This window comes from Bos taurus, chromosome 16 (assembly GCF_002263795.3).
Source record: "Bos taurus isolate L1 Dominette 01449 registration number 42190680 breed Hereford chromosome 16, ARS-UCD2.0, whole genome shotgun sequence".
Classification (NCBI taxonomy): domain Eukaryota; kingdom Metazoa; phylum Chordata; class Mammalia; order Artiodactyla; family Bovidae; genus Bos; species Bos taurus.
This window is the reverse complement of record NC_037343.1, coordinates 42717054-42960846: the sequence shown is the minus strand read 5'-3', so window position 1 is coordinate 42960846 and position 243793 is coordinate 42717054. Positions and strand designations below refer to the sequence as shown.

Genomic DNA, 243793 nt, shown 5'->3' with positions numbered 1-243793 from the left:
TGCAGGAAGGAGGAAGGAGCCGAGGGAGGAGGCAGAGGGAGGACCCTGCCAAGCGCCTGCCCAGTAGCCCTGGCTGCTTGGGGAGAGGGCTGGCCAGGGTGGGGGCCTGGGAGCCCCTGGAGCCATGCTGGAGGCCTGAGGCGTCTAGGCCAGGTAGCTTCTGAGCCTCCATGGGGCCTTCGGGCAGGGCTGGGCCCAAGTCCCCCACTGTCTGTTCCCAGCCACCTGGGAGCACTTGGCCCCATCCCAGAGGTGAAACTAGGCTGCCCTCTTCCCTCCCAGAGTTGAAGGGTGACAGACACCCTCCTCCCCTCCCTTGGCACAGGGAGCCCGGGCCTCCATGGAGGCTGTGCCGCGCTGCATAGCTGGGTCACTGCCAGCCGCTTGGGGCTGATTTCAAAAATAAAAGATAACTTGATAGATTTTTTTTTCCAGTTTTTATTGAGTGAAAATGTCAAACCTTGCATCAGTCATGCAAAAAAAAAATCAAATAAATAAAACACATATATTAAATTTCTAATAGCACTAAATTCAAGTGGAAAAATATTCAGTTCTTAATAACCAGGTGCCGAGGAGACCAGATTCAAGTAATCAGAGCACACGCTGTTCAGTTCGGTTTTCACGTTCTGCATTTTCGTCTCAAAACCTCTCTATATATCTCTATATATCTATATATGTATATACATATAGATATATACACACACATATGTGCATACATATTATTTTATATTTATATATATACACATACATAGTTATAAAACATTAAAAAGAGCATTGGTGGATCAAGCATTGTTTTCCCCACAGAAAGAAAATAAAACAAAAATTACACATTAAAATTCAAAATGAGCTAGCAATGGCTTATAGTCCTAGTGTGCAATATGAAGGTTACAAAAGGCTAGACTTCGCACTGTCGGCATCTTCTTTTTCTTTTTTTTTTTTGATTTTGCTACATTGAAAAAAATTTTATTTTCCTTTACAAAACTCCTTCCACAGACTCCACGGTTCTGTGGTCGGGCACAAAGTCTGGGCGAATGCTCAGCAGCAGCACATGGTGCCCACAGAATTCAGGAGGCTCTGGTAGGGGCTGTTCTAGAAAACCACTTGTTTCCTGTTGAATCAGGTACATCCGTCTCACCAGTCCCTCCCGCGTTCTCTCCAGTTCAGATGGTCCTGGCTTTCTGGCTGTGGGCAGCCAGGAGGACAAAAAAAAAAAATTGGGAAGAAAAGGAAAAAAAAAAAAAGCAAACGACTGCCCTGTCCGCCTCCAACAGCTGGGTCAGGCTTCCCCTGGAGACCCAGGGGTAGGAGGCTATGGTGACAGCCCCTCCCCAAGGCTGGACCTAGAGCTCTCCCTGTGGCCATGTCACAGGGTCCAACTAAGATGGGGCACGCGGCCTGACCTGGAGAGAAGGTGAACAGGAGAGGCCTTGGGCAGCGTGCCCTCAGTCCCTGTCGCCATCAGAGCCATCGGCTGGGTGTGTGCCTGGCAGGTGGGGGCCAGCTCTGGGGTAGGTGACCTCATCGTTGAAGGGGGCGGTGATGGGGGACAGGGGTGTATTTTGCAAAGGGAACCAAATCTGGGTGGGTTGAACCAGCAAAGAAGTATCCCAAACAAAATAATAAAACAAACTGGAAAAAAAAAAAAAAGCCCTATAAAGCCACACGCATAACCAATAGAGAAAAACTCAAATGTTAAATTAACTACAAACTTGTATCAACAGTAATAGTCCTTTTTTCTTGTCTCTACAAAATTCAAGTTAAAAGTTGGAATCACGCAGCTCCCATCAGTGCTAGTGTAAAGACAGACAGCCTCAACCTGGTTAAGGCCTCTAACTAAACGCTAAACAAAACCCCACGTGAGCAATTGCACTCGGGTCTCCAACCTCAGGGCTGGTCCGGAGGCGGTCTGTGCTCTGGGCGCCCGCCTGCTTTTTTTATTTTGTTCTGTGTAGAATAATAAACCTTTACAGGAAAAATACTGTACAACTTCCTCGAATTTTTTTCCATGTTGACTATTAAAGCCCCAAACAGTCGCATCCTTCCTGTTTTTACCACCTGGGTGGCGGAGACCCCCTGAGGGCCCAGCATCCCAGCACCGGCTGGCAGGCAGCGGGTAGGCCGAGGTGCCCCCTTCCCAGGCCCCAGCCCTCGGGGCTGACACCCGGCCAGGCCCCGCGCTGGGGGCCGAGTGCCCCAGAGCCCTCAGCTTGGCCAGTTCCAGGAGGTTCCCTCCGCGGTCCCTGTAGTGTCACCCCCCGGCCGCCTCCTGCCCCGCCCTCCCCCGGGGCCAGGAGGGAGGGTCTTAGCTGCACGAATGGGAGGCCCTGCAGATGCTACAGGTGCCCGCCCGCCTCCGGGGGTATGGGGCGGGGGTCACGGTGACCCCTGGCGCCCGTCCCAGCCCTGAGCAATGAGGAATCCCAGCGGCGCAGCGTGGGGTTGGGGGTGGGGGGCGGCAGGGTCAGCGCCCGCCTCACCCTGCGGGGCCCCTGTCCCACCCCGGACAAGAGCACCTTCTGTTTCCCTGAAGAAGATCCCCGGACCGCGGCGGAGGAGGGTCCCGCCCGGGCAGCTTCTGTCCTGCCGGCCGCCGAGCTGCCGCGAGGGCGGGCGGGCGCGGGGACGGCCCCGAAGCACCAGAGGAAGGCCCCCTCCCCCCGCCTCTGTCCTGAGACGGACTCGGGGTCCGGAAGCACCGGCGGGGCGCACGGGCCCACCCGGGCCGGAGCGCCTCCCGACGCCGGGACGCGGCCGACACCTAGCTCTGGACAAGGGAAGCTTTACAGATAAATACCGTTTCTTACAAAATTAATAATAATAATAACAATAGAATAAAGCGGCAAGATCCCGAGGGCGCCGCGCGCGCCCGGCCCCCCCGACGCGCCACCCGCCGGGCGGCTACGGGGAGGCTACGGGGAGGCGGCGGCGGGCGCGGGCCCGGGGGGCGCGGGGGCGCCGAGGGCCGCCAGCTCCGGGCTCCGCGACCCCGGCCCCGCCGCCACAGCCGGCGCCTCGGGCAGCGACTCCTCCGAGTCGGTGCGCAGGTCCTCGTCGTCCTCGTCGTCGTCCTCGTCGTCGTCCTCGTCGTCGTCCTCCTCCTCGTCGTCGTCGTCATCGTCCGCCTCCTCGTTCAGCTCCAGCTCCTCCTCGTCGTCCTCCTGCGACGACTCGCCGGCCGCTGGGCCGGGCGCGGCGGGACCGACGCGGGGCCCCGGGGCGTCGGGCGGGCCGGGGTCGTCGCTCGGCCCCAGCGCCGGGCCGGGCAAGAAGAGCAGGGTGGCGGCGGCGGGCTCGGCGCCGGGCGGGGGCGCGCCGTCCAGGCCGGCGACGGCGGCGGCGGCGGGGCCGGGCGCGAGGCCCTCGGGGCCGGGGGAGGCGGCGGGCGGCTCGCCGCGCTCCTGCTTCTCGTGCTTGCGCTTGTGCGAGTCCATCTGCGACATGCCCACGACCGTGTGGCGGCAGCCGGGGTAGGTGCAGTGGAAGTGCGAGCACTTGAGCTTGTACTTGCAGTCGGGCACGGCGCAGTCGGCGCTCGAGCTGAACTGGCAGAAGCCCGCCGCGCTGATCACGTCCTGCTTGCCATGGTGCTTGCGGTGCGCCGTGACCTTGGTGCTGTCGGTGCAGCGAAAGCGGCAGCGCAGGCAGTGGAAGTGCGTGCTGCTCCCTGAGAAGGGGCAGTCGGCGAAATGGCAGCTGAGTGAGGCCTTGAAGCGCTTGAAGTCGTCCAGCACCAGGTTGTCCACGCGGTCGTGGTGCTGCGCGTGCTTGTACATGTGCGTGCGCCCGCAGAACTTGTAGCCGCAGTTCTCGCGCGTGCAGTGGTAGTGGGTGACCTTGAGCGAGAACTGGCAGGCCGCGTCCTTGCAGTCCTCGTAGAGGTCGAAGCGCCTGAAGCCCTCGAGCATCATGCCCTCGTCCAGCATCTTGCGTGAGGAAGCAGTCTTGCGCCGCTTGCCAAATGGAGACATGTCCTCAATGATCCAGAAGCGCTTTTTGGCCCCCGAGGCTGTCGGCATGGAGATGGTGTTCCCTGGGGAGGGGGGCTTGATCAGCGCGGGCACCATTCCCAGGATCACACTCACTCGTGGCCCCTGATCCTGGCTCGCTGGCCAGGGGGCTGCACTCGATGACAACCCCTCGGTTCCCCGTGGCTCCCGGGCCTCTCCCGTGACCCGCCCCCCAGGATAGCCGGTGGAGCCCCAGGCTTCCCCCTTAGTCATCCCTGTCTGCAGGCTGATCGCACAGGCGTCCACCCTCGTGGGTGGCAGAGCATGCAGCTCTGGGGGATGTGGTGGCTGCTTCCTGGCCCGTTTGGGTGGGAAGTGAGGACACGTCCTGGCGCTAATTGAAGCTGAAGGGGGAATCTAGGTCGGCAGTGTAATTACCCAAGTTGGACCGGGGCCAGACGCCATCATGTGCCTGCCTCTAATGAGGGACAGGCCGGCTCCTTCTCCCTCCTGCTAACCAGTTTCCCGGGCTGCCCGCCTGTCTGCGCCTGGGACCAGCCTGTTTGCCACAGGGATGCCGAGTGCCTTGGAACTGTTTGCAGCAGTAACTCCCTGCCTCGTGTGCAACCTTCTCCTTGGTACCAGAAGGTTTTTAATGTCTTGGGCTGGGAGAGGGCAGGTATGCTGAGCAGCCAGGACTGGAGCACAGGCTTGGCCGGCAGATGGGCCACACTTGTGCTCTCCCACCTGGTCCCAACTGCCTCGCTGGGCTCAGGATGCCCCGTTGCCACCCACAACTGCACTGTTCGGTCATGCATCCGAGACCACTTTCTGCACAGGCAGCTGGGGAAAGGGTGGCTGTCCCAGTCACTCCCTGCTCCACACCCCAGGCCTGGCCCCCCCACAGTGGGCAGGGTAGGCACCGTCCAAGCTCCCCCAACGCGTTGACCCACCCAGCCCTCTCTGAACCTGTCTAGAACACCCACCCCAGGCACCAGGCTTCAGTACCACCCATCTTGGGAATAGACCCAATCCTCCCCCATCCCAGCCCCTCAGCAGGTGGAGAGAAACAAGGACTGTGATGGACTGGGGTACCCAGCATGAGGCAAGGGAGGGTCTGGGGCCTGGGGATCCAGGTGGGTGAGGAGTAGCTGCTTTGGATTTGAAATCACTGGTTATGCCAGCAACAGAACAGGGGCTTAACTCCATGAGGGGGAACCCTCTGCCGTGCTCTTTGTCAACCCCCTGGGGAAGAACAAATGGAAGAGGCAGAGCTGGGGTGGTGCAGCAAAGGGCAGGGGCGGGCAGGTCCCGTGCCTGCCGGGCAGTAGGTACAGGGTGAGGCTGGGAGTCACCTCTGCTATGAAGCACTGCCCGGGGCTCAGGCCTCATCCTGTGTGGCTCCAGGGATGGGGGTTCAGCCTGGTGTCAGGACCCTCCAAACCTGGGTGGGTCCCAGACATCAGGAGCTTTCCAAGAACATCTCTGTTCCTGCCTCGTCCTGGGTCCTGGGTGAATGCCCCAGAGCGCGGGAGACAGGCTCTGCTTTGCTGCAGGGTTGGGGGGGAGTGGGGTGGGCACGGCCATCTCAGGGTTCTGGCCAGTAGCTGAGATGGGGTGAGCCCCAGGGAGCCCTGGTGGTGATGTTCTGGCCTGCCGAGCAGGAACCAAGAGAAGGTGTCCTCGGGACAGGGGCCGGGCTGTCTGGTCTCGGGCGGGGTTGGGGAGAGGTGGGGCTAGGCTGTGAGGAGAGCAGGATGGCCCTGTCCTTGGCCTGGCAGGCCACAGACAAGGGCCAGATCCTGGACCATGGCCTTGGGGCTCGGCCAGGGTGATAAGACAGTGGTGGAGAAGGTGTGTGTGAGTTACCTGCGGCATCCTGAACTAGGGGGGCGTCACTTTTTACTGGAGATGGAGTGGCAGTGACAGGCGGGAAGCTGGGCGGGCTGCTGATGGGGTGGGCCAGGCCCCGGGTGGCTCCGAGAGTGGCACTGAGCAGAGAGTATGAGAGACAGGGTGGAGAAAAGAGGCATGGGAGGGAGGGGAGGGGCGCCCGGAGCACGGCCGGAGAGAAGGATGGGGTCATTGGGGGCTGCGGAGCCCCGCAGGCAGCCTCGTCACCGGCAGCAGCAGGAAGAGGAAGAGGAGGAGGAGGAGGAGCCGGGCAGCCTGGAGAGGGTGGAGAAAAGCAGAAAAAAAAAAAAAAAAAAGAAAACCAAAACAAAGAACAAACAAACAAAAGAACCAAAATGAGAAACCCAATGGCAGAAGCAAGTATGATATGAAAATACGTGGACAGATGAGCAGACAGATGCCACGAAGAAGAGAGGGGAGGGGGTGGCAGAGGAGAGAGACTAGGAGGGCGTGGCAGTGCAGGGGGGTGTCATGGTGGGCTGGGGAGGGCCCATGGGGAGGACCCCACTCTGGGGCCCAGGAACTGTGCTTGGGACCATGGCAGAGAGGCCAGAAGAGGGGCCAGGGCTGGGTGGGGCCCACCTGCCCCTCTGGCTATAGCTCTCAGCTCAAACCCGGGTCCTCTCCTGGAAATGGAAGCCGAGGGCAGAGTACGGGGGAGGTGGGCAGGACGGCAGAAGGTGGGGACCCATGTCCCACAGACCAGCCGGCCCGGCCACACACTGGCCTGTCCTCCTTTGAGGCCACTTGGCCATGATGCTCCAGTCCTGAGCCAGACCTGGCAGGAGGAGGGCCCGTCCCAGGCCGGGCGCCTCCCAGACCCTCGCGGCCCTGTCCTGGCCGCCTGCTCACCTGCCGCGGTGCTCTCGTTGCCCACAGGGGTGCTGGAGCAGCTTCGGTCCATGGTGGAGGACTCGGAGGACATGGCGCCTGGGCTGCAACCAGTATAATCCATGTACTCGTCTGTCTCGGTGTCCATCAGGCTTGGGGGGCCCTGAAAAGAAGCAGGGGGCCCCTGAGCAAGCTGGGCTGGAGGCGGTGCTGCCCACAAGGAGCATGTGGTCATTTCCGGCGGCTGCCAGAGTGGGACACGGATGATGCCCTCTGGCCCCCAGGCGGGGGAGGGGCGGCTCACCTGGGAGGAGGGTGCGCGATCGAAGTTCTTCCCCAGCATCCTCCGCATGTGCTTCCGGGCATGGGAGGTCATCTGGTGCTTGAGGAGGAAGGAGAACTGGCAGCCCTCCCGGATGCAGTGGAAGTGGCTGTTCACCTGGTTGTACTTGCAGCCTGTGGACACAGCCCCACTCGGCTGTGAGCTTTCCCTGCGGGCCAGCTGGCACTCATGGTACCCGCTGCATGGCGGGCACTGTTCTGGGCACGGGCACACATGCTAGGAAGATGGCGTATGGGGAAAGGGCACTTGCCCGTGATGGCGCTCCCCTAAGGAACCTCCCACCCCCCACTCCCAGAAAGTCCTCGGCCACCTGGATGTCCAGAGCCTGGGTCTCCCCGCCAGTCTAGCATGGACTTGCGGGACGATGGCAGGCTGGCCCCCTCCCCTGTGCCGCACATTGAGAGGTCCATGGGCTCCAGGGCAGGGGACCCTAGTGACCTGTCCACTTGATCAGCTGCCTCCCAGCATGCCATCTGTCCCCAGCTCTCCTTTGGGGACCCCAGGTGCTGCCCCCCACCCCCTGACCTTGTAGAGATGGCTGCAGGCCGGCTGGCCCTCTGCCCTGCCCCCACCCACCTCGGTTTTGTTCTGGGCTGACAAACACAGCGGCCAGACTGAAATGGTATCAGCAGAGGGCAGGTGAAGGCCTGCCCGTTGCCATGGCACCTGAGCTGGCCAGGTGTCTTATATCATCCCCCAGCTTTGTTTTGGCTCCAGCTACCACCCAAAACACCCCAACTGAGTCAATAACGGCAACTACAGAATCCCCGACACCTGTAAGCCGAACCCAGGACCAGCATGGGTCACCAAGTGTTGATATCTGTTGCTGTGATAACCAGCCCTCTCTCAGGCTCTGAATTATTTTTGAATGAATACCTGAAGGAAAGGTTTGTTTCCTTTCATTTCTGGCAGTTGACTTTGAATCTCTCAGCCTTCCCCTAGGTAATGGCCCACTGGCTGCAGGCAGTAGCCCCAATCTGTACCCACTGGACCCTGTGGCCGTGGCCACCTGAGTCACCTGGGCACAGGTGTCCGCACCCAGCCTGCCTGGCTCCCACCTGCTTTCCAGTGTCCGGTCTCCTCCTGGGCAGATTACTGCCCCATGTCTGCACGTGACACGTGGCTCCATCCTGAGGCAAGAGTGTGGACTCTGCATGGAGCCCGCTCCCCACAGCATCCTGGGGCTGGGGCCAGCGAGCTCCTCAGGGAGGCCTTGTTCTGGGGTTGGGGGCAGCTTCCTGGCCAACAGCCCAGCTCTCAGCAGTGAAGTTAACTCTGAAGCACCTGTCCCTGAGCTCAAGGTCACTTCTTGCCCCGTGGCCACCTCCTTCCAGGTCACCCCAGGTTACAAATGCCCTGGCCTGAACTGACCAAGTACCTGCTTGTCCCACCAGATCCCCAGCACCAAGCCTGGTGCCAGTCACAGTAGACAAAAAAGACCTCAGCTGCCACGTCTACCCCCCACCCCCTGCACCTCTTGCAACAGCAAAGAGCCTGGCCCATGGCTGCTCTTCAATAAACCTCTGTTGAGAGACTTCCCTGATGGTCCAGTGGTTATGAATCCACCTGCCAATGCAGGGAATGGGTTTCAACCTCTGGTCAGGAGACTAAGATCCCACGTGCCACAGAGCAAATAAGCCTGAGAGCCGCAACTACTGAGGCTGAACACCTAGAGCCTGTGTTCTGCAACAAAACAAGCGCATTGCCAAGCCCATGTGCCATAATGAGGGTGGTCCCTTGCTCGATGCAACTAGAGAAAGACCTCGCACAGCAAGAAGACCCAGCACAGTCAAATAAAAAAATAAAAATAATAAAAAAAATAAAATGTCTGCTGAGTGAGTGAATGAACAAATGAACATCATACAGCCCATTATGGATAAAAACCTAATAGTTAAAACCATGGAAAGACATCCCAGGGCAGAGAATGTCAGGAATTTTTAAAACTTACCTGCAAGGCCCTCTTGAAAAAGAAAAGAAACCAAGTCTGGAGACCAGAGATGAGGCTCCAGGCCATTGCCCTGGGGGTGACTGGAGTGTTCTGGGTCACCCTCACCCCTCTTTCCAGGCTTTTGGGGTTTTGACTGTTTTCCCAGTTTGACAATGCCTGGTCTGTGACATTTTAAAAAAAAACCCATGGAGCCTGATGTGTGGCAACAAGAAGTGGCACCCGGGCCTCTGGGGCCAGAGCCACAGCCCTGCCCACCGCAGCAGTTTCCTGCCCCCAGCCCTGGCCTGCGGTACCTAGCCTGCCGCACTCCTCGCGCTTGGTGAAGTACTTGAACCCATTGGCTGCCCGCCGCTCGGCTTTCTCATGCTTCTTTATGTGCCACGGCAGCTTGGTGGTGATGTTGGTCACAAAGTAGCAGCCGGTTCGGAGACAGTGGTAGTGCCCACGCATCCGGAACTCGCAGTGCTGCAGGGAGGGACAGGAAAGTCAGGACCAGGCAGGCAATGGCCATAAGCCCCACCTGCCCCAGGCCTCTGGGCTATGGCTGGCCTTTTGCATTTGTGTGTCCTTCCGCATTTAGAATCAGCAAACACAACTGTGTAAAGATCATTCACGTTTTAAAAAGCCATAAGTCCCTTCTGTCATTTGACTAAGGCATCCTATCTGGTGTCATACCAATCTCTCTAAACCCACACCCAGAGCAGACATCACTAATCTATCCCAGCACTCTTCTCTGTGTGCCCAGACCTGGGCAGACATCATTAATCTATCCCAGCACTCTTCTCTGCGTGCCCAGACCCAGGCAGACATCACTCATCTACCCTGGTACACCTCTTTGTCCGGATCTAGGTTCAGACTCCTCCTCAAGGCACTGTCAGGTGGCCCCTACAAATCTTGGAGGTAGGCCTTTATAATGAATCTGATCTGCCCTTCCTGTCTGGAGCACAGACAGTTCAATATCTGTCCAATGTTTTAAAATTCCAGGCCTCTAGAGAAAAGGAGCGTAGCCATTCCAGGATGGGCAGAATGATGCCAAGTGCCCAGTGGCTGTTCATCATAGAGTCATCACTGAGGGTTAGGATAAAATGACAGACCTCACCAAATGAGCACCAAGCTGAACTGCTGCCCAGGGGTCTCCAGGGACCTGGGGCAGACAGTGTCCTTTCCAGAGTCTGGAGGAAGCCAATTAAAAAGGGTGTGAGAAACAGAGTCTCTGCCAGGAGGAGCTGATCCATGGCCCTGTGCCTCCCTGCTCCCGCCCCAGGCCCCACCCTGCCCGTCCACCTTGCTGACCTGGTTGGGACAGAGGCACTGCAGGGAGTAGTAAGCAAACTGGTCTCGCACGTTCACCAGGTTGTTGTTGGGGTTGATGTGGTCCAGGCAGTGGGACTCGGCCTTGCCAGAGGTTTTGCAGACGTACTTGCAGTTCCCAAAGAGACAGTGGAAGTGGAACTTGTTGGCATACTTGCAGTCCGTTGCGAGGCAAGGATCGCTGGAATGAAACCACGGCCCAGGTCATTGGCATTCCCAGTGCCCTCCTCGCCGATGTCCTGACACTGGCTCACGCTGGGGTTCTTCTCCCCAGTCTCCCGTGGTGCCCTCAAGAGGAATGGCCCCAGGACTGCCCTCCTGCTCAACAGGGCCATTTGGCCAGAGGAGACTACAAATCCCAGCATGCAACCTTGCCCTCTTTTTAGAGCTCTGCTGGAGCATGAGGGATTGCGGTATGCAGGCTGCCCAGAGCACTGCATGCTGGGACACGTAGTTTCCACGGCCACACCTCAGGCTTATAGATAAGGATGGCTGCAATCATTTCTTGGATACGAAAATGAGAGATGGTGCTGCCAGCCTGGCGGGATGCCAGCGCAAGCCTGGCTGACGTGGCGCGAGCGCTGCCCTGGCTGTGGCTGACTGACAGCATGCAGATGGGTGGGCAGCCCTACCAGGACGCTTTGCTACCGCGGGGCCTCAGCCAGTGGGAACCTGTGCCTGGTGTCAGGTCCTGGTTCCAGGGTCAGCTTGGAGCTCGGGGCTGCCCACCCACGCAGAGAACGCAAGCCAGCTCAGTGGTGGGGCGGGGTGCCCCGTGAGCCCTGCCCTGCCTGTCCTGAGCGGCAGCCCCCCGCCCCAGACCCCTGCTTCCCAGGCTTCTGGCAGTAGTGGAGGGTACTGTGCTCTGGCTTCTACCCTTCCTGGCCTGGCTGACAACACGGCTGCCCTCTACATTCACATCAGGCCTGGGTGGAAACTCTGACCAAGGCCAGGATGCTAAGAGGGCTGGGGAGGTGAACAGAGGAAGGGAAGGTGGGGAAGGGTCAGAGCGGAGGGCAGGTGCCCTTCTGTGCCGTGGGCCCAGCCCCAAGTGCTCAGACAGGGAGGACAGCTGCCACTCAGGCGGTGTGTGTTCACATCCAATTTATTACTTTTATTGAGAACAGGAAGCCACACGCATCATGATACAGAGTCACCGTTCTCGCCGCAAGGAGCCACCCCATCCATTGAGGAAGGTCCCTTCCACCCCCTGAGAGCTCAGGCTATTGTGCAGGTGGGCGGGAGCCCAGAGGAGGGTCTAGCCCCTTTGCCCCTGCCCCCTGTGACTTGGCTTGCCCTGCAGAGATTCAGTTGTGGGCGGGAACCACAGAGACCAACAGGGAGGCCCAGAGGGAGACGTAGCCCTCGTTGCTGGGTGAGGCCCACCCCTCCCAGCCCACCCTGGCTGGTCCTCACAGCATTGCCACCGGTCTCTCCAGAACCGTGGCCACTACCTCCACCATCACCCCCCACCCCGGCCGCTTGCTCCAGGAACAGGCAGTGAGGTCTGAGCAGCAGCAGCAGCAGCTTTGGCTAGAAGGACATGACCTGGTGACCGGGTCCCAGAGATGCTGGGGACAGCCGGGGCTCCTGCAAGACGAGGAGCAGTGCCTCCTCAGTGGCCCTGGCTAGCACCTACTCCCAAGACACCCGGGGGAGACAGGACTCCCGGTTCATCGAGGGACTCACTTCTCCTGGAACTGGAGGAATCCGGGTTTGACCTGGGGCTTGGCGTTCTCTAGAGAAGTCGTTGCCAAGGGCGAAGTGGGCAGGTGAGGCACTGATGCTGGAATCTGAGGCATCTGGGGTATGGTGGAAGCCAGCTGCTTCCAGGCGAGCAGGGTGGGGGTGGAGGGCACGGCGGCCAGGCTGGGAGTGGGCCCCTCGAGAGAGGAAGCCGTGGCTGTGGTGACGGGTGGCGCTGGAGGGGACGCGGGGGCCAAGGAGGGTTTGGTCTCAGCAGCCGAGGCCGGGAAGGCAGCCTCTGGGTTTCCTTTCACTGCTCCTCCCTCCGTCCGGAAGTGGAAGCTGTGAGAGGCAGAAAAGGGTGTCTCAGGTGGGGGTGGAGAGCGCCCTTCCCCATGCACCTGCCTGCCTGCCTGAGGGCAATCCCATCTCAAGACTAGGGGGCCGGTGCCCCACCTTGTCTTCAGTGCCAGGTGCTGCCAGGAGGGAAGGACTGAAAGCAAACGGCTCTTGGGCTCCTGGTTCTGTCCTAATGACACCTCCTGGTGACCTTCTAGATGCGCTGTCCCTAGCTCCTCCCTACTAGGGACACAGCAAGTCCCGGCTCAGGAAACCCACCCTTCAAGAACCTGCTCTGAGATTTAAAGATGGGTCTCAGGCCAAGAGCTGGAGCTGCCTAAGCACTGAGAAGAGCCTGACCTGCGGCTTAAAGAGCAGTGAAGATCTGTTTTAAATGTTTACAAGTTCTGGGTTCAATTACAGCAGACGGTTGGGCTTGCTGCTTTTCAGCTCAATGAACTTTACAAATTAATTTCTTTTATTTTTAGGTCAAAGAGAATCTACAAATGCAGTATTGTGGCTTGGAAAGGCCTTCACCTGGCGTCCCTGCTGTGGTCAGAGTTGGGTCTGCAGGAGGGCTGAGGGCTACATGGGGGTGGGTCTGGGGGCGGAAGGGGCTCCTGCTCCAGGTGGGGCCTGGGTGGGCTGAGGGGGTCTCATTGGGGGCTGAGCTAGTGGGAAGATGGGAAAGTCTGCCTTTGGCCAGGCAGCACCGCCTGAGAAGCCAGCTCAGCTTCTGAGGTCTCAGGGGTCCTGCTTGGAAGGCGGTTAGAGGCCTGTGCAGCCCCGAGCCCTGAGCCAGGCTGGGATGAACAGGGCTTGGTTTACACGGGTCCCCGACCCCCACTCACTTGGCGTGCTTGATGGCCCCGTCCAGGGTGCTGAAAAGCGCGCCGCACTCCTCCACCACGCAGTGGAAGTGGGCCTTGTGGAGGAAGTCACACTGGGCGTTGCAGAAGTCCTTGGTGCCAAACCTGGCAGAGGAGCCAGCCGCTTAGAGGAGACCCCGGGGCTCTGGGCAGGCCAGGGTGGGTGGTGGGGCTGGCCCCTGGCCCCTGGCCCCCGGGACTGGTGGGCTTGGCCCTCCCCTCTCCCTTGCTCACCCAGAGCCCCTCACCTGCGAAGGTACACCTTCCAGGGCTCTGACAGCTTCTCCTGAACCATCGCCTTCACAGCCTTGCCCAGGAATGGGGGGGACTCCCCAGCGGGGCCTCCCTCTGTGTCCGTCTTGACGTTCAACAGGCTGCCGAGGTTGGGGCTGCCCTGAGACATCTGCCAGGAGGACAGGCCCAAGCTTCAGGCTGGGGACCTCAGGACACTTGGCCCGACTGCCCTAGGACGAGCAGCAGCTCTAGGCTGCTTGGATCTCCCCAAACTGACCAGAGCATCACGGTGCTGGCAGCTGGGAGGAGAGGAGGCCCGACCCCACGCAGCTTTGGCTGCACAGGAGCCCACAATGAATGGATGCCGCCGCAGGCAGCCTGCTGCGCCTCCTCAGCCCCACAGAGCTGCCAGGGCTCCGCCACACAAACCCCGTGCTGCTAGGAGCCATCACTCAATCTGTGGCCGAGACTCAGGGCACACACTCCAGCCCAGCTTTCCCCAGACTTCGCGGCTCCCTGGTTATTTTCCTGCCAGGTTTTCAAAAGAAGTGCAGGAGGAGGAGGGATGCGGGGGAACCCCCACGAATTCCTTGAGAACAAGAGAAGGCACACAAAGGAGGAGCCGAGAAGGAGGGAGGGAGGCTCACGGGGTGAGAGCAAGACAGGCAGACTGCCGCTGGGAGCGGAGGGGGGCGGGGAGCCCGTGGAAAAGCTCGACCCACACGGGCGGGGTGCAGGGCTCCGACAGGAAGGAACAAGGGGGTGCAGGGAGCAGTGACCCCAGGATGGAAAAAGGGGGCAAGAGAGCAACCAGGGGAGGGGGAAAGGTGGAAGGCTTGGGCGCCCTGGAGCCAAGGCCAACAGGAGCCCAAGGGCCCAGTGGGACTCCCACCCAGTGAGGTCCGGCCCAGACCTAGCTCCCTCCTCGGCAGTCACTTGTGTACAGTAACCAAATTAATCTTGCCGTAGTCAAATTTATCATGTGAAGGGGGGAAAATATATTTGAGATGATGTATAATTTACAAAGACCCTGCATTATTTAAAATAAATATTCTGGAGCGACCTCTGCAGAAGGCGTCCAAGACCATTATTCAACCCGAAAAGTGGAAATTGATGCTTTGCTCCCACTTTAATCCCCCCCCCCACCTTTTTAAACAAACAAAAAATATATAAAATAAATAAAATTAATAACTAAGAGCAAAAGAAGTTAGAGGGCTCTGGAAAAGCTTTAGGAACCCTCCATCTGAAGGGAAAAAAAAAGGGTGTCAGAGGCTGGAATATATTTCTTCAGCCAGTTCATTAAATTAATTTGTAAGCAGTGGCTCTGAAATTATATCCGATGAAAAATGGCCTCAAAATTTAAATGGTACAAACTCATCTTATTAGAGGCAAAACATTAAAAAACAAACACATCCCCCCCACCCCCCAGCATAGCTTTAATTTCTCTGGGTGGGGGAATGGGAGGCGTGTGATGGATGGTTCTTACCTTATTCATAAGCGAGGATAAAAGAGATGAATTTGCCGGGACTGCGTGGCCATTTGATTCATTACTGGAACACACAAACCAAGGGGCTTTAGCTCAGACGTTCGTGGGACCGAGCCCGGAGAGTCACCCCTCCCAGTCGGCCCATGGGGCACTGGCCCCGCCCAGCTACATTTCCCGGGGCAGGTGGGTGACCCCTGGTCAGGAGAGGTGGGCCCCTGGCCCCAAGGGGTCTGGCTCTGAGGGTGCTGTCCCCAGAGCCTCCTGCAGGGGGCAGAGCTGGGAGGCCTGGGCCTCCCCTCACCTGGGCTCCTTCAGAGTCAGGTCTAAACTGCGGTCCTGGGAGGCCTCGTGGGGACCTGGGGCGCCAGCACTCTCACCGGGCTCCTGCTTCACCGGGGCTGGGGGGAACCTGGCAGGGGTGGCCTGCTGCCCGTTTCCTACAGGGGAGGGGAGGGAAGACGGTGTTAGAGGGACCGAGGGCTTCATAGGGGCACCAACCGGAACCCCCCAAGGGGAAGACGGCGGGCCGGGTGGGCTGAGGCCCTCGGGGAGCCTTGACTGCTGGTCAGTGGTTCTCCCCACTGACAAGATCGCTTGTGACGCTTCCCCCTGTGTGGCAATTCTTCAAGTGATAATTATTGCAAAATTATGTCAAAGTTGTCCTGGCTCAGGGCCTCCTGGAGGAGAAGGGCGGTAGGCTGGGGAGGGGGCTGGGACGGGGGTGGGGGCCCTTCATTTTCTCCACCGACTGTCACAGTCAATTTGTGGGGCTGCCGCTTAGGCTTTTATTAAAGACTCTGTTAATGCTGAGGGAAAGTGGCAGATCTAGACTGGGAGCTGCGCCCCCTCCGCGGGTCCCGTCCCCACTGTTGCCGGGGCGACGGCCCTGCCTTCCACTGAGCATGCCCAGGAGGGGCATCTGCTGTGTCAGGGCTATGGAAGCTGACAGCCAATCAGAGCGGTTCAAACTATGTGACCTCGCCCGTCAAGCTGTCCAGGGCAGGGATATGAGGCCCACCCTTGCCAGGCAGGGCTGGATGGGGTGGGTGGGGGGAGCGGGCGGGGTGTGGGCATGGGTGCAAAGGCTGGAGCTGGGTGGGCAGAAGACTCAGGAGGCCAAGCAGAACAGGGCCAAATAAGTTGCTGACAGGAACATGTCCACGGAGCCTTTCCCCACAATCCCCAGTGACTGAAATATTAATCTGCCCCAAGGCGCTGCAGCTGACAGAGAGCTGCTTCACAGACAGCAAGTGTCATTTTATTAAAAAATAAAGGAAAATGGCCCCCTCCCCTTCACTTGACCTTTCTTTTCGGGGAAGGAGCTTTTTCTTAAGAAAAGAAAGTACTTGACAGCCTGGCCACCAAGCCCTGTGTGGCCCCAGCCTGCAGGCACCTGACCAGAGGTGCACGGCCCTGGGCAGTCTGGCCTGACCCTCCCGACACGTGGAGTAGAAGGTGGGTGTCGGCTGACAGGAGTATCCCAGTGGGAAGACGCTCTAGTTTTCAGAACTCAGAGTCCACATTCCAGGAGCTGCCCAAAGCCACTAGCGCAGGGTCCCCAGGGAAACAGGGCTCTGACCCTCCAGCCAGCTCAAGCTCGGGGGGACCACAGGGACTCTCAGTCTTGGTGAGTCTCGAGACATTTTCAGGAGCCAGACTACTGAGGGCCAACTTGGCCACCTCCCAGGGGGTGTATTTGGGATCAGTATATCCCCCCACTATTCCATCAGCTCTACAAGGCAAGGACTTTGTTGTCTTCCCCACCATGTCCCCAGCCCCCAGCCTGGCTCCTGGCTCTGCAACAAGCTGCCCTCAGTGAGCAAAAGTGGTTGATGAATGGATGAATGAAGTGAGCCCGGTCCCAGACAAAAGCAGAACTCTTCTTAAAGATCTTACTAATGCTAATTACCTGGATGGGGGGAAACAGATAAAGAGGAGCAAGGGAAACAAAAAAGCCAAAAAAAAAAAAAAAAAAATTCAGAGGGGAAAAAAAGTAGAACAATTTTTTAAGGAGCAGAAAATTTGAGAGAAAGGGGAATCACTTTCCATGATGGGCCAGATGAAAGACAGAGACATGATCCTGGCAACTCCAACACAGCAGCCACTGACCGGATGTGGCTCAACTGAAAGAAACCCCAATCCAGGTCTTGGTCCCACTAGCCAATTTCAAGCACGCAACAGCCACGTGACAAGGGGCTACCATATTGAACAGTGCAGAATGGAACACCCCCACTATCACAGAACGTGCGACTGTTACAGTGCTGATGGAGAGCGAGAGCCTGGGCAAGGCATCCTTGGTCTCAAGGGGCTGTCCAGGCCGGAATCCCCTGAGCATCCCTGCAGTGCGGCCACCCTAGCCCTGGGCTGAAGTCGTGTCCCCTCCCATCATCTGGAGGAGGTCCCAGGGAAGCCTGGGGCTCAGGGACGGCTCCCACTGGGGCTGGACTTGTGACATGGCAGGGTAGGGGGAGCTTGCAGAGGCCCCGGGGATGCACAGGTACCCTGTGAGGCCGGGATTACTGCCCCTACTTCACAGATGAAAAGACAGAAACAGGAGTTGCCTGGGATGGGCAGGTCAGAGAAAGGGGCCCCAAAAAGGAAATAAAGAGGATGGAGGCAGAGACCAGGAAAGAGGGGTGCAGGGGACTTGGGGCCAGGGATAGAAAGGCCCCCTTGCCAAACACCCCTACTCTGCTCTGCGCGGGGGTCAGTGAGCTCCTGGGGTTGGAGAGGAGTGGGCTTCCCAGGCAGGGCCCAGCCTGCTCACCTGGGTCAAAGGGGGCAGAGGGCTTGAGGGCGGCTGCGGCCAGCCTGGCCATCATGGGCGAGATGAGGCCTTTGCTGGCTGAGATCCTCTCCATGATGGAGGCAGGGGGCACGGGGACTGAGGCAGCCCCCGCCGCCGCCGAGTCACCAGCTCCCGAGGCTGCCAGGGCGGGCGTGTCAGGGGTTGCTGAGCCTGCTGTCCCGGACGACATGGCACCCATGAGGCCGGGGGCACCCACTGGCAGGGAGGCGCTGCCCCGGCCAGGAAGGATGGGGAAGTAGGGTGCGGCGCTGGCCAGGCCAGAGTTGGAGAGGGCCAGCGCCAGGGGGATGGAGCTGGGCAGGCCCTGGGCCAGCAGCCCCGAGATCTTGCTGTTGGGAGGCTTGGTGGCGCTGGGCACGGCCTCGGAGGCGGCAGTGGCCGTGGCCAGGGAGGCGGAGGACTGCTGGCTAGTGGGGGAGGCGCTCAGGCTGGAGTTCTTGCTGCTCAGGGCCGAGAAGTCGACCAGGTCGTCGTTGCTGGACTCCTCGTGCTCCGTGTCCTTGGTGCCCAGCAGCGAGGGTGGCAGCCCCAGCACGCCGGAGCTGGAGGCGCGTATGTGCCTGCGCTCGTGCTTGCGCTTGTGCGAGGTCATCTGGCTGGTGGAGGTGAAGGTGAAGCCGCAGCCGGCGCGGATGCAGTGGAAGTGGTTGGTGGCCTTGCTGTACACGCAGCCCTCATACTTGCACTCCTCGTACTTGTAGAACTTCTTGAAGCCGTCCTTGGCGTAGGCGTCGTCCTTGATGTGGTAGCTTTTGTGCTTCTCGATGTCACACTTGTTCTTGAAGGTGAACGTGCAGCCGGGGCGCCTGGGGGTAAGGGGGGGCACATAGGGAGGCTGTCATGGGGCCTCGCAAGGTCAGGAGGACTCCCTGCCCTGCTCCCACGGTGGCCCCGGGAGGGATGGGCCTCGGGGTGGAAGACCAGGCTGGACACTCAGGCGGGGCCTCTGAGCAGCCCTTGGCTCCTGTTCCTACTGCCCTGAGGAGGCGGGGCTCCGAGCCACCCAGGGACCTGGGGCCCTGCCTTCCGGCCCTCCCCAGGCCAGGAGCCTCCCCAGCCGCCTCCGCTCACCTGCAGTGGAAGTGCGTGGTCTTCTGCCCGTAGAACTGGCAGTCGGCCGTGCCGCAGTCCTCGGTGGCACGGAAGCGCTGGAAGCCGTCGTTGATGAGCTGGGTGTTCTTCTTATGGAAGTTCTCATGGGTCATCACGTCTGACGTGCTCGTGTACACCTTGTTACAGCCCACCTGCAGGGGCCAGATCGGCAGTCAGGGGGGCCAGGCACCCGGTGAGCTCAGGGAGGCTGTTCCTCCAGGTGCAGTTGACCCCAGTGGGGGAGCTTCAGCACCCATCAACATCCAACTGGTGGGATTGCAGTTAATGAAGGATGACCCATCAGGCCCCCCAGGGCCTGGTCTGTGCTGAGTACAGTCTGTCTTCAGAGAGCCTGGGACACCTCCCCACACAGGCGTGGGAGTCCTGTGCTGCAGGAGGTAGCTTTTGGGTCCCCAATCTGTGGCTCTACCTCTGAAGCCCCCTGAGTGAGCAGGGCTGGACCCAGGGGCCTGGCAGTCACCTTTAGCCCAGGGACTTGCTTGGCGGACAGTTCCTGGCACCGGGCCCTCCCTACCCCACCCGAGCTGGGCCAAGGCAGGCAGCGTTGCCATATTGAGTAAAAACCAGTGGAATCCGAACACTCTTGAGGGCTGGGCCGTGCCAGTGTCTGCACCATCTCAGAGCCCGGAGAGCAAGCCCCCCTCTCCTCCTGGCCCAGGTTGTTTCACAGAGGCCATAACAACCCCCTGACAAATATCGGGGGAGGTGCGGCGGCTGCTATTTGCAACCCAAAGTCGCTCCCCCTGGACCTGACACCTTGAAAAAGCCCAGACTCTGCGTGGCATTAAAACAAAGAATTAAACAAAAACCTCCTCAGGAACCATTTGCAATGCTGCTCTTGGTGTTAAAGCCTGAAAAATGTCGGTCTGTATAAACAGCTCGCTGAATTGCACCCACACCAAGTATGGCCATGGGGAAGGCCCCACCCGGGCCCACCGGGCACTGCCCGAGCCTGAGCCCCAGAGACCCTCTCTGACAGAAAGGAGAAGGGGAGGCGCCCCGCCCTGGGCAGGCCAGCCTCCGGGGCAGGGTGGGGGCGAGGGTGGGGGCGGGGCACCTGCATGCAGTGGTAGTGGGTGCTCTTCCCGTTGAGGTGGCAGCCATGGTAGTAGACGCTGCAGTCGTCCAGCGGGCTGAAGCGCATGAAGCCGTGCTGCAGGGAGTTGTCCCGCTTCTTGTGCATGTTGTAGTGCCGGATCACGTCCTGCTTGCTCGTGAACCTCTGCCGGGAGAGGGCCTGGTGGGTGGGAGGCCGCGCCTGGCCCCAGGGCCCTCCTGTTCTCCTTACAAAGAACTCTATTTGGGTCGAGGCAGCCCAGACCGCCCCAAGGCCAGCACCCTGGACTTGGGAGGGAATAATTTAGAAGGTTCCAGAACCACAGATCCTTCCCTGACCTTCTCCATGTCTCTCCATCATCAGGCCCGGAAGCAGAGAAGATGAATCCGAGCCAGGCCTTTCAGCCAAGGCCTCTGACAGGTGACAACTCATTTTGTCTAGTATCACCAATGGGCCCTGCCAGGCTGGGCTCCCTGGTGAGACAGACCACCTGCATTCCCCTCTCATTTGCTTGCTCTGCACTCACCAGAGGATGAGCTTTGAACATAAGGGACAGTCTACCTGAACTTCAACATAATCATCTGTAAAATGGGGCAGTAGTACCAGCCTCATGAGGACACTGGAAAGAGCTGACTAGACAAGGTATGCAGGCTGTCTGAGAAGTCCTTGGTGCGTGGTGGACTCAGTGCATTGGAGCAAGAATAATTATTACTGGGGAGGCAGAGGGCTCCAGACCCCATCAGACACCTGTGGGCAGCAATCTGGGAATGTGGACAGGCTGGGAGTTTTTCTGGCCTCTCTTCCTGCCCAAGTCAAGTTCAGGTGGCCCAAGCAGAACCCAGCAGTCCTGTCCTACTTCCAGGAGGCTCCTCCGCTGCTGTGCCAGCCTGCAGGAGCACGGCCAGTGCCCACGGGACATACCTGGTAGTTGCACTCGGGGTCGAGGCAGTGGTAGTGCTCGCGGTACTGGTAGGCGCAGTGGATGTGGCCACAGTGCTGACTGCCTGAGAACCTGCAGGGAAGAGGGGGTGGGCTCAGGCCTCTCTGGATGCCAGCTCCAGGGTCCTCAGCCTCTGTGGCTGAGAAGAGTCTGTGTCTGTGCTCCAGAGGACTGCTTCTGGGGTGTGGGGGCCTTGGGTAGAGATCTGGAGGGGCAGAGGTAGCCCCTGTGTCCGTGAAGCAGAGGCTGAGAAGGCCAAGGAGAGTGAGGGGGCCGCTGGGAATCCCAGACCCACTGAGCTGCAGAATGAGCCTTATCTGCCCCAAGAGGGAATGCCGGGCCGGGTTGGGGGGCACAGAGGCCTGGTGCCAATGTTGCATGGAGGAAGCGGGGCCAAGGCAGAGGCCAGAGCAGGGTCAGGGGAAGAAGCCTAGGATGGGATGGGATGAGGTGGGGAAGGCATGAGCCCCAAGGCAGCCCAGCCGCTGTTTCTGCAGGTGCTGCCCTCCCACTCCCCACCCAGCGCCGGGTCAGGTGCTGGGGACCCCAGTCGGGCCAGCTCACGGCCCTGTGACTGAGAAGTGTTAAAGGGCTCTCTCTGTCCTGGGTTTTCTCGACACTTGAAACAGTCCAGAGTGATGAATTTTTAAAGCCCAGCATCTGTTTGGCTTCCCGTGGTAGGGAGCATGTTCTCCGGCCAACTCCCCAGCTTGGAGCCCCTACTAGCTGCCTGGCCACCACTGCCTGTGGTCCAGAGCGCCCTGGGCCATCTCCGGGGTCCAAGACTGCCAGAGTGGGGGATCCTGCAGCCTGAATGATGACCACCTGGGGAGAACACACCATGACAACTGTGGACACGGTGGTGGGCTCAGCCTGCCTGCCCCACCATGGAGCGAGTGAGGGGAAGCCTATGTAACGGGGAGAACCACTTGCGAATAAAGATTTAAGCTGAAGCTGCCAAAAGAGCCATCTGCTGAGGCACTAATAATAATGATAATAATAATAATAAAGAGAGCACAGCAAAGCTGAAAAGACAAGGAGGGACAGGAGGGAGACACAGAGAGGGACGGAGATTAGCAGAAAGACGGCTGCCGGGGCCTGGCCCGGCCAGGTGCTGCCCCAGCCAGGTGCTGCTCCGCCAGGTACTGCCCGCCGGGGGCCTGAGCTGGGGAATCTGATGAGGTGAAGTTTCTTCACCTGCCAAGCCCGCTGCCTTAAGGAGGTAAAGGGGCAGGCCTGCAGTCAGGTGGTGAGGGTCAAGGTCTAGCCTGGGGTTGGGGGGGGGTCGTTGCACACTGAGGCCACCTGCCCACACCCCTTCTTATCCCCTTACTGTTCCACAGTGGCTTGCATTGCCCTCCCTGCACCCCACCCCCACCAAGGCTCTGGATTAGCTGTGGAGGGGGGCCCTGTGCTCACCTGTGGCCGGGCCCTGCTAGCGGGCCCTTTCAGGTACCCGAGTCCTGCCTGGGGTACAAGCTACTTAAGGGTCTGTGGTCTGGACCCCATGAAGGGGGCGGGGGCTCTGAGATGGGGCAGAGGGCAGTCCCTGGAGGGAATCTGGAAGCAGGAGTGTGTGGGGGTAAGGAGGCAGCAGGCAGCTGATACTAGCGGTCAGATGGGCATGCGGTCCCACGGTCCCCAGCATTCCTACCCCGCCCACCTCTCCAGGGCAGTCTCCTCCCGAGGGGCCTACCTGGCAATATATTTCTGGTAAATGTTTACATCTTCAGTGACAGCTGGTTTATCTGTGGGCAATCCGTTCCTGGTGAGAGACACACAGGGCACAGCTGATGAGTGGACGAGGCGGCCTCCTGCCCCAGGCGTGTCTGGGGGCAGCTCCCTGCCGTGGGGTCCTGACCCTCATCTCCCTTGCTCTGTAGCATCCTGGGCACTTGAGGTGGGATGGGAAAAGTCCTTTGGCAGAAAACTAGCACAGCTGGGTTCAGTTGGCCCACCTTCGGCAAGGACTAGGCTGTCTCAAGCTGGCAGGGCTGGAGGGCTCCACCCTGAACATGGGTCTGACCTAGAGTCCAACCCTCAGGAGGCCTGGGAAGCTGGGGCCAAGCCCCTCTTGCACACAGCGGGGTCAGGACACTGCTGGCTGAAGAGGGGTACCAGGGACCACTGGGGAAGACCCCGGGGGAAAGGGCAAGAGCAGCACCAAGCAAGTGTGGCTGAGGGGTCGGAAAAGCCCCCCGACACCCCCTGTGCCGAGGGCGGCTCTCTAGACCAGCTCTCAGGTTTCTGGCCCTCCCCCAAGAGGGATGGCTGTGGGGAAAGGTATTCTCAGCCCCACACATGGATCCATCCGTCATTTTGCCACTGCCGAGGGCTTCACGTGGGGTCCGCCTGCCCCAGCCTCCTACCACCTCCTGCTGCCAGTCACACAGCCCAGGCTCTGAATCCAGGAGCCAAGGCCACCAGCTTGGAGCCCAGAACCCCCAACCCAGCGTAGGGTTTTCCCAGCCAACCGTAAGCCCGCAGCTGACCCTCGTGGTGGCAGGCAGAGAAAGCCTGCTGTGGGCAGATGGGGTTACAGTACTCTGTGGCAGGTGTGTCAGCAGGGGAGCAAGTGCACAGAAGCACAGGCAGGCCTTGGAGATGATGTAGGCTCGCTTCCAGACCACCATGATCAAGTGACGGTCACAATGAAGCGAGTCACGTGAACTTTTTTGGTTTCCCAGAGTACAGAAAAGGTATGCTTATGCCATACTGTAGTCCATTAATTGTGCAATAGTATCATGTCTGGAAAAACCATGCACATGTCTTAATTAAAAAAGGCTTTACTGCTAAAAAACGCTAACCATCAGCTGACAACGCAGGGTTGCCACAAACCTTCAGTGCACAAGAACACGCGACATCTTCAAAGCGCAAACAAGGTTTGCCTGTATGTGGTGTGTGAGGGTGTGTGCACACAGCAAGATGTATAGTGTGTGTGTCTGTGAACTGGGTGTGAGTGATTATGCAGGCTGTGTGTGTGTGTAAGTACGTGTGAGAATCTGGGTGCACAGTGGATGTGCGTAAGATGCGGGTACATGTGTCCACAAGTGTGAGCTTCAGAGGCAGAAAGTGGGTCTCTGGGTCACCCAGTGCTGGACTCAGGGCTGGCAGTGAGGGTGGCGCACGCCTTACTTGACAGTGGAGACGGTCCCCGTGGTGATGGAGTCTGTTTTGGAGAAGGTTGACTTCAGGTACTCGGGAGTGTTGAAAGGCAGGGAGGCAGATGGCTCAGGGCCTGGCCCAGGGGCACTGGGAGCGGTGGGCACGCTGGCGAGGGGTGCGGGAGCCAGGCTGGGGGTGGGCGGAACCTTGGCGGGGCCAGGCTTCTGGATGGCCCGGACGTCGTACTTGGAGGGGCGCCCCACCTTGCCCGTCTTGAAGGCGATGGCCCCACCCATGTCGGGGCTGCCCTCCCCGGGTTTGAAGAGGTGCAGGTACTTGACGTTCTCCAGGTCGTACTTGGACGGCTTCTTGTAGGCGCTCCCGTTTTGGGGCCGCAGGTTCTCGCCCGTCTTCAGTTTCTGGATGAAAAAGTCGTACTTGGAGGCGCGGGCCACCAGGCCCTGCATGGGGACGCTGCTGTGCGAGGGCAGGGGCAGGATGGTGGCCTTGGTCTCCAGGTGCGTGGTGCTACTGGGAAGCCGCAGGCCGGGCAGGGGGCCCAGCGCCTCCTTGCCTGCCCGCCCCTCAGCCGTGGTGCCGTGGGCCGGCCAGGACAGCTGCTCGCCAGCCTTGAGCTTGCGGATGTACTCCTCGTACTTGGAGAACCGCGCCCGCTTGCTGAGGGCGTCCTCGGAGGCGGGCAGCGCGGAGGAGGTGGCCGCCTCGGGGGTGGAGCCCGCATGCAGCTTCTCAAAGCTGATCTTCCTGGCCAGCTCGTCCCTCGTGTTCTGGTCGTCGTAACCAAACATGCCAAGGAACTCAGTCATTGTGGAGGCCGCGTAGTCCCGCAGTGAAGAGGCCTCTCCTATGGGAGAGGAGAGGGGCTGTCACCTCTGGGAGGGAGCAGGGTAGCCAAGGGACAGGCCACCCCCAGAGAGGGAGAGGGCCGGCCTGGGGAGGGGCGGAGCAGGACATGATCTATGGACATTTGGCTCACTTGTTAGGTTTTACGACTCTTAAATTAATTTGTTTAAAAAAAAAGTAATTAATACTGGGGTAAAATAAAACGAGTTCATCAATGCCAGGAAAATCAATTTCCTAAATGTTCTGGCCGATGGCTTTTCAGTACATTAAACAAAGTTTCATAAATGTCTCCGCTCTCTCGCCTTGGCCTAATATGAAAGAGAAGTCATTTTACTGGAAGTAAGGCCAGATCTCAACCTGCCTCTGGGGTGGGGGTGGGAATGGGGGCTGGGGACAGGTAGGGTTGTGAGCCAGTGGCTGGGCAGTCAGGAGGACCCTTGGGGACCAGTCGGGGTGGGCCTGGCAGAGTTGGCCTGGCAGACCTTCACTCCCCCCAGAAATGGACACACAGACCCCTGATCCTCGGGAGGAGGACGAGGGGCTTGCCCGAAGCCTTCTCAGAACCTGTCCTCTTGGCCCCTCCCAGACCCCCAAGTTGCTAACGGCCCCAGACAACAAGGCCAAGGGGGCAGAGAGCCTGCTGATGTGAGGCTCAGACTCCCTCAAGGCCCCACCCGAGCCAAGACTTATGACATGGGGAGGCCTACAAACCTCCCTGCCACCCTCTGGTCACTCGTGTTCACGCACAAGGGTGGGCCACCCCGAGGAGAGTCAGGGCCGGAGACACAGCAGCTGACGGTCCGCATCTCTCACTCCAGTGTCCATGGCAGGGCACACGGGGAGTCCCCCGCAGCCACCTCCCCGTGGGGCCGTGCATGCACACACACTCTCACAAGCTCATGTCCTAGTGATCGTCCGAGACACACATACAAGTGTATCCAGACCACCTCAAACTCCACATCCAGCTTCCCAAGACTGTCCCATTTGGCCTGGGGCTGTTCCCTGGAGACGAACCCCCTTCCACACACAATGTGCCACCACTGCAAGCCTGTGGGACGCCCCCACCCCCAGGACGTGTCTTCCTGCGCACTCACTAACACCGACCACCAGCTATACGCCACCCCGAGTCAGGGGTGGGGACACGCAGGTGGGTGAGACTCGTCGGGCCCCAGAGGACATGTGTTCTCTCTACTCCTGTCTGAGCCTGCACACTCGGGCACAGAGCTCCAGGCTGGGAGGTCCTAACAGCCCAGCCAGGGAAAGGTGTGGCCAGCCCCCAGCAGCGGGCTCTTCTCCCACCCCCAACCCCACCCGGAGGTGGTCTGAGAGCCGGTCTGGGCTCCAGCACAAGAGAAAACCTAGCAGCATGTAGACAGAGCCTCTGCGCTCCTGGGAGGAGGGGAGGAGGGCAGTTCTGTGGGGTCTGGGGCCCTCCGGGTGAGGACAGAACAGTCATGGACAGCACCCGGCCCCCAAGGTGGGGAGAGTGACTCAGGGAACCAACAGATGGCTGTCCCCCTGGGCTGGCTGGCTGGTGGGCTGCCGTCCTGACCTCAAGCCACTTGGGGTGGGGGACCCAGCCTGGGAGGGGTGGGCTCTGGATGCTAGATTCAGTGGCTCAGGGACCAGGGAAAGGGGCTAAAAATAGCTGGAGGCAGCTGAGCCCTCGCTATATATGGCAGAGAATCAGAAGGCTTTGAAGGGCAGACGGCTTAGAGCAGGGAGGGGGCCAGGCAGGGGTCCCGGGGGCAGCCCAGAGGCCTGCAGTCCCAAGGCCACTGTGGGCAGCTTGGGCTCTGGCTGCCCAGCTCCAGGGCCCAGGCTGAGGAGCCTGCCTGGCATCATGCTGCCATCCCGCTGCTATCCCAAACCCGAGGGGGTGAGGCCTGGAGCCATGAGGCCACCGGCAGTTTCCAGCCCTGCCTCCTGATGTGCTGGCTCGCCACTCCCCCGGGAGGAACTGGGGCGCTGAAGGGACAGTGGCCCTGGTCCCTGTCCCTCCCCACTCCTCAGGCCCAGCACAGTCACCTTGTGTCTGGGAACGGCAAGGGCTTTTCCTATCAGAGGAAACTGAAGGTCACACTTTTCCTCATTGATCTTGCAATGTTTGTTAATTACTCTGTCACTGATGTGGCGAAGGATAATTAAACAGCTCTGTTTATATCTTATATGCATAATTATGTGGCTGCGCAGGGCTCCCCGCGCAGGGAGGAGATGCGCCCCTTGCTGCAGGGGAAGGGGAGGCTCGGGATGCTAGGCGCCCGCTGCAAGGAGGCTGGGGAGCTGAGGAGAGCCCGGGCCCCAAGCTCCAGCCCTGGCCGTGCCCCCTCCCACCCAGAACTGAGGTCCTTCCTCTGCAGAGCAGAAGGAGCTCAGGGCTGCTCTGCATCTAAGGACACGTGGACCCCAGAAGAGCAAGGCCTTAGCCATCTCGTGGGAGAGAGGTCAGCCAGGGGACCGTGTCCAGGGCAGGTGGGTGCAATGGGATCTGCTGGCTGGCTGTCCCTCTCCACATATCCAGGTACTACGCCCCCCAACAGGCTCCTTCCCAAGCAGGTACTTGTGGTGAGCCATCTACCCACACACTATCCATCCATCCATCCATCCATCCATCTGCCTGTCCACCCATTCATTTGTCTTCCTGAAGACCCACTGTGTGTTCAGCAGCTCATCGCAACCCTGCTCACACATGTGGAAAGCTGCTTTCTCAGGCCCTTCCCTTCTCACCCCTGCCACACCACCCCCCGCCCCAACCCCTGCCCGACTCCTCTCCCCCATGCCAGCCGTGACCTCGGCCCCAGCCCCCACCTCCTCAGGAGTCCTCCATGGGCCCTAAAGAGGGGTCACTACTTGGAGCAAGAGTAAGGGAAGAGGGCGTGCTCTGTAGACACACCACCCCTCCTCCTCGTGGGGTTCTGTCCCATCCAGGGCTTAGATACCCACCTGAAGCCTGCTTGGCACTGGGGCCACCGTCATCCTTGGAGGCTGCCCCGTCTGAGTTCTTCTCCTCCAGGACGCTGCTGTCCTTGGGGGGCTCTTCGCCGTGGTCCTCCTCGTCGCTGCAGCCCTGGGGCTGGACCATGTAGACGCCCTCGGGCGGCAGCTCCAGGCCCTCCCGGGCGATCCGCCCCAGCACAGGCGCAGGTGCCGGCTCCTCGCTGTACTCCCCGTTGACCCACTTCTCAATCACCGCCCGCCTCTTGTCTTCTTCGCTGCGGGGGGCCCGGGCCACCCCAGACTCGGGGCCACTGCGCTCTTTGTCCCGGGGCTGCAGCGGGCTGCCCTCAGTGTGGGCACCGGCCTCCCCACCCTTCTCCACCTCCACCTGGCGGCTCAGCTTGGCGCAGATGGCGTTGAGCTTCAGGCCGCCTTTGCGCTTGGCCGCCATCGCGGGCTTTCCTGCGGGCGGGTCGGTGCACCGGGTGCCTTCAGCTGTGGGAATGGAAGAGAGGGGTCAGAGGCACCGCCACCCACCTCAACAGCCCCACATCCCCCAAGCCAGAGGTCTCCCCAGTCACATTCCACCCCACTGCCCTGACACCAGGCATGTCTGTCCCCTCACTAGACTGTGGGTTCTATTCTCAGAGCCTGGCATGGACTCCGTGGTTCAGAAATATCTTGTAAATGAACGAACGAATGGACGAATGACTTCACGCACAGGAACAGTCTTCTTCTCAGCCCTGGCTTCTGGAAACACTTCCTCCCCGTGTCTGGCCCTGGGAGCCAGGCCAGCTGTGCCTCAGGATGTCACTCTGCCTCCATCAACTCCTGCAGCCCTGGGGGGCTTGGCTAGCCCCAGGCAACCCACTTTCCAGATCTGAGAAGCGGGAATAGATTGGGATTCCTCAGATCCCCAGTGGAATGCCCAGAGGCTGCCATTCTAGTGCCTCATCCCTGAGCATGACAGTGCGATGCAAACGGCCTGGAACTGTAAGTAGGCTGCCCGGGCACTGGCCACCTCCCTCTCGGCCACTGAGCAGGGTGCCCAGGGTCTTGGGAGGGGAATGGCAAGACCACCCCCATACAGCTGGAACCTGCCACAAATGCCAACCAAAGCTGACACACCTACACCGGTTTATTTGTATATCGGTCCATCTGTCTGTCCACCCATCCATTCAGCGAGCTCCTACATGGCAGCGCCAGGGGTGGGGCGGTGGCCACGGCAGACACAGTCGTGGCTCACACTCCCTTTCTGCACAGGGGGCCCCATCGAAGCCTCTAGATGGCAGGGCTCCCAGGGGGTGGGCATGGCCTCATCTCCACACAGCTCAAAAGGTTAAGCCAAGGGAGGAACTCTGCTCCCAGGCCCACAGTCAGAAGGGGCTTCACTATAACGGATCAAGAGCCTAAACACACACGCCGGGAACCCACTGAGAGGCTGACTCGGACAGAGATGGGCACACTTGGGCCAGGACCTCATCTGTAGGCAGACTTGGCTTGTGCACACAGATGGTGGCCCCCCGATACAGACAATGCCTGGCAGCCCCAGGTCCTTGTCTTGAAGCCAGCTGCCCAGTTCTCCCAGTCCTGTGGCCCTGGCTCTTCCGGGCCCCACCCTCACCCTAGCCGGATGCCCACTCTACCCATGTTTGTCCACATCTCGAAGTCTGCACTGCCCACACCCAAGTCTCCAAGCACCATCATGGGCTCTTTCTCAAGGCTCATTGACAGGGCCCTTCATCACACCATCCCACCTGACCTCCAGGCCAGCCACCAGGCTCTGTGACACCAGGCTTCCTCAGGCAGATCTATGGGGGGCAGGCTGCACCTGGGCCCCTCTGCCCCCGGCCCTGGTAGAGAAGGAGGGTGGGAGTGGGGGAGCCTGCTCTATTTTTACCAGGAGGTAAGCAGCCAAGTGTGTATGGCAGACAGCAAATGAATCTATAAATATTTATCCCAAGGAAGAGGGAAGCAGAAGCTCCCAGGGCTGCACTTGCTGCTGGTGACACCCCGTCCCTGGGCCCCCACCCATCCTGGAGCCTCCTGGCACTTGGGCCCACCCAGCCCTGCCCACCCTTTCCTGATGCCGGCCGTGTGCCTGGCTCAGTCCCTTGCGGGCCCCTACCAGATGTGCTGCAGCTGTGTGCCGGGGGGCCCCCCCAGCCTGCAGGCCCCGTGGCTCCGCCCACGCCCCCGACACCTGCCCTCCAGCTGCTGCTCTGCCCCGCCCACCTGCCTTCCAGATGCTGCCCTCCCTCTGCCTCCCGCTGCTCCCAGGGGTGGAGGTGGGGAAGGCATGTCAGCCTAGGGTGCAGGGCAGGAGGCAAAAGCAGGCCTTCCTTGTAAGTGCACACGCGTGAGAGTCTGGGGCTGTGAGTAGAGGGGTGTGTGTGTGTGTATAAGAGCTGAGGTTCAAGTTGCCTGCCCGCCTGCCTTCCGGCCCACCCCGTGGGGCCTTCTCCTCTACCCCTCCTTCAGGACCCTGGGACCTGCAGACTACCCCCCTCGTGGTCTGACCCCAGGCTCCTGTCCATGTAAACATTCCCCTGACTTTCTTCCCTAAAATATAAACGCCGTGGCCGGGCCTCAATGGGAGGAAGCCATCCGTCCCCGGCCCTGTCACTGCCCCTTTCATCTCCTTCCCGCCACCAGCCTGCCCGCTGCTCTATTTACACTGGAAACTTCCTCTGGGAACAATACTGCCCAGGAGGCCGGCTTGGGCTGGAGGGTGGGAAGGCACGGGGACTCCCGTACCGCTAACCTGAGACCCGGCTCCAGAGAGGAGGCGAGGGGCAGGGCGGCTGCAGTGGGCCCAGCTGGGCCCCGGGGAAAGGAGCAGGCCGGTCTCTGCCTGTGGGCTGCCAGCCCAGGGCGTCTCCCAGCCTGCAACCTCTGGCCCCAGGGACGCTGGATGGGCCAGGGTGAGCCCTGGGAGGCAGCACTGCACCATGGTGTGCCCTGGCCTCTGGGGCAGACAGTTGTGAGTTCAGGGCCTGGCTCTGCCCCTCGCTAAGCTCTGGGTTCTGAGCGAGCTTTCCCCACCATGAAAGGATTGCAGGACTAAGGTGACAGGGTGCCTGTCTGTGCCAAGCACAGGTCCTGACAGTCAAGCATCTGGGAAAAGGCAGCTGAGCTCTGGGAGGGGACAAACAGGCAAGTGTGGTGCCACCTCTGGGCACGAGATCCCTAGCTAGACCAGGAAACCACACCTGGGCCAGAAGAGGTTGCTGGTGGGGGCACAGGAGAGGCTGGAGGCCCAGGCTGTGGGCAACAAATGACCTCTCCCTGGCTCCCAGAAAGTCTCTAAGCCTCCCCTCCAGGGGCTCCAAACTCAACAAGCCCCCTGCAGGCAGCTCTGTCTCCAAGCTGGGGGGTCTTGCTCAGGGTGGAGAAAGGGAGGGGCAAGAACTGGCCTGTCTTCACACCTGTAGGCGCTAGTTCATGGTGTCTCACCATGACCCCGTGAGGCAGGTACTGCTGTCGTCCCATTTGACAGAGGAGGAAGCTGACCCTGGAGCCGTGCAGACACTCCAGAGCCCGAGCGCCTGAAGGCCAGGGTGCAGCAAGGTGCGGGGCTGCCACCATGTCCCCGTGGCGGCTCCGGAGACTCCAGGAAGTCCCAGGCCACCCCGAGAGGGCTCCTCTCCACTCCTGCCCATCTCCTCCTCACCCCCCTCCCGGTTCCCATAACACGGAGCCCCCTAAAGTGTTAACTGTGATGGGTAAAATGGTGCAGCAGATTGCTACAATAAATAATTTACTGATATTTATAAATATGCAAATCAGCCAGCTTCAGAAATCGAATGAAGGGAGGGCCTCGGGAGAAGGGCCCGTTATGGCAGGAACCGCATCACTCCCTCCACAGGCTGGGGAAGGCCAGGGCTACTGCCAGCTCTGGGGGAGGGAGGGGGCTCCTCTAGCTGCACCTGGGCCCCTCATCCCTGATCCCTGGGGACTAAGCGGGTGGCTGGATTGGTTCCACCTCCTCTCCTGGTCAGGGCCAGGTCCTTCCTAGCCCTGGGTAGCCTGGGCTCAAGGGGACCGGAGACTCCAGGGCCTGATGCCCACGACTGGGTCTCAGAGTCAGCCTGGGGCGGTGGGGTGGGGGCTAGTCCCCAGGGGCTGGCAGGGCTGGCAGCCCCTCCCCACCGGTGAGTAATGTGTTTTGGGGCCGGGCGGACTGTCAGCTACCAGGCTCCGGGTGCTTTATGGGCTCTGCCTGGTGGCTCTGAACTCCCTGGTAGGAAATAAAGTTCTCCCTGCGCGTCCCTTCTAAACATTTCACTCAGTGGAAACGGTGTTTAAGAAAAATGAGGACATATTTCTTCCTAAGGATGCAGTGTCCCCTTTGGGCGGCCTAATGCCCGCTGTATATCAAGAAGTGGCGAGGCAGGGGCCAGGTGCCCGTCCCCTCTGGTGGGGGTGGTCCAGGGGGCCGGCCTGTCTGCTGCCAGGTGGCTCGGGGGCCACGGGCACCACTAGGCCACTCTGGTGGCCGCCCTGGCCCGCACAGCATAGAGCAATATGGTAGCTGGCACCCTGAGCACCTCCCCTGCGCTGGGGACAGCACTGGGTAACCACTCAGAGCCTCAGTGACACACCCACCCCCATCCCAGCACAGCCATCATCCTGACCATTTCCAGATGAAAAAGCAGAGCCCAGTGAGGCTGTCAACTGTCGTAGTCATCCAGCATCCGTGTGAGAGCTGGACTCAGACGTCTCACCATCTGAGACCCTAGGTGTACCTCCCACAGCCTCCCAACCAGGGTGGCAGCAATTTCGGAGCCTCCCTGCCACCCGTAATGACTTGCACTTGATGGGCCACCAGCCCCAGGGCTGGGGTGCCGGGGGCTGAATTCCGAGGACACGACAAGAGCAAGCGGACTGCCCTGGTTCCTGCCAGGATGGACGGTTCAATTTAGACCAGGGGGCAGATGCTTGCTCAAGTCATTACAAGTGTGATCACTGTGGTGAAAAGTCTCGGTCCCACAGGAGTGGTGAGTCTAGGAAGCAAGGAAGGGTTCCCAGAGACACCTGTCCTGGCTCTGCTCCCCCACGAGCTCCCTTGGGGCCCCACCATCCCCCTGCCTCCCTCTTCCCCCTACCACGCAGCCCAACTCTATCTTAACAGTTCCAGCCCCGTCTCCCCAGACACGACCTGTGCCCTAGGAGAACAGGGGTGTCCTTCCTTCCCTCTTGGGCCCAATCCTGTGCCTCACTTGGCAGAGAGGAGCAGCCACTGCTCCTCGAGGCCCTCAGCTGGGCCCCCTGGTCCCCAACAGCTCCAGGTGGGCAACTGGGGGGGCCCAGCTGCTGGGCCCTACGTGTGCCCCTTGGTTTATTTATTTATTATGATTTTTTAGTCCAGTTAAAAGGTTTACTATCCAGACGCGTCTAAGTGGCCTCACTTAGCGTAAGTAACTCTATAAATCAGGGAAACTGTTAGCATCCACCGCACAGGCTGGCCATCAATCTCCCCCAGGTCACAGCCAAACAGGAAGGGGAGAAAAAAAAAAAAAAGAGTTACCACCCAGGGGAGATTTAAAACACACACACACAGCGCACACGCAGACTGTGCGCGCGCACACACATTCAGGCGTCTCGGTATTTGTACAATCACATTATAGTCACATGTGTACACACACAGCGGCCCGGAGACTGGCTGTGCCGCGTGCGTCACGACATGGATGCACGAACGTGGCTACTGCAGCCCGAGGGGGACACACGTGAGGAAGGGGTGAGCCCCCAGGGCTGCGCTCTCAGTGCCTGCGCCGCCCTGCCCAGGCAGGCGGCTCTGGAGGGCGGTGGGACCAGGAGGGGCTTCAGCTGGGTGCTTTCCCCTTCTGTGGCCTCTGCCTCTGCCAAACCCCAAGGGGCCAAGCTTTTCCCTTTTGTGTGCGGGAGGCAGGGAGGTGGTGCCCAAGGACGGGGCAGGGAGGTTGTCAGCCCCAGGCCACTGACAGGCCCTCGTCCCCTGTACCCAAGGCTGGGCACACCCCAGATGCAGCACGTGACTCAAGGAGGGCAGCACCATCCGGACGATCGACCAGCTTCGATGCAGAGCCCAGGACGATGCCCGGCAAGGCGAGCTTTCTGCAGCAGCCTCAGGAATGCCTCACCTCACTTGAGATGTGGCTGGATGCACAGAGCTTGGACACAGGCTCCCTCCCTGTCCCCAGAGAAGAGGCCCCAGACCTAGAAGGCCCCCACCAGGAACGGGGGTGGGGAGGCTGCTCCTGGCATTCTCTGAGGGTCCCCAAGGCCAGGCCGGGCAGTCCGAGGGTGGAAGACCCGCCCAGGCCCACCGCCTCTCCCACCTCGCCCAGAGGCCTCCCCGGCTCACCCGCCCGCCTGCCCGCTGCATCTCCCCATGAACTCTATTTCTCTTTCCTCTCTGAAAACAACTGAGCTGTAAATACTGTTTAACCTTCTCCCCCCCTCCCCCCCACCCCCTCCCCTCCGCACTATAAAAACACAAATATGCCATAACTCAGCCGGCCCGGCCGCCCAGCCTCCAACATGCCCTGCGCCCGGGCCTCTCAGGAAGGTCATTACAAACGACTTTCCGATTCACTGCTCCTGAAATAATTTTGTGTATTAAAACCTGAATCTGCACTTTCTGGGGCCGAAAGCCTCGCTTAATTATGGCGGGTGTCCTTGGGACGGACAGTGATCCTTCACTCGCCAGCCCGCGCTCCAGCCCTCCGCCCGCCAGCCCGCCCCCCTCCCGGGGCCCAATCTGTTTTCAAAGTGTGTCTGTCCTTTATTAAATTGTTTTCTTTTCCACATTATCAGTTGCCATGGAGACCTCATCTCTCGGATTATTTGAATTTCATTATATCTATTGATTTGGGAGCATTTCATCTTTTTTATTGTTTTTCTGTCAATTTTCAAAACGAATAACCATCTAATTTGCGTCAGTGCTGATTATGTTTGTCCCTCAATAGAGGTCGGCAGCTGCGCTGGGGAAACAAATCAATGAAAAACCATCATAAAACTCCCCACTCCAGTCTCCAGGATGTGTGGGTGACATTCCACGCCTGCGAGACACACACTCATCAGCTCCAAGTTCGGCTACGGTGGCGGCTGCTCCTCTCCACGTCCGCCTCCTCTGGCCTTAATATTTAATTCTGCGATTTGGGGCATTATTAGTGGTGTTTTTATTAGTGCGTGTGCATGTGAGTGTGCTGTTGCGTTAATTTGTGGGTGAGGCAGGGAAACCCCGGAGGAGGGCAGGGTGGATGGTGCTGGGGGTGCGGTGGGAAGTGGAAAAAAGGGGGGACGCCCAGAGGAGAGGATGGGCCCCAGGACCACCGGGAGGATCATGATGAGGGCTTGGAAAAGGGGGGATGCAGAAGTGGGACTGAGCCAAGGGGAGGAGAGGAGGGAATTCAAATTGCTTACTTTGTTGGTTTTTTTTAAATAATTTATGCAATTTTAAGCATTTATGTATAAATTTTTTAATAAGCCACCCTGGAGCAGGATGGCCATTAACATCCCAACGTCCTTCTGTCCAATGGGCTGGCGGAGAGGATCAATTTCTGAGAGTACTTTCCCTTTTTTATGACATGATAAAATGCTTTTAAAGCAACTTACACAAATATGGAAATTTTTTTTTTCTTTTTTTCCCCGTCCCCTCTCCCTTCCCCTAACAGCCTTCTTATCCACCGGGGATGGGGGGGTGTGCGCACACGCACACTCGCCACTCGCGCTCACGCTCTTGCTCCTGCTGGGGGAGGGGGCGGGGGGCTGGCCGGGAGAGAGCCCCAGTTCTAACTGGAACTGGCCGCCTGTCCTTCTAACAAGGGCATAAACTTTCATTACCCATGCACGCAGTCAAAGACAATTTAGGGAAACGCGCTGCTCGGAAAAGGAAAACCTCAGCGATTCGTGGCCCACACTGCCGTTGCCATCTGGGGGGCTGCTGCCACCTCCAGCCCCCAGTGAGAGGGCGCCAGAGCCCTGAACCTCGGGCCCTGCCCGGCAGGAGGCGGGGAGGGGCCCCAGAGGGTCACAGCCACAGAGGGAGAGGAGGGACCAGACAGAGCCCTGGGAACACCCAGCCTGGGGAGGGGCTGGGCCCCGTGGTCATGCTCCCCCCACACCCCTTCGCTAACCTCAGTCAGGCATGAGCCCGTGAGGGTAAGCACAGGACTCCAGGGCTGTCCCAGAGTGGATGCTCAGCTCTGTGGATGAACAGACAGAGGGACCAAATGAAAATGAAGCAGGAAATTGTCCAGATCACAGGGGTCCACGCTGGAGACTCACGGTGCCTGGGAAAGGCTCCCTCTCCAGGTGTCACCTCCTGCAGAAGTGGGTCTGGGGCAGGAATGCTTCTGCGTGTAAAGGATCAGGGCTACCAGAGGAAGAAGGGGTGTCCTGGCCACTACCACCCTGACCCTACACTTGAACCCCTAACTCCCTGAGATGGAGCCAAACCTTGTGAGGAAGAGGGCAAGTGGCTTAAGACTTAAGGACGATCCTTATTTCCATGTCCCCATTGCCTTCCAGACCCTCATCCTGAGGGCTGGGGCAGGTGGAGGGCCTGAAGGGTGCCCAGTCCCAAGACTGAGAGGGATGACCCTGGTTCCCAGGGAGGATTGGGACTGCGTTCACCCTGCTGAGCCACACCTGGGCAGCTGGACTTTCAGTTCAGTTTCAGTTCAGTCGCTCACTTGTGTCTGAATCTTTGCAACCCCATGAATCGCAGCACGCCAGGCCTCCCTGTCCATCACCAACTCCCGGAGTTCACTCAAACTCACGTTCATTGAGTCAGTGATGCCATCCAGCCATCTCATCCTCTGTTGTCCCCTTTTCCTCCTGCCCCCAATCCCTCCCAGCATCAGAGCCTTTTCCAATGAGTCAACTTTTCGCATGAGGTGGCCAAAGTACTGGAGTACTTTGTCACCTCCTGCAGAAGTGGGTGACATCTTTAGCATCATTCCTTCCAAAGAACACCCAGGGCTGATCTCCTTTAGAATGGACTGGTTGGATTGATCTCCTTGCAGTCCAACGGACTCTCAAGAGTCTTCTCCAACACCACAGTTCAAAAGCATCAATTCTTTGGTGCTCAGCTTTCTTCACAGTCCAACTCTCACATCCATACATGACTACTGGAAAAACCATAGCCTTGACTAGACAGACCTTTGTTGGCAAAGTAATGTCTCTGCTTTTCAATATTCTATCTAGGTTGGTCATAACTTTTCTTCCTGGCCTTTAGAAGCTTCCAAATAAGATAAACTGACATTAGAAACTTGGTGTGTATGCTATATCACTACAGTCGTGTCTGACTCTTTGCGACCTCGTGGACTGTGCCCTGCCAGTTTCTCTGTCCATGGGATTCTCCAGGCAAGAATACTGGAGTGGGTTGCTATGCCCTCCTCCAAGGGATCTTCTAGACCCAGGGATCAAACCTGTGTCTCTTATGTCTCCTGAATTGGCAGGTGGGTTCTTTCCCATTAGCATCACCTGGGAAGTCCTAGAAACTTGGACCGCCTCTTAAAAACGTGTCACTTGAAGCAAGTTACATCTCTGCCCTGGACATCCGTGTCCTCACCTGAGATGCCGGATTGTTGAAAAAAGAGGATGTAAGGTGACATGTCTGGCACAGTGCTGTGCAGCAGGGTGCCTGCCACTGTACTGGATGGTGACTGTGGACAGGGTCCCCGCCTTGGGAGCAGGAAGGGCTGTTGCGGTCAGCGCAGAGTCCAGCCCTGCACGGCCCAGCCTTTGCCCAGAGATCTGGGAGGCCTCTTCCTGCCTCCCCCTGCACCCCAAGCTCAACTTTCTCCTGGGACACTTCCACCCTGGAGCCCCCGAGCATCTCTCCTGACGCATCCCATTCCCTGGTGAGCCTGACCATGGGCAGCCCAGGAAGGGCCCCACGGTATCCTCGACCTTCAGCGGCAGCCACATGGGAGCACCCCTGGGGTAGCCTGTGGTCAGGCTACCCCAGCCCTCTCGGGATGCGAGTGGAGCAGGGCTGCGCCCACCCTCCTCCTCACTGGTGCTCAGCCCACCCTCTACCCCCCAACTGTCATTAAAATAACAAGTTTCTGTTACAATCTAAACATTCCCACATCACATAAAGGGTTATATTACACCCGAGTCACTCCCGGGCCCGTGTTTGCACAGAAAAGCTCACGGCAGGTCCCCCCTCCTGACGAAGTGACTTATTAAAGTTTAAACAGTAATTAACAGAACAATAAAAATAAAGGGATGTTTGGGGAGTCATAGCGCACACAGGGTTTTTGGCAGTGCCAGCAGTTTTTCAGTGCCCTGCGCTGGCAGCAAAATGCGACTGTGAAGCCAGGGGGGACAGAGGGCTGGGCCAGGGTTGGGCCGGGGAGACTCCGGGCCTGGAGGATGAGAAACTGAGGCTGGACGGGAGGGAGGGGATGAGAAGGCTGCTGGGAAGCCCTTCTGGAATCCGTGGGGCCACCAGCCCCGCCAGGATCCTGGGTGGCAGGCTGGGCGTGGGGGGAGCAGGAGCAGCAGTCTGATAGCCACAGTAAGTCCACCGAGCTAGGCTGCAGAGGCTCTGTGATGCCAGGGCCCAGTTTGGCCCTGGGCCTTGCTGGGAGTCCAGTGCCCTGGTCACATCCAGCCAACGCCAGCATGGACCTGACCGGGGGAGGGGGGTTATCGGGTACCCTGGTCCTGTGGGCATCACCAGACCCTGCAGCTATTCATTCCTGGGGCTGGACCCTGACCACTCTGGCTTCTCTCCCAGTCAGGCAGGGATTTTTCCCTGTTCCTGTGCTTGGGGCACTGTAGTGCTGAGAACTGTCCCAAAGCCCCTGGCCTCTACTAAGCATGAGTAAAGACTCAGGGGGAGCCTTCCTCTCCACCCTCTGGGAGGTGGAGACCAGCTGGCCCACCATCGCTGGGTCCTGCCTGAAGGGAGGAAGCACCTGGCTGGCTAGGCCAAAGTGGGCCCCACTGGTAGGCCCTTGATTTGCAAAGGTCCTCAGGGAGCCAGCCCTGGGGGGCTGGCCTAAGGCCAGACCACTCATCTTTCGCCTCTCCTGGTCTACCTCCACAAATTCTACCTAGATACTTAGACACCTGGGCTGGGGGCAGACAGAGATCCTGAGGGATGGGGGAAGGGGACAGCAGAGAACCAGAGAGGAGGGCCTCCACCTGGACGAGGCCAGTGAGCTCGGTACTGTTTTCTCAATGACTTGGGAGCTGGGGAAGGAGGGACTGCAGGAATGGTAAGTGGCCACAGTGCACACGTGTTATCCCACGCTGACCAGGCGATGGGTACCAAAGTACTACTGGGCAGGCCCTGGACACACCGGCCCCCAGGCTGCCCTCTCACTTCTTCCCGACTCCCCAGGCCCTGGCCGTCACAGGCTGTGTTGCCGGGTGCTCTCGCAGGCTGTCCTCTTTTAACCCAGAGCTCACAGCCAGTCTTGCTGCCCTCGCCAGCCCTTCTTGTCCAAGGAGAGCCTCTCTGCAGTCACTGTTCTCACCATAGAACGTTAGTTCTCCAAAGTGTTTTTCAGTATGACATCCCCAACTCAGGTTCTCCCCACGAGAGCAGAGCAAACAGTCAGTGTGGGGCCACCATGAGGACCATGACAGCAGTCTCCACCCTTCTCTTGGCCTTCTCCATCTCCCTTGGGTCTCCGTGAGCCAACCTGCCCTCCCACCTGCCTGGGGACCCCAGTTCTGCCATAGCCTCCCTCCACCCTGGTGCCCACCATGGACAGCCTGCACGAACGTCAAGCCCGGAATGCAGCCTCTGGCCCCAGGCAAGCAGCCCCACCAGGTCCTGGCACCAGCTCCCCTGCTGGTTCCTCCACATCATAGCTGCAGGGGCTGACAGGAGCGGCTGCAAGCCGTGCATGGAGGCGAGACGCTGGGCTGAGTTGAGAGGTTCTCTCCAGCCTCATGTCTCCTGGGACCAGGTTCCCAGGCTGCTGGCGTGCATAGAGGGCAGGAACTCGCCCAGGCTGGGCCTTCATGGTGCCTGGCCATGCTGCTGCCTCCCTGCAAGGCCCCTGCAGATCCAGCTGGCCAGGGAGGATAGGGCCCCAAGGCTCTCAGTGCTGCCCAGGATCTGGGCACAAACTGTGCCCCAAAGACATGGAGAAGAGCCAGCAGCTTTCCCGCTCCCTCTTTCCCAGGCACAGTTCTTTGGGGCTCCACCCCTTGCCCCAAGATGAAGGACTCTTGGTGAGGGGAGAGTGACACTTCCCAAGTGCGCAGCTGCTCTGCTCAGGAGCCAGGCTGCAAAGAATGACAGGGGCTCCAACGCCCTGGCCAGAGGAGGCCGACTGAGTTACCCAGCGTCAGGGGCAGGGAGGGCGTGCTGGGGGTTAGGAGGAGGACTGGCAGAAGGCAGGGCCCCAAGGACGGCAGGTGGGGACAGAGAACTTCTAACCGCTGTGCTCTAAGGCGGGCAAACTGGGGACAGGTTGCTCATTCTAATCCACTGTTTCTAGAATCCCCAGCTTCTCCCCGGCCCGCCACAGCCCAGCAAGGACCCCTGGCTGGACAAGGTGCTCCCAAGTGTGGCAGCTCTCGGGGCAGAGGCTGTCCTAAATGTGTACAGAACTTTAGAACCAGAAGGACTTTGAGGCCCAAGATGGCTGAGAGACTTGTCGAAAGCCCAGGTCACTCACTTGTCGGGACCAAACAAATCCAGAAACCCAATTTCTCACCTAGGCCCTCTCATGACAAATGATCACACTGCTCATTTGTGTTTAAAAGTTGAATTTCCTGCAGCCTTGAAGACAAGTCCCCCCGCCCCCCCAGGGCCCATCAGCCCCGAACTACACAAGGGTTCCCTGCTGGAGAGGCTTTAAGCCCCTCACTCACTCCCCTGGGCAAGGACCCTGGATGGCTCTAAAGCAGCCCCCCTAGGGTGCAGGGCCGCAAGTCAGGCTCCTCAACTCACTCAGGGAAGCACAAATGGTGTCTGGCTCTGTGACCTGGCTTACCACAGGAAATGGGCAGGACACCTGGATGGGTGACAACGTGTTGCAGGAAGGGACTTCCTCTTTCAAGAATTGGGACGACCCCCCCACCCCCGCCACCCGCCAGAACTTGTGAGCTGTGCTATGAAAGGGAATCAGGGCAAGCACCATTCTGGGAGGAGAGGAGAGACCTGGCAGAGACAGGTCCGGGGCAGGTAAGCACAGCCTCCGGGAGCCCCCGGGAAGAAGGTGGGGATGGTAGCAGGTGGCAGAGGGGTGCTGCGGATGATGTGCTGCCCCCACCCTCCCTATAGCCCATCTCCACAATCCCCCAGCTGAGGCCAATGACGACGACATGAGGGGACTAATTTAGGAGTATTTTTAAAACTGTGGCCCTGGTGGAGGGGTTTAGCAGTTGTCAGCCATCTGGAGTAAGGAATTACTGTCACCTTCCTGATCCTATAGTCCCTAAACCCAAAGCTGGTTACAGCTCAAGGGGGGAGGCAGCAGGTGGGTGGGGGCTGGGGCCTGTCCCAGGGAGATGCCCACAGGCTAGAAGCACCTTCTCTGCCCTCGGAGGGGGCCTGGGGCCGGGGGAGGGGGCTGGAGAGCCCAGTGTCCTCTGCGCCCACTCGAGCTCCCCCGCCCGCTCACGCACGCTCACTCCCTGGGCCATGCCGGCTCGCGCAGGGGCCGTCAGGTAAATTAGATCTGAAAGCTGACAATTTCTGACCATATTTCCTTGATTATTTCAAACAAATGCACAGCAGCCGCTGTAAGGAGATTAAAGTGACATAAACGTCCCGAGTGGGAGGGGGGAGGGCAGAGGATTCAGGTCACCCCCATCCGTCCCCCGCCTGACAGACGCTATATCGCTATCCAATCCAATAAAAAATCCCCCCCTTTTGCTTTAATTAATTTTACAGCTAGCTTGCTTAATTACTTTCAATCAAAATCCTCCTGCCATCGCAAAATTAGAGATGGTTGAGCTCCATTAGCCTAAATTCTTCATTTCCATATAGAAAAGAGGCTGTCTGCATAGCCAGCCTGGGCACCCGGCAGGACAGACGCCCGTCTGCCCGCCCGCTGCTAGCCAGCCCACTCCTGGCTTCCGCTCCATGGCTATCTCTAGTCCATGTATTTCCCCTCATTATCTTCTGTCCTTGCTCCTTGGGCTGAAAGGTGAGGTCCCAGATGGGGTACCTTCCCCACTGGCCCCCACTCTTCCCCTGACTCGTGTGGGGACCGTAGAGCTGGGCTGGACTGCCAGCGTCAGCTGCCCCTGGCAAAAGGAGGGCCAATCCTGGGGTCCCTGATAAGGGGCACCCGCTGCTCCCAAACCCATGGGAAGACCCAGGGCCCTCTGCCTCATCCATCTTCATGAAGCAGACCTCCCAGCCAGGCAGGACCACTTCCAGCCTTGGACTTGGCCCCTAGTCAGTAAAAACCACCAGAACCCATGTTACCCGGGGTCACCTCTCTGCTGACTCCTGGCTGGAGTCCTTGCTCACTATCAGAGCAACCCCAGGGCTAGCTGTCTCCATGGTGCTAACAGGCACTATAGCAGCTCCCATGTTCTCCAGGGGGCCCCATGAAGGCCCCTGCTCACCCTCCCATATCCCTGGTTTCCAGCCTGTGACAGCTGCTTGGGCTCCTCCACCCCCGGCCTGGGGCAGGTGGGTGGCAGGTCTGGGCTCCATCCACGTCCTGTGCTTGCACCAGCTCCCTTCTCCTCCCCTCCTCCTGCCTCCTCCTCACAGCCCCCAACCTCAACTCCAGAAGCTCCACTTCAGGTTTTCCAGGCTACAGCCCTGAGTGTCACCACAGGGTCCAGCCCAACCTGGGCTCCAGCTGATTAAGGATCTGCAACAGGATGTAAGGATTACAATAAAACCTGGCTCCGGATCTACAGGGGCCCGAGGGCCAAGTTTTGGCCCTTGGACTCCCCTCACCTCCCCTTTCGACATACCCCCTCCCTCTTAGCTGCCAAGGGCCAAGAAAGCCTGGGCCTCTGGGTCCTCCATGGGGTCCTGGTTGGACTGTCGATGACTGTCATGGGTAGCATGTGGGACTCAGGCCAAGTCTGGTGGGAAGGCAGGACTGGGAGGGGCTGGGGAGGGGACTGATGGCTGAAACCTGCCCTGGACCCTCCACAGGGACAGGAAGCCAATCTGGTTCTCCCCCTCAGAGAACCCACAGGAAGGTGGGGTGTCCTGGGTCTGACTTCTGGAAGCTCTTAGTGAGGCTCTTCCGGGAGCAGGCTTCACGGCTACCCTATTGCTCCGGCTGAAGGACTCTGGGGTTGGGCAAGGTAGTGGAACCTGGATCTTGGCAGCCTGCCTGCCCAGACACCAGGGACCCACGGTCAGTCTGCAGGCTCCTCTTGGATCTTGTGTTAAGGGTTAACCCAAGTCCTCCCCTTCCTGGGTCAGCTGAGCTTCTCAAATACATTCCTAAGTACCTATGGGCACGGTCCCCCGTTGGCCCTAGGGATCTAGGGAGAATGGTTTCAGGTATCAGGGAGCTCAGATTCTCATGGGGAAGACCCACTAGCACCAAAGCATTCCCCACACCATGGAAAGCACAGAGGGGAGGCCAGCTGTGAGTTCCAGGAAGGTGTCCAGGCCCAGATCGTGCCTGGGAGGCCAGCAGGTGCAGAAGGTGGGGGACCAGGGTGTGGCCCCGCGGGGCTCCTGCCCCTCCAGACGCTCTGCCCTCCACACAGGTCGGCATCCTGTCTCCTGGTCCCCTCCTCTGCGAGCTGTCAGCAGGGTGGGTGAGGGAGCCGCAAAGGGCACGAGGAGCCCCGGCCTCAGGGGCATCTCTGGACTTCCTGATCACTCTCCCTCCCCTTGGGGGCAGAGCTGAGGTGCAGCTAACAGAGCAGCATTCTGGCTCTGCTCCTGAGGCACCAGACCTGGCACAGTTGGTAGAAGGGTGGTTGGAAGAGCAAGTTCTGGGCCAGATGCCCAGAGTTTGAAGGGGCTCAGCCCCAGTGGGGCGGTGAGGTTCCCACCCGTCCCGCCAGCCAGCACCCTTCTCCTCCCCTCTGCGTGCCTCCTCACAGCCCCCAACCTCAACTCCAGAAGCTTGTGGAGCAGGAGCACCTGGCTCTCACCCCACTCACTCCTTCAACTGAGGAAACACTCCTGTATCTCAGGCTGGCTACCCCTCCTCCTGGGCTTCCCTGGTGGCTTAGCTGGTAAAGAATCTGTCTGCAATGCAGGAGACCCAGGTTTAATCCCTGGGTTGGGAAGATGGGTCAGGAAGATCCCCTGGAGAAGGGGATGGCAACCCATTCCAGTATTCTTGCCTGGAGAACTCCATGGACAGAGGAGACTGGCGGGCTACAGTCCATGGGGTCACAAAAAGTCAGACACAACTGAGCGACCAACACTTTCACCCCTCCTCCTACACACTCCTTAGGGGGTCTTGGCTGAAATTTTACTTCTTCCGGGAAGCCCTCCAAACTGCAGGGCCCCCCCTCCTCTGCCCTCTCTTTGCATGCTGCTGTTAGCTAGCACTTCTGTAATAACTTGGTTAATGACCCCTCTGTCTTGCTAGACTGCAAGATCTGCAGGACGGGACCACTGTTTTAGCACAGCGCCTGACCCAATAAATATTTACTGAACGGATACAGAAAACTAAGTGCTTCTCAAGTTCATCATGGGAAGAGCTGGGATTGGGGTGTGTGTGGCCTGACTTCTGTCCCAAGCCCCTGTGGAGCTCCAGGGTCTTTCCTATCTGTGAGGCTGGGACTAGGTGGGACTGAGGCTGAAACCCCTTCTCCTTGGTCTCTGGCCCTCTGGAGCCTCAGGATCACCTCCAAATGCCCTTCCCAGGGCTCTGCCTGGAGAACAAAGAGGCCCCAGTTGTTCCCACATTGCTCTGGGAGAGGAGCAACTGCTGCCGGCCAGGCCCTGGCTGAATAAATCCAGCAACTGTTTGCAGGATACTGCGATTCGAGATTCTCTCCCACTACTCCTGTCTCTGTCCCAAAAAGGAGAAAGGGAAATTGAAAAAAAAAAAAAAATGGGGAAAGATCCCATCCCAAGCCCTATGACCTCCCTAGCCCCAGCTATCCAGTCTGTCTGAAAATGTTATTAACACGCAGAGGGCACGGGGACAGCCACCTGCCATTGTAGACAACTGGGACAGCCGCAGCAAAGGGTGAGGCTGTGAGATCAGGACCCAAAAAAAGGAGGTGAGGGAGGGAAGGATTGGGGGGGGGGGCGGTGGGACACGGGGCAACAGGAAAGATCAAAGAAAACTGACTCTGGAGAACACTGAATGCCCAGCTCAGCAGTCACAGGAAAGGGCCCTGAGGATGAGCGGAGGGAAAGGGCAGAGACCCGCAGAGACACCTAGAACCAGAGGGCCCAGGAAGGCCCTGGGACACCAGGCTGAATGGGGAGGCAGGAGGTTTACGTGGGGGCAGAGGGTACAGTGGCAGGGGTTGGGGGGGAGGTGGCGAAGGAGGAAACGAGAAGTTGACTGGGGAAGAGGGAGAGAGGTCTATTAAAAACCTCTCAGTGCATAACACAAAATGTCAGGGTTTATAGCTTCATTCTTGGCATTGCCGGGACTGAGAACCCTGCACAGAAATGTCACCGCTTGTCATGTTTAATCACCTGCTGTTTGTTAACACCTTCCCTGCAAGGAGCCTGTCTCAATCTGCCCCTGGGCCCCCAAGGGACCCGGAAACAGAAAACATCCCCATCTCCTTCTTGGCCCTGCCCCCAGGGCCTCAAGGGAGGAGCTCCATCAGCTATCCAGCTGAAGGTCTCCCCAGGAGCCCCAAAGTGACCCTTCCGAACAGGTGGGCCAGGGAAAGGGACCCATGTGGTCTGAGCAAGGGGCCAGGACCTCTGGCCATGGACTAGGTGTTCTGAGTGGCTGGAGCCAGGGTGCTCCCAGGCTGACTCCTTTCTCCTGCTCTCGAGGGCTGCCTGTCCATTCTGTCTGACCGACTTCTGTCCCTACCTCCTGACCCCGGGTGGAAGAGAAGAGAAATAAGAGAGGGCCCACTCAGATCCCTGCAGCCTGGAATTCACCAATCTGTCTCCTTGAACAGCAACTGCCACATAACATCTAACATTCAAAGCCACCATCCTTCCAGTTACAATCCCGGATCACACCATCTGTGGCTCTGGCTTGGCTCTCTCTGAGCATGCTTTGCTGGGTTGTTTAGACTAGGAATTCTCAGTCCTACTGCCCCGTAATTCCTTCCCCTGGGGGTGGGAGGGCAGAGTCGGCCACTCGAGCAACACAAGTCTTCCTAAGAACACCTGGCTGCTCTCTACCCCTGAAAGCATGGTGTGGTTAACACCAGGCAAGGGGCTGGGTCCTCTCTCAGACGACACCTACACAAACAACCCAGTCCCCAGATGAGAGCCCCCACGCAGGGGCAACTGTCTGCAGAGCAGCAAGTCAATCTTGTACAGTTCCCAAGGTGGCCCCGTTACTTCCAGAAGAGATGAGGGCCAGTGATGAGCTGAGCGGCAAGGGTTTCCCATTCTTCCAGCAAAATCCACACTTACACAGAAACATATCTGACAAACGTGCAGCCACACAACTGCCTCCCAGGAGAACGCCCGTTCATTTAGATTTTCTTTCTGAAGAGCTCTTCGACCCATCCGTTCATTTCCAACAGAAACAAGTCAGAATATTTTCAACTCCCCTTCAATCCTTCCCAGCAAATAGGTGGCAGCACCCCTTTCTCAGGAGATTGGCAGTAATGAAAGCTTTTAGAGGAGGCTTCCTACAAAAAGTTCAAAATGCATTTGCATCAACAATTGCATTTTATCTTGCAAAATGGCAGGCCCAGGGATGTGTCCATGGGTTACGGTGAGGATGTAGGTGGGGCCCGGAGGTGTTGGGGATGTAGGCCAGGCAGCAGAGTTACCATCCTGGCCCTGGAGGGCTGAAAGAGGACTGTACTCCATGCTGCCATTGGAACTGTCCCTAGGGAAGCCCCCTTCTTCAAGGGCAGCCCTACTCTGGGTCTGTCTCCCTTTGAAAGTGTTAGTCGCTCAGTTGTGTCCAACTCTTTGCGACCCCATGGACTGAGGCTGCCAGGCTCCTCTGCCCATGGAATACTCCAGGTAAGAATACTGGAGTGGGTAGCCATTCCCTTCTCCAGGGGATCTTCCCAACCCAGGGATCGAATCCAGGTCTCCTGCACTGTAGGAAAATTCTTTACCATCTGAGCCACCAGGGAAGACCCCATCTCTTTGCACTTGGAAACAAATCCCTAAGTGTCTCTGGGCCTCCTGTTGCCCCACTGGTGAAATGGGACAACTCCCTGTGTCTCTCTCCAAGGGAGCTGAGAAGAAGTGGATAGTCGGTGTGGTGTTAGAGTTTGTCGGAAGGAGGCATTGAGGAGGCTGAGCGGGTTTCCACTGCCGTGATTCTGCATGTTGCACCCCGTCCTCTCCAGGGAGGAGGGGGCTCACTGTTAAAAGGGGAGGGCGGGTTAGGGGCTCAGCTGCAAGACCCTTCCCATGCCCAGGAGAGGTTTTCAGGTGGTGCCCTCTTGTGCCAGGGGAGGTGTGTGTGCACACCCACTCGAGTCCACAGGCACGTGGCTGAACACAGCCCATGGACCCGGAGCAGGGCAAGTTTAGGTGGAGCCAGTTGTAAATAGGAGACACAGGAGACACGGTTCAATCCCTGGGTCTGAAAGATCTCCTGGAGGAGGAAATGGCAACCTACTCCAGTATTCTTGTCTGGGAAATCCCATGGACAGAGGAGCCTGATGGGCTCCAGTCCATGGGGTCGAAAAGAGTCAGACATGACTGAGCACACCCGCACACACAGTTGTAAGTAACCCGGCCTGGACGGAGACTATTCCACAGGTGCTTGGGCTCCCCAGGACCCTGAGGGAGGGGCCATGTCACTCAGCCCATCTTCCTGCCTCCAGGCCCCAGGGGCTTCACAGGACATGGGTTTTTCCAGTCCTGGGCCAACCAGGGCGGGTGGTCACCACATGGCTGACTATGTGGAGTGACAGCTAGGAACCTCTCCAAAGCCCCGCCTTCTTGGGTGTCAAGGCAAGCACCCCACCTCCTGGGTACACTGCCTGTGGGAGGTAGGACTTGAGCCCCTTCCACTTCAGGGATTTGAAAAGCTGGTTCCCATCGTTGAGGTGGACTCTGAACACACATGGAATGTGTCCCCCACCAACTCAATAGGTCAGGGTGGAGCCCCAGATGAGTCAGGAGCAGGTCTGGCCTGAGGTTCAGGGGAGCCCCAGGGTCCAGAGCTGTTTTGTCCAAGCCACTTGGATTTATCAGATGAGCACGGCCTCCCAGCCAGACCCCCTGGTATAATCCTTTCATTAATTTACTATTCAATGGAAAATTACTCCTTACCCAGGAATATAAGTTTTCATCTTATTTTAAGTTCGATTCTTAAAGCAATTACCCAGGCATCTGGCAATGACTTCACCGCTGCGGCCGGGCCCTGGAGGGGAGAAGCGCGGCCCTGAAGCTGCACAGACTCCTGGCTCCCGGCCCTGGAGGGGAGTTCAAGGAGGACTGGGAGCCCCCAAACAACTGGCCTGGGTCCTGGGAGGGAAGTGGGGGGTACACCACCGTGTCTGATATTTGCTATGTGTGGAAACGCTCCTCTCCAGCACCACCTGCCCCATGAACCCACTGGTGACAGTTGTTGAAAAGCCTCAGCAGCTGGTGCCGCGGGAGCATTTTCTATTTTTAATTGTTTGATCGGAATATTAACTCATCTCTGCCCGTTCCCAAGACACACTTCCCAGCCAGAGGGTTTCCCCCATTCCCCAGACCTTTTTCTCTCTCCCTCTCCAGTTGGAAATCTACTTTGAAAGTAATAACTGGAAGCACAGACCTCTGTGAGTTTGCAAAGGATCAGCGCACGAGAGAGAGAAAGAAATAAGGTCCTCACTAGCCAGCGTGCCCCGAGCAGACCTCAGAGCCAGACCAGGCAGAGCAGGTGGCTCAGCACCCACAGGCACCGCTGTTCCCCCCTCCCCCTTCCTGGCCAGCCTCTCCCTCTCCCCTCCGGTCAGTCCCACTGACCCAGTCTGCTCACTCGTCAACCTCAAGTGGGGCGGGACGCTCAGGAGCCTCCCAGGGCGGAGGCCCCGGGAGGGAGGCACGTGGCCCTGGGCTCAGTGGCTGACTTTCCTTTCAGCTGCCATTTCCGAGAGGGAGGGAGGGGGAGAGGGCAGCCTCTCCGTGGAGCCACCGGAGAACCTGCCAGCCAGGCCTCCAGGGAGAAACACAAGGGCTCCAGGCCCAGCCCCGACGGGAGGGTCACCTGGCTCAGCCACTGCCCGAGCTGCTGGGGACAAACTGGACCCCGGGGGGCCCCCTCACCCGTCCTCGGAAGGCACCCCCCAACCCAGCAGCGGGGCCACTTGGCCTCCTCGCCCTACCTGCCCTTGGCCCCCCTGCCGGGCTCGTCCCTCTCAAGGTCGCAGGGCTGTCCACACCAGGAATATTTACTCACCAGACTGGCCCTGTTAGCAGCACTCACCACAAATATGCTTTCTGATAAAGTTGGCAGAAAAAAAAGTTCTAGAGCTGGAAACAATGTCAGAAATCATCCCCTACCCCCACACAGGGAGGGTGAGGTGGGGCCTGCGAGCAGGTCACACAACCAGCTCCTGGGGGAGGCTTCTGTTGCGCTCTCTCACTTTTCTCCTTCCTGTTTTACTTCCCAACATAGAGCCTGTTGCCAGGGGACCAAGGGCTGGGGATGGTTCTACAGGAGCACCGGGTCTTGGCCCCGAAAGAGCACGGCCTGGAGGCAGGGGTGTGGGCAGCAGCCCTCTGTTTACCCCGCCAGGAGCTCTCTTGGGGGCCTCTGGGGGACGAGGCCAGACGGCCTCTCACCTCTGCTTCTCCCTGGGCCGTCTCACCTCGCTGAGCTCCTGCCCACCCGCCCGCCCGCCCTCAGTGCACATGGGCTTTAATGTTTTTATTACCTGTTTGACTCGCTGCCTTATTGCTTCTCCCCTTAATGGGGCCGTAACCGTGGAAACGAGGAATAAACGGCCACCAGAAAATGAGATGATTAAACAGGTCACCCTGGCAAAACAAACTCAGCCAAGGAACCTCTGGGGGGTGGGGAGGGTAGGCTTCTCCTCCCCCACCCACGGCTGAAAGGCTTGGACCAGACTGGGGATTAACGTCCCTGTCCCTGAACTGGGGCAGATACAGGGGGCGCCCCCTGCTGGACGGTGTGGCACCTGGCCTGTCCTTTCCTCAGGCTCCCCTATCTCCCAGGCAGCCCTCCTGGCTGGCCTTGGGCCCTGCGCTCTTGGGCTGAAGGGGTGGCAAGGAGGAAGGCATGGGCCTAGAGGCGATGAAGATCATCACCAAGGAGGCGATGCACTGCCTGATGACACAAAGCTCTAGAATTCTCTCCCTGCTGACTTCCTGGATGCCTCTGACTTTCTCACTGGGCTGGAGTTTCCCATCTAGTGCACCTCCAGCTCTCATGCCGCATCGTCCCCCACCCTCCCTGGGGTCCCTGAGTTCCTGGAGAAAGCTCTAGAAGAAAAAGCCAACATAGGCCAGAGTTCCACTTGGGAAGGTCTCCTCTAAGAACCCCTGGTCTTTGGAGCCACGCCATGTGTCTGTGCCTCCCCTGGGCCAACCTGCTCCCACAAAACCTCAGGGTGGAAGGCAACACGAAAGGGCCTTCTTGACAATAAGGAGGACTCCTTAACCCCTCAGCACTGGCCAGAAAAGCCCCCAGGAGGGACTCCGTGGGAAGCTAAGAACAGATCCCAGAGCCAGAGCAGAAGCAGCCGAAACCACCAAGCCAGGGGCAGAGGGGCTTGGTATACGCCACCCCTGCTCTCTGGCCTTGCTCCAGGCACTGCGTACACCCAGCTGGAGGGGTCCTGGGCCTGGGGGGCAGGACCTAGAGAAGACGGACATGCCACAGTGAGGTTTCTGCTGGGGGAGACAGAGACAGGCAAAGGAGGAGGCAGAGGAGAGTTCCGGACCCTCCACTGGCTACTGCCCCTGGGCCCCTCCAGGGCAGCAGACTGTGGGTGTGTGACCTCCCCACCCCAAACCACGGTCATGGCTAGCAGCTAATGGGGCCCCTGACAACCACTTGCTGCCTGTCTTCATCCTCATGCCCACTTTCCCCCTCATGTCATCCCTCATCCCAGCCCCACTCCTTCCTGTAAACCAGGCCTAGAAAGCTCTGGAGGAGCCAAAGCTCAGGTCCCAAGGCAATCAGCCAAGTGTTTCCTGCCTGCCTCCTGCTGCCCCCGCTCAGAACCTGGAGAGGCACATTAATCAACCCATTCCACCAGCACTAACGGTGGGAAGGCACGGGGCCGGCCCTGGACCACGCGCTGGAGGAGACGTGGATGCCGGGCTAACTCTAATGGTCACCATTATGAGCAGCAGCAGCAGCAGAAGGCAGGGCTCCTGGCCTTGGCCTCCTGGGGGAGGGTACAGTAGTCTGAGTGCTGCCCTGACACACCAATGTCATGGGTATAACCAGATCCTCAGAGCAGCAGGCCCCTGGCCAAGCTCTGATCTCTTATCTCCTTCCAGGGCCAACTGGGTGTGAGGCTGCAAAGGGGGAGGGGCAAGAAGGTAGGCAGGAGGGCCTGGCTTTAGGGAGCTGGGTCGCCTGGGCCAAAAAGGGCAGAAAACTATGGTTGCATAATGGGAAGCAAGAGTTCTGCTCTTCAGGTTGGGGGAGGGGAGAGGTAGAGGAGAGTGAAGAGCACGAGGCAAGAGAGGCAAGGGACTGGCGGAAGTCTGGAAGGCGTGGGTGACGCAGGAAACATCGTCTGCCCATCTCCATCTGTCCAAATACCTCCCATCCTTTATCAAGTTCAAAGGCCACTCCTTCACAAAACTCCCTGGGCTCTCCTCTCGGGCGCTCCTCTGCCTGGTGGGACAGGTAAACACATCCGTCTCCCTCCACCAGGCAGACCCCAGAAAGCTGGGAAGGACCAGGTGGCCTTCATTGCTGCAGCTCCTACAGTGGGTGCTCCCCAGTGCTTACCAAGAACTGCAGGCCCCACAACCTGCCTGGGGTTTCCTCCCCTTCTGGGGGTCACCAGTATGTCCTCGTGAGTCGGGGTTATGAGGATGCTACACTGTGGTCAGACAGCCAGAGGGGTGAGCGCTGGACCACCAAGCTGCCCCCTGTCCCAACTCATCCCCAAGAAGCGGCCCCTTCCCCCTCCACTCCCTGGGGCCACCAGCCCTCCTCCACTGCCATCTCCTCCCCCGAACCCTGGCCCAGCTACCCCGGAACAGCTGCTGCCTGCCGTGGGGACCCACAGGCTGTAATTACTACAGAGCAACTTCCTTCCCCCCGAAGATGAGGAGGAGGAGAAGGACAAGGAGGAGCAGGAGGAGGTGTGGCAGCACCAGGTGGTCAAGGTTTGAAAACCAGTGCGGGGAGGGCAGTGTAAAGGACACGCCTTGGGGGCTGGCGTTGGGGGTGGGGAGCAGGGTGTGTGTGTGTGTGTGTGTGTGTGTGTGTGTAAAAAAGTGGCCGGACTATATTCTAAGAATGCTGGGCCAGGGAGAGGAGGCTGCCCGAGCCGGGGTGGGTGCATCACTAACCTGCCAGGTCTAGGAAGAGGAGTCCAGGCTCAGAGCCTCTGGAGCCCCACCCCATCCCCTGCCCAGGGACTCGAGCCAGGGGCAGCAGCTTTAATGAGGAGATGCTGCTGCGTGACTCAGCCCTCCAAAGGTGCCTCCATTTATTTTATTTTTCCATCATAAAAAAACCCAAGCTGCAACTCAGCCAGATTCCCCGGCCATGGGGGATGGGGGAAGACCGGCCCAGAGAGGACTGACTAACTAGCCCCAGTGCCCTCCTTAGAGGGGAGACTTATGGGTTCGTCTGGGTTGATCCCAAAGGGAAAAAGGGCCTGGGATGGGGTCCCCCAAGGGCTCTTTCAGACCTGCCCTCACTGCCTCTGTCTCCTGTTGGAGGAGAATGGCTACGCCAGGCTTTTGATCCAGAGTAATGCTCTGATATCACATAACTAGTGCTGGGGTTGGTTCAAGGGGCCACTTCGCAACCCACAGCTGCCTCTCTCAAATGCTTTCTTACGAAGAGCAGGTCCACTCAACCCCTCCCCAGGGTGTCCCACTGAACCCTCTCGGGAAAATTAGTTTGGGAGTCAGAGAACCAGAGACCTTAAAGGTCATCTGATGCTTGCGTCCCTCCAAATGTCACAGCCAGCCTCTGCTTGAATGGTACCAGGAAACCCTCAACTTCCGAGGCGGCCCAGTCTGTGCTTGGCTCTGACTGCTCCTTCCTGCCAAGATGGCACCGAAGCACCTACCCCTTGCAGCAGACTGGCAAAACCGGTGCTCAACCTGACAGTTGGTAGGGACCGGCCCCAACTTAGACTGGTCGAGTGGGTGTATCTGGCCAAGTAAAGGCTCGAGGAAGGAAAACAGAGGACAACCTGCTCTGCCCCAAGCCCAGCATGGAATCTCTTCCTTCAGAAACACCACAAAAACCTTCCCAGTCCCCAGTGTACACTGGGGTGAAAGTGTAACCACAGCCAGCAAGGTTCCTAGAAGCCTCTACTCCTGGCAAGGCCCTGGCCTTCAACCAGTGGCTTACAACAGTCCTGAGAGTCTAGGGGTGGTCTGACACTCAGACCCAGCAGGGGCTGGGCTGGGGAAGCTGAAGTCTTTGTTCTCTGGGGTTAGAAGTCTGCAGCCTTTCCTCTCCTTCCTTGAGACTGTGAATCCTCGAAGCACATGACCACTACGCTATTCCACTCCAAGAACTAGGCTACTAAGCCAATCTGTCTTAGCCTCCCTTGACCCCATCACTCCTGGCCTCATCCACAACTGAGCCCATGGCCAGGATACAACGCGGGGGGTTTGTATGCCATGAAAGGGGGTCTGGGTCTAGAGTCCCAGCTGAGCTGATCCCAGGGAAAAAGAAGCAGGCCTGGTTCAGTGAGCACCACTGATCCCTCCCCTGACTCACCTTGACGACACAGCGGCAGCCACAGGGCTCAGTGTGCAGTGCTGGCCCTCGTGGTTCCCGCTGGGGTCCCTGGTCATCTCTTTGAACTTGCTCTCTTGCCCATTTTGCCCTTTACCTGGCAGAGTCCACCTTGGGTCCTCTGATGGACAGCTCCAGTCCTGGAGAGCCCCTCCCCATCTTCTCAGGATCTCCCTAGGGAGCTGGGGGGCACTTACAACTAGATCCTCAAGAATCAAGGGCATAAGTTCCTTCTTAAAGCTTAACCGCTGTTTCAAAATCATTTTCACCCTGGCCTCCAGGTTTTCTCAGGGCCTGGGAATCAGCCTAGTGGGGCCTAATCCTGGGGAGCCTCCCAAGTGCAGCCTGGATTCACCTGTGTCTGAAAGCTTCCTTCTTCCTCCCCTCCCCCTCCTGGCTCCCTCCCCCAGGGAAATCACTCTAAAAGGGCCTAATGGAACTATGTCCTCCTCTCTTCCTCTCTCTCCTCCCTCCCTCCCTTTCTTTTTCTTTCCTTTTTTTTTTTTTATTAGCATTTGTGGAATTTATTCCCAAACTCTCCTAATCTTCCGTACACAACCATTTGATTTGCATAACCCAACCCCCTCTCATAAAAACTGGCTGCTAGTTTAATTAAAAAATGTAAATTTGCTGTCATCTCGGGGCCTGGTGAATTAGGACGACATCGGCATTTTTTATTGCTAAAGACGTCCAGATTGATCCAGCCCTTGGCTGAACTATGGTGGAAGAAAAGGGGTCCACATGGTCCCCGAGGGCCTTGAAGTCCTGCTTGAGGTAGCCCCCGGGTGAAGTCATGGTTCTCCCACCACTGAGTTACTTATGGCTGGAGTGCTTCCCTAGACCTGTCCGAGGCTGGAGATGATGTTAACCCACAATCCGATGTTTACTGGATCCCTGGTGCCAGCAACCCTTTGGGGCCTGTGTTTCCAGCCTTGTACAGTGCTAGCTGCCCGTGATGGCCTCAAAGAAGAGAGCCCCTCACTACACCAGAAACGAGGCACCTGGCCTTGGCTGTGAGCAGAAGTACATTCAAGAAGTCGACAAAAGATGAGATGGTGTGAGCCCAGAGACAGGCTCAGAGGGGATCTCAGAGTTCCCACCTGCTTCCCTTTTTTTGTGAAGAGGGGAAAAAGTGCTTTTCTTCTGAAGTCCTGAGATTAAGTGAAACTTCCAAGTTCAAAGAAAAGGCTGAGATGGTATCACCAGATGACTCCTCCAGGAAACAGTCAGAACTTTGACACCCTGGACCTCCCCTCACTGAGTGGCCAGAGCCCAGGCCTGGGTCCTGCTGAGAGTGCCCTGCTCCAGCTATGGGAGGAACCAGCTGACCTCAGGGGCCCTTCTAACTTCCAGGAAAAGTTCCCAGAGTCTGTCCCTAGAGTGCAGGGACAAGTAAGTGCGACAAGAGATTCTGCCACCCACAAGCCCAGCAGGCCCTCTCTCCAGCTGGGGATACCCTATGGAAGGGCTTTGGAGCATGCCCCAAGAGCAGGCTGATGTAGTGCGGGAGGATGGACGCCAGCTCCAGCTGCCATCGGGGTTGGAAGGAGGAAGATGAAGAGGGCCCAACTTTCAGCTAAGTAATGCCTGAGTCCCCTGTGCCCACCCACAAGCACAGGATCATTTGCCCCGAGTAGCGGGCAGTGCATTATCACCACTGGTCCATCTATAAGGTCTGCTTCTCAGCTGGGATGGGTGGGGGCCCCCTGTTTCTAAAGAAAAGAGGTGGGGCCTGAGAGGGAGTTGATGGGACACTTGATTAGAGGTGGGGGCGGGCTGCTTCTCCCTGGGAGGGAAGGGCAGGGAGGGGCAGGGTGGCAGCCCTGGCCTCAGACACCTTAACCACTTTGCCCAGCAGGGGGTGTCACACCCTTCCTGGGCACGGAGGTCGTGTGGACCTCCACATGGGATTCACCAAGATCACACCTGGCGGAACACAGTCTTAATACTCCCTCCCCCACAAACACATCTCCCTCCTTCCCAACGCTGGCCACCAGGTCCTGTCACTGGGCCCCCCAGTCCTGCCTCCTGCCCTCTCTGCCCACTCCCTTTTGACTTCAAAAGGTCAAATGTTGTCCCAAGGGGCAATGCCATGGACTTGGGCCATTATAAACAACAACTCAGACCCAAACCACCTTCCATAAATGAAACAGAAGGGTTCAGAGATCAATCTCCAGGAATTATCAACCTGTTTAGCACAGATTTAAAAACATTTAGGAAGAAGACAGTGTCTAGGATGAGGGTCCTGGTCAAAATTCCATTTCAATACAGAGGGCTAATGCGAAGTCTTGAGGAATTTAAAGTAAACCATCATTCTAGACTCAGATGGGAAAAGAAGTGTTGATACAATTAAATTAAAACCAATAAAACACCAAAATCTCAGGATAAACTCTACTCCAGGCCAGCACTATGCTATCTGAACCCTAAACTAGGTGCCATGCTAGGCACCCCAAAACCCAGACGTCCAAATTGAGTAGTTGGTCTGGTCTACCCTCTCCCAGGGTGGGGGCTAAGGGGGATGGGAGCAAGTCCTGGGCCCCTCACTTTGAACTGATAACAGCCGCCTCATCCCACGGGTTCTCAGGTGAAAAACACTCATTAGCCATAATAAGCAGCTTGTTCATCCGACAAGGCCTTGTCCCAAATAAATTAAATTCCTTTACCTTGAGACAGTCGCCCCGAAACCAGACTAACCACCTTTCCCAACAGGACGCTGCTTTCAAAAACTAAACCAACCCCCCCCCCCACTAAAAAAATAAAAACACACACCCCACAGCCAGACGCATAGAGATCTTTCCTGGGGAAAAAAAGGTACAGAAAAAACACGCAGCCATTCAAAAAACACGGAGAACAAAAAAGAAAAAAGAAAAAAACAAAAACCCCACAAAAAACCCCTAAATCCTCTTTCTGGGTGCCCCCCAGCTCCCGCTCCTCTCTGTTCTTTCATAATGACGAGCATCAAATTAGTCACAGTCACTAAGCAAGTAACAAATAATAACAATAATATCATCAGAAGCCTCGCAATCCAGAAACCAGGGCGAGAAGCGCAGCCGGCACCAGACCCTCTCCAGGCCAGCCCCCACCCCCTGCTCAGCTGCTACCTCATTGGGCTAAAAATAATAACTTCCGTAAAAGAACCGAAAGAAAAGTGAAAGAGCCACCCCCTGGTTCCCACCGGCCGGTACCTGTACCAAGATCCATTCTCCTCTCTTTGGTCCCAAACTCTGCGAGGATCGCCAAAAAAAGAAGAGGAAAGAAAAGAAATCTGTTTAGTCTCTCGCAGTGCCCCCCACTTCCCACCCCAGCCTCCCCCCTCGGCTCCCCGCACCCTCCCCCCATCGAGGGGCGGTCAAGTCCCCAGGACGAGGGGAGCGATGAGAACGGGGACCCGGAGGCAGAGCGAAAGTTTCTCCCTCCCGCCCCGCTGGCTCTCGCGCTCCGGCATTGCACACTCAAAGCAGCTCCTCGCCGCTCTCGACTTTATTAAACTAAAAGAGAAACTATTTATAGACACGGCTCGGGTCCGGGGTCCCGGCCGGCCTGCGAAACCGAGGGGCGCCCCCGCCCGCGCCCCGGCCCGGCTAGGCACCCGCCGCCCCCGCCCCGCCCAGCCGCGCCGCGCCGCGCCGCGCCCCCAGCCCAGCGCCCGGGTCGGAGCCCCGCGGCGGCGCCCCCTGCCCTCCCCCGCCCCACTCGCGTACTCACCATAGTCAGAGAGTCGAAAGCCGAATTCACTTAAATAATCAACTTTCATAATACTTAATTAATGCCTAATTGCAACTGATTACTCCCCGAATAACAAGTTGTTTTAAAGCCCTGATGTCATTGCTCCTGACGGTAACACTCAGGGTAACAGTTTGGCAGAAGGGAGCGGGCGGGCGGGAGCGGCCGGGGGCGCTGCCAGGCGCCGAGGTGATTGGCAGGGCGGCCGCGGCACCGCCTCCTCCAGACCGGGCCCGCGCCGCCCCGGCAGGTGAAAGAGCAGAGCTCGGCGCGCCCGCGCCCGCGCGCCCGCGCGCGCCCGCCCGCCGGGATGCTGGAGTGAATGGGCTCGCGCTCGCCCGCCCCGCGCCCGCTCCCTCACGCGCGCCTCCGTCTGGTCCCCTCTCCCGCTCCCCGCGCGCTCTGCTCACACGCGCGCCCCCGCCCGGCGCCCGCTCGCGAGCGCGCGCGCGCGCGACTTCATCGCACCGGCCCGGGCGGCCAGCCTTATTGGCTCAGCGATTGCCCAAACCTTAGACTTCGGAGGGAGGAGGGAGGCGGGGACTCGGCGGCCGGGGACGGGCGGGAGCAGGGAGGCGGGCGGGGGCTCGGCGGTCCGAGAGGAGCCGGCGGCCCGCTCTCGCGCCCCCGCGCCAACTCTGGCCGGACTCCGGCGGGCGCGCGCTCGCAAGCTCCCCTCTGCGCTCCGGCCCCGCGAGCGCGACTCGATGGCGGCCGCGCGCGGACTCACTCCCCGGCGCCAGCCGGCCAAGGGCTCGTGGCGCGCGCGGCCGAGCAAACTTTTGGGCGCGGGTGGGCGCAGGTGTGAGCGCCGCGGGGTCGCGCCTACTGAGCCTTACTCCACGGCTCCCCCCTCGCGCGCCCCTCGGGTTTCGGGTGCGGGGGTACCAGGGGCTTTCTTTCCTCCCCCATCCCTGTTGTTGGTGGTGTTTTTTAGTTGTGAGGAGAAAAGACTCGGGGGCGGCGGGCATGGGTGTCCCGCGGAACACGCGCGGCGGCTCGCGGTGTTTCGCACACCGTGGCCCCCCGCAGGCTTCACGAGTGCAGGGACCCCCGGGGTTCCGCCACTTCGGTTTGGCCTTGCCTTTAAATGCACCCTGGCACCCCACCCCACCCCGATCCCTGGTCTACCCAGGTCCCCTCCGCGTCTCTACTTTCGGGACCTTCCTACTCCTCTTGCCGCCCGGAAGTTCAGCCCCCAGCCCCGCAGCCGGGGCAGCATCTCTTCTCTCACCCCACCTTGGCTATGAGTCCTAGGAGCGCCCCCACCACGGATCCGCGCTGTCACTTGGATTTCCAACCCGCCCTCTTGCCTCCGCCACACCCCATCAGGGCCCGGCAGACAGGGCCCAGACAACCCTCCGCCGAGTCCTGCCGCCTGCCCCCTCGGACATCGCCACATTTCCTAACTGCCAGTTCATCGCTGGACCAGGCAACTTGTTCTCTCCTTTCCCTCTTTTCACCCTCTGAGAAAGTACTTTGGTGGGTCCTTCTGTTCCCAGAAGTCCCCGCTGTAGCCAGATATGTTGAGATTCCTTCAAATTTAGTCACCTAGATTACCCACGGGGGTGGGGGTTGGGGGGTGGGGGGGGCGCGGTTGCCGAGGAAGGAAGCAGGCAGGTGAGCAGGAAGCTGGCGGTTTTGCAGGTGAAACACCTGGACTTCACTGTCCCCAGCTCTCCCTCGGGCCCTCCTGCACCCAGCCTGCTGCCTTCTTTCCCAATCCTGTTTCAGGGGAGGCCACACTTCAATGAGGGGCTCAGAACCCAGGCTTTCTGCTCTCTGTTCTTTGGGCAAAGTTCAGCAAAATGGCGCTGGATTATTTTTGCAATATTTCTATTTTGCAAAGGGAGAGGCCCAGGGAGGCCTTGGGGCAAAGAAGTCAGGGAGTTTAACAATCTACTGTTTCTCCCACTTTTCCCTTATTTTTGTTCCTCTTTTTTTTTTTTTTTTTTTAATTGCGCTTTAGTGGCCTCACAGTCCTCAAGTGGCCAAAAGGCCTCACCTTTACCCTTCAGGTCTGCCCCATCATTACGGAGGATGAATAGCTGGAGAGGCCCAAGAACTCTAAGTGTACCCCAGCCCTAAAATCTTGAATAAGTGATCCGAGCTCCTTAAACAAACCAAGCCCAGTGTTTCCTAGATGTTGCTGGCACAGGGCAATCAAGCAGTGAGGCCACGAGCTTCTGCTCCCCACACAGGATCTCAGAGAGGGCACTGCGGCTTCCAGAACTGCTCTGGGGTACACACATGCTTCTGGGTACTCTCACCCCTGACTCCCCAAAGCAAGGCTTACAGCTTTGGGTTGTAACAGCAGGCAGTACAACCCAAATCCCAATCTGAGTGTCTGCTTCCCGATGTGGGCAACTGGGATGTAGACAGAAGCCTGAAGACATAGGGGTGAAAGGGGAATTTCTGGGTGCATTTGAAATATGCACCTATGGGGAGCTCCCTGCATATATACCCACATGGCCTATGGGCTGCCTATGAATGTCCTTCTGGGCTTCTGAGGATGGTGATCAGGGCCTGGAAGGCCTGCCTCCCAGCTACCCACCACAGGGCCCACAGGATTGGCTGCACAATAACTTGGTACCTCTGGTGGACCAAGGCTGGAAAGGAATGGCTGAAGGGTAGAACCGAGAGAGCTGGAAGGAAGGGGGAGCAGGCAAGGTGGGCTAGAGGGGCCCCCTCAAGCACAGCCAGTAGTAGAGGGAAGCAGGAATGGCCCAGAGACCCTCAGCTCTGCCAAGATGATGGCCACCATCAGCCACTGCTGGCATAAGAAGCGCTGCCCAAGAGTGAGGGGCCTTCCTTCCTGAGACACACAGAAAATGAGGCCATCCTGGCATGTTATGATCTGAGACCTGAGAAGGCTGAGGCTTTGAGGTCATGGATGTGAGTCACAGGCCATGTCACGGCGGGGTCCCCCGATCTCTTTCCCTTTATGTGAAGGCGAGAGGCCCAAGACTCTGGCACCTCTGAGCCTGTGGCCCATTTTGCCTTGAGAACCCTGATGTGGTAACACTCCTGTAACCCTGAGGCCAGGCCACAGTTTCTGTGCCCAGGGCCCCGGGGATGGAAAGCCCAAAGCCACAGCTCCTCCTGGTCTCAAGGCCCTGGGCCGGGAGCCACCAGCTCCTCCTCATGTTCCCCACCCCTGAGGGAAAATGAGGAGCCCTACACAGCCATGCTACCCATCAGGCCCCTCGCAGGGGTCTCAGGAAACCTGTCAGCTCTTCCCGGGCAGGTTCCCTCGACGGCTCCCAGTGCCCTCGCATCCCCGGTTTGCCCACTCGTTTTCTCTCCCTCCCGGGCCCAGGGCCTTCTCACTCAGCAACCTGTTTACACACCAGGTATCTCATGCTTTATCTGCTCTCACTTTGAATTCGTAACTTTCACATAAACTTGAACAAAGCTCCTTTTGTTCCTGCACCCCACCCCAGGATCCCAATAAACTGGTTCCCTCTGAGGCGACTGGGCCAGGGCACTGGAGCCTTGGCCAGACAACTGTGTGTGCCTGTGAGCCAGCATGTTCGCACCTGCGAGGGAGCCCGTGTGCCCGCGTGTGAGTGCCCTCCCCGGGCGGACAGCGGAAGAGTGTCAGAAAGCCCTAAGTCAGCAAAGTGTGGACGGGACGGATGGTGGGGACGGAGGGAAGAGCCCCGTCGCCTGGCACAGGGGACGGGGCTAGCCTGAGGCTGGGTGAGAGAGGTCCTGGGCCCTGGATGGTTTTGGTGTCCGGGTTGAGGGAAGACGGGATGAAGAGGAAACAAAGGGCAGGGAGGCCTAGCAGAGCCAGGGGCTGAGGCCGGGCTCAAGCTAAATGTAAGGCAGATACAAGGAACGCATTATGGCGGTTTAGGGGCTGGCAGAGCCGCCGCACGCTCGGCCCCGTAATCCTGTTAGCCAGCAATCTCCATTCCGAAAGAGCTTCATTTCTTTGTGAATATTTGTAAACTAGATATCTAATGGAAAATTATAGGAAAATTATAGTGAAATTCATGACGGAGAAATCCGATTATCCCTAATTCAATTATGCCATCTTAGCCCACACAGCACATTTCCCATTTTTTTCCCATAAATACCGATGCCAGGGGTCCCGGTAATCAAATAAAATTGAAAATCATCTTCCCATTAAATTCAATTAGCCGCAATTTCTAAAGCCTATCAGAGATTTTAATTACTAAATTATAAAATTCTCCAATGCTAAATTGAAACCAAAAAAATTGCACATCCTTATATTTCAGAGAAAAAAAAAAGGGGGCCAGCAAAATCCCTGGAAGATGCCCTCCTCTCTGTGCCCAGCTCCAGAGCAGGTTCCCTACCTGGAGGGACCGCACGCACTGATGCCTGCTTGCCCGGTTGGGGACGAAGCTAGGGCGGCAAGGGAGAGGGCCCTGTCAGGGAAGGGGCTGAGGCACACTGATTCAGCAAAGGGGCAAAGCACACCTCCACCCCCGAGCATCAGGGCCGGGGCAGGCCCTGGAGAGGACCCGCCTCCTCACTCGCTGTCCTGGCTTCTCAGATGCCCTCAACTTTGTCCCCTACCGAGAACGAGGTCTATAAGTGCCACCTCCTTGGCCCACGGACATGGCTTGGGCCCAGGTCACAGCTTGGCCTCAGGGCTCTGCATGGTTCTGGGGCAGCAGACCAGAGGCAGCCAGCTTCTGACCCAGGTGCCGGCTCTCCAGGCACCAGGCCGGGTCCCCAAATGGCCTGGGCTGGGTCAGAGGTGAGAGGAGGACGGGGCCTGATGCCCAGGGTGGCCAGACATCATGGGATGGTCCTGTGGCCCCCAGCCTTCTCCAGAGCATTCCCAGGAGCCATGGCCCTGGCAGTGTACCAGCCTTCTGGGAGAAGAGCCGGGGATGGACGTGGCCCAAATCTGGCCTCTCCCTGCACTTCCAGCTCATTCCCTGTTCTTCCCCTCTTCTGGGAAGCCAACCGGCTTAACTGGACAGAAGGACTACCCTTGCCCCACGGGAAAGCTCACTCTTTCACCCCCATTTCCTTTTAGGGAAGTGCTGGCCGTAACCCCAATAGTAGGCCCTCCTCTCTCACCCCCCGCCATCCCAGGCCACTTACCCCACTCTCTAAGGCTGCTCCTGGAGTCAGAAGAGCCTGGGGAGGTGGCACCGGTGGTAGCATAAAGTGATCATAGATCTCCAACCCAAGGTGGGTGGCTGGGTGGGCAGCTGCTGGGCCCGGCAGTTTCAGGGGAGGGCAGTAGCCGAGTTGCTGGCAGCCCAGCTCCCGGGAGCAGGGAGCAGGTTTAATTTGCCAGGCAGTCAGGAGTGCCAGCAGGGGAGGCACCCGCAAACAAAACAAAAACAAAAAAGTTAATTATCTTTGGCTTTTTCTTAATAAATATCCAAACTGGCCCGGCCGGATCTTCCGCTTTGGAGGGAGAGGGAAGAAGAAAGAAAAAAAACCCTAAACCAAATTCAACAGACTCATTCTCTCCCTTCCCCTTTGTCTCTCATCCTTGTATGTATCTCTTATCAGAACAGTAACAGTTTCACATTAATTTCCTAATTTCTCAAGTGCAAAAGTATGGTCACAGAAGGTTGTTTTGTTTTGTTTTAGGGTGGGAAAGTGGGTGTGTGGAGAAGAAAGAGGCAGGTGGGAGGGGAAAAAGGGAAAGAGAAACCAGGGAGAAGTAAAAGAGAATGAGAAAGAGACAGAAGGAGAGAAGAAAAGACAGAGAAAGTACGATGCAGAGAGCTGAGTTTGCTACCTCGCCCCCGGGGGCACGGCCCAGCCTGTGGCCCCAACCTGGTCAGGGACCTGTTCTGGAATGTAGTGTTGGCATTTTATTTCAGTTACAATTATCAGCTACAGGAGATAATGGGTATTCTTCATTTTAAAGCTCCAAACCACCCAGGTCTCACTGGCCACTTTGGCTCCCTTGTTGCTGTCAGTCCCTGTGCCAACCCCTCCCCTCCAGGAGCTTGGCTGAGGGAGAAGGGGGCGGAGGTTGGCTGTCCTTCTAGGGGGTGTGAATTTTTCTACGTGGAATTGCAAGTGTACCTGGGGAGAGAAATGCGTGTTGCCGCCTGGGCTTACGTGTTTGGATGGTGCTCATACACGCCTGAGCCCATGCTGTTAGAAACATCTGGTAGGGCACCTGCATGTGCTGGGGCGGCCAGGACATCAGGCAGTCCCTCATGGAATACAGGCACCAGAGTTCCACTACTTGGGTTCAAATCCCAGTTCCATCTCTCACCAGCTGTGTAACCTCACTCAAATCACTGACCCTCTCTGAGCCTCCATTTTCTCAGCATCAAAGTGAATAATAATTAGTGATTGCCTAGGGCTGAGGGTCGGGGAGAATGGAGAGTGACTGCTAATGAGCACCGGCTTTTTTTTTTCTGGGGTGATGGAAATAGTCTAAAATTAGATCCTGGTGATGGTGGCACAACCTTGTGGATATACTAAAACCACTGAACTGTGCACTTGGCATGTGAATTACACCTCAATAAAGCGATTATAAAAAGTGGGGACAAAAAGGGGGAATGCTAATAGCACTTACGGCATTGAGTTGTCATAAGGGCATATCCAGCACACAGCCTGGCACAGAGGACGTGCTCAATAAGGACCGGTGATTAGTCAATTCGTGTGGATCGGGGGAGGATGAGTTGGCGTCCTGGGCCTGGGCTGGTCTCCATAAGCGCGTACTGCTGGGGCTTGCAAATGTCTACCTGGGGCCCGGGGGCCCCGCCAGCAGGTTGTCAAGCCTCTGAGCTGCACCCCCACCCACCCCTGCTCAATACTTGGTTGGGGTTCCTGGGCGTCTGCTCCCTGGCAGGCATGGGAGAGTGTGCGGCCCTCCTCCTGCCTCCCCACCCGGGTCCCTGGAGAGGAGGCTACCCACCGCAGCGGGCAGACTCTGAGCTCACTCTCCCCGTCTCACAGAGCACTCATATTTTCCATGTGCAGCAGACCGTGAATTCACCTTCATACTAGTTACAGGGTTATTTAGCCTCTCCTGACACTGACAATCACCAAACTTTAATTCGCTGCTTGGCTTCTCCCTGCCGTGCCCTCTGCCCACCCCCCAAATCCCTGGGAGAGGATGGGAAGAACCTAGTCCAGCCTCCTCTAGCAAAGCCTGCCCTTTGGAGTGATGGAGCAATGGGAGGTTGGGGGCGGGGATGGTGAGAAGGGGAAGATGATGGACAGAGGGCGGAGGGAGAGAGCAGTACCACCAGGGCTAAGGGGAGTTTGCATCCTACTCCTCGGGCCTGACACTAATATATTCAACCTCATGTCCATCCTGTTATGAATGAAGACTCAGCTGACCGGGCTTCGGGTCTGAGGGCTGGCAGCCCTGGCCAGGACCAACGGGGCCAGAACTCACTGAGATCCCAGAACCAGGTGGCTGGCACGGGCTGTCCTCTGCCTGATGCTGGATGAGCAGGTGCCCATCTGAGAACCCACCAGAGGGAGCCCATTCTTACCAACCTGAGAAGCCAGCTCTCATTTCTCCGGCCTCTCCCAGTGCCAGTCTCCTGCCCGGCCAAGTCCCCCGGCCCTGCAAAGGCTTCTCCCTGGTTTGGAGCCCTGTTGCCTCTTTCACGTCTGTGTTCCTTTGATGAAGGCAGGTGCATGGGTGCATGCTGAGTTGCTCAGTCATGTCCGACTCTTTGTGGACTGTACCCCACCAGGATCCTCTGTCCATGGGATTTTCCAGGCAAGAATACTGGAGCCGGTTGCCATGCCCTCCTCCAGGGGATCTTCTAGACCCAGGGATCAAACCTGCGTCTCTTACATCTCCTGCATTGGCAGGCAGGTTCTTTACCCCTAGTGCCACCTGGCAAGCAGTTCTGCTCAAAGCTGCTGACAAACATCAGATGGGAAACAGAGACTGAGACATCGCCCACCAAGGATCCAGATCATACAATCCTGGGACCATGGAGAAGACAGGGCCCCGCTGTGTCCACAAGTCCACTTCTTCACCCACTGGGAGAGGCCACTGCTACCTGGAGCACCCAGGCCAGCCCCAGCACTGTCTGTCTCTCCTCCCTTGCCTTTAGCAGATCCCCTTCTTTGTGTCTCCCCTGTGCTACCATGCCTTTCCAGGAGTGGGCCTGACTTCCAGAAGTTCCAAAGAGGCCTCTGCTTAGCTCAGGGGCCAGGCAAGCCCAGAAACCTCAGACTCTTCCTCTTAGCTCCCCTTGATCTCCTGGAGTGGTCACCGTCACCTTCCCCCAAACCTCCCAGGCAATCGAGGTTTCCTCTGAGGACCATTTGGTGGAATCATCATATGCACGCACACTCAGTCATGTAGTCATGCCTGGCTCTTTGCAACCCCGTTAACTATAGCCCTTCCAGTCTCCTCTGTCCATGGATTGTCCAGGCAAGAATATTGGAGTGGGGTGCCATTTCCTCCTCCAGGGGATCTTCCTGACCCAGGAATCAAACCCATGTCTCTTGCACTGGCAGGCAGATTCTTTAACACCAAGCCACCAGGGAAGCCCAGGAACTCTCTTATTTGCCAAATCCAAGCTGGCTCCATCAGTCATTCATTAGGCAGAGAGTCTAGAAGCAGCGAGGACTCACCAGAAAAAGACCCGGACTGGGGGGCTTGGAAGAGCAGAGGTGGGGCAAGGGCAGAGCCACAAGAGGAGAGGCAGGGAAATCTATCAGTGGGTCCCAGCTCTGCCTGCTGCTTCCTAGCCCCCTTCTGCTGCCCCACCCTTGCTGGCAGGGGAAGTGGCCATGGTGGCCTGGGCAAGAGAGATGTCAACGGGAGCGATGGCAGAGATGGGAGAAGGGGCTTGTTGACTACAAACTGTCCATTATGGCTCAGATTATAAGCATATTGCGCAGGGCTCTCTGCACGCTGCCGAGGAAATCCAATACGCTGAAAGGTTAATGCAATCAATTAGGGTGACAAGGAAGTAAAGTAAAGCCTTCGGAGTAGATGAAAAGGAGAGAGAGGGAGAAAGAGAGAGCGCCATGGAGTTGGGGGTGGCAGCACGGGTGGTGGGGAGGTGAGGAGGAAGAGAAACTAATGGGATATAGAGAGAAGGCTTGGAGGGGAACACAAGCCTACAAAAGGCCGGGAGCCCTCAACGACAGGACGGAAAGAGAGAGGGCAGCAAGAGCAGCAGGAAAGGGCAGTTCGTGATCTGTGCGGGGACCCAGTTCCAGCTCAGACCTCTGACAGCTGCACAGCTTCAATTTCCTCCCCTCTCCCTCTCCCTGCCAACCTTTCCTCTGGAGCTTGGAGCCCGGATCCCAGATTAGCTCAGTAGTGATGTGCAGCCTTGGTCCCTGCCCCTGGACAGAGCAAGTGCCCACATAACATCCAGGGCCTGCTCCCTAGAACTGCAGCCTGGTTCCCACCTTTCCCAGAATGAAGCCCAACTCAGCCTCCTTTGCCCTCAGCAGCCCCCAGGATCACAGCTTTCCCCCTGTATCCTAGCTCTTGTTTGCAACAAGCCTGAAGACCAGAGAGCATGGCAATCCCTTTCACAGATGAAAAAACTTGTGCTCTAGAGGTGATGCAATTTCCCAGGGCCCTGCAGCAGACAGGCAGGACGTGGGACTGACCTGAGAACTCAGGGATGCCCAGTCCACCCCCTGGAGAGGGACATCTTGCACAGCACTCGCTCAAGTGAGGAGCCTCAGCTTCTCCAAGATGAGGGACTCAGAGGTCCTGGGGCAGGAGAGGGGCTCTGCATGGAACCTGCTGAGGGCTGACTGCTGCCTCCTAAATGCCCAGGGGAAGACCCCCACTCTGGCAGGTATAAAGGAACAAAGGAGGGAGGGAACAAAGGAGGTAGGTGTTGCTTACCTGTCAGACACCTTCAGTCCCATCCACTCACATGCTTGAGATGGTTAGAAAGCATACTGACTCAATGGACATGAATCTGAGCAAACTCCAGGAGACAGTGAAGGACAGGGGAGCCTGGTGGCCTATAGTCCTTGGGGTCTCAAAGAGTTGGACATGACCAAGCAACTGAACCGCAACAACTACCTGTCCGAATAACACTGCAAACGAGATATTCTGCTTACCTTGCAGAAGAGGAAACTGGACCTGAGAACTTCTAGAGGCTACAGGATGGAGATACAAGGCTCCTGGGATGCTGAGAGCAAGAGCTCTGAGGAAACTGTCACGGAGAAGACAATCGGGACTTCTCGGGAGGTGGGACTCAAGAGGAGATGAGGTCCTACAAAGACGAGAGAGAGAAAGGGGGGCCCCAAAGGGACCAGGACTGCAAGCAGTCCCATAAGCTCAGGGATGGGGCTCCCTGACAACTGCCCAGGCGCCTCAGAGCAAGACATGAGCACAGAGCAGGACAGCAGTTGCACAACCCTGTGAATGTAATTAATGCTAGGGAACAGCACACTTAAAAATGGTTACAATGGTAAACTTCATGGTATGTCTATTTGACTAATTGAAAAAAGAGAGAGAGCAGCAGACAGGAGCCAGAAACTCCAGAGTGAGAGATAATAAACTTTTCCTGTAAAGGGCCACAAAGTAAATACTGTAAAATTTTCAGGCCAAACATGCTTTGCTGTAGCTACTCAGCTCTGCCATCTTAGAGTGAAAGCAGCCATAACTGATACACAAATAAGTGGGTGTGGCTATGTTCCAATAAAACTTTATTTACAAAAACAGGCAGGGGGCCAAAGTTAACCCTCTGGCCATATTTTGCCAAGCCATGCTCCAGAGAATGGAAGCACCTGGGGCTGACTTTCAGGACAGAAATAGCCAATCTGAACCTTGCCAAGAAGTACAAAGAAAGGTTGGGCGGAGGGCAAGTCAGGGTCTCCTTACCCGAAGAGGGTGGAGGAAAAGAAGAAAACTAGGGCTGGCATGGGAAACAGATATTCAGAAACCAGTCCTTCCCAGCTCCTAGCATCCCAAAAGCCCTCCACTGTGCTTCAGATGGCATGAAGGGGCAGAGAGTTGCAGCTCTCAACATTCCAGGAGACCTGATGCCAAGAGAGAGGTGTTGGGCTATGGCTAAGAGAGGATGGGAGTGGGCAGCCGCAAGGTTGGGCTGGCCAGAAGGGATGCCAGGGGAGAGAAAGACGAGGAGAGAGGCCCAGGGAGCAGAGCTGTAACCAGGGTGGTGCTGGCGGCAAAGGGAGGAATCCACGGGCCCCAGCGAGAGCGCAGGGCGCGGGCCGGGCCTGCCCTACACCGGCCGCCTCTGATCACGTTTTCAGGGCCACTGCCCGCCGGCACAGACAATGCTGGGGGAGCCTTTGAAGTCCGAAAGGGATGCCGCGGTGGGAGCCGCGCGAATCTCTTCCCTCCCCCCATCCTCCCGGGGGAGGGGGCCAGCAGGACAAAACCCGGAGCCGGTCACAGCCGGGTCCCCAAAACGCGTGAGACAAAGGGAAAACAAACAGGTTTGGAGCCAGGCGCACGGTGCTGTGTCTGTCCCCCGCCCCGCCGCGCACGGATGATGGATGGCTGCAGCCAGCTAGCTCGCCCGCCGGGCAGGCCCCGCTATTTACATAACACTGGCGTTCCACCGGTCACCTCTGACACGGCACTGCCTGGGGCCGAGGCCCAGTGGCCCCCGAGGTTCCTCCAGCCACTGGAAGACTGGGACAGTCTGTGAAGGCCCAGCCAGGCCAGGGGAAGGAAGGACAGCAGCCTGCTCTGGGCTCAGAGTCTGGGGCCTCTTCCCTGCCAGCGTCCCATGGAGGGAGGAGGAGGCCAGGGGGTGGGGCGGCAGCTCCCAGGAGAGGCAGGACTGGACTTCTAGGGCTTTCAAGTCCGTGTGGTTCCCAAGCACAAGCTGCAAGCAGAGCCTCCAGGGAGAGAGGCAGCAGCCAGAGGGGGTGGCAGCACTATGGAGAGCTGTGCATGGTCCTGCCAGGCACCTGACACCTTAGCCTGATGTTGCCTTGAACAGATTTCATGCCCACAGTCAGTGATCCACAGGTCCCCAGCCCATTTCCAGCCTATCAATCTGAGACACTTCTACCAGGGTTATCTTTTCCTGCCAGGTTCAAATGGAGAGTGTGCCTCCGATTCCTTATCTCCATCTTCCAGACCCACCCTGGGTGCTCAGCAGGACTGGGCCCAGCTCAGACCATATACCAGGTGCATGGTCTCCAGCAGGGGGAAGGACGCAAGGATCCAGAAGGGCTCAGGCCTTACCTTGTCGTGGGTCCTAGAGGCTCCTCTCTTGCGGTGGGGTTGTCACTTCATCCTGAGGAAGGACAGAGAAGAAAGAGCCTCTTAGCCTTTCAAGGCAGGACCCATACAATTCCCCAGAGTGTGTCACCACCACCCCCAGGGCCAAGGGACTGATGCTCCAGGTTGGTCAAGGGTGTCAAAAATTCAGATACCTGGAGTGGGCACTGATTTTGGACCACTGAAGTACATGCCAAACCAAAATTTGAAAAAATTCAGAAAGCAGCAGAGGCTGATCACAGTGGAAAATATGGTCCTCGGGGCTTCCCTAACCAAAGATAGAGAAGTCAAGCTGCACTGGACGCACGTCTGTGGAAGCAGAGATGCGTGCGTAAGGGTTGGGTGCTCCCCTGGAGCTCCAGCGGCTGAGCAAGTGGGCCTGGGGAGAGTAACAGGACTCAGCAGTACTCATTCCTTCACTCTCTTCCCCTGGCCCCGGAAAATAAAAACGACAGATGCCAAGCTGTTCACTACAGCAGGTGGGTGACAGAGGGGCCAGGGCGGACCAGGGGCCAGGGGATCAAGGAGCCTCAGCTCCCAGAGATAGGCTGCAAACAGCACCTTCCACCCTGCGGTCCCACTGATAAGTCCCAACCCATGCTAGGGGCCCACGCAGGGAGAGGGAAGATGGTCCAACAGGATAGGTGGTCTTTAGCCAACACGCAACTCAGCCCAGTTTGCCAGGCCCAGTCCCTCCTGCCCAGAGTGTGAATTTGGGGAGCCAGGTTCAAATGGGACCGACTCCTCGTGTGGACAGAAAACCCAAGGAGCTTTTTGCCCACTGACCTGTGCCCACCTGCCCACCTGCCCTTGCCTGAGCCAGGCCCTGCATCCCCACCCCCACTCCCAGCCCCCACTCCCATCCCCATGGCCTTCAGGACTCCACCCACACTGTTTTTCTGTTTACTAGTTGTTGTTTTTTTTCTCCCCACTCCCTTACTTGTGGCTTATCAATGATGTAAGAGGAATAACACCAATTTCCTTAGTCTGTGTAATCCCCAAATCAGATTGGGGGGATTGCGAGAGGTGAGGTGACCTTGTACCCGGCTCTCGGAATGCCACCCAGTCCCGCCGCCCGCCCTCGAGTTCCCAGGACATATTTAGATAGATAATGCTAATTGTACTTGACTCGTCCTCCTAAGGAGGGCTGGGTCCTCAGCCAGCTTTCGCTGCCTTTGCTGGGCTGCCTGGGCGGAGGATGTCCACTGGGGCGGAGCCTACCCTGCTGGACACAGGGCTTTCTGGTGGGCTGTGAGCAGTTGGGGCGGCGGTGGGGGGTGTTGCTCACAGACTGCGGAAGCCCTTCTGACCAAGATGGTGAGAAGCTAGGATTTTGCATAGAGCTGGGCTGACGGAGATAGGGGGCAGCAGAGAGGAAAGGGGAGCCCTGCTGAGATGGAAGACAGGGCAGAGGTCGGCAGAGTGGAAAAAAGAAGCAGTCGGAGAGGAGAGCTGGATGAAGTGGAGGCCAAGCGGGACTGGGCCGCAGGGCAAAGGATGGAGACCTTGAGCCTCTGCTGAGAAGCAACGGGCGGGCTTGGCTGTCAGAGCTCACATCCCAGCCAGCCAGCCAGGGACCTGGCGGGGCGTCGTTGTTGTCTGGTCCATCCCACACCCGACTGCTTGAGATCTCTCAAGGAACCCCGGCCAGCCTCCCTTGAACCCCCAAAGCCCCCCAACTCCACAACTCCAGTATCTCCCTTCTACCACCTTTTTCTCCCCTCCCATCCTCCCCGGCAACTGTGCATTTATTAATTCATGAGGCACTAATTAGTTCTTTGTTTAATTTTGTGTTAAACAGACTGACCGGAATGATAACGACTTGCAGCGCAGTGTTGCCGTCCCCAACCACCCCTGTTTTCTGACAACAAGGGAGCGCGGGAGACCGGAGCGCTGAACCCAAATCCCTCAGCAGTTGCACTTCATTAAGTCAAAATGTGACAAGAAGCTTAGAGAGCAACTCACAGATCTGATCACACAGAACAATCGGGGAGGAAACTTTCCAGGAGTTGGTTGGGGGTGGCGGAGAGATGGGGAGGGGCCGAGACGCTTACCATGCGGGGACCACGACGAGAACTGGGGTCCTGTCCCTCCCCTGCCCCTGGGGCAAGGGCCTGGCTGACTGGAGCATGGAGGCTGTCTCTGGGTGGGATCTGGGACACTCGGTGGATCCTGGAACCCCGGAGGAGGGGACCTGAGAAGTTCAACTTTATCTCTCTGTCCTGCCTGGGCATCTTCTCCTGTCTCTCTCTGCCTCTCACTGCTGCTGAAGTTTGGTTCTGGCTTGTGTGAGTGAGTGACTGGGCACACCCTGGGCTTGGTGGAGAATCAGAAAGCTGCTATAGTTAAGGCAGGATTCTGCAAGGCCGGGGGGAGGTACAGAGTAGGAAAACACAGTGGAAGAGGAGCCCCCACACTTAGGAAGGTTGAATAAGTGCAACCCTTCTAAGCTAAGCAAGAGGAGTACCATGCTCAGGGATGCTGGCCACTTTCTCTGCCCGCTATTCATTCACCCATCCACCTATCCATCCACCCATCCACGCATCCATGCATTCATCTAATGTTTAAGTATTCTGACCAGAAAACTGAGGATCAAGAGGTTGAGCTCTGTGCAGAGGTAGGTACAGGGCAAATCAGAAACAGAACCGGATCTGTTTGGTTTCTGGGCTGCGGTAGCTGACTGTAGACCAGCAGCTGAGCTAACAATGACAACAAGCCTTGTTACCTGCTCCCTCCTGTCCATGTGAAAGAGCAAGATCTTGGCCCAGACCCATCAAGCTTCTAACCCCATAAAGCTACAGGGAAGGATCAGAATGAAGCCCTGTCCCCATCTAAAGACAGGGCCCCTGCCGTCCTTTTACCTGACCTTAATCTCAGAAGATGTGGACGATGCCTAACATGAATGAGAATATGGAAGGGGACATGAGGAGGAGAAAGAGAACAAAAGCCCACAGAGAAAGATGACAAAAGTGAGCCTGGATTGTATGCGAGGATCCTCTTGCCTTCTTCCCATTGGCCCCCGCGCCAGACCAGGTGTGGCCTCTCTCATCCGCTGAGAGCCCGCCTGGCCAGCCCGCAGGCCCAGGCAGAGTCTGGAGGTCAGCCTCGCCCTTGCCCTCCCCTGACCAGTTGGGAAGTGCAGTGGTCTCTCGCCCAAGCCTGGCAGCCCTGAGCTGGCTTCTGTTAATTTGCTGTCAGGCTGCCTAAGCAAACCAATTAAAACTAATCATTAATTATAAAAGAGAGCAAGAAGAGTAGAAGAGAGGGGAGAGGGTAAAAGAGTGAGGTGGGAAGGAGGCGAGGGCAAGCGGGGTGGACAGACAAGGCTCAGAGTGCCTGCAGGAGCTCGCCGCGGGACTGCCGGCCTGGGAGACGGAAGGGACCAGAGGCCCAGGCTGCGCTGGAGCAGAGGGAGGGCAGGCAGGGAGTCAGAGATGGTGGGGAGGGGGCTGCCACAGGCCAGGGGTGGAAGGGAAGGCTGGAGAGCAGGGGGGCAGGGAGGGAAGGGTGAAGAAGCTGCAGTGACCAGCGTACCAGGACCCGAAGAGGCCTCATTCGCCTGCAGTCAGTCCCCTCTGGCTGGAGCCGCCGACCCTCTGGGACTTGGCTTCGGAGCATCTCACCCCCAGTTCCCTGGCTTCATATTTATGAGGCTCAGCTGATTACGCAGCACAGGGCCAGGCTCCCGGCCCTGCCGCCCCTACCTGCTCCCCAGCCCTCTCAGGCCACAAGGGGCGGCCCGGGGCAGCTGTCGGCCCATCTACCCGCCCCCCCATCTACCCGCCCCCCCAAATCCCCATGCTGCCTCCTGCCCCCTCCCCCACCCGCACACAGCCCCCTCCCCGGCCAGGCCCTTTCACAGGGCTGAGGCCATGTCAGCGGCAGCTTGAGGAGGGGGGCAGCGCAGACAACAAGGGGCAGTGTCATGGAAACGGGCACTTTCCCCAAGAAATATTCTGTTTGGCCTCCTTCCTGCATTGAGGAGCTGTCAGGAGCCTGAGTGAGAGCCACACCACCCCGGGACCAGGCGTGACAAAACCTATTTTCTGCCTCAAATTTGATTGATTAAAAAACTTTTTAGGAAAACCATGTTAAAAGAGTGAAAAAGAGAGAGAGGGAGAAGGAGAAAGAGAGAATGAGAGGGAGAGCGAGGAACCAGGGGGAAGGAGAGAAAGCGGATGGCAAAGCTGCTGGGCGCAGGCCATGGGCAGGGCCTGAGCAGTTGCCCGGCCATGACGCCTGGGCAGGCATGTCAGCGGGATGGCCGCCACATAACCAGGCAGAGCGGAAAGGTCAAAGGAAGCCCCAAGCTTTTACACAGTGGTTAGCAGGACGCTGGGGGGGCCGAGGGCCCGCACAGTCCAGCAGGTGCCGGACCCAGATGAGGCGGTGGCTGGGGCCCCGCACTCCAAGGCTGGCCCGAGGCAGGTGGGGGTCAGCGCCAGGCCTCTGGATTGGCTCTGGAGGAGAGTGGGGTTTGCAAACAGCCTGGGCTGGGATTTGGCCAGAATCCTGAAAACTCTGCACTGAGTCAAGAGGAAGGGTCTAGGAGTCTGGAGCTGGGAAGGGATTTTCCCACCTTGTTCTCGAGAAAATCCTGGCTCAGTAGGTACCCAGCTGACCCACCCGTCCTGCAGGGGCTGACGCCTCTGCAGCTTCAGCACCCCTCCCCTGCCCTCTGGGTCGCATGCCTTCCCTGCCCAGGCCCCTGGCTCCTTGGCTTGATGCTGCCCTCTGTGGTCCTCCCAGCAGGCTCACCCTCCCTCTTCCTGTCTCAGAAGCCAAGACAGGCCCCGCCACAGGCTTGGACTGTGAGGGGAGGCCGTGCCTTTCTCCCTAGGGCTGCAGGAAAAGGGCCAGCCTCCCTGCTCCTCCCGAGCCCTCAGAGGCCCCGCCTGATCACTCCAGGCAGAGGTGGCTCAGATCTTCCTGGCATCCATGCTCTCCCCAAGAAGAGCGGCCCAGGTGAGTGGCTGGGCTTTTGCCCTGTCTGAGGGCCTCGAAGGTCAAGGTGAAGAATGGATCTGGCAAAGCTGTCAGCAAGAAGCCAGGCGCTGGGAGGGGCGCTCAGCAGTGTCCAATGTGGTCTATGTAGCTCAGGGCTCGCTGTGGGCGAGGCGGTGCCTTCTTGGACAGACGGTGCATTCTACCAGACAGATGCACAGACGGACAACACCTGCTCTGGGCCCTGCCCAGCCCTCCTCTAGGGCATTGACTTAGATCTCTTCCCGTCCCTACTTCACAATGATGATCAGATATTCACTGAGTATGTCCTGTGCTCATGACACTGTGCTCAGGAAGGTAAAATACACTGCTTCCGTGAGCAACAGCAGAGTAGGTAAGACCCGATTCTGAGTCCTGATTCTGTTACCCTCCGTGGTGTCTGCTGGGGCAGGCAGACTGCTTAAGCTCTCATGGCCTCAGCTTCTTCAACCAAAGAGGCAGAGGGTATGAACCCCCACCTCAAACACAGTTCATTCAGTAATATTTCTTGAGCACCTACCGTATGTTGAGTACTCCCCTAGACCTGGAGAACACTGGTAACCAAAGACAGTCCTCATAGAGCTCCCGTTCTATGGTTCTTTCTGTGAAATAACACACTGCACCATGGTCTGGCACATAGTACATGCTCAACAAATATTACCTGTTATTAGCTTTCAGAAGTCCTGCCTTTAAGAAGCAGGGGAAAGGTCTAGGAATTTCACTCCTAGGTATGTACTTGAAAGAATGGAAAACAGGGACTCAAACAAAAACTGGTACGCCAATGGTCATAGAGGATCCATTCACAATAGCCAAAAGGTGAACACAACACAGATGTCCATCAGCAGATGAGTGGATAAGCAACATGGGGTGACCCACACAATGGAATATTATTCAGCCATGAAAAGGAATGCAGTTCTCATACAGGCCATTACAAAGAATGAACCTTGAAAACATTATGCTAAGTGAAAGAAGGCAGACACAGAACACCGCACACTATATGGTTCCTTTTACATGAAATATTCAGAATAGGCAAATCCATAGAGACAGAAAACAGATTAGTGGTTGTCAGGGGCAGAGGGAAGAGGGAAACAGGGAGGGACTTCTAACGAGTGTAGAGTTTCTGTTTGGGGTGATGAAAACCTTCTGGAACCAGATATTGGTCATGGTTCCACAACACTGTAGATGATGGAATGCCACTGAATTGTACAGTTTAAAAGGGTTACAACAGTAAATTTTACACTATGTGCATTTTACCACAACACAGAGAAATGCTATAGCTGAGGAAGGAGGAGGAGGAAGAGACGAAGGAGGGACTTCCCTGGCGGTCCAATGGTTAGGACCCTGCACTTCCACTGCAGGGGGCACAGGTTCTATCCTTGGTTAGGGAACTAACGTTCCCTACGCCGTGTGGTGTGGCTAAAAGAAAAACTAAATACATTTTTTAAAAAAAGAAAAGAGGGAGCTCCATCTAGGAGAAGAAGGCTATTCCCGCGTGGTGGCTCGGCACGGATATTAGACAAGCCAAGCGAGGGGGCGGAAGGTGAATTAGCCTTCTTTCAGATAGGTCCCCTCTCCCTCTTGTCCTCAAGGACATCGTGCACTCCTGCCCCAGGTGTTCCTAGGCCTCACATGTGCGCTGATGGAATAAATAACATGAGAAGGTTAGGGTGGCTCCAGAGATTGGAGAACATGTCACTCAAGAGCCTACGGTCCAGTCTCTCTAGCACTGCCAACCGTTTGCACACACGTGGTCCGGCTCCTCTCACATGTGGATCTCAGCGCACACAGCCCACTCCACCCATCTCTCTGCCAGGCTCCCCAGATAACACTTGCTGCTGCCCAGCATCTTAGCGCAATACGCTGCCCTCCACATTGGGGGAAAAAGGGTCTGAGTCAACGGCTTCCCCACTGCTCAGGACTCCAAGGCTCCCCGAGGACCAGGAGTTCCACCTTGCAGGAAAAGCCAAGGATAACCAGGGAGCCAGGCCCTCGGGACAGTCTCTCTCGCCCCCACCAGCCCTCAGCCCACCCTCCTGGCTGCTCCCGAATGCGTGTGCACACAGAAACCCCTGTCTTGGCCCGGGAACTGTCAGGAGATCAACAAACAAAAGCTGCTTCTTGACAGGGAGTCATTTATATTTTAGCTTCGTTCCATTATCCTAACGAATCCTTCATCAGCAGATGCAATATTAACAGCAGAAAATCAGCTCATTACATCCGAGGGGATTTCATCAAGACGGCAATCATGTATGCAGCTCCCCAAGCCTTCAAGAGGCCAGTGTGGCTGTTATTTATTTATTTTGTTACTTATTTATTTAATTTTTGGGGTTCTTTCCACATAATTGCACCGCATCTCCGATCTTTAATAAATAATTTGTAGGTCCTGAACTGCACACAGCTTTGCTCTCTGCCATGAGAGCCTGCATTAGCCAAAATATTTACCAATATTTGAAAGTCATTAGGATCAGGAGGGAAGTGGGGAGGGACCGCTCTGTTCTTCTAGAAACAGCCTGCTCTGCAGCTGCAGGGCTGGGTCCTCACTCTGGTCCTCCACGCCCATCTCCTGGAGTGGGGGTCTGGCTTGCTCAGCTCACTCAGTTTGAGCAGGGGATTCCCTGGAGCTCTCAGAGAGTGAGGCGGCCATCTCCAGGGGTTCCTGTGGGCTGCTTGTGGCTGAGGAGCCTGGCTACTGGAAAGGACCCCCTTGGTGCAGAGGCAAGAGGCTGGAGCACTCTGTCGGGGTGACACTGCCAAGGTTCGCCTGACCAGTGAACAAATGCTGAACGTCAGGGTGCTCAATGAGGGAAACCGTCCTTGTGCACCAGCAAGCCCTGGCTCTGCTGCAGCTGAGAGTGCAGAAAAGTCTGACTTGGGAATCCCCTGTGGGCCAGTGGTTGGGACTCAGTGCTTTCATTGCTGTGGGCCCACATTCAATCCCCAGTCAGGCAACTAGGATTCCACAAGCTGTGCAGCATGGTCAAAAAGAGGAAAAAAATTTAAAACAAAGAAGTCTGATCCATTCCTCTCAGCTTCCCAAGGTTATGCCTCCCACTTCAAAGGAAAGAAAAGTTAGTGGGCCCAGAAGGCAGACTTAGTGGGCCCATTCTATAGACAAGAAAACTGAGGTTCAACAAACCAAAGCTCTCTTCCCAAGGCAACACAGCTAGGCCCAGAACCAGGATTTGGACTCAGAAGTGACCCTGCTGGGCCTCCATTCTTTCCCCTAGTCCATAGCTGTCTAATGACACGGCCTGGCCTTCCAAAACGTCCTGGCTCCAACCCACAAGCCTGGAGTGGCTACTCAGGCCGCTGGGCACCCCCTGCCACCACCACTGGGCTGGCCATGCTTTCACAGGTTTTTCCCAGCAGGGGCTGGATTTCTGCCCAGCCAGGAATGTGCTCCCAGGATGTCAATTCTAATCTCCCCAGTGCTCTGACAGAATTAAGCTCCAGTTTGTCCGACAACATCCCAAAGTTTCAGAAATCCAGGGCAGACTCTCTAATCAGGCTTCAGGACAAAGGTCTGGCCTGACCCTGTCACTTCCATTTACTCCTCCTGTCTGTCTCCCAGCCGCGGCCTTTCTGCAGCTTCCTCCACCCTCTGCCCTTCCCTGGCCAGATCAGCCCCCGCCCTCTCCTCCAAGCTCCCCTGTTTCTCCGCCCTGCACTTCCCCTCTCTGAGCAGCTGGGCTAATCCTGTTGCTCCACTATCTAAAGCGAGGAATTCCTCTGAGACTGACCTGTCGCTCAGGGCTCTCTAGGCCTGCTGGCCTCACCTTGCCTGGGGTCCCTCTGGTTCACCGCCTCTAGGGAGGGCATAGCCTCGGCCCTCCTTGGCTCGGGAGAGGGTCCTCAGTGCAAAGTTATTCTCAAACTCCGCTGAACCTTGCCGGCGGTCAGTCTGACTTTACTGCCCCTGAGGCATCCTTTGACCTTGCCCAGCCTCTATCCACCGATTCAATGGACATGAATTTGAGCAAACTCTGGCAGACAGTGAAGGACAGGTATGCTGTAGTCCATGGAATCACAAAAAGTCGGACACAACGGCTGAACAACAACAAAGCCTCCATCCTGTCTGAGGGGGCAGCCTGTGGGCTCTGGAAAGCTTTGGCCCTTTAGCCATGCTTGGGGGCCCCTCTGTAGGGAGAGACCTCCCCACAGCGAAGTCTGTAAGCCACCAAGAGGACCGCTGGGTGGTGGAAAGTGAAACTGGGATGGGCAGGGCATGCAGTGAGAGCCCCCAGCGCCATCAGAAAGGGGTGAGGAGCGGGGGAGCTGGGCCGGAAGAAGCCCCCTTGTGCAGCCAGACAGAGGACAGCCCCCCAAGACGCCAGGGACGCAGAGATGTCTCCTTCTCTGTCACCCACCATGCCCAGTACCCAACTTCCCTTTTTCACAGCTCTGGTGTGGACACAGAGCTCTGATACCTGCCTCGATTTCCAGGGAAAATCACACACACAGGCTGGTCAGAGGAGACAAAGCCTTATGGAGAGGCATCGGTAGAGACCATGAGATTGAATCTAGTCTGCTCACATCAGAAGACTTCTGGGGAACAGAGGGCACCAGGAGCATTGTGGACAGTCAAGGGGAAGAGCACGGGCGGCTGCACTCGATCTGTGTGCTAACTCGAGGATCCGGGCACAGGGCTCTCCTGGACAAAGCAGGGGCAGGAAGACACACACCGGGCACAAGGAGAAGGCTCACAGTGGAAAACAGGCATGGAAATGTCGCTCTGCTCTTTGACCCTCTGGAGGCATAAGAGATCTAGAATGGCCGGGGGTACTCCCCCAGAGCCACCCAACCCACGGGGAGCACGGAAAGTGCTGGGATGTGGCAGGCAGGCAGGGTCACTCCAGGCTCCTTGCTTCCCCTGTGACCTGGGTGGAGACCTCACCCTGGCGTGGAGTCCCGTCCCATGCAGGCTGTCTCATGCCCTCCCCTGCCCGGCTTCCTCGGCCACAGCCACACTCTACGGAGTGGGGATGGCTAGACTAGGGGTGGCTCCTTACTCTCTGGCTGTCTGTCCTGCATCCTGTCCAACATCCCCATCCCGAGGCTGGTCCTGCCCTCACCAGCACAACCAGTGCGTAACCTGGCGGATTCCCTGAGAGCCCGGGGTGAGCCAGGCTGATGGAGTAACAGAAGCAAGAATTAGGTAACACATCTCTATAGCCAGCCCTTTCTCTGGAAGAGCAAAAATAATTACTGTATTTTTTACTTAATAACAGAAAAATCTATCCAAATGAAGGACAGTGGAAGAAGGCCCATCCATCAGCTCTTTCAAGGAAGTCTCTGCAGTCCCACGGCCCCCACCCCTGACAACATCACAGCCTCCCAAAACTCCCAACTTTGCTTTTCAGCCTTTCCTTCTGCCGCGTCCTCCCTTTCTTGCTGTGCTGGGTGTTGGTGAGACGGTGGGGTTTTTTTTTCTTTTTTGCAATTTATCAGCAGATTGTGTGGAGCTGAGTGGTGTGAGCCTCACCCTGCTAAATAAAGCTTTGGTATTTCTGATAAAGCCATCAAATTCCTTATCACACTGACACAAAGTGCATTTAAAGAGACAGACACCCTGTCCCTCCCTTCCCACCAGCCCCTGCCCCCTCCACTCAGTTCAGATTTCCAGCAGCTCAGGCTCTTGTGGATCAGACACCAAATACGGCTCCTCCGGGAGGATGTGGGGGGTGGGGGAAACCAAGGGGCGGGAGGGCTGCCCGCTCCAACTCCCACCCACCTGTGTCAGAGCGGCCAGCACCCTGACCAGGGACTCAGGTCCACAGGGAGTGGCTTGTGCTTCCCGTCCCAGCTCTGGAGCCAGAGGGAGCAATCAATAGACACGCCCTGCAACGGGTGGGTGGGGGCGGTGAGAGGGGGGTGACTTCATGACAGTGTAGTCCTGTGCTAGGACAATACCCAGCAGCTGCTAGAAGAACCCCCAGTAAACCGCCGGGCCCACCAGGCTGCTCGGCCACTGCGCACACATCAGGTGGCCTGAGCCACTACGGTACCCAAGCAGAGTACAAGGACAGGGCCAAGAGGGGTCAACGATACCCATGAAACACAGGGCTGACCATGTTCCTGTCAGGCTTGACCACGGGTTCAGCAAAGCCCTGATTCCTTACACAGCCCTGCAAGGTGGTGGAACTATCACCCCATTTGGGTATTACTCGCTCAGTTGTGCCCGACTCTTTGTGACACCACGCGCTGTAGCCCGCCACACTCCTCTGTCCATGGAGTTCTCCTTGGCAAGAATACTGGAGTGAGTTGCCATTCCCTTCTCCAGGGAATCTTCCTGACCCAGGGATAGAACCCGGGTCTCCTGCATTACAGGCAGATTCTTTACTATCTGAGCCACCAGGGAAGCTGGCAGAACTATCACCCCATTTGATAGATGAGGAAATCGAGGCTGGCCTGAGGCCTCAGAGCCAGCGGCAAGCCCAGCTGCAGCTCTAGCCGAGGCTGGCCAACAGCTCTGCCGAACGAAAGACTCTTCACTTAATCGATTTGCAGAGTTCACGCCCACCTCCCCATTTACGATCCCACCAAGACAGGCCTTCCTGTGTCCCAGTGCCCCCCTTCCACCTCCCTGGCCCTAGCTTGTCAGCCCAGGCCCTGCGCCCACACACAGCCTGTTGGTTGAGGAATCAAATTTATTATTTTTAATTATTTTGATTTATCAAAGCAGCAGCTACAATCATATTAAACCAACTTGGCTTCTTGGCATTGAACAGATACAGCTGCCGCCGGACTCCCCCACATTCTATAAAATGCCCAGGCTGTCCGTGTGCTCCCCAAGGAGGGCACCCAGGGGCCCTTCTCCAAGGACCCCGAATTTGAAGACCACCAGGCCTCCCCCGTGCCCGGCTAGAAGCACACGCAAAGATGCTGAGGGCCAGAGAATGGAAAAGGAACATGCTGGGGCTGAGCTGCCAGGTGCTTTGGGAAATAGTCACCTCCATCCCTCAGCCCGGAGACCCTTCCAGAGTCTTGACCCACTGGGAGTCACAAACCCCTCAGCTGGCATTTGCAGGGGCTATTATCACTAGTGGTAAGAATCCTGCCAATGCAGGAGATGCAAGAGATGTGGGTTCAATCCCTGGATCAGAAAGATCTCCTGGAGAAGGAAATGGCAACCCTCTCCATTATTCTTGGCTGGGAAATCCCATGGACAGAGGTGCCTGCTGACAGTCTAAGGGGTTGCAAAGAGTTGGACGTGACTGAGCACTGCTATTTGAATTTTTGAATATAATTATGTCTCAGGCCTGCATTGGGGCACTCAACAGAGAGGAACCAGACTGCTCCTCAGCCCCTGCCCACAGGAGGAATGATGGCCCACTTTTTGCAAGGGAAGAAACTGATATTCACAGAAGAGAGGTGATCTTCCCGGGGTGCATAGCTCATGAATACAGCCAGGCCAGAATCCAAACTGATTCCTTCTTTTAAATGAAAAACCCTCACTCGACAAGAACTCTGCCTTCTCCTTAATCTAGGAGCAGTGCTCTTGCCCAAGTGCCATGGCCAGTGGAAGAAGATGGCAGAAGAGAGAGGGGACCTGAAGTTCAAGGTGATGGCCCTGTGGGGCAGCAGCAGCATGAAACCAATTGGTTCCCACTAGATGCCCAAGCCCACACCAGGGCATGAAGAGGGGCTGGCCCACCTGAAGGGCACAGGTAGGGGATGGTACACAGGTGAGCAGATGTACCACTCAGCCAGGGAGCTAGGCTATGCACTGGGGCATAGCCCAACCCCTGTGCATCCAGGAGCCTGCGCACTACAAGGCAAGACCCAGCATTAGAGCCAAATTTCTTGGCCCAACTTGACGCACAAAAAGCATGAATGATTCTAGCAGGCCTGGAACAGGCACCTCCAGGGTCCCAAGGCCCACAGAACACACTGGAGTCAGCTCTCTGCCTCTCACTGTTGTTTAGTCGCTAAGCTATGTCTGACTCTTTTGCGACCCCATGGACTTGTACCCCACCAGGCTCCTTTGTTCATGGGATTTTCCAGGCCAGAATACTGGAGTGGGTTGCCATTTCCTCCTCCAGGAGATCTTCCTGATCCAGGGATCAAACCTGCGTCTCCTGCATTGCAGGCAGATTCTTTACCAAGGGCCACCAGGGAAGCCCTCTGTACCCCTCAAAGGAAGGCGAATCTTGGGAACATGGGCAGGGCTTCCTGGTGGGGTGACAGGAGGCAGCAGTGCAGAGACAGAGTCTCCACACCAGTCCTCTGACTTCATGCCCAGGAATTACAGATGGCTGCCACCAATCCAGGAAACAGACTCCCACTGGTGCCCATGGCCCAGAGGCCCCCCTCTCCAAGCCCAGTGTGAAGAGCTTGGCTCTGGCCACGAGTTCTGAACCCCAGTGGGTATTGAAGGGCATGTTATCTGGCTTCTCTGAGGTTGAGTTTCCTGATTCATGAAATGTGTGCCCTTCTCAGAGAGAATCTGCCTGCCAATGCACGAGATGCAAGAGACTCGGGTTCAATTGCTGGGTCGGGAAGATCCTCTGGAGTAAGAAATGGCAACCTACTCTAATACTCTTGCCTGGGAAATTCCATGGAGAGAGGAGAGTGGTGGGGTACAGTCCATGGGGTCGCAAAGAGTCAGACATGACTGAGCACCACTCACTCACTCACAGTGCTGCTCTCAGAGGGCTGTGGTGGGGATTCTGGGATACGATGAGCACAAAGCTCTTACAAAGCGTCTACACATTTTATATGTGCAAAAAGCGATGGCAATTGTCATCATCGTCGTCATCACCTAAACACCTCTCTATTCAGAGTACAGCACTTGGGTTTGTGCCTTTGGAGCTGGGATGGCAGAGAGCCCGGGGGGCTCAGACATGTCTAGGAGAGGTCTTGCCCATCACCCTCGGCTACTGCAGCCAACGAGGACCTAGGGTTTAAGGCAGGAGGAGAAACAGGATGACCCGTGGTGGTCACACTTGCCTATCAAAACCCTACATTCACACAGCTTTCCATGGGGACTCATGCCCTAATATGGGTCCAGCAGCTTTCTGGGTTATTTCGAGTGTGTGTGATAATGACTCCAGGCTTTGTGTCTGCTGCCCCCAGACAACTTTTCCATCTGGGGAGAGGGATGACAGCTGGCAGAGAATGAGAAGGGCACAGAGAAGCCGAAGGTCAGAGAGGATGCAGAAAGTGGGCACAGACGGGCAACCCAAGGGGAGAGGAAGAGCAGGAGGCTGGGAGAGTGGAGGGGTCAAGGTGAGAGGGGAAGGACAGAGAGCTGGGCAAAGCCAGCCAGAGCTCCAAGACACAGGTGGGCGCCAGACCCCTCCCAGCAGGATGGCAGTGGGGCCTGCAGCCTGTCTCCTTGCCAAAACGCCAGTGGAGACCCCTTCTATTCAGGGGTCAAGCTGGGCCCCTGGACAACCACTCAAGGCCTGGGAGGGCCCCTGAATCTTGAGTTTATTCACATATAAATGATCTTCTGTCCAAGCGGGGCCCATCAACTTCCAGGCTGCACAGGGTTAACTCCAGAGGAGGGGCTGGCTGGCTTTGCCTTCACTCTACCTCAATTTCTACTGCTCCCATCACCTACCTCCCCCACCCCCTGATCTTAGGAAAAAAACCCATCAAAATAACTATTTTATGTCTCCAAATATGCAGATCATTTTCTTTAATGAAAGATGCTTGACGTCTCCGATCCAATTAATATGCAAATGCAGGAGAGGATTTATTTGTGACATTCTGTCTGGGTGAGAGAAAACAAAAAAGGCCTGTTAACCAAAACACTAATTGCTGTGACTGATTGTCACATATCATCATTTTCATAGGATCTCCTCCATTCCCAGCTCTCAGGGAGCTTGAAACCAGGACTCATCCATGAGGCATCAAGGAGAAACAGGGCAACCGGCTACCTGTGGGCGAGGTCCCTCCCACCAGAACTGTGTCTGGGGCCAACGAGGGTGGAGGCTCCGATTAGTTCTGGCCCCATGAGGGCAGTCCCGACCTTCTACAGAACTTGCTGGTTCATCTTCCTTCCTGCAGTGCACTTCGCCACTTAGATGCTGATGTTCAGACTGGAAGAGAAGAGGCCTGATCTCCACTGGATCTGATAGGCAGGGGGAGGCCTCAGCCCATATACCTTCCTGCCCTGCTCCAGGTCAACTGCTTTTTTGCCATCTGCTCCTACCCTCTTGAAGGTGAGGTGGAGGCCGGCCAGTGTTCCAAGGAGAGAAAGCCTATTAGGGTCCTGTTGGTTACCGCCCTTCACTGCCTCTTCTCTTGCTTCTAATGCTCTTTCACCTTGAGGTCCTCACAGCACTTGTGGAGAGAAATCACCTGGGGAAACTGACACATGGTGTGGCATCTTCTTCTTAATATGCCACATGGACACGGTTGAGCAAACGCCAGGAGATAGTGATGGAAGACAGGGAAGTCTGGCGTGCTGCAGCCCATGGGGTCGCAAAGAGTCAGACATGACTGAACAACAAGGGACCCACTGCAACTGGGTATCATATCACCCCTTCTCCCCTGACTGCACTGAAGGGTCAGCTGTCACAGCCTCATCTCCCCTGAGCAGCTCTGACCCCTCAGTAGAACTATGAGGCCTCCTTTAGGGAGACCAGGGAGGGGAATGACTGTTGATGGATATCCTTGTTTCCAAAGGCCACAGAGGGGGACTGGAAAAGACACGTTTTGCTTAAGTTATCGGGTAAAGGACAACAGGGTTCTGGGTGCCACAGAGTCCACACTCGAGGCCAAGGGGCAGAAGAAGATTCGCTAAAGCAGCTTCTTTCCCACATAGGGGCCAGCCGACAAGTGAAGACTAGAAGACAAGACTCTGAGCTCCAATAGCTTAGAAGGCTGATCGCTGAGCCCTCGAGCATAAACATTCTGGGCACTCAAAGAAGGCCTCTGTACCTTCCCGTCTCCCCTGTGGGACTCCCCAGAGATTCTGAGGACACTGAAACCTGGGGACTGGGGAACAAGTGTGACAAGGCCAAGGAGCCATGGGGGTCCTCCCAGAGACCTTCTGCGGGTGCTGGGCCCAGCTGAGGGTACAGTGAGGGCTCTGTATCTTTCAGGAAAAGTCAGTGGAGGTCAGCGAAGCAACAGTGATCTAGTGAACACCAATGAACACCAGCACAGGGGTCAGAGGTCACTCCCAACAGGGCCACGGTGGTGGCAAGAAGGTGGCCGCCTCCCAATGACCCCCATCTCAGCTGTCCCCATCTCCTGCCCTGGCCCAGCCGCTTCCCTCTGGCAACTCCACCAGGGCCTCCAGGGAGAGCTGGCGCCAGGGCAGCACGGCGCAGACGCTCTCCCCCCAAAAGGCCTGCCCCCGCACCCCGGGAACAGGCTCAACAGGATGCCATGCGGGGGAGCCTGGAAGCCTTCCGGGAAGAGCACAGCCCTGGCACCAGTCCCGCAGGAAAGGAGGTGAGCCGGTCTGCCACTTGGTCTGCCGCTCACCTGACTCGCGCCCACGACAGCTGAGCACCAATGGGATGTGCGTGGGTGCAGACGGGAGGCAAGCATCATGGCGCCAGGGGCCCAGGGGGGAAGGGCGGGCGGCTGGGGAGTGGCAGCAGGTTGGCTGGTCAGCTGAACAGAGCTCAGCTGTAAGCGCCAGGTGTGAAGGCCCCACCCCCAGGCAGGGACCCAAAGAAGGGTCCTCAGGGAACACTGATCCTGTCTTAGGTGGCCCAGAAGCACCCATGTTCCCCAGCCTTCCCCACCACCACTAGCCAATGAGAGCAGACAAGCCTTGCTCCTGCTTAGCTTGGGTCCATTTGCGGACACTCACAAGCACATCCTGGGGCACTAGGGTTCAGGGACCATTGATATGGCCTCACTGTGCTGAGTCTGAACCCCTTTAAAACCAACCCATCTGCACAGAAACCTCTAATAAAACAAAAGAGACTGTGAGCAGTCTATTTATTAAAGATGCCCACCCCCTACCCCATGGCCTCTCACTTAGCCTGGGAGCAGCACATGGCGACCCAGGCTATGGAAGGCGGGATAAGCAAGGTCTGGTTGGGTGAGACCAGCTTCCTAGCACTGGGCAGAGAGGCCCTGCACTTGTCGGGGCCCCTTCATGGCTAAGAGGAGGGGTCCCCAACCTCCTGGCCACAGACCAGTGCCTCCTGGCAGATCACCGGCAGCATTAGACTAAGTGCACAGGGCTTCCCTGGTGGCTCAGTAGTAAAGAATCCACCTGCAAATGCAGCAGGCAGGGGTTGGATCCCTGATCCAGGAAGATCACACCCGAGGAGCAACTAAGCTCAGGGACCACAACTACTGAGCCTGTGCTCTAGAGCCCGGCAGCTGCAACTACCAAAGCCCTCATGCCCTAAAGCCCGTGCTCCGCAACAAGAGTAGCCACCACAATGAGGGGCCAGCACACCACAACTAGAGAGTGGTTCCCCACTCGCTGCAACTAGAGAAAAAGTCTGAGCAGCAAGAAGACCTAGCACAGCCAAAAATAAAGAGATAAAATTGTTTAAAAAAGGAAAAAAGAAAGTGCACAATACATGTAATCCACCCGAATCATCCCGAAACCACTCTGAAGGGTCCGTGGAAAAACTGTCTTCCACAAAACTGGTCCCTGGTGCCCAAAAGGTTGGGGACCCTTGGCTTAGAGGGAATACCTGGACCCCGGGGTATCATATTCCAGGCTCCCTACCCTGCTTCGTCTACCTTGGCTCTCCTTCCCTGTGGTACTACTCCTCTAAGAACCAGATGCCAAGACAACACATCCCATGGATGCATTTCCACCTACTTCCCTCCTGAAACCTGGCTGCTCTCATGGTCAGCTTGATTCTGGCCATCTCAGGTGGCGCTGCTTCAGTGTCACACACCCCAAGCCCAAGGACATCCCTTCCCCAGATCCTGGGCTTCTCCCTAAGTTCAAACCACATCAGCAGGGGTTAGTCCCTAACTCACACCCAACATAGGATCTGCCCGAGTCTCTCAGTTCATTCTAGTTCTGGGTGGGGACAAATCTAGACTCTGTTTCCCAAATCCAGGACCTTGGAGCTCTTTCTTCATGGGGCACTTTCAGAGAGATAGAAGAATGCCCCCCACATCTTTGTAGAAAGGGGTGTAAGTCAGGCCACACCAGCTTTAAAATACCCCAGCATACAATCTGCAGGGTTACAGCAAAGGCCATGTGGCCAGAGCTGGACTATAAATAACCAGCAAATCGCTTCCCAGAGCCAGCCCCCTCCCCAGCACCAAGAACCTTTCTGAGGAAATCAAAGTGAACACAACTGTTACCAAGTCACTACTAAAATATTTACCAGCCTGGCGAGGTGCCGAAGGTGCTTGGCACCGAGTGTTTGCTTATTTACAAGGCTGCTTTAAAGGGTAGAAAGCAAAATAAGGTAACCTGAGCTATTAAACTGAGGGGGCCAGGTGGTACCTACCAGCTGTCAGCTGTCCCAGGCGCGTGGGGAGCTAGAACAGCCATTGATGGAGATTCCCCTCAAAATGGGTCAGAAAAATGAAACAGACAGGCTTTGGAGCTCCAGAATACCCTAACCAGCTGGGGCAGAGTGAGGGCTTGGGCAGCGGGAGTGGGGAGAGTGTTACAAGTTAGAGGGCCTTCACCCGCAACCCAGACCACGGGGCCCGCACAAGACCCCAGGGTGCCCCTGGGCTTCTGCATCCTCACTCAGAGGGGACACCCGGGACACTGTCCTGTCCAGAGGTGGGGGCCTGCAGGAGGGAGAGGGGAGGCACAGAGGAAGGCAGGCAGAGCGGGCCGCCCGCCACTGAGGATGACATCAGGGGACACATGCGACTGAAGAGGAGAACGCACTCGAGGGTTCTTCTCGTCCTCTTCCTCCTCTTTCTTTGAAGTTCCCTTGTGGTTTGAATTTAATTTTGATTTTCTCAACTTTAGCAGATTGAAGTTGAAATAACCTACAAATTACTTAATGTGTTGTAAATCTGGGGGAATTCAGGAGTAATGGGGACCACATGTTGGCTGGAGGAAGCTCAAAGAGGGCTGAGGGGAGGAGGTGGCCTTCACAAGACAGGCAGGTGGCCGTCCCAGGCTGGGACACTCATGCCCATGCTCCCCTGGAAGGAGGCAGATTTAGGGGGGGGCTTGGGCTCCCCCAGGGGAGCCGGGAGGATTCCCAAACTGGCCGGGAAGTGCTGGATGGACACAGCGAGAATGTGTTAAGACGGTGGACGGACCAAGTTGCCGCCTGGGGCCTCCTGGTGACCGCGGACAGGGGGCAGCCAAGTAGGCCATGTGCCAGGCGCCTGCCAGGCCCCTCGGCCGCGCCAAGGCTGCCGCGCTGGCCCTGCTCCCCTCTGGCCTCGCACTGCATGTGTGTGGCTGTCAGCTGAGCTCCTACCTCCCTTCTCCCCCCTAGCCGCCCTCCCTCTTCAGCAGATTTCTCTCAAGTACTAAGCCATATGGTTCCAGTTAAGCTCCATATTTTTCCTTGTCGATTGAAGAGACACACTTTCCTCTTTGCCAGACAGTTTGCAGATTGCTCTGTTGGCTCAATTTCTTATTGGATTTCTCAAAAAACCTGACATTTTAAATTAATTTACAGCCACAACAAAAAGAGTTCAGAATTTTAATGGTGTTGTAAGTAATTTTTAGGTAATCCACTCCAGATTTTGATATTAACCTTTGAAACTGGAGTTCATTCAGCTACTATGTTACAATACCCAGTCAGATTCCAGGCCTGGGGGAGGCCAGGCTGGGGTAAGAGGCAGAAACAGGGTTCTGGGGACCCCATTCTCCCAGGAAACCCCCAAAGGGGTGGCGCCTGGGGAATCCTGGATGGGAGAGTGACAGTGACATTGGGACAGGGAGAGGACAGTAAGGGGCCTGTAAGACAGCAGGGCGGGTGCTTCAGAGTAAATGGGAGGGGGAAGATGGAGCTGTGGAGCATTCTAAAAGGACCTGCTGGACTCATCAGCAGGCAGCAACCCCAGGCCTCCCAGGAACAAGAGCAAGGCTCAGGGCATGCGTGAGGCTCTACTCAGCGCGCCAGAAAATAGTAACAATAACAATAATAATGATGACAGCTAACGTTTGCTGAGCACTCACTGCATAGCAATGCTTTACACTGACATGCTTTACACACATCATCTCACTGACACCTCCAAACTATGGGGGAGCCACTATCATCATGACCACTACCGCTAATCACATTCATTGTTAACATTTATGGAGGGCTTTCCCCAACCCAGACATTAAGTGGTAATGGAATACTATTCATAGCTTCACTTTACCGAGGAGGAACTGAGGCTTAGAGAGGTGAAGTCAGGTCTCACAATTTGGCTGCTACTAGGATCCCGTCTGCCCTGGCTCACCCCACACCTTGCTTCTCCTTTCACAAAAATGCTACAAAATACTTTCCAGTAGTCATGTATCGACCTGAGAGTTGAACTGTAAAGAAGGCTGAGTGCCAAAGAATTGATGCTTTTGAACTGTGGTGCTGGAGACTCTTGAGAGTCCCTTGGACTGCAAGGAGATCAAACCAGTCAATCCTAAAGGAAATCAATCCCGAATATTCATTAGAAGGACTGATGCTGAAGTTGAAGCTCCAAAACTTTGGCCCCACCTGAGGAGAAGAGCCTACTTATTGGAAAAGACCCTGATGCTGGGAAAGTTGGAAGGCAGGAGGAGAAGCGGGTGACAGAGGATGAGATGGTTGGATGACATCACCGACTCAATGGACATGAGTCTGAGCAAACTCTCGGAGATTGTAAAGGACAGGGAAGGTTGGCGTGCTGCAGTCCATGGAGTTGCAAATTGTCGGACATGACAGCAACTGAGCAACAACAAAATATGTATTGCCATAATTGTCCCTGGTCCTTCTGGCTACAGGTGAAGGGAAGTGGGGAGGAGTTCTGGTCTTCTGGGCTGGCTGGGCCGGGGCCTGCAGAGCAGGCCACCCCCTCCCAGTGCTGCCTGGGGCTCGGCTGAAGGCCGCAAGCCAATCCGGACAGAGGAAATTCTGGGCGTGGGGAGTGGAGGCCTCGCCAACGTCTTTACTAGGCTCTGGCACTCAGCGGCCCCTGCCTGGGTACAGTGCCAGCTTACTACACCAGTAGAGTGTTAGCATTCCTTTCCTGCAGGAGCTTCCCAGGGCACCCAGGAAAGGAGAAGCAGAGATGGGGCCCTGGCCAAGGCTGTCCCAGTCCCTAGAGGGTCCTCTCTCCAGCAGAGGGATCCAGAGGCCAGAGAGCCACTGGACAGGGCTGCCTGAAAGCAGGGGCTGTCCTTGACCTTCTTGTCTTGGGGGAAAAGTGTTCCCAGGCTGAGTCAGTCCCTGCCTGACCCACTGAGATGTCATGTAAACAGTGCTGTATGGGGCCTGGGGCCAGCTTCCCGCTGTCGAAGCTGGGACAAAGGAGGGCCAACTGCTGGGGGGGTACTGCAGCGCCACCAGAAAGGTTTTCACCGACTTCGCTCTGGAAGTGAACAGAGCCCCTGAGCATGTGTGCAAGAAGGACTGAGGACTGAGTGAGGGCAGAGGGGGCACCTGGGGAGCCAATGTCAGGCCTGCAGCCTGTGAGGGAGGGCAGAGCCAGAGTGGAAGGAGCACGGGCAGAGAGATGGTCAGGGAGGAAGGGCTGGAGCAGCGTCGAGCAGCAGCGTCAAGCCAGCCAAAGCCGGGCTACCTGGGTGTAAGGTAGAGCGGCGGGAGCAAGCCGGTGACCCCGTGTCTCTCCAGCCTGGCTTGCAGCCCTCAGAACAGGAAGTGGCCCAAGGAACGCCTGCTCTGCCTCAGTCATCTGTCTATCTATCCATTTACAACAATCTGCCTGTTCTGGGTTTGCTATTCTGGGTGCCAGGTTCATACGAGGCCTTGGAAGTCCAGGAAAAAAAAAAAAAAATCCAGCCTCCCAGAAACCCACAGATTCAAGAATTTCAGCCTCTTTATCCCCAGGACCTGGGGACACCGCACAGCCCCATAGCGCCCGGGATGGCGGGAACCCTGTGCCTGTTCTCTGAAAGGTTCTGCCCCAGGGCTCCCTTCCTTACTCCCCTCAGGCCTCCAGTCAGATTCCTAGACTCCACAAATGAGTAAAACCTCCCCCAAGGTGCAGAGAACCCGCGAGGAACTCTTGGCCTTTCAACACTTTCATGGAGAAAAGGAGCCTGAGCTCTCAATTTCAGGTGTCCGCAGCTGAGAAATGAGGGTTGGGCCAAGACGCTGGCCTTCTCTTCCTTCCTGATCTGAGCTCTCAGGAGGGCCTGGCAGTGGCTGCCAGGCTGCCCGCTGCCATGCCCAGACCGTGCCCGTGCCCAGACCGTGCAGACCTCGGAACCTGTGGAGCCCCTGGCTAGCAGCCAGACAGCATGTATGAGTGCCGGGGTGGGGTTGGGGGGGTGGACTCAGGCTTACCATGCCCCCGGCACCACGCCAACACGTGGAAGGTTGAACTCACCCCTGGCGGGATGCCACGTGCCCAGGGAGTGGGCATCTGCTGGCACGGCATCGTAGGAGGAATGAGGGGTCCCAGCATCACCTGTCACCCTTGGCTCCCCCTGACACGTCACGGGGGTAGGTCCACTCTAGCCCCGTGTGGCATGGCGCGTGGGGCCCTCCAATGTCCCCTTGGCGCCACGCCCACCACATACCGTGGGCCATCCCCACTGGCACCGGGCCTCGCATGGAAGGACTCAGACACTCTGCTGGACTCCAGCCAGGCTCTGAATGGCTCTCCCTGCTGGCTTGAGGCCATAAACTGGGCATCTCTGGGTTTGGGCCCATGGCACCATATCTTCTCTCTAACAGCCCATAGGACTGCCCTCCTTCCCAGGCTGCCCACAGACAACCATGTTCCATCATTTCATGGACCACGGGAAAATGCCGGAAGCCTTCACAAAATGAGTTGCAACCTGCAAACTATATGTAAAAATTACAATGAACATCCTTCCCCTCGGGTCAGTGGGACACTCCCATCCAACAGACTTAAGTTTCATTTGTGTTCCAACTGACGGAGCAAACTCCAGAAACTTTCTGAATTGTTTCCCTCCCCAGTTGTCTACTGGCCTCTCGCTCTCTTTCCAAGTCTTTCTTGGCTTTTTATTATTATTATTATTATTTTATTTTTTATTTCCCCCTCTCGGTCAGGTTAAAGCACTCCTGAGGGGTGATTGACGGGGGTTGCCATGGAGACCCTGGCTTGAAAAAAAGCCTCGTTAGTTGCCAACTCTGTGTGTTGTTGTTTTACAACTGTGACCGACCGTCACATGAGAGGGGGGACAGCTGGGGGCCGGGCAGCACAAAGGGGAATGGCTTTTTAATGGAGTGCCTGGCCGGCGCTTGAAGACTCAATAAAGAGTTGCTGGTGAGTCCCCTCGCTGGGCCCGGCCCAGCACACGGGGGCCAGAGGCCCTTTGTTCCTCAGGAGCTGGGATGGGAAAGTTGGGAAACCAGCCGCTGAGAGGTGAAAACAAGAGGCTTTCCCCCACCGCTCACCGGACAGCTATTTTCTCTCACTCTCAGGGTGCCGGGATCGAGGGGACAAAACCCAGTGTCTCGGACAGGCTGCCGTGCAGGGGGAGGCGGCTGGGGGACAGCTGGGGGAAGCGGAGAGGGGAAGCAGAGGGAGGCGGAGGCCCGCCTCTGGCTCCGGCCCCCCCCATGGCCCTCAGCGTGAAGGCAGGTGGCCGATGGGAAACTGGGCCGTGTGCGGCGGGGCAGCTGGAGCCCCAGCTCAGGACAGGCCTGAGCCCTGACGGAGTCAGAGGCTGCGGGAGGGTCTGCTGGGGGAGGACAAGGTTTTGCAGGGGAGACTTGGGCCGCGGGCCCAGAGGATGTTGGCATCCACAAACACAGGCTGCAAGGCAGTTCCTGCCCTTCTCCCAGGCTGCCCACGAGGACCCCACAGTCACATCGCCACACGGCAGCTCCAGACAGAGGCCAGAAGAGCCAGGAAGTGGTGCTGGATCAGCCCAAGAACTTAGCCCTTTCTGAGGACAGAAAGCAAGTGCCAGAGTGAAATGCTTTTTGTGGGCTCTGATCAGAGAAAGAGAGACAGAGACAGGGGTGGCGGTTCTCAAAGTGTGGTCTGCAGGCCTCTGGGATTCCTGAGACCCTTTCATGATACTACTAAAATGCAATTTGCCTTTTTTTTCCCCCTGCTGTGGTGACATTGGCATTGATGGTACAAAAGCAATGGTGGGTAAAAGGGCTGATGCCTTGGCACAGACCACAGTGTGGGACTGGCAACTACTGTGTTCTTCAGTGCCATGCACTTCAGTTAAAAGAAAGAGCCATATTCACTTAAGAATGTGCTTGACAAAGCTATAAAAAGTGTTAATTTTTACGAACTCTTGAGCCCTGAGTACATGTGTTTTTAATATTCTGAAGGATGGAGGGGGAAGTACTCGTGAAGCACTGTGCTGCACCCCACGGTCTGAAGTTCACCCCGGGAAAGTGCCCAGGTGACTGCGCTGACGCTGAGCCAGCTGCTCTTTTCACAGAGCCCTCTCTGAACTTGAAGGAGCGACTGACTGACAGATACACTCTGGTTTTTCAGATCTGAGGATTTGGCAGACATTTTCTCAAAAGTGAACAAAGTCAGACTGTCACTTTGCGGGGGAAGAAAAACTGGCAATATTTGTTGCCAATGGTAAAATCTGAGCTTTGAAGAGTTTCCTAGTCTGGGAACCAGACTTTGGGGAAAATATCTGCCACCGTGACTCTGACAGTGTCCTAAAACTTAACAGCTTTTCTGATGAGACAGGTGATGATACTAACGAGAGTCATTTTCTTTCACACGTCGTGTAGTGCAATGTGTCACACACAGCAGATCTCTGTTCCTCAGTGCGACCCGTATTCCCCAAATGACCCCTACGTGACCAAAGTCATACTCAGGGGGATGATTCATTCACAGTGCAAGACAGACCAAAGGGTTTTCATGTAAGAAGAGTTCATAAGGTTCACCGATGTAGTTTCAGAGTCCACACTGCAGCTAACCTTTGAGAAACCACTACTCGGCAAGTTTTAGTGTAGTATCAAAGGAGAATAGCCACCATTATCTGCAAAGGTTATTAAAACTGTCCTCTCTTCTCCAACTACACATCTGTGGGAAACTGGTTTTCTTCATAGACTAACGTAGTAGAATCTGCCTGCAATGCGGGAGACCCAGGTTCGATCCCTGGGTTGCAAAGATCCCTGGAGAAGGGAATGGCAGTCCACGCCAGTATTCTTGCCTGGAGAATCCCATGGACAGAGAAGCCTGGCAGGCTACAAGTCCGTGGGGTCCCAAAGAGTCGGACACAACAGAGCAACTAACAGTTTCACTTCACTAAACAACACATCAGCAAGGACTGGATGCAGAAGTGCATCTGAGAATCCGGCTACTCTTGCTAAGTTGGATATTAAAGAAACTTGCAAAAATAAAAAGCAATGCTACTCTTCTCACTAAAATTTTGTTTTGGAAAATACAGATATTCTCATAAAAATATGCTCTTAATGTTAGCATATAATGGGTTTATCATTGTTCTCTTTCCCCCCATTAAAAAAATTCAAGTATAGTTAATTTACAATGCTGTGTTAGCTTCAGGTGTACAGCAAAGAGATTCAGCTTGTTCAGATTCTTTCCCATTATAGGTTATTCCAAGACACTGAATATAATTCCCCATGCTAGACAGTAGTAGGTCCTTGGTGTTTCATGGCTATCTTGAATGAATTCATAAATATGTTTTTAAAAATTTCTGTGTTTTAATTTATAATATGGAGACTATTGATCGCTGTAACTCACATCAGCCAAAGCTCTTTGGGATCCTCAATACTTTTTACGAGTGTAAATAGGTGCTTGACCAGAAGTTTGAGAACCACTGGCTTGGGACAGTGGGACAGAGAGAAAAAGGAGCAAAGAATATGATGTTGTTGGGCTCTGTGGAGTGGGGCTCAGCTGGGATCAGCCTCTGCCCCCGCAGCTGGCCTTGAACTGGGTGAGGGCTGCATGCTCAGCACTGCCAGGGCATTTGAGAATTCCACATCCCATCCGAGGGCGAAAGATACAGCATTGGGCAGCCTGGTGACTGAAGAAGATGGTACCAGCAGGTATTGAAAAAACAACTCAGGTCCTGGAGGGGAAAAGGGAGAGTGAAAGGAGGTGGCCACTTTTGCCCTGGGCTTGAGCAGGGTCTGCCCGGTGGGGCAATAGTCGAGGGATGTGGGCAAGGTGGCCTCTAATAATGCAGGGCCTGAGCCCCACTGCCCCATCAGAATGTAAAGAGGAATTGTTGCAGGGGGTGCCCAAGAATTTAGAGCGGAGCAGGGATTCTTGCCACCTGTGTGCAATTCACAGAATGCTCTGGGCCCCTTCCCAGGGACGTGTTAATTATCTTCCCCCACTGGTCCCGTGGGCAACCAGGCTGGAAATGAGCAAAAGTCAGCTCCAGCTCACTTCACTCTGCTCTGCCTGGGAAAACCAGTGGTCCTCAGCCCTGAGCTTGGCTCTGGTGCAGAGATGTGGAATTTTCCAGGAAAACTTCAAAATCATCACTGAGAGGAGAAGGCATTTGAAAACTACCTTGAAGAGGAGAAAGAAATGAAAGGGCACACCAGGCTTATGCCTAGGACCCCGGGGCTAGGGAAGCGAAAGCTGAAGCTGTGTGTTTTCATCTCACACACAGAGTCCTCAGAACAGTACTCAAACTTGACCTGGGCCCCAGGTCATCCCCTCCTCTTGAGACTTGAAGCTCAGGGATCCCCAGGCCCTATGGCTTCTGCTGAGTGTGGCACCTAAGAGGGCATCTCTGGACATTCAACCTGCTGAATGTCTACCTTGAGTCCTTACCATCTGACACCCTAAGTGGAGGCTCAGGGGGAAGTACCCTAACAGACACACTTGCAGGCCAACCCACCCTACAGATTGCACCAAGAGCTGGCTTTGTACAGGCACCACACTACATGCTAGGGGTCCTCAGGGGCAATGGCAGAAAGCCCTCCACCCTCACAGGTCTCTGTTCTTAGAGAAGTAACAGGACAACTACAACTCAGTGGGACAGGCACACAGACTGTGAAGAGGAGGGAAAACAGAAAGAAAACCCTAACTTAGTCTTGAGTAATCTGGGAAGGCTTTTGGGAGGAGGTGGCATCTGGAGGACCCAGAAGAAGAGACAGTACAGTGTAGGTAGTAGGAGCCTGGGCTACAGAGGACACACCTGGGTTTGAATCCTACTTCTTAACTCTGTGATCCCAAGTGATGGCCCCCTCCTCTGTAAATCAGAGATGTTATTAGTACCTGCCTCATAGGGTTGCTGAGGGATTAAGTAAAATAATGCAGGTAAAAGAGTATGACACAGGGCTTAGCATGTACTAAGAACTCAATACAAGTTGTTGTGCAGTTGCTAAGTCATGTCCAACTCTTTGCAACCCTATGAACTGCAGCACACCAGGCTTCCCTGTCCTTCACTATCTCCCAGAGTTTGCTCAAATTCATATTCATTGAGTCAGTGATGCCACCCAACCATCTCATCCTCCGTCACCCCCTTCTCCTCCTGCCCTCCATCTTTCCCACCATCAGAGTCTTTTCCAAAGAGTCGGCTCTCCTCCTCAGGTGGTCAAAGTATTGGAGCTTCAGCTTCAGCATCAGTCCTTCCAGTGAATATTCAGGGTTGAGTTAACTGTTGTATTTATAACCATGCAAAGCTCTGTTCTCACTCCTGACGGGCCCACCCTGGTTAGAGCCCCAGACCAGCCCATACCAGGGGGAGCTGCCAGCCCAGAGCAGAACTGATAGACCCCTGACCCTCTCAGCCTCAACATCTGACCCTTTCCATATATACAAGGAAGCAGAGGAGGGACACCCCTGGAGCCTGGTCCAGCGGGTGATAGGCAGAGATGGCACTGCCCACCTCTCCTGAGCCTGAGGGGTACTGAGCACAACTCTGCTGATCTTCAGGACTATCTTCCAGCCCAGAAACTCCAAGTCACCTGCCTGGGAAGAAGCAGGAAAAAAAAAAAAAAAAATCCCACGGCCATGCCCTCCCCTGGAAAAAAAAAATTCTAGGAAACAAAATACAACGACATCTTTTTATTTTGTTTTTTTCGGTAATTATACTAAAGATGAAAAACTCATAATAAACATCTCCCAGTCCCCACCTGCTAACAGTAATTATAATAGACTCAACAATAAATGGTAAAGCAGGGCAGAGCTGCATCTCGGGAATTCTCTAGGGCATGTGGATTAGCTCGGAAAGCCTGAATGATTAAAATACACTAATTAAAATTTTGTGTTCCTTGGTAACTCGTCTGCCTGGGCCCCTGGTGTTGGCAAAATGGGAATTAACGTGACAAAAGCAACACAGAGGGTTTTTGTTTTAAATAAAGAAAAAAGGAGAGAGAGAGAGAGGGAGAGGGGAAGATCTATATAAACAAGTTAGACACCAGGAGACAAGAAAGGCGAGGTGGTTCTCTCTCCTTTCTAACTGGAGCACCAGCATGCTTGGGACAGGAAAGTGTAAGAGAGAGGGTCGGGGGCTTGGAGGGGAGTCCCTTTGCCTGCCCTGGGGTCCCGTGGGGGGCACGGGGAGCATGTGTCCAGGGGTCACTCTTGAAAAATAATTACTGGAGAGAAGAGGGTGGGAGAGGGAGAAGACGGGGCAGCAGGCGCCCACCCAGTCCGGCTTTCCAACGGCATTCCTCCAGGGCGGGCCACATACCCCCAACTCCCCGCCCCACGGCCAACGGGACCCTGGGAGGACGCAAGGGAGCTTCTACCCCATTGCAGTTGCACAAAAGAAATTGAACACTTTTGAGTTGCCCTTAGCAACCTAATTGCATCAGTACATTGCACACAGGAGCCAAAGTAACTGAATTTTGATGAAAAGACGGCGGTAATTTACGGCATCACAAAATTAGTTGTCATGGCGACGGGTTAATTACATCTCAAATTAACAATGCAAGTGTGGTGAAATTAAATATAAATCATATTTTCTGCATAAATTATAGGGGTTGATTAGACCGGGGCTCTGGGAGAGGGAAAGGTTGAGCCGCCACGGGTCCCAAGCTGCATTCTGAGCTGACGAGCGAGGCGCCTGCAAGCGCGGGCGCGTATGGGGAGCTCTTGGAGGGGACGGGGGACCGGTGGAGTCAGGCGCCAGGGCTGCTGGGGGCTGCCTCCCTCTGCTCTCCCTGCCACTCGCAGGCTCAGCTGGCTCCTCGAAGCGCCAGGGCTGTCCCCAAAGTTTGCTTCTGTTTGGATCAAACTTCGGATGGGGGCGGGGGAGGCCAGGCAAGAAGCAGGGCTGGCTGGTGCCTCTCAGCTGAGTGCCAGGGACAGAGGTTGTACCTTCACCCGACCCCACTGGCTCCCAGTTTCTGTGCCCTGAGCCCTCAGAGAATTCACCACAGATGGCGGCTTAACCCCGCTCTCTTCAGTTAAACAGGGTCAAACGGTTTCTGAGCCACCAGCATCTGCCTACCAGGGGACAGGCCTGGTGCCACCCGACACGCAAATGCGCATGGTCAGGGCTGCACCAGCTGGGCAGTGTGCTTTGCAGGTGCCTGGGGCAGCCAGGGGCAGCAGCCTGTGGTCTCGGGCGGCGGCAGGTACATCTGGCTGCAGAAAGTGCTTTACCGGCTGGCCAGCTCTGATTAGGCAACTATGCTCCTAACCCCACGCCACTCGCTCATACCCCGGGGTGAGGCAGCTTGACCCTGCCTTCCTTGAACGGGGAAGAATGGCTGAGAGTCAAAGGCAGAGGAGACCCCACAGAGCACCGTGTCTGGGTCCCCTGGTACCCTGACTGGCACTATCCTGCCCAAGTTGTGGGAACACCAAAGAGGCTGGGGCTGGAAAGTGGTATGTGAATGCTAAGTTGTTTCAGTCGTGTCCAGCTCTGTGCGAGCAACCCTATAGACTGTGGCACACCAGGCTCCTCTGTCCGTGGGATTCTCCAGGCCTAGAATACTGGAGTGGATTGCCACCCAAGGATCTTCCTGACCCAGGGATCGAAACTGCATCTCTTACACCTCTAGCACTGGCAGGCGGGCTTTTTATCTGGGAAGCCCTATGGAAAGTGGAAGGAGCCCAAATGCCCACGCCTGGGTCCCACCCACCTGTCGCTGATGGGCAGCACTTCTAGGCTCTGACATCAGGCACTGCTGGACCAAGTTCTGCTTGGTCAGACCAGGCAGCTTTCCCACAATACTGGGTCCACAGACGCTCAAGAAGCATGCTTCTCTCCTCCTGTGCCTGGCCTTGTTTCTTGGGTTCTGGAGAACACAGAGGAGAACTCCATTTGCTACCTGGACACAGGTATCATGAGGCAATACACCAGGAGTTACAAACTTTCATGAGCAGTGAATCACCGGAGAAGCTCATTAAACCCGTTAGGTCCTCAGGCCCCTGCTTCAGAGGTTCTGATTCTGGATTCTTAACCTGCTCCACTACCACTCATTGGAAAGACTGATGCTGAAGCTGAAACTCCAATGCTTTAGCCACCTGATGCAAAGAGCAAAAGACCCTGATGCTGGGAAAGATTGAAACCAAAAGGAGGAGGGGGTGACAGAGGATGAGATGGTTGGATGGCATCACCGACTCAATGGACATGAATTTGAGCAAACTCTGGGAGATGGTGAAGGACAGGGAAGCCTGGCATGCTGCAGTCCATGGGGTCGCAGAGTCAGACACAATTGAGTGACTAAACGACAACCTGCTCCACAAGGGAATCTGAGGCTGGCAGTCCCCGTAAGTCCCCCAATTAGGAAGCACCAGCAACACCGTTATTAGCCCCATTGTGCAGATGAAGAAATTGAGTCCCAGTGAGGTTAAATCACTTTTGAAAACAGACCAGAGCTGAGATTCAAAGCTACCTCTGAGGTGTTCCCCATCCCATGCAATGCCCCCCTCAAGGCTTTGTCAGGCACCCTGCCAGGCCACATGGGAAATAGGGACCAGTGAACCATAAACTTGTTCCCAAGGAGTACACAGCCTAGTGGGGACACAGAGGGGCAAGCAAAAAGCAAGGCCAAACATGTCCAATCCATCACTAAGGGACAGGGATGTGGGCATGGGAGCCAAGGTGAGGACAAAGGGAAGGCAGGGACGAATGTACCCCGTCAGCCAGCCCAGGGGAGGAGGCGCTCCCTCAGGGTCCCCAAGCCGGCTGCATGCCCAGTAGGGCTGAGCCACACTTCACCTGACCCAGGTGGGAGGAATTTCCTGAAAGGCTTCTGCAGAGAGATGGGGCAAAGGAAGGAAGAGAAGGCCCTTGGCGGTCCCCCTGACCACGGATGTGCATGTACAACTCATGAATATTTTAGTGGCCATTTATTTATCCCTGCACCACCCAGCTGCTGGGGCCACGGACCCAAGGTGGATAAATATAGCCATGGGGCGATCAATGAGGCATCCGCTCCCCTCCTCCCCCTCCACCCCCCAGCCACATCCATTAGGCCCCTTGTTCCCACAACCTGCTGGCTGGGCACCTTGTCCTGCTCAATTGGTTTCCGATTTTCATTAGCGGTGGAGGCACAGCCCCGCTGCAAGCCTGGGCGTCCCCCTCACCCTCCTCTGCCCTCCCTCCTTGGGCTGGGCGTGGAGCCCAAGGCAGCCGTCAGCCTGGAGGGGCCTTTCAGAGAGCCCAACCCACCGGAGCGGGAGAGCAGGGAGGTGCAGGGCCCCCGCGGCCAGACTTCACTTCACGGGCTGGCCCCGTTGTGCAGCACAGAGGGTGGTGGGGTTTCCTGAGGACTCCAGCAAAGGTGACGTGGTGATAGAAAGCTGAGGCTCTCTTTTGCTCATCCTGAAACTTCTGGGGCGCCTCCAATGCCTTACATCTCGGGGAAGTCTGAGAAGGAGTTCCATTGGCTATAGAGTTGGGTTCCTGAGGCTACCACAAGGGGACCCTTGTTCCTCTGGGCTGGAAGTTACACACGGGCCACCCTGGCCTCCTGTCCTCCAGAGCCATCCTGAGCCTGGCTCCAACTTACCATCCAAAAGAATAAAAGTGGGCTGCTGCGCTCTCTTTTAGGGCCTCAGATCAGACTGGAAGGTGCCAGCCAATTCCTGGCCCCTGCTCCTCCAGCAGGCTGGGGCTCAGCACCTGGGGGCACTGTGTCCAGCCAGCCACTGACCCCAGGGGCAGTCTCAGCCCTGAAGGGTCCTGCTACCAACTCTTCCCCCACTCACTCATTCCACAAACAGTTCCCAAACTCCACAGTGTGCCAGACATTGTCCCAGGGTTACAGCTGTGAATGAGACAGACCCAAATCCCTGCCTTCATGAGGTTTAGCCTTGGTGGGGGTGGGGGTGAGATGGGGGTGGGAGGTGGCGGCCGACAAATAATTCAGTAAACAATTAACGAGTTTAGAGGAGGATAAAACAAGGGACTTAATAGAGAGTGACAGAGGGGACAGGTAGGGCGACTGCAGCTACCTCTGAGGAGGTGACATTTGAACCAGAGATACAGTGAATGATTAAAGGGAACACGGCAACTGGGCCTTCTGGTTAAGGAAGGTGGGAAGGCGGGTGGGAAAGGTCTCAGGCCCGGGAGTTGGTTGACACAGGGGAAGATGCCAGAAGGAGCACCCACAGACCCCTTCCTTTGGTGCCAGGTGGCCAAAGGCTTAGGCCAGCGGCTGGCAGGCTGGTAGAGCATCAGCATGGGCCAGGGAGGGGTAGGAGGGGAGGAAGGACAATGGCTGGCAGAGGACCAAGGGCTCGAGGCCACCTGCCTGCTGGCTGTGAATACAGGCCCTCATCCAGAGGCACCACCAGGACAGAAGGGAGGCCGGCCAGGCCTGCATGGGTCCTGCCTGCATGGGAGCTGCAGGGTTGTGGGGTGACCAAGGGTCAGGCTGTCTTCAGCCCCTTGACTCCACCTGAGCCAGCTCCAGAGACAAGAGCCTTGACTCTCTGGTCCCTGTCCATTCCCAGTGAGGACACAAAAGGTGGGGTGCGAGGTGAGGGGAAAAGATCAGGCATAAATCCCAGAGGGAGATGAAGAGGGAGGCAGGCCTGTGCCTTTAAAAGAATTTTCATTTAAAGGCTCTTCTCTCTTCCACCATTTCAGTGATCTATATGCAAATATGCTAATGCATGCAAATTAAGACACCACTTTTAGTCCCAATTTAATAGAAAGCATTAAAATACCATTTTTTTTTCCAAAAAACTCCATATGCATGAAGGAAGGATTTTTTTTTTTTTTTTTTTACTTTTCGCTAAAGTCACATTCCGGCAGCAATTTTATGCTGTCAAAATGTTCTCAACAAGGGGAGATTTGACTAGCTTCTCTGAGAGACAGTCATAGGAAGCCTGGGCTCTGCTTCTCCTGAGTTTTTCTTTTTCTTTTCTGTTTTAATTTGGAAGGGGTGTAGGAAAGAAGGACAGAAAAAGAAAAAAAAACAACAAGACACCCAAGAGTCTTTTGAAGGGTGCGTCTGTTTTCAGGCCGGGCACCAATCCTCCTCTGTGTAAAGTGTGTTAAACCCATAGCTGCGGGAGCTGTGTGGGCCCGCAATCTGGTTGGGGGTGTTTGTGGTCACTTCTGCTCTCTGGAGCCGGTCAGATAAAACTTGCAGTGCCATTCTGTGTGTGCTACTGGCGGGAACATCATCCCAGGGGCCTGGACCACTTGGGAGGGCAGTGCCTTTGGTGAGGATGCAGGAGGACAGGAGGGCATGGGGGGAGGGGGAGAGGGAAGGGGGGGGAGGGGAGGGGAGGGGAGCATGGGGAGGGGCAGGGGCAGGGGAAGGGAGGGGGCGTGGCTGGCGTGGCCCAGCTCAGTAGCCCCAGCTGCACACGGAGGGCTGTCTATTTTCACTCCATTCGCTGCTCTGTAATTAAACTTACTGCTTCCACTTGGGCTACCAGACATTTCCCAGAGCGCCCCTCACTCCCACTGGACCCATTCCACCTTTTTCCAGCCTTCTGGGCCACTCTGTCCATCCAAGCATCCTTCAGGAGATTTCAGATCTGGGATCCGAAGGGCCTCTGTCAGAACAAGGGCATCAACCCCCAAACCTCGTTATAGTCCACCCTTCCCTTCTTCAGGCCCTGTTTCTGGGGTTCCAGTTCCTGATGAGAAATCAGTACTCCAGCACGTGAGTTTTGCCAACAATTTCGCTGTTCCTCTCCTTCCTGGCTCAGGGCCTGACCTCCGGGAAACTGCAACATTCTCTGAGCCCAGCTGGGTTCCTCCCGAAAGGTGACAGCCTCTCACTGAGAGAAAGGAGCAAAGGTCAAGTGGGTGCCACCTTCGTGGGCCAGGCTTGGCCCCGGGTCCCAGTGAGTAGCCCTTTTACAGTCAAGGGAAACAATGCCTACCGCCAAATCCCGGGGAAGGGCCAAAGCTGGTCACGTGTTGGCTCAGTCACTCTTTTCAGCGACCGCATAGACAAGAATGACCCATTCCAGATTACAAATAGGGAGAAGCAAGGCTCAGAGAGGTGAGGCCACCTGATCCAGGTCTCACAGAAACTGTTGGCGAGAGGCAGAGTGAAGCCGGTGTGCCATTCTTGCTCCCAGAACCAGCTGGAAGTTTGGAGGCTGTGCCTCCCACCCCAGTTCACACACCCCCAGCGTGTGAGGAACCCCGATGCCCCACTGGGGGCTTCAGCTCCCCATCCGTAGAATGGGAGAGGGCGGGCACAGCCATCTATGGTTCCTTCTGGCTCCATCTGTTCCTGACTGTGTAACAGATGGAAGAGAAACAAGGGTGGGGTGGGGGTGTCCCCCAGCCGGGCAGGGAGGCAGACTGGCTCCCCAGGGCTGCCCCACACTGTGTTAGAGGCCCTGCGGGCAGTGGCCAGGAGGTCAGGCAGAGCTCAGGAAGGTGGGGAGAGAAATTGAAAACTGGGGATAGGAGGTGCTTAACGAAATCAGAAAAGTACTTAGACTGGGTTTTGAGGACTGAGAGCAGAAGCCCCATTCCAGGGGAGTGCTCAAAGGAAAAAGCAAAGACAAGAAGAGAGAGAAGACTGGCTGGCGTGGGTCCCGAGGCTGGGAGTGGGAGGAGGGTGAACAGGGCAGACAGGAGGGCTTGGGGTGATGGAGGGGGCTTTGTGTACATGTTTCTCCAGTGAAAATGCAAAGGCAGGAGAGAGGAGCGGTGCTGGGCTGGCATGATGGGGCCCGTTGAGCAGAGCCACGGTGGAAAAAAGAGATTTAGATATTTACGGCAAATAACATTTGTTGGTGCCAAACTCCTGGTTTTATTGTCGGGGGAGAAAACAAACCCAACCACCGAAACTCGTCCTCAACTGAGAATCCACACAGAGGCAAGCGATTTCCCCATCAAACCAGTTTTATTGGATATAAATATCTAATTATTCGTAGCAGGCCCTGGAATGCCAGACATTTTGCAGCTTTTATAACATGTGTAGGAGTCTTTATAAATGACATATACACACATATATACACACACACATATATAGTTATATATTAACAAACCTGATTTGAATTTCATCGGGATTATTTTTTGCTTAGTGGGTAGTTTTTTTTTTTTAACAAATCCAGAAAAGCTAGAATGTTTTCAGTGCTGCTCACACTTTCTCTGTGAAGGGGGCATTTTATGAGCCCTGACATGCCTGACCTAGGAAGCTCCGGGAAAGAGACCCCCGCACCACTTTGCCGTGACCCACACGTCCTTCCTTCTGCCCCCCATGGCCACTGGGCACTTCGGCAGTGCACACTCACTTGCTCACAGCACTTTACAACCACAGGACCCACGGCTGCAAGTCAATACCTCACACATGACACAAACATGAGGTCCCAAGCAGACAAACAGAAGTATTGACTTTTCGAACGTAAAGCACACATCTCGTGTGTCAGCCTTCCATCCACAAGCTGTGGATGACGACAGAGTGCTGGGCAGAGGGGCAGGAAGGGGGGAGGGGGAAGAGGACGGAGGGGAAGTTGTCTTATGGGGAATAATGTGGATCAGCCTGTCATCTGGAGACCCATCTTCATCTAGAATTAATGCACTAAAGTTCTGTTTTTCCTCTAAATGGTTTTAAAGAGATGGTGGATTCTCGGCCCGGACATGGGGGGCTCAGTGTACAGCTGGTCCAGCCTCCGGGAAGGGAATGGGTGGCCAATTCTAGCCAAGCAGAGTGCATTATCATCCCATTCCTGCCCCGGCCCTAAACTGCTGCCGCTGTGTTTTCTCCCAATTACTCTCCATGAAAAGAAGTTTAAAAGTCTCTGGCTTTCAGGGCCTCTGACCCAAAGGCTGTTATACAGAGTGAAGAACTCCAAAGCCCTTGGCTAGGCAGGATGAAGGGCGGAGAAGAGGAGCGGGTGTGCGAGGACTTGAAGATCTCTGAGCAAGATGTTTGGGTGCGGGCTGTGGGTTGGGGCTGGCAGCAGCCCCCTAGAGGAGTGCTAACAGGGGCATGCAGTGAGCACAGCAAAGGTCAGTGTTCCCCAAACAGGAGCCCCCAGGCCGCTGAAGCCGAGGACACAGGGCTGGGGGCTGGGGGAGAGGAGTTTGGAACCACAGAATCCAAGGGAAACACTTTGGGGGGTGGGAATCTGGATCCAGGGAAGCTGTCCAGTGAGGTCTGAGGGTTGAAGGACTCTAGTTAGACTGATACCTGGGGAGACTTTAGCCAGGGGGTGGCTGCCCGCAGCAGAAGGAAAACCCACCACATCTCCAAACGCCCCCGACTCAGACCTACAGATTCACAGGAAGCCAGGGCTGGAGATGAAGGAGGGCCCTGGGCCTCTGCCGAGAAGCTCCTAAGAATGCCCACACATCCTCTGCTCAGAGACCCGCACTCAGGGGGATGGGCTGGGGGCTGGGGGAGCTGAGAACAAACAGCGGCAACAGGAACAGAGTTGAGCCATTTCAATTATTCATATGCCAGATGGATTCTTTTCCTGCCTTTTTTTTTTTCCTATAAAAATAAGGAGGGAGGGAGTAGGTCTTATGACAATCTCCAAAATGAGGGGAAGCAGGGGCAGAGGGGAAAAAAAATAGAAATCAGAAGCCCTCCCCCCAATTCATACCCCCCACCTGGTCCTGGAGATCTTTGATCTTTGGACAAGAGGGCAGGAGGGAGAGAATGCCTTCTGTCGGGCAGGGACTAGAGGTGTCATTCAGTTTCTCTATGAGCAGAGAGCAAGAAGCAAGGAAAATTGTTGAAGAAAGGGAGGGTGAAAGAGAGAGAATCACGGAGCCTGGGGTGGAGGGAGTGGGGGGGGCAGGCAGAAGAGGGTTCCGACCTTCTGTGAAGGATATAAAAAATCCAGCCGCCTCAGGGGACACCCAACTATCTAGCATATTGCTGTTAAAATGTCTGCAAAATTTAATACACTTGGCATGCCATCTAATCAGTCCTTGGAAACTCGGGCCCTTGCTCCCTCCTGTGATCAGACCGCCGCACAACTTCCGCCTCTGGGATTCCCACCCCCAGCCTGTCCCCCCATCTTACAGAAAGCCGATCCCCCCCATCAACACAGCTGCTGTGGCTTTTAGGACACATCTCATCCTGAAGTTCACCCGAGGTCCAGAATCCAGAAGGTTCCCTAAGAAGTAGGTTTCCACTCTTAGCAGGAAGCGCCGAGGGTGGGGTGTGAGCTCCAGGACTTGGGTACCCAGGCTTCTCCTTCTCAGCAGGAGAGACAAAGGGCGCCGGGCAGGCATGTACTGACAAGGTCCGTGGTCCCAAGACAGGCAGGCAAAGGCTGCTCCTTGCAGGGGAGCCAGTGAGAGCCTGACAGCTCTTTTTAAATAGCCGCCCAACACACAGAGCTGAAACCTCACCAGGATGCAGACACACACCTGTGTACACGTGGACGCATGCCCAGCCATGTGCTCCATCAACCCACCCATTCCTGGGAAACCTCTGTGAACCCCGCAAGATTCTGAGGCTACTCTAAGTCCCCAGCAGCCAGCTAGAAGTTCCCAGATTAGACCACGGATGGCTGCCTGACCTGCCACCCCAAGTGCAACCATCAGAGTCCTGCAAGACCTGCATACTTCAGCAGGTCACCACTCAGTTCACCTTGACCTTGTAGAGCTCATGAATGACACTGTATGGGACTGATCTCCCCAAAGCTGCACACTCCACCCAAAGAAAGAGAGTGCTTGTCAAATCCTCTTTGTCCACTAAAAAAAAAATTTCTTCACCTTTGATTGACCTAAAACCTCAGGTAGTCTTCAATAGGCCTGGACCCTAAGAAGTTTGGTACTGTTGTCTTTTAGTTGCTACATTGTATCTGCCTCTTTGCGACTTCATGGACTATAGCCAGACAGACTCCTGTCCATGGGATTTCCCAGGCAAGAATACTGGAGTGGGTTGCCATTTCCTCCTCCAGGGGGACCTGTCTGACCCAGGGATCAAACCCACGTCTTCTGCATTGGCAGATGGATTCTTTACTGCTGAGCCACCAGGGAAGCCCCCTAAGAGGCTTAGGGAACCCCAGAAAGCTCATGGCATGCTAAGGCACTGTGAGTGCTTTCTCATAAGATGAGGGGTGGGCTGGACAGGCCAAGACTGGGGAGGACCCGAGCCTCTGTTCACAGGGAAAAACTCCAGTGGCCAGGGACACAGCACAGGTGCCTCCTATCTAACTTCCCACACGGGTGGGAAAAGAGGCAAGAGGGAGGAGATTCAAGGGGGTGCGGTCACACAGGGCCCCATGCTCAGAAGCGCATGGGGGTTCAATGTCCTGCCTGCAGTCGCCATTATACAATCCTTAATAATTTTATTATTATTATTATTTTGGCTGTGCTGGGTCTTTGTTGCTGTGCGTGGGCTTTCTTTAATTGCATTGAGTCGGGACTACTCCTCCTTGCAGTGCTTGGGCTTCATTGTGGAGGCTTCTCTTGTGGAGCACAAGCTCTAGATGCATGGGCTTTGGTAGTCGCAACGTGCAGGCTCGGTAATTGCGGCTTGCGGGCTCTAGAGCACAGGCTCAGCAGTTTTGGCGCACAGGCTTAGTTGCTCCGTGGCATGTGGGATTTTCCCAAACTAGGGATCAAACCCATGTCCCCCATGTTGGCAGGTGGATTCCTACCCACTGCACCACCAGGGAAGTCCTCTTAATAAATTTAGAATGAGGGGTCCTGTATTTTCATTTTGAACAAGGTTTCCCCCTCCCTAATTATGAAGCTGGTCTTGGGTGTGGGCTTTAGAAGATCAGAGGACCTGGGATTCAAGCCCAAGGCTCTATTCCCCATAAGTTGAGTGACATCAGAAAAGCCACTAATTATCTCTGGCTGCAGGGAGCCTCATCTATAAAGTGGGGTGATCACACCACTCTTGGGGTGGCCGGGAGGACCAGGAGAAGTAAAGTGGGGAGAGAGCTTTGGGAACACAATTACAGGTTCCTATTCAAATGCATGGTGTGCTGACCAGCGGGGGAAGTGAGGCCTGTTTGCGTTGGTGGTGGCTTTCCCCACCCAAGAATGACCTACTCCATGTGGTAAGAGGTCTCCTTCCAGAGCAGTGTGGCAGGGAGGCCTCTGGCAGGCCTGACCTGGCTGGCCCCATTCACAGGTGAAGAAACTGGGACAGCTGATCTGCCTGTTGTCACAAAGCTGCCTTGGGCAGAGACACGCAGAGGACATACTGTTCCCACTGTCCAGTGGCCTTGGTCACGGGACACTTGAGATGCGGACAGTAAGAAGGAAGAGTAGACGGCAGGATTTGGGAAAGAGGAAGGAAAGACCTTTTTACACTACATCACACACACACACACATGCATGCATGCGCACACACATATACACATACAGACGGCAAAATTAAAGCTGAGAACTTGGCTAAAAGGAAAAATCCTACCCTTGTTCCATCGAAACTTATTTTAGGGCAGGAGGTAATTGCCAAGGACCCAAATAAAAAGCCAACCACAGGCTGTAAATGGCTCCAAGTCTTTAATTAGACCCCAGGAAAAAATAGTGGCGAAAAGAAAATGAAAGTAGGCGAAGGCTCCCTGAGGAACAGGCATGTGGTCCCCCGATCCCAAGTCCAGTGGCTTCGCATGAAGGCTACTCTTGCCTATGGCAGGCATCAGAGTGCCTCCTGAACAGGCAGGCGCTGCCCACTGCGGGGACAGGCACGGAGCCAAGGCAGCAGTGCACAGCCTGGGCGAGGGCAGCCCTGGTCCTGGGTCCTTCTCCCAGGACTTCCCTACACCACAGCCAGCGGAGGCTGGCCTGGGGTTGGAACGCCATGGGTCAAGCGGAAGGTGAGCTGTTTCTACCAGCCCAGAAATTGAGGGAGCCCGGAAAGGAGAAAGCTTTAGGTCTGGAGTGGCCTCTGACCCACTCAAAGGTCTGCCCATCTGGCCACAAGGCCCATCTCTTTGGCCACTGACCAATATTTCTGCTTAGCATGTCCCCATACCTGGAGCTGTCTCCAACCCCTCTCCTGGGCCCATGTGGAATTGGGTGGCTCTGAGATCCTGCAAAGCAGGTTTTTCCCCTCAGGGATACCCCCTCACTAGGACACACTCAGAAATCCTCTGGGTGACAAGTGTCACGTGACGGAAAACCCCCAGCCACTGTTCCATCTTGCCAAGACAAGGAAAGCTCACACAGGCCCTTCAGGGATCTGAAGGCTGCTCCATGATCCTCTCCCCAGCCCCTGTCCAACCTCTGGCCTTGGGAAAACACAGGCGACCTGGGACAAAGGGTGGTGCTGGGAATAAAAGGATAAGCTGTGCTTGGTAAGGTGGGGGCCTGCAGACGGTAGATGTCCATACTCTCATACCAACGGGACAACCCAGTGGGCCAATCAAATGCCACAGGTGAGGGGAACTTGCCAGGTGCCGAGAAGCACATGCCAGACATGATGGAGGCAGTGGCCTCCAGCGATGTTAAAACAAAGATCAGGTCCTAACGACATAAGGCGGGCATTGCCCCCACAGCAGGGGGAAGGGCTCAGGGGTGGAACACGGCCCAGCCCATGCGAAGGATGGAGTGGGAGCTGCTGTACTGGTCCTTTCTCACAGAGTGCCTTCTCATGGTGGCAGGATGGTGAGGTGGACTCACAAACAAAGCCCAGCGCACTACAAGTGGGCACGTCCCAGCAGGGGAGAGGGAAATCATGCCTGACCACAGCTGGCATCAGTGACAGCAGGGGCAACCACTCTTAAGACCCCCATCCTGCTCCCCATAGCTGCCCAGAACCAGAGCTGTCCCACTCGACTCCCCTTCCAGAACTGACTCTCCTCTGCTCCTGCTCTTGCTAAGCCGAGAGCAGGAGGACGTACTCCAGCCCCTCTGGCCCCCTCACTCGAGTGGACTGGCCTCCCAGCCAGAGTGGCAGGCCATGCCCTGCTGCCTACACCATATTCTTTACCTGTTTCCTTTCCTGTTTCTGGGATAGCACTTTAGCAACCACAGATGAAGAGTAGGTCTACTAGCCATAAGGGGGCAGATACCCCTCACACAGTGGGCTACCCTGGTGGTTCAGTAGTTAAAGAATCTGCATGTGATATAGGAGACACAGGGTTGGGAAGATCCCCTGAAGAAGGAAATGGCAACCCAGTCCAGTATTCTTGCATGAGAAATCCCATGGACAGAGGAGCCTGGCAGGCTACAGTTCATGGGGTCTCAAAAGAGTGGGACACGACTGAGAGACTAAACAACAACCCATCATTCAGCATCTGACGGTCCCAGGCCCTGTCATAGGCACTTGAGACATAGCGTTCTTGCAAAGAAGGTACTACTATGCCCATTTTACAGAGGAGGAGGCTGAGGCTAAGTGTGGCGAAGTGATGGCTGCAAACGTACAGGACGGTGAGCAGGACTGCAGCTCAGTTCGGCCTGGTTCCAAAGTCTGTTTCTGTCCATCATACCTTTCTCCCAGCTAGTTCTCCCATCTGAGCACAACATCTAAGCAGGAGAGGCCTGGCTGACCTCTTCCTGCCTCTTATCTCCTGTACAGGTCGCCGGTTTAATGCCTGCAAAGTGTGATGAAGGTAACAAACATGACCCCATTCCCAGCCACCCACCATGCCCTGCTGCGATGGCCGAGGCCTGCACGGCCAGAGCAAGCTGGAAGGTCTTCCCAGGAGGAGAAGCAGGTGTGAATCCGAGGTAGTCCCCAGATCACCATGGCAGTTAGAAGAGGCTTCCCTGCTGGCTCCCTCCTGCTTTCTTTCCTCCATGGGGGTGGGGTGGGGTGGGGTGGGGGTGGTCAGGCTTCTATCCATAAGGATGAGAAGTGGAATTCCTCTTGGATGAGGAGGGCCAGGGTTACTGCTCCACAACTTCCTCCCCAGCTTGGGAATGGGTTGAGAGCAGCAGCCCAGGCCCCTGGCAGAGGCAGCAGGAGTCCTGCTAATTAATTAGCCTTCCATCTTCCTCAAGTGCTCACCAGACACAACCAGATGGTCCCCGCGATGCGCCCTCTCCTGCCACCCTCCCCTTGGAAGCACACGGCATCTTCCTCTCATGCCCCTCTCCCCGCCACCCCCCCTGCATCTTTCCCTTGTAAACCCCAAGAGAGTCCCTCCTTCTCCATCTCTGCCAGGCCTGGGCCTAGACAGCCCCAAAAGGGCAGGGAGGACAATGACAACCCTGGTTTAGGTTTGCAGGTCTGAGTTCTAGGTGGGGCCAAAGTTCAGGCAGGTTGCAGTTTCTCCTCCTGCCTCCAGACAGTTCAGTCAGGGAGCTGGGGTGGGCGTGGTGGAGGTGGGAGGTGGACCCAGGGCTGAGTCTGCCCTTATTCCTTGGAAGATTTAAGAGATGGTCCTACATCCAAGAAACTCCAACTTATAACCCCAAACAGGAGAATGGATACAAGTATATGTATGGCTGTGTCCCTTCGCTGTTCACGTGAAACTATCACGACGTTGTTAATTGGCTATACCCCAATATCTCTGTCCTGGGGAATCCCATGGACAGAGGAGCCTAGAAGACTAGAGTGTATGGGATCGCAAAGAGTCAGACACAACTGGAGCAACTTAGCACGCAATGCAAAATAAAAGTTAAAAAAAATACTAAAACCCCAAACAAACAAGGCCTGGCTGGTACCCCCTCCTCCCGCAGGAGGGTACCACGTAGAAGCTACAGACGGAGGATGAGATGGTTGGATAGCATCATGGACTCAGTGGACATGAATTTGAGCAAACTCTGGGAGATGGTGAAGGACAGAAAAGCCTGGCATGCTGCAGTCCGTGGGGTTGCAAAGGGTTGGACATGACTGAGCAACTGAACAACTACAACACAAGCAGAAGCAGAAGCCTGTTAGGGCCTCTTCAGTACCACGGACATCCCGTTGGCTGTCTGTTGGCACCTCCAGATCCTTGGAGGGGTGTGGCTTGCAAAGGGCACAGCTGTGCGTTCTAGGCGGCCAGCCTGTACAGGGATACTGGCCCACACAGTTGTGCTGAATAACAGAGCTGTGTGGTCCCAAAGGTAAGGAGCCACAGCTAAGAAGCCCTAGAAGATCCAAGGCCTAGGAGCCGGGATGGACGGCCCTCTGCAACAGGTCCTGCTCTGGGGGAGACTGCGCGATGACCAGAGCCCAGCATCACTCGGCAGCCCGAGCCCTGGTGCCAACAGCTATGTGACATGGTCTCTAGCTGGTGACCCTGCTTCACTTTTCTGGACATCAGTTTTCCCACTTAAAAAATGAGCCTGAGCTGGATGATCCCTCGGGTGGCCAGGAGCTGGTGCATGTGGCGTGACAGGGCCGAAGGCCTGCTCACAGTTGCGTTCAGGACACGTTCGCTGGGATCATGACTGTTCTCATTTTCATAAGCATCACTCTTTGATTCCAAATATTCTAGGAACCTCCTTTCAGACAGAGTTACAAAGTCATGGGGAAGATCTGAGCTTACAGCCCAGGAAAGCCACATTTCCTGAATTTTTTATGCCCAGAATGAAAACTAAGTGTAATACTGATTTGATCGGAAGCTAGGAGGGGTTTGGTTTGGTTTCCTTGAGCCTGAGTAACCCAGGGCTGGCCCGCCTGGGATCTAAGAGGCACTGACCCCACAGCTACTGGGAGAACATAGACACGTGACGGGCTCCTCCGGGCCCATCTTAGTAGGGGATGGTCTTTGGGGTGAAAAATCTTTACCTGGGGCTGCAAGAGTTAACACGGGGCTGGGAGAGGCCAGGCAACATGGAGCACTCCCTGTTTATTAATAAGCTATTTATCACCAGCTTTGCTTTTAATGCCATTTGGGCTTAATGTCGTTAATGAAATATAAATACCCACGCTAACGATGTCGGTCAGAGGCAGCACGGGCAGCAGACAGCTCGCGAAACAGGGCCAAACCGCTGGGCACGCTGGGGAAGAGGCTGAGCGCTCGGGAAGCGGAAGAGGTTCCCCTCAGCTCGGCACCCCCAGCCCCCTTCTGCTCCCACCGCAAGACTCCCCAGCTGGCTGTGCCGGGAAAGGCTGGGAGGAGGGCTGTCCAGGGCCGGGGGAGGCTCAGGATGCTGTTAACTCCTGGAGGACAAGGCAAAGTGAGGGCTCCCACCTCGGGGGCAGTGCCCTGGCATCAGGCCCCTTGGCTGCGGGAGGCTGGACTACCACCAGCTGGCAGCAGGCCCCTCTCGCTGCCCTGAGTTCTCTGACCCCAGGGAAGGGAGCCCCGGTGAGAGGGGTCATGAGAGGGAGCATTAGGACTCCATCACGTTTGCCAATAAAGACCACCCCTCCCCACTCCTGGACTGACATTCCAGGTAGCCCAGCCCCCCTGGATGGCACCCCCTCCCTAAGAAGCTGGCCAGGGGCTACTTGGCCACCTCCAGGTAAGCTCAGAGAGATGGGTAGATGGATGGATATTTCTGGTCAGTGCCCAGAGGCCGTGCAACTCAGAGGTGGCCCTGCAGGGCAGGCTGTTGTTCCTGATCTCGGGCCTGACCTGGGCTGGCCTCCTTCCCACACAGGGGCCATCCCTCTGGCCTCTTTCTGGGCTCAGAGCAGACGCCCTTAGCAGATGACTGCCTCACCCAGCAAACCCTAGAACTCCGGGTCTCGATTTCAGGTGAGGCCACAGACTGCTCCCAGAGGCAGCCTCATCTGGAAGAAGCGGCCCTGGGACTTGTTCCCCAGCCCAGGGACCCTGGTGCCTTTGGAAGAAACGTGGACTCCACTCATCAAGGGCCACCTGGGCCCAAAGAGCGGCTGGAGACTCCGGCTGGTGGCTGCCCTTAGCTCCATCCTCCTGTCCCGGTACCAAGGCAGTGGAGGTCATTGTGCCACAGCTCCACTCCGCTTGCCAAGCTCCCAAGCAGCCCCCCAAGGGTGCTGCCTCTTCCTGAGGGAGCTCCAGGCTGTTTCAGGGAGGGAGCTCTGAAGGCTCTGGCCCCCCATGCTCAGGGTTGCCTGGGGAAATGCAGGACAATCAGCAAGATTTGAATTTCAGATAAACAGCGAATACTGTTTCAGTGTATGTCCCAAATATTGCATAGAACATACACACACTGAAAATTATTTGCTATTTATCTGAAATTCCAATTTCACTGGGCATCCTGTATTTTTTTTTTCATCCTGTATTTTTGCTGGCTAAACTGGGCAAGGCTATCATATGGTTGCAAACAGTCGGACTGAGCGTGCATATGTGCCTGCACCTCACCCCTCAGCAGGTAACACCTGGCCAGTGGGGAGGGTCTCTGGTGGAAGGGGGGACTGGAGGAAGGGGGCATCAAGGGACAGGAGACCCCTGCTGTCTCAGGACAGTTGTCTCCTTTCAAGGAGCTCTGGTTGTAACTGTCCCCTGCCCACCCTTTCCCCTCACTGGTTACTACCGCACTGCCCAACGCCATGGCTCACTTGTAGGGGGTCCCCTCTCCCTGCACCCCCCAAAGTCACCTCCATGTCCCCAAGGAGTACAGGGCTCATTTGCTGGGGCCTGGTGGAGCTCAGTTCAGCGGCTAATCCCCTGGGTGGCTCCTGTCAGATTATTAATTAGCTAAAGCGGATTGGTCCTGGAACGACATGCGCTTGGACTTCAGATAAAGCAGGCCAGGGAAGCCGGGCGGGGGGCGGCTTAAAGTGACAAGACTCCGTTTCTGAACTGCTCCCCGAGGTGGGGCTGGGCTGGCAGGCAGGGCCAGGGCAGGGTGATTGCTGACAGACCCTCCACCCCACCTCACTCCTCTGTCCACTCAGGAGAGCATCTTGGAGCAGGTGTGTGTGGACGCACCTGTATCCAGGCGCAGACAGCCCATGAGAGGAGAAGCCAGCCAGAGTGGGTCTTGCTTTTAAAGAGCTTGTGCCTAAGCAGATCATGTCACTCAGAACTCTTCAAAAAGCTTCTTATTCCACTCGGGGCAAGAGCCTCAGTTCTCACAATGGCTTCAAGGCCTGCAGGAGCTGGGGGACCCCCGTTCAACTCCCTTGACCACACAGGGCATCTCCCCAACTCCAGCCACACCATGCCTCCCTGCTGTCCTCCAACATTCCAGGGGAGCTCTTGCCTCTGGGAGGCTCGCTCACTCATTTCCTTCTGTCCTTGTTGTTGTTTAGACACTGAGTCGTGCCTGACTCTTTTGAGACCCCATGGACTGTAGCCTGCCAGGCTCCTCTGTCCATGGGATTTCCCAGGCAAAAATACTGGAGGGAGTTGCCATTTCCTCCTCCAGGGGATCTTCCCGACCCAGGAATTGAACCCAGGTCTACCCACACTACAGGCAGATTCTTTACCACTGAGCCACTAGGGAAGCTCCTTTCTGTTCTTACCCAAAAGTCAATTATCCCACTGATGCCTTCCCCAGACGCCACACCTAAAATGACAAACCATCTGCCCACCTCCTCCTGCCACACACACTCCCTATTCTGTCCTCCAAACCTGCTTCACTTTTCTCCCAGACACACATCGCCATCCAATATCTACTCTATTTCTTTACTGCATTTATCATTTGCCTCCCTCCACAAAGATGCAAATGCCACAAGCACAGGAATTCTTGCCTTGTTGGTTCACTGATGCACTTCCAGTCCAGTCTGTAGCGTCGTCAAGCATCAGTAATGCTTGAGGAATGAATGAAAAAGAAACATGAATGGCCAGAGGTTAAAGGTCAGAATCTGGACCTCCACCTCTGCTAGCTCTGAGTTCTATGTGGCTGCGTCCTGGCCAACCCTGGGGGGCTCCCCAGTCCCCCGTCCCTCCTCCGCCACTCTTTTGGAGCCCGCCCTTCCCGGCTCTGCATCACACTAGGTGCTACTTGTACCACAGTCCTAGCATTTCCCTGTGGATGCATTTCTAGGTTCAGGGTCTCCCGGGGATGTCCTGGGGCACCCATCTCCTTGCCACCCGACCCTCCGCTACCAGAAGGGATTGTTACTCTCTCTGCCCTGGAAACAGAACAGGGTGATGACAGCAAACAGTGGGGGACACCAGGACTCCCAGCTGCTTCCCCGGGCCCAGCTCTGATGCCAGCAAACTCTTGGGCCTGGATTGTTTTGACTTGAATCAGTGAAGCTGAAATATTGAGTCACAGCGGCCCTAAACTTCATTACCAGCTCTCAACACAGATTACTAAGGGAAAAAAGTTGCTTTTAATTGCTTTTTCCGATTAGCATTTCTGGAGAAGAAACTAGTGATTAATTACACCTTCCCTCCCTTCAACCACCCGTGCCGCAGAGGTCCCGACACCAGGCTACCATCTGAAGACTCAGGATCAGAAAAGTCTCATGCTTATGAAGGGCCAAGAAACCAAACCAAACTGGGTGGTGAGCTGAAAGTGGAGACCATCCTGGGGGCTGATTTAACAGAGCAAGCAGCTGATGGTGTGGGGAGGCCCGGGTGGGCCCATCCAAGGGTCCTCTTATGGCTTCAGCATGGTGTCCACTGGGCTGAAGGACTTCCACAAGGACTAGGACTATACCTGGGTGCATTCTAGAATCAGAGAGTCCCAGGAAGCTGGGAGAAGATGAAATTGGGGAGCCTGAAGATCTGCAAGAGAAGACGATGTGATTGCAGCCATTGGGACTCCCCTTGGGTGCAAAACCCACTGTTGCTTCTCCAATGCCAGTGTGTTCTCCCAGTGGAGGCTCCAAGGTGACAGGACAGAGGCAGGGTGGAAGTGTCCTCCTCTCATCCACAAGACATCAACCCCCCAAACCATGGGCCACTCTCTGTCCCTTTTGGAGTGAGCAGATCACTCTGGGTAGGTCCCGGCAGTCCGGCCTTGCCGGCCCTGCCTGATCCCTTTCCCTTTGGGTCAGTGCCTGGTGGACCCCAGGGGCTTCCAACCCTGCTAGGAGGGAGAACTTGGGAAGGAGGCGCAAGATGGGGGTGTTGGCAACACCAAGCAGAATCCTAGCACAGATTAGAAGCCAGAACACTCAGTAACTCTTCCTAAACCATCTCCCCATCACGTCTCTGCCCAGCTCCATGGTGTTGTGACCACGGAGTCCACTCATCCAGGCTGCCACCTGGGGATGGGGGGGACAGGTGGAGGACATAGGCCCCCACTCCCCTCAGCCAGAACCTCCCTCTCCCAATCCCGCCCCTCCACACTCCCACCCCAGCTGCAGGCTCTGGAGCGGCCGGCCCCACATCAGATCAAAGCCCTGGAGAACGGAGTTAGAACTGTCCAGTCCAGTTATGAGTGAAGGCCATGGATCTAGTGCAGGCCACGGAGGCAGAAAGCAGAAGAGCCTCCCACACATGCACAGACACACACGGCTGCCCACCCAGACGCACCCGCCCCCAGGGCTCAGCCCGGTGTTTTGATGTCGGCAGACACACCCGGGAAGACTGGCTGACACCCCCTTGGAGCCTGAGGCACCAGCTGCACGCCTGGGACATCCCCATCACCCACTGCAAGGCGGTGTCGCCAGCCCGCCCTTCTGCTCTCTACTGTCACTCCCCCTGGAGGTCAGGCCTCCAGAGCGTTCCTGGAGGGCTGAGCCAGCCCATATGGCTGGGAATATGTTGCCAGCACAGGCGGGCGAGTCCTCACTGGGGCCCCCGCGGTTGGCTGTGACAGTTTCACACTCGCTCCAGCCAGGCCTCTGGCTGCTCTCTGGGCTACACAGCGACCACTTGGGGGGCTTGTAGATGGTTTGGCTATTACAGTATCACTGCTGGGACTGCTTGTTCTGTCCTGGCCCAAGCAGATGATTCCAGGCCCAGGAGAGCGGGGCCTCACGTCAAAGACCCTGGAAAAGCACAATGGTCTAGGTCAAGCCTAAGGACGGATCTACGGCAATTCACACTGTGAATTGTGGAAAGACTTTCTGTGTGGAAAGACAGCTAGGATCTCTATCCATGAGCTGGGGCTGGAGACTAAACTGGCCATTTCTGGAAATGAGGGAGTCTTAGACAAACCCATTTCTCAGCTCTCAAAGCTGATCAACTGAGGTTCTTTGTATCCAGGTGCAGAAATAACATTTAAAGCCACAGTGAGAGAACTTATACAAGCTTCTAGGCACAACCTCAGACCCAGCAAAGAATCCATGGAGCAAAGGCACAAAACAGGCTTCCATGCAAAATCTTAAAGCCACAAGGACAATGAACTGGGAAATCTCTGCTGAAATTGGCACCGGATATAAGCAGGCCTCAGGCCTTCTCTCCACAGATGACCCAGGGGTGCTAACGCACTCCACCAAGCTTTCTTAGCAAACAGCCCAGTGCCCAGAGTGGTGCTTCTCCCCTTGGCCCTGTCAGGGGGGACATGAGAGAGAGGAGATGTAGGGCTACATATCAGGGGCCTGGAATGCCAGAGTCAACCTGGGATCTTGTCTCTTCTGTCCCTGATCAATCCACCAGCAAGGCCAGTTCACTCTCCCTGTAAACACACAGGGCCTCTGCCCTCTTTTCTCCATTTCCCCCTTCTGTCTCAGTCACTTGCAACTGATGTCAAACGGAGGAAAGGAATAAGAACAACAATAAAATCTGTCTGTGGGATGTTCCCAGGGGAAAGAGAAAGGTTCCACTTGGTTCCTAAAATCACCAAAAGCCCCCTCCCAGAATGTAACCTGGTTGGCTGAATCAGCTTCTCACTCCAGGGGCTGCAGCAGCCTCGTCTCCTGGTTTCTGCCCTTGCCCCCTCAATCCATGTTCACCATGGCAGCCCCAGCCTTCTTTTTAAAACAAGATCAGATCACTTCACCTCCCTGCTTTAAACCCTCTAGCAACTCCCCCATCACCCAAACAATAAAGCCCCAACTTCCCCTGGCACAACACAAGCCTACAAACCCTGGCCTAGCCCTGTCCACTCCCAGCACTGGGGCCTCTTTCTGTCCACCAAGCACCTTGAGCTCTCAGCCTCAGTTCCTGTAGACTATTTCTCTCCTGCTGAAAATATTCCACCCCTCTTAGGATGGGTTTCCACTTTCAATTCCTCCATCTCAGCCAACTGTCATCTCCTCAAAGGAGGCCCCTGTACTGCCCAGTCACTTCCTACCACCTCATCCTATTTCCATTCTGCACTGAAGATTTCCTTGTCATTCTTTTGGTGTGGGTTTATCTGTTGTCTGCTTACCCAACCAGAACTCCACAAGAGCTGGACTGTCTTGTCACTTTATCCCTAATGATCAGAAGACACCAGGCCCTCCATAAGTATTGAATAAACATAACCAGATCTTCTGTGGCACAGCCAGAAGTGGGGAGAATCTGAGTCAGACAGGACCAGATCTGCAGACCAGACCTGAGCACAGACTTTCCCCAAGCCCACACTCTTGTGTGGTGAGGCAGGACACCTCTGAGACCTCAGGTCACTCAGACTACAGAGGACCCCAGGCTGTGGCCAAAGGGCCAGGTGAGTAAGGAGGGGCTCGGCCATGACATTCCCGCTAGGAGCCCTCTGAGTTCCCAAGCTCCATTACCAGGGCCAAGACGGCCGATGCCAGGATATAGGAGTCCCCGAGGACTCCCAGAGCCCATACCCTATGCCTGGTACAAATCCCAGCTGGCGTGGCCCCTGGGAGTCAACAGTGAGTGGAAACTTCAGAAAGGGAAAAACTAATGGGCATGTTTTGCCGAAGGAAAGAAGAAAACAAAAAGCCTGCCACTGAGGACAGAACCACCAAACACTGCCCCCTGGAAAAGGGGCTCCACAGACACTCTGGCAACTTGTTCACATTCAGGGCACAGGCAGCTGGGGAGACCATCCAGAGGGTTGAGGGTGCCTGGGCTTGTCATCCCAAGACCCATGATCATCAAGGAAGCAGACCGGGACAAGAAAAGCCCAGGAAAGGAGCAGAGACGTACAGGAGTTGGTGCTGACCCAACTGGACGACTGCACAGCCACCAGTCTATGCAGACCCATTGCCATCAGGGAAAAACAGCTGCACATCCTCAATGTGGATGGACCAGTTCCTAGACACTGGGAAGACAAGTCTCAGCCACACAGTTACTCCACCACAGCAACCAAAGGCCATGCTTACAGCTGATCTGCAAATCTCTAGCCCTGATCCATGACTTCTGCTGGTTCCCAAGGTGGCATGCCCCAAAATGGCCAGGCCTGCAGCTCTGGGGACCACTCAAACCTCAAGGAGCACCAAGGCACCCATGTCTGCAAGTACCTCCTCCCTGCAAGTTCAAAGTCTAGAGTTGCAGCACTTGACCACTGGAGGGAGGGGCGGGACACGCCTGCCCTTGGCGCCTGTGGTGCCTGCCATGCCTGACCCTACAACCAGAGCACAGGTGGGTGAGTCCGGGCTGCCGCCTCCAGTCTGGCACACACAGGAGAAGCAGCCCCCAGGCCTGCCTTCCCAGCCACACTCCAGGGCCTCAGATTCAGCCCCCCACCCTAAGATGCTGTCCATCAACTTTATCAACCCAACCAGCCCTCTGGGCTGGTCCCTTCAGGTCGTAAGACAATACTGGCTAATGATAAGCATGTAGTAAGTTACCTGCTTTGTATCAACCCTCCCCCCATGGGCATCCCAGGTGGTGTAGTGGTAAAGAATCCGCCCGCCAATACAGAAGACGCAAGAGACACGGGTTTGATTCCTGGGTCAGGAAGAGCCCCTGGAGCAGGAAATGGCAACCCATTTCAGTATTCTTGCCTGGGAAATTCCATGGACAGAGGAGCCTGGCAGTCCATGGGGTTGCAAAGAGTCGGACGTGACTGAGCACACGCACATACATCTACCTTATGATCTGCCACATTTGACACCTGCAGGCAAATATCTGACAGTACCAGCCCCATAGGCTACCCATCCCAGGTGTAAGTACCTGTCTTAAGCATGGGGCTAACTTCCGAGCCGGGGTCAAAAATACCTGTGTCCTCTTCTCTAAGGTGGGTCCTGCCTGGGCTGGAGGGCCACCAAGAGAGCCCCAACAAGTCACACCTGAGCTCAGAGCAGAGCCAGAGTTGCTGGATACATAGATGGGTTGTACCGTTCCCAGAGATGATGTTCAGAAGTGACCCGTCAGGTGGCTCCAAGAGGCATGTTTGCCACAGGCCTCACCTGGAGTACCTACACGCTGCCAGCACCACCCGATGTCATACAGTGGTGAGGCCGGGAGGATTCTTCAAGGTCAGTGAGTCCCACCTCTTTATTTCACTTGTGGGGAAACAGAGGTCCAGAGGGGAAAAAGCAGTGTGATGAAGCAGAGCCAGGGCCAAAATGCAGGTTCCTAGGCCCTGGCTCTTTTCTCAAACCTGCATATTCTCGGTTTTGCTTAGGGGAGTTAAGCTACCACCGCTGAGAAAGGCCAATACAGTCTCTCCCCTAAGAAGGAAACCCTGGCTGGCCAACGACAGTCCCACCCACATTTCTCAGTGACATCTTGGGAATCTTGGGAGTGGTTACCTTTGCATCCCAAGAACCTGGGGTCCGAAGTCCATTCCCACACACACCACGGGAGCAGCAGGACCCCCTTCTATAGGAAGGGCTGAGGCAGCAGGAAAGGCAGGTAAGATGGATGGTCTTCACCTTCACTCAGTGAGGTCTGTTTGCCTACCAAAAGGAGAAAGGAAAACAGATTTATTTGGCTATTGTTGAGACCTACAGAGCTACTCAGAGAGAAAGACAATAGAGGGTAAGGTTCAGACACCTTGCCCGGCAACTGGCCAACAAGGTAAGAGATTCTCAGGCCTTACCTAGCAATCGGCAGCTGGCATCACCGTGGTGCATGCCATGCCTGACCCTATAACCAATGTACCCTTTGCACGATTATTAGCCAGCTGCTACAAGGTTGTCCCACCTAAAGAAAGAATCAAATGGGTAGAAACGAAAATAAGCCAATCAGGTGCCACCCCAGGTAACAACAGAGTGACCACACCCTAGACTCGGCACCGGGGGTGAAAGGTCAGGCTGACAATGAATCAAGCTGACATTGGAAACCAGATCAGACTCACACAACCAAACCAACCCTTGGCCTCTCCAGCCTCCTGTGCCCTCCAGACTTCCCCTTGACCAGCTCCCACCTGCTCCCCTGACCCCCACAGTGGCCTTATGGGAGTCTCTAAAAATGGAATAAGCAGGTGTCTCTACAGCTACTACGATGGTGAGTTTGGCTTCTTCTCTTTCTTTCCCCCTCCCCATGCTGGCTCTGTGCCCTTACATCTCATAAAAAAAAGAAAAGAGGGTACACACACATGCCCCCCAAAAGGGGGGCATATCATTTGTGATATAGGTGTTGGGCCAGAAAAAAGTGGCCAAAGAAACTTGGGAGGTTTGCCCTGCTACCGGCAACCTTTGTGTCAATTTAAGCAAATATTGTGGTGTTTCCATGGTGATTCCTGTTTTGAATATCCACTACACTCACTTTTTAAAGGGCTTTTCCTGTTTGCGTTTCAACTCCAAACCTGTAAATATTTTCAGCCTTTTTAGAAAAATTAGCCCATGTGCGTGCAAACACAGACACACCACCACCGACACACAGCCTCCCGGGCCTGGAGTTCCAGCCTCACAGATGTGAGAGTGGGGTGCAGGAACCCCGAGGGGGCTGTCTCTCTGGTCTCACACCCACCTGGCACACACAGGGCTGGCATCAGGGAGGGTGGAGCCTAAAAGCCCGGTCCTTCCCTTCCCCCTTGCCGGGTCACTGCAGCACCCGCGCCTGGCCTGTGTATTCCTAAAGCCTGTGAGTGGGCTCGGCCCTGACTCCACAGTGTGGCATGGTGTGGGCAGCTGCTTAGCAGGTTCTCCCACTTGGCCCAGCCCCTGGATCCCCTGGGGCCTCCCTGGAGTGCATGAACCCCTCCTCTCCTGCTTCCCAAGGTTGGGCCATGAGTGGAAGGGGGTAGTCGGTACTCTGAAGGCCAGAGTTTCCAGCACCAGTTCCACCCCACCTCTGCTCTGGGCAATGCCACCGAGCCCAGCTCCCCGGAGAAGCTTCGGGATGGCCCTGCAACAGTGGTCCTGGGCTTGGAGCAGCCCAGCTCCCACCCCACCCTTCGGCAGGGTTAACAGCGGGTTTCCTGGTTTCCATGGATTCCCGCCAGGCCCCTAATGTGAGTTTCGTGTGATTTGGGGGAAGTGAATTTCCTTTGTTTTCCAGTTTGGGAATATTTTTTTCTTTAAAAAAGAGGAAAAAACACTTTAATGGGAACTTCAGGGCTACTGAGAGACTCACTCCTCTGGGCTCTGACACGCCTCTCACTGTTGGTTCAGAACCCCCCAAAGCCTGGGGCAGCTCACCCACTGACCAAGCATCTCTGAGCTGGAAGATGGGGTGCCAGCCATCACCTACCACTCCCTACCCCCAGATCACGCTTCTTCTGGGGGGGCTGTACTCAGATATCCCATCAGAAGGACTGCTGCCCCACCTGAAAGCCAGCTGCTTACACAGCTGGAGGATACTTCCCTGCTTCCAGGCACACACGTTTCCCCAGAGAAAAGGTCAAGAGACACGAAGGGTAGGGTTCCTCCCTGGCTCCTGGCAAAGAGCTAGAAAAACCTGAGTCTGACCACACACAAAAGGTGAACATGAATAAAACCAGGGTCTTACATCCTAGTTCAGAAGGGGTTTTCCAGTTACAGGGGAAGGGGGTCTTCCAGACCCTGGTGGGGACTTTGGCCTCCTCCAGCTGAGGGAGGGGCCGGTCCTGGGCAGAGGGACCTTCTCAGCTTTGGCAGTAAGAACAACCGAATAAAGGGTGTGGCCAGGCCTTCTCCTCCTCCTCCCCATTCCTGCATCCTCCAGCCCTGCCAGGGTGCGGCCATGCCCCAGGACCGTCCCCAACCAACTGGCCTGACCCATTTACCAAACCAGGGCACAGGCCCCAGGGCCTGCCATGGTCAGGGCCCTCCCACAGCACAGGCCCTAGGGCCATGGCAGCAGCAGGAATCTTGGTCAGTAGGTTCAGAGCCCAAAGGCCCAAGCTCTCTGGCCAGCAAGTGAAGGGGTGAGAAGTCAAGTGCAGGCACAGAAATAACGCTGGGCTGAGACTCAGAAGACGGGTCTGAGTCCCAGTTCTGCCGCTTAACTCACTGTGGGCCCTTGGACAAGCGACGTACTCTCCCCAGGGCCCAAAACTTCCTGGGCCAACGACGGTGACGCCTTCTTCCCGCCTACCTAGCAGACGCGGAGGACCAGCAAGGACGTGAAAGGCCTTCAGAGCGTTCTAGAAACGCTCTTGACTCCCAGCACCCTCTTCTTGCAAGTCTCTTCAAGGTAACTTTTCAGAATCTACCTCAAGCAGGCCCATATGCCCCTCCACTCCCTTCCTCGTGAAACCTTCCCTGTGGCATTTAAACTGGACTAAAGTCATTTGTGCACGAGTCTGTCTCCATCGTTGATTTTTAACTCAAGAGCAGAGACCAGGTCTTAATTCTCATTGCGTCCCCAGCATTTAGCACAACAGCTGGCCCGCTGTGGGCAGCACAAGTGTTTGTGAGATTGAACTAGTCCCTGATTTCATGTCAGAATCAGATGGGCCTGGCGCAGCTTCATCCCCCTCCTCCGACAGGAAATTTTATCACCTACTTTCATGCTGGCTTCTGTTTCGTTCCTCTAAGCCCCAACCTGTGTCCTGGTCTCTCCCAGCTCCTCCATCAACACCATGAATTCATAACTTTCAGGTTCAATGAGGCAGCTTGGTTACATGACCCTCCTCCAGCTGATTCTGGTGAGAGGTGATTGAGCACCTACTATGTGCAGGGAACATGGTGGGAGTGGAGGGCACACCCTCTGCCAAGAGGCCTATGTGAGAAGAAATTATATTAATTTTCCAGACGCCTTCTATTCACCAAGCAGCGGGCCGAGTGCTTGTGTATGTATGACCTCATTGAATCTTTACAACATGAAGTAGGAAGGATTATGATCCCCATGGGTAGACTGGAGAAGGCAGGCACAGAGATACATACCAAGTGACTTTCCAAAGATCATATAGCTCACAAGTGCTGGAGCAAGGCCTGGAGTCAGGCTGACAGGCTCCTAGGCCCAACTCACTTAAAAGTTCCCCTCGTCCCTACCCATGACTTCAGTCCCCACCCACACCTAATGTTTTTTCCCCTCCTGAATCTCAGTTCTCCTGCCCTCCAAACAGGTCTCCATCAAATCCTCAGAGTCACCCGAAAGCATTCAGAGATCACAGCCCAGAGGGAAGGCAAAGTCCAGGCTTAGGTTGGAAGGAGGTGAGGCCTATGGTGATGCACCTGGCGAGCAGGAGGAACCCCTGGATCCACCTGGTCAACAGGGTCCCAGCTGTGGGTATGACCTCCTGGAGAAGAAAGAGGTTGAGCCACCCGACGCTGTCACGTGATGGGATAAGGACGAGGCAGCCACCCAGGAAAGGGCCACTCTGAGTCAGGAGGCCCTCTGGGCATGGGACAACCTCTAAGTCTTCTCTCCAGACCCAGAGTAAGCCAAGAGGCTTTATCCCAGGGTGGGTGGGTGGGTACACAGAGATTTCGGCCTCCTTCCCCACATCAATACCTCCTGATGCAATGAACACCTGCTTCAGAGATGCAGGGCTGAAAAGCAGGGCCACAAGACCCCCTGACCCTCACCAGGTGAATGTGCAGTTGAGGCAGGGGTCACCTAGCATCTCCCCAGTGGTGAGAAGTCACGGGAGGTGTGGCAGGGAAAGATCCAAATCCCAGAGGATAAAGAGGTGGAAGATCAGGCCAGGTGGGGAGAGGACAGAGCCCTAATGAGCAGATTTCATAAACCACCTGGAGTGAAAACAAAAACACAGACGTGCACATTGCCCAACTTCAGGGCTGTATGGAAAAGGGGAAAAAAAAACAATAAAAAAATCCACATCTTAATACAAAAATCCTACACGATGTGTTGTGGCACGAAAATGTTTTTCATTGCATTTTTCATCTGTGATCTCACACAGCCTACGACGGGTACGCCCAACGCAGGAGGTATCTGATGGTACATAAACAGGGCAAACATACATACAATGAACCAAAACAAGGGCAGCAAAGATTCAGGTTGGTCCGAGCTGACATCGCATGGTTTCAGGTGGCCTCTGGAGATGGCTACACTGGCTCCAAGCATGGGCCCCCCTTAGATTCCTGAGGGAGGAATAAATGGGGCAAGAACAAGCTCCAGTGGAAAGAAACATGTGGAGTTCTGAGCACTCCGAACCAGCGGAACTGCGGGCCAGCTGGCTGTGTGGCTTTCTCCACTGACGGTGCTGTCCCGCCATCGACAGAGGCCGGAGAGGGAACGCACACCCCAAAGGCCCCTCCTGTGTGTCACTTACCCCACAGTTACTATCTGTCTCCTGTTTGCTCCACCCCTCCCCCCTTTTAATTGTTGGATGAGTTTACAGAGCTGTGTGCCAAAAACAATCAACTCTAGGGAACAGAGTTATACAAAATAGGGCGTGTCGCCAGAGGGAGACGGATATCCATGGAAACCGCCACCTTTTCTCAGTAGCCTAGGTAAAGCCAGGGGAGGGGGTTGGGAGGGGGGGGGGGCTCCACCCAGAACAGGGCCCCAGAAAATGCTGGGATCGCTGATGACCTGAGGGAGGCACGTCTCCTGGGGAGGATCAGGAAGTGGGGTCAGCCCGAGACCACCACCAGGGCAGGGCTGTTGGAACTCGAGTGCACACACACATGCTTGTGTGCACACACACACCACCTCACCAGATCACTGGGACAGGAGGCCATAGTAATTTCATGTACAAGCTTCGGAGTCAGACTGCCAGGTTTGAGCTGCCATTTACAAGCTGTGTGACCCTGGGCAAACAAACTCCTTTGACTTCTCTGTGTCTCAGTCTCTCCATCAATAAAATGAAAGTAATAATGCCCTTCCTGCATATGGTTATGAGGATTAAACACTGTATTATGTGTAACATGCTAAGAAAAGTAGCTGGCACACAGTAGGTGCTAAAAGTACTTGAGAAATTAAATCAGTCAAAAGGGCTAAATGAAAAGAAAGGAGGAATGGTTTCTAGCTTCTGCCCTAGTTGAGGAGGAAAAGAATGATAGTTCATGTTTATTAAGGACTATGTGCTGAGGACCTTAATACATTAATACAAATAACCATCACAAGAAGCCAGTGAGGCAGGTTATTATCCTAACTGGATAGCTGAGGAACGAAGACTCAGAGAAGGATGTGACCCACCCAAGGTCACATACCAGGAAGAGATTTGAACCCATGCCTGTCTGACACCTACACAACACGCTGCTTGGCAAGGAGAAGGAGAGGGAAGCGGGTGGGGAGGAAGCAAGAGAGGGATGGATGAGCTTCCAGGAGGTTCTCTTTCCAGACGGGACTTAGATGCACAGCAGTGCAATCCAGATGTGTTTTTTTCCAAGCTTACAAAGGAAAACGGAAATCCACCGAACCAGTGACCACCGATGGGAGGAATAAGTAGAGGAAAGCTGAGATGGTCAACAGCCTCAGGTATCCACATTCCTCAGGAGGTCCTGTTCCAATCCTGATCCCAGGAGACAAAAGATGCTCTCCAGAATCAAGAGGTCCCTGGAAGGGAGGCAGCAGAGTTAGTGGGTCCACCTCCCATCCATGAGGGCCCAACGCCTGGGAAAGATCCTGGGAAGAACCCAAGTGTCTGCCTTCTAAGAACCCAGGCAGATTCCTGGAGGGGACAGGGCACAGAAAAGGAGAACATAGGCCTCCCGTGTTGCCAGGTCAGGCCCAGGGATGCGCAGGAGGCCTGGGAGGCTGAGAGCTGGAGTCAGAGGCTGCCCACCCTGAACGGTCTGGTTCTTACCCTGCTCGGAGACGGAGGCCACACAGGCTTGGTGGCTCAGCCCTTTCTGCCATCGACCACCCAAACTCATTCAGATATTTCCTTTCTCACTTGCTTTTTAAAAAAAATTTAATGTTCTCTATAATTCATCCGTCCCAGAAGATAATCGATAGAGCCCGTAATGAAAATCTGAGCCATATTTTATGATCTGCTGCGAGCAGAAAGGGCCACATCAGCAGGTCCAGTTTCGGTGCTCCCTATCTGTCTTACCCACTGCCCCGGGGATTACTTACCCAGCCAGCCCTGCCCACAGCCCCCCACCCAGAGCTCTGCCCTTGGCCACCCAGGAAGGCGTGGACTGCCCAGCTGGTAAAGAGACTCAGGCCACCACCCTGGCATCACCCTGATGCTCACTCCACCAACCCCAGTCACAGGATGGTCACCCACCATTGCTAGTGTCTTTCTGAGTCTTTCTGAAGCTGTCCCCCACCCCCCCCGCCAGCACCCTTGGCACGACCACCCCCCCGCCCCCCACACCCTGGAATCTTACAACCATCTTCAGTCAGGGCCCTTCCAGAAGCCAGAAGACCCTCACTAGGACCTGGAGGCCTGGGCAGGCCTCAAGGAGCCAGGCCAGCTCCCACCGTGGCTTTTGCTCCCCACCAAAAAAGGCCATCCACTCTTTGGGGACTCCCGGGGTGGGGGCGGTTCCTGAGGAACACCTAGGACCCTCTGGTCAGTGGAGGGAAATAATGATTGCTCATTATTACCACCTCGAGCACATTCCTCCTCTTCTTGGTCTCTGCCCTGTGAGGTGAAGGGTGTGGATGAGCCAGTCTGAGGGGATCCATGGTGGGCTGAGGGGGACATCCCCTTCTGCTCCGACAGGACTCACTGAAAGAAAAGCAGAGTCCCACCCCTTTCCCTGGCACCACTAGTGAGAGCCAAACAACAGGTGAGGCCAGGCTCCTCCCAGAACTCTTTGCCGCTTGGCACCAATCAGAGAGCGCCACTTCACCAGTTCTGGGATGGGTGACCCAGGGGGCCCAATCAGAGCCCAGAGAATGCTCCAACATCGCAGGAACAAGGACTGAAACCAATAAGAAGTGTGATCCAGCCATAGTATGGACCACTACAGTCATCAACAGACATTTACAGAAAGCAGGACATTGTTAAGAGACAAAATTCATATGATTCTACCATTTAGAAGGCTGTCCAGTAGAACTCTCAGTACTGTTCAGTATGGCAGCCACTGGCCAGGTGCAGCTACCGAACACTGGAAACGTGGCAAGTGTGACTGTGGAGCTAAATTTTTAATTTTATTAAATTTTAGTTTAAGTGACCACACATGCCTAAAGGCTACTGTATTGGACAGCACAGGTTTAAAGAAAGAATTTCTTAAATGTAAAAAAAAATTCTTAATAAAAGATTTAAAACCTGTATCTCAAGGCAGTAGAATAATCATTATTAACTATAACAATAGAAAGTATTAATGTTTATGCCATGTGTCAGGCTCCGTGGTCAATAGTTCAAGCAGATCATCACACTGAATTGTCACTGTCCTCCAAGATACATATGAGCATTATCCCCACTTTATAGATGAGGAAATTGAGGTTCAGCAATAAGAAGTAACTTACCCAAAGTAACAGCGCTGGGCGGCAAAGATGGGTCTCAGACCCAGGTCTCTCTGTTGACCTGATCTGTACTTTTAACTACACTATGTATTTTTAAACTATTCTCTTCACAGGTTTTTGTTTGTTTGTTTGTTTGTATTTTCCAATGAGCCATGAACATGACTTGTAATCAGGAAGAACATGTCTTTTTTAAAAAGACCAAAAAGAGGCAAATTATTTTTCCCCAGGAGGGAAGTTTGTGGAGAGATTACTGGGGCCCCTGGCCAACTGGGCCTCCAGTTTTTGAATGGAGAAAAGAGAAGGCAGTGTGGTTGCAGGTCCCCTCTGTCCCTGCTGCTCCTACTGCCAGATGCCTGGTGCTTAGGGGGCCTCAGGACGGACGATGGTGGGCTGAGGATCCTCCAGCAGCCAGGCTGCCAGTAGGATCCAGTTTCCTCCCAGCCCCACCCTGGAGTCAGTTCCTAACAGGTTTCTCAGCAGTTTTGCAATCATCACCCAGGTCTGCATCTTAAAGAAGGCAGCAGGCCACAGGGCTGTCTGCAAAAGGCAGCACACGCCGTTCTTATCATGGACCACCCCTGTCCCACCACCTTCTAGTTGTTACTGCTGTTGTTTAGTCGCTCAGTTGTGTCTGATTCTTTTGCAACCCCATGGACTTAGCCTGGCAGGCTCCTCTGTCCAGGGGATTTCCTAGGCAAGAATACTGAAGGGGGTTGCCATTTCCTTCTCCAGGGGATCTTCCTGACCCAGGGATTGAACTGGCGTCTCCTGCATTGGCAGGCGGATTCTTTACCACTGAGCCACCAGGGAAGCCCCACGTTACTACCTTCTAGAAGAGCCAAGAGCTCTGGGCCAGCAGCCCAAGCCTGGGATATGCTATCTGCCCTCTGTGGGCATGGAGAGGGTTGTTCTCCCAGTGGGGGACTGTCATTGGCCTTGTTCACCCACTCTTGGGACTGCAATTAGGTTCAGAACAGGGGGATGAAGAAATTCCCTTTGAAAAATCTGTGATGAAGGAAAAAGGCCCAGCAAGTACTGAACCCGGCTAGAAATGGAATCAGGAAGGATTGGATTTTGAGTTGTTTTTGCTTTTTTTCCATAGCACCAACCTGAAGGGTGGGAGACAGGGAGCAATTATCCCCACTTGATCTGGTTTCCATTCAACGTGTTTTTTTAATCCACTGAGATGCACAGATTGTTCAGGTTTCAGGGTAGGCAGGATAAATGTCCTTACTTAGAAGTTTTTTATTATTATTATTATTATTATTATGGATTTTTGGTTCTGTGCTGTCTGCAGTTCTCTGTCATTTCCAATCTACCTTATGTTCCCCTTGGATTTATATATTTATTTTTGGGGGTTGGTTTCAGGTGCTCCTAGTTTATCAAACAATCAGCCCTGTGAGGTACACTGGGTGTTTCCAGAAATTACATCACAAAAAATCATGCAATTAAAGTGTAAGAGGAAAAAAAAACATAGCTGTTGCTTAATTTTGTATTTTAATTAGCAACTTATTGTAAATGTAGACTTTTAAAATGGAGGCGCCTAAGTAAAGCCAGTCAACAAGTTTTTCTAACGAATCAATTTCACCTCTTCCCTCCTCCTCCTCATGGCAATGTCATCTTCCAGATTTTTTTTTGCCCTCTTTTTTTTTCTATTCCACTTTTTACTTCTTGCCCAACACGTATTAGAAAAAGGATGTGTGTTAGTCACTCAGTCGTGTCCGACTCTTTGTGACCCCATGGACTGTTGGCCGCCAGGCTACTCTATCCATGGAATTCTCCAGGCAAGAATACTGGAGTGGATTGCCATTCCCTTCTTCAGGGGATCTTTCTGACTCAGGGATTGACTCCGGGTCTCTTGCACTATAGGCAGATTCTCTACCATCTGATCCACCAGGGAAGCCCCTGAAATAAAAAAAGTCAGGCATCCTGGCACCGAGGACTCTTACAGGAGCCCTTCCCTATATATATGACCATGGAAGAAACCTTGATGTGAGGGTTCTGGCTGAAGACCCAGTGTGCAGCTGCCACTGTGCCCATTGCTCTGTCCCCAGCCCTGTTTCACTGAGGCCAAACCCCTCTGTGCTCGGTCCCAGAGATATCCCTCTGCTCCTGGAGAGAGAAGAAAGCCCAGTGCAGCACAGAGTGCCAAGGCAACAGGAAGAGGGTGGAGTCTCAGGCCACCTGCAGCCTGAACAGATACAAGGTGAAGAGATGGGAAGCTCTGAATGTTGTGAAACCCAAGAGACCTCTGGTTGCCTGGAGGAAGTTAGAGAGAGGGCACAGGAGGGAAGGGGAAGAGGGAACACAGAGCCAGAGAATAGAAGTTGAAACCAGCAAGGTCTGTCCAGGTCGTGTGGCCGCACAGAGAAAGCCCACATCTGTGAGTCCCAGGCACCTCCTGAGGGTAGATCCAGACTGCCATCACGGGTGTAGAGTCCTGGTCTTCCCCTTGTAGAAAGCTCACAGCTCTGAACTTCCCTGGTGGTTAAGACACCACACTTCCAAGGCAGAGGATGTAGGTTTAATCCCCAGTCTAGGAACTAAGAGAGTTCACAGCTCAGGGGATAGGGGACAGGAAAGTCAGCTAATCTGCCCCTTTTAGCCTAGTTTCTGGGACAGAAGGCTGAGGATGGGGAAAGAGCCCCCTAGTTCTCTGTTCAATCCTGCCATCCCAGGAAGGATAGACAAGACTCAGATGTCCCAGCCAAGGGAAGACCCCTGGAAGCTGCTTATGGCCTCCGTGTCCGTGTTCACAGGGACTCATCTAAGCCCTCCTGTCATCCCAGAGGCTAGGCCAGCTTATTAAGCATAGGTGTCCACCTGAACACCAGACAGATGCATGCCTCCTACTCAGTGCTCCAAAAACAGTGCAGAGACACTGTGGAGAAACGCTCTTCTGGGGCAATCCAGGGTATTCAGTACCATGGGCAAAACTCCACCCTGGCCATTTTTTATTCTGAACAGGAAGAACTGCAATGCTGGGCTTAGGAAAGGTTGTCATTTACCTGCCCCTGCCTCATGACCACACTGATGGGGGAGGTGGGCACTCAAGAAGGCTCTGGAACACCTGGAGGCAGAATCCTGGCCCCTGCTCCCTGAGATTCCCGAAGAAAGGAAGGAAGAGAGGAAGGAAGAACCTCCTTCCTCCAGGGAGGAAGGGGCTGGACCTCCATGTCATCACGCACCGGTGGGAACCCAGACCCAACCTCACGACAGATCCTGCTCGGTTCAGCTTCAATCGGAAAGGAAGGCACTCATCAAACAGGGGCCAGGCAGGGATGTGGGCACCGAGATTAGGAATTTGGAAAACCATCTGAGGAACCCGGCCCTGGGAAGACAGCAACAGGATTTAATACCTTATCCCGGCTGTCTGGTAAACACCCTGAACCAGCCCCACACTCCGTTAGGCAGCCTCGGATCCTCAGGTGTGCTGGCGACGGGCAGGTAGAGGCAGACGTGGGCAGAGACAGGAAAGGGGGGGAAGTATAGGCCTGGGGGAGGGGGGAGGGAGGAGCTGGCCTGGAAGGATAGGATGGGTGGCAGCCAAGCCAGACAGTCAATGAAACAGCTGACAGGTGCAAGGAAGGGGGGCAGGGAGAACAGAAAGGTGAGCTGGGGGTTCAGAATACTTAGGGATATCACCGTCACACCCCAGGGGAGCTGAGTGGGATGAGAGGAAGAGTCAGAGGCTTGCGGGCCAAAGACCTAAGAGTCCTGGCTGCCCTTTCTCCCAGTTAAAGGAGAAATCCAGGCCTTGTACTCCTCCAAACCAACCAGGACCAAGAAGCTGGTGGGGCTAGCTTCCAGAGCTTACTGGCCACCTATGAGCACAATCTGCTGGTATCCTTTAGGGTCACCTCTCAGAAACACACATACACAGATTGGCTTGGATTGTTGAGCTGCTCAGTTGTGTCTGACTCTTTTTCAACCCCATGGACTTGTAGCCCAACAGGCTCCTCTGTCCGTGGAATTTTCCAGGCAAGAATACTGGAGTGGATTGTTATTTCCTTCTCCAAGGGATCGTTCCGACCCAAAGATCGAACCCACATCTCCTGCATTAGCAGAAGGATTCTTTACTATTGAGCCACCACGGAAGCCCACATACGCGTAGCAGTTCAGTTCAGTTCAGTTCAGTTGCTCAGTCGTGTCCGACTCTTTGCGACCCCATGAATCGCAGCATGCCAGGCCTCCCTGTCCATCACCAACTCCCGGAGTTCACCCATATACCCCATGCCAAAAAGATTGTCAAATCAATCACAATGGAGCTTTCTTCTACTCTAGGCTAGAGCTGACAGAAGAAGCTGGGAGGGTAGGGGGCAGCCCTGAGTGACTCAGAGGGGACTCGGCCCTCCAGAGATGGCTCAGGGTGAGTGAAGAGTAGACTAGAAGAAAAGGGGGGCCCAGGCTGGTCCTTGGGGTGTTCCTGGGTGAACCACCTTTGCTACGATCCAAGCACAGAGGTCAGGCCTGCCACCTCCACCACCAGGCCCAAGCAGGCCACATGACTAATTCTCTTTTCCCATTTCCGTCTGCTCCTAGATGTAATTACAGTTTTGGATTGCAATCCACCCAAAGTGTAACCCTGATGCACTCTCCCTGCTCTCAGAGAATCGGAAACCATTTCCAAAGCTAAAAGGCGCACCCCTTTTAAATGTTTTCATCAGCTGGCTTCTTCCAGCCACACTCTCAAAGCTGCCCTGGCTACCTTGGTCAGCACTGGTCCTCTCTCTCTGCCCCCTCAGAACCACAGGATCTCCTGTGTTCCCAGCAAGGGGAAGAAAGAGGTTTCCTGGACTGCTGTGGGTCTGGGCTTGGGGTCCCCTGCCTTTTGCACATCGTCTAAGCCTCAGGATCCCAAGAAATTCCATCCAAGGCCACTTGATCCAAAAGCCCCAGATGGAAAACCTTCCTCCTCCAACCATAACCACATGGAACCCAGACCCCTCCACTCCAAACATGATTCTGTGGGCCCGAGAGGAGCCATCAGGGGAGGCTGGGAGCCTGTGCCCACCCTTGCCTGCCGCGGTGCCAAGTTCTCTGCAGCCCCAGAGCAGAATGCTAAGACCCAGAGCTCACAGGTCTGCAGTCAAGGGAAGTCTCAAGCATCTTCTGCCACCATTTCTGCCCCAGGTTTTCAACTCTGGCCTTGCCTGTATCAACAGTTTGAATTGTTGCATTAAACACACACACACACACAGATGCACCACTCCCCAACAGGGAGTGAAAACGCATAGAGAAAAACCCCACAAGACCTAGGGTTGGGGCTGGAAGCCAGTGTCAGCAGCTCACCGTTTCCCCCACAGCAGGCAGGCAGCCAGAGAACCCAGGGCAATACAAGCTGTGGACCTCGCCAGACATTAGAACACTTGTTCAGGTCCCTACACTTTGGAAGCTGGTCCCCCAGTGCAGCGCTTCGGGCCACAGCTGCTGATAATTTTTCAGAGATAAACAAACCGGTTTGGATAAAACAAGAACCAACCTGAATTCTTTACCCAAAACTCAAAATGAAACTCTCCCATCACCCCTTTCCTTCCCTTCTCTACCTTCCTGTGCCATTTATCCAGTTTCCTAAAATTCAAACAACTCGATTTTTTTTTTTTTTAATTCAGTCTTCTAGCCTTTTTTGTTCATGGACATCACCACTTGGTACTCAAAGAAATACTGGCTTATTGAAAACATTTTTTGTCCAGTTTCTCAAATATGCTCAAGTCAGAAGGAAAAATGGAGAAGGGGACTGTGTCAGGGAGCCTCTTGCCAGGCTGGCCTGAGTCTTCCCCCCCTGCTCTTTTTTAGGCTCAGGGTCTTTCTTCCATGCTCCTATGGTCCCCCTAGACCTGCAGCCCCTTTATAAGGGGGTGGTGTGTGGACTGGACATCTGGTCTACCCCTCTTTTTTGAGTAACAGAGGAAAAAGTTGCTCAGTTTCCCTTGGGGGTTTGGCAGGTTAATTGAGGCTCAATGTCAAGACAAGAAGGAGGCCAAAGGGCAGAGAAGAAAGACACAGCTCTGAGGATTGGCCACGTGTATCTCCCTGCAGGCTTGGTGTATGACGTGCCTGCCTATAACCAGAGTCATTTGTGATTGACACACCCTCACCCACTACCCTGTCCCACCCAATTAGGCCCTTGTGTCCCCCCAGCTTCTCTGCTCTATGCACTAAGCTAGTTTGGAACCTCTGCCATGGTTCCTGCTTCCCAAGTCCCCGTTGGTGGGGTCTGCTCCGTCCCTGTGGCTAATTTACACCCATCAGGGTTTAAAATAGCAGAGGCATAAATGAAAAGTCCAATTTCTTCAAATTTGCATTGTAAAACCATCCTTCAACTTCCTTGAAATAAATTTTACTATTTTATTAGTGCAAACAAAATGGTAATAAAACACTAATACAGCGCCTTGTATCCAGGGGAAGAGCTAAAATTAACATAGAGCGAGCAGTGTTTGCTATTACATTCAATTACCTTTTTACTTGAGATTTACATTCTCATCCCCTTAATCTCCATAGTAGTGGCTTCAAAATCATTCCTCCCAGGCTCTGCCCTTCCGGAGCCCCCACAGCTGGAAGCCAGGCCTCCTGCCCATATGGCGCTCACCCCGGCACGGCGCCTGCCCCTTTCACCACAGCTGCCTCTCCTCACAGGGTACCACTTCTCACCCCTGCTCTTAATTTTCTCACATCTCAGCCTCTGAGCACTCAAAGCAAAGGGCTCTGACATGAGGCACATTCAGACATGCAGTTATCAATAAGCAGGTGCACGGGGCATGGGGTTGGGGGCATCACTTCATGAGCCTCTGAAGACTGCCCCTGGCACAAGAAAGGGGCAGGCAGAGAGTTCCTGGGAGCCCTGGGAAAACTGGCATCTCTGGTTTGACAGGTTGTGGGGGACGGTTTGCTGCATGGCGCAGCTGGGGCCTCTGGATTGTGGCAGGAAGCTCAGCCGTCCAGAAGTAGAAAGGGACAAGGAAACCACAGGGTCCAGGTTCTTACTCAATCCACAGACAGTAGAGCTGAGGGCTTAGGAAGTGGCTGCTTGTGGGTGACAGAGGTGAGCCTAGAACACCCTCATCCTGTCTTACCATCCAGCACTTTCCCTAACAGATAGTCACCCCAAACACAGCCACAAAGTGTCTGAACCACCAGGAGGGCCCCTTTGTTTCCTGTAAGCGGACAAAAGCAGGACTCCTTGTCCTTGGGGACTGGTCAGCCCTGCTGTGAGTCATCAACAGAGATGACCATGTTTCCAAGTGGCACAAAGTCCTGGTTCCAAATCTATCACTGACTAGCTGTGTGATCTTAGACAAGGTACCTCCCCTCCCTGGGCCTCAGTTTTTTCATCTGGAGAACAAGCGCAACCATCCCTGTGCTCCCTTCTTGAGAATGGCCCCCGTGACTGAAAGATCAGGAAGTCACATTCAAGCCCATGGAGCCTCAGAAGTTTGACAGCAAATCCGTTTCTGAGATGGTCTCTGCGAAGGCTGGTAGGAGTCCCAAAATGAGGCCAACAGGGCTGGGATGCTCATCAGGGTCTCAGACCTCAGTATCTTGAGTTTCAGGCCAGGCCACCTCAGACCTCCATGACTTCTTTTTTGGGGGGGGGGGCAGGGGCAGTGCTTCAAGGCAGGTGGGATCTTAGTTCCCTGACCAGGGATTGAACCCATGCCCCTAAAGTGGAAGTGCAAAGTCTTAACCACTGGACCACCCTATAACTTTTTTTTTAACCCACAAGCCTCCTTCTCTTACTGCTACCAAAGGCCCCAGATTATTCCTACAAAATCCTCTGAACTAATTTTGAAGAAGGAATTGCCAATCAGCCCAGGGTCCAGGCCATCTAACAGGTTCATTAGGAGAGATGGTTTGGGGTAGAAGGAAAAGGTAATAAGGGAAAAAAATTGTTGTAAGCCCCCACATATTTTACTTGGCCTAGCTATTAGAACCAGGGGAAAAAGTGATTAAGACTAAAGGGGACACTTGTATACACAGTCACAATTATGCACAATCATAATCACAACCACACATATAATCAGTTATACAACCATTCAGTATCTCTCACACACAATCAATCTCTCATATACAGGCACACACAATCATTCATACAACAATATACACATAGAATCATTCACACATATACAATCACTCACACACTCTCACACACACAACTACACACTTCCCTACTGTTCCCAACCCTCCCCTCCCAAGGTCTTTCTCTCCTAAATCTTATTCCCAAAATGTCTTCCAGTAAACACTGGGAGGAACATGCTAGTCCAAACTGGTACCAGGCAAATTTGTCTTCACCCCTGACTTACATGAAATTCTGAGTCCCACTACCACACAGTCGCTTCTGGGACATCAGGAAGTGGGAACCTTCTTTAAACCCAACCGGAAGTGAGGGCAAAGGCTGCTGGCAGTACTGGCCGGAACCGTCAATGAAATGTTCACCAGAGGCCAACCTGGCTGTCCTTGCTCCGGCCCTTTCTGCCTGGATCCCACCACTCCCACCCCAGAGATGAGCGTCATGAAGTAGCTTTCACGTTCCACAAACAAAAGGCAAAACCCCTGCAAGAGGCAACCCCACACCCCAAAACGTGAGTCGTTTAATTTGGTTCAAACTGGTCCTCCACATATTTTCCTCCTTATTTTTTTTCTCCCCACTGGGAAAACAAAAGAAAGTTTGTTGTTGAGGCTCAAACGTTTCTTGGGCCTTGTCCGAGTTCTACCTTGTTTTTCTTTTCCTTTCTGTCTGCCCCTCACCCCCACCCCGCCTTCCTTGCCTCCCCACCTTGGATAAATAAAGCACCCGAAGCTGGCACAGGCTGGTAAGGAAAGTACAAACTATCTCATAATTTTATAATTTTTTTAAACACACTGGCCTAGGGTTTTGGGCAAAGGACAAAAGCTATTGTTGAACAGCATAACACGAAGGTCTGAGTCACCGATACGCCTCGGCTTCTGGAGATCTCATAGGTTTCTGTGGCTGGCACAGCCATGAGCTCAGCACCCTGCGGGGGCCGTGGGTGCAGGCGCCCTCTCGCCTGGCGCTGCCCCGCCCCCACCCCCTCCCCAGGGCTCCCTACTGGGCCGACACGTTGGCTTCGTCGGTTTTTAATCATAGGGGGGCATTTAAAGAAAATATTGTGAAATAAAAAACAAATCGCCGTCATCCCATCACCCTCACGCTCTCATCTTCATTTTAGAGGATCACCCTTGTCCATATGCATCTGTGATTTTTATATGGTTTTTACCCTGGCGTTTGCCACCCTCGGCCCTCAGCATGTTGTTTTGTTTTTTCACTCACATAATAAGCATTTTTTCCATGTTTCGAAATCATCTGGAGGATTATTATGTGCCTAGGTGACAGTATTTCTTCCGCGTGTTATTCTCGGGCCGATGCTACCAGGCGAGAAGGGGAGAAGGGCGCTGGGGGAGACCTCTCCTTGAATTGAATCATTTATCCACCTGATTCTAACCAAGGTGGGGGCTTTGCCTGAGTGATCCGGATCACCTTGACCACGGGAATTTGGACTTGGAGTGTGTACCTAGTTGAGGAGGAGGGCTCTACTGAAACCTTGCCCATCCTGTGCGAGGCCACAGGCACCCCTGCCCTGGTGCCAGGAGAGACGCTGCTTCCAGCAATGGCCTTCATCCCCACGCTGACCTTCACCCCTACAAACTGCACTTCCTCTTTATAAAGCGCCCTGGCAGCAAAAAGGCCCATGACAACACTCAGCTCTCCATTTTTATATCTGAATATCTCAAAGCACTTAGCAAGGACTTTCATTTTCTCATTACCCCAAGGAGAGGAGGTCATTCGGGAAAATGGTACAAATATTCCCATTTGTCAAAAGCAAGAAGGAAGTGAGTTAAAAGGAAAATTCTACCACTTAACTGAGTAAAAACCAACCCAGGAGGGAAGGCAAGGGTCTTTTTTGCCGCCCTGTTCACCCAGTCTGCTTTCACCAACACAACTTCAGGAACCTCATTACCAAAAAGATGGCTCTGGGCCAAAACCAGGTTTCCATTTTGCTGAGAATCAATCACTACCCAGCGGCCCCAGCTCAGGAGACCCTACCACCTCGTTCTGGGTCTCAACCCAAACCATATTCTCCTATGATTATAATTATGTAAAATGTATATTACATATATACATAGTCAGCAAAAGGGGAAAAAAAACACAAGGAAATATACTAAATACTAAACGAGGTGGTGTTAACGATAGTTCAGTTACAGGTGGATTTTTCTCCTTTTATGCATTTTCAAAAAGCATTTTAAATATGGTTCTATTTTTCCAGCATATGGAGAAGAACCTCTGTGTTAGAGTCCCATCAACGTGCATTCAAACTCTGACTCTCCTTTTACCAGCTGGGTGAACTCAGGTAAATTGCCGAGCTTCTCTGGGCCTTATTTCCTGATTGGTGCCCTGGGAATCAGACCACTACCTGTCTGTGTCCTTCAGTCCCACAAAAGTCACAGCATCTGACACATAGTTGGCACTCGGTAAATGCCTATTTCCTTCCTCTTGTAATGAAATGAAAATGTAAGACCAACTTGGCAAAAAACAAATAAATAGAAAATAAAATTAAAAAAATAATAAGACGAACTCAGCTTGCTTGGTGCCCCTGGGAGATAAAAGCAGGATGCTTTACCTGCCCCTTCCTCAATTTCCTCCAGTAATCCTGTAAGCCATCTCCCCTCGCCCCCTACCAGCGAGGCTCCAGCACACAAACCTCAGGATGGTAGTCCTGACTCTCCCATGACTCACCTGGCAGGTGAGAGTTGCAGGGTGGGGGGGTGCTCTGGGAAGAGAGGACGAGCCCCTCTCTGAGGCCCTCCACCAGGATAGGCCCAGGCGAGCCCCTCCGGGAGCAAACAGGCCTTGTGCGAGGACCCAGAGGACACACAGGGAGATCCCCAGGTTTGCACCTTGCTGGCAGCCACCCTACAGGGACAGGTGCCAGGCTGCAAAGGCCACCTGCTCCTGGGGGAGGGCAAGGGCCACGCTCCCAACCCAGAGGAGAGGCCAAGAGAGAAGCAAGATGGCGCCAGCATCTGGGAGGCGGCTCCTCCCCAGGCCAGGCAGGCCAGGCCAGCCCAGCCCAGGGCCTGCTACCTCAGGGGTGTCCAAGAGTCCAGCCCTGGCCATGGCAAGTCTCCTCCCTGCTACCTCCAGGGCTCCATACTGGGCCAATGTGTTTGCTCTGCTGGTTTGGCGCGTATGCTTCAGCAAAACTCCAGTGGCCATGGCCTCTGAGCCGGGGCTCCAGCCTGACCTTGGGTGTCCTGGAGCCCGGACACAGGGACAGGCCTGAGCCCTCTGCCTTCCTGCCTTCCTGATGATACATGGGAAGGATGGATAGTAAGAGTAAGAGGAGCACTAACAGCTCCCTTTTGTCACCGCATCACAGCAGCCCCGTACTATAGGCAGTGGCACTATTCCCATTTTACAAATGGGGAAACTGAGGTTCACAGGGTTAGGGAAGAGCCTAAAGTAACAGTACTGATACACGAGGGAGTAGAGATCTGAACCTGTATCTCTGCATGGGGGCCACTCTCCCAACTCAGCTGCTAAAGCAGCCACACTCCACCAGGCCTCTTCCAGAAAGGGGCCCCTGGGAGGCTTCCCCAGCCACCGGGAGACACATACCTCCAAAGAGCTGGCTGGAATTCTGCCAGAATGAGTGCCTTCTTGCCCCCTCAGGAAGAGGAGAGACACCACAGCTCCACCGAGAGAGGACAGTCAGGAAGCCATTTTACAAACATGGAGTGACTGCAGGAGAGTCTGCAAGATGGTGGTATTTCCTTCCCTGCCTCTCCAGGGACCTGGGACCATGGGCAAGAGCCAGGTTCAAGTAAATATCCACTGGCTGATTTACTGGTGTGGACAAGGTGGAGAGGGAAAACATGGGACAGGGGGCCTGCGGCACATACAGACCCTCAAAATCGCATGCCTCCCTTGTAAAAGCGGGGATGGTGCCAGCTCCAAATGGTGGCAGCACAACACGTCCTTGATGGGAGGCTGGCCTTGGGGAAGGCACCAAACTAGGTCCCTGAAGCATGGGCTACCAGCTCTCCAGCCGCCAGTACGCAGGTCCCATGGAAGGCGGTGGAGCCCCGCAGGGTGGGGGCCGGGTGGGCCACCCGGGGCAGACAGTCTCCAATCGTGCTGAGCACAGCACATCGCTTCATTCAGGAACCCAGAGTCAAATGTACAGCTGGGTCTAGAGTTGATTCAGCCCTTAACTCGTTCGGGATCACTGGCGGAGCCACGGAGGCGACGGGGAGTGGGGTGAGGGGTGGGGTTACACCAACCTGGAGGAGGCGGTTAGTCTGTTCCTGGGGATGGGGCAGGAGGCTGGGGCAGAACCCCTACTGATAATGTTGGTACACAGGGAAAGGAACCACAATTCTTTTCAAACCCCCTCTCAAAACCAGACAAGCACTGGGAGTTGAGGGAGGGCTGAGAGTGAGTGTGTGTTAGGTGGGGGGTAGGGGTGAGGGAGCTTGTTTTCTACCCACTGCCAAATTCTCATTTACTGTCAGCTCCAATCCATTCGGAACTCACTGACTCAATTGCCTTTTCACGGGGAAAGGAGCCTGCACAATGCAGGGGACTTTTCAGCTCCACATTAGCACACAGGGCACTGGGCAATGTCCAGGAATAAACACACACGTCCCTCCCAGAGGCCGCCGACCCCACCTCCACCCCCAAACAACCCAGCCAGCCCTGCCAGGGCCACATCTACTCCTCCAGCTTTGCCCCCAAAACTTTTTTTAAAATGTAGTTTGACCCATGGAGAAGAGTGTTGTGTGTGTGTGTGTGTGCATATATAAGCATATTTATATGTGTGTTGGATGTGGTGGGGGGTGGTGACTAACTCAAAATTACAAAGGCCTGCAAGAATTAATTCTGGGGCAGTTCCAATTCTTCCTTTTGCCTGAAAAAAGGAGGGATGAGGAGAGAGGGAAAGAAGGAATTCATATTAGGGTCCCAGAAGAAAGAAGTCTGGGAGGATTCCGTTAAAGTGTTGATTAAAAAGAAATCAGCATTTAGTCAGGGAGTGTCCCTAACAACTTAGCAGCACAAAAGCTCTTCAATAATCATTGTGAAAATAATATCAACATTTATAATTATAGTGATTATAATAACAGTGGTCCCCATTTCTCAAGTGCTTGCTCGCTATCTGCCCAGCACCAGACGTTAAGTATGGGTACTCATCAGCTCAGTTAACTATCACAAAGACCCAGGCAGGCAGGCATTGTCCACTGTCAGCCCAATTCCACAGACTCAGAGAGTTGAGACCCCTGCCCAGGTCACAAAGACAGTACATGGGAGGAGGAGTTTAACCCTGCTCTGCTGAATGCTAGCCCCACCTGCCCGGACAGAGAGAGAGGAAACACGCATGGGGTCTATAGAGAAGACAGCCCCAGCACCATGGAGGCCTTGGCTCCAGACAGGGAGGCCCCTTTGACTTGTGGGAACATCCCTGCCACCTATCCCCTATCTCCATCACTGTCCCTTGAAGGTTCATCCCTTTAGCCCAGGCTCTGAGGGGAGTATCCCTCTTCCTCAGATGTAAGTACTTACATGTAAGGGTATGTAAGGGTACTTTAAGTACCCTCCTAAAGTCCAACATGGAGAAGGAAATGGCAACCGACTCCAGTACTCTTGCCTGGAAAATCCCATGGACGGAGAAGCCTGGTAGGCTGCAGTTCATGGGGTCGCTGGGAGTCGGTCACGACTGAGCGACTTCACTTTCACTTTTCGCTTTCATGCATTGGAGAAGGAAATGGCAACCCACTCCAGTGTTCTTGCCTGGAGAATCCCAGGGACGGGGGAGCCTGGTGGGCTGCCGTCTGTGGGATCGCACAGAGTCAGACACGACTGAAGCGACTTAGCAGCAGCAGCAGCAAAGTCCAACAGAATTTTATGTAATCAAAGTGTTCTTTCTCTGTGCTGCCTAACAAAGTAGCCACTGCCTGCTACAGAGTACTTAAAAATGTGGCAAGTTCATTGATGAACTTAATCTAAGTTGCCACATGGGCTGGTGGCTACTGTGTTGAATAGAATCCCTCCAGCTACCCCTTTCCCTCTGAACCCAAGAGCTATGTTAGAAATATACAAAAAGTAACCAAAGACAGAAACATGGCCCATTAATAAGCCCCCCACCCCACCCCACCCCCAAGCCCGTCCTGGCCCCAACCACCAGGCATCTCCTCCACTCTGTCACAGCCTTTCAGAAATCACTGGTCTGCTTCCAGCTTATCTGTCTCCCTTCCTCTTTTCCTTCCTTCTTTTTTTTAATCTTTCTTTTCTTCCTTCTTGCCTTTCTCCCCTCCCTCTCATTCCTTCCTTCTTTCAGTTCCTCTATTTCTTTTTCCTCCCTCCTTCCTTCCCTCCCTCTGTCCCTATCTTTTTCTCCCTCCCTCCCCTCCTTTCTTTCTTTCTTAGAAAAAAGCATCAATTTAATTAGATAAATCCTCAGAGCACGTGGCCTGGAGTTCGTCATGGAAATTAACCTGCTCCCAGATCTCAGATAGTGAAACAAGAACCGGGGTGTTTTGGCATAGCACAGTGAAATGGGAGAGGCCGATGGAGTTTCATACACTTCATCTTCCATAAGTGCCCCTCGACCCTCCAGTGCTCCCCACTTCACAGCCCCCATGCCCTTGCCTCCTTAGGTCACTGCTGCGGGGCCTCCTCTATTTCTGCTCTGGGCCCTTCCTTCCCCACCTTGGCCCAGGCGTGGGGAGTGCTTCCCCCAATCCCGGCTCCAGGCAGGATCATGGAAGGGGAGAGGGGGAAACCTTGGCTCCACCCACATCATGCCCCTGCCCTAGCTCCCCTGGCTAGGCCCACTTGCACCCCAGCCAGCTTCAGGGCATCCAGGGGCCCACCTTAGGCTTGGCCAGGGGCTGGCCTGTCAATCACCTGATCCTGAGCCCACGGTCCCTACTGTATGCTGCTAGCTGGGCAAAGCCCGGTCCGTGAAAGGGTACTGGACGTCAATCCTTAGCGTGCAGTAGCTACGATCACTCTCCTCTCACCTAATTCTCACAAGGTAGGAATTCCAACTCCCATTTTACAGACGTGGAAACAAAGAATTAGAGGAATTCATCCGCCCAGCTGACAGAAACACAGTTCACACGGGGCTCAGCCCAACTCCAACAGCAGCTTTTGACCCTCTGCCAGCCACACGTCTCCACCACAGCAGAGCCTCTGCGCACGCGCAGACCCCCCGGCCCCTCCACCCCTCGGCACTCAGCATTTGGCTCCTGGGCCGCGAAAACACAGACAGAGGCCACTGACACCCGGAGTGAGTTCCCAGGATCTGCCCCCCATCCAACCCCCTTGCCTCCCATGTCCAACGGCTTCTGTGATGGACCTCCCCCCATCCCACCCCCTCAGCTCCAGGAACAGTCAGTCTGACAACAACAGAAAAGAGAGACCAATGACCCCTCCCCGACTAGGGGCATCTAACTCTGAAAGTGGGCACAGTCTTACTTCTCATCCCCTTCTGATTCATCACCAAAAAAAATATCAGGAGGACTCCAAGGCAGTCCATAGATAAAACACAAAATTCAGAATTTCCAACTGATCCCATAGTAACCCACTCCTAGCAGGGCCCCCGCCCCCAGATACATAGAGGGCTACCTCCTCCAACCCTCACATCTACTCCCTGGTGTGCAGCAAATGCGTGCACACTCACCCTGAAGTGAGTCTAGAATACGCAGGCCTGTTCTAAACACTTCATGCATTTTAGCTTATCTAATCCTCACATCAACCCCACAAGGTAGGGATTGTTACCCCCATTTTACAAATGAGAAAACTGAGGCACAGGCTAATTAAGTAAGCAATGTAAGGGCACGATTTTGGCCCCCAGCTAGCGTGCTCCAGAATGCATCCTCTACAGTATACACAGCTCCTCAATGAATCCACATATCCACACAGTTAAGCACACCACACATCCGGAATGGGCTCCCCTATACTGCCTGAAAAGCAACACCACCCTCCAACTCAGCCCCAAGCTCACAGTGATTTTGATAACTTGTTTTTTTGGTCTTAATATTGTTTTTGAGATTCATTCAGATTGATACGTTTAACTGTTCAGTTTCTTTCTTTTTTTTATTAGTTGTTCATTTTCTAAAAACTGAATTACACAACTTATCTACCCTCCCCCTCAAAAAAAGAACCACATCACAACCTGATACAGAAATGAAAGCCCAGCACCACACAATATCCAGGCTCGAGGCTTTCTGGAATGGAATTCACAGGGGTCCCCTTTGAGACTAATACCATGTTATATAAAACCGGCTCCCCTGACATTGTGGGCACCCTGCACTTGACAACACAACCATGATAAATTCTTCATTACGCTTAATTATTTCAAAGGACTTTCACAGCTACAAGTGCAGCCGACAATCAGGGGAACCCTGTAAGGGCAAGAGTGTCAGAGGCCATTTGATAAGAGAGGAAACTGAGGCTCAGAGAGGTCAAATGACTTGCCCAAGGCCACACAGTGATTTACTACAGAATCAAAACTGGAATGGGGTCTCCTGATGCCTGCAACTAGACCTCAGCAGAGCTCTGGACCACCCAAGACTTACCTTGTCCCCTCATCCCAGATCAGGGGTGCTGGGGCTTGGCCCATGGTCCAGCCCCGCCCTCCCCCCCCCACCCCTAACCAAGGATCAGATTTCCCTGAAATTCCCAAAGGAGCCTCCGGGACTAGTGGGCCCGGAAATGGCCCTCACATAGCGAGCTGCACAGCTGAGCTCCCCGGGGGCGAGGGGGGCGGGTGGAGCTGGAGACGCTGGCACAGCCCCCGTGGGTACTCTGCCAGCAATTAGTGCTGGGGAAGGGTGCCAGCCTGGCAGAGCTAATTCCCCCACCCCGTCTTCTCATTTACACACACACATACACACACATACACACACGCTTACCCACCCCGAGACCAGCAGCAGAGAGGCAGTGCAGCTTCCTTTCGGTAAATCTCGTCAGCAAGGCACACGCAGGGCATGCAATTTGGTCATTACTGCTTTTAAACCACAGAAAAGCAGAATCCACCCGCCATTAACCCGTCCTGCTCCCCCTCCGGGCTTCACACCAGCTCAGTCATCAGCCTTCATCTCTAACTCCCACGCACCCCCTTTTGCATGCTCCCCAGAAGTTGCTTTCCAAAAGAAACAGAGTTTTAAACACACACACACACACACAAAACCTGACTACAGTAAGTCAAACCTGAATTGTGTCTTCCTGCCCACCTCTGTCCCCAGAGAAAACAATCCATGGTTCTGATGTCACCTTGGCTAAGACCCTTTCTCAAACACCCTAGGAATCCTGGACAATGCCAGTCGGATGAGGGGGAGCCAGCCTTTGGCCTGGAGGAGGAAAACTACCTAAGCAGGTGTGGCTCTTCAGATGGGAGCCTGAGTACTGGCACCCATCCACCTGCGGGGGCCTGGTGTCACAGCTTGACATGGCTCTGCTCTCCAGGTACTGAGGCCAGCAGGGGTGGGAGTGGCTGTGAGAACTGCCCTCCTCACTGCCCACTTCCTCCCTACAGTCCTGGAGCATGAGAAAGAAGCCCACCAGAGCTAGGGACCCTAGAGGGTCCTTAGTTGGCTTTACAAGATCTGTGAAATCCTTCAAAGTATAAGCAGTATTTGTGCTGATGAGATTTTTTTATTAAGAACATTCTCAAAGGGGCGCACATGAACTCAAAAGAGGAAGAAGCCAAGACACGCCCCCCCCACCAACCCCACCCCCATCAGGGACTCAGCAGTGCCTCAGGCCCAAGTGGCAGAGAACACAGGGCTGGGCTCCAACTGGCCCTCCTGTAAGTGACCTGACCGGCGGCCTTCCTCCCATGGGAGCTGCCCCTGGCCTCCTCCTCGCCTCGCCTGGAAGCTGCTCACTGGGATCGCTGGCCCTGGGAGCCGTGCCATGCCCCCTGGGCCTGTGCCCACTGCCCCTCCTGCCTGTCAGCCAGGGCTGCCCGCAGACCCAGCAGAGGACAGGCACAGGGGAGCCCACCATCCAGGAGAAGAGAGGAAGCCAGCGGCGGCTGGTCTTGGAAAACCTCGCAGATGCTCTAAGCCACCTAGTGTCCAGAGCTGAGCTCTGGCAGTGGCTCTCTCTCCCGCCTCCCAGAGCGGACAATGCACCGGAGCCAGAGCAGGAGCCCAGGGCCTTCTCCAGGAACCTGAAGCCGGGGGGTAGCGGGGGCCGAGCTGCCTGGGGAGATAGTGCCCAGGAAGGTGCAAAGGCCCTAAGCCAACAGCAGGGCTGACCCCGGGAAGATGTTCCCAACACCCCTGCTCCTTGTCCCAGGCGGTCACCGTCTCCTGCAGATCCCCAGGGTCGTCTTGGACAACTGTCTCCTCTGGGTTCCTCCAGGTATCCCCCACCCCAGCCTCCAGGCCCCCTGCAGAGTCCCCCAGACTCTGGGCCTGCCACTCCCCCAGAGCTGCTCGGGCCCCTCCCACCCCCTCCTCTGCTCTCTCTTTTCTCTGTGTCCTCAAGACTCCTCTCACCTTGAGAAGTGTTAGGATTACCCAGCATTTACACTCAATGCTCTCCTTTATTCCTTAAGACTTATTAAGAATGATAATGAGTTTCGAAGGAGCCACACGTCTCCCTCTCTCTCTCTCTTCTCCATCCTTCCCTCTCTCTCTCTCTCTCTCTCCCCACCCCTATCCCCCTCTGCTCTCTTTCTCTACGTGTCTTTTCCACCAAAGACACACAGGACAAATCCAGACCAAAAGGGAAAAAAAAAATTCCAACAATATGGAACAAGGGCACTTGAGGATTTATATTCAACAAATCCCTCTCTCTTCTTCCCTCTCTCTAGTTGTTCTCAATTATTCAGATTAAAAACACACACACACAATTCCCCCTTCCCTTCCCACCGTCCAGGCCACCCCTCGCTCTGCTGGACTTTGAACAGGGGGAGCAGGAGAAGGGCCCAGCTTGCCCACACACCCTTCTTAACGTGCAGCTCTTAAACGGTTGATTAATTTTTGCAGAATTTACGACGGGCTTTAGCATCCTGCCCCCCCCCCCAACCCCGACACCATGGCCTCCGAACGACAGCAACTTAACTTGGTGAACTTGAGGGGGGCAGAGACAGGGGTGCCCCCCTTTCCAGTGGTCTCGCATGGCTGGAACCACGGGCTGCCTGGCGACAGAAGGAAGACGCATCGTTGATGCCAAAGGCCAAGCAGGAGACAGACCCACTCACAGAGCGGCGTGGCACAGGGGAGATAACCAGACAGCCGGAAGCCAGCCACAGCTAACTTTTGGCCATGTGGGACTTTTAAATTCCAAAATAAGGAGGCCAGCAGAAAGTGGGCAGAGGGGAAGCAATGCTCCCTCGAAACTGACAAGGATGCCCACGTTCCTGCCCACCCAGCCACACCATACATCCCGGCAGAGGGACCGGCCTTATCGGTCTGCCGGGCTGCCCTTCAGAGAAGGGGAAGAACAGATCCTAATGAAATTACGGTTTTTAAAATGTCTATAAATTAAATCTCTCTCTCTGTGAATCTCCCCCTGCACTCCCTCCTCTACAAGGCTTGTTTGCCTCTTCTCCGTTCCCTCTGCTCGTGTCTGTTTTTCTGATATAGACATCAAGAGGTTACGGGCTCAATTACAACTCCGCTGGAGTCTTAGCATCAGACTTGCCTGGCCTTCTCTTCTCCTCTTCAGAAACCAGATCCCAAATAAATCTTTCTTCTGCTTTTTATTTTTATTGTGAATGCCAAAAGCCTCAAGATTCATTCAGTTGAGTCACAGCCTTTTTTAACTTACTTCAGATGGGGGAACTATCCTTTTTAATTGTGTCCAAGTAGAAGTATAACATAAATGCTTTTCTCTTTATCTCATTCCCTTTTCTTAAGGACACACACAAACCCTTGGCTATATGTGAAATTTCAAAAAGAGGGGCAGCAGCATATAAATGTGCCTAATTAGTGTCTATCTATTGCGGGGGCTGCTGGAGAATATCAGTTGGACACTTAGTATATTTCTAAAGTTACGGGGTGACATCATAAAGCTTCTTATTAGCAAAAGGTCCATTTGAAAAAGGTGGAACATAAATGGTGATTTCCTTTTTTTTTTTTAAAAAAAAAAAAAAGGAAAACATTGCCTCTACCCTCCCCGATACTATTACTAGCTACGGAAAGGGGATGTGCTGTCTCTATCATTTTACATCCTCAAAAGCTGCCCCCTCAAAAAAGGAAAAAAAAGTTTAAAAATCCAAGTCATAGTCAATCACCATAGCTGTCGATTCCTGAGACGCAGAAACCAGCTTCGAGTTGCATGTAGGTCTAAGGGATAAAAAACAAAAATAACCCCCCGCTATTATTCTGGAAATACTAACTAAAGGGGATTCCAAAAGGTACTTTTCCAGGAAAAAGCAGTTGAGACAAAGACTGGAGAAAGCTGAAGTTCAAGGTGAATCAAAAAGAAAAACTTTGTCTTTCCAATTAACCAGACTGGGAAAAGGGGGCGGGGGTGAGGGGGGCCTGCACATTACTACCAACTCATTAATTCTTTCCTGTAAACAATGTAATTAAATTCTGCTAAATACAGGAGAAATACTCATTTTGGAGTGCCTCCCCCCAGCTCAAAAGCAAATTCCTTCAGGTTACTCCCCCCATGCCAAGACTTCCCCTGCTGTACAACCTTCAGATGAATTTCCAACCCAGGCGTGGACTGCACTGCTCTCGGCTGCAAGAATGACAGCCTCATATGTCTGAAAGCTGACACTTTAGCTTTTAAAAGAAATGGAGGAAAATAAGCTGTTGACTTCTTGGTTAAAGTATCTTCTTGTTCTAACTCATGTTCTTATGTCACTGGGCTAAAAAAGAGAGCGAGAGAAAGAGAGAGAGAGAAGAGAGATATGACTTTCCTTGAATGATCTGTTTAACCTAAGCCAGAGGAAAAAAAAGAAAGTCATTAATTACTTATGTGAGCTATTGCTTCAGAAAGACAATAAACCTGCCCGGTCGCCATGGATATGACATATTTGCTCTGAAAACAACACAATAATTAGCAAAGGGGAAAGATACAAGGAGAATATGCAAACTCGTGAGTTTAAAGCCACAGTGCTCTTTTCTACCCGTAAGCCTGTTCTGTTTGCAATCCAAATCAAACAAATTTTTAAAATATAGCAAAGAGGGAAATAACAGGAATGACTCCTCTCTCCTCTGAGCTAAGAAGTAACAACCACTCCACCCTCTTCCAAAATAAAATAATATAAAAGAGAACCAGGATGGTAGAAGGAGAAAAAAAAAAGTATTGCCTCTGTTTTATTTCCTATAGCAGGGGTGGAGTCTGAGGTTTGTTTTTTCTTCTTTTTTTCAAAAGTGTGCTCTTATTTAGCATTGGACTTTCTGGCCAGATATAAATTTATTTATAAAGCCAAATGCCCTGTGTGAGGCTCAACTCTCCCCAAAGTAAGTGGAGATATCAAGGAGTGGAGGTGGGGGGCTCGAGTTGAAAAAGCAAAACAGTATACTCTGAAAGCATCAGCTCCAGAGAAGGACATCCACTCCCCTCACCTTCAAGAAGATGGAACCCAGGCCTTACTTTAATATTAAAAATGCATTAAATGGTTTTACCTACAACTTAGTCCCAGAGGATCATTAGGAAATGCAATCGCTTTGTATCATATCTGTCAGCATGATAAATATCTGAGTTCAGAGTGGGTTTGCAATTCTTCAGAGTGTCACAAACCAAGATAATTTTTTTCTGCCTTACTTTCTTAATTCACTGCACCCAGTCCCTTCAAAGTCAGAAGTCTACAGAAAAATACCTGAGGAGAAGAGAAAAGGAAAAGGGGGGGAAAGTTGATATGCTTTCACACACCAGACAGAGGTTACTGATATTCTCCTAAAAAGTGGAAAAATGAAGACTTTAAAATATTTGGGTGAGTATTTTTTTTTTAAGTACTCCATTAAGTTTGACTAAAAACTCCTTTCCCCCTCTTCCCAGAGGCTAGTTTTCCAAAAACAGATGGTCAGGATCTAAATGAGAAGCAAATATACCTCAACCCCCACAGGCAGAGAAATCTAACTTTGAACTTCTTTTTAAATTAAAAAAAAGTGTGTGTGGGGGGGGCAAGATAAACTATTAATAAGTATAAAAAATTAGCTGAGCTACAAGTTTTGTTTTTCTTATTAAAAAATTCTTTAAACACAAGGAGAGCAGATATATAGGAGAGGTTCACATTTGACTGACTTCCTATTTTTTTTTAACAATAGTGTTTTGTTTTTTTTTTTTTTAAGATTGGATTCTTTGATCTTGAAAGAATTTTGCTCTTATATTATGGGGAGAAGAGGGTGGTGGTGAAATGATCTGTTTTAAATGATGATGCAACTTAGGGATCAAAGCCTTGGCTTTCTTCTAGCCATAATAAGCAGTACTTGCCACAAAGCGTGAGTCTCCGGGCTCCTCTCCTTCGTAAGAAGGAAATAAAACGCACCGAGACTCAGAGAAAGACGCGAAGTGTCTGCAAGGTGCAAAGTCTAAAAAACAAAACAAAAAAAGGCAGGGGGGGCGGAAAAAGGAGGGAGGCACTGCCCCTTTAAACGTTTTAGTGCATATGGAGTTTGATTTCTGAAAGAGATCAGTTTAACATCTCCATAGAAACCAGCAACAGATTATCATCAACAGAATAAATAACTAGTCTAATAAATTAAACAGGAGGCATAAGATCGCTGGAAACCTGATTACTGAAGTTCAACAATATTCCCCATAAACTCTCGTTAACCGCCTCTAAGGTGGCTAACAAGATGGGGGTGGTGGTGTCAATCTCTCCAATTCGCCGGATTCCGGGGAGAGAGACGGTGGCCGCTGCCCGGAAGGGAAAAGTTTCCCACCTTGCCCTGGAGAGAGTCTCAGAGCTCCAGTGAGGTGAAAGCCAGAATGCCGAAGTTTGGGAAGTGGGAAAGAGGCTGGGCGTCAGCGGAGGCAGTGCGAATCGCCGGAGATGGCGCGGGACGCGACGCCCGCCCGGGACGCACAGCCTCGCCGCCACCAGGGCGCAAACCCAGAGCTTTGCGCTCGGGCGCCGAATGGCCCAGCGCCCCCTCTGGGCACGTGGAGCGCAGCCCGGGCGCAGCCCCCGGGGACCAACTACCCCCCTCACCACGCCCGGCGCAGCTGCTCCTGCTCAGCCCGGACAGCTCCCTTTAGGACGGCGACGTGTGTGTGTGTGTGTGTGTGTGTGTGTGTGTATGTGTATGTGTGTGTGTGTGTGTGTGTGTGTGTGCGCGCGCGCGCGCGCCGTGGGGTGGGCGGCGGGGGGGGGGGCGCACCAATTTGCCCAGCGATCCGTTTTCCAGTCCCCTCGCGCGCTCTCATCGCGCGTCTGTACCAGCTTAGAGGCGCCCTAAATTTACCAACTTTACCCTACGACTACCCTGGCCTTTCCCCCCTCGCCGTCCCTATGTCTGAGTGTACGGGATGTTGGCGGGACAACCACACACTCTAAGGGTCGTGGCCTCAGACTCCGCCGGGGCAGCGACGCATAACCCGGAGTCACCCCTTGGTCCAGCCGGGTCTGGGGGAGCTCCAGGCTCGTTGGAGGGGTGTTGTTGCTGCTTCGCTGGTGGACAAGTCATACACACCGTACATGCGCCCGCACCCTCCCCAGCGTGACTGGAAGGAGGTCCTGGCCGCACCCAGGGCCCACTTCCCAAGCTGAGGCTGGTCAGGAGGAACTTGTGTGGAAGGGTGAAGCGGCCCCCTGACTCCCTCGGCACTCCTTTCCTCCCCCAACACCGGACCCGGGTCGGGGATGGCTTGGAAGAAGAATCTGCGCCCACCCCCTGGAGAAAAATCTATTATTATTATCTTAATCTACGCCCCCAAAGTATCCCTCCCGCCGTGATTGACGGCGCATACACCTGTTCCCCTCGCCGAGGAGCTTCCAACGCTGGGGACAGACATTCACCCCAAAGCTCTGCAGCGGCCCAGAACCCGCCCGCCACCCTCGCCCGGCCAGCCCCCGCCCGCCGCCCCAGTGCAACCCTGCCTCGTACCTTGCCACCCCAGCGGCCGCCCCCTCCCCTCCCAGGCCCGGCTTCCCAGCCCGCCCGCTCCCGGCCGCGCTGGCTTAGGAAAGAGAGAAAGAACAGAAAGCAAAACTTCCTGGCGGCCGACGGCCATCAGCTGCACATTCTGCAAATGCCACCGAGTAAAAATAAACCGGCCGCCGCTCCGCCCGGCCGGCTCACCCTGAGCGCACGACTCAGCCCCCTGCCCCGGGACTGTCGGTCCGGCCGGATCCCCCATTCCGATGCGCCCCCTGGAGCCCCGCTCCCCGACACTCCTCCGCCTGCCACCGCGCGCTCCTTTGCCCTGAAACTCGACCCCAAGTGGCCAGGCGGCCCGGGCCTCTCCCCTTGGGTGCCCCCCTGTATTCCCACAAGCTACCATTCTCGGTCCTCCTCCTGGTGCCTATTTCAACCGTGCGCCCCTGGATTTAGGGCTCCCCTTCCCCAACTGTTGAGCCCCGAGGTCACTATCAGCCCACTTTGGAGGGTACAGACCCCGCCAGACCCTCGCCCACCTCGGCCGAGCCTCCTAGGAGTTCACGGCTCCACCCGCCCACCGGCCCGCCAGCCCGGCGTCCCAAGTCTCCGGACGCAACTTCTCTTCCAGCGCACACGACAACCGCGGCAACTCCCCCGAACTTTTCCCGGGACCCAGGCGGGCTCCGGCCGACAGTCACACGGCCCTGAGCCGGCGCCCCGGCTCCCTGTGCCCAGCCATGCCAGCCCTGCGCCCGGGGAGGCTGGGGTGGGGGTGGGGGGCAGTGAGGAGCGCCACTTGCCTCGCCCGGAGCAGCGCACTTGAGACAAACTTCCCAGGCACAAATGAAAACGGGGGCGCCGTTCCCCCCAGCCAAGCAACCTCTCGCCTTCGTTTTCCAACCAGGAGGCACCCCTTGGCACCCCACAGTGAACACTGCCTACCTCTGCCGGTAGCATTTACACCCCAGTATTGGGGCACAAGAGTCGGTTGGAGGGGCTCCCCACCCACCCCCTCCCTTGAACAAAGTCTTGCAAAGTCACCCCAGGCGCCCCTCACCCCTGCCTCCTTCTCTGCCCTGGAGAGCGCACGAACCCCTGCAGCTCGGGGGGCTGGGGGGAGCGTAGGGGGAAGGAGTGATTACAGGGTATTCGCGAGCACCTGCCCCCCGCCCGAGCCCGCACCGCGGGGGGCGCCCCCACCTATTTGCAAAGTCCTGCACTCGCGCCTGGCGCCTCCCCCTCTTCTCCGCTACCCCGCCGCCCCCTCAGTTGGAGTAAGTGACCCCAGGAGCAGCAGCCCTCTCCTTCCCCGGAATCGCGCGCTGGGCATTCCCTGGCCGCGGCGGGCGACGCGCCGCCCTGCGCCCGGGTGCCAGCCCTCCGTGTCCCCTGCCTCCCGCACGGCCGGAGTTGGGTGGCAGCCGCCGCGCGCAGGCTGGCTGGCTGGCTGGCTGGCTCTCTCGATCGCTCGCTCGCTCGCCCGCTCCCGACTGCAAGCGGCAGCCCCGGGAGTGGGGGACTGCACCCTGACAGGGGGCGAGGCGGGGAAGCACCCCGGGAGGGCTGCGGAACTGAGGGGGTCGAGGGGGGCGCGGCGGAGGGAGCGCCGAGTCTCTTACCTGCACTTGGGGCGGCTTTGGGTGACTTTCCAAGTCCGGGGGAAAAATGTGTGTGTGTTTGGGATGGAGCGCCGCGGGCGCGCATGCGCTGCCCAAAGTTGCCGGATCCCGGATTTTTCGCTCCCAGTCTCCGCTCTCGCCCGCTGTGATTATGGAATTCTCCGCGGCAGAGCGGGCGAATGGGTGGCATGCAAAACCCGGGCCGGATCGCGGGGCCGGGCTCTGCTCCACCCTCACACCCCCAGACCTTCCCCTCCCGGTTTCTTCCCACCCATCGCCCCGGCTGAGCTCTGCTGGCACGCGCGGTTAGACCCGGCCTGCGGAGCAGCATGTGAGCTCAAGACTCCCTTTTGCGGGTGGAGAAGCCTTCTCCACCCCAGACTGAGTGGAGTAGAGGCCGGGGGACAAGAGAGGAGGGACAGGAGTGGGTTACTTTCCACCTGTTCTGAACCTTGTGAGCCAGTCTGCTTCGCACTTTTCCACTGAAGAACTAGCTCTTTTCTGCAAGTTAGGATGTTAGAATTGCTGAACCCAAAAGGATGTGATGTTCTCACTGTTTGATACCTGCTTTGCACTTATTCTTTGCCAAGGAGTTTTTCATTCAGTCCACTGTGCAAGAAATAAATCCCTAAGTGAACAAGATAGGTCGTGAAAAATGAACCTGGGGCCCGGGGCGAAGGGCGGGAGAGAGTTGCAGATAATGTACATTAAAACAAATGAATAATATTATTTCAGAGAGTGAAAGGATCTTGAGGAAAATAAAACAAGGTAGTAAGGTAAAGAGTATCTTGGGAGAGCTAATTTCCCCTGCCCAGGCAATAAAGAAGGCCTCTTTGAGGGGAAACCTTCAAACTCCATTGGAGATCAACCCCCCTTTTGTCCCTTTGCCCAACTTGCCCACCTCCTAGGTGGTTTGAGGTGGCCACACAAGGCTGAGTCTCGAAGAAGGAAGCGCTACCAGCTGGTCAACACCTTTGTGGCTTGGTAGACTTCGGGGCATCATCTGCAAGGTCTCAGCAAAGTCTCTCGGGACTAGGGAGCAGTGATGACCTGAGAAGTGGGAGGTAGGTATTCCAACTTTTGATTTGGGCTCATTCCACTCCTAGGACAGTGTAAATACGTGGTAGGCAGCTTGGACTTTGGGGTCAGACCTCAGTCTCTCACCAGCTGGGTGACTTTGAGTAAGATATTTGACCCCTCTGTGCCTCAGTTTCCTCAACAGTAAAATGGGGATAATAATAGTACTATTGCCAGGGCGGGTTGAGAGGCTAAAATGAGTTAATGCAGGAAAAGTGACTCGGCCAAGGCAGTGATCGATCAATGCCAGTAATTGTCATTGCTCCCTGGACATCCAGTGTTCCCTCTCTTCTTATTTCTTCCTGTCCTCTCTCCCTCCCTTCTCCTCCTCTGTCCTTTCTTCTCCCACAAGAGTCCTGCGCTCAGTCATTTGTTCAGCAGGCATTTGCCGAGCCCCAGTGAAGAGTGCATCCTTCCCAAGGCCAGGGAGATAAAAATGAACTAAGAGGCTTTGCCTCTGAGGAACTGATTGAGGAGTTTGCTTGTCTCTCCCCTCCCTCTTTTCCCACTATAAGGCTCAACTGCCACCCTCCACATACTCCCCAACAGCTACAGTCACCACCAAACTTCTATTAAAACATATATTCTTCCCTCCATTTTTTTCCTCGGATGCTTCACAACTCTCCCATCCCCCTAGATGTCTTTCTATCTCCTCTGAAGGAACCTCATCTGGGGTGGTGGAAGCTGGAAACAGTGGCAAGCCTGGGAGGAGGGAGGTGGACATTGGGGTGAGGTGAAAAGGGAGAGCTCCCTCTTCCTTTCCCACCAACCCAACTGAAAAAACAAACAAACAAACAAACAAACTGAGGGATCAGGAAAAAGCACTCCACCCAAAAAGTAACCCTCATCTTGAAAGCCTCTAGTACCTTCTCCCCCCACCACCCCTGTTCCTTTCACAGGGACTGAAATCAGATGCTCTTTTCCTCATTTGCTTCATCTTAGCATTTCCTGAGCTTTCCCTAAAATAAAATACAAACTCTTTCCCATGGTTGGCAAGATCTGGCCACTGCCTGCCCTTGGACCTCACCTCCTTCCACCCTATCCTTGGTCACATTGTCCCAACACACTAGCCTCTTGCTGCCCTGGAAATCACCAAGCTTGTCACTACCTCAGGGCCTTTGCACTTGTCCCCTCTGCCCAAAATGCCCTTCTTTTGGCTGCTTCCTTGCATCATTCTGCTCACATGTCACCTCCTCAGAGAGGCTTTCTCCCTAAAGCAGCTCCCAAACTTTCTCTCTCATTTTACTCTGTTTGAGTGTCTTCAGAGATTTTGCTTATTCATTTGTTTCTGTATTTCCTGTCCAGCTGCCCCTGCTACAGTGGGAGCTCCTTGGAGGCAGGGAGGCACCTCCTTGGAGGTGTGCCCCCTTATGTGTTCAACACCTCAGCCTGGTACCTAGTAGGTCCTTACTCTTTGGGGTGAATGGAGATAAGCCTGTATGGTCCCCTGCCCTTGAGGGACATATCTGCGGAAGAACGACTAGAAAGTGCCCAGGACAAAGTTTGGGGGAGGGAGGAGGAACTGGTACAACCTGAGGGTAGCCAGGAGTTGCCAAGTTGGATCTGTGCCTTTGCCAAGTTTTCCACTCTCTGGCTTTTGGCCAGGGGTCGATAGTGGGGAAGCAGATGGCTCTGGTGACCCAAGCCTCAACAGAAGAGGCTGCATAGGCAGGAGGGGAAGTGGGGTCAACTAAGGACCCTATGGAAGCCATCCTTCTAGCCCCCTGCTTCTGGGCAGGCTGCCCATGATCAAGAGCCTCTCCCATTTTTAAATCTCCTGGGAAGACCCTCCCCACTAGACTGTGAGTTTCCCCGTGGTAGGGTCTGTGCTTTTGTCACAGAAGCTGAGGAGCCAAGTATGGTGCTGCCCAGGAGGCTCTCAATGACTGATTGTTGAACAAGTAAATTTAAGTCTGTCTCTGTTTGTGTAATTGGCACAGCCTTGAAAGTAATCACAGCTCCGCTTCCTGGTCACAGTTTTTTGGTTTCTGGTCCTCTGTGGTGATGGAAAGCAAGACCTAATTGTGCGTCAATAGCTGTTATTTACCGAGCGGTTATAATGTGCCAGCAGCACACTAAGCACTTGTATGTGTTGTCCTCACAACAGCTGTACCAAGCAGTTACTGTTAGGAATATGCCCATTATACGGATGAGGAAACTGAGGCACAGTGAATGACTTTCCCAAGGCTGAGGCTGTGCTACCTGACTCCAGAGCTGATGCCTTTTACCGCCAAGACCAGCTGCAGGGATGGGGAGGTGACCAAAGGCTCACTCCATGACTTACCCCAGTGCAACAAGCGTTTACATCTTTACTCTTCATAGAAAGATGAAATTGGAATGTGAGTGCATTGAGAGAAGAGGAGGAAGAGAAGTTGAACAAATCTGTTCTTTAACCATAAAATCTTATTTCAGTCCAGTAAAAGACAAAAAGAAAGAAATCAGAGGACCAAACACCAGATTTTATACACGTGAAGCACTCAGTAAGTATTGGCAAAGAATCGCTATTTTTAAATGTAAAAATTACAGACTACATGCTTGTTTCCCTTTTTCCTAAGCTGCCTTAAGTTTGAGGTTCCCCTTGGGTGAGGTCTGTGTCTTTTGGGTTCACTGGGTCTCGTTTGGTTCTGGCATCACAGTGGGTGCTCAATAGACACTTAGTGACTGAATAATTAAACAAATGCCCGAGATAAGTGATTATGGTGATTACTGGGCAAGTTGTAATTAAAAATAAAAAAAGCTGAGTGCATTTTTTTTTTTTACGAATGTCTCTCTTGGGAGTCCATGAGTGGGAGGAGGGGAGAGAGGGGCTTCTTCCCAAATGCTAAGGTTGGTTCTCAAATCTCATCCAAGTTGACCAACTTGCCAAGCCTTTCCACCCCCAAATTCCCTCATTCCTTTTTGTAAAGCACGTGTTATTTGTTTCTGACTATATATATATATATATATATTATATATATATATAATATATATATAATGTATTTATTGTAGAAAATTCAGAAAGTACAGATAAACAGGAAGAAAAAGTTAATTGTCTGTAATCCCACCACCCATGAATAATTCACTGCTGATGTTTCAGTGTATTTCCTGCCAGTCTAGGGTTTTTGTTTGTTTTTTGTTTTTGCTTTGTTTTGTTTTATACAATCAGCACACTGAACATTCCAGGTTTTTTTTAAGTCTGCTATGTGTATGTAGGGTTTCCCAGGTGGCTCAGTGGTAAAGAACTCGCCTGCCAACGCAGGAGATGCAAGAAACTCTGGTTCGATTCCTGGGTCAGGAAGATCCCCTGGAGAAGAAAATGGCAACCTGCTCCAGTATTCTTGCTAGGGTAACTTCATGGACAGAGGAGCCTGTAGAGCTCCAGTACATGGGGTCACAAAGAGTCAGACATGACTGAGCACATACCAACACATGTGTATGTGACATGAACATTTTCTCCCATCATTAAATGCTATTCCACAACACGATGTTGTGTAGACCCATAGCAGAGCTTGATCATAATTTACTTAACCAGTGCCCCACTATTGGAAACTTTGGACATCAAATTCGTTCCCAATTCATTTCATTACTACAAATAATGCTAATGAATATCCTTGTCCATAAATGATAGTGCACATTCCTTCAAGTGGAATTGTTGAGTCAAAGAGTGTGCACGCATTTCAGAGCTTTGATTCCCAGTTGCCAGTGCCCCCTCCCCATTAGGCTGTATGAACTTGCCCTCCAGCCAGCAGCCTGTGAGCAAGTCCCATCTCTCCAAATGCTCTCCAGCTTTTGGTATTCTCACTCTTTTTTTTTTTTTTTAAACCCCTGTTAATTTAATGGGTGAAAGAGTCTGTGATTCTAGTAATGAATCCTTATTAGAACCGTGCTGGCCACAAGCAGGGGCTGTTTCAAGGTTTGAGCGGCCTTGTTCAGACCCACAGCTTCGGGCAGAGATGAGAAAAACAAATGCTTAGTAGTGGGTAGTTGGAGGGGAGAGCAGAGATCTCTTACAGGTTCTGGGGGAGCTTCTAGACTGTCTACCTGAGCCCAGGCTTCTTGGGCATGTGCTCAACTCTTGGGGGCAGAGGGGTGGGGTCTGTCAGTCTCAACAGAAATGAGCTCCTGCTTCCTCCTACCTCTCCGCCCACACCTTGCAGACACCTCTCTCGACAGAGAAGCCTTAGGGATTTCTATGCCATAAATACTACCTGTTTTTCAAGCTCAGCATCCACACTTTGTACCTGCTTTCATTTCCCCCCCTGAGCTATCACTCAGCCCTAGTCAAGGGACAGACTGTTTTGCTCTCTAATTCAACTTTTTCTTTTTCTAGTTGGTTCTAACTAATTTACTTTTTTGGTATTTATGTTTACCCCTACCTGGGAACAAGAAGAATTGAAGGTGACTAATTTTTTCCTTTTAGGAAATGTACCCTAATCCCAGTCTGATCTCTCTGATCCTTTTCAGCTTTGATATCCTCTTTTTTTTTTTTTTAATAGCTTTAAATTTCTGGGGTAAAAAGATTAACTCACATTCAATACTAACAGTTCAGAAAAATACAAATATAAACAGAATGCAGAAAATTTCAAAACACCCACAGTCTGAGAGCCCTGTATTGGGGTGTGAACTGGACTTTAAAAATTAAAAGAATGAATTTAAGTGAAATCCACCAGTTATATCTTTTTGAGCCCACCTCGGCAGACTTTTGGGATGTGTGTGTGGATAGGAGTGTCTTTCATGCCAAGCAATGAGGTATGTGTCTGATTTTATCTGTATGGGCGTGTGGGTGTGTGTGTGCACGTGCGCACATGCACATACATTTGTGGGACACGTATCCCTTTAAAGGAGGGCTTGGGTCTATGCAGGTAGACCTCACTCTATTTGCACACTGAAAGATTGTGTTCATGCTGTCAGCAGACACCTGAATACAGAAAAGTACAGCCAGGTGAGGGGCAGGGCTGACTTGTGACATCATCTCTTAAAAAATAAATCCATGGGTGACACCTACCCCCTCCCATGCCTGCCAGGGAGGGGCACGCCTGCCACCAGAACCCTACTGACCAAGGGAAACCAAGTGATGGAGAAGTTGAAGGGGCCACCTGTCCTTAAAGCACCAGCCACACTCCCGGGGTCTGGTGGTTCCTGCCATGTACCACATGGACCCATCTCTCAGCCCCAGGCCCCTGCTTCTTCCTCCCCCTCTCTCAGATCTGAAATCAGCACATATCTCTGAGGGCAGGAGCCAAACGGACTAGTCATGGCTGTGCTGCTCTGTCCCAGGAGGCAACCTGCCTGAGGTTGGTGTGGCCACACCACGGGCAAGCGGAAGCCGCCATCAATCTCCGGAAGTGGCCATGCTGGCTCCCGACTGGCACCTGTACAGGTGCTGGCTGCTGCCCATGGCACTGTGTCTCACGGAGGGCGGGGCTGGCTGGGGAGGCAGGAAAGAGCTGTTTTGCTGATGAGGTGCCCTCGTGTCACATGGACAGGAGTGCCAGGTAGCTGACTGTGGGTGGAGGAGGGCTCCCCGCTGTGCCAGCCTGGCCCGGATGTGAGCCCTGCCTGCCTCTCTAGCCTTACCTCTCAACACTCTGTCACACCTTTGCACACCCTCTGCCCCAGCCACACAGAGCTGCTCAGGGCTCCAAACATACCTGCTTGGGTCTCCCCTCCAGGCCTTCATCCAGGCTGTTCCCAGAAGGCCTCACCTCCCCTTCTTTATTTCTGTGTTGTTGTTTAGCCACTCAGTCGTGTCCAATTCTTTTGCAACCCCATGGACTGTAGCCTGGCAGGCTCCTCTGTCCATGGGATTCTCTAGGCAAGAATACTGGAGTGGGTTGCCATTTCCTTCTCTGGGGGAGTCTTCCTGACCCAGGGGTCAAACTTGTGTCTCCTGCATTGGCTTTGCCACTGAGTCACCTGGGAAGCCTAAGCAAGTGTCACCTCCTCTGGGGAGCCTTCCCTGAAGTCCTTCTGCTCCAAACCGGGTTAGATGCCTCCATGTGGGCTCCCACAGCCCTCTTGACTCCTCTGTTGCAGCACTAATCACACTGGGTTATAATTATCTTGGTAGACTGTGTGTGTGGAGGGGAGTGTGTGTTAAATCCATGTTTAATCAACTGGTCTGTTGGAGTCTGGATTTCTAATTGGGTCACATGGGTTCAAGTCCCAGCTCTGGTACTCACTAGCAGTATGACCTTGGGCAAGTTCCTGACCTTCCTCAGCCTCAGTGTCTCCCTCTCTAAAATGGCAACAAATACATATCTACCTCACAGGGAAAAATTAACTGAGATCATTTACACAAAGCACTTAGCCTGGATTCACGCATAATGGCCATTGTTATGATTATTCCCAGCATCTGGCAGAATGCTTAGAAAATGTCAGGTGAAGGAGCAGCATCTCTGTGTGTGATGGGCATGTGTGTGTGGATGTGTGGTATATACCAGGGTGGTGGTATGAGGGGAGAACCAGCCTGTACAGGGAGGCGGGGTCTGTAGATGTGTGTGTCCACTCGGAAGGGTAATGGGCTGGTTATTTATGGTCATGCCTTAAGAAAGAAAAAAAAAAAGACAAATCAGTGTTCAGTAATGACAAAGTAATTACCTTTTTATTATTTTTTCAATAGGATTCAGAGGGAGTGTGGGCCTTGGCCATGGCTAGTACATTCAGCCGGGCTTTGAGAATACCCCGTTGCTTTGAGCTATCCCATTCCAACTGCCCCACCAGGGAAAAGGCTGGAGAGGGCTGAGCAGTGCTCCTAAACTTGGAAGGGCTTAGAGATTGAGGGAGAGGGCTGCCCAGCCTATAAAACAGGTGCTCCAGAGGTAGTTCTTCCACATTCTGGCTGAGTTGTCCACATAGGAGGAACTGGATTCAGAGCCCAGAACATTTAACAGAGGACACTTCAGAGTGGGAAACTGAGGCCCAGAGAGAGGAAGTCACTTACTCACCTATGACCACACAGCAAGTTAATGGTAGAGTGGGAGCAGAGCCCAGGTCCCTTAACCCCAGGAAAATGCTCTTTACCACCACATGTCTCACTTGAAAATGGGGGTCTGCCTGGCCCTAGAGATTTGCTTCAAATTTCTACCTTAAAGGGCTCTGACTTGCTAGAAGATGATTTTTTCCCCCAGGGTCTTTCAGAGGATGCTTGGAGACATAATTTCAAGGCATCAGGACCCTGTATATTAACTAGACTGTACGGAGAAGGGCATGGCAACCTACTCCAAGTATTCTTGATTGGAGAATTCCATGGACAGAGGAGCTTGACAGTTTACAGTCCATTGCAAAAGGTTGCAAAAGGATCGGACTCGACTTAGTGACTAACCCAGTATGATGAGCATTATCTATCTACTGAGAGCTAATGACCAGTGAAGGGACCAAATCAGCTCTAGCCTCTTATTTTTTCATCTATCAATCCATTCATCCATCCAATCATTCATCCCTCCAAACTTCTGTCAATCTATCCAAACTTCCATCCACCCATCCAACTTTCCATCCATCCATCCATCCATCTATCCATCCATCAACTCATCCATCCATCTATCCATCCATTGATCCATCCATCCATCTGTTAATCCATCCATTCATTCACTCATCCATCCTTCCATCCATCCATCTCTTTATCCGTCCATATGTCCACTCATCCATCCACCTACCCAACCATCCACTCATCCATCCATACATCCAACAAACCTCTGAATGAGTGCCCCCATGCACCAGGCACCTTGCTAGAACCTGAGGGTCTGGAGATGCTGAGATGAATAAAACAAAATATTGGGAACAGCCTATGAAGAAAATTTTCATGGCAAAGGAGACTTCTCAAAGACACTTAGAGATAAGTGCAGGTAGATGAGGTGACCAAACAGGGAGTCAAGCCCCTAGAGTTCCAGGTCTAGCCCTGTCACTAGCTTGCTGCAGGGTCTTGGATATGTCCCTTCTCTCCTTGCTATGGTTTCTTTGTTTAACAATTGAGAGAGTCAGACTAGCTCAGAGGGCTGGTGGACACCATGTAGGTAAGATTTCCTAAATGCTGGGAAGTTGTAAAGCTCCAAGGGGCCAGGGGACAGGAGCTCCCTTGGTTTACACTGACAGGATGAGGACAGAAGATGCTGGAAGAATAAGAATGAGGAGATGAAGGATGGGGAGTCCGCCCCAGCTCCACTCCACTGTGTAGATCTTCAAAGCATTGATCTGCTTTTCTTAACCTACTGTGGGTCACCTAGACCTGGATCTCTGATTCCAGGTAACTGACAAGGCCCCTGTCCCTTTGTCCTCCCTTCCCCACCTCTGAGCTCCTGTCTCCCGCAGCTGTGATAACCCACACGTAGCACTCTGCCCTCTGGAATTTATTTTAAGGTCTTAGCTTGTTTATTTATTTTATTTAGAGATTTCTCAGTGCTTTGTGGGGAGGAAAATTCGAATGGGGTGATTATGAAATACTATTTCACCTCGCTGTTCATTCACAACAAACAAAGAGAAATGATTGGTGATTAAAAATGCATTCTCTCTGCTTGTTTTCTTTTGTTTTACCATTATGGAAATATTATAAATACTGAATACTAATCTGGACCTGCAGGGACCTCACAGACCTTCCAGAAACCAAGGCGCCTGCTCTTCCCTGGGGCAACCTCACACTCTCTCATCAGGCCCAAAACTATGGCTCAAACCCTCCTGAGAGGGTCCTCGGCCAGAAGACCCCATCACTGAGTGCTCACTGGACAGAGATAGAAGTTTCCCCACTTCCTTGTCCTGTTCCCTACTTCAGTAGATCAAGTCAAGGAGAACAAAGCTGTGAGTATGGACTGCGTGTATGTTCAGTTGCTCAGGAGTGTCCGACTCTTTGCAGCCCCATGGACTGTAGTCCATCAGGCTCCTCTGTCCATGGGATTCTTCAGGCAAGAATACTGGAATGGGTTGCCATGCCCTCCTCCAGGGGATATTCCCCACCCAGCGATCGAACCCATGTCTCCTGCATTGGCAGGCGGATTCTTTACCACTGAGCCACCTGGGAGGCCTGTGAATATGGAGTGCACTTGATTAATCCAAAAGTCATGATCACAGAGCTTAACTCCCAGGATGGGGCTGCCTGCGCCTTCCTACTCTGCTGTTTCTTGGCTCTGTGACCTTGAACACGTAGCTTTGCTTCTCTGAGCTTCTGTTTTTTCCTCTGTAAAATGGGGATGAAAATGGTACCCACCTCATAGGGTCTCTTTGGGGATTAAATGGGATCATAATAGCTCAGGTGGTAAAGAGTCTACCTGCAATTCAGGAAACCGAGTTCAATCCCTGAGTCAGTAATATCCCCTGGAGGAGGAAATGGCAACCCACTCCAGTTATTCTTTCCTGGGAAATTCCAAGGGCAGAGGAGCCTGGTGGGCTACAGTCCATGGAGTTACAAGAATCAGACATGACTTAGCCACTAAACCACCAGCCACTACCACCATAATATCTTATCACCAGGCCTGGCAAACAGAAGTGCTCCATAAATGTTCGCTCCTATACCGATTAATATATCAAACTCTGGGAGATGGTGAAGGACAGGGAAGCCTGGAGTTCTGGAGTCCATGGGGTCGCAAAGAGTCAGACATGACTTAGCGACTGAACAACAATACCGATTAGTACTCTTTCTTCTTCCATGCTTCAGTTTCTTCCTCTGGAAGATGAGAGAGGTACACTAGCTGTCCTCTAAGCTCCCTCCAGCTTTGATGGGCGAGGCTTCTGTGTGCAGGACAGGGTACCATGGGGACAATCCTCACCCACCTTGACTCTCTCAAAGACCTTGGCTCTTTCCCGGAATGCTGGCCGTAGCTACCTGGGGCCTTCTATCAGAGTCTGCTTTCCATGGGCTCTTTTTGAAACGTAAGCCTGGCACTTCCCCATTTATTTCAATCACAAACAAATAAATAGGAGTCAGAGGGCCCACTCCAATTCCAAAGTGTTACTCCAAGTCCAGATAAACAGCGAGGTCCATGGCATCTGCGTTCCTTTTATCTTTCACTTTATTTAACCAAATTAACTACTCTCCATGTCCCCTGCATGTGAGTGTCTCTCTCTGTCATATAAAATACAATCACGCTTGCTTGCTACATGTTTCAGATACTTTATCATTAACATCAATTCCAGCCAAATTAGGAGTTTCTCCCAACATAATTGCCCTTCCCATTATCCAGCACTTTATTTTTTCAAAGCACTTTCCGACCATTAATTAGTTAACCCTTAGGACGCCCCAGAGCCGGCGCTCAATGTCACCCTCCCTGTCTCCCAGCTGGGAAGGGGGAGGTGGGGAGGGGTCAGGTGGTTTGTTAGAAGTCACCCTGGATATGGGGGCCGAAGGCTACAGTGGGACCTTGGTAATCTTCCTTCCAGCCTCAGATCCTCTGTCTGGGCCGGATCCAGGCCCGGGCTGATGGGGCTGGGGGCAGGGGTGGTCCCCAACACTTTTAAATCCACTCATTCCCAACCTTCTCTTTAGCTCACTAAAGGAAAGAGGAAGTGGAATAAAAGATTGACTGGGTGATGGCACCTTCTTTCCTGTGGGGAAACAGGGCAGAGGGAAGGGAACAAAACACCCACAAGACAAGGGACAAGCAGGTGCTATGGCTGTGACCCAAACCATTGACTTCTTCCCGGCACCAACAAGCAGTATTGAATGTCTGAAACTGAAAGTTGTGTCCAACTCTTTGCAACCCCATGCACTGTAGCCTGCCAGGCTCCTCTGACCATGGAATTCTCCAGGCCAGAATACTGGAGTGGGTAGCCATTCCCTTCTCCAGGGCATCTTCCCAACCCAGGAATCAAACCCAGGTCTCCTGCAATGCAGGTGGATTCTTTACCAACTGAGCCACCAGTACTAGCAGGTGCCACAGTAACAGCCTTATGACCAGAATGTCTGTAAGTAAATGAAGTGCTTTTGGTATATAGTTATAACTACTGACAGCCAAAGTAAGGGCAGATGTAGGGCTTCATTGCTTGGGCTCTCTCTCATTCCACCTACCGAGTGGGGCTCAGTTCCCTCTGTAATCCTGCCAATACTCCATCCTTTTCTGGTGAGGTGCGGTCATAGTCTTGGTTGGTCCCAAACTAGGTGAGCAGACATCCTAGATGGATTGAGGTGGGAGCCATCTGGGAGAAAACAGAGTGATTTATTTCTTGGACACGGTTCTGGCTCGTCAAGATGAACTCTGCTTGAAGCTGCTAAGGATATACTGTCGAACCACCAATATTTTACATTTACAGCCTCTCCATAGTCCTAAGTTCCTTAATGATTTTTCTTTTCTTAAAATACATGAGCTGGCTCCCACAGGGACATTGCCAGGAACCTTCAGAGAGGTTTTCCAAGCTGTCGTTAACTCAGAGCACAGTGAATTTCACAAGCTCTTCTATTTCAGCCCCTCTTCTTCCCCCCAGTTGCCTTGAGGTTGGGGCCACATGTGCTAAAGCAGCTTTGCTTGTTGGAGACCAGCTACCAGTCTTGGAATTTCCCCTGCCCTCTCCCTACTCATCCCAGCCCATCATGCTCTATGAAGTCAGACTGCAGGGAGCTTTTGCCACCCAAAGAATAGGCTCATCCAGGGAGCAAAGCTCACACTGACAGTTCACTGTCTGCAGTCATACATCCTGAAGTCTGAATCCCAACTCTGCCACTCGCTAGCAAGTTTGACCTTGGGCAAGGTGACCTCTCTAAGCCTCAGCATTTCAATTATCATGTGTTATTGCAAGGATCGAGTGAGATAACATAGGTGAAGGTCTTAGCACAGTTTCCAGCTCATAGTGGGTGCTCATTGGACGTGAGCTCTCATTTTGGTCAAGGAGCAGATTGTAGGCTTTAGTATGACTTTCATTCTTCCAACCTCCTGCCCCTTATTGTCTCCATCTAATTTCTTTCAGGCTCTGGGTCTGAATATGTAAGTGAGGCGATGTGATTAGACAACACCCTAGTTCTCAAGCTCTTCCTTTTGTGTAAGAGCATAGGCATAGAAACAGACTGAGAGCTGGTGGGTCCCAAGCCTCTCGTCTGCCATCCCCAAAGTGTTACCTTCTACATGGCCATTGTGCTTCAAGTCTGGCTCCATTGCCAGTTGTCGTAAGCATCACGAGGGCAGGATGATGTCTAGTCCATCCAGGGCTACATTGTGGATCCTATCCAAGTATCTGGCATGTGGCTGCCACACCACAGAGACCAGTGAGTACCTGAATTGTCCATTCTTCCTTCTGGACTAGGATTATATTTTCCGTCTCTTTTAAACTTCTGGGGCTCTATGCAATCGTAGGTAGCTCAAGACAGACAAAAGCCTTGGAGTACTCTTTCCTTGCTGCCCTGCTTTTCTAGCTTCCCTAAAAAGGAAGACCCTACTCACTGTCCCCTAAGCAACTATTTTCCTGTAATCATGCATGCATTTGTTCGCATACTCACTCAGCAAGTGTTTGCTGACTGTCAAGTGCAGCTAACCTGGGTTGGAATCCTGACTAGCTGGGAGAACTTAGAAAAATGCCTTAACCCAGTTGATCCTCAGATACCTCATCTGTAAGAGGGGCTAAGAGTGCTCAGTTCATGGGCCTGTTGTGAGGAGTTGATAAGACTTAAGGAATGCCCTGCACTTAGCATGGTTCCTGGCACTTAGTAGGCCCTGCAGAAATGGTGTCTATTTTTATTGCAGGCAGAACTCAGTGTTAGAACCCTAGAATGTGCAGCTGAATTTGAGTCTCTGTAAAACTTCCTGTAGTGGAAAAAGTCTTCTGTAGAATCGTTAGTCCATTTTGGTACCTAAATAACGCAATCCCTGAAGTTTTATGACACATTGTCAATTCACAGAGTACTCAGCTGGAGACGCTGTCTCTTGCAGGATTGATATCCTCATTTCACGTGAGAAAATTAAAACTCAGAGAGGTTGTGTGGCTTTCTTTAGGTCACAGAGCAGAGGCATGTGGCTAATCCAAGAACCTCAGACTCAATTTCCAGCACTTTCCTCTACCATTCCCCTCCTCTGTCTCACCCCCCCTCCACTCCTTTCTCCCCACCTCTTGATGATAACTTTTACTTACAACAGATGTAGCCTTCTCCAGCACCCTTGACTGGTCACCTGGCACTCTATGGGGCTGAGACACCCCATGCAGTTTCACTGTCAGAAGAGGCTTACACTAGAGACCCCACAGGTGCCACTTCTGTGACAGCAACAGTGGAAACCACCCATTTCTGTGACCAAGCTTTTCCAGGTGATGCTGATGGAGTGTGAACAGGTCAAATGTGTTAGAAAAAGAAGGATCAGATTTGGTCTTTAAGAACCCGCCTGCCAAAGCAGGAGATAAAAGAGAAGTGGGTTCGATCTCTGGGTTGGGACGATCCCCTGGAGGAGGGCACGGCAACCCACTCCAGTATTCTCACCTGGAGAATGCCGTGGACAGAGGAGCCTGGTGGGCTACAGTCCATGGGGTCACAAAGAGTCAGACGTGACTGAAGCAACTTAGCAGGTACCCACCCTGTGGCTCTCCCTTCAATGACCCATTCAGACCTTCACTCATTGTCCCTGAGTCCGGGCACTGAATAGGCAGCTTCTCATTCAGGTACAACCCGGGAAACCAAGGGATGGAACCATCTTTCCAGGTGGGTCCTCTGAGGGATACTGGGCCATGAGCCAGGGAGAGAGGGCCATCCTGTCTGCCCTGCAGCCCCTAGTTCAGTTCTGCTGGAACTGCTGCTCCTCCTCCCCCACTAATAGCCAGAGGTCAATGGGGCTCAGCCTTTGACTTTCAGTATCTCATTGAACCTCATAGACAGAGGCTGTCATCATTCCCATGTCATGGATGGTCAGACTAAGACTTGAAGAGGTGGAAATCCTTAGCTGTGTGCTCCCAGGACCTGGGCTTGTGCCCAGCAGGTACATAGTAGACGCTTGATAAATGCTTGTGAGAGAAATAGAAACATGACCAAAAGAGTGAATAAATGAAAGAAAGCAGCTCCTATTAATCAGTGTGAGGAGGAGGGGGAGATACCATGTGCCAGCCATGTTCTCTACAATTTCAGTAGCTGTTTACTCTCTGCAGCAATCCTATGGGTAGATACCATCTTCATCACCTATATACATGCAAACCAAGATTCAAGGAGATTAAGTCACTCCCTCATGGGCACACACAGAGCAGGTGAGGGCAGCTAGGAAATGAACGCAGGCAGTGGGGCTGCGGGACCTATGGGTATTACCCCTCTGTGCCACGGAGGATAAGCAAATGGTGATGGGGGTGGGGAGGAGGGCATGAGGGGCATCCAGGAGCTCTGCCCCCGTGGGTGTCCTTCTGCCTCTGCACCAGCAGTGTTTCTAGCAGCATCCAAGTAGGGGGGAAGCATTTTCTCTAAGTCCTGACCGCCCTCCCCGGCACATTCCCACCGTTACCTACACAGGGAATTAAGACTCAAATCCTCGTTTGACACGATGCAGGAGGATGCTAAGTACTTAAGCGCTAATTAATTAGTGAGCTGTACCCGCCGCCACCAGCCGCTGGAGGAAACCTCAAACAGACCCCCAGAGCGTCAGTGCCCTCACCGTCACAGAGGCCTGAGGCCAAAGCACCAGCAGCCAAGCAAAGCAGGGGAGCAGAGAGGAGGGGGCTGCCTGGGAAGCCCCAGGCCCAGCCTCTGGTGAGAACGGAGTCCAGACCAGCTCTGACCACTGCCTTCCAGGACTCAGAAACCAGTGGGGGCTGGAGTCCTGGGACCCTGCCTTGCCCAGGGCTCTGGAAGAGACTGTTCAGCCTGGGTTTGTCCAATGAGGCCACAGGCTCTCAAGACAAGGCTGGATTCCAGAGGCTCCACTGACCTCCCATAGTTTCTGGACAGTTTCTGGAGCCCTTGTTGGGTGCAACACACTGACTGAAACTGCCCTCCCTGGCCGGGCACCATAGTAACTATTTGCCTGAGTTATTTTATGACAGGAGGTCTTAGTAAGGAACACAGAACTAATAAGCCACCACCAACTGGGAGAGTTTGTGAAAGATCAAAAGGAGATGCCACGTGTCCAACCACCTCCCAAAATCCTCCTCGCTGGCATCCATCTTGGCTGAGCAATGCATGTGCCACCAGAAAGAATCCTGAGTCAGAATGATTGGCCAAAAAAAACCAAGAAAATTATCCATCACCATAAAACCCAAGGTTTTGAGCCACGTGGCAGAGCAGTCCTCCTGGTTTCCCGGTTGGGAGCTTCCCAATAAAGTCTCTTGCTTTGTCACACGCATGTCTCTTTGGACAATTAATTTCTAAGTGTTAGACAAGAGCCCCCTTTCAGGCCCTGGAAGTGTCCCCCTTCCTGCAACACCTTAAGACCAGACAGAAGCATCTTATTACCCCCAGTCAACGGGGATGTGTTTCTCAGAGGCTAGACCAAGGGGCAATGGAGCCTCCCAATACTGATGGGCAGGGGTGTCCTAAAGCCAGCTTCACTGGGGGAGCACCAGCTTGGAGTTGAGCTCTTCCCACTGTCTTGACCTTGGTCTTGACCATCTATTGCTGGCCAAGGTCAATCTCCCTCACAGGGCAGAGGGTAACTGGAATCTAGGTCTTTGGAATCAGGCTGGGTTTGACTCTCTTTTCTCCCGTTTCCTAGCCACGTGCATGACCTCAATGCAAGTCAGTTTCTGAGCCTCAGTTTTCTTAGCTGTATAATGGGACTCACGGGTCTGTTCACGGGGATATGTGAGGTGATACATGTCAAGCCCCTTATGTGGGGTGCCAGGCACATAGTAATCACTCAATAAACGGTGGGAGTCATAATAGTAGATGTTATCATTATAATCATCTAAGGAATTGTTGCACTTGACTCTCAATTCTCTGACCCTATAGGGTGACAACCATCCTGGTTCACTCAAGTGTGCCATGCTATGTGTGTGTGCTAAGTTGTTCAGTCATGTCTGACTCTTTGCAACACCATGGACTGTAGCCCGCCAGGCTCCTCTGTCCATGGGCATTCTCCAGGCAAGAATACTGGAGTGGGTTGCCATGCCCTCCTCCAGGGGATCTTCCCAACCCAGGGATCAAACTCGGGTCTCCATCATTGCAGCCGGGTTCTTTACCATCTGAGCCACTGCAGAAGCCAGTTCATCAAGACTATCCCAATTTTAGCACTGAAAGTTCCCTGTCACAAGAAACCCTACAGTGCAGAGCAAACAGGGATAGTCAGCCAAACCCCCTGTGCCCTAAAGAGGATGGAGGGGGAGGGGAGACCCAGCAGTGCTGGACAGAAGTGTTCTCCACAATGCCTTCTCTCTAGTCAGGACTCCCTGGGACCCCAGAACCTGAAGCTCCCTCCTCCAAGGTGGCCAGACTCAGGAAGGGCCACAAGTGGCCCCTGGAGTCTGAGACAGAATCTGTGGGTGGCAGGGCCCTGGGGCTGTAGCTTTGATGATATTCCAGCCTGCGTCAGCTCTGGGGCCCACCTCCTGCAATATTTGCTTAACAATCAGCCCAGAAACGGCATTGTTCAGGACAAAAATGAAAAACATTGGGCTGGGACTTGTTGTTTTTCTTTGGCGTCCAAATTCCTCTGGGCCCTTGGGATTGGAGACGGTATCTCGGCACCGCCACCTCGAGGCCAGGCAGAACCCAGAGCTGGGACACTGGACACCGGGCTTCTGTTCCCACTTCTACCCCTAGGACTTGGGGTGTAATTCCTCAGTTTCTCCAGGTGCCCAAGAGAGGCAACTTTGCACTGGGAATTGAATGAGGCAGGAGAATATTTGGTTAGGCTAAAATAGTATTACCTTAAGTGTTTTATTGAAGCCCCCCCCTCCAGCTCTCCAGAAAAGTCTCATCCCCATTTTACAGATGAGGAAGTTGAGGCTCAGAGCACTCACCCGAACCAACATCAAAACCAAAGTCAATCAGAGGAGGTGAGAGAGGAAATTCTGATTTGGCATCTCAGGCAAGCCAGATTCTTCCCAGAAATGGGCCTTCTCTTCAAACGTGTGTTTGCTCATTAAACACCTTTATCAAGGATGGAGGAAGTGAGCTGGAGAAATGAGGGCGGGGGGCTTTGCCCCTTTCTCCAGAACTCTTGAGCCCTCAGAGAGTCTGGCCGCCCTTGTACGAGTACCAACTTTCCCCCAATCCCGCCCAGGAAGAGCCCAGCCTGGAGAGGACCCTGTGCCCAGCCCCAACCAGGGTAGCCCCACCAGAGGGGGGGCCCGATCATGCACAGGAAGGGGAGGGCAGGAGGCAGGCCTGGCTCACCTGCCAAGGCTGGCAGCTTGGCATGCAGATGGGCGTGGGGTGGAGACTGAATGTGCCCCGGGAGAGGTGTCGAAAGCCATCAGAGGCCTGGCAGGGCCAGAGCCGGTGCTCCTCAAGCCCCTTCTGTGTTCCAGGCAGTTTAAATGCACCACCTCCTGTGTTCTCACAGCAACTCCTTGAAGTCTACTCGTCCACATTCTCAGATTCTAGGAAGAGAAGGAAGGAAATTGAGGCTCAGAAATTCACTGGCTCATGGTTACTTAAAAGCAGACTTGAACCCTGTCCCGACTCTCAACTTGGCATAACCAGGGTTGGCCCTCTGACGTTAAGAGATGGTTCTGGGGTCAGGCCTCTCAGACTCAAATCTTTACTCTCTCACTCACAGCTGCCATATAAATGACATCACTGGTCTGTGCCTCTGTTTCTTCATCTGTAAGATGGGGCAATAACACAACCTCCTTCTGGGTTATCATGAGGGCCCAGTGAAGTAATGCTGGGCACCTAGGAGGTGCTTGATAGAGGGTGACCATTGCTATCACTGCCTGTAGTTAGAGTAATAATCATATTACTTTGTGACTCAGGCAGCCTGTTTGAAAGCAGCAAGGCTGGCAGGGGTGCCCCCAGGACTGGGGGCTCTGGGGGTTCAGGACCCTGTATCAAACTTAAGCCTGGTCCTCCAACTGCTCCCCAACCCCTGTTGCTCAGACAGACTCTTTCAGCCTCCACCCCCAGTACTGGGCCATTCTAAATGCCCTGGTCTTGCCAGGGCCACTCAAGACTGTCTGCCTGTGACCCGAACGAGTGGCTCCCTGTGGACCCCTGCCCACCAAGGTGCTCCACCTTTGCCTGCTCCATAATGGGGAGGGGCCTCCCTGGCTGAGACCTCCTCGGCCCTGGATTCTCACCCCCAACTTGCTCTTAAAATCAGGTAAGATTCTTCCCAGCTCTGGGCCTCACTGCTCCCATCTTGCATCTGAAAGCAAGACTGAATGAGCCCCAAAGGTCCCCAGAGGCTAAGATCTGGGACCCCAGACTCTCCTAGATGAGGAAGGAGGAACAGTAAATCCAGACACGCTCAGGCTGTCCTGAAATTCTGCAACTGCCTCCTGAAAGGACAGGGGCCCCAGGCTGGCCCTGCCCACCTGCTGTCACGCAGCAGTGGATTTGAGGCCATCAAAGGTCCCGATTCCTTCCTGTGACTCCCAAGGTCCCGCTTGGTGTGACCCTGCCACCCTCTCCTCCCTCCTCTTTGGCTCCCCCTGCCTGGACACATGGCTTTCTGCTTTCCCGCCAAAGCACCCTGTGGTCTGGGCCCTGGCCTTTGCCCGTAGCACGGCGTTTTCACAGGACCAGGCTTTCTTGATCAGTCCCTGCCCCTACTGCTTTGTTGTCAGGTCTCCCGGCCACCTGCCCTAGTCTTGGACGTGACCCTCCTCCAAGCTCCCAGAAACCCTTGTTTCTCCTGAGTGTAAGATCACCTGGTCCCTGCCCTCACGCAGCTCAGCCTCCAGGGGAGGAAATGAGGGAAACCCACAAGTCATTCATTCATTCAATTCATTCTTCATCCAACCAGTATTTATTGGGCATCTCTATGGGCCACTACCCAGAGAGGGCTAGCCTCAGGGCTGAGCCTGAGGTGCCTGCACCCCTGGGGACTAGAGATCTGGGGTCCTGGGGGGCACAGGTGGGGGCGGGGGGGTCATACTATTTAGAAAAGTGCTACAGGAATGTGTGATGTGATCTATACCCCCACAGGCTTGAGCGCACTCCCAGGGCCAGGACCGTGTGTTAATAATTTTTTCTCTTCCTCCACTCCGTCAAGTTCAGCACAGTGCTTGGCATACCATAGAGGCTCCATCAGAGCAGGCTGAGGAGCCCTGTTGGGTGCTGTGTGTTCTACATTAGGGTTTTGTGAGTTCCAGGTGGGGAAGGGAGATTACTGTGAGCGGCAGCAGTCAGAGAGGACTTCCTGGAGGAGGTGTCAGGAGCAGGGCCTTGAGGACTGTAGAGGCTCAAAAGTTGGCAGGGAGGAGGGTAGATATTTTCCAGGCATGGTAGGGGCTAGGATAGAGATGGGAGAAACAGGGCTGTGGAGTTGAAAGCAAGGTGGGGGCAGATGGGGCATCTGCATAAACACAGATGGTCCTGTCTGTGAATTTCATTTGGGAAAGATCCAGACTGCCCATCTGCCCATCTTAGGGACCCCCAAGTCTTGCTCTGGCTGGGGGTGACTGGGAGCCCCAGTTCTTGTGCACAGGGCAACCAATGCCTGTTTGTCAAAGACATGGGTGCCCTGCCCCCAGCCCCAGAACATGGGGAGTGCCCTGGGCAGGGCTTGCCCAGGCCTGGCATTCAGACTGCACCCTCCGCTCTGGGACATCCTGTACCAAGGAGGGCCTATTAAAGGGACAAAGGTCCTCATGGGGTGCAGGCTCCCCAGCTCAGCCCTGGCAGCCAGCCCAGGCTTGGGCTGCTGCAGGAACCCCAACTCTCAGCCCTGCCAGCTCAGACCTCAGGGAAGAGATGGAAGAAGCAGGGTCCCGGGTCTCCCTTCCTTGGGGCAGGACCCCCCATTATGTGAGGACAGGATGCAGCAACAGCAGGTGCTTCCCACCTGGCAGGGCACAGGCAGGAGGTGGGAGACAAGACACTCAGTAGCATGGATTCTGGAGCCCAGCAGTCTTAAATTCAAAAACATTTTAATATCATTTCATTATATAGGTATTCCTTAAAATCATGTTGGGCTTCCCTGGTGGCTCAGTGGTAAAGAATCAGCCTGCCACTGCAGGAGATGTAAGTGATGCCAATTTGATCTCTGGGTGGAGAAGATCCCCTGGAGAAGGAAATAGCAGCCCACTCTAGTATTCTTGCCTGGGAAATCCCATGGACAGAGGAGCCTGGTGGGCTACAGTCCATGGGGTCTCAAAAGAGTTGGACATGACTTAGTGACTAAACAATAACAACAAAGGCATATTGTTTGTTTTTTTTTAATTTAATTTTTTTGGCCATACCGAGTAGCATGTGAGAACTTAGTTCCCCAACCAGGGATTGAACTCAAGCCGCTACAGTGGAAGTGCAGGATCTTAACCACTGGACCACCAGGGCAGTCCCTTAAATTTGAATCTTAACTCAGCCCCCACCCACTATGTGAGCTTGGGCAAGTGATTTGACCTCTCTGAGCTTCAGTTTGCTCATAGCTGAGTAAAACGGGGTTACGGGCAACATGTATTATTCATGATTCCTTAAGAAAATGCCTGAAAACACTACCAAAGAACCTATTAATGGCACAAAGTCGGTGCCCAAAGGGATAACTGTTGCGTGTTGTGCTGTGGAGAGAAGGATGGACAGTTGGATAGCACAGGTTGGTCGTGGGCCCTTCCTGCAGTTCCTGGCAAAAAGGAAGCAGCTTTGAGATTCTTGGGGAGAAGAGAGGTTGTAACCTCTCTCCAGAGGTTCCCCAGGGAGTCAGCCAGGGGTGGGAGTGATCCAGGGCCCCTGGAGACGCCCCATGGGGTGGGGGCTGCACGGAGCCTTCCTCAGGTCAGCACGAGACCCAGGTTCCCTATCGCTGCATCAGGGCGTGGGGGCAATCAGCTGTTAGAAAGTGGACCCGGGTTTTATTATTGCTGAATGTTATCATCCTTGATAAGAACCAGATTAAAAGGAGGGAGGGGGAGGCACAGGTGGGGGTAAAGGGGTGGGGGAGAAGCAAAGGGCAGCGCCGGTCATGCTGAGCAAGCCCTCAGCTGCTCTTGGGGCCCTGGCTAGAGTCTGGCCAGGACCCCACAAGCCAGGCCTCTTCCTGGGGATGGGGGTGAGGGGCCTGGGAGAGGCGGGGATGCAGAGAAGGGAGAGGAGCTGCAGGCACCTGCCTGGTGGAGCGAGGGGTGGGAACTCTGTGAGTTGAGGGCTCCTGCAAGGGGACACGGTCCCCCAGCTGGTCTTCTTGGCGATCAGCTGTCACCAGGGGCTGCCTGCTGAAGTGACCAAAATGAGGGACACATCTGAGTGCGAGTCCAGCTCCGCCACTTACAAGGCAGGTGACCCTGGGCGATGACTTCAGCTCTCCAGCCTTGCTTTTCCGGTCAGTGATGCTGATCGCTCAGCCTCCTCCAAGGTTCAGGATTCCAGGAGGTGAAGGAGGCGGAGGGCCTGCCACACTGAATCACTCTTCCCTCCCTCTGCCAGGTTCTTTGAAACCGTCACTGTTGTGCCTGCCTTATACCTGGTCCCTCTCCCTCCTGCCATCACAGGGACCTGGCCCTGGGACCTGCTGACCCTCTGCCCAGTTCTCCCCAAAGCTTCCAGGCCCTTCACCTCCATGGGAGGCACACAAGGCCTGTAGTCCCATTTTACAGATGGGAAAGTAAAGTCTAGAGCGGGATAGTGGCCTGCCCAAGACTGGATTTGGAATCAGGGAGTCCTGGCTTTCTGTTCAGGGCACTTCCACCTTCTTGGCCAGCATCCTTGGTCCTGTGATACCTAGCAGGGGTGGCAGCTTGGCCTAGAAGGGTTTCAGAGGGCTGGGGTGTCAGGTTAGTGTGGCTGCGGGGCCCCCAGCCCCCTAGGTATCTCTGCCCAGGGCCAGGACTCCCCACGATGGGCCCCACAGGCATTCCTTGCCATCAGGGAAGGCTATAAAAAGCAACACTTTTCAGCCCCAGAGTGTGACCTGTGCGACTTCACAGAATCCAGAGAAAAACAAGAGATAACCTTGGGAAGGCCTGACCTTCAGGCGGGGCACAAGAGGGAAGGGGGCACCTCCAGGCTGTAGCTTGGCTTGAGTTTGAGATGGGGCATGGAGCATGGTGCAAAATGAAAAACAGAGCTTCTAGATGGTAATTGGAATTATTATTTAGTAGTTGTTATTAATCATTAATTTATTTTTAAGTCATTTTTATTTTTCTGTTTCTAGTTTTTATTCATCTTGTTTCTTTTATTCTTTATCATCAAAGGAAAATTTTTTTTGGCTGTCTCGAGTGGCATGTGGGATCTTAGTTGCCTGACCAGGGATTGAAGCTGGGTCCCCTACAGTGGAAGCACAAAGCTGGACAACCAGGGAAGTCCCTTAATTATTAATTTAATTGTACATGCATGTGTGCGTGCTGTTGTGTCCGACTCTTTGTGACCCCGTGGACTGTAGCCCTCCGTGCTCCTCTGGTCATGGGATTTCCCAGGCAAGAACACAGGAGTGGGTTGCCGTTTCCTTCTCCAGGGGATCTTCCCGACCCAGGGATTGAATCCGAGTCTCCTGTGTCACCTGCATTGGCAGGTGGATTCTTTACCACTGAGCCACCTAGGAAGCCCAATTTAATTTTAAGCTAATATTATTAGAGCCACTGAATATTCAGCCGTGGCCATAGGCTGGCTCTGTGCATTGACCCCCTCGTCCTCCCAAGTCCCGATGAGGTAGCTCTTTTTTTTAAATCCTATTTGACAGACCAGGGAACTGAGACTCAGAGAGGACCAATAGCTTGTGCAAGGTCACAGCCAGAAAGGAGAGGGACTGGGCTGAACAGCCCCCGCCTCAGGCCGCCCCACGCAGCACACTCCAGCTCCAGGTGTATCATCTCTGCTCTTCAAACACTCTGGGCTCTCTGCTGCAGACCTTCACACCTGCTGTGCCCTCTGACCCAGGGGCTTGTCTCTTCTCTTTCCACCTCCTCACCCCTCAGATTTCAGCTGGAGTGTCACTTCCTCCGGCAGGCCTCCCCAGACAATCTTGCTTATTCATTCCGTCGACACATATTTATTGAGCAGCTACTAGGCGCCAAACACTGTTCTGGGTGCTGGCGACACAGCAGTGAAAAGAAGTGACAAAATCATCTGTCCTCGAGGGGCTGGTAGATCAGTGAACCCTGAGCTCCTCTAGTTGGGGGAGACATTGCCCTGTGTTGGAGGTGGGGGGAGATGAAGCCAGGAGATAAACCTAGCACATCATCTCAGTATGTCAATGTCTTACTTAAATTTGGGGGGAGGGGCTGGGAGGAACATTATCTAAGCAACACGGATCCATGATAGCAGTAGTCCCCAGCCTTTTTGGCACCAGGGACTGGTTTCATGAAAGACAGTTTTTCCCTGGACCAGTGAGGGAGGGGGGTAGTGGTTTGGGGATGATTCGAGTGCATTTACATTTAGTGTGCACTTTATTTCTATTATTATTGCATCAGCTCCACCTCAAATCATCAGGCATTAGACCCCAGAGGCTGGAGACACCTGCATTATAGGATAGCACCAGGCCATTCTGGTAAGGAGCTGCCCTTAGTGGCACTTTGGGGGAGAAGGTTTGAGACTTTGTGCCCTGACAATGGGGCTGACCCAACCTGAGAAAGCCAGGTGTCCAAAGGACTGGGGCTAATCTCCTCTGGCCAAGTTCAGAGCCAGGGAGGCCAGAAGGAGATAGAAGCCAAGAGCCCAAGTTCGAGGCAGGCTTTCATCCTGTTGGCTCTGCCCACCTCCTCACCAATCTGGGTCGTCGTTTCCTTGTTGGTAAAATGATGGGCTTGTTCTAGAGCCTCTCTAGGGTCCCAGCAGGCCCGAAAAACCTGTCGGACCCTAAGGCCAGATGTCAACCTGCTTCCTCTGATCCCGTCCCATCTTCCCATGGTCTTGCCTCTCCCCGCTACCCACCCCTACTCTCAGTATGCGCCCAAGTGGTACCTTCTGCCCGAGACCCAGCTGAAGGCAAAGACCCTGCCCCACCCCACACCCAGACTCAGAGGGAAGAAAAAGGAGAGGCAGGAGGAAGGTCACATTTCTTGCTTGGCCCGCTGCCTGGTTTTCATTAGGCCTGCTGCCTAATTTTCCTGGGCGGCACTTGCTGTCTTGGCAAGTCTTTCCTCTTTCTTAACCATTTTGGAGGAAAGAGCCGTCACGCCCCGTCCCCCTCACTGCTGGTATCATGGCCTGCAGTTCTTCCTGCTGTGTCACCTCGATGCCTCTTTCTGCCGTGTCGGCCCACGTCCCCTTTTCCTGGAGTCCCCAGGCACAGAGAGTGGCAGCTCAGACTTCATTAATAAGCACTAATTATGACCATTAGCATTTACTGAGAACTTACTAAGTTCCAGGCCCTGTGAACTCAGTAACTTCCCCCTGCAACCTTCTTGAGGTGTGGACTATTATCACTCCCATTTTAAGATAGAGGAATCGTGGCTCAGAGATAGCAGGTGGTGAAACCGGGACCCCAAAATCAATGCCTCTAAACACTTTTCCATATGAACTCAAAGAGCCTATGAATGCCCTCTGTTATTTGTTGTTCAGTTGCTAAGTCATGTCCGACTCTTTGCGACCCCGCTGCAGCATGCCAGACTTCCCTCTCCTTTTCTGTCTCTTGGAGTTTGCTTAAATTCATGTCCATTGAGTCAGTGATGCAATCTAACCATCTCATCCTCTGCCACCCCCTTCTCCTTTTGCCTTCAATCTTGCCCAGCATCAGGGTCTTTTCCAATGAGTCGACTCTTTGCATCAGGTGGCCAAAATATTAAAGCTTCTCCTGGCTAAACGCACACCTACCACCTCCCCCCTGCCCCCACACCCCCCCACCCGCAACACACCTTTGTCTTCTAGAACTTTCTCTGTCAGTTCCAGAATAGCATTTTTTCCTCAAGGTTAAGGAGCCAAAGCCCCAAACACAATGCCCTTGGGGGTAGTGAAGTGGGAAAGATTGAACTCATTTTAAAGACGAGGGAAGTGGGGCTGCCCAGGCAGGACTTCTGGGCCCCAAAGCTGGTATCTGGAGACCTCAAGGGCTGGGCCTCTTTCAGGGATCAAGATCAATGAATGATGGGACCAAGGGGAAACTGAGCCATCTGGGAAAGGGTGAGGACAGTCAGGGTCCGGCTGGGGAAACCCCCAACCCCCAAATCCCAGACAAGCAGAGTCATAGAGTTGATGCTGAAAGTGACTTCATCCCCACTGTGGACTGAATCCTCTCGTGGGCAGAAACACGTGGTGAGAAGCAGGGGAAAGACTACTTGGAAGTCTAGTTGATACCCTAGCTAGACGGGGGAGGCATGGGCCCTTTCTAGTCTGAAGGGGGAGGGGGCATGCTGCTACCACCAGCCACGCCACTCTACCTAGTTCAGGAAGAAATAACCAACTTTCCCCTGGACCCAGAGCTCAGCCGATCCCGGTGGGCTGCCCAGCATCTCGGGGGGCCAGGCCCGCAATAAAAATCCCGCAGTGGTGACTGCAGTGGTCAGAGTCAAAGAGAAAGAAGGAGAGAGAGAGAAAGAGAGAGAGGAGGGGGGAAAAAACCCCTCTAGTGCCTGACATTCTTTTTAGGATGCCCATAAAAGATAATGTGACCTGTAAAATCTGCAAGCTGCTTCCCAACCAGTGGCGCCCAGGCCCCACGCCCCACTCCCACCTCCACTCTCCTGCCCTCGGGCCCAGTCTGCTACCCTGGCGGTCCCATGGGGCTCAGGCTGTCAGACCACTGGGGACCCTCGGGCTGAGAGAGGTGGCCAGCCCCAAGCCCCCAGGGTCTGCCGAAGTGGGTGGTGATAGTGAGGGCCTCTTCCTCCCCCTCCTCCTCTGCACCCCCTTTGCCCCGGCCCTTGGGTCAGCAGAGTTGCTGCTGCCAGGCCAGGGGGCGGAAATGTGCCGGGGCAGATCCTGGCTCTCCTCTCCCAGGTGAGTCACCCCCGTGGGAGTGTGTTGATGAGTCTGAATCCCGGCTCTTTGTTTTCAGCTCCTGGGAATTCACACACTGGGGCAGACACCCTGTGCCCTAGAAGCCTGGGTTCTAGTTCCAGCGTCACCACTGACCAGCTGCTTGAAACCGTGTAAGTAGTGAGCTGCTTTGGGCCTCAGTTTCTCTACCTTTAAAATGGAAGCGAAAAATCTTGCCCTTTGTCATATTGCAAGAAGGTAATAGTAATAAAGGGCTTCCCTGATGGCTCAGCAGTCAAGAATCTGCTTGCCAATGTAGGAGACCCAGGTTCGATCCCTGGATTGGGAAGATCCCCTGGAGAAGGAAATGGCAACCCACTCTAGTATTCTTGCCTGGGAAATCCCATGGACAGAGGAGCCTGGCAGACTACAGTTCCTGGGGTTTCAAAGAGACAGATACGTCTTAGGAATTAAACAACAACAACAAACAATAAAGCGAAAGGGTGTGTCATAGCATGGGATGATGACAACAACCATCAGACTGAGCACCTACTATGTGCCAGAGGCCAGATTAAGAGGTTTATAACCTTCCAACCATCTTATGAAGCCTTAGACCCTCCCAAACCCTGCCTTTTTTAAAGAGGAAACTGAGACTCAGAGAGGTTAAGTAACTCGCCAGAGGCCCCATGACTTACATGACCAACCACCAGGCTCCCTGGCCTCCCACAGTGGGAGCTAAGGACATCCTGTGAATGCCAGGCACAGCGATCACTGTGCTGGCTGAACCCTCCATTTTCTTCCAGGTGGGGGTCAGTCCTGAGCATTAAACTAGGTGTTCCCCTTCCCCAGCTTGGTCTCCAAGGGGCCTGCCCCTGCCGTGGGTTGGACAGGGTTGAACTCAGTGTCCCAAAGCTCACAGGTACACACGTCACAGCCGGGAAGCCTTTCAGATCTGTAATTCTGCCTGGGGAAGGACCTGCCAGCTGGGTTTCCCAATTTCCTAAACTCCACGTCTTCGCCCCAGCCTGGGGAACAGGCACTTCCTTGGGACCCCAAGGCCTCCTGAGAACAGTCCCTGAAATCACCCTTCCTTTGTAAGGTCCAAAAATTTGAGTTCCAGGGACTTCCCTGGCGGCCCAGTGGCTAAGACTGCAAGGGGCACAAGTCCGATCCCTGGTTCTAAGAGCCTGCACGCCACGGGGTGACCAAAAAATAAAATATCTTGAAAAAAATTTTTTGAGTTCCACGTAACCTCCTCTCTGCCCCTTTCCTGGGGTTCATCTGATATTTCTAAATGTGTCAGCTGGCCAGTGAGGCCAGGCTGGAAAAATAGTCCCTCCCAGGCTAAAGCCTTTGGCCCTGTGCTTCTGTTCCCCTCTTCACATTTCTCCAAATCCTCTTACTCACATTTCCCGACTCCTTATGCACCTTAGGAAAGCCACTGCCTCCCTCTGTGTCCTCACAATGACAAAACAGCCACGGCAGTGGACGCTGTGTGTCAAGCATGTGCTGTGTGTTAGGTGCTCTCCGTACAACTACTCATCTCCCCCTCTTTTTATAGATGAAGGAATTGAGACTAAGACAGGTCCAGGGACCTGCCCAAGGTCACAGAGCTCATCAGCGTTAGAGCCAGGATTCAAAACCCACATCTCCTGGACACAAAGGCCCTGGCTTTTAACCAAAAAGGTTCCTTCCAGCTGCGCCAGCTTGCGAGGCTCCTGCTGATTCAGTCTGCGCTTAGAGCAGGTGTCCCATGAGTGCTTCCAAAGTAGATGAACGGTTCCCAGGGATGTTCGAATGTGTGAAAGCACAAGTGAGTGAATGAATGATCTCCACCCTCCCTATAACTGTAAAAGATGGACAGCACTTTCCTTGAGTGTCATATGAAGAAAGTGAGGCTCAGAGAGGGAACACAACAGGCTTGAGGTCACCCAGCGAGCTGAGGGCAGAGATGAAAACACAAGCCCCTTGACCCCCATCCCAGGACTCTTCCCCCCCAGATCCCAGCCAGCCACAGGCCCTTCCTACTTCCCTCCTCCTCACATTGTCCCAGCCACACCCTGGGACCAGCTCTGCCTCGCATCACTGTGGGAGGGTGCGGGCACAGCATCGTCTTTAAGCTGCCCTTTGAGGGACGAACTGAGGAGGGGGCGGGGGGGTATCTCCACCCAACATGCAGGACGAGAAGCCCAAGCCCGTCCATCTGAGATGGGGTCAGTGCAGGGGGTCTTTCTCTGCAAGCACTTACGGCACAATTGATGGGAGAAGCGCTCATCAAACGAGGGACAAATCATAAAGTTCGGGAGATGGAAATTAGGCACGGACAAACGATCCAGGTGCAGGGGAGATTTATGGGGGAGGCTGTATTCTAGCTAATGATTTCTGCTAATGATTCTCCGAAGTGTACAGTGGCACGGAGCCCGCGCTCCATGGGGTGACATGAACCCTGCGGGCCGGATGAAGGACGTTCCTGGGGAGACAGCCATGGCAGGGGGATGGTGAAGGATGACCGAAGGGACCCCAGATCCCCAGCCCTCTGGGATGGCTGGAGGAGACGGGGTTCTCGGTGTGTGAGTAGGTTCTGATGAGATTTATCGCTCGACCCGGCTATTTGGCCCTTTCTCCACTCGCCCTGAAAGTGCCTCCCTGCCTGGCAGCTCTAAGTGTTGGCGGGGTCTGCCCACTGCTGACACACACATTTTCAGAGCCCACCACCATCTTTCATTCCACCAGCCCCCCTCACAGACACAGGTTTCTGGCTGCAAACGGTCCCTCCCTGCCCCCTTCCTTTTCTCCTCCCCCATCCTCCCCTCTGTAAGAGTCTGTCCTCCAAAATGCTACTGGCCCTTCTTCCACTCTCAAGTTTCAGCACCCCCAAGGATGCCACTTCCAAGGACCCCAGGCAGGGACTCCCGCAGCATCTGGCCCCGCAGCAGCCAGTCCCTGTCTGTTCTCCATCACCTGGCTCAGGGATGCTGACCCCCTCAGCTGGGACAGTGCCTCCCGAATCGGCCCTAAATTCCATCTGCCGTGAACCAAGTCCAGCTTCCTGGTTCTGTAGTGGAAGACCCATAGGGAACAGAAGGGCTCTGCCTTTCAAATCCATAACCAGAAAATGTTCTCAGGAGTTAATTCACAGGGCTCAAATGGCAAAGGATTTACATTTGCTTCTTAGAATCTTTATGTGTTGTCTGATTTCTCCACAATGAGCAAGTGTGTGTGATTTCTTAAAAGTGAAGGCTAAAAATGAGGCAACTGGTGGGTAAGAGGGTGAAGGAGTAAGGGCCTCAGGGTCCCTCCACACCTTGGCTCAGGCCACCTCTGCACCACTGCACAAACCCCCTCTTCTCTGCTGAGCCCCCAGCACGTGCCCCAGCCCAGGAATGAGCACGCCACACTCATAAGCTCAGGCATTCCTCTCATCAACTCTGCCATGTGAGTTTATTACTTCCTCCATTTTTTGGATTGGAAGATTGAGGTTCATAGAAATAAGGAGCTTATTCCTGTCCTCGTGGTTCAGATAAACCAGAGTGATGTTTGAACTCAGGTCCCTTGAATTCACACTCATGTTCCTTTCGGTACATCAAACCGTACCCATTGCCTGGGTCGGCCCAGGGAGGGCCTAACATCAGAAACAATTTCAACATCCAGCGTGAAGGAATTGGTTAAATAGAGCACAGAGTAGGAACCTTATGGAATCAGTGATCATAGCTTTCGATATATTCTGACATGGAGAAATGTTCAAAAGACGTTGGAAGTGGAAAAGGCAGTTTCCAAAACAGTTTGATGCACAGCATCCTGCTTTTCCTAGTGGAGAAAGACCTTTGTGTGGACGCATGCATTGAAAGCTGAATTTTTCCCTCAATGTCTGTGATGGGGAGGGACCATTTGGGGTCTTCTCTTCCATATTGTCTGAGCCTCCTAGAGCAAACATAAGTGACTTTAATTATCAGAGGAGGGGGAACTAGCAAAGCTATTATCATTTGGAAAACAAAATGAGCAGTTCCCAAGAGTGGGCCAGAGGCGATGCCCAGGTTGGGACCTCACTGTTGGAGCGCTTCAGGTCGCCCTTGTCATTTATCCTCAGAGCATCACTTCTGATGGCAGATACTGGTACATGCCCAGGGAGGAGGTGTTGCCTTGGACGCCATTCTCCCTCTCACCCTTCAAGGCCCCTACCCCCACCCCTCCCTGGCCCACTTGCCACCCACTCTGGGTATGATCAAAGGCCAAAGTGAAAATGAGATCTGAAACTTCAGCCTGGAAAAGCAGCGATGCGCTGATGCCTGGATAAGAAGGATCACCGCTCACCACCTGGGTGCCCCCCTCCCCTGCAATGCTGGCACCGCCCCTTCCCTCTCATCACCTCCAACCTGCATCCTAGGCCTGCATTCCCGTCTGGGGACAAGGCCCCAGGTGCCCTCCACCCCAGCCACTGCTGGAGCAGATTGAGGGGCCTGCTGGAGATGCCCCTGCACTGGCCTCATGGCTTTGGACTCAGGCAACATCTCCAGAGGTCTCCTCTGATAGAGTTAGCAAGTTCCTGGGGGAGGTGACCCATGAAAGTGGCTAGATGGAGTGACTGGATCAGCTGCTGGGAATACAGAGCCCTGGTGGGCTTGGATTGGGACAAGCTGATTTCAAGGGAATCAGTTGAGAGCTCCTAGGACTCTGAGAGGAGGGAGGACCACTAGAGAGTTAGAAGAGATGCAATAAAGACAAATTGCACAAAGCATCATAGAAGGATCATGAACTCTGACATCACAGCACCCACTTAAAACCCCAGCCTGGCCGTTTCTAGCTCTGTGGCCGTAAGCCAGCCACTCAACTTCTCTAAGCCTCCTTTTCATCATCTGTAAAATGGGGATAATAGTAATAAGTTCACCAAATAGAGGGATTAGATTTAATGCATCCAAAACGCTATATAATTGCTACGTACTCATCTATTACTATTGTCCTTGAACTTAGATAAGAGACAGTAGGCCTAGGAGGACCACAGATCTTGTCCAGTGTCGGAAAGATTTGGGGCTAAGTCACAGACTCAGTCTGACCACCCAATGACTAGACAAGGGGGTGGGAACAGGAAGAGAAAGGGGAAGGGGAGATAGCAGAGATAAAGATATGTCATGATCTTGCCCCATCTGGGTCACCAGCTGCACCCCGGGAGTGATGATTCAACTGGTGAGATATCCCCACCCAGAGACTGGTCCCACAGGCTGCAGCCCAGGCCCACGGGCACAGCAAATACACGCTGGAAGTCCCGTGGAGCAATGCTCAGTCACTCATCAGCTCAATGGCTCAGGCACCCCCTGGCCTCTTTACAACTCAGCCCAGGCTGAGGACTCAGAACCAGCTAACTGACTCCTCCGAGGCAGGGCAGACCCAACGAGATCAAGGAATTTGCTTGAGCCACACACACAGAAAGTCTGGTTCATTTCAAGTCTTGTGCGGTTCATCTCATCCAAACCCAGAGAGGTTAGGTCACTTGCACAAGGTTGCACAGCTCAGACATGATAGAGATGAAAGTCTAAAGCTGGCCCATGACAGTTGAGTCTGGCTGGAGATGGTGCAGCTGTGAGGCTCAAGGCTTTTCCTAAAGCTCCAAACTCTGGAATACTCACAAGGAGGGGTTCTGAGGGCCTGGGTGCTCAGGGGGGCTTCCCCAAGGCTCCCAAGGACCAGATTTGTGGGAGATTTTCACAGTAGGCCTCGCCCCCAGGAGTGAGAGATGGACAATCCCACTTGTTCACTTACCTGCAGGGACTCATTCCTGAGCCTCCCCAAACACCTCTCCTTCCACTGGGAATACTTTGTCTGCACCCCTACTTAAAGCTTTCCAGCCTCCTCCAGCATACTCCTGCCCCCTATGCCGTCTGGCCCTCCACCCCAGTGCCCTGGAATCAGCATGCCTGACTCTGGGCGGCTAGTTAACTTCTCCAGTGTGCTTTGTCTTTCTCTTCAGAGTGTGTGTATGTGTGTGTATCCCTTCGTTTGTTACTTCATGACATTTATCACATGTGTGCATGTCTTGTCCCTCAGCAAGGCGCCAAGCTCCTCAAGGTGGTAACTACATCACCACAGCCCTCTATCCCCACCTCCCCACTACTTTCCACAGTGGAGGGTCAGAGGCTTCCAGTCCAGCTCAAGTCTCGCTGTAAACAAAAGTAACTTTTGTTAATATTTATTTTTGCTTATTTACTTATTTAGCTGCACTGGATCTTGGTTGAGGCATACATATAGTCTTTGGTTGTTTGGTTGCAGCATGTGAACTCTTAGCTGCGGCATGTGAGATCTAGTTCCCTGACCAAGGATCGAACCCAGGCCCTACATTGGGTACGTGGGGTCTTAGCCCCTGGACTCTAACTAATCTGATGCCCAAGGGATCATTTACTTTACAGAAAGTCTTTGCTTAAGAAAAGATGTTCAGCAGGATCCCTCAAACATCCAGCTTTCCTGGTCCTAAAAAATAAATTTGCCCATAAAGATCCACCCCTGGAGGAGGGTATGGCAACCCACTTCAGTATTCTTGCCTGGAGAATCCCCATGGACAGAGGAGCTTGGCGGACTTCAGTCCATGGGGTTGCAAAGAGTCGGACACGACTGAACAACTAAGCACATAGAGATCCAACTTGCCTGCACTGATGTGAGCATAGTAGGCTGGGTCCACCGGCAGTGTGAGAAGCCCACATACCTATCTGTGCTGTCCTCCTCTTTGGCATGGCATTCAAGGCCTTTCTCAATCTAGCTCTGACCTGCCTTTCATAATAGAAATAAAAGCTATGGTTAAAAAACAAACACAAAGAAACAAAACCAGTGGTGATGATGGTGATTGCCATTTTCCTGCACCTACTGCCTGAGGACACCTGATATAATTATTACTTCATTCATTCCTCGGATGACTCTGAGATGGCATGTCAAAGGTCATCCTCAGGGTAAAGAGGACAATGGGGAAAATCTGAAATTTCCCAGAAAGAAGGAGGGACTTGAGTCCAGGTTAACTGGTGCCCCAGGGCACAGCCCTAACCAGGGAGCTGCAGTTCAGTTCAGTTCAGTTCAGTCACTCAGTTGTGTCCGACTCTTTGAGACCCCATGAATCACAGCACGCCAAGCCTCCCTGTCCATCACCAACTCCCGGAGTTCACCCAGACTCACGTCCATCGAGTCAGTGATGCCATCCAGCCATCTCATCCTCTGTCTTCCCCTTCTCCTCCTTCCCCCAATCCCTCCCAGCATCAGAGTCTTTTCCAATGAGTCAACTCTTCGCATGAGGTGGCCAAAGTACTGGAGTTTCAGCTTTAGCATCATTCCTTCCAAATGGCCCGTTAATGGCGATCTCTCCTGCGAGGCAAGCTAACCAGCCCCGCCATTGCAGACAACCAGCCTCTACATACAAAATTCTCCTGCCCCAAAGTTCTCCCTCTCTTTGTCTTTGGGTCCAAGCCCATGTACCTTTTCAGACCCAGCTTTAATGTCACCCCCTCGATGACCCACAGGGAGTTAGTTCAGGTGGCCCTGCATTCGGATCTCTGTGTGACACCAACATCATGGCCATTGAAACTGTCAATACCTGTCACGCTTGCTGAATCGGAAGTTCAGCCACTCAGTTGGGATGTATTAGAATCATTGACCAAGTCAACTGATACTTGATGAATACCTACTATGTGCACTCAAATGGTGAAGAATTTGCCAGCAATGTAGGAGACCTGGGTTCGATTCTGAATCTTCCTTCAGGAAGATTCCCCTGGAGAAGGGAATGGCTACCCACTCCAGGATTCTTGCCTAGAGAATTCCATGGACAGAGGAGCCAGGTGGGTTATGATCCATTGGGTCACAAAGAGCTGGACATGACCTAGTGACTAACACTTTCACTTTACTATGTGCCAGGACTCACAGTATGTGAGACAGATGAGGTCCTGAGCTTATGGAGGACACATCCGAGAGGGGGAGAGAAACAATATATGTGTTGACAGACATGTGAACAAGATAATTTCAGATGGTGACAATCGTTGGAAGAAGCCAGCAAGGTAATATTCTAGAGAGAGCATGAGAAGCTGTGTCTCTGGGCTTCACCAACGTGAGTCCTTCTCTTTGCTTAATCTGGCTGTATCTAATGATATCTATCCATGGCTCACTTGTTCATTCATTCATTCATTTAATCCCTCATTCGCTGAGCACACACTATGCTGGCTTCTGTCCTCCAAAGCCCTGGGGTCCCTGGGGAAGGTGAAGCCAGGGAGACTGAGGCTAGGGCGGGGAGGGAGCAAGTTGGGGGCTACACGGTATAGAACATTTCCACTCCCTCTGATCAGTCATGCTTCCTAATTCAATAAGGTGAGAAGGAGCATAATTTGATCATATTTGTTTTGCATCACTGCAAAAACAGAAAATGAAGGGCTGCAGAACCACACCAATTTACTTCATCCGACCTTGATTAAAAGAAAATTAATTGTTGCATCTCTCAGGATATCACAGGCAACAGCCAATGCCTCACCAGGATACCACAAAGAGAGGGAAAGAGAGCAAGAGACGCGGCATGCCCTTTCGTCTAACCACTTCCAGCCTGGCTGGCAGCAGACGCAGCGAGCTGGGGAAGCCTCTCGCTGCACAGGAGGCTGTTGGCAGATGGGGTGGGGGGGTGCCCTGAGCCCTTCCTCTTCTCTCCCACCCATCTGAGTGTCATCTCTCCCCAACCTCCACTGCCCAGAGACGGTTCTTTGGACTGGAGCCCCGATCCCAGAGCCCTCCGTGGGCTCCCAAAGACCCTCAGGGGCTCCCCTCCCATCCCCGGAGCTGGCAGATGCCTTGTAGAGGAGCTCTGGGGAAGATGTCCCCCCTACCAAAGAGCCAGGCCCCACCCCCACCCCAGGCTGCCCAGCTTAGAGGGAAGGACAGAAGGAGGGGACTTGGCGCTGCCCGGGTGATCCAGGGCAGGGGGGTGGGGTGTCAGTGGGGAGAGCATCTCATGAAAAGTTAATGCCCCCTTGCAGGTTGTTGATTTTTGTTTGTTTTTCTCTTTTTGCCAGAAGAGAAGGCTCTTTCATTAGCCCAGACTGTCATTACCCAGCATTAAATTTTCATAGAGCGGGCAGGAGGCCAGGCAAGGGGAGGCAGGCGGGGGTAGGGGGGCGGCGGGCTGGGGGCTCCCTGGGTTGGGCCTGCTGGGGGCTGAGACCAGCTCCTCTGGGTCCCCATCTGCACACTGCTAGATCTTAGTAACAATAATTGCCTTTCTCTGTTACCCTCAATGAGTTCAGCACGGCCCATGGACTATAGTCTATGATCTTCCTAATGCTTCTATGTGATGGGTTCTGATTATCCCCATTCTACAGATGAGAGAAACTGAGGCTCAGAGAACTTGTGTCTCTTGCCCATTACAGACAGTAAGCGGTAGCATCACTGACCCCCAGGACATGCTCCCAAGTGGCTAAGAGGCCAAGAGAGCAGTAGAGAGGTGGAGGAGTTTGGAAACGGACACGAGCAGAGTAAGGACTCAGCGTGTCATGGGTTCTCTACCCCTGGGGGAGCAGCAGGAGCCTGGCCACTAGCCCCATCCTGGGAGGCGGGTGGGTGGCTCATCTCAGCTGGGTGAGGGTCCATGGGGCAGGGCCTGCGCCCCGCCAGGCAGGTGTCAGAGCCTTCACAATGGCACACCTGGCATGGGCACCAGGCCTGCCCATTCAGCCCCAAACAATCACTGCTTCACAGCCGCCGGCCCAGCGGCCTCCAGGGGCGGGAGGACAGCAGGGCAGCAGATGTGCCTCGGGTGTCAGATTTCTAGCCTGGGGTGGCGGGTGCAGACAGCCCTGGATGGGGAAGGGGAGGGATCAGGCGCCTTCTCAACCCCTCATGACCCCTCCCAGCCTCTGTTCCCTGAAGGAAGGTGGGAGGGACAGGGTGGAGGACGGAGGAGACTGTCTGCCCACCACCACTGCGACCTAGAGAAGCATGGAGAGGAAACAGTTACCAGGCCAGGACTGGGGCGGTGGGTGTCTCATGGGGCTGGGGAACCCTGAGAAGACTGCACTCAAGTCTTACTACCTATTGGAGCAGCTCATAGAACCTCTCTGGGCCTCAGTTTCCTCATCTGTAAAATGGGTGTCTAATTGCTAAATATTTACTGAGCCATTGCTATGTGCTGAGCACTGCTCTGGGTGCCAGAAAAGCAGGAGTGAACAAAAGAGATGCAAACCCCTGCACCATAAAGTTCACATCTTAGTGTAAGAACCAGACAACAATCAAGAGAATTAAGGCTTCCCTGGTGGTCCAGTGGTTAAGAATCCGCCATGCAATGTAAGGGACACCTGTTTGATCCCTGGTCCGGGGAAGATGACACATGCCAAGGAGCAGCTAAGCCCATGTGCCATAACTACTGAACACACAAGCTGTAACTACTGAAGCCCTAGTGCCTAGAACCCGTGCTCTGTAAGAAGAGAATCCACTGCAATGAGAAGCCCTTGCAGTGCAATGAAGAATAGCCCCCACTTGCCATAACTAGAGAGAGCCTGTGGACAGCAATGAAGACCCACCACAGCAAAGTAATTAAAAATAATAATAATCAATAAATTATTGCTGTTGTTCAGTTGCTAAGTTGTGTCTGACTCTTTGCGACCCCATGAACTGCAGAATGCCAGGCTTCTCTGTCCTTCACTGTCTCCCAGAATTTCAAACTCACATCCATTGAGTCGGTGATGCCATCCAACCATCTTATCCTCTGCCGTCCCCTTCTCTTCCTGCCCTCAATCTTTCCCAGCATCAGAGTCTTTTCCAATGAATCAACTCTTGGCATTAGATGGCTGAAATATTGGAGCTTCAGCTTCAGCATCAGTCCTACCAATGAATATTCAGAGTTGATTTCCTTTAGGACGGGCTTTCTTTGTGGTTCAGCTGGTAAAGAATTCACCTGCAATGCAGGAGACCCGGGTTTGATCCCTGGGTTGGGAAGATCCCCTGGAAAAGGGAAAGGCTACCCACTCCAGTATTCTGGCCTGGAGAATTTCATGAACTGTATAGTCCATGGGGTTGCAAAGAGTCGGCCATTACTGAGTGACTTTTACTTTCACTTCCTTTAGAATTGACTGGTTTGATCTCCTTGCTATTTAAGGGACTCTCAACTCTCTTTTTTAAAAGGCAAGAGAATTAAATACTTAGATAAGGAGGGAAGTAGAGGAAGTGGGCAAGGGGGTTACAACACGAGATGAGAGGTCAATCACCAGAAGAGGGGAGTTTCCCTGGTGGTCCAGTGGTTATGAATCTGCCTTGCAATTCAGGGGACTCTGGTTTGATCCTTGGTTAAGGAACTAACATCCCACATGTGGTGGGGCAACCTAGCCCACGTGCCATGCCACCATTACTGAACCTGCGTGCTGAGACTTGATGCAGCCAAATAAATAAATAAATATTTTTTAAAATCTCCAAAAGAGGTTATTGGCTAGACAGAAGTCAGGGAAAAGCATTCCAGGCAGAGGGAACAGCAGGTGGATGTTAAGAGTACCTGCCCTGAAGAATTTTTATGGGGCTGGAGGAGGGGCAGGTGGAAGACTCAGAACAGGGACAGGCCCATGGTCTGGACTCACAAAGGATGCACCAAGAGCAGTGCTGACAATGGCCCTCAGCAAGTTTCTGTGCTGGTTTATCTACCCTGTAGCCTGTGAGCTCCTGAAAGGTAGCATCATTATCCCCATTTTACCCATGAGAACACTGAGGCTTGAGAAGGGGCAGGAAATAAGTCACGTCTTGTGTGCTGGATGCTAAGCTCTCCTGTCCCAAGTCAGAGGTGACACATGGTACAGTCAGGACACCATCAGGCTGGGACTTCTGCCCCAGTGCTCTGCCTGTTTGACACCAAACAGGTGGAGGATAAGATGGTGAAGTCAGAGAAGGAGCAAATGCCCCACACTAAGTACATGCTCAACCCATCTTCACAGAGTGTGGGTGGAGGTGGGTTTAACATCCCTGTGCTTTGGGAAACCTTCCTTGTCACTTTGAATTTGGCTTTGAGTCACCTGATGCCCATGTGGGTGAAGACAGGAGGCTCTGAGAAGTCCAAACCCCTCATGTTACAGAAGCAGAAAGCAAGGCCCAGAGACTGCCTTTGGAAAAGCCTTTATGCATCCCCAACCTCAGTGATTGCATCTGTACAATGGGGCTGGGGCTATAATGGATATAAAAGGCCAGTTGCCCAAGGGGTGGGAGGTGTTCCCTCCATCCTAGGCCAGGAAGGGGCAGCCTGAGAGATCAAGTGGGAAGACTCTCCCAAAGGGACCTGCTATGGACGCTGGCACACACAGAAGGGCCCTTAGAGCAAGGCAACACTGGCAAGTGTCTGAGGGCACGTGCAGCAGGCGTGGAGGCAAACGGCAGTGCACCTGGCAGGGATGCAGATGGGGATGAAGGAGAGGCTGAAAAGGTGGCCCGCCCACTCTTAAATTCCACTGTGATTGCCTAGTTTCCTTGGATGATGCTCTTCAAGCAAAGCCTCCCTGGACTGGTGTCAAGAAGCCTGTGGGGCCCTTCCCGGGACCAAGAGGGGAGCTGCAGGCAGATGAAGGTGACAGCCTGGGACTTCCCTGACAGTCCAGCACTTAAAACTTTCCACTTCTACTGCATGGGGTGTGGCTTCGATCCTTGGTCAGGGAATTAAGATCGCATGTGCCATGTAGTGTGACCAACAAATAAATAAATAAAAATTTTAAAAAGGAGGAGGTGACAGCCTGCTGGAGGAGGAACTTGTGGGCCCTGGAGTTACAGGTGCCTGGGCTCAAGCCTAGGCTCTGCCACTTAACAGGTGTACAACCCCCGACATTCACAGGACCTCCCCATGCCTCGGTTTCCTCATCTGTAGAATGGGTGCTAGCTTCGTGGGGTTTAGAGGAGGATTCAGTGAAACTGCATGCAAGGCCCCCCTCACAGTCTGAGCACAGGGTCAGTGCTGGGTGTGGGCTTCCTAGTGAGCTGGAAAGGAGCACCGTACCTGCGGTGCTGGCCCTTAGAGCAAGGCAGTGGAAGCAGCCAAGGCTTGAAGAGTATAGGAACTCACCCAGGCCACACAGCTCAGGGACTTCCCTGTGGTCCAGTGGTTAAGAATCTGCCTTCCAACGTAGCGGGGCGCAGGTTTGATCCCTGATTGGGGGCCTAGGATTCCAAATGTCATGGGGCAACTAAGCCTGAGTGCCACAACTAAGTCCCAATGTAGCCAGATTAAATGTTTTTAAAAATAAAATAAAAACTGTTTAAAAAATTACAGAGCTAATAAGTTATAGTCAGGATTTGAACTCAGTTCCACCTTGTTTCTGAGCTGTCTCTGATGCACAGTGGTGGAGGGGAAGGCCCAGGGGAGTCAGGAATGGGTGACTTAGCTTAGGTGCAGTGAGTTGGTTCCCAGGCCCCTTCAAGGCCCAGCCGGCTCTCCTGACACCCCCGCTGTGTTCGGGGCCTACCAGTGCTGCCTTACTCCTCATAGAGGTGCCTACCAGGCAGCCGATGAGGGATAAGAGCGCCCTGCTCCCCCTTCCAGCCACCCACGACCTTGGCTGGGTTCCTTCCCTCCTATCCCCCACTCACTCATTCTAGGAACAAAGGCAGAGCGGCGCAGCCCCACTTCCTGGCGGTGCTGATTATCTAATTCTCTACCCCGCAATTACCGCTTCCCAAGGGAGGCATTATCCCGGGAAAGCCTGCTCTCCTGCCTGTCCCAGGGACTCTGGGGTGTTTATGGTAGGGGTCCGCATCCATTCAGGGGAGCCTCCAAGGGGCCAGGCTGGGCCTGACCTTGCCTTCAGGAAGTGGGCCCTCCAGTGGGGACACTCTGCCCGCCCCATGGCCCTACCCACTGCCTATCCCCGGATTCTGGACTCTTGACTTGGATGGGACCCAGGTCCATGGTCTCTCATGAAGGTCAAGGACAGGTGTGTGCAGGCATATGCAAGGGTGTATGTTAACACATGTAAGTGATGTGCACATGTGTGAGCAGTGTGCTGAGGTCTAAGTGCATAAGAACGTACAAACACAAAGATACAAATGCATGTGTGCCTATATGACAGTGTGAGTGAGAATGTGCAAAGGTGTGTATGATAAGTCTGTGAGCATATATGTGAGTCGGTAACACAAGTGGTCACATACATGAGTGTCTAGGTGTGTACAGATATAGATACACAAATGAGTATTTGTGCATGTCTAAGTTTGTGTTGGACTAAAAACAAGTGTAGTGTGAGAGGGTATGACTGAGTGTGGACAGGATCACCAGAAGCTGGGGCAGGAGAAGGGGGGACCCCCACTCCCAAGCTGGGGAGCCAGCTGGGCCTGGCAGTGGTGAGGAGGTGGGGGGAGAAGGATGGCCCCCAGGCCAGCAGGCCAGGACCTCAGACCTCCAGCCGGAGGCCTGCTTCCTGCTGCGACTAGAGCGCCCATCCTTCCTGTCAAAGGGAAGGAAGTGCTCACCTAGGGCAGGTGGAGCTGGTTGCAGATGCAAAAAGACTCTGAGGTGATTTGCATCTTTCATTTGCATACATTTCCATAGGACCCGCTGATTGGTTATTTGAAAGCTCCCCCAACCCCTGTCAGCTTGCAATAGCCTCACCTGGCTCGGCTTGACCCAGGTGGAAGCTAAGCTCCCCACAGGCCTGGCCTGGGTGGGACTGGGTGCCCACTGAGATCCTGGCCCTTAAGCATTGCTCACTAGCACAGAGCAAATAACATTCTTCAAGTCTCACTTCTCACTTCGTGCAGGTGCTTATGGGCTGTTGCATCAATGAAATAGCAAAGTTGTAGATGGGGGTAAAGCAGGTGCTAGCTACCTGGGTTTCTCAAATCTTCAAGTGAGTTCTTAGCCATGGGGTCCCCAGAACTCCTGAGGTGGGGCCTGGTCCCCTGGGCCATGGCGGGCAGCCCTGAGGATGGATGTCAGGTTATCTAAAAGCTGCTAGTCAGAATCCTATCTCCAGCTTTGCCTCACCCCCGCACCACCCCTCTGCCCCCCACAACTCAAATGGGATCCAGAGGCATGACCCCCTCTATCCACAACAGGTCCAAATGCCTGGTCAAGCGTTTCTGGCAGTACTCCTGTTTCCCCAGGTCTCCCAGCAGCTCAAAGGGCAGGGAGCAAGAGGCGGACAAGAGTTCTCAGAGACAAGAGAAGAATTGAGATACCCAGCCAAGGAGAGTGTGTGTGTGTGTGTGTGTGTGTGTGTGTGCGTGTGTGTGCCGTTCACCACTGTGAGTGTGCATAATATAGTCTCCAAAATGGACGTGGGCTTGTAGGTCCGTGTGCACAGGTGTGTGTTTGTGTGTTGTGTGCATGTGCTCAATGATGTGTCAAGAAAATAGAAGTTTTCAGTGTGAAAGGTCCGTATGCCCCCTTCCCTTTGTCTTTTCATTGAAAGTACCTCACTTCCCCTCAGTGAACAGGATGGCTTGACAATGATACAGCCTTCGAATTCTCCTTTCAGCAGAAACCCTTCACACACATGTATGTGTGGACACATGTGTACGTGCATGCTAAATAGCTTCAGTGGACTCTGAAACCCTAGGGACCATGGCCTGCCAAGTTCTTCTGTCCATGAGATTCTCCAGGCAGGAGTACTGGAGTGGGTTGCCATGCCCTCCTCCAGGGGATCTTCCTGACCCAGGGATCGAACCCATGTCTCTTCTGTCTCCTGAATTGGCAGGTGGGTTGTTTACCACTAGCGCCACATGGGACGCCTGTAGATACTTATATGTGTGTGACTAGATTATCAGATAGGTGTGAACACGTTATACATGCATGTGTCCATGAACATCCATGCACATCGACTGTAAACCCGCTGCTGTTAGCACCCCCAGCTCCTGCATCCATGTCTGACCCATGCTTGTCCATATGTCCTGTTTGCCCGTGTGCTTATATGTGGCTCCTGCGTGTGCAGGCACCATGTGTGAACTCAGCACCACACTGGCAGACCCCTAGACATGGGTGTGCTGAGGGTCCCCAGGGGACATGTGTGCCCAGGGCTGTGCCCACACACATGTGAAAGCACATGGGGTCTGCGTGACCATGTGCAGGAGGCGTGTGCACAGGACAGCATGTGTTTGCACATAGGGAGTTGGGGATGTTTAGTAATTAAATCCCTTTTCATCCTTCTGCACCTGTCTCCTTCTGAAAGCTGAGAGAACAGACGTCAAACGGGACGAGGGCTGGATTGAATACAGCCAATTCTGAAATATTTATTAGCTTGCGACTCTGCTCAATGGAGGAGAAGGAATGCCAGCTAATCCACCCAGCAGTGCTCACAGCAGGGACATTTTTCAACAGGGGCTTCTCATATTTCAACGACAGCCCACTCTGTCCAAAATTGGGAGAGTTTTCATCTGGGCCCACACAGAGTTCTCCAGAACTGGTCCTGAGTCTTGGTCTCACCCTTTCCTGGGGCCCCTGCTCAGGCAAAGTACAAATGAATGAGCAGATAACCATACTGGTCTAGGCCAGCCACCTCTTAGGGGGCCCTTACTCTGTTCCAGGCACTGTGTGTAGGGATTTTTATGCATTCTCTCAATGAACCATCACAAAAATTGAATGAGATCAGTGCCAAATATTACCCACTTAATTATGCTCACACTAGGAAATTCAGAAATATCTAACAAATAAGGAAACCAAGGCTCAGAGTAGTGAAGCAACTTGCCCAAAGTCATCAGCTATTCAGTGGTGGATCCAGGCTTTGAATCAGGCCCCCAAGCTTAAACTCTTAATGACTACACCTGATACCTCCTAAGCGACCTACTAAGGGCCTACTTCATGCACGGTGCTGAGAAGATCTGTGAAAAAGAGTGAGGTGATCCATCAGTGATGTTTGCCACTGTGACAGGTGGAGAGGGTTGTCTATATGCTGTCCCTGATCCTCATCCTACTCCAAACCTGCTCATCACCAAGTCTTCCCTTATAAATGGCAACACAATTCCTCTAAGTCACCCAGGTCAAACACTTTATGGTCTTCTTTTACTTCCCTTTCTCTCTATCCCACATCCAACCCCTTGGCAAATCCTGATGTCTCTACCTGCAAAAGGGATCCAGACTCTGACCACTTCTCACCTTCTGCATAGGTGCTTCCCAGTCTGAATCACCATCATTTCCCTTTGGGTTTTTACTGGGAAAGATGGAGGGCAAGAGGAGAACAGGGAAGCAGAGGATGAGATGGTTGGATGGCATCACCAACTCAATGGACATGGGTTTGAGCAAAGTCCGGGAAATGGTGAAGGACAGAGAAGCCTGGTGTGCTGCAGTTCATGGGGTCACAAAGAGTCAGACACAATTGAGCGACTGAACAACAGCAACAATTATGCTTCATAGCCTTTATTTGACATTCTTTGTATTTGTTATTTTCATTCATTTCAATAATGACAAGTATCTATGGAATATTTGTGTATTCCCCTCTATTCTCTTCTCTTCTACTCTGTTCTGCTCTTCTTTCCTCACTGGTTCTCGCAAAGTTGAGTGTGATGTTCCTAGGAGTGGTTTTCTCCAAGTTTCTTCTAGGTTCGTGAAGTTTCTGGATTTGTGGGTTTATAGTTTTCATCACATTTTGGGAAAATGTAGACACTATTTCTTTAAATATCTTTTCCATCCTCACATCTCCTAGAACTCAATTTTACATAGACCTCTTGATGTTGTCCTGCAGGTCACTGAGGTTCTGTTAGGTTTCCTCCACCTGTTCTTTTTTTCCCTCTATATTTCATTTTGGATTATTTCTACTGCTATGATTTTAAGGTCACTGATATTTTCTTCAGCCACGTCTAAACTGCTGTTAATCTCATCCAGTATATTTTATGCTTCAGATGTTGTATTTTTTATCAATAGAAATTTGATCACTTCTTTTTTTTTTTTATTTCTCTCATTCGGTATATGTTTTCCTCTACCTTCTTAAACATAAGGAGTATATTAATATTCATTGGTCTAAAGCCCTTTTCAACCAGTTGTATCATCTGGGTCTATGTCTATTGACTGGTTTTTCTCCTGGTTATGAGTCATAATTTTCTCCTTCTTTGTTGCCTGTTAATTTTTATGAGATGGACATTTTAAAAATAAACTTTAAATTCTGGAATAATTTTAGATTTATCAAAAAAGGTTCAAAGGTGGTACAGAGAGTTCTCATACACCCCATACTCAGTGTCTACCATTGTCAACATCTTTCATTACCATGGTATATTTACAAAACCTAAGAAACTGATGATTGGCATATTACTATTAACTAAATTTCAGACTGCATTTCAGGTTCACCAGTTTTTTCATTAATGTCCTCTTTCTCTTCCAGGATCTGATCCAGAGTATCACATTGAATTTAATTATTGTCTTCCTTACCATGGGCTTCCATGTTAGCTCAGTTGGTAAAGAATCTGCCTGCAATGCAACAGATCCTGGTTCGATTCCTGGATTGGGAAGATCCCCTGGAGAAGGGAAAGGCTACCCACTCCAGTATTCTGGCCTGGAGAATTCCATGGACAATACAGTCCATGGGGTCACAAAGAGTTGGACACCAGTGAGAAACTTTCACTTTCACTTTCCTTATCATATTGATAATGGTATTAAAAACCAAGATCTGACTGGGTATGGTTGTTGCTACTAACATACCATTATTTCTAGGTCCTCACAGCAGACATAACCATGCATACACGCATGTCTGTAATTGGTTCCGCATCTATCCATCTGTATCTACATTACTTGATAGGGATGTCTCCAACTCTAACCCACAGAGTTCATTCTAACTTCCCATCCTTGCTTATCTATAACCTCCTTCTCCAATCACAAGAAAAGTGGCTCCCACCATCTACCATCCTTGCATTTATTTGTTCAACCAATATTTAAAACTGTACACTGTTGCAGACTGGATTTGGTTGTATTCCTTTAAATATTACTAGCTTAATGTTACTATGTTACATGGGGTTGGCTTGATATCATCGAGGAATGCTTGGTTTTTAACTTTGTTAGCCTTAGTTAATGGCTTTCCTGATAGCTCAGTTGGTAAGGAATCTGCCTGCAATGCAGGAGACCTTGGTTCAATCCCTGGGTCGGGAAGATCCACTGGAGAAGGGATAGGCTACCCACTCCAGTATTCTGGCCTGGAGAATTCCGTGGACAGTATAGTCCATGGGGTCACAAAGAGTTGTACACAACTGAGTGACTTTTACTTTCAGCCTTAGTTAAGTGCAGCCTTAATCTGGGGCTCACTTGGTCCTTCTGCTAAGGCAATGCCTTTCCAAGGCCTCTACCTAATGGGAAGGAAGTCTTTTCAGCTCTGTCTGGTGTGAGAGGGGCCCCCTTCTCACATCTCTGCATGTACTCTCTGTGCAATAACTTCCTATTCAGTATTTTGCTCCCACAGATTCTGGTCCCTTGGCCTCCCTGAACTTCGACTGTTTCTCCTCAATTCAGTGAGACCACTAGCCTCCATTTGCCTTCCGTATGCTCCTCTTTGCCTTCCCTATGCTCTGGCCTGGTACTTCTCTCTCTAAATGACAAGCTGGGACAATCATAGGACTCACCTTGTGCTTTTTTTCTCTTAGAGATTGCTGTCCTGTCACCCAACATAGAAAACCATCGTTTCACAGCCTTTTTTCAGTTTTATAGCCCTTTACAGTGAGGACTGGTCTTGTTGCTCCATCATGTCTAGGAACAGAAGCCCAAGCACTGTTCTAGATGCAGGGGGCGGGATTTCCCTGGTGGTCCAGTGGCTCAAACTCCACGCTCCCAATATAGCAGGCCTGGGTTCCATCCCAGATCAGGCAACTGGATCCCACAAGCTTCAGCTAAGGCTTCACATGTCGCAACTAAAGATTCCATGTGTTACAACTAAGACCAGTGCAGCCAAATAAATAAACAAACGTTTTAAAAAATCGATGCCAGGGACACTGTAGGGAGTAAGTAGACCAAAAGCCCCTATCCTTGAAGCTTGCATTTTAATGCACAGGTCAGTAAATGTCTGTCAAAGGCTAGGTAGTAAATATTTAGGCTTTGTGGACCAAGAGGCAAAGTCAAGTTGTAACCACATCACCACCACTGCAGTAAAGTGGGCAGAAGGAGTGGGCTGCAATAACAGCATACAGTCTCTGTGTCCACTGCTCAACTCTGCCCTTACAGTGTGAAAGCAGCATGGACACATGTAAGTGAACAAGCATGGCTGCATTCCAATAAAACTTTATTTAGACATTGAAATTTGGATTTCATATCATTCTCACGTCCTGGGTCTGGTGTGTGTGTCTTAGTCACTCAGTTATGTGCAACTTTTTGTGACCCCATGAACTGTGGCCTGTCAGGCTCCTCTGTCCATGGAATTCTCCAGGTAAGAACACTGGAGTGGGTTGCCATTCCCTTCTCCAGGATATCTTCTCAACTCAGGGGCTGAACCTTGGTCTCCCACATTGCAGGCAGATTCTTTACCATCTGAGCCACTAGGGAAGACCTCAGTTCAGTTCAGTTCAGTCACTCAGTCATGTCCGACTCTTTATGACCCTATGAATCACAGCACGCCAGGCCTCCCTGTCCATCACCAACTCCCAGAGTTCACTCAAATTCACGTCTATCGAGTTGGTGATGCCATCCAGCCATCTCATCCTCTATCATCCCCTTCTCTTCCTGTCCGCAGTCCCTCCCAGCATCAGGGTCTTTTCCAATGAGTCAACTCTTCACATGAGGTGGCCAAAGTATTGGAGTTTCAGCCTCAGCATCAGTCCTTCCAATGAACACCCAGGACTGATCTCCTTTAGGATGGACTGATTGGATCTCCTTGCAGTCCAAGAGACTCTAAAGAGTCTTCTCCAGCACCACAGTTCAAAAGCATCAATTCTTTGGCCCTCAGCTTTCTTCACAGTCCAACTCTCACATCCATACATGACTACTGGAAAAACCATAGCCTTGACTAGATGGACCTTTCTTGGCAAAGTAATATCTCTGCTTTTTAATGTGCTATCTCAGTTCAGTTCAGTGGCTCAGTAGTGTCCAACTCTTTGTGACTCCATGAATTGCAGCACGCCAGGCCTCCCTGTCCATCACCATCTCCTGGACTTCACTCAAACTCACATCCATCGAGTTGGTGATGCCATCCAGCCATCTCATCCCTTCTCCTCGTCCCCTTCTCCTCCTGCCCCTAATCCCTCCCAGCATCAGAGTCTTTTCCAATGAGTCAACTCTTCGCATGAGGTGGCCAAAGTACTGGAGTTTCAGCTTTAGCAACATTCCTTCCAAAGAACACCCAGGGCTGATCTCTTTCAGAATGGACTGGTTGGATCTCCTTGCAGTCCAAGGGACTCTCAAGAGTCTTCCCCAACACCACAGTTCAAAAGCATCAATTCTCTGGCACTCAGCTTTCTTCACAGTCCAACTCTTACATCCATACATGACCACTGGAAAAACCATAGCCTTGACTAGACGGACCTTTGTTGGCAAAGTAATGTCTCTGCTTTTTAATAGGCTATCTAGGTTGGTCATAACTTTCCTTCCAAGGAGTAAGCGTCTTTTAATTTCATGGCTGCAGTCACCATCTGCAGTGATTTTGGAGCCCCCAAAAATAAAGTCTGACACTGTTTCCACTGTTTCCCCATCTATTTCCCATGAAGTGATGGGACCAGGTGCCATGATCTTCATTTTCTGAATGTTGAACTTTAAGCCAAATTTTTCACTCTTTTCTTTCACTTTCATCAAGAGGCTTTTGAGTTCCTCTTCACTTTCTTCCATAAGGGTGGTGTCATCTCCATATTTGAGGTTATTGATATTTCTCCTGGCCATCTTGATTCCAGCTTGTGCTTCTTCCAGCCCCGCATTTCTCATGATGTACTCTGCATATAAGTTAAATAAGCAGGGTGACAATATACAGCCTTGACGTACTCCTTTTCCTATTTAGAACCAGTCTGTTGTTCCATGTCCAGTTCTAACTGTTGCTTCCTGACCTGCATATAGGTTTCTCAATAGGCAGGTCAGGTGGTCTGGTATTCCCATCTCTTCCAGAATTTTCCACAGTTTATCGTGATCCACACAGTCAAAGGCTTTGGCATAGTCAATAAAGCAGAAATAGATGTTTTTCTGGAACTCTCTTGCTTTTTCCATGATCCAGTGGATGTTGGCAATTTGATCCCTGGCTCCTCTGCCTTTCCTAAAACCAGCTTGAACATTAGGAAGTTCATGGTTCACGTATTGCTGAAGCCTGGCTTGGAGAATTTTGAGCATTACTTTACTAGTGTGTGAGATGAGTGCACTTGTGCAGTAGTTTAAGCATTCTTTGGCATTGCCTTTCTTTGGGATTGGAATGAAAACTGACCTTTTCCAGTCCTGTGGCCACTGCTGAGTTTTCCAAATTTGCTGGCATATTGAGTGCAGCACTTTCACAGCATCATCTTTCAGGATTTGAAATAGCTCCACTGGAATTCCATCACCTCCACTAGCTTTGTTCGTAGTGATGCTTTCTAAGACCCACTTGACTTCATATTCCAGGATGTCTGGCTCTAGGTCAGTGATCACACCATCGTGATTATCTGGGTCATGAAGATCTTTTTTGTACAGTTTCTGTGTATTCTTGCCACCTCTTAATATCTTCTGCTTCTGTTAGGTCCATACCATTTCTGTCCTTTATCGAGCTCATCTTTGCATGAAATGTTCCCTTGGTATCTCTAATTTTCTTGAAGAGATCTCTAGTCTTTCCCATTCTGTTGTTTTCCTCTATTTCTTTGCATTGATTATTGAGGAAGGCTTTCTTATCTCTCCTTGCTATTCTTGGGAACTCTACATTCAGATGCTTATATCTTTCCTTTTCTCCTTTGCTTTTCACTTCTCTTCTTTTCACAGCTATTTGTAAGCCCTCCTCAGATAGCCATTTTGCTTTTTTGCATTTCTTTTCATGGGGATGGTCTTGATCCCTGTCTCCTGTACAATGTCACGAACCTCATTCCATAGTTCATCAGACACTCTATCTATCAGATCTAGTCCCTTAAATCTATTTCTCACTTCCACTATATAATCATAAGGAATTTGATTTAGGTCATACCTGAATGGTTTAGTGGTTTTCCCTACTTTCTTCAATTTAAGTCTGAATTTGGTAATAAGGAGTTCATGATCTGAGCCACAGTCAGCTCCTGGTCTTGTTTTTGTTGACTGTATAGAGCTTCTCCATCTTTGGCTGCAAAGAATGTAATCAATCTGATTTCGGTGTTGACCATCTGGTGATGTCCATGTGTAGAGTCTTCTCTTGTGTTGTTGGAAGAGGGTGTTTGCTATGACCAGTGCATTCTCTTGGCAAAATTCTATTCGCCTTTGCCTTGCTTCATTCCATACTCCAAGGCCAAATTTGCCTGTTACTCCAGGTGTTTCTTGACTTCTTACTTTTGCATTCCAGTCCCCTATAATGAAAGGACATCTTTTTTGGGTGTTAGTTCTAAAAGGTCTTGTAGGTCTTCATAGAACTGTTCAACTTCAGCTTCTTCAGTGTTACTGGTTGGGGCATAGATTTGGATTACCATGATATTGAATGGTTTGCTTTGGAAACAGAGATCATTCTGTCGTTTTTGAGATTGCATTCAAGTACTGCATTTCAAACTCTTTTGTTGACCATGATGGCTACTCCATTTCTTCTAAGGGATTCCTGCCCACAGTAGTAGATATAATGGTCATCTGAGTTAAATTCACCCATTCCAGTCCATTTTAGTTCGCTGATTCCTAGAATGTCGAATTCACTCTTGCCATCTGCTGTTTGACCACTTCCAATTTGCCTTGATTTGTGGACCTAACATTCCAGGTTCCTATACAATATTGCTCTTTACAGAATTGGACCTTGCTTCTACCACTAGTCACATCCACAGCTGGGTATTGTTTTTGCTTTGGCTCCATCCCTTCATTCTTTCTGGAGTTATTTCTCCACTGATCTCCTGTAGCATATTGGGCACCTACTGACCTGGGGAGTTCCTCTTTCAGTATCCTATCATTTTACCTTTTCATACTGTTCATGGTGTTCTCAAGGCAAGAATACTGAAGTGGTTTGCCATTCCCTTCTCCAGTGGACCACAATCTGTCAGACCTCTCCACCATGACCTGTCCATCTTGGGTGGCCCCACACGGTATGGCTTAGTTTCATTGAGTTAGATAAGGCTGTGGTCCGTGTGATCAGATTGGCTAGTTTTCTGTGATTGTGGTTTCAGTGTGTCTGCCCTCTGATGCCCTCTGGCAACACCTACTGTCTCACTTGGGTTTCTCTTACCTTGGATGTGGGGTATCTCTTCACGGCTGCTCCAGCAAAGTGCAGCCACTGCTCCTTACCTTGGACGAGGTCGCTCCTCCTGACCTTGAATGTGGAGTAGCTCCTCTCAGCTCTCCTGTGCCCGTGCAGCCGCTGCTCCTTGGATGGGAAGCCCTCACATATCATGAAATACATAAAAAATTTTTAAATCATTTAAGCATGTAAAAATCATTCTTAGTTCACCAGCCAATCATAAAAAGGTGGTGGACCAGATTTGATGGGCCATAGTTTGCCAACCTCTGATCCAGTGCAAGAGATGGAAAGCAATCAAGACAAGTTAAGAATATGGTATTTTAGATAAGTGCCAAGGAGAAAAACAACAACAAAGACGAAAGGGGGAGGCAGATGAAGGCTTAGATAAGATGTCTGTCCAGGTGAGTCTCACTGAGAAGGTGACTTTTGTGTCAAAATCTAAAGAAAGTGTGAGAATGAGCTGCCTGGTGTTTACAGTAAGCAAGAGAGCTTTATTTGCTATCAGTCTAGCATCTGCCACCTGACCAGACTGAACTCCTTGAGAGCCAAGACTGTGTCCCTGCCTGGTGCTGAGCTGTGCTTAGTCAAATACGTTTGTGTGTATGTGTGTGTGTGAGAGAGAGAGAGAGAGAGAGATGAGCAGAACTGGGTTTGAATTCCAGCTCACCCACCTTCCCACAGTGGAACCTGGGGAAAGCTCCTTCACCTCTGAGTCTTAGATTCCTCATCTGTGAAGTGGGAGGCATTTCATCAGAAGGTGTAGGATTGATGAGATGGCACATGGAGTGTGCCTGACTTGTCTTGATGCTGAGTTACAGGCTGTCATTTTATTGGAAAGAGACAGAAGCTCTGCCATGGAGTAGCTCCTGGGTTGGCTCTGTGAAGCCAGGGACCTGGCCTTCCCATCCCATGTCTATCACCTCTGCCCCAAGAGGCCTTGGACTTCCTACAGCTGAGCCCAGAGCAAAGGGACCCCATCACTCCTATTTGCCACAGGGACATGGGCAGAGGAAGGAGCACCATGCCAGGAATCTAGAGCCCCAAGTTCCAGTTCTGACTGTATCACTGCCTCCCTTGAAACCCTGAATAGGTCACACCCTTTGACTGGACAGTGATCCCAAAGAGAAGACAAATAAGCTGGGCCCTACAACTGCCCCAGCTGACTGCCTGGAGAGTTTCCAGGCTGCAGCACAAGGAAGGAAAAAACTCATAAGCAGGGGAGCCAGGATTCAAAACCAAACCTCAGTCTTAACCAGCATGCTGATCCGCTTCCCCCAGGGCCCAGCCAGCTTTGGCCCAATGGCTCCCTGAAAGCAATGGGAGTCCCAATACACAGGTTCAAGTCTTACCATTGTCACTTCCTGGCCACATGATATCAGATGGTTCTCAGGTGGCTGAAGCTGCCTATAGGCAGGACTCTTTTGTTCTTGTCATTCAAGCTAATGTCACCTCTCAGAAAGCCCTGGCCACACCCCCACGGAAGCCCCAGTTACTGTCACTGACCCTTGTCCTGTTGGTCTTTCAGGGCCATGACTACCAGGGCATGACTATCTGGTTTCCTTTTCCTCATTGCCTCATGTCTTCCCTCCAGACTGTAACTTCAATGAAGGCAGCACTCATGTGGGTCTCATCCATCACTGGGTCTCCAGCACCTAGGACAGTGCCCGGCAGACTCTGGGTGCTCAGAAGACACTGTAAACTGGATGAAGTCAAAGAACCCTCAATGATCATTCAGTCAAGTGCCCCACCTTCCCTTCATTAAACAGATGTGGGGGCGGGGGGTGGGGGACTGAGGACCACAGAGGTGAGGAACTTGCCAAAGAGTTTAAGGCAGAGCAGGGCGTGAACCCCAGACTTGTTTCCCAGCCTCAGTTTCCACATCAGAACAATGGGTTTTGTTCTGGTGGCCTGAATGCAAGAGAGAGCAACCAGCTCCAGTTAGCTGAGGCTGGGAGATAGTGGGGATGACCTCTTCAGAGCCACTGAGCAGGAGACCTGCAAGAGGAGAGTGTCTGAGCCTCAGAAGACCCCAAGTGTCAGGATAAAGCCTTCTGCCAGTGCTGCAGCCAGGGGAGGGGTTACTATTACTATCATTGTTTCCCCATCTACTCTCAGGGTCTTGCTAAGGTGCAAATGTGACAACGATTCTGTGTCCAACTCTTTGAGACCCCATGGACTGTAGCCCACCAGGCTCCTCTGTCCTTGGGGTTCTTCCAGCAAGAATACTAAAGCAGGTTGCCATTTCCCTTTTCAGGGGATCTTCCCAACCCAGGGATTGAACATGTGTCTCATGTGTCTCTTGCATTGGCAGGCAGATTCTTTACCACTAGTGCCACCTGGGAAGCTCATAAATAGGATGATTTAAATGTATCCACCGTGGGAATTTCTCTGGTGATCCAGTGGTTAAGACTGTGTGCGCCCAATCCTTGGTTGAGGAACTAAGATCCTACATGCCGCAATGAAGAGTTGGCACAGCCAATAAATCAATAAAAGTAAATCCATATTTAAAAAATCCATCCACAGTGACAAGCAACTCCGAGAGAGAGGAAAGCAGGGAGGAGCCTCTTTGATCTTCCAGGACCTGGAGAGGTGAGGCCATTCGTCTGTCCTAAGGTTCACGGCCATGGCCCCACTAGACCCACCCAGCCACCCACAGGGCCCAAGGAGCCCTTTCTCCTCCGGTCTACTGGCCAAAATCCAGCCCAAGCACCTCAGGGCTTGACTGATTCTTCTAAGGCAGGCCCTGGTGGGGCCCCCAGTCTCTGGGGGCAGGGACAAGTCAAGTGCAGTCATGGCTGGTTTGAGTCTGACACAGTTGAATTCATGGTGCCCAATTAGCCATTAGCCAGCCCCTCAGGACAGACAGAGCATTAAAAAGAGGCTCAGCCCACAGGAGCCACCCGGCTGTTGCATTCCCAGCCCCAAATCCTCAGTCCCCAGGTCCTGAACTGGCAGCTGAACCAGGCCCACCCACGTTCTCTACTCCCTCCTGAGGCCCAGCAGGTGCCTGTGTGAGAGTTGAGTGGGGATGCCAACTCCAGGGAGCCCCGGGGGCAGCAGAGGGGCCTTGAGTCAGCTGGGGACCAAGGTCGATCAATCTTGCCTTCCCTAAGCACGCTCTGAGACAGGCCCTATGCTGGGTGCCTGAGGTTGGAGGTAAAAGGCAAGTCGCTGCCCTCAATGAGCCAATAATCAGTCTAATTGTGAAGGGAGACAGAAGACCAGACCACTGCAACGTGGTGTGGTCATCGCAGAGGACATGGCCCATCAGTTGAGGCTAGTCAGGGAAGCTCCTGGAGGACGTGCCCACTGTGCTGGCCAAAAGAACAAGTGGAGTAACTCAGGGTAAGAGGAAGAGAAAGAAGCTTCCAGGGAGAGGAGACCCTGGTCTATAAAATGGTAACAACATGCATCTCAAAGCATGTCGTGTTTTACAAGAAGGAAGGGGAAACGTCTTTTAAACTGGGACTCACAGGACACATTCGAGGAATTATTCCTTAGTCACCTATATAGACAGGGGTCTGAGGTCCCCAGGTTTCCCCATGAGAACCTCCCCAGGCCTGTGTCCTTGGGTACACCCAGGACCCACATCACCATGGTTCTTGATATTATTCACCCCTAGAGTCCAGGCCCTGCAGGAGTTCCTAGGTCACCAGGCCCACCCTGGACCATGCCAGGTGCTAGGCAAAAGACAATGCCCACCAAGCCCCTCGTTGACATACTTGTATCTGGGCCCTAGTGCCCTCTAGTTCCAGCCTAGTCCAGCACTCGGTCCTCTTGGTTCCAGGAATTTTGCTTCTTGCTATGTTTCCACCCCTACCTTGATCATCACTCTTGACACACAGAAATAACTGTGACCTTGATGGCCCCTCACAGGTATGATTTGGATCTCCCACCTTCCTGACTTGGTCCACACGGAGGGAAATACTCCTTGTGGTTTTATTCCGACATCACCATGACAACCATCCACAGGACCACCACCTTAGACCACCATGATTACCACCATTGCCATCCTCACTCCAGGCTTGTTCACCTCTGTGCCCCTGCTCTGCCAGTTTTCTTTGCATGGAATGCTTTTCCCCTTGACGCCTCCATGGTAATGACTCAAGAATCAACCCCCTCTCCAGGAAGCATTTCACCCTCAAGTTTGGGTTAGGATCCCCTTCTCTGCTCCCTAAGATCAGGAGCCTTGGCAAGCCCTGATCCCCTGGTCTCACGGCTCTTCTGTTTGCCCCTTGATGGTGCACTCCTTGGGGGCAGGGCCATGTCTTCTGCAGCTTTATATTCCTGGCGCTGAGCCTGGCTCAGAGTGGGTGCTCAGGAAATATTTGTTGAATAGATGAATGCTTGTTAAATAAATGTATGAAATGTTGCAAATCATGAATCAGAGAGCTTTTGGCAGGAAAGAAGAGGGGGAGATGTACTATGCTCCTCCAAGGAAGGGAGTAAAAGGGGGATCAGACTGGGGAGGAGAGTTTAGGGGGGTTTGGTAAAACTTGCTGGGTAGGGGGAGACCTGACTCAGATATACTCCATCAGCTGAGAAGCCTTCTCAGACCATAGTCTCCAGTTGGGTGTCTGGAGAAGTGGGGTCAGGGGTTCAATTGGCCACCAGCCTGTCCCTCTCCTTGAGGACCCTCAGCCTGGAGGAGGCGGAGGAGAAGGAGGCAGGGCAGCCCCCCTTGCAGCCACGCACACCGTGGCCTCCACTCGACCCCTTTAAGACAGCCCCGGCGGCCTCCCTTTGCTTGTTGAAACTGTTCAGTTTTCGGACAGGACAGAGGAGGGGGGCGGGGGGAGGTCACACCTGTTGTGGAACTTGAGAGAAGGCTTATTTATAAATGTTCAGGGCCTGGGATTCTTGCAGAGCTGATGTCCGGAGGGGAAGGTCACCAAAATGCTTGTTTATAAAAGCAACAGCAACTGGGAACACCATAAACGGGCTAAACGATGAAATTAACAAGCTACCCGAGGCGGGGCACGGCGGGGCACGATGGGGCCTCCGCTGGCCGGGCACCGCTGCTGGCCAGAGCCCCAGGCCTGCCTACAAGCCAGGTCCCTCCTCTGCTCCAGCAGCCCTGCCCGCCCCCCAAGGCCTGGCCTCCCTCCATGCCACCCCCACCCCACACCCACCCTTGCCCCATCCCACAGCCCATGTGGCAGCAACTCTGGGGTGCAGCCCTTTGCTAAGCCACCCTAGCAAAGGCCATATCCTCATCAGCCCACCGTGAGCACTTCTGGGCCCCCACCTTCCCTGTGCCCCTCAAATGTGTCTTGTGGTGCCAAATTGAGAGTGGTGGGGTGTTTTTTATTTTTGGCTCTCTGAGGCTGGCTGCAGCCTTCCAGCCTGCCCCCGCCCTACCTCGGGGTGAGGCTGGGAGCCCCCTGGAAGTGGCAGGGGGCGGATATTTCTCCCATGCTCACCCCTCCCAGGACTGTCTTGTCCAATTCCCAGTTTCAGGAAAGCTGTGTTTTCTTTGCGTGACTGATGGCTGAACAGGTGGCTTCTGGGTTAGAGAGTGTCAAGTGAACAGCGGCCGGGAGAAGTGGCCCTTTTATGGCTCACTTTCGCTGCCTGCCCGGTTCTTGGCTGCTGACAGCTCCCTGGCCTCCCCCACCCCCACCCCACCCCCTGTGAGGGTGTGTGTCAGGCTGCCCACCCATCCTGACCCTGCAGCCCACCAGACGGGGCGGTCAATACACAGATTCCTCAGCAAGGGGGCATAAGGGTAGCTGAGGGGGTGACACCCTGCCCTCCTGCGTACCATCACCCACTTACATGCGTGCACACATCACATGTGTGATCACAGACACTCAGGAACGGTCACAGGAGGAGGACATGTGTTCTCTTGGATGCAAAAACACCTGCCTCCCTTACCTCTCTATTTTCCATCAAATTCAGCAAGGGTCAGACAAATGACTCTGTGCCTGGCAGGGTGCTCAGTCCTAGACCCAACATGCCCAGCCCCAGACACCCTAGGCCCCACACTCGCTCCACCTCTCAGCCTGCCTTGCACACACAGGGCTCCCCACCAGCCTCTCCTTCCAGCTCTTTGCCTGTTTCCCCAGGTGTGTGTCTCTCTGTCTCTGAGTGACCCCTCATCTCTCTCCTTCCTCTCTACCATCTCTGAGTCTGTCTCTGTTCTCCTGGTTCTCTCTTTGCTCTCTCCCTACCTCTCCTGTTCTAGATAAATCTGCCTCTGTGTCTCTCTCTTGCTCTCTCTCCCCTCCTATCTCTCCCCACTCTCTCCGGCTCTCTCTCTGGCACAGAATCCCCACCCTTACAGCACACCCTCCAAAGTCATCATCGTCAGATCTATTTTCTCCCTCAGCCTCACTACTCAAAATTTCTGTGTGTTTTTTTTTTTTTTTTTTCTGGCCACACCATGCAGCATGCGAGATCTTACTTCCCCAACCAGGGATCGAACTCATGCCCCCTGCAGCAGAACCACAGAGCCTTAACCACTGGACTGCCAGGCAAGTCCCACTACTCAGAATTTCTGAGAGGAGCTGCACTTCAGCCGGGCCTTGGCATGGGCCCTTCTGGGGTCACTGGTGTCCTCGTGGCCCACGGACAACCCACAGGCCTCTCACCCCAGGGCAGGGGGCAGGGGCAGAGACTGGCCTGGCTCAGACATCTCTTGGCTCAGGCTAGGAGTGGGCTGCTGGCCTCGCACCTCTCTTTGGTAGAGTTGGGGAGGTCTTGGATGTGAGATCTGGATATCTTGTCAACCAGTGGGCCATGGCAGTGGGGCTGGGCTTGTGGGAGGGGGCACTGCCAAAGTTTATTCACCACCATCCTTGGCTACTATAATGAGTCCCCCAGGCGTGCCCAGAACCCTGTGAAAACTGTTCAAGATCCTGGATCCTGCCTCTCCATTTAAGGGCTGCAGCCTCCCCAGGGAAGGGATGGATGTCAGACCTCTGTTAAGACCTTGTGTGTGTTTCGCTCAGTGGTGCCCAACTCTTTGTGACCCCATGGACTATAGCCCACCAGGCTCCTCTGTCCATGGGGTTCTCCAGGCCAGAATACTGGAATGGTTTGCCATTCCTTTCTACAGGGGATCATCCAGACTCAAGAATTGAACCTGGGTCTCCCACAGTGCAGGAAGATTCTTTACCATCGGAGCCACCAGGGAAGCCCCCTGAGGAGGGACAACTGAGCTGCCCTGAGCATGCCTCAGCCTCAGGAGTCAGGGAGGTGAGGAGCCCCAGACAACTTGCTGGTCTAAGGCAGGCAGAAGAGCCTGAGGAGGAACACTAGAGGCGTCCAGCCTTAGAAAGGCCCTCCACCCTGCTTCATGCCTAGAGAGCATCCTAGCTTCCCTCCTGCCCTTCTCACCAGCTCCTGAATCCGCAGGGAAGTAGGCAAGGTCTATTTCAGTAACATAACAGGAAGGGATCTTGGCAGGGCAGGGCTTGCTCCTGAGGCCAAAGATAGAGGTAAGGTGGGCCCAGGAGACCACCCCACCATGCCTGAACCCTCCCACACCCACACACCCTTTGCCTCCCACTTTTCTGCCTGGGATTCATTTGATTACATGTTCATTTGGCAAATATTCACTGAGCACCTACTGTGTGTCAGGCACTGTTCCAGGTACCCTGATAGGCCCACAGTCTAGAGAGAGGGACAGACAATTAACAGAAAAGCAAGTATGTAGTTACATCTGGAATAAGCTCAGCAAAGGAGGCAAGATCATGCCACTGTGGACATGAAAAGGAAGGCTCCGCAGAGGGAGGGGGCAGAGGCCTCTCTGAGGAGGTGGGCTTTGAACCTCAAGACGCTCCTTCCATCCTGGAGGTAACCTCCTCTCCAGGTAGGAAGCCAGGATTTCATACTCTACCTCATTACTAAGAGTGGGCAGACCCATAGTGGATTAATAGTTGTAAAAGCTTCAGCTGTAAGTTAACTTGTTAAGGGCCTATGAATGCCAAGCACTCTGCAATTTTCCTCTGTATGATCTCTTTTGGGCTTCCCTGGTGGCTCAGATGGTAAAGAATCTGCCCGTAATGCGGGAGACTCAGGTTTGATCCCTGGGTGGGGAAGATCCCCTGGAGAAGGCTAACCCACTCCAGTATTCTTGCCTGGAGAATTCCATGGACAGAGGAGCCTGGTGGGCTACAGTCCATGGGGTCGTAAAGAGTTGGACATGACTGATCGATTAACACTTTCATTTTCATGATCTCTTTTAATGCACAGAACAAGCTCTAGGGAGATACTCATAAAAGACTTTTGAGATAGATGTATACATATAGCTGATTCACATTGTTGTACAGCAGAAACTAACATGACATTGCAAAGCAATTATACTACAATTAAAAAATAAAATAAATAGAAAAAATCAGAGTGGAGGAGACTCTTAAAGATGAGAAAACTGAGGCTCGGAGAGGTTACGTGGCTTCTTTGATGTCACACAGCTTGTGGGAAAACAGGAGCAAGATTTGTGTGACCTCTACCTCCCCCATGTCCACGCTCCTAGATTCTCCTCCTGCTTGGGAGCCATTTTGGCCCCAGAAAAGAGGGAACAGGTGGGGCAGGAGAAACTGGGGGAAGAAGAGGGCTCCGCTTCCCTTCCCAGCCTATCTGTTCCCCATCAGGCCCTCTAGACTGGGACTCTAGTCCCTTTCTTCTCCTCTACCATGGACTGTGGGCCCCACAGAATGCTCCTAGCAGGCTCCTGACTCCAGCCCCTCAAATCATCAGGGCCCCCCTACTCTGCAGGCACTCTGGGTGGAGTAAGGCCCCACCCCAGCTTCCAGTTGCCATTGTCTTCTCCAGACAACCATTAGCATACGTGCAATGCAATTACCCTTCAGCTCTCCTGGTCCTGGGCTGACGTGGAGGCCCCATCCCCAGTGATTTGGGGGAAAGGGGGGTTATTACAACTCACAAAACCTTAAATTAAGAATTGAATAAGGGAAGCGTCGCATGCCACTTCTGAAAGGCTGCCAGCCAGGCTGGGGTGGGTGACGGGTGTGTTATACACCAAGAGGATGGAGGAGCTGACAGATGTGGGAATGGTAGCGAGGCAGGAACTTGGCCGGTACCCTCCATAACAAGGCCTGGGGCTGCCCAGAGTCTCACGGGCTGGGTGTGAATGGTCAGATCCCCAAATATCCCCTATGACTATAGGATTTGCAAAAGGCAAAAGTAGGGCTTGATCCAGATTGTGATGGGGAGGCAGGGATGTGTGATCAGTCTTCCTAGGGAACTTGAAGTAGAGCCTGAACATTAAAGTGAAGTTAGCATGGGACTCTTCTGGCCATCCAGTGGTTAAGACTTCAAGCTTCCACGTGTATGGGTTTGATTCCTAGTTGCGGAACTAAGATCCCATATGCCAAGCAGTGCAGCCCAAAAAAGAGAGAGAGAGAAGTTATCCAGGTGAAGTGGGGAGGGCATGATCTAGGCATTGGGACTGGTTTGTGCCAAGGTCCTGTGTGGGAGAAACCACTGCACAAGGCAGGTAAAGAGCTAGAAAGATGGTGGAGACCGGAAATGGAGCTATAGACAAGCGGGTGACCCTGGGGAAGTCAGCAGGGTCCACTCCCTGACACGCCGTGTTGGCCAGCATACAACTTGGGATTTGATGGCAGGGCTGCAGGAGGTGTGTACAGTATAACCGTGCTGCGTTAAACAAGGTCTCTGTGGCCACCGTGCAGAGAAAAACTGGAGTTGGCGGCGGCTCTGGGGACCCTCCAGGAGGCCCACGCAGTGCTCCTGGAGCAACACAGTGGCCACTTGGACTAGAGGGACAGGGGCGAGGGAGAGAAGGGGACCACCCTGAGTGGTACTTGTAATGGGATGGATCACAGTGGTCATGGTGGGGATGAGCATGTTGTATGGGGAGTGTGTGCAGCTTGGGGAGCCTAGGTGGGAGTGAGGTGGAGGGGCAGTTGGAAGGTGGAGGGAGAGAAAAGATTTAGGTTTGGGTATGGATATCACAACCCCCCTGAGCCACAGTTTCCTCCAACTCTAAAGCTCAGTGCAATGCCTGGATCCCACGTGAGAAGGTCAGAGCTTGCAGGGGTGGGAGCCTGGGGTGGGGGTGAGGGCATGAGGAATGCAGAAATGACCTAGAAGGTGTGAGTTGTGACTCCACTTGTCCAGGTGGGGCTAATGGAGGGGACTCAGGGTTGGGTGGAGAGACAGCACCCAGCACTGCAGGGTAGGAGGCTGTCACCCCGTTCTGTTGCTCCCCTGCTGTGTGTCCCTGGGCTTGTCCCCGGACTAGCTCGAGTTCTCATCCTCAAGGGGGACCCCCTGGCTCTGGTGCTCTTGGAAAAGGGCAAAGCCCAGGACCCGCTCCCAGGAAAAGGGGATCTCAGCCCAGGCTCAGGGGGGCTTTGCTGAAGGTCAGCTCAGACTGGCCCTCACACCAGCTGTGCAGCCAGGACCCGGGCTTTCTCTGTCTCCATTGGAGCTTGGGGTTGAAGGTGAGAGTCCGAGGCCCCTCCCTTCTACTCTCACTCCTCTCCTGTACCCTGAGCTGGGCCCTGCACGCCCCACGGCTCTGGCATCCCCCCCCTCTTCCACACACCTCCCAGGCTGGCAACTCAGCCGAGAGCCAAGAAGAAGCAGAGGCTTCAAGGTCAGTGGGGATGAGCTCATGGGCAAGGGGAAGATGGGGCTGAGATACCCCCACCTCGCACCGCGGGGACAGCAGGCAGAGAGGACTCCCTCTGAAGCCCTGTGACCCTGGGCTGCAGGGGAGCGGTGGAGAAGCAGGCAAGAGCGGGCCCTTCCCCCAGCCAGGAGCCCTGGGCCTCTGCTCGTATATCTGTCCCTGGATAATGTATATCCAGCTTATGGAAAATATTCATAATGCTCCTTACACCAAACTGGCCCCCTTCCATAGTGCGTGATCTAAAATTAAATCCATTTCAAATATACAGTAGATCGAGTCAAGCTAATATAAATGAAACATGATTAATAGGCAAAACGCTGTCTTCCTTCTCAGGGATGGGGGGAGGCAGGGCTGGGGCGACTCTCCCTCTCCCTCCCCACAGCTCCCCAGAACCCCCAAAGCCTCCACACCCCTGTCTGTCCTCATTTCAAACTCCCCTCTCCCTGAACCTCAAATGTGGACCAACCTTAGAATTTGCCCAAACGATGCCAAGCCATGAGAGCAGAGCAGTTGAGAGCATGGACTTTGGCATGAGGACAGAGCCAAGCCCTTGAGGAGATGGCTTAGCCTCTCTGAGCCTCAGTTTCCTCATCTATACAATGGGCTAGTAACAACCCCTTGCCTTGTAGGGTTGTTGCAAGTGACCAATGAGATGATACCGCAGGTAATGCACAGAAGTAGCCAGCACCCCCATAAAGACGGAGCACAGGTAGGTGGCCCCCAGAGGTCTGCTCCTTGGGCCCCCATGGGAGTCGGTATCTGTAGCCCCCTCTGGCCACCCGATCAGCCGGCAGAACAAGGGCCAGCCAGAATTCCTGCCATTGCAGGATACGCTGGGTGGGCTATTTTTAGTTTGTTGGCAAGTGACTGTTACTGACCAAATGTTCCCACCACTGGGGACAAACTCTGCTAAGAGGGCACTTGTGTGCTGAGCCCAGGGTGGGGAGGGGTGTTTGCGGCCCGTCCCCGGGGGCTCCACGTGTGTCCCCGTTGCAAACACATTTGGACACAGTTTCTGCAGCCGTTGGCAAAAAGCAGAAGGCCTGGGTGGAGCCAGGCAGCATGCACGCCTGGACTTTCTCTCCTTCCCATCTGGGCACGTGGGTGCCTCTCACTAAGGACGCTCCTCGGCGTGGAACGAGAAGCAATGTCACCCTTGGAGAGGAGTGGAGCTCTCGGCTCACTGGCCAGCATGCTGTGTTCCTCCCTTCAGGAAAGACCGGGGCTTCCACGGGCTGTGTGTGTGCGCATGCGTGTCATGTCCGGTCATCACCTTCTGGGTGGTGTCCCACTCCAGGTATGGGTGCCCTCTCCTATCCACCTGGGCCCCCCCACCCACCGTGTTCCTATGTCTCTCAGACCCACACCATAACCCCTAACTGCGGGTGATCATCTGAATTTCCAAAGGGGAACCCCGTCTCTTGCACAAACCCCTAAGTCTTGGGGTGCCTTCATTCTTCCATCCGGAAAGCATCTCCAGTCCCAGTGCTTCCTTTTTCTCCCCGAGGGATGGGAAGGAGACGAGCCCTAGGGGGTGGGAGGGGGCACCGTTGACTCTTTTCTTGTCATTGGCCATTTGCTGCCTGCTTCACCAGGCGTGTTTGGAGCATGTTTGCATAAAGTGGATGCAGGCTGCAATTCCGTGATGAATTCTATGAATACTAATCCGCTACTACCCTTGACCTTGGGGTCACCGAAAGATCAAAACCAAACCATTTAATATTTTCCTTTTGCAGATCAATAGAAGCATAAATTCCCCCTCAATGACAAGTATAATTTCAAACAGATCTATAGAAGGCATGCGTGCATTTCCAGCCGCAGACACTCGCTGCCTGCCTGGCCTTTTGGGGAGCAGACAGGAGTTTCTTGTCTTTTCTACCATTGAATTTCTTTTTGCCTTTTTTTATGGCTCTGAAATGCTATTTTCAGCAGCTGCTGTCATATAAATATCTCTTGTTTTTCTTCTCCTCTTTCCCTCCTGGTGAAAAGGGCAGGGGACCTATTGAAAATTCCGCTTTATCTCTTTCAGTCGGGTTCAAGTACAGGTCGAATAATCGATCCCTCCTCCTTTTCTTTTTTAAGTTTCCTGTCGTTCTTTTTGGCCAGATCAGCAGCGGAGAGAAACCAGGAGGGGAGTTCTCTTATGCAGATCCTCTCAGAGGTCTCTATCGCTGGGTCTCTGTGTGCGTGTGCTCGCTCGTCCACACGAGCAATCTGCGATTGAGTGGGGGGTGGTGTGAGTGTATAAGTGTGTGTGTGTACCTTTGTGTTCAAACTCTCACCCAAAACTTGAGGAGGGTGGAAACAGAAAATCATCAAAGAGAAAAATTTGAGGGCAGGAGTGGGCATCGTTAACCCGTGCAGCTCCCAGGCAGAATCTGGGCTGGGAAGACTGGGAAGGTCTCCCAACTGGCTTTTCACGCTTGCACCTCACCAAAGCATCTGAGTCTTTTTAAGAATACAACTCCTCCGAGGGGGGAAAGATGCAAATAGAAAAAGGGAGAAACAAAACTAAACAAAACAAAACTGGAGGCGGAGGGGAAAAAAAGCCAAAGAGAAAGGGAATTAAACCATTAATCTGCCCAGATTTTTCCACTTCACAGAGTAATCAGTTTGGAAGTGACTGAAATAAAGTGGAAGCCACTACTGCCACCACCTCCTCCCTTTAGTCCGTGTTTCTTATTTTCGAAAAATCAGGGAGCCAGGAAGGAGGCCTCCCTGTCCCCCACAAAGGCCCAGTGTCCGCTCCAGAGGGGGACGAAGACCCCAGCCCTTAGCCGCAGCTTCCCAGTGCTGTGATGCCGGGGCAACGGCCACCCTGAGCTGGAGGTGCAAAGCCAAGATGATTTAATTTATAGAAAGGACAAGGATGTCGTGTAGCAGATTTAATCATCGGAGAGTTTAAAAAAAAATAAGGACCGAGCTAATGTCGTAATTTACATTTCAGGATAATAAAGAGAGAAAGACAGCAAAGGAAGGGCCCGTAGCCTGCAAGAGGCAGTGAGGAGGGGAGGCCGACCAGGGGGCCAAGGGAGCCCAATAGATTTGCCTGAAACACCAATAAATTTAAAAACAAACCCAGAAAGCTAAAGACAGCCCCTGGAAAGTGCTGGGAAAATGGACCATCGATTTTAGACTTGATCTGCATTTTGTATTTTAATAATGCTCTCTCTCTGTCTTTCCTTTTCTCTCTCTCCCTCTCTCCCTCTCTCTCTCTCTTTTGCAAAATATAAAAGCTGATCTGATAAATATTAATTTGAACCATCATAATGTATTTGAAAATTCCAGCTAAAATGTCACCACATGGAACATTAATGTAATATTTCAAGGCCCTGAGAGCAATACTCATATTGATTGCATTTATTTCACTCTAGGGAGGAGAGATAATTCTTCAATGTGGGACACATCTGGGAGCCAAGGAGGCAGGGGCTGAGGGGAGAAATGCGAAATTATATATGGTCATAAAAAATACAAAACAGAAAATCCTCCCCAAAACTCGCCCCTCTCCCGTGGCATCCCACACCCAAACTTGACTTTGTAATTTCTCAGTGTGGCGTGGGCCATGGAAGCCCGTGTGCCTCTGGGCACATGGCAAAAGCTTGAGCGTGTGCCTCTGGGGCAGTTGTTGCAGGACTGAGCCGCCTCTCCCTGGGCCCCACTGCGTGGGCCCTGCCTCCAGGCTCCGGAAGGCATCGGGGCCCAGCTGGGGATGGACAGACAGACAGAGGGGCTGGCCCAGCTGGGCCCCCCCCCCCCGGAGCTGTGGGGTGAAAGTTTGTGAATGCACAAGAGCTGTGGGGTCCTGGGAGGGGAGAGAGAAAGGAGAAGAGAGAAGGAGAAAGGAGGGGAGGGTGAGAAGGGGGAGCAAGAGGGGAGACAGGCATGAGTGAAAAAGGAAGGAGGGGAGGGGAGTCAAGGGAGGGCAGAAAGGAGGGGGGAGAGTGAGTGGGGAGGGGAGGGGCAAGAGGGGAAGGGGGGCGCAGGCCGTCTGGAGTCCCAGTTCCTCTCACTGTCATTAAGGATATTGATGTGCTCAGGCGTCAACGAGTCTTTGCACAAGTGAAAGGAAACCCGATGCTGGTGATGACCCCGAGCACACGCCCTCCAAGCCCCCTGCCCGCCTGGAGTGGAGACCTGGGAGGCCTGGGGGAAGGGGTGTGCGGTGGTGAGACCCTGTAGAAGGCTGAGATGCTGAGGCCCTGTGATTCCAAGTGGAAGGCTGCTCCTTTCAGCAGCTACGGCTCCAGGGCTGGCTGCCTGGCCTCCTGCCTCCCCGTTGGCTGGTACCTGCAGCCCAGATGCCGACTGAGCAGGAATGCTCCCCTGGCTTAGTCTTAAGCCCGAATAGGAGCCTACCTTCCTCCTTGCTTCTTGGGAGTGCATGGGGTGGGGCCTTACAGCACCCCTAGAAGGCCAGGGGCAGGACAAGGGGAGGCCCCAGAGGCCCTGGGACTGGCCAAGGTCAGGTGCATCTTTGCCATTCTTCAGATCTCTGCACAAATGTCACCTTCTCACAGAAGCCCTCCCTGGCCACCTAGACAGACACTGACACATACTCCCCATCACGCCTGCGTGTTTTGTTTTAAGTAGAGCACTTGTCAGTAACTGGGATTATCTTAATTTGCGTGTACATGCTTTTTATCTCTCTTCCCCTCACTTGGAGATTAAGTTTTTAAGGTCAGGGACCTTGTCTAATGCATTCACCTTTATACCCCCTACACCAGGCACACAGCAGACGCTTCTAGGCGTTAGTTGACTTGATGGAAGGATGAATAAATGGATGGATGGATGCTAAAGGCTCTGCCCTTACGTGCACCACCCTCTCCTAGTCTGAGCCCCCTTTGAGCCGCGTGACCCAGCATCGCCCCCACCCCCCGACCCCTCCCCGCCCCAGCTCCCGCTGCCACCCGCCGCCTGCCGCCAAGGCTGCGCACCCCCGCCTCTCCTGAGCCGTCACTCGCGGAGCTGCCACAATATTGTGAAGGCTCCGCGCTCCCGCTCCTCCGCGCAGCCCGCAGCCCGCGCGGGGAAAGCAAGGGAGGCGGCGGGCTGGCTGCTCGGCGATGAATAATGCATGACCAAGGCGCCCCCTACCGGCGGCCGCGGGCTCCGCGGGGACACGGCCCCGCCGCGCCCCGGACCTCCCAGGGACCAGGTGGACAGGCCCGGTCTCACTGCCCCGCCCAGGTCCAAGGAGGAAACTTCCCGCCCCTGTCATCCCTCCTAGATCCAGCCGTCAAGCCCTTGCCGTTTCCGGGCTACCCTCCCTCCTTCTGTGTGGGGAGCATTGCTTTAAGGGCGTTTGGGGCGGTGGGGGCGGCTGCACAAAGCTGGGACAAGCCTCTAGGGATTCTGATCCCAGGAGTGGGGAGTGGGATGAGGAAGCCCACCTCCCTCTCACCCCACGGCTTCTGTACCAGGATTTGAGCTGAGAGGGCAGTGTGTGGCCTCCAAAAAGGACCTGCTGGAAGGTGGGGGAGAGCAGAGAACACGGCTTAATCCGCTTATAAAAATTAGTACAAATTATTTGGTGACATTTTGGTCTCTATAGCTCATGGTAAATATCTAAATATATAATTATCTGATTAAGTTAATGTTATCAAAAAATTAGTGCCAACAGTATCACAAGTGTTTCCAAGTTTCTGTAGAACATTTAGAACATTGAGATGCCTTTTTTTTTTTTAATTTAAAATATGGGAAAGCCCACTATATATGTGTGATCATCTGTCATTTTAGAATAAAATGTCTTCCTGGGAGCCTCCTTTCTGGGAGGAATGGACCTTCTTGGCTGCCTTCAACCAGGAAATGCCAGGTGGCAGAGGGCACAGGTCAAGGTTGATAATCTGATCCCCCCAAGGCCTGGAGTGATCCCCAGTGGCTGTGATCTCGGGTTCCACTGCCAGGATTGCTTGTTCCCCAGGCCCACCGCATCCTAACAGGCAGGTGATGAAAAGGGAGCCAGAGATCTCCCTTGAGCAAGCAGCTGCTTTCCTCCCGGTCATGCAGGCCCTGGGGAGCAGGGGCTCTCCTCATTGAGAATAGACTCTATTGACACTCCCCAGGCTCCCAGTCATTCCTCCTGTAGCCTGATCTACTGTCCAGCCTTAAGGAGGGGCGACTCTTCCAGAGGCTGGAAACTCCAACCTCTCAGAAGGGGCTCCAATCTCTCGGGCATCTGCTGAAAGACTGGCACATGTTAGGGTCTCTAGGCCCAACAATGCCCTGGGAAGGCAGACTGTGAGCCCCACGCTACCGATGAAGAAACTGAGGCTCAGAGAGGTACAGTCATGGGCCCAAGACCACCCAGTTCAGATTTGAACTCAGACGTACACTCTGCAGAGCCTGAGGCGAAAGGCCTGGGGCAGGGAGGAGGAACTCTAGCCCTCTGCCCAGATTGTCCTCTTGTGGCCTGGACCCCACACTCCGCTAAGAGGCCAGACTTGAATCCCAAGCTGGATCACAGTGCTCCTGGTGGAATCTTGGGGCAACACTTGGTCTGGATGACTACAAATGGGTTGCAAACTTAAGTGTCCTGGGGACTGGTAGGCATCACCACACATGGGAAATCTATGGTCCCCCATTAGTTTCCCAAATAGCTTTGGGTCTTACGAAAACAACAGTTCAGGGCAATGATTGACAACCTATTAGCAACCTTCACCCTGGAATCTTGCTCCTTCAAGTGAGGCCCAGGTTCCAGACCCTGTCTGACTTTGCTTTGCTCTGTTGCCTCACCCAACAAGTCTGACCTCTCTGAGCCTCTGTTTCTTCATCTGTAAACTGGGGATAAAAACAGTACCCATATCACAGGGGGTTACATGGACCAGGCGAGTGGAGGGATGTGCAGGATTTTGTAGGGCAACCCAGGGTCCTGCCAAGATAATTCTTGTTAGTAAGTTGGGGTCCTCGTTGGTGGCTCTTTTAGTTTGGGTTTCCCCAAAAGCAGACCAGGGATCTGGGTGTGTGCCATTTGAGAGGGATCCCACAGGAGAACAGTGAGGGGGTGGGGAGGCAGGAGGAGGAAGATGTGTCACTGAGCAATTGCCACAGGGCTCATGAGTCCTGCAGAGACTAGAGCACAGTTCAGGACTGTCCCAAGGTGTGTGTGTTGGTGGGGGTGGGGGCGGGGCAGGGTGCAATTTATCCACCAACTCCCATCTGTCATTGGTTGATTGGTTGAATGAGAGTCACAGGAGGTGGAGCTTGCACCTAAAGACCAGAGAGATGTCCTTGGGGTGCTGAAGTCAGAGTGATGGTAGCCCTCTGTAGAAGCTGCAGGTGCCTTCGGGGGCAGGTGGAAGGACAAAGAATGGGCCAGTGCCCACCCCTCTTCCCTCCTCTTCAACAGCTGCTCCTGCCAATATCGGTGCCCACTCTGGGCCACACCAGGCTCTGGAGTCAGAGACCAGCCAGATTCAGCTGCAAGCTTGTCAAGGGGGTGGGAGAAAGCCCAGTTTTCCAGAGAATGAATGTTGAGAGAGTCTTCTGGCCTTTCTCGGAGCCCAGAGGCAGAGTATTCAACTTCTGGGGCTGAGAAGGCTTCCTGGAGGAGGGGACACTTTCTAGCAGAACTTTGAGCCAGAGACTCTCTTCTCTGTCCTGGGGCCTAGAGGGACCTCACCCTCACTGTCCAAAGTTCCTTCCAGCTGTGGTAGCTAATATTGAATTGCTGGGAGGGGCTGGTAACTCTGCCGCTTCATCATCCTGGACACCAGGACAGCTGTCCTCCAATCTGACTTTGTCCCACCCCTGGTGCTGCTGGGTGGGGGTGGAGGGTCTAGGCAGCAGTCAGTGATGAGAAAGAGCAGTTCCGGGCTTAGGACCTGAGGGACTGTCTGAGGTTAGCCACCAGGAAGTTCCCAAAGCTTCCTGAATGACTGGAGAGCTTGCTTCATATTTGGACACAGGTTTCATTCAGACCTCCCGACTCAGAGTATTCAGGCTAGAATACTTCTGCATTTTCAAGCAAGTACCCCGGGGCCTCCCGATGCTACTAGTGGACTTGGGTTGGGGACCCATCTCGTGCTCTGCACTGAGCTCATGGTTACCTCCCCTGGCCCACCACAGACTTCCTGTGGCCACCATGAGCTCCTGGGAACATCCCTCCCACATAGCTCCCTGTGTCATCTCTCCTTAATCATCCCCCCCACCCTGGATCTGCATTGCCAAGGAAAGGGGGCGAGGCAGAGGAGACAGTCTTCGGAGGGACGTCCTCTCTACCTCTGCAAACTCCACCCCACAGAGACGCGCCACCTCTGTTCCCTGGAGAGCTGGGGAAGCATGGGGGTTCCTCTGTGACTGAATCTGTGACCTCCCACTCATTCATATGCATGGATCAAATTTTGGAAATACAATTAATTACCTGTTGTTGTGTCTGCTTTAATTATTGTCGTGTTTTCTATGCGCTTAACACAATTTAATAAACAGTTGGGGAAACAAAATCTTCTTGGGGTCCAGGGCTTGGGAAAGCTGGGCTCTGTCCCCGGCCCTGGGAAGCACTTTCCACCTGTCATTCATGGTCACATCCATTCATTCTTTCACGCGTTTGTTCATTCATTCTCCAGCCAGTTTGTCATTGATTCATTCACTCGACCCCACATTCATTCAGGTATTCATTTATTCATTCATTCATTCATTTATCTGGTAAATATGCATTAGCTAAGCCACATGACAGGCTCCAGGAGAGGTGCCAGGAAGGTCACGATAAATAAAACGAGAAGGTCCCTGCCTTTTAAGAGCTGACAATCTGGAGGGGTAGACAGACAATAAATACATGCAGAGAATACAAATTGAGCCAGGACGGCCAGGGAGGACTTCTTGGAGGAGGCAACATTTAAACACATTCCCTGTTTTACTCACTTGTTTATTCATCCATTCAAGCAGAGCAGGCTGTATTCCTGGATAGAACAAGAGATAGAAGGCCCCATTCTGAGCCAAGACCCAGGGGGAGAGACAACTGGTGGCCAAAGTATTGCAACATAACAGGCAACACGGTGGTGAAGGTAGAAACAGTGGGAGCACTGAAGCCGAAGAGACAGCCAGGGAAGGTTTTTGCTTGGGAGGAGACCTGGAACAAGTCTTCTAGGACCCATAGAAGGTGAGTAATCTGAGCCTCCAGGGGATAGGCTCAAGGACCATGCACAGCTCTTCTGACAGGATGGACTGGCAAGTAGCTGTTACAAGTGCTGGGCACAGTAGTGACTTGGAGAGAGAGGGGGAGAAGGGATCTGGTGACTAAGATCTCCTGGTTCCCAGCCCGCTGCCCCAGGACTTGGAATCAAAGGGAACTGGATAAGGTTGGGGTCTTGGTGAAGAAACAGAAGTTTATCAGCCAGAGAAGAAAACTCCAAGTGAACCCCGCACATGCACAGAACTACGGGTGGGAGGGAGCTGGCATGCTTAGGGGGAAGCCTGGCTTCATGGCAGAAGGTGGAGCCTTGGACTTCCCTGGTGGTCCAGTGGTTAAGAATTTGCCTGCCAGTGCAGGGCACATGGGTTCAATTCCTGGCCTGGGAAGTTTCCACATGCCATGGAGTAACTAAGCCTCTGTGCGGCAACTACTGAGCCCACGTGCTCTAGAGCCAGTCCGTAACAAGGGAAGCCACTGCAGTGAGAAGCCCACACACCACAACTAGAGAGTTGCCCCTGCTCGCTGCAACTAGAGAAAGCCTGTGCACAGCAACAAAGATCCAATGCAGCCAAAAACAAATTTTAAAAAAAGAAGAAGAAAAAGTCCTAGGCAGTGGGAGACAGGTGGCTGGATCACAGAGGCCTGCAGGGATGGCACCAAGGAGCCCGGGCAAGATCCTGGATGTGATGAGGAGCCCTGGGCGGTCTGAGGCTGGGCGGGCCCTGGTCAGAGCTGAGTATCCATGCTTATCTACAGATGTGTCCAAATGCCTGCTCAGGGCCAGGGATGCGGTGACAAGCAAGATATGTCCTCCACCCAGGCAGACCGCTGACTCTGGTGGTAAAAGTGTCACCGGGGTAACCATGTAGATACCCAGGAGCCCAGAAGAGGGGGTTAAGCTTAGGAAAGAAAAATTAAAAGCTAGTAACACCTAGTATTTATCAAGTCCTTCCTCCATGCCAGGTGCTTCCATTTGTTACCCCATTAATAATAACAATCGTAGGAGCAGCAGCAGCAGTAATAAGTAATACTTATTTTGTGCCAGCTCCTTTCTGTTCAATGTGCTTTTACCCGTATTAATTCCTTTAATCTTCACAACAACCCACGGAGGTGGATATTAGTAGCATTATCCCCATTTGACAGATAAGGACATGGAGGCTCAGAAGCTGAGTGACTTCTCCCAGGAATAAGTGGCTAAGCCAGGATATGAACTCAGAGCCTTCTGCTTCCCTGGTCCATGTGGGCTTCCTCCTTCCCTACCCTTCTCACTAAGGGATGTGTTGGGGGCTGAGGGGGTGCCAGCATGGCTGGCACTGGATACCCCCCACAAGTCAAGGGCCCCCTCCTCTCCCCTCAGGCAGCCCCTGGCTGCTGCCTTCTCCTGCTGACTGAGGCTGGTGTTTTATGAACCCAGAACCGCAGCAAGATTCTCCTATTAATTTATTGGTATTGCTAATTAAACATCATATTCACAAATGTAAATTTCCTAATGGCCTCCCTTCCATTTCCGAAGTTTCCTAAAAGAGCTTTCTTGTTATGGTTGTCAATTGAAGCCAATTAAATCTCACCGGATGGGTGGGCTGTGGCTGGCTCAGGGGTCATCAAGGGGATCTGGGGCCTCTGGACAGGGTATAGCTGGGGCCCTTGTTGACCACAGAGGGGGACTGGGATTCAGGAATGCTGGAGAAGGAGGCAGAGGAGGCCCAGCCCCAGGCTCTTGGGTGTCAGCTGCTGTCTCCCTGACCTCCCCAAGGCGGGGAGGGGTTCTCCTCGGGCCCCTGACCCAGCGGCTGGCCTGGGCCTCTAGCTCTTGGCAAGGCTGCACCAGGGAGGCCAAGACTAGGGTGAGGAAGGAGGTGGGTGGTGGAGGGAAGAGAGGATCTACCGGGCGGCTCCAGGAATAAGCAAATGCCTGTGCCTGGAGGAGCCTTAGGGATTTTCCCAGTCAAACCCCTCATTTGAAAAATGGAGAAACTGAGGTACCGAGAAGAAAGTGGCATGCCCAAGGCCACAGAGTCAGCAAGTGGAGGAGTTGAGACCTAAACAGAAATCGGTCTATAATCCCTTTGAGAATGGGATGAGCTATGCGCCCTCCCTGCAGAAAAATTTACCCAGTGATTACAAGATTGTAGGGACCTTGTGATGTTCTACACCATGGCAACCCCCATTCAGTCACAGTATAGTGTTTAAAAGCAATGGTGGGCTTCCCTGGTGGCTCACAGGTAAAGAACCTGCCTGCTAATGCAGGAGCCATGGGTTCGATCCCTGGTCGGGGAAGATCCCACATGCCTCAGAGCAGCTAAGCCTGTGTGCCACAACTATGGAGCCTGTGTCTAGAGCCTGGGAACCACAACTACTGAAGCTCACTCTCCTAGAGCCTGAGCTCCACAACAAGAGAAGCCACGTCAATGAAAAACATGCAGCTAGTGAGTAGCCCCCACTCACTGCAACTAGAGAAAGAAGGCCTGTGCAACAACAAAGACCCAGCACAGCCAAAAATAAATAAATAAAAGCAATGACTCTTGGATCAGAAGTTACCACTTTTAAATCCCACATCCAGCAAGCTCTCTGCCTCTCTGAACCTCAGTCTCTTCATCTGTAAAATGGAACAGCAGTCTCTCTCTCCCAGGGCTGCGGGAAAGATTATTTGAAAGCATGTGAATACCCAGTTCTAGGATGGGTCTCATCACATCAGAGCTTAGTGGGGAGAGGGCTCTGGCGGTTGTGGCCTGGGTCCAGGTGGACTCAGGGAGGCTGGGAGAAGGGGAGGCCACACAGGCCTGATGTTTGGCCTTGTGTTTGGAATGATGGTCACCATTTACTCAGCAGTGCTGAGACATCACATGTGTTATCTCAGTAATTCTCCCAGGTCATGAAGAGGTGCTGTCTTTGCCTCCTTCACAGATGAGGAAACTGAGGCCGGGGAAGTCCAGGACTTGCCTGGCCTGTTGGTCTCTGGGGGAAGGTCTCTCTTCCTCCAGAGTCTGAGTCAGTAACTGCTCTGCCTTTGCTGAGAATGAAGTGGAAAAATTAAGAGTGGATCAGCCGCCAGGACTTAAAGCCCCTGCTCTACAGTTCCTTTCCTGGGAGGCCATTGAGCCTGTTCCCTGTGCAATCAGGGCCTCAGGACCCCCTGAAATATATCAAAAAGGACTGATGGTCTCTGCAGCCTTTTCTAAGACCCTGCACTGCACTCACTACTGCCTAATGTCTCTCCCAACACCCCTAAGCACAGCCTCCGAGGAGACAGGCAGAAACAGGAGCCTGGGGGAAACTGAGTCGAAGGGCCAAGGTCCTGGCAAGGACGCGGAGGATGCGGGAGACCCTTGTCTAGCCTTTGTCCCTGGCACCTGGGCAAAGCCAGGGGGCGGGGCTGGTGGTGAAGAGGATGAGTGAAGGGCGTCTCCCAGATGCCAGGAACCATCCTCTGCACCCCACTCTCTGCAGCCTGCATGGCTTCTGTGCGTCAGTATCTTTAGGGGACCAGTGGGTAATCTGAGTGTTCTGATTGCTGCTTGGGAATCTCCATTAGGGAAAGTTTTAAAAATACACTCTATTGTTGTTTATTATTAATGGTAATGACACGGGGAGCGAGGCTGCTCATCAGTTCCCTGTAGTCCCAGGCTTCTAATGTGCTGGGTGGGACAGCCGCTGCCTGGTGCCCTGCATGGAGCATGAGTGGGTCTCAGTCCACGGGACTGGACCCAGGGTGCACAGACAGTAAAAAAAAATTTTATTGTGATAAAATACACAGAACACAAAACTTAACATCGTAAGCCTTTTGAAGTGTGCAATTCAGTGGTATCAACTACATTCACAATGTTATGCAGCTGTCTAGTTCCAGAAATTTCTCATCACCCCAAAAGAAACTGCCTACCTGTGAAGCAGTCACTCTCCATTTTCCCATCCCCTGGCAACCACTAATCTGCCTCCTGTCTCTATTTGCCGTTGCTGTTTAATTGCCAAGTCATGTCCAACTCTTTTGTGACCCCATGGACTGTAGCCCACCAGGCTCCCCTGCCCATGGGCTTTCCCAGGCAAGAATACTGGAGTGGGTTACCATTGCCTTCTCCAGGGAATCTTCTTGGCCCAGGGGTTGAATCTTTGTCTCCTGCTTGGCAGGCAGATTCTTTACCACCGAGCCACCTGGGAAGCCCTTCTGTCTCTATGGACTTGCCTTTTTTGTATCCATTAGACACCAGCTCCTGTTTCCCCTCCTCCCAGCCCCTGGTAACCACTGATCTACTTTTGTGTCTATGAATTTGTCTCTTCCAGGTTCTGCATATAAATGGAACCACACACCATCTAGCTTCCTGTATCTGCCTTCTTTTATTTAGCATCATGTTTTCAAGGTTCATTCAATGTTGTGGCATGTAGTGCATAGTCTGTATGTACTCAGTCATGCCCAACTCTTTGCAACCCCATGGACTGTAGCCTGGTATGGTCCTCTGTCCATGGAATTTTCCGGGTAACAATACTGGAGTGGGTTGCCATTTCTACCAGTGCTTCATCCCATGTTACAGCAATATAGTATTCCATTTTGTGGATAGAGTACATTTTGTTTATCCATCATTCATTGATGGATATTTGGGTTGTTGCCACCTTTTAGCTACCATGAATAGTATCCATATTTCAATCATAGTTTTCTGCATTCTGAGTAGGGAGATGTCTCTATTCTGATGCACAGATGTCCTGAGAGCAGATAAAAGGTCAAGGTTTTATACTATACATGAGGATGTCCAGGCTTCAAATGCCCAGCTCGGGGGCCTGAAAGACCCCTTTGGTGTTCTCATTAGGTAGATGGGCTCCCATAGGGTCCAGCCTGAGCCCCAGGGAGACTATCAGCAGTTTGAAAGGGTACAGGTTCCAGCCACAAAAAGGAATGAAATTGGGTCATTTGCAGAGATGTGGATAGGCCTAGAGTCTATCATACAGAGTGAAGTAAGTCAGAAAGAGAAAAACCAATATCATATATTAATGTGTATATGTGGAATCTAGCTCTGAAGCTGAAGCTCCAGTACTTTGGCCGCCTGATGCAAAGAGCCAGCTCATTGGAAAAGACCCTGTTGCTGGGAAAGGTTGAAGGCAGGAGAAGTGGATGACAGAGGATGAGATGGTTGGGCAGCATCACCGACTCAATGGACATGAGTTTGAACAAACTCTGGGAGATAGTGAAGGACAAGGAAGTCTGGCACGCTGCAGTCCATGGTGCTGCAGAGTCAGAGATGACTTAGTGACTGAACAACAACATGGAGTCTAGAAAAATGGTACAGATTAACTTATTTGCAAGGCAGGAATAGAGATGCAGATCTGGAGAATGGACATGTGGACACAAAGCGGGGAAGGGGAGAGTGGGATGAGTTGGGAAATTAGAACTGACATGTATACACTACCACGTGTAAATAGCTAGCTAGTGGGAAGCTGCTATATATAGCACAGGGAGCTCAGCTCAGGTGCTCTGTGATGACCTAGAGGGGTGGGATGGTGGGTGAGGGGAGTAGGAGAGAGGTCCAAGAGGGAGGGGATATGTGTGTGCTTACAGCTGATTCACTTCTTTGTAAAAAGTGAATGCAACATCGTAAAGCAGTAGAAACTAATGCAACATTGTAAAGCAATTATACTCCAATAAAAGGGGCATGCAGTTTCCTTGAGGTGGGGAGAAGGGGGCAGGGGAGTAGCCCTCAGACACATGACTATGGGATGGTTAAGGCTGGACAAGATGACCTTCTGGGGACCCTTGCAGGCTAGCAACACAGACAGAAGTCTCTGCCTACTTGGCAGCACCTCGCGGCATAGAGCAGAGAACACAGATGATCAAAGAGGGGCAAGGCCTTGCTGTGGTCCAGTTCAAGTAGCCCTCCCTGGGCATTTTGGCGATGGGGAAACTGAAGACAGAGAAGAGGGGAGACCTCTTGTGTCACCCACAACTTCAGAGCTACCACTGATTGGCACTTCCTAGCATGAGTGCCCTTAAACCACACACTTTAAAGGGCCTTCTAATGTCATTCCATTTTACAGATGGGAACATGAAGGTTCAAGGAAGTGAATCCCTGTCTGAAATGTAGAAAAGGGACAGAAGTTCTCAGGTGTCCCCAAAGGGAACCCAGAAGTTTTCCAGCTAAACCCATGTCACCGTGACCAGTGGCAACTGCCCTGGAGGTTGGCACTAGGTCAACCTCCCCCAGGGCGCTGAGAACCCCTGCACATTCTGCCCTGGCCCTTAGCCAGGAAATGGACTCCTTAGGAGGTGGCATAGATAATGGCAGGAGCACAGACCTGAGGGCAAATCCCAACTCCACTCCTTGGTAACTCACTTTATCCCACTGAACCTCAGTGTGCCCACCTGTAAGATGGGGAGTCTTGCTGACATCCACTGCAGAGGGTTACTCTAAGAGTTAAATGAGTTGATATAGTCAGGAGGCTTGCACAGAGTTTAGCATGCAGTGAGTGCTCCAAAAATGTAGCCCGAACAAACAAACCTGTGCTCCCACCAAGCCCTATGTGAGAAGAGCTGGACGGAAGATCATCGGCCAGGAGATCAGGGAGCCTGGTGCTGCCCCCTGGGATTCGTAACTGGGAAGGAGCGGTGCTCATGGTCTCCACGGGATAATCAGAGAGGACACCACCTTAATTCCACCTCCATCAGACCTCTGCCAGAAGACACGACCCTTTCACCTCATCAATATTCAAGAGCTTAACAAAAAAAGCTATAACTAGGGAAGTCGGAAATAATGGAAAGCAGTATTGATTATTTTATGGTGCGATTAGGGGTAATTACATCTCTCAAATTTTATTTTAATGTTACTTTCTACTAGTTTTAGCCTTTTAAAATTATCCCAAACATCCTCATTTAATGGAACACACATGCCTTCAATTTCAATGTGAAATACTTTTTTTCTGCTAAAGTGTGACCTCAATATATTTGAAAACATAAATTACACCATGTATAAACCATAAAAAATGAATGATGAATTTAATTCTGGTGAAGCGTGAGGGATTGAGGAGGCAGGCGGGTAGAGGTGTTGTTTATCCAGTGCGGAGGGGACAGTCAGAGGCAGGAGGGGGCAGTGGGGGGCAGAGGGGATGCCTGACCTTCAGGGGGCACAGGAACAGGACTCAGCACTCTCTGGGACACAGGCCAGGGAGGAACCGCTTGCCCCAGTGCCCCCCCTCATTCAGGTGAGCTTGTGGTCACTTATCCTGCCCACTTTCCCTGGGAAATGTGTTTCTAAGACCTTGTAGTTGTATGGTCTGACTTGAGCCTCCCAGCCTAGCTCTGCCCATCATAGACGGTGTGGTGTGGTCACTAATGTGCTGTTGCTCCATTTTATTGGTTCCATTATACAGATGAGCAAACTAAGCCTGAAGGAATTCAACTAAAGTAACTTGGGGAGCAAGTGCTGGGTATTTGACACTGGCCACAAAGCCAGAACTGGGGGACTCTGTAGCCTGAGAGCTTCCAGCTGTCAGAGAAGAGCCTGTAGGAACTGCATCCCTATAGTCCTAAGGGCAGTGAGCAGAGTGGTCGAGGGCTGATACTTTGGAGTCAGAAAGCCCTGGGTTCAAATCCTGGTCCCCTTGTAGTGCTATGAAGACTCTGTCACTGTAAACCCCTAGCAAGTTATTTCTGATCCTCCTATGCCCAGGGTTTGAGGCTGGGGCTTGAGGGCAGGAGGGTTTGGCCCCAGGGATGGGGGTTTTCAAAATGTGGGCAGAGATTTCTCCTATGCCCTTAGGGCTCGCCTCTAAACCTTAACTCTGGGTTTTCCGACTTCCTGAATATTCCTCATCCCCAGGTGACTAGCAAGTTATTATTTGGGGGGAATGACTGCCACCCCATCCCTATATTGTGAGCCCTTGGAGGGCAGGGACCAGCTCTTTTTCTAGTTGTATCTTCAGCAACATCACATTGTGGGAACTTGAGAAATCTGCCTGAATGAAGTGCTCTGGTCAACTGGGGACCACGTTGTTAATTTCAATGGTCAGTTTTCAGCCCATCATCAGCACAGTTCACAGGACACCTCCCTCCTCTCTGGAACACTCTCCTGCCTTGGCTTCCCACCTCCCAGGTGGCTCCTTACCTCCTGTGCGTTTCCTCCTCCCCCTCTTCACCTTGGGTCCATCCTCAGGCTTTCTCTCCCAAAGTCACCCCCAGGGCAACTCCATTCTACTTGCCCATTAAAGTCCATCTAGATTAATGCTGTCCAATAGAAATAGCATGCAAACTTCTTGGGCAATTTAATATTTGGGGCCTGGAAAAAGCACAAGCTGGAATCAAGATTGCCAGGAGAAATATCAATAACCTCAGGTATGCAGATGACACCACCCTTATGGCAGAAAGTGAAGAGGAACTAAAAAGCCTCTTGATGAAAGTGAAAGAGGAGAGTGAAAAAATTGGCTTTTAAAGCTCAACATTCAGAAAACGAAGATCATGGCATCTGGTCCCATCACTTCATGGCAAATAGATGGGGAAACAGTGGAAACAGTGTCAGATTTTATTTTTGGGGCTCCAAAATCACTGCAGATGGTGACTGCAGCCATGAAATTAAAAGACGCTTACTCCTTGGAAGGAAAGTTATGACCAACCTAGATAGCATATTCAAAAGCAGAGACATTACTTTGCCAACAAAGGTCCGTCTAGTCAAGGCTATGTTTTTCCAGTGGTCATGTATGGATGTGAGAGTTGAACTGTGAAGAAAGCTGAGCGCCGAAGAATTGATGCTTTTGAACTGTGGTGTTGGAGAAGACTCTTGAGAGTCCCTTGGACTGCAAGGAGATCCAACCAGTCCATTCTGAAGGAGATCAGCCCTGGGATTTCTTTGGAAGGAATGATGCTGAAGCTGAAACTCCAGTACTTTGGCCACCTCATGAGAAGAGTTTGACTCATTGGAAAAGACTCTGATGCTGGGAGGGATTGGGGGCAGGAGGAGAAGGGGACGACAGAGGATGAGATGGCTGGATGGCATCACTGACTCGATGGACGTGAGTCTGGGTGAACTCCGGGAGTTGGTGATGGACAGGGAGGCCTGGCGTGCTGCGATTCATGGGGTCGCAAAGAGTTGGACACGACTGAGCGACTGAACTGAACTGAACTGGACACTTTTTTAAAGAAAACTGTAAGGTAAATACTGTATTTTATCTAAGCAAATATATCCAAAATTATTTCATTATCATTCCAACTTTAAAAAAAAGCAATAATGAGCTATTGCAGTTTTTTCCCATCCTAAGCCTGTGACACCCAGTGTGCATTTTACACGTATGTGCTGTGCTTAGTGGCTCAATCATGTCCGACTCTTTGCAACCCCAAGGACTGTAGCCTGCCAGGCTCCTCTGTCCATGGGGATTCTCCAGGCAAGAATACTGGAGTGGGTTTCCACGCCCTTCTCCAGGGGATCTTCCCAACCAAGGGACTGAACCCCAGTTTCCCGCATTGCAGGCAGATTCTTTACCATCTGAGCCACCAGGGAAGCCCTTTTACGTGTATAGCCCATCTCAATCAGACCAGCTGCATTTCAAGTGCTCAGTAGCCACATGTGATGCCTGGCCACTGTGTGGGACAGCTAAGGTTTCTACACTGATTGTTTCCAACCCATACCTCCAGCCTAGACCTCACGTTTCAGCAGACACTCATACTCAATACCTTTATTCGGAGGCGGGAGGGCCATCTCAAACTCCAGACTTCCAAAGCTGAGCTCCTGTTCTTCCCCACACCAGCTCCACCCACAGCCTTCCTGCCTCTATTAATAGCAGCTCCAGCCTTCCAAGGCTCAGATCAAAATCTTCAAAGTGACCCTTGACTCTTCTTCCCCTGCCAACTCTCCCCACTCATCCAATCTATCAACAAATCCTATCTGTTCTGTCGTCACAATACATCCAGAATCTGAGCACTTCCCACTTCCTCTATTGCTGCCACATGGTCCAAGCCACCAACACCTCTCCCCTAGATAACTCTGGTCACCTCCTCTCTGGTCTTCCTGAGTCCACTCTTGCCTTATCCCTACCAAAGACATGCTACCCAAATCCCAGAGTGATCCAGTAAAAGCATAAGTAAGCACCTGTCACACCTCATAACCCTTCAGTACCACCCATAGTGAAAGCTCAAGTCCGTAAACCTCAACACACATAAACACATCCCTGCCGCAGGACCTTTGCACTGTCTGTTCCCTTAGCCCAGATGGACTTTCTCATAGATATCTACAAGGTCAATGCTCTCATCTCCTTTGCTGAAATATCAGCTTTTAATTGAAGTCTTTCTTAATCTTTCTATTTTATTATTTGGTTGCACTGGGTCTTTGTTGCTGCGAGCGGCCTTTCCATAGTTATGGTGAGTGGAAGCTATACTCTAGTTGTGGTGTGTGGGCTTCGCATTGCAGTGGCTTCTCTTTTGCAGAGCACGAACTCTAAGGCACAGGCTCAGTCGTTGTGGCTTGAGGGCTTAGTTGCTCCGTGACACACAGAATCGTCCCAGACCAGGAATCGAACCCACGTCCCCTGCATTGGCAAGCAGATTCTTATCCACTGTACCACCATAAAAGTGAAAGTGTTAGTCATACAGTCATGTCTGACTGTGCAGCCCCATGGACTATAGTCTGCCAGGCTCCTCTATCCATGGAATTCTCCAGGCAAGAATACTGGAGTGGGTAGCCATTCCTTTCTCCAGGGAATCTTCCAAACCCAAGGACTGAAGCTGTGTCTCCTGTATTGTAGGTAGAGTCTTTACCATCTGAGCCACCGGGGAAGCCCCTTAATCTTCCTATTTTTGATTGCCACTTTCTCCTCATCCCCCACCTCTCCTTTATTCTTTTATTTCTAACACATAAATAATTTACCTATTTATTTTATTGACTGACTGCCTCTACCACTGGAATGTCAGCTCTACGAGGCCAGGAATTTTTGTCCTTTTGTCTGTTTCGTTCACTATTCCTCCCCAGCAGTGTCCACATGTATGGTGCCTAGCCTGTGTTAGCATCCATAAATATTTGATGGAATAATGAATAAACATTCAGTGCCAAGTGAATAGTCACTTGAACCGAGACTATTTATTAAATTCTGTTTTTTTGAAATGTCACCTTTATTATAAACTAAACTTTCATGTAAACATGGAACTGTTCCTATCCATTGATTGATTTATCTAATCTCATTCCAATACTACACTTTTAATTACTATGGCTTTATATTCTGCCAACTGTTAGGGCTATTCACCTTTGAAATTTCTTTTTTAATATTACTGCACATTTTCTTTTTCATATGAACTCTACAAGTGGACTATCACATTTGACAACAATTTATGCCAGGAACTTCATTGAGACTGCATTAGATTTATTTATTCATTTAAGAATTACTTCAATATTGTCATCACATCCAAAATATAAAACTACTAGAGGAAAATATTTTCATATTCTCTGAATAGGAACAATAAGACATGAAAGCCAGAAGCCAAAATTTAACATTTCTATGTCAAAAAGATTATCAGTAGGCTGGGAGAAAGATGATTCATAGCCACAATATATAAAAATAGTCCATTAGAAAAACGGACAAGAAATATAAACAGACATTTCACAGTAGATGAAATTTAAATGGCCAATAATCATATATTTTTTAAGTTCACATTCGTAATCAGGTATATGAAAATTAAAACAGCAATGAATTTTCTGTTTTGTTTTTTGCCTGACAAATTGGCAAAAATTAAGGAGATTAATAATATTGAGAGATGGTAAAGATGTAACTACAGAGTACTCTCATACAATGCTGGTAAAGGCATACATGACTCAAAATTTGAGAGAACAATTTGTTAATATCTACTAAAATTTAAAAAAATGTTCACCCAACAACTCTACTTCTAGGGCTTTCTTTACCAAAAAGACTCACTTGGGTGCACAGATATGTGTGTGAGGATGTCTATTACCTTGTTTACAATAGAAAACATTTTTTGAAAATGCATAAATGTCCATCAGTCAGAGATTGGATAAATACTTATAGCACAGTCAAACTATGAAAGCTTGACTAGGTGCTTAGAAATAGTGAAATGGAAAGTGAAGTTGTTCAGTCGTGTCTGACTTTTTGAGACCTCATGGACTGTAGCCCACCAGGCTTCTCTGTCCATGGGACTTTCCAGGCAAGAATACTAGAATGGGTTGCCATTTCCTTCTCCAGGAGATCTTCCCTACCCAGGGATTGAACCCGGGTCTCCCACATTGCAGGCAGACGCTTTACCATCTGAGCCACCGGGGAAGTGAGGCAAACCTATAAAAATCTATAAAGATCACAGAAAGACCTCCGTAGCATACTGTCAAGTACAAAGAAGCAAGTCAGAACAATCAACGTGGTGTGATGCCATTTACATAAAAGATAATTAAGATATCTGAAAAACTGGCAAAAGGCTTGAACAGACACTTCTCCAAAGATATACTAATGTCCAAAAAGCAAGGGAAAAAATGCTCAACATCATTAGCCAAGAGGGAAATGCAAATCAAAATCACAGTGAGATAACCACTTCACACCCACTAGGAAAGCTACAATCAAAAAGGCAGATGACAGCAAGTGTTGGTGAAGATGTGGAGAAATGACAGCCTTCATATATTGCTGCTGGGGATGTACTGGGTGCAACCACTTTGGAAAACAATCTGGCAGTTCTTTAAAATGGTAAACATGGAGTTACGACATGACGCAGAAATTCTACCCTAGGTATATACCGCGTAGAAATAAAAAAAACACAGAAACTTGTATATGAATGTATGTAACAGCATTATTCACTATGGCCAAGAAAGTAGAAACCCATATGTCCATCAACTGATGAATGGATAAGTAAAATGGTATAGCCATAAAGCAGAATATGACTGGGCAATACAAAGGAAAGAAGTATTGATGCATGCTACAGCAAGAATAAACCTTGAAAACATTATACCTAAGTGAAAACACTTATTCACAAGAGACCATCTATTGTATAGTTTGACTTATATCAAATATCCAGAACAGGCAAATACCATAGGAATAGAAAGATCCGTGGTTGCCTGCCGCTGCTGTTTATCACCAAGCCGTGTCTGCCTCTTGCCTAGGGCTGAGGAAACTGAGGGGACTGGAGAGTGGCTGCTAGTGGGTATGGCGTTTCTTTGAGGGGTGATGAAAATGTTCCAAAATCGGTGTGGTTGCACAATCTGAATAAAACCACTGAACTGGACACTCTAATGGGTGAACTGTATGATATACAAATTATATCCCAATAAAGCTGGTTTTTTTAAGTTAAAAGATAATTAAGATTTTTGCATTTGATACTTTCTAACTGACTAATCACAGTCATGGGTGTAGACTCCTGCCCACAATCCAGTGTCCTTTAAAATCATGGTGTACAATCCATGATGGATGAAATACCAACATTCTAAATAAAACAGTATACTGTTCCCAGTTTTTCTTTTGCCATAGGCTCCAACATGGCTCAGTTGAGTAGTTACTGATCTCATCTTTAAAATGTAGGTATTTTCTTCACCACTGAATTTTTGGCATTAATTTTGCTTTTTTAAAACTATTGCATTAGAGTATTTTTTAATCTTGGTTTCTGAGAGGTGTTTTTTTTTGTTTTTTTTTTCCCCTGATGCTCCTTAAATTCTGCACCCAAGTGCCTCATTCGCCCCACCTGTGTCTCGGTCGTGGATCCCAGAATTCGTGCCCCTGGCCTTGGCCTTGTCTCCAAAACACCCACCGGGGACTCCCAGGCTCCCAGCCCTAGAAAGTGGAGGCGGGAAGCTGCAGTGTCATGTCCCAGGCTGCGGACAAAGGCCTGGGGTGGCTGAGCCGTCCTCCCAAGACTTGGACAGGGAGAGACAGAGAAATAGGAGGTGTAGAAGGAAACCGAACCAGAAGAAGGGGAGAGAGACAGAGATAGAGAGACAGAGACAGAGGAGACTGGAGAGGCGGGCGAGCCGAGAGAGGCGGAGAGGAGCCGGGCAGGCGCGGGGCCGAAGGTCCCACCGCGGGTCGCCCCTCCCCGCGTCCAGCCCGCCCTCGCCCCCACCCCCAGCGCGGGAGGCCCCGGAACGACCGTCAGAGGCGCCCGGAGGAGGGGGCGCTCCCGGCCGCCCGCCGCCTGATGCGTATCGATCGGCGCCCGGGGTCGGCGCGGGGGCACCAGCTGCCGGCGGGCGGGGCGACCGCACATTAGCGCGGCCGGGGACCACTCCCCGGAACGCGGGCCGGGCAGCCCATTAGACGCCCCCGGCCGGCCGGCCGCGCGACCACCGAGCGGGCGGGGCGAGGCTGGCTCCGCCGAGGCGGCCCCTGCGGCAGGCGGGCAGCTGTGGGATGAGAGGGGATGCAGGAGCCTCCGAAGCCCCACCTCGGCCCAGGGCCGCTGTTTGCTGTTTCCTGAACTCCTCTCCCTCCTCTAGGCCTTTGCACGTGCTGTGCCCTCTGCGGGGACGCGCCCCCCATCGCTCCTCACCCAGCTGAACGTCACTCTTCCTTGGCCTCTTGCTTGGAAGTAGATCCCTTGGGAAGCCTTCCCTGATCCCCACCCTACCCAACCCCTGACAAAGGGTGCCCACCTTTGTACCGACCTCCTGAACAGCCCCCATGAAACCTGGGGGCTAGTCGTTGGGATCAAGGATTGGCCACCCCAGAGGATCTGTTCACCTGATGCCAAGAGCCAACTCATTGAAAAAGACCCTGCTGATGGGAAAGATTAGGGGCAAGAGGAGAAGGGAGCAACAGAGGATGAGATGGTTGGATGACATCACTGACTCAATGGACACGAGTTTGAGCAAACTCCAGGAGATAGTGAAGGACAGGGAATCCTGGCATGCTGCAGTCCAAAGAGTGCAGCGACTTACTGACTGAACAACAAAGAGGGTCTGTGAGGCTAGGGTGGAGGGGAGGCAGCTGGGCTTCTCTCTGTGTAGTATATTGGGGATCCTGACACCAGCAGTGCCCCCCAACTGGCACACCTGTAATGAAGGAATAACCACCAGAGCTAATCAGGAGGCCAAATTTGGAAAGCCCATGAGGATCTCTGGCTATGACCTCTCCTCCCCTTATTTATCCTTGGAGGACGCTGTTGGGCAAAAGTCGAATTCTAGTTCTTCTGCTTAATGGATGCATCACTATGGGCAAGTTGTTTAACCTCTCTGGACCCCCATTTCCCCATCGATAGCTTTATCAAGGTCTGTATTCTAATCCCTGCTTCTGCAGGAGATCCCCAGAGATCTGTACCCAAGCTGGAGAGGGGACTGGAAACCCCATAACGTGTGGTTGCAAAAAGCTTAAATGCTCCAGTGGGGAGTGGGGCATGCAGGAGAAACAGGTCACCCTCACATGCTGCTGGGGGGCGGTGTCGGAAATGGGAGACTTTCTGGCCCCCGTGACTTCTGCGCTATCTTAGGACTCTTTCTCATCAACCTCATTTTTCTCCTGTGTGTCACTTCTCCCTTGACCTCACTTCCCCCGCCAACTACCACCCTATTCTCTGCCCTTACCCAGTAAGATTCCCTGAAAGACGTCCCTGAGCCCACTCTTCTCTAGTCCCTCTCTTCCCATCCTCTTCTGAACCCATGTCATGCAACTGCTCTGGTTCACAGCACCAGTGACTCCATGTCGATAAGTGCAATAGCAGTTAATTCTCAGCTCTCAATTTACTGGCCCCATCAGTGCTCTGGACCCAGGTGGTCACTCTTTCCTTCTTGGAACACTTTCCTCCCTCCACTGGTTCCCTCCCATCTCCCCCAATGCTCCTTCCTGTCTCCTCTGCAGTATCAGAAGCTTGGTCTTCTGACTCTTTTCCTTGTATCCCTCCTCCCAGTACCATGGCTCTTTTTGAATACCAATAGTTTGTATTTGCTGACACTCTTTGTGTTGCTGACACTTCCCAAATGTGTCTCTCTGGCTCATACCTCTCCCTAGTGCTCTGGTCTTGTCCATACATCTGTCACTCAACATCTTCATTTGGGCAACAGGCAGACCTGCCTCTAACTCATACAGCCCTTTGCAAGTTAGAAGAAAGTACTTTTCTTAAGTAATTTAACAAAGCAGCTTCATACTATGTATTATTCTGTCTGACTGTAGGCAAGCTGTCCAGGAGAAAGCAGAACGCACCTGCCTGTTCCAGGTTCTGCTGGGCAACCCCAGACTCACTCTTGTATAAAGGAAGGAGATGGGAGGGGGAGACAGGGAGGGAGCACTGGCTCTGGGGTTTAATAGCAGCAACCACCTGAAGTTCATCTGAATGGCAGGTCCATGAATCAGACTTCTTGTTAAATCTGTGGCCAGAGCATATGAGTCCTGTTAGGAAGTGGTGAAGCTTCTGGAGCATGGCTGTGCCCCCTGGCACACCCCCTCTGCTTGGCCTAGATCTGCTCAGAAGGACTTTCCTGGGAGCAGCAACCCTGACTGGGGCTTATATCCACACTCTTGCTCACTTGTACCCAGGCACTCAGGCAAGTCACACAGTGAACCCTCCTCCCACCACCCCTGCCCTGTGAGGCGGCTGTAGTAGGTTTAGGGTTGGGTGGGAGTAGGGCGTGGAAATCAGGTCCCTAAGAGAGTTTGGTAAACAAGAAGAGCAGCCTCAGGGGATGCCCTGAGCATGACTGCAACAGGACACAGTCCTTCATGCATGTTCAGGATCTAGAAGTTAGACAAGTCTATGATCAGGAAGAAACCTTCTTGGAGATGCTGCCCTTGTTCAGTGTACAACCTGTGCAACCTTACATGGCAGTCCTACTAACAGGCCCCTGTATTATTCAGGACAGGTTAAATTATGTTGTGATGGCAAATAACATCTGAATCTCAGTGTGTCTTAGAACAACAAACATTTATTTCTTTGTGATGACACATGTCCAGGGCATGTGGGCAAAGGGCTCTCCTCCACTTAGGGTCCCAGGCTGATGGAAGTTCCACCAAATTCCAGAGATAGCCTTGGCAGGAGACCAGAAGAGCTGGAAGTGATTAAAGCCTCAGTCCGGAAGTTAAACATTTCACTCCTGCCCACAACTCTCTGGCTGGAGTTCATCCCATGACCATGTCTAACTTCAACAGAGCAGGATACCATCCTCCTATGTGCCAGGTAGAGAACAGGATACCAGGCTGGCAGTGATAGTTCCCAGATTTTCTCAGCTGTACTAAATACATCTCCTCCTCTCCAGGGTTCAAGATCCAGACTTTGGAGGCATCCTTGATTCCTCTCTCTTTAAAAAAAATTCCACAGCCAAGTGATTTGCAAATCCTGTCAACTCCAT

At 53.6% G+C, this 243793-nt stretch overlaps 1 protein-coding gene across 5 annotated transcripts; it reads right to left on the bottom strand.

The window, feature by feature from the left end:
• Window positions 1-418: 418 nt before the first annotated feature.
• CASZ1 (castor zinc finger 1) lies at window positions 419-155758 on the bottom strand. Of its 5 annotated transcripts, XM_059875712.1 has the most exons (22): window positions 155728-155758; window positions 122131-122277; window positions 69515-69566; window positions 56847-56885; window positions 27740-28228; window positions 23963-24797; window positions 22524-22592; window positions 20809-20899; window positions 19888-20052; window positions 18789-18961; window positions 17676-18523; window positions 15210-15345; window positions 14909-14972; window positions 13437-13591; window positions 13171-13293; window positions 11984-12322; window positions 10277-10475; window positions 9277-9448; window positions 6997-7148; window positions 6714-6855; window positions 5817-6116; window positions 419-4030 (listed from the first exon to the last, which is right to left on the bottom strand). In XM_059875712.1, exons 4-22 carry the CDS (start codon window positions 56860-56862, stop codon window positions 2910-2912), a joined length of 5589 nt encoding a protein of 1862 aa, XP_059731695.1. In that variant the 5' UTR covers window positions 56863-56885; window positions 69515-69566; window positions 122131-122277; window positions 155728-155758; the 3' UTR covers window positions 419-2909. The 5 variants fall into 5 exon arrangements, with proteins under 5 accessions (XP_059731695.1, XP_059731697.1, XP_059731696.1 ...); XM_059875714.1 differs by lacking the exon at window positions 56847-56885; XM_059875713.1 differs by lacking the exons at window positions 69515-69566; window positions 122131-122277; window positions 155728-155758 and adding an exon at window positions 62470-69508.
• Window positions 155759-243793: the final 88035 nt, after the last annotated feature.

Excerpts from the sequence above, each read along its gene's own strand:
- CASZ1 (XM_059875711.1), bottom strand. The coding sequence starts at position 57,415 with ATGAAAGTTGATTATTTAAGTGAATTCGGCTTTCGACTCTCTGACTAT. Across the intron at positions 24,798-27,739 it reads CAGTGCCAAGCAGGCTTCAG|GAGAGGCCTCTTCACTGCGG; the intron begins GTGGGTATCTAA and ends CCTCTCCCATAG. Across the intron at positions 13,592-14,908 it reads TATCCTCGCTTATGAATAAG|ATGTCTCAGGGCAGCCCCAA; the intron begins GTAAGAACCATC and ends TCCTCCTGGCAG.